Source organism: Manis javanica, chromosome 3 (assembly GCF_040802235.1).
Source record: "Manis javanica isolate MJ-LG chromosome 3, MJ_LKY, whole genome shotgun sequence".
NCBI classification, from domain to species: Eukaryota; Metazoa; Chordata; class Mammalia; order Pholidota; family Manidae; genus Manis; species Manis javanica.
This window is the reverse complement of record NC_133158.1, coordinates 40,427,914-40,667,452: the sequence shown is the minus strand read 5'-3', so window position 1 is coordinate 40,667,452 and position 239,539 is coordinate 40,427,914. Positions and strand designations below refer to the sequence as shown.

The 239,539-nt window shown below is 51.7% G+C and overlaps 10 protein-coding genes, 1 long non-coding RNA gene and 3 pseudogenes across 16 annotated transcripts; 6 read left to right on the top strand and 8 right to left on the bottom strand.

Moving 5' to 3' along the window:
- Positions 1–4,116: 4,116 nt before the first annotated feature.
- Positions 4,117–144,538, bottom strand: TSPEAR (thrombospondin type laminin G domain and EAR repeats). 2 transcript variants are annotated; one of them, XM_073231243.1, is made up of 14 exons: positions 138,685–139,635; positions 138,323–138,435; positions 137,945–138,239; positions 57,828–58,048; positions 27,765–28,003; positions 26,145–26,235; positions 25,040–25,196; positions 23,777–23,908; positions 22,956–23,182; positions 21,445–21,631; positions 20,049–20,278; positions 10,110–10,297; positions 7,964–8,065; positions 4,117–4,623 (listed from the first exon to the last, which is right to left on the bottom strand). In XM_073231243.1, exons 3-14 carry the CDS (start codon positions 138,045–138,047, stop codon positions 4,470–4,472), a joined length of 2,031 nt encoding a protein of 676 aa, XP_073087344.1. In that variant the 5' UTR covers positions 138,048–138,239; positions 138,323–138,435; positions 138,685–139,635; the 3' UTR covers positions 4,117–4,469. The 2 variants fall into 2 exon arrangements, with proteins under 2 accessions (XP_073087344.1, XP_036850813.1); XM_036994918.2 differs by lacking the exons at positions 137,945–138,239; positions 138,323–138,435; positions 138,685–139,635 and adding an exon at positions 143,693–144,538 and having other exon boundaries at positions 4,118–4,623.
- Positions 27,910–64,474, top strand: LOC108388246 (uncharacterized). The gene is made up of 2 exons (XR_012129091.1): positions 27,910–27,991; positions 63,013–64,474. It is a non-coding gene; the product is annotated as an uncharacterized lncRNA (long non-coding RNA).
- On the bottom strand, positions 29,821–32,848 carry LOC118967734 (uncharacterized). Its single transcript, XM_073231241.1, has one exon. The coding sequence runs from the start codon at positions 30,719–30,721 to the stop codon at positions 30,092–30,094; it is 630 nt and encodes a 209-aa protein (XP_073087342.1). The 5' UTR covers positions 30,722–32,848; the 3' UTR covers positions 29,821–30,091.
- Positions 39,157–39,789, bottom strand: LOC118967735 (uncharacterized). The gene has a single exon (XM_036994916.1). It carries the CDS (start codon positions 39,769–39,771, stop codon positions 39,157–39,159), a length of 615 nt encoding a protein of 204 aa, XP_036850811.1. The 5' UTR covers positions 39,772–39,789.
- Positions 43,559–48,494, bottom strand: LOC118967733 (uncharacterized). The gene has a single exon (XM_073231242.1). It carries the CDS (start codon positions 46,112–46,114, stop codon positions 45,488–45,490), a length of 627 nt encoding a protein of 208 aa, XP_073087343.1. The 5' UTR covers positions 46,115–48,494; the 3' UTR covers positions 43,559–45,487.
- On the bottom strand, positions 50,292–54,274 carry LOC108388245 (uncharacterized). The gene has a single exon (XM_036994909.2). It carries the CDS (start codon positions 52,749–52,751, stop codon positions 51,936–51,938), a length of 816 nt encoding a protein of 271 aa, XP_036850804.2. The 5' UTR covers positions 52,752–54,274; the 3' UTR covers positions 50,292–51,935.
- On the bottom strand, positions 73,953–75,130 carry LOC108388247 (uncharacterized). Its single transcript, XM_017646686.3, has one exon. The coding sequence runs from the start codon at positions 74,989–74,991 to the stop codon at positions 74,356–74,358; it is 636 nt and encodes a 211-aa protein (XP_017502175.2). The 5' UTR covers positions 74,992–75,130; the 3' UTR covers positions 73,953–74,355.
- On the top strand, positions 79,756–81,578 carry LOC140848354 (uncharacterized; annotated as a pseudogene).
- LOC140848124 (uncharacterized) lies at positions 86,963–87,575 on the top strand (annotated as a pseudogene).
- On the top strand, positions 90,462–99,647 carry LOC118967732 (uncharacterized; annotated as a pseudogene).
- On the top strand, positions 108,289–109,017 carry LOC108388723 (uncharacterized). Its single transcript, XM_073230387.1, has 2 exons — positions 108,289–108,524; positions 108,573–109,017. The coding sequence occupies exons 1-2, from the start codon at positions 108,289–108,291 to the stop codon at positions 109,015–109,017; spliced, it is 681 nt and encodes a 226-aa protein (XP_073086488.1).
- KRTAP10-12 (keratin associated protein 10-12) lies at positions 135,008–135,735 on the top strand. Its single transcript, XM_017647660.3, is given in 2 exon segments — positions 135,008–135,262; positions 135,265–135,735. Coding segments are annotated over 2 exon segments (636 nt in total). The 5' UTR covers positions 135,008–135,097.
- Positions 144,539–181,388: 36,850 nt separating the features above from the next.
- UBE2G2 (ubiquitin conjugating enzyme E2 G2) lies at positions 181,389–226,777 on the bottom strand. 4 transcript variants are annotated; one of them, XM_036994881.2, is made up of 9 exons: positions 226,637–226,777; positions 207,201–207,346; positions 205,503–205,701; positions 201,131–201,166; positions 200,995–201,040; positions 188,682–188,800; positions 185,425–185,565; positions 183,821–183,935; positions 181,389–183,045 (listed from the first exon to the last, which is right to left on the bottom strand). In XM_036994881.2, the coding sequence occupies exons 2-8, from the start codon at positions 207,219–207,221 to the stop codon at positions 183,862–183,864; spliced, it is 636 nt and encodes a 211-aa protein (XP_036850776.2). In that variant the 5' UTR covers positions 207,222–207,346; positions 226,637–226,777; the 3' UTR covers positions 181,389–183,045; positions 183,821–183,861. The 4 variants fall into 4 exon arrangements, with proteins under 4 accessions (XP_036850776.2, XP_073087341.1, XP_073087339.1 ...); XM_073231239.1 differs by having other exon boundaries at positions 183,025–183,045; positions 185,441–185,565; XM_073231240.1 differs by lacking the exon at positions 183,821–183,935 and having other exon boundaries at positions 185,425–185,520; positions 226,637–226,775.
- A 1,756-nt stretch (positions 226,778–228,533) lies between these two features.
- Positions 228,534–239,267, bottom strand: SUMO3 (small ubiquitin like modifier 3). Of its 2 annotated transcripts, XM_036994893.2 has the most exons (4): positions 239,113–239,267; positions 234,330–234,458; positions 231,139–231,210; positions 228,534–229,851 (listed from the first exon to the last, which is right to left on the bottom strand). In XM_036994893.2, exons 1-4 carry the CDS (start codon positions 239,131–239,133, stop codon positions 229,744–229,746), a joined length of 330 nt encoding a protein of 109 aa, XP_036850788.1. In that variant the 5' UTR covers positions 239,134–239,267; the 3' UTR covers positions 228,534–229,743. The 2 variants fall into 2 exon arrangements, with proteins under 2 accessions (XP_036850788.1, XP_036850789.1); XM_036994894.2 differs by lacking the exon at positions 231,139–231,210.
- Positions 239,268–239,539: the final 272 nt, after the last annotated feature.

The window sequence follows — 239,539 nt, the reverse complement described above, 5'->3', positions numbered from 1 at the left end:
TAAGCCAGCCCTCCAGAGTGAGGAAACGGCCCTTGGGCATTTGTGTTATTGCTGAACTTGATTGCTGGCGTGCGGTTTCAGTCATCGGGTCTGTGGGCAAAAGTAGGGCAAGCCCGCATTTTCTTTCCGATGTGACTTGAGGGATCCAGCTTGGGTCAGGAAAGCGTGGTTAGGCAGCTAAGTGACAGCCTGCGCGGCCTGCTGTGCACCCCACAGCCGCCGAGGAACTGCGCACGGCCAGGCATTCGCACCGCATGATCCCTGCCACGCCCAAGGGAGCGGTTTTCTCCGTTTTAGGCCTGAGGGGAACCCCGGACCCGGGTGGGGTGGGGGTGAGAGGCGGGTTCTGTGATATGCATAAGTTCAACAGTCATGAGAGAACCTGGGCTTGAACTGTCAGGGCTGGAAAGCCCTGTACTTCACAGTCCTACTGGACCCCATTCCTCAGCAGTGTGCACCCAGCACAGCCGCACCTGAGCCCCGCCCACGGGGACGGCCTGTGGCACCTGAGCCCCGCCCAGGGGGACCGCCGAGGGCACCTGAACCCCGCCCATGGGGATGGCCTGTGGCACCTGAGCCCCGCCCACGGGGAAGGCAGAGGGCACCTGAGCCCCTCCTACGGGGACGGCCTGCGGCACCTGAGTCCCGCCCACGGGGACGGCCGAGGGCACCTGAGTCCCGCCCACGGGGGCGGCCTGCGGCACCTGAGCCCCGCCCACCGGGAGGCGGGGAGTGAGGGGATTTTCCGCACTGCAGGCCGCTGGGGCCAGGGCAGTGGAGAGCAAGCACGAGAGAGCCTAGTGCGTATAAAGGAGGTGCAGTGAAGTGCAGGTGAAGCGGGATGGGAGTGAGCGTTTGCGTGTGATGGAGTGTGGCGGGGAGCCCCGCCCCGCTGTGGGCCAGAAACTGGGGGCCTGGAGCCTTGCCTGGGGAGGGGAGGGCAGCCTCGCGTCCCAGGGCCTCGGGGCTCAGCATGAGCCCCCTGGGTTTTAGCCCCTGGAGGGTTTAAGGGCGGCCAGGACTGTGTGGTTCTGCATGTGTTTGAAGGCCCAGTGGGCTACCGGCACATAGTGGGCACCCAGCACGAGCAGACAGCCATGGCCACCCTGACCATCAGCCTGCACCGAGCTGATTGCCAGGACACCACAGCCCCTGGCCGGAAGGGACTGGAAGATGTGTACACGCATGTGTGTGCATGTGTGAGTGTGTTGTGTGTTTGTGAGCATGTGCTTATGCTCATGGGAGAGTGTGTGCATGTAGTTCTGTTGTGTGTGCATGCACATGGGGCGTGAGGGAGCTGCGGAGGGCCGGGGACATGCTTGTGGCAGTGAGGTTAAGGGCTGCCTATAGAGAAGGTCCAGCAATCCCAACGCCAGGCGCGATGGCCATGGTGAAAATGAGATTTTGTCACGATCTTCCACTTACTAACCTGGCACAAGGTGGAGCAGGTGGGGGTCCCTGACAGGCCCACCAAGGGCCCAGGTGAGGTTTTAGGAGGGCACCCTGGAGGGAGCAGCTGTGAGAATGGCCAAGGACAGTGTTTCTGCAGGAAATCACCACCTCAAAGTGACCCCAGAGAAAAATGCAGTTTGTACAAAGAAGTTCTTAAGGTGTTATTTATCGCGGCAAAGACTGTTGCAAAGAAGGCCTGTGGATTATCAAAGGCTGGTGGCTCAGCAAACTCAGAACCTCGCCCGGAGGAGCCTGAACAGCTGTCAAGCAACAGTAATGTGGCCACATCCAACTGCACGCAGAGTCGCCTGGAGCCGTGTGCCCCTGTGGAAACTCCTATCAACAGGACGAAACCCAGAAGCGCTTCCTTGGAAAGATGTAAACATCTAATGCTCTCTACACATCCCCCCTCATATTTGCACTCATAGTTTGAACAAACATGATTTACGGTTGTAGCATCAGTAGATGAGAGTTCTGGGGCGGGGCTCAGGTGGCACCGCCTGTGACTGCCTGAGCCCTGGGCAAGGCCAAGGCCCTGAGTGTTACTCTGATGCTGCAGTGACACCTGAGGGGCTGTGAGAAAGCGGGCGCCAGCGCAGTCACCCCCAGAGAGAGGAGGTGTGCAGGGTGGGGGCTCGGGACAGCACCTAGCTCGCCCTCCCCCGCAGGTGAATGGGGCTCGGCGCTGGGGACTTGGCCGGTGGCGTCACGCAGAGACACCCAGCCTCCGGAGGCCTTCACGTCTGGGCATGTCCGCAGGGCCGTCTGTACAGAGAGACGGCGACCCAAGTGCCGACAGAGCAGACGGTTCCCAGGAGGAACTGGCTCAGGCCACTGTGGGGGCAGTGAGGCCTAATCTGCCCACGGCGGGCCGGTCTGAGGGCAGGCTGCCTAGAACCCTTCTTGCCTGGGGAGGCTGCCTTTGCTCCCTGCAGGGCCTCACTGACTGGGGAAGCCCCCATGCCGGGAAGCCACCACTTTCTCCGTGTTCCCCAAGTAACACTAATGTCGTCCAAAAGCACCCTCCCAGCTGACACACAAAATTAACCATCCTGTGGGGGATGGTGGTGCCCCCCAGCCTGGGTGGCCTCCCCTCTCTTGCATGGGTGCCCCTCCTCCAGGGCTCTCCTGGGGACCACCTGCAGAGGGACCCCAGAGGCAACAGGCTGCCCCAGCGACCCTGCCCCCAGGATGCCCCCAAGGGCTCTGGCCTGCCTGCATTGTCCCTACTGTCTCTGCTCAGGGCCTGCCTCCCATCCCTGGGGCGTCCAGAGGCCACAGGAGGCCTGGCTTGTCCTCCACACCCCCCTTGAAGTTGGCACCCGGGCAAAGTGCAGGATGCCCCCTGGAATTGAATCTTAGATACACAGCAAACACTCGTTTAGTATATGGTCTACAGGATATTTGGGACACATGTACGCTACAGACAGCATTCGTTGCCAATCCGCAAATCAGTCTGAACTGGGAATCCTGCATTTTTATGTAACACCCTCAGGCCACTCTCCCTGGGCCAGCAGACCCAGCGCTGACACAATACCCAGCTGGCCTAGGCCCCCTGGGGCTCCAGATGTCCCCTCCCCCTCTCCATCTCTGCCACTCTTCCTGGAAGGGTCATCCTTATTAGAGGTCAGCCCCAGCACCCCCGGTGGCATGTGGCCCGCTCGCTGGCCTGAAGGAGGCTCTAGAAAAATCTCAGCTGTTGGAAATCACATGGGCCCTGGGTACAGTCTTGAAATCCCCCGTCTGGCCTGGACTGAAAGGGGAAGGCTCAGGGAAGGAATCCTTCCTGGGGCAGGGGCCTTCCGGGTCTCAGGGGGACCTTACCTCGGGAGCCAGGCCTCTGGCGGCTGGAACTGCCTCTGTGCCCCTGGCTGGGTGACCTCGGAGGAGACAAATCACTGGGAATTTCAGGACAGAGATAGCAGAGCTGAACCAAGTGTGAGCCCTCGAGCACGGGCCCCTGAGCACCCGCTGGAGGTGGCCCAGCGCCCACTCCCTCCCTGCAGTGAGGCTCTTCCCCAGAGCCAGCAGGGCCTGGACAATGGGATAGGCCTGGTCTGGGACCATCCCTGGTCTCCTGGCCGGATGTGACCCCACAGGGCTCTTCCAGAAAAGCTGCCAGCACAGAGCATTTCCATTCAACCTGGGAGGCCTGCCCAGTGAGGAGGGCCCCTCTCCTCCTCCTCCTAGTTCCCAGGGGAGGTGTCCTGCCAGACCAGCAGCAGTCCCAGAAAGGCAGGCAGCCCGTCTGGTGTCAGTCCGACCTTCGATGCGAGGAGCTGAGAGCACTGGCCCCAAGGAGGCCCTCCAAGGCCAGCCTGCATGCCCTCCAGGCCAGCTGCAGGACTGGCGGCCAGCCCAGGCAGAGGCACCGACTGGCAGGGTGCCCGGGGGCGGGCCCTGGGGAGGAGTGGGACCCATGCGGAGCACCACTTGTGGTTCCTGACCTAGTGCACCTGTGGGTAAACAGGCCGGAGGAGGCGTTCCCTGCGGAAGAGGTGCCCTCCAGCTAGGTGACTGGAGTTCCGACAGCACGTCCCCTGCAGTGGCCGGGCGAGCTTTCCACCCTGTGACCTGCTTGCAGAGGGTCAAGTCCCCACCAAAAACACACAATACAGCCATTGCTTTTTGTAAAGAGCAGCATAAATATTTGTCAGTGTAGACAGAGTACAATAAATAGCTGGCATGACATCCATGGAACAGCATTAAGCCTGTTCCCGCGTCTGGGCAGGCAAGTGGCAGAGTGTCACCAGGGGAGGGGACGAGGCCCCACTGGGTTTGAGGTAAACTTTTGTATGACCTTTTCCTTTAAAGCAGGATGCCAGACTTGCAGGAGCAGTCCTACTCGTCAGCTGGAGTGCCCACTGAGCCACCAAACGGCCACCAGGGAGGAGAGGCGGACAGGTCTTCTGGCTGGAAGATGGAGGCTTCTCCTGGGCGCGACCCTGGAGATGCCAGGGCTTCTTGGGCAGGCTTCTGGGACGCAGCGAGGCCTGCACCATCCCCGGCCCGGGCTGTCAGACCGTCCGCAGCTTCAGGACACGGGAGAGGGGCTCCTTGGCACTGGAGTACATGAGGTAGGAGCCGGTGGTGGTGCGGAAGGCCTCCCAGTCTCTGCAGCCAAAAGTCGGGAGGCTGTGCACAGCCACGAAGCCCTCGTAACCCTGCCACCTGCCAAGAAATGTTGTCAGCCCTGGCAGTCTGCTTGCAGGGATCTGGTGGTAGCCTGGTCAGGGCTGCCGTCCACCTAGGGCTCCCACCACACCCGGTCTGCAGCCTGGTCCTTCCGGGATGCTCTCTAGGCCTCCACCAGCCTGCCCTGCCCCCACAGCCAGCATTGCTGATGGGGGGGCATCAGCCTCTGAGTCACAATCACAGAGACCTGGGCTTGGTGGTGCCTTCTTAGCCAGCAGAGGGAAACTGAGGCTGGGAAGGGGGAACCTGCCCTTCTAAGACCCCCACAGCTCCTCAGATCCACCCAGCATCCTTGCCTGGACCAGCATGTCCTGGAGGCGCCCCCAAGGGGCAGGGAACAGGGGTGGATCCTGGTGGTCCAAAGGGTTACTGCAGGGGCTGAGCCAGGCCTCGCTCACTCCTGGGGTTGGCATTGATAGTGAGACACGTGCCCTCAAATGCACAACGGTCACCACACAGGTGAGGCATCGTCTGACTTTCAACAAAGGACATGTGTCCCTGGCTCACCACTCTGCGACCACCTCCCACTGAGCTAGGCTGTGCACCCAGCGCCTTCCCACCGCAGCCCAAGGCCCCAGGCTGAGTCCTTCCCGAGGCTGCAGATAGGCAGGTGCATTGCTGTGGCCTGGAGTCCCCAGCTTGGGGTGCCTGGGTCAACAGGCACGATAGTCTTAATTTTAATTTGACAGTTTTAACTTTAATTCTAGATGTATGTTCCATAAAGGCTGGTGGGATGGGGTCCCCCCTCCCACACTCAGCACCAGAGCCTTTAAGCAGCTCCAGACGGTGGGGGAGTGCATCAGCATTGTGCTTGGAGAAAAACAACTTAAAATATGTTTATTCACATTTTTTACATTTTCTTCCAATAATTTCTGTTCATATCCTCTGCCCATTTTTCTGAATTAGGAAAAAATATTTTATTAATTTGCAGCTGTTCCTTTTCTGTCGTATGTATGGGAAATACTTTGTCTTTTTATTTTGATAGGACGTCTTTTTCCACATAAAACTCTTAAATTGAGAGAGTCAAAGTGGTGACCTCTTTCCAGCCTTGTGTCAGGCAGTCCCCACACCTCCTCAGTGTAGCTGTGAGGTCACACAGTCACAGCTTTTCTTCTAGGATTTGTGTCATTTAATTTTTTACATTTAGATAGTTAATCCTTAGAGTTTATTTTTGTATATAAAAGGAAGCAGGGGAATAGCTATGTTTTTGTGTAGACAGAACATTACATGAGACTGATACTAAGTACTGTGTCTTTCCCTCATTGGACTGACATATGGTCTGTATTCCATTAAATGATGGAGAATGGCCGGCCCTCTTCTGGGCTGATTTCTCTCCCACCTACACGTGCATTTATTTTAACACTATTTCTGTGCTGCCAGCCCCCCCTTCACTCTTCTCCTTCAAATTTTTCTTGGCCATCTTTGAAAATATATTCTTCTACACAAATCTGCAAACTACTTTGTCATGTTGAAAACTCTATGTTATAACAAGTCAGGAAGTCTAGAGAAACTTGATTTTTCGGGTAAGACAGAGATGACTGAAATCGTCTACAGAAGAGAAAAGGTAGAAGAGAAGACAAAGCTGATTAAACCAATAACCAAACTTGGAAAAATTGTTCAAGAGACACTATTAAAAAGGAATCAGGCTCAGAGGGCTTTATAACTGCATTTAACCTAATCATAAAGAAAGTAAAGAAGTCCTATTTCACCTATTCTGGTCCATAAGCGCAGGTGGTGGAGATAAGACAAAACTGCCTCCCCCAAAATCCAGCTATGTTGGAAAACAGGGTGGATTCATCAGGCCAACTGAGGCCCAGCACCACATGGGGTTGGAGGCGGCGTGTTGACAGGAGGCCCCACGGCGTTCGGTGTCCTCGGGAGAACCACAGATGAGGTGTGTTCTCCAAGGCAGAGCCAGGCCCTGGATGGTCCCGCTGCTGCTCAGCCACAGGCTGGGGAGGCGGCCAAGCAGCGAGGCCACATCAGCCCAAGGAGACTGAACAAGGCTGCACCCCTCATGGCGTGAACAGGTATGGGGACCCTGCACCCCTCATGTCACGGACAGGTGTGGGGACCCTGCACCCTTCATGGCACAGACAGGTGTGGGGACCCTGCACCCCTCATGGCACGGACAGGTGTGGGGACCCAGCAGAAACTTTCCTCTGAAAACAGCTCCTCTCGTGTCTGTGGAGCACACTTTGGGTTCACATCCCAGGGCTGCGTCTCCCCAGTTTGCTACTGTTTTTTTTTTTTTAGCAGTGAAGTTCTCCATAATCAAATGTCCTGTTTTACAGAGAGATTTGTTAACACTGGAAAACTGCAGTGTGTATTTATTAAGTTAGGCTTCATATCAAACTGTATAAAGGTAGGTCCCCAAAAGAAACCACAGCCAATTTTTCATTTGCTATGAAGATGCAAAAATCTGAGTCAGTCATAAACAACTGGAAGCCAATGGTGTGCTAAATATTTCCACAGCGTCATTAAGTGGTGTTCATCCCAGGATCGCAAGGAAGTCTCTCATAAATTATTATGTCAGCAGATTATGGGAGCAGAACCACGCCACGCGCTAAAGGACCCCAAGGGAAACCCCACAGGTGTCACGTGGCCGCTCCAGCCGACCGAAAGGTGTGACTTTCCTCACCAAGTTGGCAAGACGGGTCCACTGCCCCTCGCTGTTTCCCTCCAGACTGTTTGGGGATTTCTAGCTAATTAAGAAAACTAGCCTATGTGGTAAGAACACGAGAGGTCAAGAGGCGAAGTTGCTTGTATTCATAGATGCAGTTACATCCTTAGAAATCCCATGAGTTCTTAAGAAAAGCAGCTCGGACTGATAAGGTAATTTGGTGAGGTGGCTAGATGCAAAAGTCATCACGATGAGCAGCTGAACGTGGGAAGGAACACATCCCAGGTGCTGTGCTTAACGTACTGGGAAAACTCCAGGGAGACTCTCATGAGAATGCCACCATGCCTGTGAGAGGGGCACTACTGTGGAGGACCCTCAGTAGGTGGGCAGGCCCACCACAGGCCTGGGCAGGAGTGGGTAATGGTATAAAGTGTCCATAGCTCAAGCTGGTGTGTCCAAGTGCAGCCCCTCCGACCAGAATCAATAGTCATGCATGTGTCAGCATGACTGTCAGGCCACCTAGCTCACAGGAGTGGGTTGCCGCAACTCGGCCTGCACTTGGCATGCCCAGAACCAGGTGGCCCCCTGGGCCCTGTGGCCTGTGAGTGGCTCTGAGCCGGGGTTACCTACAGGGAAGGGGAGCCCACCCCAGGTGACGGGGGTGAGAAGAAGGGGCCTTTGGCAGCTCTTTACCTGTAAATAATACTGTTTACCAAGAAGGTATTTCCATCGAAGGAGTTTGCAACCACCAGGAAGTAATCTTCTCCCACCGAGAAGAACTCCCAGTCCAGGGCACTGTGGAAACCAGCAAGGAGACGTCAGGGTGCAAGACCATGAGAGACACTGCCAGGGGGCCCTCCTGACTCCAGAGCTCGGGGCCCAGGCCCCACCCCAAAATCCACAGAGGAGGGGCTAGGGCCTCAGGGGACGCTAGGTTCTCAGCCACACGGTGAGCTGGTCTACTACTCCAGGGAGGTGCAGAGCAGTCGTAAAAAAGGTCAAAACAACTTCAAAACTGTAAAGTACACATAACCTAAAATTCGCCACCTTAATCACTTCGAAGTGTATGGCTCAGGGATTTGGGGCACACTCGCTCTGCTGTGCAACCATTGCCACCTCCAGAACCTTCCATCTTCCCAACTGAAACCCTCCCCACAAGGTGCTTACCGCCACAGCCCAGCGCCTGGCCCCACCATCTGCTTTCTGGCTCTGAATCTAATGCTCCTGGGCAGTCATGTAGGGAAATCTTACAGTATTTGTCCCTTTGTGACTATTATTTCACTTGGCATCCTGTCGTCAAGGGTCACCTGTGTTGTGGCAGGGGTCAGGATCCCCTTGTTCCTAAGGATGGACACATTCCACTGTGTGGACAGACCACATCTGGGGTATCCATCATCCATCCATGGACACTCGGGCTGTGTGCCCAGTGTTAGGAAGGGAGTGCCAAGTGAGGGTCACTTGAAAGAGGCTGAAATAACCAAAGAAACAGCCCCAGGCCTGCGGTCACTCCCTGAGGGCTGGTTGCACCCTGGCGGGCCACGAGGTCACCTGCTTGCTCCTTCTGGACACTCATTTAGGGGCTGACAGAGAAACGTTCTCCTACACTTGGAAGCTGGTTCTCTGCTGCAAATAGGCATAGTTGTGTCAAGGATGAGGAAACAGGTCACAGCCGCCAGCAGCAGGAGTGGGTTACCTGCCAAAGTCCACTGGTGCATCCATGTCCTGTGGCCTCAGGGAGGCAGCCTGTTCAGGCAGCAGAGGGGCCCTCCTGGGGGAGACTCGCCTGTGGGCACCTTCCTTGAGGGACTGAGGGTGCTGGCCCAGAGCAGGATCCTCAACAGGCCTGGGGGCAGAGGCCCACGAGGTCCTGGACACACAGGGGCTGGGCTAGGCTGAGGCCAGTGGGGCCTGCTCCTCCCTCCTTCCCTCTTCCACTGGCCATGGAAGAGGACCAGTGTGCCATGCCTGCCACGAGCGTGGCCGGGGACAGCATCATTCCGACAGTCTGACGGGTTCTACAACTAAGGCCCGACGAAAAGAGGCCAACAGCAGAGTTCCGAGGTGCTCTGTCTGCACCACGGCTCCTGCAGGAAGCCACACTTGCTCTGACTGCAGGAAGCAAGGTGTGCGGCTGTGCCTCCGGGCTGCACGGTGGACCTGTACTCAACTGGATGCATACTTTTACCCTTCAGGGCCACACTGGGCAAAAGGTGGGGACAACCCGGATGCCCATCAACAGGCAGCTGGGTGGGTGAGTGTGGTCCGTGCGTGCAGCGCAACAGTATTCAGTAAAAGGAGCGGAGCCTTGACCTGCCACGGCACGATGAGCCTTGGAAACGTGCTGCGAGGAAGAGGCCACACACAAAGGCTGTGCCACGCATTCCACCCCCATGAAAAGCCCAGAAGGGGAGATCCACAGGGACAGAAAGCAGATTGGCAGTAGCTGGGGGCTGTGGGTGGGAGGAGCGAGAGACAGGTAGAGGGCCAGGTGATGAGAATGTTCTAGATTACCTGTGATGATGGCTGCACTGAGCTGTGAATTTAATAAAAACCGCTCTTTGCGACAACTGAGCACCCACACAGCAAGCAGTTAGAGCCAAGACCACAAATCAGAGCCGCAGAAACGCGGAGCTGCCCCTGGAGGAGGTGCAGGGCACACACATCCAGCAGGAATGGGCGCCCCGTATCAGGCTCTGGGAACTGCCCTTGAGGCTCGGCGTGCTGCCTCCTCCAGACAGGCCCCATGGGAAGTGAGATGCTGATGACGCCAAAGAGCTCATCTGCTGCTATGTCCCTCGCAGGCCACGCCTGCCCCCACCGGCCACCAGCCTCAGTGTACCTGCAGGTGAGGATCTCCTGGAACTTAACGAAGGCCTGAGCAGTGGCGTTCAGTTCGTAGATGACCGAGTTGATGATGTAGGAATCGTTCTGTGCTCGCATCTGCACATCGTAGCTGTGGCTGTTGGCCACAGCAAGGAAGAGCCTCTCTCCAATGTGGAACACTTCCCAGTCGGCGGCGCCAAATGTCTGGGGCAGGAGTGCAGAGGGCGTGCATGAGCGGGGACCGTGCAGCCGCAGCACCGCGGACTCAGCTCCGACTCACGCTGTGCTGCAGGCACGGGACAGGCGATGCTTCCCGCCTGGCTCTGCTCACTTTCCCAGCCTGACCGACCACCACCCCCTTTACGAATATGAGCGCCCACCTGCACCCATACCCAAAGAAATCTGGGTGAAGTGCTTCTTGGCCATCTGTGCCTCCCACTCTCCACAGCCCAGGGCTGCCCGTCTGGTGAGGTCCAGCTGCTGTAACACCTCTTCCAGGGAGCCTTCCCTGCTTCCTCCAGTCCCAGCTCTGAACTCCAAAGCAACCTCGTTGTACCTCTCTTCCTTACTACATGCTGTCCCTGGCCTGAGGTTTTCACTTGGCTCTGTCTCCGGGTTCCTGAGCATGTTATTTCTCCACGAATCGCATTCTACCTTCCCTGTGGCAGGGCCTGTGGCTGGTGGGAGAGCATGGAAATGCCCCTGGGAGCCCAAACCACAGCCTATGGAGGATGCTGGGGTCTCAGTTCCTACAGTGGTTGAAAGGGGGTTAGATTGACCCCATCTCCAGGCTGGTGAGGGCTGCGGGAGCCCAGTGGGTACACTTTGCATTGAAATCATCTTTAAAACTTTTGTCTCCTGACTTTCTCCTGGTTCTGAGGGAGATATTATGCATATTAGACTGCTTGTCCTGCCAACAGCTTGTGAATGCTGGATGAAATACTTAAAAAGTGCACACAGCTGTTTGAAGGTTCCAGAGCATGGCCAAGGGCATGCACAGGCTGGAGCGTACATGGCCCCTCAGCAAAGGGAAGCGTGTGTGTCATGTGGCTTTTCCTCTGAGGACGTGCCTCATCCCATGGCCCACTGGGTTGGCACTTGAGGGACGAGAAGGCTGGTTGGACAGGGGAGTCCAGGGTGAGTTTCGAGGCAGAAGGGGAATATCCTGGAGAGGAGGGACCATGGAAGGGGGGCCCCAATAGGTTTAGATGTTCAACCACATTAGCTTCTCCCAAGCCCTGGTCTTGCACACACATGGGGCAAGATTCCAGGGACCTGGAGGCAAAAAGCCGCTCAGAGGCTGAAAGAACTGGCTAAAGACCAAACCAGTGGGAAACAGGCAGTTAGATGGGACCTATGATCAGGAAAAAAAACAGTAAACAGAAATAAAACAACACAGTGCAAATGTTGGAGCTAGCAGACAGAAACTTTACAATAACTATGATAAGAATCTATTGTAATGAGCCACAGGATAGGAAAAATCAGAGAGATACAAAAACTCTAAAAGGAGCCAATTGGAAGTCCTATAGCTGAAAGTATATTTATATTCATTAATTTATTGGATGGGATCAAGATTCAGGGGACCAGAAGACTGCACGGGGCACCAGGCCCCTTTTGGGAACTGGGAAAACACCGTCTTTTGCTTGAGGTGTTGGGTAGAAGGGGTACACACTCGCTGCAACAGACTGCCCCCGCCTTGACTCCTGGATGTCACTTTCCCGCTTGTGAAGACATGCTTCCCGGCCTGCATTCTGTCCCCTGCCAGTCTCAGTGCCTGGCTGGCCCGCCCGGTGGGCCTTGGTAAGTGGCCGCTGGACAGGGACCTCGGGCCAGCCGGGCAGTGTTTCCACATGACCAGCAGAGGGCGCCATTGGCTGAGAACATTCTGGGCTCTGTCCCTGATGGGCTGAGCCACAGCTGGAGAACCAGGTCTGGACCCGTCCTGAGTTGTGGAAAGCAGGGAGCTTAGGCTCAAAGAGTAACACACACAAGGGCAGGGGCAGGGGCCAGGACACCTGTGTCACAGGGCTAGGAGCTGGGCTGAGGCCTTTCTGAGTTAGTGCATCCTCTCCTTGCTCTGGCCCTGTAACGTGGCACTATTTCTGCCCCCAGGGCCTCCCCACAACTCCAGAGCAGGCGGGGCCATCAGAATCGTCTGCTCTGTGCTGCTTCACAGAGGACGATGGCTAGACCCACTAGGTGCGGAGTGGGTCACTCGTGCCAGCTTGGTGATGTCACCGAGACCTCCCAGGAGTAGTCAGACTGCTGGATCATGGGCTCCTCCCAAGCCTGAGCTGCAGAAACCACATCAGTGGGAAACCACACACGTGCACACATGTAAATGCATACCCTGCTTGCACATACCTGCACACACATGTACCTGTGCACACACACGGGCAATACACCCTGCAATACATGTACCTGTGCACGCACACACACCTGTGCATGCACACATGGTTACACACCCACACATATCCACACCTGCGCCTGTGCATGCACACATGGGCACACACACACCCCTACATGAATGCATGTATATAACACACATGTACCTCCACATGTGTGCACATGCATGCTTGCCTGTGTGTATATATGTGTGTATATACTCCTGCATGCACACCCATAAAGCACAAGGGGTCAGCAGCTGGTCTGAGGAGAGGATTGTGTGCCCCCCAGTTGCTACGGCTTCCTTCCAGCTCTGAGCTACTCAGCTCTCGGGCAGGGCACTTGTCTTGAGCCCCGGCAGCAAGGGACGTACAAATGGGGGCCCAGGAGGGGCTGTCAGGGCTTTGGAAGCCCAGGAGAAGTCCTGGAGGCGAGGAGGAAGTGTGAGGGAGTGGCCAGCAGCACAAAGAGGAGGAGCCCAGGTAGGCATGGTTTAGGGGGCACTTGTCCTGCCCTGCTCTGTGTGCCCAGCCGAGTCGGGGCACCGGACAGAGCAGATATGGGTACCCCATTCGATTTGAATTTCAGATGAATAATGATTTTTCAGTTCATGCAAATTTCATGAAATACTTGGAACATGTTTTGCTAAAAAGTTATTTGTTGGTTATCCAGAACTCAAATTGAATTGAGCGTCCGGTGATTTACATGGACAGAGGCTGACGAGACCCGCATGGAGCCTCTGGGTCCCCGCCAGTGGCCCACCTCCCCACGCAGGGCTGCCAGACCTGGCACAGGGTGGGCCAGAGGCTGCGCTCCTCCCGCTCAGAAGAGAAGGGGTGGGGAGTCTCCACCCAGGGCCGTGCCAGCCAGGGCGGGAGGTGTGGGGGCCTGGGGAGCTGTCAGGCCACTGATTCTAAATGCCTGGGGACTCACCTGGGAGGGGATAAATCCCCACATCAAACAGCACTGCCAAACCCTGCCTGGCACCAGAGCACAGGTGGCCAGGCACCTGCTGGGCTGGGCGGGCCCTTCCCTCCCTCCTTCTGAGAGGAATTCCCCTGGAGTCCTGCCCTGGCAGCTCCTGGCACAGTGCCTGTGGGCTTGGAGCACCTCTCGGGGATGACAGTGTTCCCAGGACCCGAAGCCAGGAGCCCCTGGAGCCACCGGCGGCCACCCTCGGGGGTGGGCGGGCTCCCAGTTATCAGCAGGGCAGCTGCGGGGTTCTTGGGTTCTCAGGAGGCCCTTGGGTTCTGGCTTTGAAGGAGCAAAGAATCAAGGTTGGGAGTGCCTGGGGAGCACGGTGCACTGCCAGGGGAAGGCAGGTAGCCCCACAAAGGGCCCTGGGGCAGGAGGCTGTGGGGGTGACGTCCCCGTCCCAGGAGGCTGCAGGGGCAGCACCTCCCTGGCTGACTTCTGGGTGTCCTTCCCAGCTCTGCCAGCATTGTGCAGGCTGTGCTGACCCCCAAGAGGGACCCTCGCACCATACTCCTTACAGAAATGGACCTTAACCCACTTTCTTGACTCTCTCTCTTTTCATTTGTTTTTGGACATTTATGATCTTGGTGGAGACTAACTTTCCCACAAGCCCACAGCGTCACCCAGCACCTTGGCACATCTGCTGATAACTCTGTGCACCTCTGCCATCCCTTGCACCTCTGCCCATCCCTTCCACCTGCCCCGATTCACAGCTTCCTTAGGCTTCACTGACCCTCTCCACTGGGGTCCTGTGGGGCCCAACCGGCCCGTTCGCCCACAGCACGTCCATCAGCGCCCCCCCTTCCAGGCAACAAACCTGAATTTTGGTCAGCTGCTCCCCTCCCTGACACTGGTCCCTCCCCACGCTGGGTCTACATCTGATGACTGTGACCACAGGCTCCCGAGCCGGCCGGCCCAGGGAGCAGAAACCCAGCAGTTGGGGGCAGATGTCCTGCGGACACAGCCTGTCTTCACTGGACTCACCCAGCTCAGACCTCCCTGGGCCAACCAGCCTCCCCTCTCGATTGCTTGGAGCCTTGGTCTTTGCCAGTGGAAGGAAGGTTCTAGAAATCCTGGTGTGAAGGGGGGAGACCTAGGGAATGGACCAAGCAATGTGGCCAGGGTGGGCGGCCAGCACCCCTGGGTGCAAACCAGGCTTAGCTTGTGCAACTCCAGGGTCCTGCCCACTCCTGCCCCGCCTTGCAACACCTGCCTGCACCCAGTGCCTTGCCAACCCCTGCAGAAGGGGTCCGACGAGGGTGGCCCGTCTCCACCCACACCCCCACTTCTCTGCACCCAGCCTTTGCGGCGTCAAAGCTCAGTCATGAAAGATGATGAAAACCCCACACCAAACAGTAAACACGCTGAGGCTTTGCAGGACCCGAGGCCTCACACAGCACGAAATGCTGGCAAGACATGAAAGTGCCATTTGTGGGTTTTGAGGAACTGCTGAGGTGTGAAGAGCTGCAGCTCACAGGAAAAGGCAGCCTCCGGGGCCGGGTGGGAAGCTGCTGCTCCCTCCGATGCATGCAGGGCATGGGCCCCAGAGCTGCAGCTCCCGGGCAGCTCTGCCTGAAGGGTGGCAGGTGCACCCCCACAACCACTGCAGCCCAGCTGGGGCCATCCTGCTTCTGGACGCCATGCTCCCTGGCCTGCTCCCCTTCAGGTCAGCTAGCCTGGTTCTGCCCCTCTGCCGCTGGCCTCCCCTCAGGGTGCCCGCAGAATAGGGGCCGGGTGCAGACTGGAGCTGGCTCTCTGATGCTACCTTAAAATGCAGGGTGGCGTCCACCTTCCTGGATGGCTCGTCTCCCACCCCCGCCAAGTCTTGGGAATGCCTCCCAGCTGCCGCCAGGGTGCCTTGCCGGGCACCCTGGGTGAGGGCCCGGCAAGGTACAGCGTCCTGTCCTGGCCCTTTGGATGAAGGGCCCGTAGTCTGTCAAAGGGCCAGCCCCAAGCGGAAGGGAGTCACCGCCATGCAGTGACCTCTCACTCCCGAGACCCCAGCCGGGGATGCGGCCCTGCCTCCATCCCAACAGCACGGGCCTGGAGGGGGGACCGCACGTGGATGCAGGGCACCTGTGGATGGGCCCTTCCACTTGCCACCATGCATTCCGGCCAGGCCCTCACTGCCCAGCCTCTCCTCTGTGAAATGGGTCTGAGTTGGACTCACAGCTGAGCACACGCATCTCTAAACATCCCTGTATGTGGTAGATTGAGGCTTTTCCAAGAGAACCAAGAAAGGCTGCCAGCAGGGGATTCAGGGCTCCTGGGATGAGACCATGGGAGGCGAAGCAAGCTGAGCCCAGGCACAGGTGGGGCCCGGGGCCATCAGGCCCTGCTGTTTGGGGGTGCCAGCCTGCCTGTACCTGGCCTAGAACCTGACACAGAGCTGCCCCTGCCTGGGCCGAGGTGACTGCCCCCTTCATGGGTCCGAGGAGGCCCCTCTGATTTGCAGCAGGCAAGCTGGAGTCCAGTTCACGCCTCACTGTGGGAGCTAGTGTGAAGGAGGGGGGTCCTGGCCACCTTCCACCTCCCCTGCCCTTCCCCCAAGCTGCTGGGATGTCCCTCTGCTCACGAACCCCAATATAAGCCCTCAGCATTGGGCCCTGGCCAAGTCCCCCCGCATCATCCTCAGGATGATTCCAAAACTGAGTTACCTTGGCACTTACACCATCCTGGCCACATAATTCCATTCTCTCAGTGGAGGGCACCACTGTGGTCTTTCCCTTCTGGGTGGTTTTGATGGTGGGCCGAGCTCTGTACCACCCCTGGGGACAGTCCCCCACGTGGGTCAAATAGACTCCTTTTGTGCTATGACCTCACTTCACGCCTGGGCCCTGCATGCCCCATAAGGTGGCTGTCCAGCTAGTTCCTGGTTGCTTCTTCCTAAATCCGTCCCCTGCCTCACTGACTCTCTCCCTCCCCGAGCCCCGCCCCTCTCAGTGTGCCCCGCCCTCCCAGCGTGAGCCCCACCCTCTCGGTGAGCCCCGCCCTCCCTGTGAGCCCCGCCCCTTCTCCGTGAGCCCAGCTGCTCTGTGCTCTCCTGGGGGGTCCCACTTGCACCCTTGTTACATGCACTTAGTTCTTCCCCTGGGTGTCCACGCACGTGGCCTCGGGGCCCACACTTGCCAGCATCCATGCAGCTGGGGATGAGCCTGTGCCCATCCCTGGCTGTGGCCCCCGAGGCCACGTGCGTGGCAGAGGAGAGCCGGGTGACTCCCCTCTGCCACAGCTGTGGCGACCAGAGTTCCCCGCCCTCCTGGTGCACGTTCGCAGGTCTGGGGGGTTTCTGGTTTTTCTGGGACGACCCCCTCACTGTCTTTGCTCTTCCTGGAACTCTGCTGAACTGGCTTCCAGATCTTTGGGATTGAGTCTATCTTTTTTATTCTATATTCTAGATTTCCCTACCTTTCTTTTCAAATCACGTTGATGATATCTTCTTATAATGCCTGCAAGTGTGGTTTTGGTCCAAGAACACCTTCCTAATAATGGTTTTGTTTTTACGTTATAAATGCTGTATCTTCTTGGGTACTTCTGAAGACGAACACAATTTTTTAAAATCCTCTTCTATGTCTGGATGGAGCAGGGTTCCTTCTGGTGTGGGTGGGTCCGTGTATGTATTTCCACCTGACTCTTCCAGGGTCGGGGCCTCTGCCAAACATGTGGAGACCCTTAGTTGCCTGTGTTTAATGGTGAGGATGGCAGGTGGTGGCGTTTCCCACGGCTGGGCTCCACGGAGCTGGGGCAGCTGGTTGTGGCCCTGGATGAAGGGCTGTAATGAAGACCTTTCTAAACTGCTCAAATGTGGAAATTTAGGATCACAGTGCTAGCATTTATAGGATGATAACCTCCAAAGTGCACCCCACAACCCAACTGCAGGCCCATCCTCATGTCAAAGGCATGGTCTGACAGCCCGACAACCTGGCATGGCTGCCCAGAAAGCCTGCACTTCAGCTCCTAGGAAACACAGAGGCCACTGCCCCGACCCTGGCTCTCTGGTAACCAGAAATAACCACCCAAACCTTCTTTCAGAATAAAGTCCTCAGTTGCTGTGGCTGTCACAGGCTGTCCTTCCCATGGTGTGTTTACATTCCCTCCAGAAGTGCAGCCCCGAAACCCTTTCTCAGGCTGGGCGGGCTCAGGGCAGGGCATCCACCAGCCCATTGGCTGTCTGGGTGCCCCTGAGACGCTGGTGGCCCGAGATTTAGAGTCCACAGGGCCTGCCACCTGCCCACCTGTCCTGGCCCCCGCGGGACCTTCCACTGCTGCCCCAGCCATCGTCCTCACTCTGAACCACCGTCCCTGCTTGCCCAGACCTCGCTGGGAATCCTGGCTTTTCCTCCCCTCCTGCCTCCAGTCTCAGGCCAGGGGCCTAACTCCAAGTCAGAGATTCGGTCATCCGACAGGCAGACCCCAGGTCAGCCCGCTGCACAATGCCGGTCCCTCAGAGTGTGCCCAGGCACACTGTCGGCTAGCCCACAGCACCCACGCTGGATTCTGGAGCCCCAGTGCCTGTGAAGCGCTGCAGAGATGGCGAACCATGAAGGCACTTGTCCTGGAGACAGGCCACCCAGCACCGAGCAAGCAAGCCTCACGCCCTCTGGTGCCAGGCCTGGCTCTGCCAGCAGCAGGCCCACAGCCTCACGGTTTCCCAGGTGTGAGAGGGACCTGTGGCAGGACTTCCCCGTGGCTTCGGGGGCCTAGTGGGAGGACGCAGGTGAGGCTCATGACGTGGGGACTTCACGGGGTCACCGTGCAGCCAGCAGGAGCCTCTGTCCCTGCTCACGTCCCCGGGCCATTAGGGAAGCGCACCACTGCAGGGAATCTCACCCCACCCCACGTGCCCCTCAGTGTGCCCCATCTCAGATGGCACCCCTGGCCTTGCGCCAGGAGACTCAAGATCCTGCTGCCTCTTCCCCAGGCACACATGCTGCCCATCCCACCCACAGCCCTGGAGAATTCTGCTTCCTGAGGGTGTCCATGCTTTCCCTGGGCGCTGCCACCTCCCCACCTGGCATGGCGGTCCCCTGGCTCCCTCTCCCCTGCCCAGCACCTCTGGACGCTGGCAGCAGCTGGAGGGCCACCACAGTATGGGGCTCTTCCTGGCAGCCTGCCCTCTGCCTGCACACCGGCTGCAGTCCTGCCAGCTCCCCTGCCCTCTGGGGCTTGTCCTCATGTCACTCCCTAAGGGAGCTGTCCCCAGCCATGGGCAGTCTTGATAGAGCCCCAGGCTCTGCTGTGGCTGTGGTACTGGACCTAAGGCAGGGAGTAGGCAGCTTGTGCAGGTGCGGCCTCAACCTTGGGGGTGGGGGTGGGCAGAGCGTGGCTCCCTGAATGCCTGGGGGAGGGGCTGCTACTGGCACGAGGTGTCTGTGAGCCCACCACCCACAGTCCCAGCTTCAGCATCTCGGTGCCCACACTGCTCCCCATGCCATGCTCTTTCTTGAATCCTGAATTTCATCTCTCCCTTTGGTGCTGAAACTCCCCCCATGTGCTGCCTCCAGGCATATCCAGAAAGATGGTGCTTGCAGAATATTCTAGAGTGTTTCCAGTCGGTGCAGCCCTAAAGGCCCACCAGCCTCCACCCAGCTTCTGGTCTAAGTGCAGGGGCTACACAGCAAAACCCAACTCCCCTCCCATCCTCCTAGAGACCTGCTGGGCATCTTCCTGGAGGTCCAGAACCTGCACCGCCCCTCCTCTGCCCACAGCTGCTGGGCTGTGGGCATCACACACATGGGCCCTCACTGGGCACCAGGCGGTCACTGACTCATGGTGCAAAGGGACATTGGAGCACTTCTGCTGGGGCAGAGAGCCGAGCAAGGGGATGTTCTGGAAGGCTCCAAGGAGGAAGGAGACTCTCCTTGGCAGTAACCTCCTGTCCACTCTGATTCCAGCAAATAGAAAGGGAATTCCCATGAGTCTATCCGGAAAACAGATGAGCAGCAAGCTCCTGCTCCTCATGCCCAGCATGGGCAAACGCAGGCCCCACCCAGCATTGCCCACAGTTCTCATCACCCTGCCCAGAACCTGGGCCCCCACATGGGGCTGGGTTACTTAGCACTGCCCACACTAATAAGTTCTCGCTGCCAGGCTTGACTCAGCCATCTCGCCAGCCAGTGCATGGAGACTGGAACCAGCAGAGGGCCATGGTGGTCGGAAGCAGGAGTGGAGAGTGCCCCCACTGCCCCCAGGGCCAGGCCAGAGGCCAACTGCCTGGCTGCCCCAGGGCAGGCACCTGACACCCGATGCCAAGGTGGGCTGGGCTGGGGGCCTGCCCAGGAAATCCGCACCAGCAGGAGGGCAGGGCCAGGGCCCCCTCCGCACCTCCTAGGGCTCCCCAGGCTATGTTTATGGCGGCAGGCTGCTGTGGGCCACATGGACTGCACCTGAGCCTGATGGGGGAGACGCCAGGCAAGGAGGGCCTGGGCCTGGAGGGGAGGCACCCGTGTGAGGAGGGTCTGGGGCAGAGGGCTAGCCCAGCACTGGTCCTGGCTTGCTGGATCCCTGGCCCCCATGCCAACCATGTCCCATAGCCAGGCGACTGACACCAGGCAGGGGTGGCGCCAGGACACAAGGCTGGCGTGCAGCAGCTTACCAGGAAGGACTGGAAAGGCCGAAAGGAGCCAACCAGCCAGATGTACAGGTAGGAGAGCACCTTGGTGGAGGTGCCGTTGAAGGCGTTGGCCACCGCCAGGAAGGAGTAGGGCCCTGCGGTGAAGAACTCCCAGTCATAGGCGCCCGACGTGGGGATGGTCTGGTTGGCCTTGAACAGGCGTGTCCTCGGGTCCCACTTGTAGATGACACTGTCGATGTTGTGGTCGTCGCCTGGAAGCCAAGTGGCCTCGTCGGGGCAGGGGACAGGCTTCTGCAGCCTCATGCCGCCTCAGCGGATCCCTGGCCAGCCTGGGCCTGCACCGGGGCCCCTGCACCCGGCTGGTCCCTCTGCTAGGGCCCTGGTCCCACTCTGTTCTGTGCTGTGCTGCCCTGGCAACCACTCCCCTGCCCTGTGCCCACCAAAAACCCCTGTGGGCCCCCTGCCTGGATGGCTCCAGACCCCCACTGTGTCCTTCAGTGTCTCCGATGCGGCCCCCCAGCCTCACCTCTCACATTGCCTGCGTCCCCCCTTTGCTCTCACTGCCCCCACAGGCCAGGCCTCCCCACATTCTGTTCCCTATGCCTGGAAGCCCCCACATCATGCTCCCTGGACCCTCCCCACTTTGTCCCTGGCTGAACCAGCCCCTCCTGGCACACTCACTGTCAGGGGGGAGCACCTGCGAGCAAGCTCCTGGGGTGCTCTGCCTACGAGCAGAGTGGAGGAATCTCCTCCCCAGGCCCACCACAGACACCTGGCGGGCCACACACTGGGTAAACGCTGAGCCATGGAGCCTGCAAGAGCTTAGACCAGAGGCACCCTGCAGGGCCAGCTGCTGCCTCAGGCCCTGTGCACCCCTTGGCCACAGGACGGGGAACTGCAGAGGGCTGGCCCAGCACTGGTCCTGGCCCAGAAACCAGGTTCCCCTGCCCACCAGGCTGCCCCCCGTCTGCACCCATGCATCACACAGACTCTGTCCAGAATGGATGAGCCTGTTCTCTGGGAACCCAGGCCCCACATCCTTCCAGCGACGGTGTCAGCAGGCCTGCGTAGCCGGCGTCCTCGGCCTGGCACTGGGCCTGTGGACAGTCACTCACCTTCACACCCATTTCAGCCAGCACCTCCTGGGAGGCCAGTTAGCTAGCTGGTGCTTAGCTTCAGTGGGGCGGTCTCTGCAGCCAGGTGCCCCATGTTTCCTCCCTCCCTCCTTAGGGCCCACACAGACCACATGTCTGTTTTCCTACCTGGACAGGTATGTTCACCCTTTGGCACCACTGTCAGACGGCAGAGCCGGAGGAATCGGGCCAAGTGCGATTTATTATAGTTTTTAATGAAAATGAAGCCTGCAGGCACATGATGCCCCGCCCAGGTTGTCTTCCCCGGGGTCAGAGGCTCCTACCTTCCCGGTGGTTGGCCACGGCCAGGAAGTGCTCCCCTGCCACCTCAAAGGCCTCCCAGTCCCGGGCGCTGTGGGTGGGGACCCTCTGGTATGGTGTGAACCTCAGCTTTCTCTGGCTCCATTTGTAAATGATGGAGAACTCTTGACCCTTTTCATTTGGTTCAAAATTAGCCACAGCCAGAAATATCTGAAAGACAGGATTCAGGACCCTCGGTTTTTGGGATCTGCACTTGGAGTCTGCTGCCGAAAGCCTCTGATGGTGTCTCTGTCCAAACGGCAAAGGGGCAGAGTGTGAGCGCCCCCACCGTTGCCCCTCCGATGGCCCTGGGGCAGGCCAGGAGGGTGGCTCTCTCCTGCTTTTAATTACGTTTAAGACCCTTAAAGGGTCCATATTCACCAGCCCACTACTTCCATTTATACTAGGAAATCTTAATGCCCTGTGTCCCAGAGTGAGCATGTGTTTGTCATACAGCTGAGTATGACCCAGGAACGTCCTACAGGCGACATGACCGGGGGCGAGGTCATGCCCATGTGATCGCAGCAAGAGCCAGCAGCTCGGCGGGTCATGCACACAGTGCCTGGGAGCATGTATGTCCAGAATAAACCCTGCATCTGCTTCGGGACAGGACAAGAGATCATCCCCTCGTTTTTCTGAATTTCCCAATTTTTCTTTGATGTAAAAAGTAATTATTTTTTAATGAAAAAATTAAAACCTTTGAAGTGTCATCCCCCCAAAAGCCAGAGGGCTAGCCATTCATCTACCACGTCCGACACGAGCACGGCTGGACCACGGTGGTCTGCAGGCCGCAGGAGAGCGGAGGTTTGGGTATTTTGCTCGCTGTTTGGTGCCCTGCGGATGGGCCTAGAGAAGGCACATGTGTGTTGGTGGGTGAGCGGTCGGAGGAGGAGCCCTGGGGGTGTCCCTAGGACACTGCCATTTGGAGTTAAGGGCATAGAAGGAGCTGGGATGGAAAAATGGGTCCTGATGGGTGAGCCCTCTCAGATCCACTGCCTGCAGGCCCTCGGCTCCATCCAGCCCCAGCTGGAAAGGGGGCTGCCGGTGAGGGTCCCCCAGCCTCAGCCTTCTGGGCCGGGCCTCCCCCACCCCCAGCCCCCACATGTGTCCTCAGTGGCACTGAGTGAGGAAAGGAGGGGCGAGGGATGGGTCAGGGCTGCAGCCCCCCTCCCTCTGCACTGAAGGCTGGTCAGGTCACGTGAGCTCAGCAAGTCTTTAGCTTTGGAATCATGGGGCCCCTGAGAGCTGGGCAGCACCTTAGGAATGATCTTATCTTCTGTTTTGTAGGAAGCCAAACAGACTTTCTCAAAGTCACATTCTGGATTTAGAGTCACGACTAAGTATCTGACTTTGAAAGCTTTTTAGAATCTGAGTAAGACTTTGAAACCATGAGAAGTACTTTTCCCTGTACATCTAGTTAACAGGAGCCCCAGCCTTTGGACTCTGGGTTTTTCCAAAATGAAAGGGATGGAGAAAGTTGACGATGCAGACTCACCTTTTTTCCAATGGTGAAATGCCTCCAGGACTGGGCTTGGTGTGTGGGGATGTTCTGGTAGGGGGAGAACTTCCCATCTGTCCACTTGTAGATGGCGGATGTGGCTTTCCGATTGGCAGTGGCTACGAAGAGTCCAGCCTTGGGGATGACAAAGACCTCGATGCCCAGCGTCTCTGAGTTCGTGAACAGGCTCTGATGTTCTTCCACATAGTCCAGCTTCTCCTTGGCTTGTGATGGGAATGTTGGGACCAGTTAATGCCTCCCGGATGGAAGCCCCGTGGACCAGTGTGGGAGCGTGACCTCTGGGGCCCTGGGCAGGCCCACGCTGGTCAGGGGATTGCCCGGAGCCTTCCACCCTCCAGGAGGTCTGACAAAGGAGCCTGCTTGGGATTGAGGGTCTGTAGGGCTCCCCAGGGACACCGATCAAGGGGAACAAAGTCAGGTCCTTATCAGACATTTCCTATGTCATGGCTTCCACACGAGGCCAGGCTCTGCAGGGAGCTAGAGGCAGGGGTTAAGGGCTCACCAGCGTGGCTGAGCCAGCTCGCTTCCTGCACCCACAGCGCCTCCACATGCCTTTCCCACCAGCAGGAGCAGCCGTGGAAAGGCCTGTGGGAAACGGTGCTGCTTTTGGGTTCCAGGCATCAGGGCCAAGCATCTGATCAGAGTGTGACAGCCATGAGGGGCAGGGGCACCCCCAAGGGAGGCAGCCCCACAGGGAGTCCCCAGCTCTCCCCTCACTGGAGGAGGCGATCTGCATGGGGGTTGCTTCCTGGTCCTCAGGAACGCTGGCCCTGCCAGAGCCCGAGAGCCCCCCTCACCTGCCAGCACAGAGACCCACTGGCTGCCCACACACAGGTACAGCCCCTTCCGGCCAGCGTCGAACCAGAACTGGGCGTCCTCCACTTTGGTGCACGGAGGCTGGGATCCCAGTGTCACCTTAAGGTGGGTCTCTGGGGGAGACAAGGGTACTTTAGTGGGTACTCGATCCCTGGGGCAGGGCGGGGCTGGGGGACCCCTGAGCCTGCAGCCCTGCCCTTGTCTTTGCCTGCCAGGACCGTGAGGGTGCTGTCGGGGGTCAGTGAGGGAGACCGGCCTCCCTGCTGCCCGGGGGAACTGCTCTTGCTGGGCCCTCCACACCCCCGCTGCCCCTCCTCACCTGGCGGTCCCCCCTCACCACCACCACCTTATCCTCCTGATGCACCGGCACAAGTTTGCCTAAAGTTGTGTTTTGCTAGTTCCGCAGCATTTTGTCCCTGTAGGCCCCCATCCCAGGTTGGGCACACAGCCTCATGCTGCCCAGCCACTTTACAGTGACATACACCCTGCAGCAGCCAGCAGCCAGGACCTCCCGGCTCCAGGTGGGGGGCACAGGGGCAGGACTCCAGCCCCCAGGCCCCTCCACACACGGGGCCAGGGCCGCCACCGGGGGAAGGAATGCCCCAGAGCCTCGTGCGGCTGGGAATTGGAAACTCCACTCTCAGATTGGGTTGTAAGGATCCGTGTACTCCAGGTGGTTCCCCTGACTTGTGAAGGAAGGACTGTGGGGCTGGGGGGTCAAGCTATCCCTGTGCCTCGCTGAGTGGTGGAGGAGGGGTGGGCGGGGAGGGGTTGTGGATTCCCCATGGCAGGGGGTGTGGTTTAAAAAGACAGACAGTGTTGGAACTTCCCAGGGGATGATGCAGACACAGACTAAGAGGGTGACGTCGGGGGCCCTATGCATGTCACAGAAAACAGAACCGCACCTACGAAGGTCAGGGGCCCCACTGGGGTGGGCTCAGACTTTGGCGTCTGTGGAGAGGGTGGGGAGAAAGGGGCAAACCAGGGGGCAGGCGGGAGGCAGAGGCTTCAGAGAAGGAAGCCAATGTCCCGCAGTCCCTGAGGCCACCATCCAGGCACCCTTGGAGGAGAGGCCGGCCACGCGGGCATGTCTAAGCCCATGGGCAGCCTTTGCTGGGGGCCCACTTATTCAAGCCTGAGCCGTCCCCCGAGAGGGCCGCCCCCGCCTATGGCCGGGAGAGGTCAGTGTCTAGGCTCTTGGGTCTGCCGTCCCTGGTGGGGGCAGGTGGCTCGGGTCTACTGACCATAGGGATATTTTAGCACCTCATTATCTTCTGGCTGCCCTGTGAGGCCCCTCAGAATGGGGGGGATGGACAGCACAGCAAGCTCGGGGTTCCTGCAGGGACACAGCCTCAGGGTGGCATCCGAGCCGGGCAGCAGGACCAGCTGCCTTATCAGGCCCTGCAGAGAGAAGGACAGCACATCCAGCCCACGCCACTGAGCCTGGGGCAGGGTGGGCTGCCCATGCATCGCTAGAGCTGGGAGAGAAGAGCCTGCACATTGGCCACGGGGAAGAACCGGCAGCAATAGTGGGGAGCTGAGCGCTGTTTCAAGACGATTAAACCACAAAAGGGACTTTGCCGTGGACTGACTGGGCTGCATTGCTCGTCCATTCATCCACCAGGCTGGCCATCCATGTATCCATCCAGGCACCTGTCCATGGTCCATATATCTGTCCTCCTATCCATCCGTCGACCTGTCCATCCGTCGATCTGTCCATCCATTTACCCATCTGTCTGTTGATCCATTCCCCCTCCATCCATCATTCACCCGCCCACCTGGCCAAGCATGCCATTGATAAATACTCACAAGGCACCCACTGTGCGTCAGGCCTGATTCCAGACATGGACGCAGCAGGGTACAGAAGCCCCTACCTGCAAAGAACCAGGTCTGCACTCTAGAGGCAGACAGGCAAGGAGCCACCACAGCTTGCTGGGGGCGGTCAGGGTGACAGAGCAAGGCAACCCAGGCAGGGGCTGCGAGGGCTCGGTGGGAGGAGGGCCCCGCAGGCTGGTCAGGGAGGCCTCCGGAGCTGAGGGTAGGGCTCATGGCAGCTGTGGAGACGAGTGTGTGGGGGGACAGAGGAGTGAGTACAAAGGCCCTGTGGTGGAGCATGTTCGGCGTGTGTGTGTGTGTGTGTGTGTGTGTGTGTGTGTGTGTGTGTGTGTGTGTGTGTGTGTGTGTAGCATGTCTGGGGGTTGCAGTGTATCTGGGGGTGTGTGGAGGCTCCTGGTTGTGTGAAGCACCCCTCGTGCACGTGCCTCATGCACTGTGTCCCCCATTCCCCAAAGGCCTGTCGCAGCCCCTCTGGCTCGGGTGCTGGGAGGCCGGCAGAGTCACCCTGCCTACCGTGAACAGGCCTTTGGTCCTCCTCCGGCTGCCAATGAAGAACCGGGCTCCCTGCACAGACAGGCTGGCCGGGAAGGGCACGTCAGCTGCTCTGAAACACGGAGGACGAGGATGGTATTAGGGCCGTGGGGAGCAAGGCTGCACCTATTTCTGTGGAAAAGGACAGAACTGAGCACCACATGGGGCATGTGGGTCCCTGGGCGGTTGGAAGAACGGCACAGGCTGAGGCTTCAGCTTCCCAGGTGGACGCCTCTGTCGGAGAGCAGGGACACAGGGCTGCACCCCCGAAGGACCCCCAGAGGCTCCTCCTCGCCTGTCCACCTTCTGGGGGCATCTGGCCTTTCCTGGCATGTGGCCACACCTCACTCTCTGCCTCCATTTTCACGTGGCCCCCGTGAGTGCCTCCTCTGTGTCCCATTCCCTCTCCTTATAAGGACACCAGTCTCTGCATCAGGGACCCCTACTTGAGTGTGACCCCAACTTCACACTAACTACACTTGCAAAGACAGTTTCCAAACAAGGTGCCTTTCCTGGTTCTGGTTCAGAGCGAGGGTTCTGGTGGGCGCCCTCTGCCCTCTGCCCCAGGAAAGGGGTCCTACATGAGAGGGCTGCTCTGCAGCTCTCCTCTGTCCCAGGGGCCTCCCGCCCACCCATCTCCCACTGGGCCCATTGGGAGACAGATGGCGTCAAGGCTAGAGGGGTCCCTGTTGGTGACCTGGGAGGGGTTGGAAGATGTGGTCGGAGGGGTCCTGCTGTGCAAGTACAGGCTGAACTCTGGATGGGGAGAGGGAGGCCACCCTGCTGGTGGGATGGTGGGGACGGTGGGTCTGGAGACCCCAGGGGGGGAGCCAGCAGGTCCCCACGTGCCAGTGTGGAGGAAGAGGGCCTCCCCAGCCACAGTGCCATGTCTGCATGTAAAAGCACGTGCTCCTTCCCATCGGCTCAGTGAGCTGAGGTCCTGACCTTGGTCCCAGAGCGTCCCCACTCCAGGCATCACTCCTGGGCTCCTGGCCCCAGGCCTAAATTCCCCTTGGCCACCACAGGCTCGAACTGCAGCCCTCATCTCCCGTGGCGAGGCCCCTGCACCCCCGCTGCAGAGCGGTCCCCGCCTGCCAGGCATGGCCAAGAAATGCTCTCAGGCTTCCAAGTGCCCAGGCTGTGGGAAGGCCACTGAAGGGCTTCTCTGTGCCTTTATTTGGAGTTTCAGGAGACATTTACTCCCTCATCCCAGAGAAGGAAACTGCTTCTAGATAAGATGACCTCCTGGAAGTCACAAAGCAAAGCAGGGCCTGGGCCCCGTTGGCCCAGCTGCATTTGGCCCCTGGCCCAGGTTCTCCATTGGCTTCCTCTGTTGGGCACGTGCCCCAACCAAGTCCAATCCACCTGCCCGGACACTGGCCGGGTGGCAGCTCCACTCCTCCCCCTGTCCTCCGGCTCTGCTCTGGCAGCCTGCGTGTCCCCTGCTACTGTGGCCTTTGGGGAGGTGGGTTTGACCCTTGATCCCGCCAGTGACCCAGGGGCGGGAGCTCCGGTGGGCGGCTCCTCCACAGCCTGGCCCTGCGGAGCAGAGGCTCTGGACAGCAGCACCGAGCAACGCTCCCCGGGCACCCTGCTACCTACATGTCCGCGGGGAGGCCGCAGTCCATGGTGAGAGAGAAGGAGCCTTCCGACACAGCCAAGACCAGCGTGTGCCACCGGCTGTCCGTCAGCACCAGGCTGTGGAAGGACACTCGGGTCTGCCAGGCGCCGGCCGCATCCTCGCTGAGGAACAGGAAGTGCAGGCGGGTGGGCGAATATCGGAGGCCAAGCAGCAGGGTGTCCCGCTCCTCTGTTACCACCGTGAACAGGTACTCGTTCTTCTGCAAGAGAGGGCGGGGCAGGTGAGGGAGGGGGCAGGTGAGGGCGGGGCAGGCCGGGGAGGGGGGTGCAGGGCAAGGAAGGGCAGGGCAGGGAGGGGCAGGCAGGGGAGGGTAAGGGCAGGGGAGGGAGGGGCAGGCAGGGGAGGATAAGGGCAGGGGAGGGAGGGGGGTTAGGAGAGGGACGGGGCAGGTGAGGGCCAGGGCAGGTGTGGCCAGGCAGGAGAGGGAGAGGGCAGGGGAGGGTGTGGCAGGGGAGGGTGGGGCAGGCAGGAGAGGGTGGGGCAGGGGAGGGTGGGGCAGGTGAGGCCAGGCAGGTGAGGGAGGGTCAGGTGAGGGCGGGGCAGGGGAGGCCAGGGCTTGCTGCAGCAATGGTCTGTGATAAAACCAAATGCATGGCTCACACCTGTGAGGATGGCTATAATCAAAAGACCAAAAGCAGCAAGTGTTAGCAAGGATGTGGAGAAACTGGAGCCCTTGGGCACTGCCGGGATTGTTAAATGGTGCAGCTGTTAGAGGAAACAGTATGGCAGGCCCCCATAGGACCCAGCATTTCCACTGCAGGGCATGTGCCCTGGAGGGCTGACCGCAGGGTCTCAGAGAGATGTCTACACCCATGTCCACAACGGTATTATTCGAAATAGGTAAAATGTAGATGCAACCCACATGTCCTCCAACAGAGGAATGGAAAAGAAAAATGTGGTCCATCCATGCAATGGAATATGTTCAGCCTTAAAAAGGAAGTTCTGACATCAACATGGATGGACCTTGAGGGGGTGACACTGAGTGGAGCAAGCCGGACACCCCCACAAAGGCCTGGCACTGTGTGCGTCCCCCTGAATGAGGAGCAGTCAAACTCACGGAGACGGAAGGTCAGATGGGGGTGGGGGGCTGGGATGGGGGAGTCAGCGTTTCATGGGGACACAGTGTCCTTTGGGGAAGACCACAAAGTGCTGGAGGAGGTGGTGAGGTTGCACAGCAATGGGCATGTACCTAATGCCACTGAACTGCACACCTGACGTTGGCTAAGCTGGTGAATTTAATGTCAGGTGGGCTTCACTACAATGCAAGGGCCAACACAGGAATTCTAGCCCCACATCAGCTTCCAACCAGATCACATAGAAACAATGTATCTTTGATTATGCATACCTGCAATTTAGAGTCCATTAATTCCCAGCCTAATGTAATTAAAAGTGCAGAGTGGAAGGTGATCAAGCCTGAATGCTAAGGCAGAGTATAGTTTTTAGCAAGCCGTTGCCATGTTAAACTCTGAGCCAATCCCACATGACTATCAGGTCACAGAAGTTAGAAGCCTGCATGGTCCTCATGTTAACTGAACACCTAATTCAGCAAACCCACCTGGCAGCCTGTGGGTGATCTGGGTGCTGAGGGGACACACGTGGCCCAGCAGCTTCCATGGTGGGACCCAGCCCTGGACTTGACCTTCCAGAGGAGGAGGAACTCTCCCAGGAAATGGGTGTGATCTGTGGGCGCTAGAGACCACAGAGGAAGGACAAACCCTCACCATGAGGGCTGGAACAAGGCAGGGTGGCTGGGAGGTGCTGACCACACAGCCAGGCTGCCCAGGCAGGCAGGAATCTCTATTCGGCCATGGCCATGTCTTGGGCACTCAGGCCTGGCCTCCCCTGGTGATGGTCGGGGTCCACCCAGGGGCCCTGCCCCGAGCAGTTAGCCGTGCCCTCTGGGAGCTCCCAGCCTCAGTCCGAGAAGTACTTGTGGCTGGAGGAGACAATGTCTGGCCAAAACCCTGAGACCCCCATCCCCAAGAGTGTCCAAGGAAAGGAGGCGGTGAGGTGGGGCAGTGGGTTTACTGGGGAACAGAGGTTGGAAGTGGAGGTCCAGGGACCCGAGGAGCAGAGACACAGGGAGGGAAGGACAGGTGACCCAGAGGCGGTGGGGGTGCCTCCTGGGAGGCAGGGGTCAGAGGTCAGGTCAGGATGGTGGGCACAGGGGGCAACCCCGTCCTGAGGGAGGCAGCTGCCTAACACAGGTCAGGACTGGACTGAGGGGAGGCTCGGAGGGCCAGTCCCGGGGTGGGCCTGAGCCCGGCTGGCCTGGGGATAGAGTGGGTCAGCAGCAGGCAGGGCGGGCGCACACGGGGCGGCAGAACAGGGACACGCAGGAGGCTGGGTGGCAGCAGCTGGGCTGGCAGGGGAAGGTGGGGGCACAGCAGGGGGAGGCGGGCACACAGCAGGTGGGCCTGCACATGGGACGGCAGATGAGGGACACGCAGGAGGAGGGTCTGCAGCAGGACAGGGGGCAGGGGATGGGCTGGCAGCACAGGGGTGCTGGGCAGGGGGCCGCCCCAGAGCAGACGGGCACACAGCACACGGGCTTGCAGCACATGGGCTTACAGCAGACGGGCACGCAGCAGGCCTGCTGGCACAGGGAGGAGGTGCAGCAGGAGGGCTGGCAGCTAGACAGCTGGCAGCAGGAGGGTGTGCACAAGCTGGTGCAGGCTGATTGACAGGGGCTGCACCCGCAGCTCACAGGGGTGCAGACGAGGCTCAGGCAGGGGGCCGGGGCACAGCAGCTGGACTGGCAGCAGCTGGTGGCACAGCAGGGGGGCTCACAGCAGCTCTCGGGGCAGTTGTCCCCCTGCCAGGAGGGGCCAGTGCAGGAGCCCCAGGACCCGGGCAGGCCGACCCTGCTGCCGTAGCTCAGGTCACTGGAGCAGATGGACAGGGTGGAGGTGGCCATGGTGGGCGGTGGGCTGGAGGAGTGGGTGTGTGTGTGAGTGTGTGTGAGTGAGGTGCCAGCTTTTATACCCCCTGGTGTGTGTGTGTTGTTCAAGCAGGAGGCTCACTGAACCTTCCTTTTCCTTGGTAGTGTTTTGAGTGACTCCCAGGAGCTTATTGCTTCTGGCTTATTTACACAAAAGCATTTGCTGCTTGTAAAATGTCTGTTATGGTTGAGGACTGGGTGACCTCACCCTTGTTTGGTTCTCTAAGCAAACACCACAGAAAAATCTAGATTCCGGGCTCCCTGCCAGTGTCCAGCCCACCATGCCCGCTCTCCAGGCGTTGTGTCGTGTGGCAAGTGAGGGATGTGAATCCGAGTCTCAGCGACAGGGCCGCCTGGGGCTGAGGTGGGATCAGAGTTGTTCATCAGCTGTGGGACATGCTCTCAAACAGAAGGGCTCACTAGTGGACAGGGGGGACATTGTACTGGGAAAATAGACAAGGAAGCGTCTCCAGCACAGCCCCCCATAATCAAGAGATGGAATGTAGAAAAGAAAACTGATGAGATGATACTTCCAGAAGATCTGATGCTTATCAAATAGGATCACTTTATTTGCAGTGAAAGGGAACAGTCCTTAGAGCAGGCAGAAACATAAACTTCAGATTTGGAATTTTGACCACTTATGGGACAAGATGAATGGAAAATGGTGTGTGTCTAGTTGCACTGGTGAAATATCTGACACTAAACAAAGGTTCCAGAGAGATGGGTATCCTACTTCAACTCAGCAAATCAAGATGCCTGAAGACATGGTACCAAATCTTCAAAGCCTGAGGGGACTTTGATTATATAATTCCCCTAGGTCACCTGGTGAACAGAAATTAAAGCATTTCTGATAATATATAGCTGTTCTGAAAAATTGCCACTCATACACTATCTATGTAAACATCTTGAGAGCACATGGCCCAGCAAAACAAAATGCACACCCAAAAGGAAGTAGAAGGCAGAAATAATAAGGGCAAAAAAGTCAGCAAAAAGCAGGTTGAGGGCCTTAACTTCCTCAGGGACAGGAAATTCATCTCTTGCCCTCACAGAGCCGAGTAACTATTAATCCTTCTCGCCCCTCTTCATTAAGGTGGTGGTGTGCAGCTCTGTGGGTTTGAATGCATTGCGTGTGCACCACCATGGCAACATACTGAAGAACTGTCACCCTCAGAGATTCCCTTGTGTGGCCCCACTGTAATCAACTTCTACCTTCATCCAAACCCCCTGGCGATCCCTGATTCGTAATCACTGTAGCTGTGTCTTTGCTGGAATGTCTTATAAATACAGTTATGTAGCCTTTTGGGTCTGGCTTCTTTCACTTAGCAAAATGCACCTGGGATTCATCCATGTTGTTTGGAACATAGACATTCATTTCTTCTTATTTTCCGACGTTATGTGGATTTAGCACAATCTGTTTATTCAGTCAGTGGCTGAAGGACATTTTCACTGTCTCCTGTTTTTCGTAATTATGAACAAAGCTGCTATAAACATTGTTTGGGCGCAGGTTTTTGTGTGATAAGGAGTTTTCTCTAGGGTAAACCTTTAGGTATGGCACAGCTGGGTCATATGCTAAGTGTATGTCCAACTTGCCAGACTGTTTTCCAAAGGGGCATGGCCATCTTGCATTTCCACGGGCGATGTACCAGCCTTCTAGTTCTATCCATCTTTGCCAGCATTTGACGTTGTGAGTTTTTTCTTAATTTTTAGCCATTATAATAGGTATGCAGTGGTAGCTTATTGTATTTTTATTTGCATTGCCCCGATGGCTAATGATGTGTTGAGATGTGCTTTAATGTGCTTATTTGTCAAATAGTTTTCCAAAGTAGGGGTACAATTGTACATTTCTGCCAACACTGTATGAGTTCCAGGTCTCCACCTCCTTGTCAACACTTGGCAGGGTCAGTGTTTTTAATTTTAACCATTCTAAAAGGTGTGTAGAATCTTGTTGTGTTTTTATTTGCATTTCCCTAATGACTAATGATCTTGAGAATCTTTTTAGATGATTATTTGCTATCCATGCATCTTTTTGGTATTTCTTCAAAATCTTTAGGTTTTGTCCTTTGTTAGGTTTCCTTGATATTGAATTTTGAGAGTTCTTTATATATTCTGGATACAAGTATTTTGGTCAGATGTGTGACTTGCAGGTATTTTCTACTACTCTGTGACTTGTCTTTTCATTCTTTTGACAGTGTCTTTTGGTGAGCAAAAATGTTTCATATTGATAAAGTCCAATTTATCAATTTTTTCTTTTTTAGGTCATGCTTTTGTGTCAAATCTAAGAACTCTTTGCCTAATACAAGGCCACACAGATTTTCTCCTATGTCTTCTTGTCAAAATTTAAAACTTTCGCACTCTATATTTAGGTCTATGATATTTTGATTAAATTTTTACATTAAGTGTGAGGTCTGGGTCAAGGTTCACTTTTATTTTTTTACCAGATAGACGTCATTCCACATATGCCTCTATCTTGTTAACTTGCATTTACACTTCTATCAGAAGTTGCTGACTTAGGGTGGTTCTATTTTTCTTTTCTGTTTCATTGATTTGTGTACCTTCCACTTCGCCTGCTTCATGTTGGTTTGATTTCTGCAGCTGTAGGAAGTTCTGAAGACAGGTAGTGTGGGTCTCCAACTTTGTTCTTCATTTTCAAATTGTTGTAGCTACTTGAGCCCCTTTGCCTTTCCAAATAATTTTAGAATCAGCTTGTTGATATCAGTGACAAGAAAATCCTGTTGGCATCTTTAGACATTCGGAGATAACCGACATCATAACACTATCCCAATCCAGGAACAGAGTCTAGTTTTTCATTTATTTGTGTCTTCCTTCATTTCTTTCATTAGTGTTTTGATGATAGTTCTCGTTGTGTACATATTCCATTAGATTTATACCTATGTTTTCATTTTTTTATTCTGTTATAAACCATACTTTAATTTTTTTAAATTAAAATTGCTTATTGCTGTTACATAGAAATACAGGTGGCTTTTATTATTGTAAACTTAAATTCTTCAGCCTTTCTATACTCTCTTTTATTTCTAGGGGTCTTTTTGCCAATTCTTGAGGGTTCCTCTGTGGACAATCATGCCCCCTGTGAGTAGAGACAATTTTATTTCTTCATTTCCAGTATATACACCTTTTCTTTCTTTCTCTTGCCTTGTGGTGCTGCACAGGACCTCAGCACGATGTTGAGTGGGCACGCTGATAGGGAACATCTGTGTCTTGTCCCTCCCTGGTCTTTGGGGGAAAACATCCAGGCTTTTATGGCTGTGTGTGGTGTTGGCTATAAGTTTTCATAGATGCCTCGCATGAGGTTACATTTTTTCACTTATTCCTAGTTCACTGTTAACTTTTTTTTAAAATTAAGCATGAAACACTCCCTAATTCATTCTATGAAGCTGACAATTACCCAGATACGAAGGACATTCTAAGAAAACTACAGAACAGATCTCTCATGAACACTGACACAAAATCCTCAACAAAATACTAACAAATTAAATTCAGCAGCTTATTAAAAGGATTGTATACCATCACCATGAGGAATCTATTCCTGGTATGCAAGGATGGTTCTACATACAAAAATCAATCAGTGTAATACTTCACATCAATAGAATGGAGGGAAAAAATACACAATCATCACAATTGATATAGAAAAAGCATTTGGCAAAATTCAACAGCTTCATGATAAAAAGACTCATCAAAACTAGGAATAGAAGGAAACTACATCAACATAGTAAAAAATACACATGAAAACCCCACAGCAGTGATCATATCAGTGTTGAAAGGCTGAAAGCTTTTCCTCTGACATGAGGAATGAGGCACAGGCCTCCCTCTTGCCACTTGTATCCATAGTACTAGGCGTCCTAGGAGAGCAGGGGGACAATAGGAGACGTAAAAGGAATCTGGACTGGAAAGGAAGACGTAAGATCATCTCTGTTCACAGACACTATGATCTTATAAGTAGAAAACCCTAAAGACTCCACAAAAATGCTGTTAAAACTAATAAATGAATTCAGCAAAATAGCAGGATATAAAGCCAATATACAAAAATCAGTTTGCATTTCTAAACACAAATAATAAACAACCCCAAAAGGAAGTTAAGAAAACAATTTCATTTACAATTTACAAAAAGAGTAAAATACCCTAGGAATTAACTTAACCAAGGAGGTGAAAGGCCTATACAATGAAAGCTACACAAAATTGCTGAAAGAAATTAAAGAAGACTTAAATAAATGGAATGGCATCCTTTGTTCATGGATTGGAAGACTTACGATTGAATCCAAAGAAATCTACAGAGGCAATGCGATTGCTGTCGACATCGCAATGACCCTTTTTTTTGCAGAAATGTAAAAACTCATCATAAAATTCATAGGGAATCTCAAGGGACCCCTGAAGAGCCAAAACAATCCTGAAAAGGAACAAAGCTGGAAAGCTGACAATTCCTGGTTTCAAAACATACTACAAAGCTAACAATAATCAAAACCGCATGGTAGTGGCGTAAAGACAGACAGGAGGACCAATGGAATAGAATAAAGAAATGAACCATTACATATAAGGTCATTTTTGACAAGGACACAAAGTCCATTCAATGGAGCAAAGACACTCTTTTCAACAAATGGTGCTGGGAAAACAGTATATTCCTACGCAAAAGAATGAAGTCACACCGCATCGAACACCATATACACAGATTCCCTCAGAACGGATGCACAGCCTAAAGGTATAAAGCTCTCAGGAGATGACACGGGGCAAAACTGCATGACACTGAGTTTGGCAACGATTTCTTGGATATGACATCACAGGCACAGGCAATATAAGAAAAACATACAATTAGACTTCATGAAAACTAAATATTTTTGCATCAAAATTGACAAAGAATATCATCAGTTTCAACAGAGAAAAAAAGGTAATCCAAAGAAATGGAAGAGAAAGCACTTGAAAATCATGTATCTGATGAAGAACTAATATTCAGAATGTATAGAGAATTCCTAAAACTCAATAATAAGAAAAGCAAACAAGCCAGTTCAAAAATAAGCAAAGGACTTGAATTAACATTTTTCCAAAGAAGACATACAAATAACAAAAAAGCACAAGAAAAGATGCTTAGTCACTGATCATTACAGAAATGCAAATCAAAACTACAATGAGATACCACCTGACATCCATTAGGATAACTAGAATATATATGTTTAAAAAACAGAAAGCAACAAGTGTTGGTGAGAATGTAGAGAAATTGTAACACTTAGACACTGTTAGCAGGAACAATGAAAAGGTACAGTTACTGTGGAAATGAATATGGCAGTTCCTCAAAAAATTAGAAGTATAATTACCACATGATCCAGTAATTATACTGAGTATTTGCTCAAAAGAATTAAAAGCTGAATTGTGAAGAGATATCTGTAAACCTCATGTTCATAACAGCATTACTCACAATAGCTAAAATGTGGAAACAACCCTAGTGTCCATTGATGGATGAATGGACAAGCAGAATGAGATTTATCCATATAATGAAATGTTTCTTCAGCCTTAAAAAGTATATATGACATCAACATGGACAAACCATGAAGATATTACAGTAAGTGAAATAAGGCTGTGTGAAAAATGCAAATATTGTGTAATTCCACTTACATGAGGTACTTAGAGTAGTCAAAATCACAGACAAATAAAGTAGATGGTGGGTGCCAGGGGCTGGGAAAGGGGAATGGGGAGCTGTGCTAATGAGAACAGAATTTCATTTTTGCAAGATGAAAAGAGATGGTTGAATAACTTTATGAATGTAGGTAACATTGAAGCGCACACTTAAAAATTGTTAAGGTAGTAAATTTCATGTTATGTGTATTTTACCTGAATACAAAATCAGGAAGAAAAAATAGGAAATGAGCCATAAAACCATGAAAAGACATGGAGAAACCTTAAATGTACATTACTAAGTGAAAAAAAGAAACCTGAGAAGTCTCCATATGATGTGATTCCCAGTATACGACATCCTGGAAAAGACAAAACTATGCACACAGTAAAAACATCAGTGGTTGCCAGTGCTGAGCAGGGAAGGAGGGGTGAGTAGGCAGGGCACAGAGGATTTTTCAAGGCAGGGAAGCTATTTTCTATTAACTATATTGATCCATATATGTCATCTATTTATCAAAACCCATAGAACATACAACACCAACATTGAACCCAAATGTAAGCTAAGGACATCGGGTGATACTGATGTGTCCGTGTAGGTTAATTGGTCATAACAAGTGTATCAATATCACAAGATGCTGATGGTAGAGAGGCTGTGTTGGGGGGCGCTGTATGGGAACTCTGCACTTTTCACTCAGTTTTTTGGGAACCTAAACTGCCGTAAATAACAAAGTCTATTAAAATGATATTGGACAATCAAGGTTATCTTTTTTCTTGAATGAGTTTTGGTACTTTATGTCTTCAATCAATGAGTCCATTTCATCTTAATTGTCCATTTTTGGGGAATAGAGTTGTTTGCTCTCCTCCCTTTTAATGCTGTTGTTATCTGTGGGGTCTGTAGTAATTCCTCCTCTTCCATTCCTGATATTATGCTTTACCTTCTCAGTCTAGCCACAGTTTATCAAATTTATTTGTCATTTCAAAAAAAAGCTCTGGATTTCTTGATAATCATTATTGTTTTACTGTTTCCAATTTCATCCATTTCTGCCTTAATCTGTATCAAAACTTCCACACTATATGCCAGCTTGGGGTTTAATTTACTCTTCTTTTTCCACTTTTAATTTCTGACCTCTTTGTTGCTGTATATTTGAAGTGCATGGCCATGGGGCGCATGGCCGGGGTGTGTCTTTTCTCCAGTGAGACTCTTTTTCCCCTGTTCCCCTCTGTCTTCTTTGGGACTTCCAATCACACACGGGTCCCTGGGAGCCGATCCCCAGCTTGCCGACGCTCTGTCCGTCTCTCTCTCCTCTGTGTACTCCACGTGCATCGCTCCATTTCTCTGCCTTCAAGCGTACTGCTCTTTCCTCTGCAGTGACTTTTCTTCTGTTAACCCCGTCTAGTGTCACCTTCCCCTCCAATACTGCAGCTTCACTCTCTCAGCGTTCCAGCTTTATCTTTTTAAATCTTCTTCATCTTTCCTTAATATACTTGCTTAATCTATTCTCTAACCTCTTGAATACATTATCCCTGATGATTCTGAGCTTTGTTCCAGGCTGTAGCTAGGATGCTGGGAAATCACTCACTCCCTGAGACCAGTGCATACCTTTGCCAGCAGGATGAGACCTCTGGATTCTTGAGGGCTGATCTCACCCAGGACCAAGGGGACCCCTTCTGAGCAGACTGCCTCAGATGCCCAAGAATCCAGAGCTGGCAGTGGGCTGACAGGCCCATTTGAGGCTGTGTTTGGTCTCTGACGATCAGTCTGCCTGCCAGCACGGGGTTTCCAGTCTCCAGCATCTGGTCTGCTGACCAGCACGCAGGTGACATGTGAGGGACACCCTCTGTGGCCAGAGCACTTACTTGGTGCAGCCCTCTGCTCTTGGGAACTCTGGCCCCAGACACTAGCCGCCTGGCTCTCCCCAACTCCATGGCCATCTAAGAAATTCAGCAGTCCATGGGGCCCCAAATAGGTCCCATTTCCACATGAGGGCCTGCAAATATTCTTCAGGTGCTGAGCTGGACCAAGTGGGTTTGTGCTCCACGAATTCAATATTGGAACACCACTGTTTCATAGTTTTATCCATATTTTGCACAGGCCCAGGTGGGAAGGTATCCAGTTTGTTACCCATCTGCTGGGAGCAGCTCCCCCCACCCTCATCACATTTATGCTAAATGACGGAACCCAAAGGCAGACACTAAGGGGCCCCCAGGGCCCTCAGAGGCTGTGCTGTGTGGAACCTCCAGCCTTGCTTCTTGACAGGTGACTCTGGGGCCCAGGGCAGAGAGAGCCCCCAGACCATGGCAAGGCTCGGCGCCCAGGCTCAGGGAAGCCTGAGAACAGTGGCCTTCCTGGGCAACAGTTGGGGTCCCACCCGGGGGCCCTGCCCCAAGCAGTTAGCCATGCCCTCTGGGAGCTCCCAGCCTCGGTCCGAGAAGTACTTGTGGCTGGAGGAGACAACGTCTGGCTAAAACCCTGAGACCCCCATCCCCAAGAGTGTCCAAGGAAAGGAGGCAGTGAGGTGGGGCAGTGGGTTTACTGGGGAACCGAGGTTGGAAGTGGAGGTCCAGGGACCCAAGGAGCAGAGACATGGGGAAGGAAGGACAGGTGACCCAGAGGCAGTGGAGGTGCCTCCTGGGAGGCAGGGGTCAGAGGTCAGGTCAGGATGGTGGACACAGGGGGCGACCCTATCCTGAGGCGGGCAGCCGCCTAACACAGGTCAGGACTGGACTGAGGGGAGGCTTGGAGGACCAGTCCCAGCTGGGCCTGAGCCCAGCTGGCCTGGGGATCGAGTGGGTCAGCAGCAGGTGGGGCGGGCGCACGCGGGGTGGCAGAACAGGGACATGCGGGAGGCTGGGCAGCAGCAGCTGGGCTGGCAGGGGTAGGCGGGGGCACAGCAGGGGGAGGTGGGCACACAGCAGGCAGGCCTGCCCACAGGGCAGAAGATGAGGTACACACAGGAGGAGGGTCTGCAGCAGGATGGGGGGCACGGGATGGGATGGCAGCATGGGTGTGCCGGGTAGGGGGCAACCCCAGAGCAGATGGGCACATAGCACACAGGCTTACAGCAGACAGGCACACAGCAGGCCTGCTGGCACAGGGAGGAGGTGCAGGAGGAGGGCTGGCAGCTAGACAGCTGGCAGCAGGAGAGTGTGCACGAGCTGGTGCAGGCTGACTGACAGGGGCTGCACCCACAGCTCACGGGGGTGCAGACAAGGGTCAGGCAGGGGACCGGGGCACAGCAGCTGGACTGGCAGCAGCTGGGGGCACAGCAGGGGGGCTCACAGCAGCTCTCGGGGCAGTCGTCCCCCTGCCAGGAGGGGCCGGTGCAGGAGCCCCAGAACCTGGGCAGGCAGACCCGGCGGCTGTAGCTCAGGTCACTGGAGCAGATGGACAGGGTGGAGGCAGCCATGGTGGGCGGCGGGCTGGAGGGGTGTGTGTGTGAGTGAGTGTGTGGGGTGCCGGGGCTGCAGGCCTGTATGTCTGGCCCCCGGCTGGCACTGCTCTCCCAGGAGGCCCACGTGCGCCCACCCTTGTTGGTGGCGCACTAAGCCCGGGAGCCTCAGGTGAGTCAGGGTCCCCGGGGCTGCCCCAGTAACCGCCTGACCCCCTGTGGGGTCCTTGGGGAGTGGTGCTGGGGCCACGCCGAGGTCAAGCTCTTCCTCCTGTGGGTCCCCTCATGGGGGCTCTGGGGACTGTGACTCCAGTGGCAGATGACCGTGGTGGCCCCTGGTGGGCTGTGTGTGGCGTGAGGGGCCCCACGGACTGCGTGAGTGCAGACCTGCTCAGGCAGCCTGGGGAGGGCCTTGGAGGGCAGCTGGGTCCCTTGGCCAGGAGGCCGTGTGCTGGCAGGGGCAGAGGGGCTGTGCTGTGAGCCCCTCAGGGCTCCATCCCCTGACTCAGCCCTAGTAGCCACACCTGGGCTGTGGCAGGGCTGGGGGCTCACTGGGCTGGGGCATCCCCGGGGTGGCACATTGGCAGGGCGTCCGTGTGGGTGCGATGGAGGCCGTGTCAGCTGTGGAAGGAAGGCTCTAGAGACTTCGGTGACACGTAGGGTTTGGCAGCTCCCTGGTGGGAGCTCGGGGGAGGTGCAGGGCAGCCAGCGGGTCACAGTTCCCCACATGGCCTGCGCCCCCGTGGCTGGCAGGAGTGGGCGCAGCCCGGCCTACACTCTGGGTTTGGTGTTTCTCTGGGTAGATTTCACAAGTGGGGCCATCAGGGCTGGAGGTTTCTCTGTAGAAAGATTTTTAAATTATAGTTTTGAAGAAGTCATAAAACAATGATCCAGGGCCTCCCAGGGGCCCTTCGCTGGCGTCCCTCCAGGCCAAATCACAGCCAGAGCTCGGCCATGCAGGTCCCAACCACCACCAGGCTGCATGCCTCATTTTTGTGTGTGTGTGTGTGTGTGTGTGTGTGTGTGTGTGTGTGTTCACGCATGTGGTCATGTGTGGATCGTGCCACCCAGCACAGACAGAACTGTGGTGGCCACCACGCTCCCATCTGGCCCTGCGTGTCTGCGCCCAGGCACTCTCTCTGCAGCCCGGCAGCCCCATCTCTTCTCCATCTCTATTTTGTTGTTCCCAGAATGCTCAATGGCCACACAGGAGCCACTCTCTGACACTGACCCACTTAGGTCCACAGCAGCCTGTCCTGGTGCCGTGTGTGGTGTCCACTTGCTAGGCTCCATGGCAGGGTGCTCCAGGGGGCTGACCACCCGTGCCCAGGGACAGGCAATTGTGGGAGGGTGTGAACTACAGAGGGCTGCTTCTGCCCTGGATTCTGGCATTTGTGTTTTCCCAGGGGTTTGTCCATTTCAGGGACCCCGTAACGGCCCTCATGGTACCCGCAGTGAACGTGCCACCTGTGCAGGTGTCCCTCTTGTTGTTACTGGCTAATGTCTTCTCTCCATTTTGCCGGCTGGTCTGGCTAATGAGCTGTCAGTTCTGCTGGTCTTCGCAAGACACAGCTTTGGGTCTGTGATTTCCTGTATTTGTTTCCCGCCTCGCTGCTTTATCTTCCGCTCTGGTGTTGTTACTGTCTTTCTTCTTTGAGTTTAAGTTGCCTCTGGTTTTCTTACCGTGGGAGTCGAGGCCATTCATTCATCGGAGGACCGCATCTTCTCCCTCATGGACATTCAGGGCTATGAACTCCCCGCTGGTGAGGCCGGAGCAGCGCCCACAAGTTTCGACACATTGTGTTTCCACTTTCATGCAGTTCAAAATATCTTCTGATTCCCCCTTTTCTTTCTTCTTTGATCCATGGGTTACATGGAGGCCTATTTCCTTTCTAAAGAGTCAGGATTTTGTAAGATCTTTCTGTACCTGGATTTTGACTTCAGTTCCATTGTGATGAGAGAATATACATTGTGTGTCTTAAGTCCCTGCAAATTTAGAGAGACTTGTTTTACAAACCCAAATATGGTCCATCTCAGTAAATGTGGTCTATCTTGGTACATGTATTGCATGCGCTTAAAAAGAATGGCTATTCTGTTTTGGGTGGAGTGTCCTTTAAAGGTCAAATAGTTCAAGTTGGTTATGGTATTGTTCAAGTTGTCTCTACTATACCCCTCTTGTTTTCTTGTGAATTTTATTAAAATTTTTTATATTGAGGTACATACAAACAAATGCACAAATCTCAGTGTAGAGCTGGATGAATTTTGGCACATGTACACACATCACCCAGATCAAGGCACCAAACATTCTGGTTAATTTTCCCCCTTCATTGTTTCTCCTATTCTCCAGCCCGTCCCCTACTGCAACCAGCAGTCTGTTGTCATGTTTATGAGTTTGATTCAGCTTTGTTTGTTTGTTCACTTGTTTTACTTCTTAGAGTCAACATTTAGGTGAAATCACAGGGTATTTGTCTTTCTCTGCTTGACTTATTTCATGTAACCTAATACCCTCTAGGTCCATCCATGTCACAAATGGCAAGATTTCATTCGATTTTATGGCTGAGTAATATTCCTCTGTGTGTGTGTGTGTGTGTGTGTGTGTGTGTGTACACATGACATACTCATTGTCCATTCATCTGCACGGACATTTAGGTTGCCTCCATATCTTGGATAGTATAAATAATGCTGTAGTAAGCATAGGTGTGCATATATCTTTGTGGATTATTGATTTTGTTTTCTTCCTGTAAATTCCCAGAAGTGGAATTGCTGGTCAGGTGGTATTTCTAGTTTTAGTTTTCTGAGAAACCTCCATACCACCCCCCAGAGTGGCTGCACCGGTGTGCAGTCCCACCAGCATGCATGAGCTCCCTTTTGTCCACGTGTTCACCGACACTTGTTAATTCTTGCCTTGTTGATGTTAGCCATTCTGACTGGTGTGAGGTGACACCTCATCGTGGGTTTGATTTATATTTCCCTGATGATCAGTGATGTTGGGCATCTTTTCATGTGCCTATTGGCCTTCACATGTCTTCTTTAGAAAAATGTCTATTCAGGCCCTCTGCCTGAAATTGGATGTTTTTGGGTGTTGAGGTGTATGAGTTCTTCATATACTTTGGATATTAGTCCCTGATCTGATTTATCATTCGCGAATGTATTCTCCCACTTGGCAGGCTGCCTTTTTGTTCTGTGGATGGTGTCCTTTGCTGTGCAGAGGCTTCTTAGTTTGATGTGGTCCCACTTGTCTATTTTTTGCTTTTCTTTGCCCTGCCTGGGGAGACATATCCAGAAAGAAATTACTAAGACTGTTGTTTGAGAGTTTATTGCCTATGTTTTCTTCTGGGAGTTTTATGGTTTCTGGTCTTATTTTTAGGTCTTTCATCCCTTTTGAGTTTATTTCTGTGTATGGTGTTAGACATCGACATCCAGTTTCATTCTTCTGTGTGCAGCTGTCTGGTTTTCCACCACCATTTATTGAAGAAACCGTCTTTTTCCCATTTCATATCCTTGCCTCCTTTCTCATCTATTAATTGACCACATAGGTATGGGTTTATTTCTGGGCTCTCTATTCCATTCCACTGATCTGTATGCATCTGTTCTTGGGCCAGTACCATACTGTTTTGATTACTGTAGTTTTGTAGTATAGTTTGTAACCAAGGAGTGTGATCCCCCCAGCTTTGTTCTTCTTTCTCAAGATTGCTTGAGCTGTCTATATCCTTCTCAGTTTTCTGTCTATTTGTTCCATAAGGTATTGAGAGAGGATTACTGAAATCTCACAATATAAACTTAGCTATGTCCATATCTCATTGCCATTTATCAGTTTTCGATCCATGTACTTAGAAGGTCCTAGTAATAGGTGCATAACATTTGGGATTAATTGACTCCTCTGTCATTATGAAATGACCCTCTTGGTCCCTGGCAATATTCTTTGATGTGGGATGTATACCTATGATATTAGTGTAACTGCTGCAGCTTTCTATGATAAATGTTGGCCTGCTATATCCTTTTCCATCTTTCACTTTTAACCGGTTTTCATCTTCTATTTAAATGGAGTTTCCTATAAGCTGCATAAATTTAGGCCTTATTTTTGTTTTAACTGATGTACCAGTCTCTGTCTCTTAACTGGATAATTTAGACCATTTACATTTACTGTGATTGTTGACACAGTGAGGCTTAGTGTGTTGTCTTCCTATTGTTTCTGTTGGTCCCATGTGCTCTTCCTTCCCCTTTCCCTATTTTCTGCCTTCTGTTGGATGACTTGATTTTGTTTGTAATTGATGTAATTTCCTTTGTTGCTTCCTAGCCAAGATCTTTGTTTTACATTCTGTCACATTTTATTTGCATTATAGGGTTTCTAGTATGTATCTTTAACTTAATACCATCCATCTTGAAATTATAGCAGCCACTGTAGGTGTGGTGTAAGAGCTCACGAAGGTATATTCCACTTCTCCCTCAACAAAGCACATCCTCACTGCTGGAGGGATCACCACAAATCTATATATTTAAACAAGCAAGTTCTTTGCAGGATCCAAGAAAAGGTGATACCCCCCAGTAACAAGCAGATGAAGCCATCAAGTTTGGAATTGAGATGCATGGAGATGAAGTGAAGATGTTGCCCAATCCCCTGGAATGGACTGGAGTACTTGAAAGGCAACAAGGGGCTGGTGTGAATTATTTGGGTTCATGTAAGAGCACTGATAGAGTACTGGGTCTCCGTAAGGTGCCTTTTTTCTTTGTATGTACAAAAGTAATGGTGCATTTGGCAGACTGGGTCCCCTAAGAAGTAAATGCCAAGTCAGGGTGGGTTGCAAGGAGTTTATTGTGGAAATGCATGAGGCAGGTAAAAAGGAGCCCAGGGGCAGGAGGGAGAAACTTAAGGCATCGAAAGCTGACCCGACCCTCTGATTACAGAGTGGGAAGGGAGCAGGCTGGGCGGGCAGCGCCTCAGGCCACTGCCCAGCCCTGAGCCAGGCTCAGACAGGGGCTGCGTGCAGCACCAGAGCAGAGGAGCCTGCAGGAGAGCAGAGGGGTGTCCTCCAGGACAGGGGGCCTGTGATGCAGCAAGGATCCAGCAAGGATGCAAGAACACTGGCAAGGAGGGCCACGGGGGCCAGGAGGAGAAGGCAGGATGTGGGGATGGGCTTCCGCAGTGCCAGGCCTCCCGAGGTCTTCGTGATCGACTGTGGCTGCAGTGCCACCTCCTAGCTCATGTGGGGACGTTGGCAGGAGAGCACAGGGCCTTGGCTGGGGACCTCAGCCAGCAGCACAGGTGGCCGCTCAGTGTCCTGTCAGGCCCTGGACTCCAGGATCTTCCTGCTTCTCTATCCCCACGAAAAGTCATGGGATGTCACCTTCCAGAGTCCTGGCATCCTGGGGGTGCACCCTCCCCCCAGCCCCTGCTGCACCCCACTTGGAGCTGGAGAGAAGACACAAGCAGCATATAGGGTGCAGAGAGCCAGCTTATCAGGCAGGCGGCTAGGTGCTCCCTTGGGACAGATGAGGGGCGGGACAGCAGGAGGGATGGGGGTGGGGGGATCGGGTTGCCCATGAGGATGGTGGCCTGTGCTTGGGTTCTGGGATGGCCGTGGAAGCAGCTGTCAGATTCCTGGGACACAGAGAAGATACCCCACAAGTGTTCTTTCTGTGGGTTTAAACTCCTAGGGGAGGCTAAGTGCCAGTGTCTCTGTGCTCACCCCTCCTGCTGAGGGACCAAGCCCTTCTGGCCTGGGGATCGAGTGGGTCAGCAGCAGGTGGGGCGGGCGCACGTGGGGCGGCAGAGCAGGGACACACAGGAGGCCAGGCGGCAGCAGCTGGGCTGGCAGGGGGAAGCAGGGGCACAGCAGGGGGAGGTGGGCATGCAGCAGGTGGGCCTGCACATGGGACGGCAGATGAGGGACACACAGGAGGTGGGTCTGCAGCAGGATGGGGGGCAGGGGGTGGGCTGGCAGCATGGGGGCGCTGGGCAGGGGGCAGCCCCAGAGCAGATGGGCACACAGCACATGGGCTTGCAGCAGATGGGCTTGCAGCAGACGGGCATACAGCAGGCCTGCTGGCACGGGGAGGTGCAGCAGGAGGGCTGGCAGCTAGACAGCTGGCAGCAGGAGGGTGTGCATGAGCTGGTGCAGGCTGACTGGCAGGGGCTGCACCCACAGCTCATGGGGGTGCAGACGAGGGTCAGGCAGGGGGCCGGGGCACAGCAGCTGGACTGGCAGCAGCTGGGGGCACAGCAGGGGGGCTCACAGCAGCTCTCAGGGCAGTCGTCCCCCTGCCAGGAGGAGCCAGTGCAGGAGCCCCAGGACCCGGGCAGGCAGACCCGGCTGCCGTAGCTCAGGTCGCTGGAGCAGATGGACAGGGTGGAGGTGGCCATGGTGGGTGGTGGGCTGGAGGAGGGTGTGTGTGTGTGTGTGTGTGTGTGAGTGTGTGAGTGTGAGTGAGGTGCTCAGGGCTGCAGCTTTTATACCCTTCATCAGTGTTTGTGTTGCCCCAACAGCAGGCTGAGGGAGGCCCTCCCTTCCTGCTTGGTGCTAAGAGCTGGTGCAGGAGACCCCTTATTAGTGTTGATTTATTTTCTGTAATTAGTTTTGCTCATTGGTCTTGTGAGTTGTTGCAGGATGTGTTACGAACCTCCTTTTTTGACTTCAGAAAAGTTATGGAAAACATGTGAGGACAATATTTGTGAGGTTTAGAGGTGGACACTTTTCTGAAGTGACTATTTTTGGCTTCATCTTTCCTGTGTAAGGACAGCTCTACATATTTTTTTTATCACCTTTGACCATTTAAAATTTTTGATGTAAAGTGACACTTGTATAACTTGTAAAAGTACAACTGGCTCAGAGGATTAGATCAGAGAGACGGTCAAATGCCACCTTCCCACAGGGGCAGGAGGAGATCCTCACACAGATACCACCTTGCCGCCCCCCAGGCCCGGGGTCTGCCCTGGGGAAGCAGCTCCAGCAGGAGCAGCTGCTGTGAGTGTGGACGGCCAGAGGTGAAAGGGACCGAGGGGCAGCATCTTCACCAGGGATGCACATGGCCTCTGAGTCAGTGGGGCTGTGACGTGGGCATGGGGGCCCAGGACGGGCTGGGGTGCTCACCCGGGTTGTCCAGTGTCCCTCAGTATTTCTCCCAGACATGGGTGGCTGTCAGTACACACCCTGCCCTCCACGCTCCCTGGCTGAGCAAACACCCACCACATACACACTGGTCAGAATTCGCTTCACTCAAGACGATGCCCAGAAGGACTTAGTCCAGGGAGAGCCTCTGCTCCTGAAGACTGCGTGTGAGCCATGGAGGCTTGTGGGTCTAGGGCAACACCCAGAAGGAAACCCCAGGTTTCGGTCATGGACACAAGAAGCTATGGTCCCAGGGAGCCTGGGACAGAGCCACACAGCCAGACTTGGTGAAACCTCACTGCCTTAGAAAACGGTCCTGGTCACAGCACTGCTGGCAATGCTGCTAATATTGGGTAATGTTTTCTGAGCACAAGTTCTATGGCAGGTGGTGGTCTGAGCCCTTCACGCCATCACCTCATCAGCTGGGGAGGGAGTGAACAGACGAGGAGGCTGGGCACAGAGACCAAGCAGCCTGCTCAGGTTGCGCGGCCTGATGTGGCCGACGTGGCACTGGAAGCTGCCTGGTGCTTACAGGACCCACCCTCTGAACCAGGCCCTTCCCATTCCAAGCACAGTGGTGGAGATGGAAGGCAGCCAGGCCTCCAGGACACTGAAGGAGCAGCTGGGTCGCAGATTCACAGTGGAGGCTGGAAGGGGTGGAACAAGCTCCAGGGAGGCGCAGTTCCACAGCTTTACAGACAGAAGTGCTGGTAGTACCATCCATACCAGAAATAAAAGGTAACTGAGGGAAAATGTTATAAATAGACTGTGTGTTAAGCTGAGATGGAAACAGCAACTCAGTTGCTAGGGAGGGAAGAGCGTCAATCAGGATCAAAACAGCAACCAAAGAAACAACTGCAGACAAGGCGCTCTGGGCTGCGCGGACAAGGTGCGCATCTCCGGGGCGAGGACTTGGGGGTTTCCAGGTCATCAGGTCATCAGAGTCTGCCCTGTGCACAGATCGGCAAGTTCTTAAATGAAAAGGCTTGAGATCAGTCCCACTGCTGCGCGGGGGGAAAGGGCACGCTGCCCGGAGACGGACCAGCACCAGGGCCCCACTGCCCCTCCATCCAACAGTGAGAGGCTCAGAGCTTCTGGGGAACATAGGGCACTGAGGCTGATATTTTCTTTTTTCCAATCATTACATCTTTCTCAAGTAAAGACAGCAGCAACGTATTTGCACATAGGCAAGACCTTAGATGGAACTCCACTCAGGCATCCCTCTTGAAAAAATACCAGAAGTTCGGCAAATGAACACATAAGGAAGCGTCGGGCTGGCACGGACGCAAGAATCAAACCACAGGGTACGTCTAAACAACCAGTGAGGTTGGTTCCAAAGGCAAATGTAAATCGCACTTTGTTCTGCCTTGCACGGTATGATGCATCCTACTGAACAGTGACTCTCCATTCCGTGCTGCATCGTGTGAGGGCCACTAACCACACGTGGCCACTGAAAATGTAGCACTTGAAAAGTAGCCAGTACCACATGATGAAATGATCACAATTTGAATACCTGGGTTGTATAAAATGTTATTAAATTAATTTCACTGTTTCTGTTTCATTTTTAAATGTGGGTTTTATGATACTACGATTACATATGAGGCTTGCTCACTGTGTCTGTTGGAGAGCTCTACTTAGCTGGCACTAAAAAGACGGACAAGTGGGAGGGTGTGGGTGGGATGGTGACCAGGTTGGGAGAAACAAAGTCAATTCTGCCTCAAATAGAAACTTCTCACATTGTGTTGTTTCATTCATGACTTTATTAAAACACAAATGTGAAGGAAAACTCAACAGTATAGTATAAGTACAAACAGAACATTTTTCTTTCAAAATAGCAGAAAAAGTAGAAGGAAAAGATACCATGGTGGATATTTTAAAGACAAAAAGCAAAACAAACAAAAAGAAAGTTTACAAAGCACAGAACTTTATCAAACTGGCAGAATCCAGAGCTAAGTTATCAGTTATAAAGTAAATTTCATCTAATATTTCTTACTAGATGAAAAAGAATCTCTTGAAATGATTCGTAAAGTAAAAACCAAAAAGATGGCAGCTACTGTCACGTGGAACAAACCGGACAACAGAAAGTCCTGCAGAGCAGGAGACGCCCAGCCTGCCCGGGGCTCCCGCTCCGCGAATCGTGCCTGAGACTGGAGCGGACAGGAGGAGGCGGCGGTGGCTCCCTGCATGCGGGGAGCTTGTGGGTTCCCAGCACCCCAGCCGCCGGGGGGTGTGGCCGTCTGACAAGGCAGGGGAGAAGTGCCCATGGCAGGGGCTCAGGCTGGTAGGCTCGCGGGCCTCAGAGCCCCCTCCCTCCAGGGCAGCTGCAAAGGTCAAGGCGCCAGGACCTCCCCTGCAGGGGCTGCGCTCCTGGCGCAGGGTCTTCCCGACTTGGAACTGGGTTTGCACAGACTTCCCACGACAAGCTAGGGGATACCCACTACCTGGGTCTATTCAAGTACAAGAGCTGGAAGGGAAGGGACCCTCAGGAATGGACTCACTGCGGCCCACTGGGGAGCTCTCTGGAAAATGCCTAAATGGTCCCAGTGAGACTCAAATGTCACTACAGAGATTTAACCAAGAGCCCTGCTAAAAACAATGGGAAACGCTGGGGCATCTTCCCGGAACCACGGAAAGCTGTCAAGAGCACCAGGAATCAGGAGGCAGGTCAGGGAACCTTGGCCCTCTCTATGCTGTGGACCCCCAGCCAGCTTGAGAAACCTTTGGCTGTTATTAAATGAATAAAGTAAAATGCCTAGTAGGTTACAAAGGAGATTTAGTTGATTACTAAATGCAAAAAAACGAATGAAGACATCAGCAGCTGGCACTCCCCCAGGGTCACGCCCACCTGGCTGTGCAGACTGACCACCTTAAACAGCCCCAGGGAGGCCCACTGATCTAGTTTCTGCTGGTGACAAAGGCTCAAGTTCTGCCACTACCACTAGGGTTTGCTGACTACATCCCCAACCAAAAGGAACTTCAGTTAGAGGTTCCTGAAAATAAAGATGTGGTCTTTTTTCTGATCTAAGCTCAAAGAGCCCAGGTGTTTAGCAGAACCAGAAGTTGCTTTGTTTTCAAGGGCCCATGCTGATCTGGAAACTTGGGATTAAACAGTTTTATGGGATGAAGGGGACAGAAATCAGAGCCGAGGACAAGGACCATTACTCAGCCAGACATAACTAAGCATGCCAGGAAAGAAGGCATCATAGGCAAGACCAGGCAGGCATGGCAGAACCCTGAAATGGACATGCAAAGGTACGTAGTCCCCACCCTCGGACTGTAAAACAAACACACAGACAGGTAAAGAAATAAAAGGTCAGGTTAAAGTATCTTCAGGAGTAAAAAACTCTAAAGAGTGGTGGGGAGTGGCTGCCAGGGAGATAGTGCCCAGTCCCCCTGGGCTGGGCCATCACACTAGGGCTTGAGCCAATTCAGAGGTCTGTGGGGACAGCGAGAGGGCAACGCTGAGGACTGTGCGCAGACGGAGGACCGGCTGGAGAGAGGCAGGTGCCTGCAGGCCCCTGGCCTGGAAGGAGAGGGTTGGTCAGAAGACGAGGGTGGGTCATGCAGGGCAGAGGTCGGGAGCCCAGCTGCCCCACCTGCGCTCATGGGGGGCTGTCTTGTCATCTGCAGGCTCTCGGGTGGGGATCCCTGGAAGTGGGAATGGTGCTTGGGCCCAAGAAATGCCCTCCATGGGACACCTGCTTCCTTCTGACCTAGGGTCTGTACAGTGCCTCGGTTTCCCTCAAATGTGGCCAGAGGGCATCTGAGGCCCTTCCGGCCAAAGCCCTTCCCCATGGGAACCCAGCGTCCTGCGCCCTCCTGATGTGCCTGCCCAGCCCCAGCTCTGCAGCATCAGTGTGAATCACTCTGGGTATTTTTTGAGAGGCAACCAGCCTTACTCCTTGAATTCCCGGAGGCACCCAGTGAGTTCCCACCACTTCCAAATATCTGAATCCTGGCTATAGGTCCCCCGTGATGGTTAATGTTATGTGTCTTCGTGGCCAGGCATGTGCCCAGATGTTCAGTCAAACACATCTGGATGCTGGGCTGAAGGTATCTCTTAGAAGAGAATAACCTTTGAATCAGCAGACTGAGCAAAGCAGATTATCTGCCATACATGGGTGGGCCCTTCAGTCAGTTGAAGGCCTTAAGGAAAAGACTGAGGTCCACCAAGGAGGAAATCCTACCAGCAGACAGCCTTCACACTTGGGATGCAGCACCATGGTGCCCCTGGGAGCCGGCCCTGGAGCCTTCCGACCCTCCAGTCTGCACAGCCCCGTGAGCCACGTCCTCAACGTGAATCGCTGTGTGCACACACACAACCCCATTAGTTATTTCCCCAGACAGCCGTGATTGACACAGGCCCCCATGGTCACTGCACATGGCTCTCACCATCCTGGTACCTTCACACAGCGGGCAGCACCCGCTCTGAGCCTGGGGTCGCTGGACGTGATTGGCACCAGCCTGCCCAAAGCTGGCCCTGGGTGGGCTTCACGCCCTGAAGGCAGATGCTTTACTAAGTGGGGTCTCCTTTGCCCCTAGCAAAGCCCCAAGGCCTCAGTGTGACAGGCCCAGGGCCTGGACAAGCGGCCCCCATCCCTCACTGATTTCTGAGAAGCACAGGCGGCTCCAGTAGGCGGGTCTATCTGAGCTGGAGGCTGCAGGGCGACCTGGTAGGCCTGGCCTGCCCAGTGGTGCTGTTGCCCCAGATGCAGCCCACAGCCAGGTCTCAGGGAAGCCCAGGCCGCATCAGCCCTTATCCCCATGCTTCGCCCAGATATGCATTCAAGACCTTCAGAGAGAGACAGGCAGGGGCTTTATTGTGACAGACAGGTCACTTACAGAGAGCAGAACATTGTCAACAGAGTCCAGCCGGGATGGAGAGTAGGACCTAGTGAGACGCAGGGCATGGAGGAAATAGAGCCAGCCGCTGGGGCCGGTGGGCGGGGAGGGCTCAGCCCAGCCTGCAGAGGTAGCGGCTCTGGGGCAGAAGGAGAGCCCAGACGGGGCTCAAGGCTCCCAAGATTACAGGTGAAAGTCAAAGTTGGTCCTAGGAGGGTTGGGGGATGCACCCCATCAGCAGCAGGACTTCTGGGTCAGGGTGGGGCCACAGCAGGCAGGGCGGGTGCACGCGGGGCGGCAGAGCAGGGACACGCAGGAGGCCGGGCGGCAGCAGCTGGGCTGGCAGGGGGAGGCAGGGGCACAGCAGGGGGAGGTGGGCACACAGCAGGCGGGCCTGCACACAGGGCAGCAGATGAGGGACATGCAGGAGGAGGGTCTGCAGCAGGACAGGGGGCAGGGGGTGGGCTGGCAGCACAGGGGAGCTGGGCAGGGGGCTGCCCCAGAGCAGACGGGCACACAGCACACGGGCTTACAGTAGGCGGGCACACAGCAGGCCTGCTGGCAGGGGGAGGAAGTGTAGCAGGAGGGCTGGCAGCTAGACGGCTGGCAGCAGGAGGAAGTTGGGCAAGTGGAGGCCTCACAGCAGACAGGCGTGCAGCAGACCAGCTTACAGCACCCGGGCTTGCAGCAGATGGGCTTGCAGCAGACAGGCACGCAGCAGGCCTGCTTGCATGGGGTGGAGGTCTCGCAGCAGGAGGGCTGGCAGCTAGACAGCTGGCAGCAGGAGGGTGTGCATGAGCTGGTGCAGGCTGACTGGCAGGGGCTGCACCCACAGCTCACGGGGTTGCAGACGAGGGTCAGGCAGGGGGCCAGGGCACAGCAGCTGGACTGGAAGCAGCTGGGGGTGCAGCAGGGGGCCTCACAGCAGCTCTTGGGGCAGTCGTCCCCCTGCCAGGAGGGGCTGGTGCAGGAGCCCCAGGACCCGGGCAGGCAGACCCGGCTGCCGTAGCTCAGGTCACTGGAGTAGGCGGAAAGGGTGGAGGCGGCCATGCTGGGCGGTTGGCTGGAGGAGGGTGTGTGTGTGTGTGTGAGTGAGTGTGTGTGTGTGAGGTACCCAGGGTGCTGGCTTTTATACCCCTTCTGGGTGCATTTGTTGCCCCAGTGACAGGCTGAGTGAAGCCCTCCTTTCCTGGTTGTTGTTTGTGTTATGCTGTGTTTGGCAACACTGGGTCGCTGTAAATGCCACTGTATTATTTACATCCTATATAATGACATCCTGGGTGTCATCGGGGCCATCCTACCCATGTGTGTCCCCAGAGGAAAGGCAGGAGAAGTACGCTGGTGCTCTGACAGGGGCAGCAGCAATCAGGTGGCTTTCTGCACATGACAGCCCTCTGCTCCAGCCCCAAGGGGTTTGCTCTTACCAACAGAACATCTACTTTAAGGGAAGGTTCAGGAATGGGAATACTCCAGAATCTGGGCTTTGAGAAAGGGGGGCTCAGAGAAACCAGGAACATAGTTTACGTACTGTGGCTGATTTTTTACAAAGGATATTTGAAAGGATTCAGATAAATAGCTAGATGCCTGGGAGGGTCCCCAAAGCAGAGGAACTTCTGTACCTGTGGACTGGGTGTGCCCCCCTCATGACCCATGCATGTGTTCACCAACCCGGAAGCTCTCCAAACTCGGTACTTGGGAGATTTTTATGGAGCTTCATCATGTAGGCATGATCAGTCAGCAGCTCCCTCCGTCTCCAGAGGAGGGGGTGGGGCTGGAAGTCCCAGGCTTCCACTCCCAGCGCAGGCCTTCTGGGGACCAGCCCCATCCTGGAGCCTGCCCAGGGTGCCCTCACTAGAACCGAAGATGCTCCTGCCATCCAGGAAGTTCCAAGAGATTTAGGAAGTCTGCATCAAGAACTGGGGTCGAAGTCCAAATACGAGCAGGAACCAGAGGCAGAGACATAAATATCTCTTATTTCACAATGTGCATTAAATACTTATTGTTGGTTCTTTAACACTGAATTCACTTCCAAGAGCAACACCACCAAGCCCGAATGAATCTTATCTAATATATGGCTTTTCTCTATAAGGCACGTCACAGCCTTCTTGTACTTTAGGGGCCATTTAAAGCAGTGATATCACCAATAAGAAGTACATGATTAAGAAACATGGCACTAAATGGACAGCAACAAGGTACTAGTTACAGTCTGAGCTGAAGCAAGAGGTCAGAACATCGCCTTATTGGACCTCAGCCAGGAATGTGCATCAGGGCAGCAAGTGTTCCACTGCTCTGTGCATGTGTGTGAGTGACCGGGAGAATCCCATGAGCATCGATGTAGGGCTACAAGTCGATCCTAGCAAGTAGGTGCATTTGCAAATACAAAATCCGTGAGTAATGAGCATCAACTGTATATCAATAATAACCATAAATGTGAATGAATTGATCCATTCTAAGGCAGATTGTTAGAGTAGACAAAAATGAGACTCAACCTTATGCTCTCCACAAGGCACACACTTTAGGTTGAAACAATCAAAAGATTGAGGGTAAAGATAAAGAGGGACATTTTATAATGATAGAAAGGTCCATATATCAGGAATATATAAGAATTATAAACACATATGCAGCTAATAACAGAGCACCAAAATACATGAAGCAAAAACTGGCGGAAATGTAGAGGAAAATAGACAATTCAATAATATTAGGTGAAGACTTCAATATCCCGATTTCAGTAATGGACAGAACAACTGGAGATAAGACTGACAAAGAAAGAGAGGACACGAACAGCACTGTGATCCAACCAGACCTAACAGACATCTACGGAACACCCCTCCGCCCACCAGCAGAACACACATTCTTCAGGAATGCACGTGGGACACACTCCAGGGAAGAGCATATGCTGTGCCATGAAACAAGCCTCAATATGTTTAACAGGACAGAAATGATGCACAGCATGTTCTCCAACCACAATAGAATGAGCTCAGAGATCAATAACAACAACAGAAGGGAAATTAATAACAGAAAAACACTCGGGAAATGCATAAGTGTGTAGAAATTAAACAACACAGTCTTAAATAACCAAAGGGTCAAAGAAGAAATGACAAGGGAACTCATAAAATACTTTGAGATGAATGAAAATGAAGACCAAGAAGTAGATCTTAAGAGATGCAACTAAAGCCTTCCTAGAAACTTGGAGCTATCAGTGTATTAAGAAAGAAGAGAGGTCACAAATCAATAACCTAACCTTCCACTTTAAGACAGGGAGAAAGAAGGCAAACTAAAACCAAAGCAAGCAGTAGGAAGAAAATAATAAAGCATAGAGCAGAAATAAAGGAAGAAGAGAACAGAAAAACAATAGAGAAAGATCAATGAAGCCAAATGCTGGTTCTTTGAAAAGATAGAAAACAACAGCCCGTTAGCTACACTGATCATGAAAAAAGAGAAGCCTCAAATTATTAGAATCAGAAATTAAAGAGGCCATATTGCTAACAAGCATACAGAAATTGAAAAGGATTAGAGAGAAATGTATGAGCAACTGTATGCCAATAAATTGTATGAATTAGATGAAATGGACAAATACTTAGGAACAGAATAACTGTCATGCTAATACTCTGGAAGCGCAGAACACTGTTTTTGTTTTGTTAAAGATCTCAATCAGTAGGAGAACATCCCAGGCTCAAGGATCAGAAGGCATGATATTGTTAAGAAGGCAATACTCCCCCAATCTATATACATATTTATGCAATCTCTGTCAGAATCCGGGCTGACTTCTTAGCAAAAGTTGACAGGTTGATTTTAAAACTCATAAAGAATGACAAGAAACCCAGAATAAGCCAAAACAGTCTTGAGAAAGAACACATCTGGAAGGCCCACACTTCTCAGTTTCAAAATTTACTACAAAGCTACAATAATCAAGCAGTGTGGTACTGGCATAAGATAAACAATAATCAATATTTATTGATATATCAATGGACTAGAATTGAGTGTCCAGAAATAAACCCATACATCTATGGGCAATTGATTTCAATAAGATGCCAAGACATTCAATGGGAAAAGAAGTCTCTTCAACAAATAATGCTGGGACAACTGGAAATCCACATGCAAGAGAATAAGGCTGGACCCCTACCTTATACCATATATAAAAATAAATGGATTAAAGACCAAAACATAAGAGCTTAAAGCTATAAAACCCTTAGAAGAAAATGTTGGGGATTAAATCTTCACAGCCTCAGATTTAGCATTAGATTCTAAGATATGACGATGAACATATAAGCAAGAAAAGAAATATAAAGATAAACCTGACTTTGTCAAAATTAAAGGGTTTTGTGCTTCAAAGGACACTATCAAAAAATAGAAAAGACAACCCACAGAATGGGAAAAACCATTTGCAAATCATATATATTATAAGGGGCTTATATCTAGAATATATAAAGAACTCTTATAACTCAATGATAAAAAAGGAAAATAACCCAATTAAAAACTGGGCAAAGGACTTAAATAGACATTTTTCCAAAGAAGATACACAAATGGCAAGGACACGTGAGAAAATATACAGTGTCATTACTCATTAGGGACACGCCAATCAAAGCCTCAATGACATACCATAATATGCTCATGCCAATGGCTTGAATAAAACATCAGATAACGACAGTGTTGGCAAGGATGTGGGGTAATTGCAGCCCTCAAGCACTGCTGGTGGGAACATGAGATGGTGCAGCCACCTTGGAAAACAGCCTGGCAGTTCCTGAAAGCTTAATCGTAGAGTCACCATATGACCCAGCAATTCCACTCCTAGGTATATGCCCAAGAGAAATGAAGATGTATGTCAATCAACTGATGAATGGATAAACAAATTGTGCTATATCCATGCAGTTGAATATTATTCAGCCATAAAAGGGAATGAACTTTGATATGTGCTACAACACAGATGAACTTGAACCCATACTACATAGAAGAAACCAGTAGTAAAGACCATATATTATGTGATTCCATTCATATGAAATGTCCAGAATTGGCAAACCTATAGCTACAGGAAGTAAATTATTCGGTCCTTAGTGCTGGGAGGTGGGCAGGGGGAGAGCTCAGGGCACAGGACTTCTTTTGGAAGTGATAAACATGTCTACATGGACAGTGGTGAGGGCTGCACATATCCATTAAATTCACTAAACATCACTGAATTGTATCCTTTAAATGGGTGTGTGAATCATATAGCTCAATAGAGCTGTAAACATTATGGAGCATGACAGAAATGGAAGGACACAGCAGACAACAGAGCCAGTACTTTGGGGGGTGTGCATGGTGGGGTCATCCACAGCATGGAGTTCTTGTCCCCAGATATGGGCGTCATGCTCAAGAAAGTAGCTGGCAAGGCATGGCTTTAACCTGAGAGCTGGGATTTAGGCAAAAAAGAAGAAAATGGGAAATATAGAACTGGAAAATGCAATGATTGGCACTGAGAACTCGGCAGTTGGGTCTGACTGTGGATTTGATGGAATGGTGGAGAGACACTTTGTGGGCAGAGGGCCACACAAAACGTCCGGACAGAATCACATCGCAGAGAAAGCCTACAAGCAGGACCACAGTTAGGGAGAAGGGCTTCCCTTTCTTGACCAAGGATTCTGACCAGAAACATAGAGGATTTGCCCCAAACTCCCAAAATGGCCAAGGACACCACCAGTCCTTGCCTTGAGGGCAGCTTCCTGCCAAGCAGGGGTGGATGGAAATGCTAGATGGATCTGGGCTGGGGGGGACTGCAAATCACAAGTGATCAAACCCAAAAGCACATTTTTTTGTTATTTTATTGTCTACTGTCCTGGCTAAAGGATGTTGAACTGAAAACTCTAAACATTGTCCCTAGGCTTTGATGGGTTAGCACACCAGAAAAATGATGATTGCAGGACAGGCCAGCATGGCCCCCAGCTGCTGGTCACATGGGCTCTGGCTGCACCCTCACAGTGATGGGGCCTCTCCCCCGACCAAGGCCGGCTACTCTTGACCCAAAAGTAGCTAGGAGGCCTTGACTGGTGCCTGGCCACAACTGAGGTCCGTCACGCCCTTTGCATGCTCTGGTGTTAGAGTGTCCCAAAAAAGCACCAGGTCATTCCAATACAAAGAGTGGGCACCACCTACCTTGGGGGGAAGACTGGGGACTCTCAAGGTCACCACGATGGAAAACTCCTCAGGGAAGAGGTCACATCTGAAGAAAACCCTTGAGGCAGGGAAGCTCAAGACGTGGGGGTCTGCGGCCGAGAGCTGGAGTCCTCGCACGCCGTGAACCTGGGTCACCCTGACTCCGCTCGCAACGCCATTCGGAGGGAATGCCTCTGCCAGCATGTCCAGGGGGCGCAGGTCTGTGTCAAGGAAATTGCAGGGGGTTATGCCTGGGCATGTAGGGGTGCCCGGCGCAGCAGCTCTGGTCTCTCCATTCCGCCAGACCCTGGCCAGAGCCCCTGCGAGTTGGGTACTGTGATGTCCTGCCGCTAGCCATCAGGGAGTGAATGGCGCACGGGTCTGCACTGACTTCTACTGCCACCTCACTCCTGACTTTGCACAGAAGGAGCCCCAGATGCACACTCCATTTTGCTGTTTTTGAGTCAGTAGCCAGGTGCTAGGCTGGGTGTCCTGGGGGACCAGGGAGGATGAGTGCCAGCCCACCCCAGGCAGCACACAGCCCTGAGAGACAGGCTTGTGGGGGCAAGCAGGGCATTTCCTGCGCTCTCAGCAGAGGTGAGAAGGCAGGATGATCTCTGGAATACAGGGAAGCCCCTCTCATTAATCAATGTCACCCCAATAGGAAAGTGAGCAAAGCTGTGCTCGAGGACCTGCAGGACAGGGGCTCATGGCAGCAAACGCACGGAGGGCAACGCTTGAAAACGACACTCACACACACCCGGGGATACACACGGAGTCTGTCGCCATCTGGCCTTGAGCTCAGAGACACTGGGGCCTTTCTGGAAAGTGGTTCAGGGACATGCTCAGGGATGTGGGTGCTGGATGGAGGGTGAGCTGGACAGGTGAGTGGCCAGCCTGCATGTGGGGCTGGACGCCATCCCTGGGCACTGCATTGGGAGGAAGTGAGAGGCAACGGTGGGACACACAGCAGAGGGGAGCATGGGAGACATGATGATGTGCGGCGTGAGCAGTGTCAGGAGGACACACAGCCCGTGGCCCCTGGGGGCCCTGGGAGGGAGAATGTACTGTCAGAGGTCATCATCTGTGCCTGGAACAGCAGAGTGTGAGGACCCCACGGCGCCACTCGGGGAGCAGGCGAGCAACGGCAAAGGGTCTCCAGGGTCTGGGGTCTGCAGGGGTCATCCCGCAGGCAGTGTATGTGCGTGCCCGGGTACAGGTCCCAGACTGACTCTAGGGAGGAATCTGGCCTCTGGGGAGGGGCCTCGGCTGTGCTCTGGAACCCTGACCCTGACCCAAGCCTTGGACTGCCTGGGTGCAGGGGTCAGATTCCATGTTCTGTGGAAGAGTCAGGGCCCCTGGGCTCTAACTAAATGTTGTGCACCCCAAAAAGCTCTGTGGGATGCTGGGTATATGGACCCTGCCTGGTGGTAGGCTCACCCCTCTCTGTTTTAGCTGCAACCCCACCTGAGTCTGACCCTTTCATTTGGGAAATGTTGGTCCACCGCCAGGCAGGCTGCCTGGCCCTCAGAGCATGCCACGGCCTGGCTGAGCCCAGAGCATAGGCAGGTTGGGTGCATTATCAGCAAGGGGGTCCCCAAACTGGGCTAATCCCAGTGTGAACCTCTGCATCCACTGTTTGATTAGCAGCCTCTTCCTGCTCCACCCTGAACCCGGGCAGGCATGGCCAGTCTGTGCTCCAGCAGATACACAGTCCACACAGAGGACTTCTCTGTCAATACCTCGTCCTCGTAACATATGGGGGTGTTCGAGGTAACAGAAAGGGTGAATTCTGGAAAAGGCCCACTGGAGGCAGGAATGCAGTGACTGAGTCTAAAAACCCCGAGCTGTCTCAGGACTCCGGACGTGCACAAGAGATGAAGCCCTGCAAATTATTTCTAGTCTGTTACACATGTGCATTAGCACCTGCTACATTCACGGGGGACAAACCACATCGCGTGGCAAGAGGGCTGTGATGCATGGCCTCGGCCACAGCCCAGCTCAGGCCGCCCCTGGCCAGTGACAGGCAGCTTCCCTAACCTTTGTCCCCACTCACATGGGAGCCCTGCCTCGAGGGAGCCTGCCCACAGCATCCCTATGCCACGGCCTCCACGGGGCACACGAGCCTTCTCTCTCCACCATACCCCACCCCCTCCCCTGCCCGTCTGAGTCTCTGCCAGGCCTAAGTGGTGGTGGGTCCCTGGGAACAGACAGACCAGATAAAGACTGCTTGGTGGCTCACGTATCCCACAAGGCTCCTTGAAATGGCAGTTTCAGGAGCAGTCATCACCCTTGGGGTCTTTCCCAGCTGGCAGAGAGGCTGTGGCAGCCACAAATACACTCACTCAAAGCTGGCTACGCATGAGGCCCCTGACTGGCCCTCAGATCTCAAGGTGCGGCCCACGACCGGCTCCATGGGCCTCTCTGCACCTCAGTTTCCTACCTGTAAAATGGGATGGCAGTGACTGCCCCCCATCAGGGGCCCAGGTGTCAGCAGAGCCGTCACAGCCACCAGCCAAGCAGAAGGGCAGTGGCGGCTACCATGCTGATGGCAGCAGTAAGAGCAGGAGGCTGGAACCAGGGGAAGTGGGCGACCCCACATCCTCCCCAGGGGGGCAGCGGTGGGGTCCCAGAACCAAAACCCCCTATGGGTGGACGAGCCGTGGGGCTGGGGAAGGAGGAGGAGGAAGAGCCAGAAGCGGGAACGTCCTGAGACGGTGGGGGAAAGTGCCCCACGGTCCCCAGGAGCCTCTGAATGGAGGCACCAGGGCCAGCAATGCAGGTGTGAGTTCAAACATGGCTTGCGGAGGGTGGCCGATGGGGCCTGCATCCCTGGCACCCTCTCTCCAGGACAGCGGTGCCTGGCTGGTGCCCGGCTAGTGCATGGGGCAGCTTCATTGTGAGGCCCACCAGCAGAAGCCTTCTTGGCCACCCGTGACCGGGCCTGATGGACGACCCAGAGGATTCTTGGCCAGGGCCAGGCTCCTTGCACCCAAGTCTTTCCCTGGGGAGGTTCTCTGTGCTGGAGCCCATGACTACTGAGGTTTGTTTGGGAGGGGCTGCCCCATGGCACTGGGAGTGCAGGAGTGAGTCACAGGCCAGGCGGACCTGGTCTCTGAGAGGGGGTCCTCCACTGGGGCAGGAAAGGAGGAAAGCACCTAATGGCCAGCAAGACGCTCTGCTCTGTGGCTGCCATGAAGTGCGTGCGCAGGGACCAGGGCCGGTTCCTTCCCAGGAATGTAGGCCTGGGTACTTAAGTATGGCCCTGGGGCCAACGAGACTGACCAGAGCCATGGCAGCAAAGGAGCCCAGTGTGCGCCCAGGGAGAGGCGGGAGGGCCGGCGGCCAGGTGGGGCAGGAGAGCTGAGGGGCCCTCGGAAAGCAGTCCTGGGACCCGTGGGTCAACAGCGGGGTCGGTGGATGGCGAGGGAAAGCGGGGCTCCTGTGGGGTCAAAGCCACGCTGAACTCCTCCCTGAGCACAACATGCAGTCGTGGACCCCAGGAGCCCGAGAGACAGACTACCGAGGGAGAGGGAGGAGTCAGGGGCTGTCCTCATGGCCTCAGGTTCCAGAAGATCTCTAGAGAAATTCCCACTCAGTAAGGACCCCCGGGCGGTGCTGACAGTCCCAGGATGGGCAGGCAAGGCGCTTGCCATGCCTGAAACTGACCCAGTACCAAAAGGACCGGGAACCCCTGAAAACCAACAAGGAAACCCTAGGGACAATCCTCAAAACAAAGAAACAATGAACAGCAGGCAACTTAAAGAAGAAACCCGAAGGGCTCACAAACGTGACAGAACACTGAGTTGATACCAGTCGGAGAAATGCAAATTAAAATATAATTAACAAGCCATCATTCTCTCCTGTAACACTGGTTAGAAAAGGAAGTAAGAAAAAAATGTAGAGATGGAGCACAAATGGGGAAATGACTCATGTTCCTTTGGTGTGTTCAAACCTGCTTTTTGAAACTTGTTTAAAAGAAAGTCAAGGGGTGTGGACAAAGGTGGGCCCACTGGGCTCTGAACGGGACCGCTAGGCCCTCTGGGGCTGGAGCCCCAATATGTCTGCTGCCTGGAAAGCCAAAGGCAGTGTGGGGAGCAGACCCTCGAAGCTACAGGGCAGGGCCCCCAATAGCAAGGATCCCAACAGCAGCCCAGCGAGTGTACTGGAGAGCGCCTGGGCTGGAGGGCTGAGCCCTTGTGCACAGCAGCACCCGTAAGTCTGCACACACTTGACTTTCTTCACTCACCCTCCCAGGTCTGCTTAGCCCCTTGGAGTCAAGGGCTCCCAGAATGCACAGCATCCAAAGCGCCACGCAGACGGATCAGCGATGGCGGTGGCCTTTGTGTCCAGCTCTCCTGGGACCTGCTGTGTCCTGCAGCCCCTGTAATTGGCCTCTTGGAGGCTGGGTCCTCTCATCAGCAATAGCAGAGGGCACCCCCCTTTCTAGGGCTGAGGGAGGGATTGGAAATGTCATCTGATGAGCAGAAGCTGTTCTCCAGAAACGGACTGCCTCTCAGTGACTGCCCATCCCTGATAACACAGTCAGCCCTGTGCTGGGCCACTTTTGAGATCAATTTTTAACTTTGCACCTGAGTTTGTGGGGGAATCTGTGCTGGGTTGCAGGAAGGCAGGCTGCCAGGGCTGGCAAAGCAGGTGTCTTGAGGGAGCCCCATGAGGCTGCGAAACAGCTGATATTAAGCTCACTCTCCATAAATAAGCAGTGGGGCACCTGGGGGTGCCTTAATCAGCTGACCAGGAAAGTTTACACACACAGGGAATGAGCCTGTCTGCTGGCCCCATACTTGCCAGCTAAAAACCGGAACATTCCTTTCTCACATCTCTAATGTTGTCCACTAAGTACAGCCACCAACTGACCTCACCAGGCACATGACCCTTTAGGAAGAGAAAGACGGTGCACGCACACCATGCTGACTGCTGGGCTGGCACAGGGACAGGGGCCTTGATCCAAGCCCTTCCTGGGACAGGATGCTCAGCTTCCCTCAGGGCCCCACCCATGGAACACACCTCTGTTGGGCCAAAATGCCTCCTCCTGGTCTCCTCTGCCAGGAGCTGAAAGATGGGAAGGGCAGAGATGAAGGGACAGTCCCTGCCCCTGGGGGACCTTTGCAATAAAGACACTTCTCTCTCCTGCCAGGCATAATTATCTCTGTAATCTCGCCAGGTTTCCATGCTCTCGTTTCATGTCCTTCTGGCGAGTGAAAACATGAACAGGATGAATCTGGCTGCAACAGCCTCAGGCTTCAGGATGTGGAAGTCCCAGTGTTCAGCACCCAGAGGTTTGCCTGCCTGTCGATCCCACTGTGTGTCAGTCCTCATCAGCTCTACCTTTAAAACATATGCATTGAATCCAGGAATTGTGGAATCAGAGCCAGAAGGGGCTGTGGAGATCAGCTCACTCGAAGCCTCAGACTGTAGGCCAGGACCATCGGCACAGAGAGGACTCGGGGGACGCTCAGGAAGAGGGAAGTGTATAGAACTAAATGTTCCCTTAGAGGAGAAGAAAGGTGTCAAATCAATGATCGAAGCTTCAACTTAAGAAACTTGAAGAAAAGCCAATGCAACTTGTAGACAGAAGGATAAGGCAGACATCAATGCAGTTGTAAAAGAAAAATTAACAAAATCAGTGACACTAAAGCTCATTCTTTGGGAAGATAATTGATAAACTTCTAGCGAGACTGACCAGGGGAAAAAATGAGAAGAAGCAACTTACCAGTGTCAAGAACAAACGATGGGATATTATTAACCTTTTCTCAGAAATCGAAAAGATAATAAGGGACTTCTACAAAGACATTATGCCCACATATTCAAAACCTCAGATAATGCAGAGCAAGACCTCATAGGCACAAACCACTGAGACCCATTAAAGAACAAACAGGCAACTGGAAAGTCTGGTATCTTTAAAGAAAATTCAGTTCCTTATAAAATTCTACCATACATTTAAAGAGGACAGAATTCCAACTCTCTGCAATCTCATCTAGAAACTAGAAGAAGAGGAAATACTGGGCAGCTCCTTCTATGAGGACAGCATCATGAAAACCAAAGGCATTACAACAGAGGAAAACTACACACCGACATCCTCATGAATAAAGACGTGAAAATCCTGAATAACATACTAGCAAGTCAAATCCAGCAACATATAAAAAGGGCAATACATTACAACCAAGTGGGGTTTATCCAGGAATTCAAGACTGGTTCAACATTCAAAGTCAACTACCAGCACCTCTCTGTACAAGCTTTGCAATTTCCTGTGAATCTCTGACTTTTTCAAAATAAAAAGCTTAAAATATCAACTTATGTAACTCATATTAACAGACTAAAAAAGAAAACTATATGATCATCTTGACAAATGCATACAAAGGATTCCACAAAAAGCTCACATCCATTCATGATAAAATCTCTCAACAATGGAAGGAAATCTTTAGCCCGAAAAAAACTGATCTAGAAAAAACTACAGCCAACATGGTCCTTATGGTGAAAGACTGAATACCATCCCCCTAAGATCAGGCATGTGTCAGTACACACACATATACCTCCTCAGTCTACCCCTGGGGAGGTGACACTCCAGTAGCAATAAGTACACCTATCTCCTGGTCTTGGTTTCTAAATACCATCATCCACTAAAAGGGGCCAGAAGTCTCTGGCATAGTGGTTGATTTCAAGGATGGAACAGAGAAAACTCAAGGGGAGTTTGGGCCGGCAGTGAGGCATCAGGGAGTTGGAGGCATGCTGAAGGTCCAAGGGCTGAATTAAAGAGTTCCCAATGGTCAAAGATGGAACAATTTGAACAGCCAAATAAATAATGCTAATATTAGATTAGAACTCAAACAATAAACAAGTATTCTTTAGTCCACATTGAAGTAAATAACAGAACGAATAAATAAATGGAGGAAAGGGACAGCTCCTCCTTACAGTAGAATTTCATTACTAAATGGGGGTGGAATGGGAAAGTGGAAAATCACCATCAGAACGCCACAGTGCCCACTGCTGCAGGCGTGATCCCCAGAGGAACCCGAAAACCACTGGGCGAGTGTTTCAGCAGAAGAAGTATACCTGCAATGTCTCAGAGAATCTCCTCCCCAAATATTTATTAATCGCAGAAGGGAAAAAAGACCCCCAGTGATGAGACAGAGCAACATCATGTAGCTCTGCCTCACTGAACACACCGCTTCCATGGGATTCTTCCCCACAATATACCCTCATTCTAATTGGGGGAAACTTCAGACAAACCCAAATTTCTACAACACACCTGACCGCTGCTCTCCATAAGTGTCAAGGTCACAAAGAGCAAGGAAAGACCAAGAAGCTGTCTCTGCCCCAAAGACTGAGAAGGCCTGACAAATGCAAATGGAGCCTGGGCCAGGGGAGGGCATTCATGGAAGGGGTGCACCAAATGCGGTCTGCTCTTAAGTGACTAGTAACGAACCAATGCTGATGTTAAGGTTTGTCGTTGACACACACATATGTGAGGTGTGTCAATACTAGAGGAAGCTGGGCCAGGGGCCGAGGTGACCCCTGTACGCTTTTCACAACTGTTCTGGAAAATACACAAGAAATCACCTGCTGAGCACAGCCGTGCCTGGACAAGCAGAGGAGACACATGTGCTGTCAGGCCCATCATGCCTTGAGCTGTCTGCTCCCTGCCCATCACCTGTCACAGACCAGAGTCCCTGGGAGGGGAGCAGGCCAACCTGCCCTTCCATGCCTGACCCTGGTACGGTCTGCTTCAGAGGAAGTACCTGCTATAGGCTGAACTGTGTCCCCAAGAGGACGCTGGAGTCCTAAACCCCAGTACCTGAGGATGTGACCTTATTTGGAAATAGGGTCTTTGCAGATTATCCGGTTATAGTGAGCTCACCAGGTGGGCCTTAATCTGATAGGACTGTGTCCTTATAAAATAAGACATGGGCACACCCTGAGAGATGCCACGTGAACATGCAAGCTGAGATTAGGGAGATGCGTCTACAAGCCAAGGAATCCCAAGATGGCCTGCTCACCCCAGAAGCCAGGGAGGCCCAGGATAGTCTCTCTTGTGGCCTCGGTAGGACCCAGCCCTGCTCACACGCTGATCTCAGACTTGGGGCCTCAGACTGGGAAAGAATAGATCTCCTGTTTGAGCCACCTGGTCCTGTGGCGTTTTGTTACCACAGCCGCAGGGCATGGATAAGTACTGTGTACAAATCATGATTCACGTTATCTTTATTTAGGAGCCAAACAAACCTCCAACCCCAGAGAGCATGGCCTTGTTCATCCAGCGGGGGAGCTGGGGCCCCGCACACCCTGGCCCCAGCCTCCCAGTGACCCCCCTCAAACAAGGTAGCTACACTCCACCCCATGTTTTCTTTCTAGGACTAAAAACAAGTAAAGACATCCCATGAAAATTTCAGGAGTTTTATGATGTGAGCAATCACTCCTGGAACTAAAGCAGCTGCCGTCTGTTCTCCAGGATGCCGCTGGCTCTCAGCACCAACACGGAAGGGAAGCCAGCGGCCCCGTAGAGGGACAACAGAGAGGAGGGGTATAAAGGCACTCACACACTCACACTTACGCCCACACTCAAACCGCCCAGCATGGCCGCCTCCACCCTGTGTGCCTGCTCCAGTGACCTGAGCTACGGCCGCCGGGTCTGCCTACCCGGGTCCTGGGGCTCCTGCACAGGCCCCTCCTGGCAGAGGGACGACTGTCCCGAGAGCTGCTGCGAGGCCCCCTGCTGCACCCCCAGCTGCTACCAGTCCAGCTGCTGTGCCCCAGCCCCCTGCCTGAGCCTCGTCTGCACCCCCGTGAGCTGCAAGTGCAGCTCCTGCCAATCAGCCTGCACCAGCTCGTGCACACCCTCCTGCTGCCAGGTGTCTAGCTGCCAGCCCTCCCGCTGCACCCCCTCTCCATGCCAGCAGGCCTGCTGCTTGCCCATCTGCTGCAAGCCCGTGTGCTGTGTGCCCGTCTGCTCTGGGGCTGCCCCCTGCCCGGTGCCCCCATGCTGCCAGCCCACCCACTGCCCCCTGTCCTGCTGCAGACCCTCCTCCTGCACGTCCCTCACCTGCCACCCCATGTGCAGGCCCGCCTGCTGCGTGCCTGCCTCTCCCTGCCAGCCCAGCTGCTGCCGCACGGCCTCCTGCATGTCCCTGCTCTGCTGCCCCGCGTGCACCCGCCCTGCCTGCTGCTGACCCACTCAATCCCCAGGCCAGAAGGACTCAGGCCCATCCCGGGACTGGCCCTCTGAGCCTCCCCTCAGTCTGGTCCTGACCTGTGTTAGGCGGCTGCCCCCCTCAGGACAGGGTTGCTCCCTGTGTCCACCATCCTGACCTGACCTCTGACCCCTACCTTCCAGGAGGCACCTCCGCTGCCTCTGGGTCACCTGTCCTTCCCTCCCCATGTCTCTGCTCCTCGGGTCCCTGGGCCTCCACTTCCAACCTGTTCCTGGGTTCCCCAATAAATCCACTGCCCCACCTCACCACCTCCTTTCCTTGGACACTCTTGGGGGCGGGGGGTCTCATGGTTTTGGCCAGACGTTGTCTCCTCTGGCCACAAGTATTTCTCGGACGGAGGCTGGGAGCTCCCAGAGAGCATGGCTAACTGCTCGGGGCAGGGCCCCCAGGTGGACCCCCAACTGTCGCCCAGGGAGGCCACTGTTCCCGGGCTTCCCTCAGCCTGGGCCCCTGAGCCTTGCTGTGGTCTAGAGGCTCTCTCGGCCCTGGGCCCTTTCCTGCCACTGTCCCATTTAGGAAAACTGGCCCCAGAGTCACCTGCCAAGAAGCAGGGCTGGGGGCTCAACACAGCACAGCCTCTGGGGGCCCTGGGAGCCTCTTGTGGACCCCCCGTGAGTTCTGCCAATGAGCAGAAACGTGATGAGGGACGGAGGAGCTGCTCCCAGCTCATAGGGGGGACAACCAGGTGCGGAAACAAGATATTCAGGGGGGTGGCAGGGCCCACAGGGTCCCATGTGCTGCCCAAGGACCCCCCTGAAGGTCCAGATTCGTCTGGGAGCTTGAGGGACAAGGAGTCATGGCTGCAGGGCCCCTGTGACCTGAGGACCCCCAGCAAGTCTGGATGTGGCAACGGCCACGGGCAGCAGCCCACTGACCTTGGGGCGACGCTGGCACCGGGTGACGGCACCTACTGACAGGGGTGGAAGTACTCTGGGACAGTCACCTGGGGTGGGGTGAGAGTGTTGCAGGAAGTGGACCCCTACCCAGCCTGCAATGGATTAGACAGTGGGCAACCCTCCCCAGCCCACCAGTTGCACTAGGCACTGCCTCCCCAGCCTCTGACCCCTCAGCCCTCCCACGGCCTAACGCTAAGGGCAGACCCACAGAGGGAGCCCTGCTTCCCTGAGCCCCCACCTCCCAGCCACACTGTCTGCCCCGCCTATGGCTCATTCCAGGTCCAACCTCCTCCCCTCCTGACCAGGTTTTCATCCACTGGTTCTGATCAAAATGGGCTTTGTCAAGGTAACAAGTCACATTATATCCAAAGCATCCAATTTAATTGTAAGTTTGATCAGTTTTGAAAAAGGCCCACAGTCTGCGCCCAAGTCAAGGTATGTAACACTACATTTGTGCCCAAGGCTGCCTCACATGCCTTCCCATCAGCACTGAGCTCAGAGCCCCGCACCCTCCCTTCTGCTGAGTCATCAAAGATCAATTTTTTCTACAGTGTCAGAAATGAAATAATCTGTGCTCTCTGCATCTGGCTCCTTTACTTGTCTCCCTTGTTGTGTACATCAGTAGTTAATTCATTTTTAATTGCTGAGCAGCATTTAACTGCATGGATTTATCCGTTCCCCTGTTAAAGTGCCTGTGGGGTCTCCAGGTCAGGGATTATGGATGAAGCCACTGCGAACATCTGCCCTCTGCATGTTTTAATTCTCCTAGGTAAATCCCCAGAGGTAGGGCTGCTGGGCCTTGTGGTAAGCGCAGCCTGTATAGTGATATTTGCATTTCCCTGATGACTCATGAGGGGTCGGCTTCTCACGTGCTGGTTTGCCATTTGTCATCTTTGGTCAAGTGTCTATTCAAATCTTCTGCCCATTTTTAAAAATCCAATTGTTTTTGTTAATATTCATGGTAAGTGTTCTTTATATACTCTAGACACCAGTCATTTGCTATATATATATTGCCAATTCCTCCTTCTAGGGCTAGCCTTTTCACTTTCTTGGCTGTGATTTTTGAAGAGATGACATCTTTAACTCTGATGAAATCCAGTGTATCACATCTCTTCGATAATCCCATCTAAGAAAGTTTTGCTTAAACCTAAGGTCACACAAATTTTATCCTACACTTACTTCTAAATGTTTCATGACTTTAACTTTTATGTTTAGTCCTATAATTCACTTCAATTTAATCTTTGAATATACTGTGAGTTGTTCCAGCATCATTAGTTGAGAAGATTCTTCTCTCTCCTCTGAAGTACCCTTGCCAAACATCTATTGATTATATGTGTAGAGCTATTTCTGGACTCTATTCTGTTCCCTTCTCCTTTTAAGTTTATTTCTACACCAATAACACCCTTTCTCGATCAATGTAGCTTTAAGTTACATCTTGAAATCAAGCAATGTGAGCCCTCCAATTCTGTTTTACTTCTTCAAAATTGGTTGGTTATTCTCAATCCTTAACATTTCCATATAGATTTTAGAATGTATTTTAGAGTCTGCTCATTGGTTTCTATAGAAAAGACTGCAGGTAAATTTGGAAGGAATTGACATTTTAACAATATCATATCGTTATATGAAATTACTTAACAGTCCATAAGTATATCTCTTCAGTCACTTAGGATTGCTTTTCATTTTTAACAATATTTTGTCATTTTTTTAGTCCATAGATCTTGTACATATGTCAGTTTCTCTATTATTTCATTTTTTAATGTTTTAGTGAGTCATATGTTTACTTATTTCCAAGTATCTATTGTTACTTATAGAAATATAATTGGTATGTATATTGACACTGTATCCTGCAACCTTGCTAAACTCACTTGTGAATTGTAACAGCTTTTTTGTATATTGCTTAGGATTTCCAGCAATGTTTTGTTTCTGGGGAAGATATTAATTATGAATTCAATCTCTTCAATTGCTAGAGGGCTATTCAGATTTTCTTTTTCTTATATTAGTTTTCCTAATTTACATCTTTCCAGTTATTTGCTTATTTTGTCTAAGTTGTTGACTGTATCAGCACTAAAGTGTTTGCATTCTTCCTTTTTTGTTCTTTTAATGTCTATACAATCTGTGGTGGTAATCCTTTTTTTATTCCTGTTATTGTTAATTTCTTTTTCTTTTTTTCTTGACTATTAAAGCTAGAAACATAAATTTTATTGATCTTTTCCAAAAGCTCCATTTTTTTTCATTCATTTTCTCTTTTGTTTGTCCATTTTCTATTTGGTGAGTTTTTACATTTGTTGATTATTTCCTTCCCTTTACTTATTTTGGGTTCAACTTGTGCTTCTTTTTGTGGCTTCTTAAGGTAGAAGCTTAGATAATTGAGTATAGGCCATCCTTCTGTTCTACAGTATTAAAGCTATGCATTTCCCTCTATACTCTGTGTTAACTGCATCCCATAAAGTTAATTTTCATTTCATTCAAAATATTTTCTAATTTCCATAGCAATTTATTTGTATCATGGATTATTTTGAAATGTGTTATTTAATATACAAATATTCATTAATTTTCCAGATATCTTTCTGATCTGATTCTGTTTTGGTCAATGTTCTCTGTTTGGTTCTAATTCTATTAAATATATTGAAATTTTTTCTGGCCTAGTATATGATTTATTTTGTTGAATGTTCCATGTACACTTGAAAATATGTGAATTCTGTTGTTGGATGGAATGTTGTATAAATAACAATTTGGTCAGATTAGTGGATAGCAGTTTTCAAATTTTCTATATGCTTACCAGTTTATTCAAATTCAGAAAATACTTGACCATTATCTCTAAATATGTTCGTTTCCCCTCCCTCATGCTTCCACATTTTTTCAGGTACTTCAGTTGTATGTATGTTAGACCACTTAATATTGTTACCCAGGCCACTGAGGCTTGGTTAGTTTCTAATTTTTTAACTTTTTTTTCTGCCATCCTTTGGTTTGGGTAATTTTTATGGCAATGTCTTCAAGGTCACTAATCTTTTCTTTGCAGGATCTAATCTACTTTTAAGCTTATCCTTTTAATTTTTTATTGTTGATGCTATATTTTTTAGCTCTTGGCATTCCATTTAGTTTTCTTTTGTGGCTTCCATTTCTCTCCTCACTGTGATCATGTTTTCCCTTAAATCCTTGAACACATTTATAGCAGTTGTTTTAACTACCTTGTCTGCTGATTCTATTAACTGTCATTTCTGGGCTTAGTGTCTATAAACTTCTGATTCTTGATTATAGGTTACACTTTCCTCTTCTTCATGTGTCTAATAATTTTTTCTTGAATGCTGGACTTCAATAAAATACTACTGTAATGCTGCTGAATGTTGTACTTTGTTTCCTTCCTAACTGGACTTTGTTCTTGCTGGCACTACAACCTGTGGATCACCTTAAATCTTTGATGCTTCTGTGCTTGTTTTTAAGTTTTGTTAGGACGGATCTAGAGAAGCCTTTGCTCTCAGGAACGTTTTGCACTGTGATTAAGCTGTGATGCCTCTGGGATCTGTACTGGATGCCTCTGGCATTCAGCAAGGACACTTCCCTGTGGTCACCTGGAGCTCTAACATCTCTCAGCCTTGTGTACGCTCTGATAATCGCTCTCCTCAGAGCTCCAAGATTGCTCTTGTCTAGCGTCACGGTGTTCTGAGCTTTGAATGAATGGCTTAGTATACAGCAGTGATCTCGAGGATGAACCACCTTTGTTTCACTTCTCTCGGGATTCCAAATTCTATACCGTCAGTTGTCCAATGTCTGAAAAACAGTTGCTTTATATCTTTTGTTCAATTTTTCAGTTATTTAATGTGGGAGGACAAGTCAGGTTCATCATGGCACACAACAAAGCCTCACCCCTAGTTTTTGAGAATTTCTATTTCCTTTTCAGTCCAATCCTTGCTTCCCTCTTTGACTACTCAGTATCTTTCCCTGACTCTGAAACTGAGCCTCCTTCCTTCTGGGAATTCAAGCCCAGCCTGAGACTCCCCACTGCACCGGGGACTGGCCCGTGCAGCCAGTGTTCCCCAAATAGGAATTCTAACAGTGGGTCATGGAGATACATGAGAAACTGCCACTGAACTTCCTGGGGGCCTGGGCTTCGTGAGAAACAACAGCAACTCCACATTCCCCTAAGGCTCAATCAAATCCTATTCACAGAGACCCACAGTATGTCAGGTCCTAACTGAGGGGCCTATCTGAGGGGTGATTCAGGCAAAATCCAGAGGCAAAACTGAGGATTTTATGGGTAAGAGTCACCGAGGGAGCTGCTTGGCTTAGTGTCCAGGCATTGCCGGCGAGTTCTCATGGGTCAGGGAATAGGGGACTTTGAGGGAGAAACGGGGCATGTATAAAGAGTTAGTCTGAAGCCATTCTGAGAGGTAGGAACATGTGCTTAGCTATGGGCCTTGCAAATTTTCCAGGTTAAATATATTAAATTAGGACTGGTCTCTAGCAACAGAGTAGGACACTCAGGAGGCTAAAGCAAGTGAGGCAAGTGTTTGACCTGGTGATAATGAGCTTCATGGGTCAGCATCAGTTTGGGGACCCTGCATGCCGGGTCTTTGCCACAGGTCCCGAGGACACTGAGGTGTGGGACAGTCCAGAGGTGTCGGCGTCTGGGTCACTTTTTCCTGTGCCTGGGGGCTGTTGCCAGGTATTTGGGGTCGGTTTGACCTCTGGTCATAGTCTATGTCCCTTGAGTCACTACTCTTTGTGTTGTTGCTAATTAAGCTAGAAATCAACATAATGTCCCTTAACAAATAAAAGACCAATAAGAGAGTTTCATTTTTTATGAAACAAGTCTTCATGAGATGAGGCCCCACTCAAATGGTCCCTGCAGATGAGTGAGTGTTGGCTGTCTCGGCGGGTTGTGCTCCCTCTAGCAAGTCACTTTCTGATCTCAGAGTCGGCTTTGTTAAGCACGTCGATTGCCTTGACCATCTCCACTGGGCCATATGAGGTGGGCAGCACTTTATTCAGATGAAGACTCTTCTGCAGAATTCTCGTTCTCTGGGCTATTTCGAACCTTCTGGTTCCATGTGTTGCAGTCAGCACACCGAGCTGTGTGGCTGGAAACCGCATGGCGTACACCTGTGTGAGCATCCTCCCTCCTCCTTCCTGGGAATAGGACTTCAGCATGGCGGGCACTTTGGTTTCCTGCACAACCTCCACACCTTCTGTGGTCAACTCCTGGGTGACCCTCTGACATGTACACATCAAAAGCCTTTTTGATTTTGTGACTGTTGGAATAGAATCACTACGTCCTCCAGCAACTCCAACACATCTTTATTCCAGACATATTCTTTAAAGAGTTCTTAGAATACTCAGAAATCATCACTGTGCGTTTATGTTCTGGCCAATCCACTTGAGACCCACACATTCACTGTAATCAGAACATGCTCGCTTTCTGTTGTATTGCCAATCCTTGTAAATACCTTAAGTATAAGTCCTATTGCTCTGACCTTTGAGAGGACACAAAGGCCAGGAGAGGTTGAGGAAAATATCTCTGCTCACATAGGGTGCAAGCAGCAGAGATTTCAATCCCCAGGTATGCTCCTGATACCACCTCAGGGCTATCAGTGGGCATGCAGGAGGATTTCAAGCAATATACAAATGAAAATTCCTGATTTGGAAGTTACGAAGTTATTCAAACATGCTTTGGAAAAACAAATCCAGAAGACCTTCTTCCTGATTTGGTGGATGTTGTGAGAAGTTATAGTTGTGAGCCAAGAAAAGATGTGTTCAGTGAATTGTTAATTACTGGTGCCGGGGTAAAGTGGTACAGGGGGTGAAGGGTGAACCCAAGATAGCCCCAAATGGCCACAGGCTGCAAACCCACCCCCATGACCTGCTGCCCAGTTGGGGCCCCAGGAGTTGCGGGACGCCATGGAGGGCCCACAGGATGGCAGAGTGCCATGTGTGGGTGAGAAGGGTGAACATGTGGTCAAGTTGAGGAACAGATGGTGACACACTGGGCCAGTGCTGCACTCAGGGGCAAAGGCATTTATTGGTCTGTTTGCTCTTGTGCCTCCAGAGGAGGCTGGTGAGGGGACAGAGACACTGTGGAAAGAGGCTGAGCTGACCCTCATGAGGGGTGGGAGATATGGGGGGAGGCACAGCCACAGGGACTTCTAAGGAGAACCCTCAAGGGCTGAAGCAGGAGTGTGGGCATTTAGTTCTTCATGAGCCAGCTCAGCAGCAGGTGGGCCAGTAGGCACGAGGACGTGGTCTAAGTGCGGGGCAATCAGGACACGGAGACCAGCTTCCAGGTGAGAGCTGACCCCGTCCTCAGCGAGAGCAGCTGCCTGTGGGCACATGGATCCGACAGGGCTGGCTGTGAGGACCACAGTCACAAGGTGGGACCTGAGTCTGGCTGGTGCTGGCGTGACGAGTGGGTCAGCAGCAGGCAGGGCGGGTGCACGCGGGGCGGCAGAGCAGGGACACGCAGAAGGCCGGGCTGCAGCAGATGCGCTGGCAGGGGTAGGCGGGGGCACAGCAGGGGGAGGCAGGGGCACAGCAGGGGGAGGTCGGGGCACAGCAGGCGGGCCTGCACACAGGGCAGCAGATGAGGGACACGCAGGAGGAGGGTCTGCAGCAGGACGGGGGGCAGGGGGTGGGCTGGCAGCATGGGGGAGCTGGGCAGGGGGCAGCCCCAGAGCAGATGGGCACACAGCACACGGGCTTACAGCAGACGGGCACACAGCAGGCCTGCTGGCACGGGGAGGAGGTGTAGCAGGAGGGCTGGCAGCTAGACAGCTGGCAGCAGGAGGGTGTGCATGAGCTGGTGCAGGCTGACTGGCAGGGTCTGCACCCGCCGCTCACGGGGTTGCAGACAAGGGTCAGGCAGGGGGCCAGGGCACAGCAGCTGGACTGGCAGCAGCTGGGGGAGCAGCAGGGGGGCTCACAGCAGCTCTCCCGGCAGTCGTCCCCCTGCCAGGAGGGGCCAGTGCAGGAGCCCCAGGACCCGGGCAGGCAGACCCTGCGGCTGTAGCTCATGTTACTGGAGCAGACGGACAGGGTGGAGGCGGCCATGGTGGGCGGTGGGCTGGAGGGGTGTGTGTGTGTGAGTGTGTGAGAGTGTGTGAGTGTGAGTGAGTGTGTGTGAGTGAGGTGCAGGGTACTGGCTTTTATACCCCTCCAGGATCCCGTGTCCCAGGCCACAGGAGCCTCCAGTTCCAGGTCACAGGAGAGCATTAGGCATGTTTGTTTGCCTGGATGTTGTCCAGCTCATAAAACTCTTGGGAGCATCTGTCTGGGAAGCCTGGTCCCTGTGTCCCCGGGGCAACAGAAGCGGGGTGGGCAGGGTGCCAGCCTGGGTTCTCAGTGGGGGGTGGGAGGGGGTAGGGGGTCGTGCCTGGGACCTTCAGGTGGGGGGAGGCCACTCGGATCCAGCAGTCTGCTTGGAGGTGGATGGTGTCAGGAAGCACTTTCCTGTGGTTCACACACTGAGCCCAGTGGGGACACAGGACTGTTCCAGCTTGTGAAGGAGGAGCATATAGGGCAGGGGCGCTCCATGACCCCCCCAGGGCCACCGAGGCCGGACCCAGAACTCTTGGCTGAGCTCTGGAGGAAATCGCTTCACCAACACAACTCCAGGCCTTACACTCAGGGGCCACAGGCCTTTGTGCTCTAGGCCCGAGCTGCGTGCCTCCCTCCTGGCCCAGGATGAGGACGGTTCTGCGCGAGCCCCGTGGGGCTCCTGGGCTGGGCTGCGGGAGGGTCACAGCCCTCACCCCCTCTGCGCAGCTCCCTGGGACAGCCCCCTGCAGCCTGTACCCAGCCCTTCTGCTGCTGGTCACCAAGCTGCCAGCCCCACACACCAGCCCAATGTCCCTGAGTAGCACAGGGCCACAGAGCACAGCAGAGACACAAAGGTGGCCGTGCAGAGTGGGTTTCCCTCACCCCTGCCTGCCAGCCCCCACCCTCCTCTCCAGACACGGCTACTCTCTCCCCTTGACCTTCTCCCTCTGTCTCAGGGCCTTCCCCCCCACCCCTCTCTGTACACACACACACACACACACACACACACACACACACACACACACACACACACACACACACACACACACACACACACACACAGCGTTCTTGTCATCCTCAGTGGTCCTGCTCTGTAAGCTGCCACACACACTGAATTAGCAAATACTTCGAACACTGAACCATCTCTCCTGGGGAAATTCAGTGTTGGGCCCCTGTGAGCCTCTGATCCCAGCATTTTCATCAACCGACCAACACTTGACCGTGTTGGGTGTATGTTTCTGTTTAAAGACACCTAACCCAACACGCACCTGACACACATCTTCCTCCACATGGACTCCCAACCATCAGCCCTGGGACTCACACTGAGTCTCATGTATTTTCTCCACATGGCACATCTCAGCCTTCTTGTGCTTAGGACCCTATACAGCACCCCAGCTCTGTGCCTGCATGGGGGCCCATTTTACTAGGAAAATCACAAGCATACAGCCCAAAAACATGGCACTAAGGAGACCATGAAATGGAGACTATACAATCTGAGCTGAAACAAGAAGGTGATGACATGGTCCTGTTCCATCTCAGTGGGGGCCCTGCCTGTGGGATGGTCCAGATGACCACGCAAACGTTGACTTGGGGGTTGCAAATAAAGTGAATTCACATAAGGAATCTGTGAATAATGAAATTGGCTCATCTACCTTCCATCTATCATCTATTCTCTCTCTATATATATATGCACAAACATACATACATATATATATTTCTTTTGTGCATAAATTTTTAAAATATAATTGTATGTATTTTGCCCATTATGTTTTCTTTAAACTTAATATAATGTGGAGCTCCTTTTCCATGCTACTCTCTTGTTTACAGCTGCATAGTATTCCACCTTGTCCCATGTGTTCATTTCTTTTGCTGGGTAACAAATTATCACAAGCTTAGCAGCTTAAAACAATGCGCATGTATTGTGGGTCAGGAGCCCAGGTGCAGCTGAACCAGGTTCCCTGTGGGGCTGGATCACAGGGTCTCACCTGAAGGCTCCACTGGGGAAAGATGCACTTCCAGACTCACATCTTTCTTGTCAGGTGGTCCAACTGAGTGCCTCAATTTCTTGCTGGCTGTCAACTGCGGACCACCCTATTTCCTTGCCACATGGCCCTCTCCATGGGCACCTCACACAGGGCAGCTGGCCCCTTCAGAGCCAGTAGGGGAGAGTGTCTCCTCCCAAAATCAGAGGTAGGATCTTATGTAAGGTCATCACACACATCCCCTCATTATTGCTGTATTCTTTGTGCCTGTAAGCATGTCCTGGCTCCTGAACACACTCAAGGGGTGGGGCCACCCAGCATCTATCTCACACGGTCTGTGTCTCATATTATTGAACAAGCTTGTGCCATCATGCTATTCAGTGTGGGATAAATGCCTAATGATTCAGGCTTAAGAGTATGAAGTTTTAACTTTTAACAGCAAACTGGCCTTTAGAGCTGTGCAAGCATTTACAGCCTGCGGCAGCTGGCAACACTAACCTGCCCACTCGCTGCCCAACCTTTGTCTGTGGCTTTCTGTTCATCTGGAGATGTTTTTCTTCTCTTCACCTGTGAGTGGTAGTCTTGCTGGGCTAGAATTCCATGTTTGCAGTCATTTTCTTCCAGCAGTTTATAGATGCCATCTCTTTACCTCCTTGCTCTCATCATTTCTGTTGGAAAATCTACTCTATATCTCACTGCTACAACTTTGAAGTTAATGTTTCTTTTTCCTGATTGTGTTCAACAATTTGTCTTTATCTTCGATTTGCATTGGTTTCATTATGACAAACTGGGGTGTGGCTTCATTGGTATTTATTCCCTTAGGGTTTATAATACTTCTTGAATCTGTAGCTTGGTTCTCAGTTTAGAAAATTCTTTCTTATTATCTCTTCAAACATTCTCCCATTCTCTTTCTTTCCCCCCATATGGGACTCCAGTGACAAAAAAAAAAAAAAAGTGAAGTTTTTTCACCATGTTCTACCACATTTATTCAATTATTTTCCCTCTGATTTAATCTCCAGCTGTATCCCTGGTGCTTCAGAGCTTCCAGGTCATGAGTCCCTCTCTGCCATCCAGTCTGCTATTAAATCTATATATATATATATATATATATATATATATATATAGAATTTCCACTTGTCCACTTGTTTCTTTTTACATATTTCAGTTTTATGATAAAACTCTCCATCATTATATCTATTCCCTTGAATAGATATAATTGTCCATCACAATTATTTTAAAAATCTGTCTGATAACTCCAACTCTGGGTCATCTCTGGGTTTGTTTCTATTGTCTATTTTGTCTCTTGGCCCTATTTCTTGGCATGACTACAATTCTTGGCTGAATGTATGCATCATGTATGAAAAATTCTAGCAGTTCTGGATGCATTTCTCTTCTTCCAAAGACATTCACCTCTCCCTCTGTCCAACAGTCTGAGTAGAAGCAGAAGACTTTAACTGATATGGGGTTGGGAGGCAGCCTCTGTAGGCTCTGGACTATGTCTGGTTTTCCATTCCTAGGATGTGGCTTTCCCAGGTCCCCAGTTGAGAGCTGCTCCTTGGCTAGTCTTCACTCCACATAGGTCTTCTTGGTAATGAGATTGAAAAATCCCTATGTGACTTTCTGCTGGCCTGCATGTCATGAAAATGTGACAAACACCTTGAGGGTTCACTCTTCAGTCCCTGAGCTCTTCTTGGAGCCTCCTATCTGTCTGGGGTCTGGTCTCCTGGTGTCCTCGCTGCCACTGCAGTCACACAAATCCCCATGTAATGTTCTCCAACCCCATAAGATGTCCAGGAGCCCTGCCTGGCTCCTCTACATCTTAACTGCAGTGTTCTTGCTGCCCAGTGTTTCCCCCTCACACCCCACATCAAGTTCACCAGTTGTACTTAAGGGAAAAGCCATTTGGAGAAAGCCACCTCACTGAAGTTTCCTCCCTCCAGTGATATTTGTCCATCAATTCTTAGTGTCAGCAGCAGCCTCCAAAAGCTTTAAACAGATGTTTTTGCATTTTATGCAGCTTTTCAAGTTATTCTCAGCAGGAATGTATGTCTGGCACAAGCTGCCTTGTCATAAAAAGAGATCTCCTCTCTCTCTCTTTCTCTTTCTCTTTCTAATGTACTTCGAGCCTATACCACAAGTTCCTATACTTCTGGAAGGGCCAGGAGCTGAGCACAGGAGGCCAGGCTCAAATATATATCATATTTATAACTCAAAATAAAAAGGATGACAGCTAAGCCCACAGTGTAATTTAATTCCTAGAACCCTTTTCTTGCCTCCCATAAATTTCCCAAAAGTCAAGAGGCACAGGGTAAGAACCACTATCAGACACAGAACGGCCAGGAAAGGTGATGACTTGAGCCCACAGACTTGATAGGGACACTCCACGGGCCAGAAAGCCTCCCCGGAGCACCCCCACTCCCTGGGCCCCGTGTGCGCTGGGCTGCGCCCATTCATCACTAACATATCAGGATCCCAAGAGCCTGCGTCTCCTGGGCTGCAGTGAACCACAGCTCCAGGCTGCACCTTGTTCGTCTCTTCATTCTCAGGCCTGGTGCCGTTTCCAGCATGTGAGAGGATTTGCTGCATGGGAATAAATTCATGCTTGGGAAGTAAAAGGATGGAGAGGATTTGAAACATGCATAGCAGAGAGAACCAGAGGACTTGGTGGCCACTGGACATTATTTGCAGAAGGAAGGGAGAGGCTTGAATGACTTTCAAGTGTCTGGCTGGAGTGACCCAAGGTAATTTAACAAGAAAATTAACAAGAAATTCTAAAGCAATCATTATTTTTCCTGTGGAGGCTCTGTTACGATGGCTCTGGTTAAGCTCACAATTTGCGGTGTTGGGGCTAAATGCAAATGGGAGTAGAAGCGCTTGCACAGATGTGGGTCCTGCAGCCTCACCAAGGGATCAGGCAGAAGACAGAGTGTGAACGCTCCATACGGGGAAATGGGAGGTTGTGCTGCCACACTGACCCACCTCTGCCTGCATGCACCTGCCCTAGTGCCCCCAGGGTGCTCCCTGCACCAGAGGAGGACTGGGGAGTCACAGTCAGTAAAGCTCTGGCCTCACCTGCCCCTGAGCTGCGCTTCTCCACCCAGGCGCTCTGGAGCCATGGCACCCTGACAAGCTGAGCCCCAGGTGTGCACAGGACTGGGCCCAGAGCTGGCAGAAGTGCAGTTAGAAATAGGATCAATGGCTGCTTCCTGCAGCCAGCTCAGACCCAGGACATGCCACTGCAGACAACCTCTTTCTACTTCAACATTATGTTCTGGGCCAGAGAGCTTATGATGCATCAACAGACACCAAAATACAACAGGAGTTTTATAGCTGAACACCTCGGAACAAAACAACCATGAATGATAGTTCTCTGGGCTCCAAACACCAAGCAGGAAGGGAACCTGCAGCGTGGGAGCCTGCAGTTGGGACAACACAAGCCAAGAGGGGTATAAAAGCTGGCACTCCAGGCACCTCACTCACACACACTCACACACACAGTCACACCACCTCCTCCAGCCCACCGCCCAGCATGGCTGCCTCCACCCTGTCCATCTGCTCCAGCGACCTGAGCTACGGCAGCCGGGTCTGCCTGCCCAGGTCCTGGGTCTCCTGCACAGGCCCCTCCTGGCAGGGGGACGACTGCCCCAAGAGCTGCTGTGAGCCCCCCTGCTGCGCCCCCAGCTGCTGCCAGTCCAGCTGCTGCACCCCGGCCCCCTGCCTGACCCTTGTCTGCACCCCATGAGCTGCGGGTGCAGCCCCTGCCAGTCAGGCTGCACCAGCTCGTGCACACCCTCCTGCTGCCAGCTGTCTAGCTGGCAGCCTTCCTGCTGCACCTCCTCCCCATGCCAGCAGGCCTGCTGTGTGCCTGTCTGCTGCAAGCCCGTGTGCTGTGTGTCCGTCTGCTCTGGGGCTGCCCCCTGCCCAGCAGCTCCCCTGTGCTACCAGCCCACTCCCTGCCCCCCGTCCTGCTGCAGACCCTCCTCCAGCATGTCCCTCATCTGCTGCCCAGTGTGCAGGCCCACATGCTATGCCCCCGCCTCCCCCTGCTGTGCCCCAACCTCCCCCTGCCAGCCCAGCTGCTGCTGCCCAGCCTCCTGCGTGTCCCTGCTCTGCCGCCCCGTGTGCGCCCGCCCCGCGTGCTGTAGCCCCGCCCCAGCCCAGAAGTCCTGCTGCTGAGTAATCTTCTTACAGGCCCCACCAAAGCTTAGGAGCTCACTGCCATCTGCACCCCCTGGGCTCCTCACTAAGAGCCGAGACATCTCAAGCACCCAACTCCCGGGCCTCTGCAGTGGACATTTGGGGTTACCTGTTCACCCACTGCGCATTCTCCTCCTCAAATGGCTCATCCATTTCCTCAAGCAGTGACTCCTCAGATCAGTGCGCCCTGCTCCCCAACAAGTCATGCCAGCTGGACTTTGCAGGCCTTTGGGGCTTACGCGGAGGGGAGGAGATGATGTACTCGCGGCTGCTCCTGGCCATTGCCCCGGACCCTGGTGTGGCCCCTGGGGGCTGTCAGTCCCTTCCAATAAATTCCTTTCCTGAGGAAGGTACCTGAATGCAGTTCTATTGTTTACAACAAAGACTCAGGCCTGATATTCTCCAACATGAGGCTGGCCCAGGATCATTCCCCAGAGTCACCACATCTCTGCCCTTTCAAAGGAGACCCCGGAAACCCCAGGACCCTGGGCATATGTATGTGCAAGGGATGGACGACTTCCAAGGACACAAAGGATATGGCCTGACAGTGATGCCTGCCCTGGGGAGGGACCCCTGTTCAGGGGTGACTCCCCTGACCCCAGAGGGTCTCCAGCCCTCCCACTCCAGAAGCATGAACCCTGCGGGTCAAGTGCAGAAAGGGGTCAGTGGGCCTGGGACACCATCCTCAGGCCTGCTCGCAAGGCCAGGACCCGGTGATGTCGGGGCACGGGGACTGTGGGAGGGCCCCCATGGGAGGAGGGCTCCTGGGCCCAGCTGTGTACAAGCACCTGGCTCGTGCCCACGGCAGCTCTCCCTCTGGCGTCGAGAGTTTGGGGCCAGGCAGAGGGGCCCGGCTGCCCAGCACCCAGTCACTCAGACACCGATCTCTGCAAGTCCCTGGCGAACGCCAGCTGACACCCCCTTGTCTCAGCCCCCCAGGGAGCCGAGTGTGTCCTGCACAGGGAGAGGCTCTGGGTCGGGTGCCGTGGCCTCTCCACCATGCCTGCCCCTGGGCCAATTTTGCTCTACGTGCTGAGTCCTGGGGGTTCTAGTGGATCATTGAAATTAGGGTGCTCCTGGGGACCCTGCCATCATCAGATTGGTAAAAATGCCTGCCTGGTAACAAGCACAGCCTGGAGTGTAGAAAAAAGATTTGCTCTGTGCTGTTGATAACATCCGGAAAAGCAGAGCCTGGGTGAACCTTACACCCAGGGAGGGCTCTCCTGGGCAAGGTCTGACCTTAAAAACAGGGTAAATGCCCTTCTGCAGGAGATAGGATCTTTAAACCACAGTGGGTGCCCAGAAAGGAGGAGCACACAGTGGCTAAACAACTGAACCAGGGAAACATCAATACAGATGAATCTCAGAATCAACACTGAGATTTCAAGATCCTGGTACAGATTGATACATAGAGAATAATGCACATTTAAAGGTCAGAAACACAAAGCAATATTGTGTATTCATGGCTACAAACGTCTTTGTTTAACCTACAGAAGCACATATGGGACTGTACACACCAGCCTCAGAACAGTGGGCGCCCCGAGGGCAGAGTGGGAGAGAGGGCGGGGGCTTCGGGGGCCTGTGATTGCAAATAGTGCAGAATGCTCAGATTTGTTCATGTTGATTCATAGATATATGCGTGTTTATTACATTATATTTTGTACTTTCTATAGTATTTCATAATAAAAATACTATCCAGAAAGGTAAAAAGATGTCATGTGGACCACATTCCTGAGCCAGATTCACTAAGATAAGCTTATAACAATAAAAAGAAAGTTTCTTTGGGAAAATGCAAAGGCACTTGCTCAAGCTGAGGTGAAAACAGAAAGTCAATAAAAGGCTCTTAGGAAATAAATGAAGGAAGTACTACACCTCAGAATGTGTAGGGTTTGGGTAAAGGAGTATGCAGGGAATAAATTAAACCCTTAAAGTCATACAGTAGCAAATAAGCAAGATTGAAAATAAATAAGATTTCAATTTAGAAAGTTAAAAAAACTTCCCAAAAGGAAGTAAAATAAATTAATAAAATTAATGTGTTTAAAATAAAGAAATAATGGATAGAACCAATAAAACCAAACATCCTTTCTGAAGACCTATAAAAGAATGTAAATGTTGGCAAATCTAAAAGAGGTAAGAAACATTAAATATGAAAACAGGCACATGAATGAAGATGGAGAAAATTTTAAATTATGAGAAAAATGTGTATCGTGAAGTCAACACAATAAAAATTTACAGGTGAGGGGGATCAGTTTCTAGGAAAATACCACTGACATCAATGCAGGAAAGGTAAAAAAAACACATGAATAAGTTAGTGACCACAGAAGAAACTGCAAAGATGGGCAAACAGTGTGTGTTGCAGTGCTTACGAGGTCCGGGTGTCGGTACAAACACAGACGAGGAGCAGTCCCCCCCACCACTGCCAGGGACTCACAGTTGGGGATCACTGCCGCCTGGGCGGGTATGGTACTGGGCAGCTGCCTATCTGTATGGGAAAAACACTTTGACCTCTAGCTCACACCAAACACAAAATTAATTGCAGGTGGGTCACAGAGCTAAGCGTGAAAAGTAAAATAATGGGGATCTAGAAGAATATGCAGTGGAATGTCTCATGATGGCTGTGGTAGGCAGAGACTTTGAAACTAAGGCATTAAAAACATTAAACATAAAGAAAAGAATCAATAAATTGGATGTCATTCACACTAAAATCTTGTATTCACCCGAGGACACCATGCACACACACAACACGCCCATGAGGGTGCCTCAAGTTAAAGGTTCCACCGCGCATCAGCAAGGACGTGGGACTGAATGCTCACACGCCTGCCAGTGGGAATATAACATGGCACACACACTCTGAAAACAGTTTGGCTGTCTCTTAAACATTAAACATATACCTCTCATGTGGTCCAAGCATTCCACTCCTGGCTATTTACCCAAGAGGAGGGAACACACATGTCCACACAAACAACTGTCCACAAACGTTCAGAGCTTTTTTTTTCAAACTGGCCATATCAACAGCTGAATGGATAAACAAAGTGTGACATATCCCCACAATGGAATACTACTCAGCACAAAAAGAAGCTAACCACTGATAATGCAACCCCACGCTGAGACCCCACACACATTTATATATCTCAATATACTGGGAGGAAGAAGTCACACCAAAGAGTTCATAATATGTAATGCCGTTTATGGGAAACTCTAGAAAAGGCAGATCTAACCTAGACCAGAAGGAGACCTGTGGTTTCCTGGGCCCAGGGTGGGGAGTGGGTGTGATTCACTGTAAACAACACACTAGAAATTTGGGGAGTGATGGAAAGGTTCTATATGTTGCTTATGATATTGATCACACAGGTGTATCCATTACCAAAGCTCAATAAATACAAACTTGAAATGGGTGGATTTTACAGTACATAAATCATACCTCAGTTAGGTTGACTTTTTAAAAAGGACACCATCAAGAGGATGAGAAAAACAAGCCCAGACGTGGATGCACTCTGTGTCATGCTCACATCCAGAGGCATGCGGAAGCTCACTTGTGCCATCCCGCGAGAGCTAATCATGCACACCAGCAACTTCATATTGGTAGCTATGGTAGGAGAATTTACACCATGGAAATCAGTAAATGCAACAAGTCAGGGCTTTTTTGTTTTTGCTTTATAGAGAGCCAGTTATTAAACAGTTACCAGCACACCACTGCATATATACAACAAATAACTCATACTTAGAATATATACTAAATTTATGTAAGTCATAAGAAGTACAAATAACCCTATTTTTTTAAAAGCAAGGGAAGATATCCAAATGTTCAATCACCAGCTTTTCTCATTAGGAAATGCAAATTGATGTGGTATTCCTAGATACTTTCCAAAATGGATAAAATTTGAAAAGAGTGATAATCCTCATGTTATACAGGATATAGAGTGACTGAAATTCATAAAATTGACTAGTGGAAATATAAATTTCTTTAGAAAGTTGTCAGATAATATATGCTAAACTGATGTATGCCTATCTAAGACCAGCCATTCCACCCCCATGTGTACACTGAAGAGAAATTCGTAAATATATCCATCAAAAACAGAACATCCAAGGATTTTTATAGCAGCATTATTAATAACCTGGAAATCATCCAAATTTCCATCACTGGGAAAGAGGATGGATAAATAATGTGTAGCATGGTTTGGTGCAATGATTTACAGCACTGCAAACAAAGAATGAACTGCTGATGCAGGCAGCAACACAGGTGCTTATCACACACCATGCTTTGTTGAGCAAAAAGAGCCATATGCAAAAGAGTAGATGGAACAGGTGAAACTAAACGGGGAGAGAAGGTGGAGTGGTGAAGGCTCCTTGGAGAGGAGGGTTGACTGAGAAAGAGCATGTGGGAATACCTAGAATTCTGAAGACATTCTACATATTCAATGACACTTCCTAAGGGAAAATTTCTAATGCAGAAGGCTATACCCAGCTAAACTATCAGTCAAGCATAAGGGCAGAACAAAGTCATTTTTAGTTATGCTATGTTCAATGGGTCCCATGCACCCATTTTCAGAAAACTACTAGAGGGTGTGCTCCAACAAAACAAGGGCAAAAACCCAGATGAAAAAAAGACACAGCATTCAGGAAATAAGACATCCATGATAGGAGAAAGATAAAGGAAAACCCAAAGATAATGGCGAAGGGAGATCCCTAGAAGGGATCCAACTGGGGGAAGAGCCAACAGGTATCAGCCCACAAATAAAAAGGACTCTGGGAGAGATGTTTCCAAAAAATGAATAAAGCTGATGGATTGCATGCTATGTTTGAACCTTTTGAGTGAGTGGAGCTTGTGGATAAATAAGTCAGAGAGTTTGGGCACAGTTTAATAATAGATACACAGAAACAATAAGCAAACACAGGAAGCAATTGTTAACTCTAAGAAAGGAAAAACACTAGCAAAAACAAAATATGCATAAGTAAGAAAATTAAATCTGGTTCCATCACACAGACCTGGCTATCAGCAATACTCACTTGATTAAAATAATACAGATTCTGACACAAATTTAACCAAATATTGGGGTGTTACTGCCTTCCAAAGCTGGGATGAGAGGAACTTTTTATGGGGCTGATGGAAAACAAGTGAGTGCTTTCCTCCATATCAGAAAACCAGCTCACCTTTAAAACCCAAAACTCAAGAAATAACAGAATATGCACATTATTTGGAAATTGTGAGATAAATGGGGGAACTAATATGGCATCTGGGATGGACACTGGGAGCACTGTGCACACAGAAGGGCTGTAGAGGGAGGAGGGAGGAGCTGCTCCCAGCTCACAGGGTGAATGGCCAGGCACAGAAACAAGATAGTAAGGGGATGGCAGAGGCCACAGGGTCCCGTCTGAGTCTGTACATGGAACAGGAGAGGGGGGAACTCTCCAAGCCAAATGAAGGAGGTCTGGGACACATGTGGAACATCTGCTGAGGCCAGAATTTACAAAGACGCAGCAAAAATGGAAAGAGGATCCAAGGGTTTCACAAACATATCTAACTCATGAGCCATTCAACCAACAGACAATGCATCTCAGCATTTGCTTTCAGACACACCTGACCAGCCAATACCAGACACACTCAAAAGTCATGGGGACAGTGTTACAAACATCTCATAGCAAATAGACTAATGAGAGTTGTCAGGAAACACTCTGAGTAATAACAAGAAAAGGGAAGGCATTGCACCCCAGAGAGGGGTTTAAAAGCCCTGACACCCAGAGCACCCCACTCACCCCCAACACTGACACCTCCAGCTACTCAACTGGCAGCACAAACCTCTAACATGGCCAACACCGGCTGCCCCAGGACTTGCATTATTAGTGCATCTACCCTGTCTGTCTGCTCCAGCAACGGGAGCTGTGGCAGCCGGGCAGAGCTGCTGCGAGCCCCCCTGCTGCATGCCCAGCTGCTGCACCCCACCCCCCTGCCTGACCCTCGTCTGTACCCCCATGAGCTGCGGGTGCAGCCCCTACCAATCAGCCTGCACCAGCTCGTGCACACCCTCCTGCTGCCAGCTGTCTAGCTGCCAGCCCTCCTGCTGCACCTCCTCCCCGTGCCAGCAGGCCTGCTGCGTGCCCGTCTGCTGTAAGCCCATCTGCTATAAGCCCATGTGCTGTGTGCCCGTCTGCTCTGGGGCTGCCCCCTGCCCAGCTCCCCTGTGCTGCCAGCCCACCCCCTACCCCCCGTCCTGCTGCAGACCCTCCTCCTGCATGTCCCTGCTCTGCTGCCCCACGTACACCCGCCCTGCCTGCTGCTGACCCACTCAATCCCCAGGCCAGAAGGACTCAGGCCCACCCTGGGACTGGCCCTCCGAGCCTCCCCTCAGTCTGGTCCTGACCTGTGTTAGGCGGCTGCCCCCCTCAGGACAGGGTCGCCCCCTGTGTCCACCATCCTGACCTGACCTCTGACCCCTGCCTCCCAGGAGGCACCTCCACCACCTCTGGGTCACCTGTCCTTCCTTCCCCATGTCTCTGCTCCTCGGGTCCCTGGACCTCCACTTCCAACCTCGGTTCCCCAGTAAACCCACTGCCCCACCTCACTGCCTCCTTTCCTTGGACACTCTTGGGGATGGGGGGTCTCAGGGTTTTGGCCAGACATTGTCTCCTCCAGCCATGAGTATTTCTAGGACCAAGGCTGGGAGCTCCCAGAGGGCACGGCTAACTGCTCGGGGCAGGGCCCCCAGGTGGAACCCCAACCGTCGCCCAGGGAGGCCACTGTTCCCAGGCTTCCCTGAGCCTGGGCGCCTGAGCCTTGCTGTGGTCTGGGGGCTCTCTTGGCCCTGGGCCCTTTCCTGCCACTGTCCCATTTGGGAAAACTGGCCCCAGAGTCACCTGCCAAGAAGTAGGGCCGGGGGCTCCACACAGCACAGGCTCTGCGGGCCCCTTGTGGACACCCCGTGGGTTCTGCCAATGAGCAGAAACGTGATGAGGGAGGGAGGAGCTGCTCCCAGCTCACAGGGGGAATGACCAGGTGTGGAAACAAGATATTCAGGGGGTGGCAGGGCCCACAGGGTCCCATGTGCTGCCCAAGGACCCCCCTGTAGGTCCAGATTCATCTGGGAACTTGAGGGACAAGGAGTCATGGCTTCACGTTTCTGTCTTCACTGACCCCCTGTACCCACAGAGCCATGTAGACCCCTTGCTGGGGAGCTAATAAACTTATGCGCTCCACTGTGGTGATCTTGCCTGCTGAGGGGCACAAGCCCGGCCCTCCCGGCACTCCTGGTGCGGGAGTCCATGCTGGCTCTGCCCCCTTCCTGGTCCCCAGCAGAACACCTACCAACCAGGGCCGGCTGGAGGACAGGGAGCCATGCCAGGGCCAGGCCGGACTGCCTACACTGACCCCACAGCTTTCCAGAGCACTGGGCGACATGGGGCAACCACACAGGGGCGACCCCCTCCAGGGCTGGTGGTGGCCCCAGTGCTGGCTCCCGTCTGGGCTGGGCTTGGGGCTCTGGGAACAGTACTCCTGTCCCTCTGCCCTGGGACTGTGGGCACACAGTGGGTCCCATTCACCAAGGCATTTAGAGGGGGTCCATACAGGCTTCTTTGAGAAGACATGGAGAGCAGCCCTCAAACAGTATGGGTACCTAGGATTGCACAGATGCTAAAGTGACTTCTCACGAACACAGGACAACACACAGAAGGCACGAAAGGCAAACCAAAGTGTGGGGGAGATACTTGGGAGGAAATATATAAATCAGAGAAGAAGGTGAAAGCCCCAGTAGAAAATAGGCATGACTACCTACTGACATGCAATGACCTCAGCTGGGCGGCCTTGAAAGGCATCAGCTCTGCCAGAAATCAGCCCATGCTGGTGAAAACCGCAGAGGGCACCATCCCACCTATCGCCCTGGTCAGGACAGTCAGACGGCAGCACCGTGGGCAGGTGCAGAGAGTGGGGTCTGCAGCTCACAGGGCCAGCAGTGCGAGTGGGCTCAGTCCCTCTTGGAGGAATCGGGCAGTGCCTTAGCCAGCTGGACGTTCTCCTGTCTCCCGGCCTGGCAGTTCTGGAGAATCGCCTGCATTTGTGTATAAGCTGCATTGTTTGTTACCGTGAAAAATTAGACATGACCTGAATATCCACCAGCAAGAGTGAATAAGCCGACAGTACTTTACAGTGGGAGTGAGTGCGTCTGAGGGACGCAGGCACACGTGCAGACTGCACAGAGTGTCACACCCCTGGCAGCCAGCTGCTGGGGGAAACATGCTTCCTCTAGGGTCTGAGGCACAAAGAGAGTCTCTCGTCTGGGGATGTGCACCTCAATAGTTTATGTGAAGAAACAGACAGTTGGGGGATGTTTTAAAAAAAACTTTTGCTGTGGATTTAACCTGGGATCTGCCACCAGATTAATCAGATGTCACTAATTCCATAGTAAAAGTCTTTTACACCCAACTATTTCCCTTGAAAATTTTCAAACCTCAGGAAAGTTGCCCACACACACAGGTGAGCACCTGGCATGCGTCCCCTCTTCCCCTGTGTCCCCCAATGCTGCTGTAGGTGCCCTGTGAGTCCTGGTCTCCAAGGGATCACCTGTGGGTACCAAACGCCACTGGCCGCCGTGTGCTTGAGCAGCAGAGCCATGTGCCCCCAGCAGATGCCAACATGCTGATCACACCAGAAACATCCGTGTCCACAGGGAGGGCAGGCAGGGCTCAGCCAGGTGGGGCCAGGAGAGGGGCAGACAGTATAACAGTGGCACCTCTAGACTGGGTTCAGCAATGCAAGCCCACCCTGCCAGGGGCTGCCCTCCGCCCTCCCAGGGCCCAGCCATTCTGCCCTGTCCTGGCCCCTCCCTCCCTCTGCCCAAGGCACCTTCCAGACTTGGTGTCCCTCCACCTCAGGACATTGGGACCCCTCCAGCCCTGTTCCCAGGGCCAGTGCTGGAGCCCAGGCCTGCTCTGACCAGAGCCCTGGGCCCAGCTCCCTCCTGTGATGGAGGAGCTCATGCACAGGGACGGGAGGGGTTGGCAGGGAGGGCACACAGGGAGCGGCACCACACAGCATGGTGACCACGCCTGTCCAGCTCACCAGAGCAGCCCACAGACCCAGGTCAGACAGCCGGCCAGATCACTAAAGCCCCCAGGCAGCACCGGGTCCCGGGGAAGACCAGCATCCCAGAAGACACACCACCTCACGCTTCTCAGGACCTGCCCTGAGGTGACAGGGGAGCCTGCTGCTGGGACAGGCCATGGAGGGCACAAAAGTCGCAGCCCAGGCACCTCACACTCACACTCACACACTCACACACACACACACCCTCCTCCAGCCCACCACCCACCATGGCCGCCTCCACCCTGTCCGTCTACTCCAGTGACCTGAGCTACGGCAGCCGGGTCTGCCTGCCTGGGTCCTGGGGCTCCTGCACCGGCCCCTCCTGGCAGGGGGACAACTGCCCCGAGAGCTGCTGCGAGCCCCCCTGCTGCATCCCCAGCTGCTGCCAGTCCAGTTGCTGCACCCCAGGCCCCTGCCTGAGCCTCGTCTGCACCCCCGTGAGCTGCAGGTGCAGCCCCTGCCAGTCGGGCTGCACCAGCTCGTGCACACCCTCCTGCTGCCAGCTGTCTAGCTGCCAGCCCTCCTGCTGCACCTCCTCCCTGTGCCAGCAGGCCTGCTGCAAGCCTGTGTGCCCGTCTGCTCTGGAGCAGCACCCACGCCCAGTCCCCCATCCTGTGCTGCCAGCTCCCCTCCCCCTGTCCTGCTGCCACCCAGTCCCCTGCGTGTCCCTGCTGCGCCGCCCCATCGCTGCTGACAGAACACGTCACTGAACCAGCTCCTCCTCCCCACAGCCTCTGGAAGCCCTGGCCTCCCAGCCTCCTGGGCCCACCCCACCCAGTTACAGCTCAGCCACAGCGGAAAGACTAGCCTCTCTGCCCCCAACTCCGCCCAGGCCTGGGGGTCTGAGATGCTCACAGGGCTCCTCCAGACCTGACCTTGACCCATGGGTGCCCTGATGGCTGCCCACCGTGCATTCCTGCTTCAGATCACATCCCTCCTGAGGGGCTGGTCCTGCAACAAGCAGTGTCATTCTCAGCCTCTGAACACCAATAAAAGCCGTTCCCCTCATTGGCCCTCTGTGTAGCCTGCATACACTGGGTGGTGGGAGGCAATGCAGTGATGCCTGGGCCCTCGGGTCCTCTTTATATTGCTGTTTTGGGGGGGTTGGGACCCCTGCCCGTGGCACCTGGAAGCCCATGTCTACCTCATGCCATCTGTCTGTTGTCCGGCCACCATCCCAGGTCCTGTGAGACCTCAGAAGCTTTGCTCTTGGGCAAGGCCTGTGGGCACCACCTGGACTCAGAACAAAGCCCTCAGCCCCTGTGGGCAAAAGCACGGCCCAGGTGCAGGGTGACCCAGAGGAGAGCACCACCCCAGTTGTGCTGGGTGGGAGTGTGGTGTGGGGGAGACTTTGGCAACCAACAGTCATCTCAGGACAGTTGGCATCCTGAGCTCACACACACAGATGCTGGGATGCCCGTGCTCCTGTGCCAGCCCTGCTGCTGGGATGCAGAGGGCAGAGAACAAGACACAGCCTTGCAGCTCCTGCCTGCTGGCTGGGCTGAGGGAGAGCGGGGGGAAGAGATGATCTCAGAAGGCAGGGGTGGAGAAAGCCCAGGGCGGTGTGCGAACACACGTGTGCTGGTGCAGCCAGATGCTGCGTCACGCTGGGAGCAGACCGAGGGGTAAGACTGTGGGGCACAGGGCACCCATAGTGGGTGGAAACCACAGGCTGCCCACCAGAGGCTCTGCATTGTGCTGCTAATGAGAGCACGGAGACCCACATTTTATATCCTTGCCAATTCGATAGGGAAAGATAGCTCCTTGTGGCTTCTTTGCCTACACACACCCCAGGGTGTGGACACACCATTACTGCTTGTGCAGAACCAGAGAGATGGGCATTTAAAGTCTCTAGTTTTGATTAGTACCAACACCACTGTGAGGGTTCACGCCACTGACTGTGTGCATGAGTGTACATTCTCATAGGGCCTAAACTCCTAGATGTGGGATTGCCAGGTTGAAGTGTTTGCTGACTTCAAATTCTGAGAAATACTGATAAATGCCCTCAACTGGACTTTTCAACATTGTGTCTTCTAAGAAGGGTGTCAGAAAAGACAGGGACCAGGGAACTTAAAGGGTCCACCTCCCAGAGAAACACTGAAGAGAACGGCAAAGCCATCAGAATCAACCGCATCTAAACTGTGGAGAATGGCCAAAGGTTTGTAGCAGCCACGGGGAGGCTTCATCATGAAGGGGCAGCTGCCGCCTGGCACAGGAGCTCTCCACTTGAGCAGACCCTTGCCGCACCCTGCATGCCCAGCTCAGCAGCAGCCTGTACTCCCGGTGAGGGTTCCTGGCAACTGGAGGGGCAGAGCAGACCTTGCCCTAAAAAGAGTGTGGTTGTCTGCTCTGACCCGTGGGCAGCTCCTTGGACTCACACACAAGGCTTGCCTGCATTTCTCCTGGCTCAGGACTCTCCCAAGGCAGGGAAGCAATTCAGGAGAATGTTTGTCCAATGAACCAGTCTCTGCTTCTGGGGAAATGATATTAGTTATGTCAAATGAAGACACCACAAAAAGCTTATGACAAAAATTAGGGAATGAGGTTTGGAGAAACAGAGCTTTCAGAGTTTCCACAGACTCCTGGGAGTCTAGAAGTGCCCAGTGTAACCATGAGGGGACATGTGCTCAGAAAGGACATGAGCAGACCCAAGGCACTCATCTGTGGCTGCACGTAGGGCCGTGACAAGCAGGAAGCAAAGGTGGAGGCGCAGCAGTAAACCACTCACCCGAGGGCTGCAGGCGTGCCCCAACACACACACAGAGCCCAGCTACAAAGCCGGAAAAAAATATTTTCTCGGCTCTGGTGTTTAAGGAACTCCATCAAGTCACTACCTGACCACTGAGCTAATGGGACAGTGACATTATGAAAATAGCTCAGAAGAGTCACTGAACAGAAAAACAACAAGCTACAGTAAGCAACAACAGCAAACTATACAGAAGGAGGAGAACCTGATTTCCAGAACTATCACATTGTAATAAAAATGTCCAGTTTTCAACGAAAGTTTTGAGGCATGTAATGTAAAAAGGAGGTATGTCCCATGCATAGGAAAAAAGAAATTAGTAGAGAATGTCTCTGAGGAAGCCCAGGGATTGAATTTACTAGACAAAGCTTTTAAATCTACTCTCTCCATATACTCTATGGGCTAAAGGAAACCATTGGCAAAGAGCTAATAGAGACCAAAGGAATGATGTCCACCAAATAGAAAATATCAATAAAGACACAGAAATATAAAAAAGAACCAAATACAAATTCTGGAATTCTTAAACCAAACACAATAACTAAAAGGAAACATCACTGTAAGGGCTCACTAGCACATTTGAGCAGGCAGAAGAAAGAATCAGTGAATATGAAGACAGGTCAATTGGAATTCCTCAGTCTGAACAGTTGATAGAAGAAAAGAACAGAGATGAGTGAACAGAGCTTAAGAGACCTGTGGGCACCATCAAGCATATCAACATACATTTAATGGGAGGCTCGGAAAGAGAAGGTACAGGGAAAGAAGCAGAAAAATATTTGAAGAAATAATGGCCAAAATCTTCCCAAATTTGAGGAAACATGAGTCTGCACATCCAAGAAAGTCAATGAGCTTCAAGTAGAATAAACTCAAGGAGATCCACACTGAGACACATTGTAATCAAATTATACAAAGAGAAAATCTTAAAAGCATCAAGAGAAAATATAAATAGGAACTTTATCATCAGAGAGGAATTCCTCATCTCATAGAGACTAGATTTCTCATCAGAAACTGTGAGGACAGAAAGCAGTGGAATGACATATTTAAAGTGATGAAAGAAAAATCTGTCAACCAAGTAGTTTATATTCAGCAAAAGTATCCTTCAAAAAATGAAGGAGAAATTAGGACATTTCCAGATAAATAAAAGATCAAGAATTCATCACTAGTGGACCTGCCCTACCAAAAATGATAATTCAGGCTGAAATAAAATGCACTAGACAGTAACTTGAAGTTATAGGAAGAAATAAAGACACCAGGAAAGGTGTCATCTTTGGTAGTTTGTATGATTATCAGGATTTTTTCCATTATGTCTAGGTCACCTAATTTTTTGGTGTGCAGTAGTTCATAGTATTCTCATATAATCATTTTTACTTATGTAAGAACACTAATGATGTTTCCTTTTAATTTATGATTTTAGTAATTTGAATCTTCTCTTTTTTTTCTTAGTGTAGCTAAAGGTTTGTCAATTTTGTTGCTCTTTTCAAAGAACCAGCTTTTGGTTTCCTTGATTCTCCCTATTGTTTATTTAGTCTTTATTTCATTAATCTGTGCTCTAAGCTTTCTGTCCTTCCTTCTGCTAGCCTTGGGGTTAGTTTGCTCTTCTTCTATTTCCTTTAGGTGAAAAGTTAAGTTTTTTATTTGAAATCTTTCTTTTTTAATGTAATTGTTGACAGCAATAATGTTGAGCAGTTTTCGCTGTATCCCACAAATATTGGTTTGTTGCATTTTCATTTGCATTCATCTCAAAGTATTTTCTAACTTTCTTTGTGATTTCTTCATTGACCCATTTGTTGCTTAAGTATGTCATTTAATTTCCACATATTTGTGAATTTTCCAGTTTTCCTTTTGTTAATGGTTTCTAGTTTCTTTCCATTGTGGTCAGACTTCGTATGATTTCAATATTTCAAAACTTACTGAGATTTGTTTTGTGGCTTAACAAAAAAATCTAGCCTGGAGAATGTTCCATGTACACTTGAGAATAATGTGTATCCTGCTGATGAGCTGAGTGTTTTACATATGTCTTAGGTCTTGTTGGCTTATACTATTCTATTTTATTATTGTTCTTGGATCCAGTTGTTCTATTATTTCATTTTTATTATTGGAAATGACTCATCAAAGTACTGCAACTGTCTATTTCTTCAGTTCTGTCCATGTTTGCTTCACATATTTTGGGGTCTGTTGCTAAGAGTGTATATGCTTATAACTGCTCCATCTTCTTCCTACATTAACCCCTTTATCAATACATAATGTCCTTAATTGTCTCCTACCACAATTTTTGACTCAAAGTCCATTTTGCCTGTGTTTGCTATAGCCACCCAGTTCTCTTTTGGTTACTAAATGCATGAAATATCACTTTTATCCTTCCACTTTCAATCCATTTGTATCTTTTGATCTAAAGTGAGTGAACAAACTGAAGAAAAAACAAACAAGCTGGATAGACATAAAACAAGTAATGAGATTACATCAGTGATCACAAATCTCCCCAAAAAGAAAATCCAAGGACCACATGGCTTCAATGCTGAATTACACTAAACATTTAAAGAACAATTAACACCAACCCTTCTCAAGCTTTTCCAAAAAACAGAAGATGAGGGAACACTTCCTAACTCATTCTATGAGGTTAGCATTATCCTGATTTCAAACCCAGAGAAACACAACAAAAGAAAACTACAGACCAATATTCCTTATAAAGATTTAAAAATCCTCAACAAAATACAATCAGACCAAATCCTGCAGCACATCAAAAGGATTATACACCAAAACCAAGTGGGATTTATCTTAGGAATGTAAGACTGATTCAACATAGGAAAACCAATCAGTGTAATGAACCACATCAATAGAATGACAGAGGGGGTAAATGCACATGATCTCAATTGATGCAGAAAAAGCACTAGACAAATGCCAACACTCTTTCATGATACAACCACTCAACAAAATAGAAATAGAAGGGAACTTCCTCATCATAAAAGAGGGCATTATGAAAAGCCCACAGCTACTATCATATTCAATGTTGAAAGACTGAAAGCCTTTCCCCTAAGATCAGGAATGAGAAAAGGATGCTCACTATTTCTATTCAATATTTACTGGAAGTTCTAGTCAGAGCAATTAGGCAAGAAAAAGAAATAAAAGACACTCAAATAAGAAAAGGAGAAATAAAACTTACCACAAAGCTACAGTAACCAAAACAGTTGTACTAGCATAAGGACAGAAAAATAGACTGATGGAGTAAAATTGAGAGTCCACATACAATCTATGGTTAATTGGTTTTCAGCAAGAGTGTCAAAATCATTCAATTGGGAGAGAATAGTCTCTTCAACAAACGGTGCTGGAATGACTGTGTATTCACATGCAAAAAAAATGAAGTTGAACCCCACCTCACACCATATATAAAAATTAACTAAAAAATGGGTCAAAGACCTAAATATGAGAGCTAAAGCTATAAAACTCTCAGAAGAAAGGAATAAATCTGCATGATCTTGAATTTGGCAATGGTTTCTTAGATATGACACCAAAAACCCAAGCAACAAATGAAATCAATAAATTGGACTTCATCAAAATTAAGATGTTTTGTGTATCAAAGGACACTGTTAAGAGAGTGAAAAGATAACCCACAGAATGGGAGAAAACATTTGCAAATCACAATTCTTATAGAGGTATAGTGTCCAGAATACATAAAGAATTCCTGCAACTCAATCAAAAGACCAAAAATCCAGTGAAAAATGGGCAAAGCACTTTGATAGACATTTCTCCAAAGAAGAACACAAATGGCCTACAAGCACATGAAAGGAAGCCCAATATCACTAGTTGTTAAGGAAATGCAAATCAAAACCTCAATGAGATGCCACCTCACACACACAATAGTGGCTATAATTAAAAAAACAACAAATGTCTGGGAGTATGTGGAGAAATTGGAATCCTTGTACACTGCTGGTAGGAATGGAATATGGTACAGCCACTGTGTTAAATGGTCTGGCAGTTCCTCAAGAGTTCATCAGTGAGTTATCATATAATCCATCAAATCTACTCCTAGATATAAACTCAAAAGAATTGAAAAGATGTGTTCAAACACAGCTTGCACAAAAATGTTCACAGCAGTACTATTCGCATTAGCCAAAAGGTAGAAACAACCTAAATGCCCATTGACTGATGAATAGGTAAATAAAATGTGGTATATCCACATGATAGATTATTCATCCATGAACAGGACCAGAGCACTGATACATGCTACAGTGTGGATGAACCTGGAAAACACTAGGCTACGTAAAAGAATTCAGACAGAAAAACCCCATATTGTAGGATTCCTGTTATATGAAATGTGCAAAGCAGAGAAATCTGTAGCTAGACAGAAAGCAAACTAGTGACTGACAGGGCTGGTAGTACTGGATTTCCTTTTGGACTGACAAGAATGTTCTGGAACTAGATAGTGGCCATGATTGTACATCATTGTGACTGTACAAAATGTCACTGAATTGCACACTTTAAAATGGATCTGTCGTAAATTTTATACTATGTTATCACGATTTCAAAAAGTCACACCTGCTAAGGGTTTCTGGGAGTGAAGCCCCACGCTCAGCAGCACTGGGAATGATCAATACTGTAAATCTTGGTTGATCTCACAGGTGGGACATTCATGCTTAATTTGAGAAACATTAATTATCAATGAGATCAAGTAGCTTTCCATATGCTTATTGGAAATATGAATGTTTTGGATTTTGTATGGGCTTCTTTTATATCTTTTCCTATTCTAGTTGCAAGGATTTCTTAATTTTCATGTTAACCTTTCATCCATCACAAATATTGCAAGTATCTTCTGCCAGTTCAATATCCTCATTTTGTACCCAAAAAAGATTCCCTTTGGGTTTTGATGGAAATTATGCTGACGATGAGTTGTCCCAGAGTTTCTCCATATTACCTTCACTCCATAGCCCCTCCTCCAGATCAAATCCCATTGCACGCTTAGGCGGGCCCTGACCCGCAACCTGCCTCCCCCGGATGATGGACCACGGGCTCCAGGGGACGTGCTTTAGGACCCAAAAGTCAGTCCCTGAATCTGTTCCTCCTAACAAACCAAGGACCTCAGGCCTCACTGGAGCACCCCTTCTGCTTCATGCGGAGGGGCCCTCTCCATACTCAGGCCTCACCCTCCTTGCTGTCCTTGGTGGGCACAGATCAGCGAGGTTCCCGGAGCCCTCTGAGGAGGGTTCTGTCCCCACATTGCCTCTTTCCCAAACCGGGCACCTCCGACCTCTTCTCTTCCCCCTCACAGGCCAGGCCAGCTGTCCCAGGGGAGGGCCTGTGCACAGGAGCCCACACGGAGCACAGGGCCTACACCTCGAGCCATCACCTGGAGCCTCGGCACATAACCTGCCCACTGGAAGCCCCGTGGTCAGCCACAGGGAGGCTGCACCTTCCCTCTGGGTATCTCTGCAGGGCCCAGGCTCAGGCCAGGAGGGCCAGCCTTGCCCAGCCCCATCTGACTTTTACGAGCTGAGCGAGAACATGTCACGAAAACAAAACTGGCCCTAATGACAGCCCTCACAGTGCAAAACACCATCTAGGGAGGGACAGCGTGTCCTGCGGGGGCAACACATACACCTGGGAGGGGTATAAAAGCCCTGGGCACACTGCACGCACACACACACACACACACACACACACACACACACACACACACACCTCCAGCCCACCACCCACCATGGCCATCTCCACCCTGTCCCTCTGCTCCAGTGACCTGAGATACGGCAACCGGGTCTGTCTGCCCGGGTCCTGGGGCTCCTGCACTGGCCCCTCCTGGCAGGGGGACGACTGCCCCAAGAGCTGCTGCAAGCCCCCCTGCTGTGCCCCCAGCTGCTGCCAGTCCAGCTGCTGTGCCCTGGCCCCCTGCCTGACCCTCGTCTGCACCCCTGTGAGCTGCAGGTGCAGCCCCTGCCAATCAGCCTGCACCAGCTTGTGCAAACCCTCCTGCTGCCAGCTGTCTAGCTGCCAGCCCTCCTGCTGCACCTCTTCCCTGTGCCAGCAGGCCTGCTGCATGCCTGTGTGCTGTGAGCCCATGTACTGTGTGCCCGTCTGCTGTAAGCCCGTCTGCTGCAAGCCCGTCTGCTGCAAGCCCGTGTGCTGCAAGCCCATGTGCTGTGTGCCCGTCTGCTCTGGGGCTGCCCCCTGCCCAGCGCTCCCATGCTGCCAGCCCACCCCCTGCCCCCCATCCTGCTGCAGACCCTCCTCCTGAGTGTCCCTCATCTGCCGCCCTGTGTGCAGGCCCGCCTGCTGCATGCCCGCCTCCCCCTGCTGTGCCCCCGCCTCCCCCTGCCAGCCCAGCTGCTGCCGCCCGGCCTCCTTGGTGTCCCTGCTCTGCCGCCCCACGTGCGCCCGCCCCGCCTGCTGTGGCCCCGCCCCGGCCCAGAAGTCCTGCTGCTGACCCCTCCCAGACCTCCTCCAGGGTCCTCTCTCCAGCAGGAGGCCAACTCTCAGCTCCCTGCTCCCCTCTGACTTCCACCACCACGCGGGCAGGCAACCCTTCCTCCTGATGAGCTTGTGGCTCTGGGACCTGGAATGCTGCCAGGTCCATCCTGATGCCGGCGGAACAGGGACACCCCAGTAGCTCCCCCAGTGCCCCTTGAGTCCCAGCATGCTCCCCAAGCCTCAGCAGGCCTGGCCCCACCCCAGGCAGTGCTGTCACCCCGAGTCCTAATAAAGCTTGTCTCAAGCTGACCTTCTGTCCTGTCCATGGACATACTGGGGCAAGTGTGATGGGGAACACCTGGTGCTGGCATCTGTGAACCCCACAGACCAAGCCCCTTCTGAGCCCTGTGGGATCCCCAACCCCTGACGCCCTGCACACCTCAGGAAACTGCCTCTGGGACCAAGGCCAGGGGTTGGGGACACAGTGATCCCCTGCCCCATCCCCCAACCCTCAGCAGCCATGGGCCTCTTCCCAGCCCAGAGGCTGCCCCCAGGCTCAGGCGGCCTGTCCATGCCCAGTCCCATATCCAGCAGCCTTGCCCACCCAGTTGCCACTAGGGAGACCAGCCCAAGGACCACAGCATCTATTCCGGCAGCCAGCAAGGCGGCCTCTGCCCCAGCCGGTCCCTGACCCCTGCCAGCAAGACATGGGGCCCACAGCCTCGGCTTCTCCTGGGTGTTCTTGGGGTGGCTGCTGGGTCCCAGCCAGGGTGTGGATGGCAGTCTGCATCGGCTGAGGAGGCCAGCCCCACACAGCCACCCGGGGGCTGCCTCCTGGACTCCTGCTCCCAGACCCCCACCTCCTGTCTGACGCACCCACAGTCCTGGCTCCCTGAGCCCCATCCTCTTCTGCTCCCTGCACGGAGCCCTGAGGCCTGTGCCCCGCAAGTGGGCAGACACCTGAGCCCAGGCAGACCCAAGGCCCCTTCTGCAGCCCAAGTCTCCCAGGTCTCTTCCGAATGGCCCTCTGGCTTCTGCCTGCTGCTCTTGGGCCTGGGGCTCAGCCGTGCTCCAAGGTCCCACATGGGATGTGGGGTGCAAAGCCGCTGCACTCTGCTGCTGGGCAGCTGTGCCCATCTGAGGCCCCAGACCCCACCCTGCTGGAGCAGGTAGACCAGAGAAAGCAGACATAGAGGGACAGCCAGCCAGGTGGCCAGGCAAAGACAGCACATGAGCAGGACCAGGCCCCTCCCGCCCCCATCCCATCCCCACCGTGCTCGCCAAGGTCAGTACAGCGGACCCCTCCCTCGCTCCTCCCTGCAGCAGGCCCCCAAGAATAGGCAGCAGGGCCACCCCAAGAGCCAAAAGTCAAGCTGACACAGGCTTGTCCGCTTTCCTGGGAGCAAGGCCAGGTCCCTGAGAAGAGATAAAACGAGGAGCCCGGGCAGCGGAGATGTCGGCTCTCTGTGGTTCTGCAGCAGTTGTGGGCTCGAGCCTTCGTCGGGGATTCAGGTGGTGCCCTCACACTTTGGAGGCTGCTCCGGCCCAGTGGTTCTGGGCCTCTCTGGGCCTCATGGCCACCGCAGGTCCAGGAGAGCTGCACAGAGGGCCTGGGCTCCCTCCCGGACCTCGTCCGCGTGGTCCTGTCGCCACGCATGCTCTCACCCGTGTCTGTGGGCCAGGTTCCCAGGGAGCCCTGTACTCCTGGGAGGAGTCCATGGCCCCGCTCCTCGGCGAAGCCCCACTGATGTTTTCTTCTGCTCCGCCAGAGCCCCGTCCTAGGCGCAGGAAGGCTGTTCCTCAGAGTGTTGGACCTAGAGTCACAACATGAACCAGCAAGCGCCCTTCTAGGCATCCACCCAAAAGAACTGAAGACAGGTCTTCAAACAAAGTTCGCACACACACGTTCATAGCAGCCCTACCCTCAGTAACCACAAGGGAACAGCCAAAGCCCTGTCGTCACCTGAAGCGGACGAAGCAAAGGTGGCCTCGCCGCCCAGTGGAGCACACGCAGCCGTACTTGGGAGCACAGCGCGGACCCGCATGCACGTGGGTGAACCCTGAGGACATCATGCTGGGTGAGAGGAGCCAGTAGGGGAGGGCCACGCTCAGGGAGATGCCCAAAGCAGGTGAGCCCACAGAGGCAGATGGCAGGCTGGGGCGGCCAAGGGCGGGGGCTGCTGGAGAAGGGGGAGCGGCTGCTCATCATTGCAAGGGATTTGGCAGTAGGTTGAAAATGCTCTGAAATCAGATCCTAATGAGGGCTGCACAACTCTGTGAGTGTACTGAACACTAGGACACTTGCGTTAAAGGGAGTGAACTTTATGGCAGGTAAATTATATCTCAGAAAATCTGTTAAAACAAAAACCTCACTCCATTTCCAGTTTTCACTGATTTACCAACCAATGCTTTCATCTCCCCTGCACCCAGATAAAAATCGATGTACTTAGAGCAGTGAGAAAACCAAGTGCCATCAGCAGACCAGAGTCATTTTCTGGGAAGAACAGTGGAAAACTCAGGTTGACTTTCAAAGTCAACAGAAAGGTAGGTGTCCACAGGCTGTAAAAATGGCTTTTTGCAGAGGGCCTGGAGTGGCTCCCGGGTAGCAGTAGCAAGAACTGTGACTGGGGACAGGCTGTGTGTGACCCCTAGTCATGGACCACTGGACTCAAGCTCTGCAGAGTGACCCCCAGTGCATCCACCCAGCTTCGAGTAGAGACAGGAGAAGGGCCAGCATCTCCCAGCCTTGGCCACAGGGTGAGCAGTGCTCTGGGAAACTCAGAGACAAACGGGGGCCTGTGTCTGGCAGACAAGCTCCCCCACTGCTCAAAGCCCCAGGCGTCAGCTCTCCACTCAGAGGGACACGTCTTCTCATGCAGAAGGCCTGCCTTCAATGATCAGTCCAGATGCTAGCGTAAAACTGAATAACAATCAAGGGTTGCCACAAGAAGCAAAACCCGGGACAAGTGATACAATAGGCACCAAGGAAATGGAGAGGCTATCGCTTCCTAAAGAAGAACAGGATGTGATTGAGTGAGAGAGAGAGAGAGAGAGAGAGAGAGAGAGAGAGAGAGAGGGAGCGAGGGCGAGAGCGATGGAAGGAGGGAGAGAGGGAAGAGAAGCATGCAGAGTTCCTGGAAACTAAAAGCCTTACACTCCAAATAAAAATGAGAGTCAATAGATACATAGCGCAACTGACTGCAACATGGACAAAAGCTAAAAGGGCAACTGGGAGGATCAGGCAGGGATTCACCCTCAGCAGAGGCAGAAGGACAAAGAGATGGAGACAAGAGGCTAAGACACAGGGAGGGCGAATCCGGGACACCCACCGTCTGCCACCCTGGCCGGAGCCCTGGAAGAAGAGAGCCCGAGAATGGAAGACAATGACCGAACAAATCACAGAATAAATGCTCCTTGAGCTGGAAGCTGTGAGTGATGCTAAGCTGAGACCAAAATAAGCCAATGAAAGCATGCCAGGGACACCCAGGGGGCGGGTTTCTGGTGAAATTAATGAGCTACATGGAGAGATTTCTGCAAGGTTCTAGAAAAAGAAAAAGTTACAAACCCTCAGTCATACCAGCAGGAGACCCCTCAGAGGCCAGCCTCTGCCAAAGGCCGAGGGAGGCGCACTCCGATGCAGACTCCCTGCGCTGACCTGCACCCCCAGGAGCCTGGATGTCCACCACCCCAGAAACTTCCAAAAGCTGTACTCGGTGATCTCTGTCAAAACGATGACCCATCCCTCAAATGAGCACAGAATGTGTCCAGTGCCCACCTCAACGGCTGCACTAAGGAGGGTCCTCCCAGCCCTAAAGGCAGAAGCGGCTTCCCTCCGCAGCGACCCCACCCTAGTAATGTCTGGAAGTGCACCCCCACCCACCTGGAAATGTTTAAGCCCTTTCTACAGAACTTCTGTTTATAGTGAAAATTAAAGTGGATATTATAGACTCTCTGGCAACTAATGATCTTGAAAACACTGTGCCAAAAATAAGACAGTGTGGAAAAGTGTTACTAACAAAAATGTATGGGACAGAAAGTAGAATTTAGGCATCTGACTCAATACTCTACAGAAAAAAAATACTTTAAAAAATAAATTTTAAAAGAGAGGGAGGAATGAACTTCACAAGATTTAAAGGAAAAATTAATGAAATCTAGAACAAAAGACTGTCTTTTTAAAAGCACCAATAAAATGTCAAAAGCTCTGGCAAGTGTAGTAAAAATAAACATATTAAAAATGGAAAAGGAATAGGCTCACAGATTCAGGGATTTTTGCTTTTAAGTATAAGAAAGTAGTATGCATATATTTATCCTAAAATCTGAAAATATAAATGAAATATAGCATGTTCTAAAAGATATAAATTACCTACATTGACTATCAAAATGAAAGAAAATATTGAAAAGATATTTACAAATTCAGCACTCCAGTTTGAAAAAGACAGATGCACCCCTATGTTTATCGCTGCACTATTTACAATAGCCAAGATATGGAAGCAACCTAAATGTCCATCAGTAGACGAATGGATAAAGAAGATGTGGTATATATAAACAGTGGAGTATTATTCAGCCATAAGAAAAAAACAGATCCTACCATTTGCAACAACATGGATGGAGCTAGAGGGTATTATGCTCAGTGAAATAAGCCAGGTGGAGAAAGGCAAGTACCAAATGATTTCACTCATATGTGGAGTATAAGAACAAAGGAAAACTGAAGGAACAAAATAGCAGCAGAATCACAGAACCCAAGAATGGACTAATAGTTACCAAAGGAAAAGGGACTGGGGAGAATGGGTGGGAAAGGAGGGATAAGGGCAGAGAAAAAGAAAGGGGGCATTATGATTAGCATGTATAGTGTGTGGGGGGCATGGGGAGGGCTTTGCAACACAGAGAAGACAAGTAGTGAGTCTACAGCATCTTACTATGCAGATGGACAGTGACTGTGAAGGGGTATGTGGGGGGGACTTGGTGAAGGGGGGAGCCTAGTAAACATAATGTTCTTCATGTAATTGTAGATAAATGATACCAAAATAAAATAAAATAAAATAAAGATATTTACAGGTCTGATTCTTCAAAAGGCACAGATTCAGTTGTAAAGGTTTATACCATCAGCCTTCAATACAGAGGCCTTTCCTATGAATTTAAACATTCCAGAGCTTAGAATAAGCCAGAAGACCTCTGGATTTATCTAGTAAGGCTGGCAAAACTTGGATACCAAAACGAGCAACAATGGGAGGGGTGGACTGACTGTGGACCCATCTCATCTGAGAATATAAAGCAAGAAATTCTAAATCAAGTGCTAGCAAATTTAATATTAAATTAATAATAAACCAATTTAAAGTAGAGTATATCTCAGCATGCAAGTTGGAAATGATATAATTAACTATACTAGTAAGTGGAAACAGAAGCCATTAGAACTCTCAACAGATTTAACACACATACACATGAACACACACCCAGGATTCAACTCATTCTTTACTTAAAAGCCCAAAGCAAAATGCTTGGTAAACTAGGAACAGAGATAAACCACAAGAATTTGGTCAAAACTCTGCTGCCAACTGGGAGAATCAGCTTAGCCAGCAGCTGCAGAAGGTCCTTGGGTCACCTTCAGGAGCAAGACAGGAGGGCCCTCTGACCCCAGCTTTCACTCAGTGCTGTACTCGGCATCCTAGCCAATAACTGAGTGAAATAAAAGGAAAGCACATGTTCCGGAAAGGGAGAATGAATGGTGTGTCCCTCACAGCCAGCGTGGCTGCCATACAGCTTCCCCAACTCTCATCTCCCCCAGCATCTCCCTGTCTGCCCAGCCAGGACCTGCAAATCATGGCACTTCCACCCTTGCTCAAATGCCCAGATATGTTTTTCCTGTTTTTAAAAATCACTGCTTCATTGGACCTTTCACTGAAACTACCCTGCCAGCCCCAACCACCTGCCCCCTGATGCATAGGGGCCTGTCTCAGGGAGGGCAGACTGGACTTGGGCCAGGGACCCTTGAAGAGCTGTGGCTATGGCAATGGCAGCTGAAAGTCTCTGTGGATGTGCAGAGATGATGGAGAAGGGGGCCACACAAAAGGAGCCGGGCCACAAGGGAGAAACAGAAGACGATGAGGGTCCTGATACCCCTTCGGGTGAGCTGGACCCCAGAGACAGCTGTGAGAAGAGGAGAGAAAATCATAAACCTGCACCAGGCTTGCCCAGAAGCCAGCACCAGACTTCCTAAGTGCCATTAGCCTCAAGCCCACATCCCCCCAACATTCCCACACACAAAACCCACAGCTTCCCAGGACAGCTCTGGGGTGGGGGGAGCACTGCAAAGCAAAGCCCTTTACGACATGATGGGGTCTCAGGTTCCCTACCCGCCATAGGGTCTCCACCATTCCCGGCATTTCTGCATCTGTGAGAGTGGGTCCCAGAGCAGCACCACACGCCGCAGTGGACCTGGACTGCACTCAGGCAGTGCCTGACTGTCTGTGCCATGAAGGACCAATAGCACCTGCCATACTAGTGTGGTTATTACTATTTCTATCATTTCCCTAAAGCATCACCAAACTCTTCAACTCTGGAAAGTAGATTAAGCAATGGTTTCCTTACGACCCTAACAAGAGCCATTGAAAAGATATCTAGCCAAGCTTGGATTAACACATAGTCTACAGGCACACACCTGATCATCTACATTTGCTCTTTTACAACACTAAACTGTTTTCTACCTTTATCTTGCATCTACCTACCACTTCAGCATTTTATTAAAAATAATAATAATAAAGAGAGAAATGTGGTACCCACATACAAATCAAGTATAAAAATCAAACGAATATTCATATTTGAACTGATTGTTTATAGTTCATAATGTGTGATCAAAACCGAAAGTCTCTGTGATGACTGCCCTTGTACTGTTCACCATGTAACTTATTCACTATGTAAGAATTTGTTCTCCATGTAAGAACTTGTTCATTATGCTTCAGAAGATTGGAGACTGACGAAAATTAGGCTTGGGGTGGATTAATGATTGTTCATTGAGCATTGACTCCCCTATACAGAATTTTATTGTTAACAACCATTTGATCAATAAATATGAGAGATGCCCTCTCAAAAAAAAAAGTACAGACTTCCAATTGTAAAATAAATAAGTAACCGGGATGTAATGTAAAGCATAAGGAATATAGTCAAAATATTGTAACAACTTTGTATAGTGATAGCTGGTAGCTAGAATTATCATGTATGTAAATGTTGAGTCATTGTGTTGTACACCTGAAACTAATGTAATACTGTATGTCAACTACCCTTCAATAAAAAATAATTATCTACAAAAAAAAAAGATATCTAGCCAGTTATAAGGAAGACTAAGTCAAAGTGGTACAAAAACAAAAAAAAGGGCTCACCAGCCCCTCTATATGTTTGTAGAGTAGAGGAGTGGATGGAAACAAATTCATTTATAAATTGGAACAGGATCCAAATGCACAAATACAAAATAGCTAAGTCCTTTTTGTCTTTGGTTTAGAAAAGCAGGTAAACTGACACCAAGAGCAGGCCTTACCTGATGTCAAATGAACACATGGCTTAAGAAATGGCAGGAAGCTTATAGAAACAAACACTGACATGCTCAGTTATAGGAAACGTCTTATTCACGTCACAAGATGAAATCAAGCTGCAGAAAAAGAAAAAAATCAGGTAATGATGTCCAAAGATTTAAAAATTGTAAATAAGTCAATGTAAAGGCCAAATAATATGCTAGAAATGATTAAAGACTGAAATGTGGTCTGAAAATGAAGAAGATCTCCTAGAGAAGACAGCAAAGGATAAACAAAGGGGAAGTGAAAGAAAATTTTGAGACATGACAGCTATTTCCAGAAGTTCAGACATCTAATACCAAGGGATACCAGGAAAGACCAAATAATTTTTTTAATAGAACAAAAATATCTCCTGAAATGAGCTTTCACCCCAAAAGCCTCAATGAGCTCCAACCACAGAAAGAGAAGTAATGTACAAGTCTGGATGTTGTACCAAAACATGTACAACAAGAATCAAAAGAAAACCAAGTGCTCCTGCAGAGTACAAAAAAAAAGATGAAAAACAAAAAAGGAACAGCTTCAGACTCTCAGCAGCAATGCTGGAAAACACAAAAAAATGGAAGTCTGTCTTCAACTCTTCAACATTGTGAGGAAATAATTATTTCAGATCAGAATTCTATACCCAGACAAACTATCATAAAGTGTGACATTGACACATTTTCAGACATACAAGGATTCCCACTACCATTTGTGAAAAAGTATGATCTTTTACCATGACAAATGGAAATAGGACAATGCCTGAGGAGAGCTTGACCTGTCACAGAGCCACATCTGAGTGTGTCACACAGGAGAACAAGAGCAGAGAGGCTGAACCAGGCCTTTGGACATTGAAATTGGGAGCCTTCTCTTTAAACAGACACAGGGGACCTCGGGGGTGGAGGTGGAAGGGAAGGGAGCTTTCCATGATCTACTGCTCTGCACCATTTATAGTTTGTAATATGTGCAGGTTTCATGTCATATGCATTTAAATGTGTCAATGTATTCCATCCCCACTGTGTTAGCTGTCCTAACTCGGGAAAGATAGAAATAAAGTTCATCACTTTGGAGAAGTGTCCACATCTAAGTGTCCAACTCAACAACACTGGCTTCAAATATTTTCCTTAACTTTCCAAAGGATATTTGGAAAAACATCCTGCAACACAACTCAAGTTTAATGAGCAAACTAATTATAGAAAATACAGTAGCACTAATGAAGGGTCTCCTGCACCAGCTCTCAGCACCAACCAGGAAGGGAAGGCCCTGCTCAGCCTGCTTCTGGGGCAACACACACACTCAGGAGGGGTATAAAAGCTGCAACCCTCAGCACCTTACTTACACTCACACACTCACACTCCCTCCCGCATCCCACCACCCACCATGGCCGCCTCCACCCTGTCCACCTGCTCCAGTGACTTGAGCTATGGCAGCCGGGTCTGCCACCCTGAGTCCTGGGGCTCTTGCACCAGCCTCTCCTGGCAGGTGGACGACTGCCCCGAGAGCTGCTGTGAGGCCCCTTGCTACACCTCCAGCTGCTGCGAATCCAGCTGCTGTGACCTGGCCTCCTGCCTGACCCTTGTCTGCACCCCCATGAGCTGCGGGTGCAGCCCCTGCCAGTCAGCCTGCACCAGCTTGTGCATACCCTCCTGCTGCCAGCTGTCTAGCTGCCAGCCCTCTAGCTGTACCTCCTCCCCATGCCAGCAGGCCTGCTGTGTGCTCATGTGCTGTAAACCCATGTGCTGTAAGCCCCTCTTCTATGAGTCTTCCATTTGCCCAGCCTCCTCCTGCTGCCAGTCTACCTGCCAGCCCCCCTGCTTCACCTCCTCCCCTTGCCAGCAGGACTGCTGTGTGCCCATGTGCTGCGAGCCTGTGTGCTGTGTGCCCATCTGCTCTGGGGCTGCCCCCTGCCCAGCTCCCCCGTGCTGCCAGCCCACCCCCTGCCCCCTGTCCTGCTGCAGACCCTCCTCCTGCGTGTCCAGGCCCGCCTGCTGTGTGCCCACCTCCCCCTGCTATGCCCCTGCCTCCCCCTGCCAGCCCAGCTGCTGCCGCCCGGCCTCCTGCATGTCCCTGCTCTGCCGCCCCTCATGTACCCACCCCACCTGCTGCTGACCCACTCATTACCCCCAGGCCAGCCGGGCTCAGTCCCTCAGCAGGAGGGGTGATCGCAGAGACACTGGCACTTAGCCTCCCCTAGGAGTTTAAACCCACAGAAAGAACACCTGTGGGGTGTCTGCTCTGTGTCCCAGGAAGCTGACAGCTGCTTCCACGGCCATCCCAGAACCCAAGCACAGGCCACCATCCTCACGGGCAACCCGATCCCCCCACCCCCATCCCTCCTGCTGTCCCACCCCTCGTCTGTCCCGAGGGAGCACCTGGCCGCCTGCCTGATAAGCTGGCTCTCTGCACCCTACACGCTGCTTTGTGCCTCCTCCCCAGCTCCAAGCGGGGTGTGGCAGGGGCTGGGGGGAGGGTGCACCCCCAGGACGCCAGGACTCTGGAAGGTAACATCCCATGACTTTTCATGGGGATAGAGAAGCAGGAAGATCCTAGAGTCCAGGGCCTGACAGGACACTTAGCGGCCACCTGTGCTGCTGGCTGAGGTCCCCAGCCAAGGCCCTATGCTCTCCTGCCAACGTCCCCACACAAGCTGGGAGGTGGCACTGCAGCCACAGTCAATCACAAAGACCTCGGGAGGCCTGGCACTGCGGAAGCCCATCCCTACATCCCACCTTCTCCTCCTGGCCCCTGTGGCCCTCCTTGCCAGTGTGAGGGTCCCGCGTCCTCAGCAGGTCTTTGCCGCATCACAGGCCCCCTGTCCTGGAGGACACCCCTCTGCTCTCCTACAGGCTCCTCTGCTCTGGCGCTGCATGCAGCCCCTGTCTGAGCCTTGCCTAGGGCTGGGCAGTGGCCTGAGGTGCTGCCTGCCCAGTCTGCTCCCTTCCCACTCTGTAATCAGAGGGTCGGGTCAGCTTTCACTGCCTTAACTTTCTCCCTCCTGCCCCTGGGCTCTTCTTTACCTACCTCGGGCATTTCTACAATAAACCACTTGCAACCTACCCTGACTTGGCATTTACTTCTCGGGGGATCCAGTCTGACAAATGCACCATTACTTTTGTATAGAAAGAAAGAAAGGGAGAAGATTAAAGATGGCAGCGTGAGAGGTGAAACAGAGGCTTCCTCCTAAAACCACATATAATATAAAAATATAATTAATACAATAATCCTGAGAGAGCAACAGGAAAGAAGATGGCATCAGACTGCACACACCTGGAGAAAAGAGCTCCGCAGGACCCAAGCCCTTCCCCCACCCCAGCTCACCGGCGGGAGGAAGAGAAACGGAGCAGGGAGGGAGTGGAACGCTTGGACTGCTGAATACCTAGTTCTGGAGATCTGCTCTGGGAGCACAAATCTACATTTCATGGTACTCTGGTGATTAGGGGGGTGGGAAAGCAAAGACAGGCAGAATTCCTGGAGAGACTGAGATTCCAGGCACTTCTGGAAAGCAGGGACCCATATCCGGCTGCTCTGGGACAAAAGAAAGGAGGGCAGTCTGAGAGACTTCCTAACAAGGAAGCCCTTAGCAAGAGGGCTGCCAAAGGGGCAAGGATTGCACAGAGCTTACTGCTCAGGAGAAAGGACAGGTAGACAAAATTGCCCAGGAGCACTCTGCCCAGCAGGTTGGGAGCTTTCGCGATCTTCAGGTGCTCCATCCCCCTGGCTGGCTACACAGCTCCAAGGACCCCCTCGGTGATACACAGCCTACTGCACCTTTCTCCCAGCCATCCCCACCTGGCTCACAAACTGGCAAACCCTACCCTGGCATTAGGCCAGTCAGAGGGAAGATCTGTCCACAGCAACTACAAATGCAAAGCATAGAGGCTTATACCTGTGTGCCCCGCCCACTGCTTCAGGCAGTGGAGACAGGCACAGCATCCAGGAAGCAGGAAACAGTTCTTTCCTCCCCAAGCTCCAATACCGCTCTTCTGCAACCCCCAACGTTGCTTCAGGGACTGAGCAGCTCCAGAGAGTAGAGCTTCTGGACACTAGAGGGCGCCATACACAAATATGAAACACCAAAGGAACCTGGTTCACAATAAAATTAATACAACTCCTGAGAAAACATGACATTGACCTTATGAATGAATCTTCCTGAAAGGGAGTTCAAAATAAAAATTGTTAACATGCTCATGGAGGTACAGAAAGATATTCAAGAACTCAGGAATGAATTCTGGTTGGAGATCCAATCATTGAAGAGCCCAATGGAGGGTATTAAAAGCACATTAGATACGGTGGAGGAGATAATAAATGAAATAGAAACTAGAGAAGAGGAATACAAAGAAACTGAGGCACAGAGAGGAAAAAAGTATCTCTAAGAATAAAAGAATATTGAGAGAACTGTGTGACCAATCCAAACGGAACAATATTCACATTATAGGGATACCAGAAGAAGAAGAGAGAGAAAGGGATAGAAAGTGTCTTTGGGAGGTAGTTGCTGAAAACTTCCCCAAGCTGGGGAAGGAGATAGTCTCTCAGGCCATGGAGATCCACAGATCTCCCAACACAAGGGACCCAAGGAAGACAACACCAAGACATATAGGAATTAATATGGCAAAGATTAAGGATAAAGACAGACTACTAAAAGCAGCCAGACAGAGAAATTAGATCACATACAAAGGAAAGCCCATCAAGCTATCATCAGACTTCTCAGCAGAAACCTTACAGGCCAGAAGGGAGTGGCATGATGTATTTAATGCAATGAAGCAGAAGGGTCTCAAACGAAGATTACGTTATCTGAAAAGATTATCATTTAACTTTGAGGAGGGATTAAATAATTTCCAGGTAAGCAAAAGCTGAGAGAATTTACTTCCCACAAACCATCTCTACAGTGTATTTTGGAGGGACTGCTCTAGATGGAAGTGTTCCTAAGATTTAATACCTGTCACCAGAGGTAATAAAACCACAGTAAAGAAAGTAGAACAGCTAATTACCAAGCAAATGCAAAATTAAATTAACTATCCCCTAAGTCCATCAAGAGATAGACAAAAAGTACAGAATATGATATCTAATATATAAACAATGGAGAAGGAAGAAAAAGGAGGAGAAAAAGAAAAGAACCTTTAGATTGTGTTTGTAATAGCATATTAAGTGAGTTAAGTTAGACTCATAGATAGTAAGAAAGTTTAACCTTGAACCTTTGGTAACCACGAATCTAAAGCCTGCAATGGCAATAAGTACATACCTATCATTAATCACCCTAAATGTAAATGGACTGAATGCACCAATCAAAAGACATAGAGTGACTGAATGGATAAAAAAAAAACAAGACTCAGACATATAATGCCTTCAAGAGACTCACTTTAAACCCAAAGACATACACAGACTAAAAGTGAACGGATGGAAAAAGATATTTCATGCAACTAATAGGGAGAAAAAAGCAGGAGTTGAGGTACTTGTATCAGGCAAAATAGACTTCAAAACAAAGAACATCACAAGAGACAATGAAGGACATTACATAATGATATAGGGGTCAATCCAACAAGAAGATATAACCATTATAAATATCTATACACCCAACACAGGAGCACCAACATATGTGAAACAAATACTAACAGAATTAAAGGAGGAAATAGAATGTAATGCATTCATTTTAGGAGACTTCAACACACCACTCACTCCAAAGGACAGATCCACCAGACAGAAAATAAGTAAGGACACAGAGGCACTGAACAACACACTAAAACAGATGAACCTAATGGACATCTATAGAACTCTACACACAAAAGCAGGAGGATACACATTCTTCTCAAGTGCACATGGAATATTCTCCAGAATAGACCACATACTAGGCCACAAAAAGAGCCTCAGTAAATTTCAAAAGATTGAAATTCTATCAACCAACTTTTCAGACCACAAAGGTATAAAACTAGAAATAAATTATACAAAGAAAGCAAAAAGGCTCACAAACACATGGAGGCTTAACAACATGCTTCTAAATAATCAAAGGATCAATGACCAAATTAAAATAGAGATCAAGCAATATATGGAAAAAAATGACAACAAAAACACAAGGCCCCAACTTCTGTGGGATGCAGCAAAAGCAGCCTTAAGAGGGAAGTATATAGCAACCCAGGTATATTTAAAGGAAGAACAATCCCAAATGAATACTCTAAAGTCACAATTATCGAAATTGGAAAAAGAAGAACAAATGAGGCCTAAAGTCAGCAGAAGCAAGGACATAATACAGATCAGAGAAGAAATAAATAAAATTGAGAAGAATAAAACAATAGAAAAAAATCAATGAAACCAAGAGCTGGTTCTTTGAGAAAATAAACAAAATAGATAAGCCTCTAGCCATACTTATTAAGAGAAAAAGAGAATCAACACACATCAACACAATCAGAAAAGAGAAAGGAAAAATCACGACGGACCCCACAGAAATACAAAAAATTATTAGAGAATACTATGAAAACCTACATGCTAACAAGCTGGATAACCTAGAAGAAATGGACAATTTCCTAGAAAAATATAACCTTCCAAGACTGACCAAGGAAGAACAAAATCTAAACAGACCAATTACCAGCAATGAAATTGAAGTGGTAATTAAAAAACTACCCAAGAGCAAAATCCCGAGGCCAGATGGATTTACCATGGAATTTTATCAGACATACAGAGAAGACATAATACCCATCCTCCTTAAAGTTTTCCAAGAAATAGAAGAGGAGAAACTCATTCTATGAAGCCAGCATCACCCTAATACCAAAACCAGGCAAAGACCCCATCAAAAAAGAAAATTACAGACCGATATCCCAGATGAACATAGATGCAAAAATACTCAACAAAATATTAGCAAACCAAATTCAAAAATACATCAAGAGGATCATACACCATGACAAAGTGGGATTCATCTCAGGGATGCCAGGATGGTACAATATTCAAAAATCCATCAACATCATCCACCACATCAACAAAAAGAAGGACAAAAATCACATGATCATCTCCATAGATGCTGAAAAAGCATTCAATAAAATTCAGCATCCATTCATGATAGAAACTCTCAATGAAATGGGTATACAGGGCAAGTACCTCAACATAATAAAGGCCATATATGATAAACCCACAGCCAACATCATACTGAACAGCAAGAAGCTGAAAGCTTTTCCTCTAAGACTAGGAACAAGACAGGGATGCCCACTCTCCCCACTGTTATTCAACATAGTACTGGAGGTCCTAGCCATGGCAATTAGACAAAACAAAGAAATACAAGAAATTCAAATTGGTAAAGAAGAAGTCAAACTATCACTATTTGCAGATGACATGATATTGTACATAAAAAACCCTAAAGACTCCACTCCAAAACCACTACAACTAATATCAGAATTCAGCAAAGTTGCAGGATACAAAATTAATACACAGAAATCTGTGGCTTTCCTATACACTGATAACCTAGCAGAAAGAGAAATCAGGAAAACAATTCCATTCACAATTGCATCAAAAAAATAAAATACCTAGGAATAAACCTAACCAAGGAAGTAAAAAACCTATACCCTGAAAACTACAAGACACTCTTAAGAGAAATTAAAGAGGACACTAATGAATGGAAACTCATCCCATGCTCCTGGCTAGGAAGAATTAATATCATCAAAATGGCCATCCTGCCCAAAGCAATATACAGACTTGATGCAATCCCTATCAAATTACCAACAGCATTCTTCAACAAACTGGAACAAATGGTTCAAAAATTCATATGGAACCACCTAAGACCCCAAAGAGCCAAAGCAATCCTGAGAAGGAAGAATAAAGTGGGGGAGATCTCGCTCCCCAACTTCAAGCTCTACTACAAAGCCACAGTAATCCAGACAATTTGGTACTGGCACAAGAACAGACCCACAGACCAGTGGAACAGAATAGAGACTCCAGACATTAACCCAAATGTATACGGTCAATTAATATACAATAAAGGAGCCATGGACATACAATGGGGAAATGACAGTCTCTTCAACAGCTGGTGTTGGCAAAACTGGACAGCTACATGCAAGAGAATGAAACTGGATCATTGTCTAACCCCATACACAAAAGTAAATTAGAAATGGATCAAAGACCTGAATGTAAGTTATGAAACCATAAAACTCAGAAAAACACACATGCAAAAATCTCTTGAACATAAACATGAGCGACTTCTTCATGAACATGTCTCCCCGGGCAAGGGAAACAAAAGCAAAAATGAGCAAGTGGGACTATATCAAGCTGAAAAACTTCTGTACAGCAAAGGACACCATCAATAGAACAAAAAGGTGTGCTACAGTATGGGAGAATATATTCATAAATGACATATCTGATAAAGGATTGACATCCAAAATATATAAAGAGCTCATGCACTCCAACAAACAAAAAGCAAATAATCCAATTAAAAAATGGGCAGAGGACTGAACAGACAGTTCTCCAAAGAAGAAATTCAGATGGCCAACAGACACATGAAAAGATGCTCCACATCACTAGTCATCAGAGAAATGCAAATTAAAACCACAATGAGATATTACCTCACACCAATAAGGATCGCCACCATCCAAAAGACAAACAACAACAAATGTTGGCGAGGTTGTGGAGAAAGGGGAACCCTCCTACACTGCTGGTGGAAATGTAAATTAGTTCAAGCATTGTGGAAAGCAGTATGGAGGTTCCTCAAAATGCTCAAAATAGAAATACCATTTGACCCAGGAATTCCACTTCTAGGAATTTACCCTAAGAATGCAGTAGCCCAGTTTGAAAAAGACAGAAGCACCCCTATGTTTATCACAGCACTATTTACAATAGCCAAGAAATGGAAGCAACCTAAGTGTCCATCAGTAGATGAATGGATAAAGAAGATGTGGTACATATACACAATGGAATATTATTCAGCCATAAGAAGAAAACAAATCCTACCATTTGCAACAACATGGATGGAACTAGAGAGTATTATGCTCAGTGAAATAAGCCAGGCAGAGAAAGACAAGTACCAAATGATTTCACTCGTATGTGGATATAAGAACAAAGGAAAAACTGAAGGAACAGAATAGCAGCAGAATCACAGAACCCAAGAATGGTTAACAGTTACCAAAGGGAAAGGGACTGGGGAGGATGGGTGGGAAGGGAGGGATAAGACATGGGGGAAGGGGGCATTACGATTAGCATGTATAATGTGTGGGGTGGGGGCAATGGGGAGGGCTGTGCAACACAGAGGACAAGTAGTGATTCTACAGCATGTTACTATGCTGATGGACAGTGACTGTAATAGGGTTTGTGGGGGGGGACTTGGTGAAGGGGGGAGTCTAGTAACCATAATGCTCCTCATGTAATTGTAGATTAATGATACCAAAAAATAAAAGACACCTGTGAGCCTCCCCTCAGGCCAGGGGGGTGGGGGGAGGGGATGAGCCTGCAGTCTCAGTGGGCCACTAGCACTAGAAAGTCAAGTGGGCACCAGTCAGACCAACCAGGTCAGCATCAGGAGCCCTACTGATCCCTTGGGCCAGAAACAGGAGCAGACGGGCCCAGGAACAGGAGGCCCCTCCCCAGGGGGACCTGCTGGGGAGTCTGTAGGCACCCCCCACCCCAGCTTGGCTCTACCCTGGGGAAGAGGGGACAGAACAAAACCCTATGAGGGCCTTTAAAGATAAACCTTCCTTGACTCTTAAATCCTTCAGTTTGCCCTGATTTATTCAAAACCTTACTCATTACTTGTCCATTCAAATGTTAAGAAAGGTATGACCATAAACGGACAAGGTGTTGATGGACTCTGCAGAGAACACAGAGTTAAAGGTGCTGGGGAAGGCTGCACCTCACCCCAGGCCAAAGGAAAGTGAGGTGCAGGGGTGCAGACACACGTGAGGACAGCGCCCCCACCGAGTCCTCCGCAGCCGAGAGCCCTGGATCCCCGACGGCTCCTCACCCAGAGCCAGCTGCAGCCACAGACAGCGCCAGGCGGCTGAGCTGCTCGCTGCAGATCCCCCTGGGTCAGCCGGCCACACGGACCCGGAGGGAGAGTTGGTCAGAGGCCACGGGCGCTCTTCCCCTTTGGAAGTTTATGGGATACATGTTCACTGCACAAGGACAATGCCAAACGCTGTGCGACCCCGTGGGCTGCAAGTGAGCACCACCCCCACCCCCCATCTGCAGTGAGCGAGACGGGTGCTCCCAGACACGGGGCCCCATCATCCGCCCTGCCTGAGGCCGGGGCAGGTGCCACCCCAGAGACATCACAGAGGAGACCGCCAAGTCCCTCTTCACTGCCCGGTGGGCGACACTGGTGGCCACCAGGGTGTTCGGGAGGCTGTCTGTAGGGCAAGGACTTGACACAAAGGGGCCCAGCTTGGATTTGGGTGACAGTAACGCAGGCCTGGCCAGGCAGACCGGCTTGGAGGGGATGATGGTGAGAAAGGGCCGCATGGCGGGTGCGCAGGGTTCCCCCAGCCCCACGGCCTTGTCAGCCCGCGATGTTGGCAGTGAAGTGTGGGGGTTCCTAGATACGGGCCTCCCCACAGTGAGGACCCCCTTCCTGATGCTCCTCTTACACTATTTCTTGGTCCCAGCAACTGCCCCCTCGCACCCCGGTGTGCCCACAGCCTCCTCCGGCCTCTGGGCTTCTCCCGTCTGTCCCTGGGGCAGCCGGGTGGTTTCTGGGCCGGGTCTCCCTCCTGGAGTAACACCAGCATCCCCCACGCAGCCTCCGCCTTCCTGCAGCCACAAGCGGGGAGCAGGGCCCCCAGCAGGCTTCCATCCACAGGCCATGAGACTAACTGTCCGTTTACTTCCCCCAGTCTGGGTACTTTGTTGGGGCGGCCCTGGGACACCACTCCATCCCCTGCCCAGCTCCAGCCCCTGGAACGGTGGACAGGCCAGGAGGAGGGTGCCACAGGCCCGAGGGCAGGAGGGCATTTCCTGGGGAGAATGGGGCCACCCCCCCCGCTATCGGGGGTGGGAGGTCTGGGGCTGTCAGGCCCTCAGCAGGTGAGGGGGTCAGGCGTGGGACCCCCGGGAGGGAGCCCTGTCCCAGCAGGGAGGCTGCCGCCCAGAACCTCTGCTGGAGGCTCCGGTGGGGGAGCCCCAAGGCGATGCTGCCGGAGGGCCCCCACGGTCCAGGGGTACCCCGGGAAGAGCCTGGCGTGGGACAGACCCGAGAGGGGAAGGGCAGGCTGGGGCGCCATCCCCAGGGGGGTCTGCCTGGGAGGGGCCCGCAGAGTGAGCAGGGCCAAGGCCCGCGTGAGAGGTGCAGCTCAGCTCCCCTCCTCCCCTGCCTGCTCTGCCCCCCACCGCTCCCCATCCACAGCCGGTAGCACAGCCAGCAGGGGCAAGGGGGAAAGGTGGGGGAAAGGTGGGGGAAAGGCGGGCGTCTGAGCTGTGCGACAGGGACGTTGGCTCCGTCCCACGTCCACCGGGACGAAGGACCACGGGCATGGTGGCTGAAACCACACGTATTGGTTCTCTCACTGCTGCGGGGCCCAGACCCCAAAACGGGTCTCGCTGGGCTGAACCAGCATGGCCTGGCCGGACCCTCCCGGAGGCCCCAGCGGAAGCGCCCTGGTCCCTCTTGGTGTCTGCGCACCCCAGGCCTCCTTCCGCAGCCACGTCCCATCCCCCTCTGCCTCCTTCCCCTAAGGCCCTGCAGGGACCCCGGGCCGGCACCCCACAGCCCACAGGGACGTCCCAAAAGTCCAGGCATAACCCAGGACCGTTTCCTGGCGCAAGACCCTGAATTTATTCCCGAGCGCCAGATCACTTTGCCTGCCAGGGACCATGCCCACAGGTGGGGATCAGGGCGTGGGCGTCTCTGGGGGACCACGGATTTCACCCACAAGCCCTTTCCCACTGATGGGAGGAGGAGGTGCTATGCTCTTCAAGAGGGTGCATGGCCGTCAGCTCGCAGAGGGGAGTGGACTCCGCATATTCACTGCCGAGCAGGGCACCTTTTCACCTAAGAGGGGTCAGCTCAGAAAGTGATTTGCCCTCAGCCCCACCCAGGCAGGGTAAGAAATGACCTCCTGAGTTCAAGGAGCCAAGCAGGTCACAAGGAAACCTGGGGTGCCATCAGGCTGAGTGCTAGGAGCACGCCCACATGCCCGAGGGGCCACCTTTGAGCACTTGTCACTGGGCACGGGCTTCTGGGACCCTGCTCCTCCTAGGCAGGGGGAGTTTTCTGGAATCTGCGGAAACACCCGCCCGAGGAAGCCGTTCAGGGAAAAGCACTAAAGGAGAGTCGTCACACGCTCAGCTGGGCCTCACACTCTGGCATTTATTAGGCCTTCGATTCTGGAAGCTGCAGAGCCTGGACACTCCACACCAGGCAGGGTGGGTGCCGTGTGCATGACCAGGGCTGGGGCCAGGGGATGGGGGCTGGGCCCCTCAGGCTGGACGGCTGGGATGGAGCAGGCTTGCTGCAAGGTAGTCTATTCGGGTCCAGAAGGCCTGAAGTGGAAGATGTCTGGGCTGCCTTGTAGGAGTTCAGAGAGCCAGCTACTTCTGACCCCACAGAGGAGGGGTTCTGGGGGGCCATGGGCTCAGCAGCGGGAAGGGGTGCCACAGGGGACAGGTCTGCAGACCAGGGTGGGGCAGGAGGGCTGGCAGCACCTGGAGGTCTGGCAGCAGGGGCCATGCACACAATGGGCCTGCAGCTCACAAGCGTGCATAAAGCTGGCTTGCAGCTCATGGGTGTGCATAGACCCGGCTTGTAGCTCACAGGCATGCAGTAAACAGGCTTGCAGTTCACAGGCATACAGCAAGCTGTCTGGCAGGGTCTGAGCACAAAGCAGGATGCCTGGCAGGGGCTGGGTACACAGCAGGGCGCCTGGCAGGTACTGGGAACACAGCAGGGCGCCTGGCAGCCGGAGGAGCAGCTGGTGCAGCACATGGTGGTGTGGGGCTGGGGTGGGATCAGGGTGGAGGACAGGACTGGTCTGGAGGCTCCTTCCCCAGTGTGGCCTTTATATACAGGCCATGGCGCCATAGCAACAAGCCACATGGTGCCTCCCGCTGGCTGCCTGGTTGTTTCTCCTCCTCGGCCCTCCCTGTGGTCTCTTCCTGGAGTCTCTGGGTGAAGTGACTCAGTTGGGGAAGTTCCTCCTCCGCTGAGGCTCACTGTGACTCAGAGGCCCTGTGACTCCTAGAAGCAAGGTCCAGGCTGAATGGGGAAGCTTCCATCAGTTGGGGACAGGAGACCCCACATCATGATGTTCAAGGTCCTTCCCACCAGCATCCTTCATTACTCTATCTGCTGAACCTTTTTCCTTTCTGGGATTCAGCACCCCCCTGGAATTATTTTGTGCATTAATATTGTCATTTGCTCATTTATTCATTGCCCTAGAAGATTCATAAGGGTAGGTCATCTCTTTTGCCTTATAGCAATCTATCTGTTGCATGAACACATCAGTTCTTATATAGATTTCTATTCTATAAGGCAGAAGTTGGCAAACTTTCTGTAAAGGGCAGATGGTATTTTGGGCTTTGCAGTCACACAGTCTCATGCAAATGCAGCCCCAGACAATACACAGGTGAATGGGTATGGCCGTTTCCAATAAAACTTTATTTACAAGACAGGCAGCAGGACAGATTTGTCCCATAGACTTCAGCTTGCAGACTCCTACTTAATGTTTTCCTTTATAAATAAAAGCTCAAAATACATTATTGCCCCAAAGTCTTCATTGATGGCATGAGACAAAAAGAAATAAGAAGATACAGTACTCTGAGTTGAGCCAGTCGTGCTATGTGCACAATAATGGTCTGGAGAAACAACACAAAACCCATATAAAGTCAAACTGGAACATTCTGTTTACAGAAGGAGAAATCGGCCTCAAAGCCAAACTTATTTATGCTGGAGCATAACACAGGAAGGTGCGTCCCAGGATGAGAAGGTACTGGGGAAACGTGGTGGAAACAGCCAGGAGGAAGTCAACAGCTGTGCTTCTGTGTTGCTGGGACGCCCACAACCCAGATAAAAAGGCCACCCAGAGAAGGATCCTGCAGACATCACCACCCTCCACAGAACACCAGCCCAGCGCCACATGGACATGTGCCACACCAGCTGCTCCACAGGCTGCCAGGCTGCCTGCTGCACGCCCAGCCCCTGCCAGGCATCCTGCTGTGTGCCTGTGAGCTGCCAGCCCACTCTGTGCATGCCTGTGTGCTGCAGGCCCACTGTGTGCATGCCCATGAGCTGCAGACCCACTGTGTGTGTGCCTGTGAGCTACAAGCCTGCCATGTGCAAGGCCCCCTCCTGCCAGTCCTCCAGGTGCTGCCAGCCCTCCTGCCCCACCCTGCTCTTCAGACCCGTCTCCTGTAGCACCCCTTCTTGCTGCTGACCACACATCTCCTACCCAGCTGCTCCCAGTGCACAAGGGCCACACTTGCTCCCCTCTAAAATGAATCCTTGGTGGCCCTCTGGGTTCTGCACATGGCCAATGAAAACATGCTCAACAAACCCTCTGAGCTTTTTGGGGAGAACATGGCAGGATGATCTGGATTCCTCCGTGACCTGCACATCCCCTCAGGGAAGCCCTGGTCCTGAGGGTCCTGCTCTGTCCCCATGGAAACCATACCCCATGGGAGCCAAATAAATCATGCTTTCCCCATGCAGTTGTGCCTCTGTTTTACCTTCACATATGGTTGAAGTCCTTTCTTGAAGGCACATGCCAGTCATAAACACAGCAGCCCCTCCTCCACAGTGTTTTTCCCAAAGGCTCAGCTGAAGCACAGAGTCCTTGGTGGGTGGAGGGGTAAGGGTGTGCCATTTGAGACCCACACTGTGGGTGGGGAAGGACAGGGAAAAGTTCCTCTCCCCAAGTGAAGGATGGGAATCAGGCCTGGGCCCTGAGTCCCACATGGTACCTGCAAGGATCACTGCAACAGGGAGGGCAGGAAACTCGCACACAAACCCACCGCACGTACAAAGTGGGATCCGGCCCTCCAGGGAGGAGCAGCAGAACACCTGAGAAACTCTCCTCACCAGGTCCCAGGCCCAAGGGGCCTGCTCAGACTGACCCTGGGCCAGGGCGACAGACAGCCCTCCTGCCTCCCAACACAGCCTGGCCGGTGGCTGCACAAGCAGCATCAGTCATCTGGAAGAAGGCAAACGTGTGTAGAGGCCCCCTCTGTGTGCCAGGCATGAGGGGCAGCTGAAAACTTAGGGTGGAGCAACAATGCTGCCCCCCAGCCCCCACCCTAAGTGCGAGGCACTTGCAGCCTGCCACAGAGAGGTCTTAGGTGCCCTGAAGGGCCTCATGGTTGCCAGACCCAGACCAAGGTCAACATCTCAGCAAATTGCTTCAAACCTCCCCCAGCACTCTGATGACATGACAGCAGAAGAGACCCACCCACTGCCAGGGGGAAGCACTGTTCATGTCCACTCTGATTAATACATGATATCTGATATTCAATCAAAAATGATTAAACATACAAAAAAGCAAGGAAAATTCAATCCGTTGTCAAGACACAAAGCAACCAACAAAACTGGACTCAAAAATGGCCCAGATGTTGGAGCTATCAGACAGAAACTTTAGAACAACTATGACAAGTGAAATAGGGCAGACACAGAAAGATAAATACTGTATGATCTCACTTATATTTGGAATCCAAAAACAAACAGAAAACAAAAAAGCCAATTCAAAGATAGAACAGATTGGTGGTTTCCAGAAGTCTGGGGTGGGGGTTGGGGTAAAATAGGTGAAGGTGGTCAAAGGTACAGACTTCTAGTAATAAAATAAATAAGTCCTGGGGAATATAATGGACAGCATGGTGACTATAAAAGAGAACAAGTTAATATATTTAAAGAAATACAAAAAAGGACTGTAAATATTAGAACAGAGTGAGAGTTTATTAAAATAGAAGAAAGAAACATACCTAAAGAAACAAACAGAACTCCTGGAAACAAAAAATCAAGTAATGGAAATTTAATACCAAGGGAACAACTTAAACAGAATATTAGACACAGCTAAAGAGAGAATTAGAAAAATCAGAAGGCAGATCTAGAGAAAGTGTCCAGAATGCAGCAAAAAAGAGTCAAAGAAGTGGCAAATATGTAAGAAGTTTTAAGAGATGCAGTAGAATGATGAGGGGTAAATGTGTGGTAAATCTATAAATAAAAGCATGGGTATAATAAATATTAAATGTAGGATAATAGTTTCCTGTGGGATGGAGTGAAACATTGAGTTGTATAGGGCATATAGAGCTTAAATAAATAACTATGGTTAATATGTATATTGCACACAATTTGCACATGTGTGAGTCAGGGAGTCTTCCCCACACCCCCAATAAGCAATACTTAGGGACATCATCTGGGTGTCCTGGCAACAGTATCAGAGCCCACAGGTTAAGGGCTCAGTCAGTCAGCTGTAAGACTTCCCCCAGCCCCCACCTGAGACACCAGTCACCAATAGGCTGTCACCTGTGTTTCTAAACAACAAGCTATAGACCGGAGGTTCCCCAAACACTCTCCTTGGGTTTGATTAATTTGCTAGAGCAGCCCACAGAACTCAGAGACACATTTTACTTACTAGACCACTGATTTATTATAAAACAATGTAACTCAGGAACAGTCAGATGGAAGAGATGCACAGGATAAGGCATGAGGAAAGGGTATGGAACTTCCACGCCCCCTCCTGCTGTGCTAGTCTCTCTGCACCTTCACATGTACAACAACCCAGAAGCTCTCCCAGCCCAGTCCTTCTGAGTTTTTATGGAAGCTTCATTGCAGAGATATGATTCATTACATCACTAGCCACTGGCAATTGGTTCAACCTCAAGCCGTCTCCCCCTGAGAGGTCAGGGGATGGTATTGGAAGTTCCAAGCCTCTAATCACAGAGTTAGTTCTTTTGGCAACCAGCCTTATCCTTAGGTACTTTCCAAAACCCACCTCATTAACATAACAAAAGGCACCTTGGTTACTTTCAGCACTTAGGAAATTCCAAGAGTTTTGGGACCTGCAAGTCAGGAACCATGTACAAAGACCAAATATATATGAGAAATATATAATTCACAATGCTCCAGTATGTAAAAGGATCAAGTGTAAAATATGGACTATATATATAAACAGGTGAGGGATTTCAATGAGCAATGGGAACTGTAACCCAGAATTAAACAGACAGCACATAAGCCAAACTACAATATCAAAGATGAATTCCTTCAGTCAGCTCATCAGTTAACTTGACACAGCCAGGTGTGGAGTTGTTGAATTTGGAGATAGGTAAATAGAAATTGCCCATATGAAAACACAAAGAGAAAGATGGTGGGAAAAAAAACAACAAAACATCAAAGAGCTTTAGGACATATCAAATAATCATCATTGCATCTAATTAGAAAGAGAGGAGAGAGAAAATAAAGCAGAAGAAATATTTGACAAGGTAACAGCTGAGAAACTTTCTAAAAATAATGAAAATCATAAAACCATAGATTCAAAAAGCTCAGAGCACCTCAAGAGGATACATTTCTCCCCTCTACAAGTAAAAAATAACCTGGACGCATCTTATTAAAAATTGTGACTACCAAAACCCAGAAGTAGAGAGGAAATCTTGAAAATCCATATGTAAAAGACATGCTACATACTACAAAGAGAAAAATTCCACCAGAGTTCTAGTTAGAAACATACAGTCCAAAAGACAATAGAAAGACATTTTAAAAATATTAAAAGAAACCTTGTCAAAACTATGAACTTAAAGTATCTTCTAAAAATGAAAGTGAAGTAAACAGATAAACAAAAACTGAGAGAGATTAACAGCAGACATGCACTGCAAGAAAATTTAGAAAATTTCTTCAAACCAAAGATTATGAGTGTAGAGAAACCTGGGTCTATACAAGGAAAAGAATAGCTCTAGAAATTAATCCAAAGCAAAGATGAATGTAAAAGTCAGTACGAGATAGTTCACTGTCTAGAGCAAACATAGTAGCCATGTACTCTGGGATTTTTAACATGTGTAAGAATAAGACAGGACAACAATAACATGAAGTGTGTGTTTGGGGTGGGGGAGGGAAGTCCACTGCTATTAAGTCCTGATATTATAGATAGAGGGGCATAATATTATCTAGAGGTAGATTGTGTTAGAGTAAAGGTGCATACAGAACAATCAACTTCAAAAATATGAGCCAAAAGTAGAGAATAAATGCAAAAATTTAAAATACTAAACTTACTGTACAGCAAAGGACACCATTAGCAGAACAAAAAGACATCATACAGTATGGGAGAATATGTTTGTAAATGACACACCCAACATGGGGTTAACATCCAAAATATATAAAGAACTCACATGCCTCAACACCCAAAAAGCAAATAACCCTATTTAAAAGTGGGTGGAGGATCTGAACAGACACTTCTCCAAAGAAGAAATTCAGATGGCCAACGGGCACATGAAAAGATGCTCCACATCACTAATTATCAGAGAAATGCAAATTAAAACCACAATGAGATATCACCTCACACCTCGATGGCCACCATCGAGAAGACTAAGAACAACAAATGCTGGTGAGGATGCATAGAAAGGGGAACCCTCCTACACTGCTGGTGGGAATGTAAACTAGTTCATCCATTGTGGAAAGCAGGATGGAGGTTCCTCAAAAAACTAAAAATAGAAATACCAATTGACCCAGGAATTCCACTCCTAGGAATTTACCTTAAGAATGCAGGAGCCCAATTTGAAAAAGACAGATGCACCCCTATGTTTATCACAGCACTATTTACAATAGCCAAGAAATGGAAGCAACCTAAGTGTCCATCAGTAGATGAATGGATAAAGAAGATGTGGTACATATACACAATGGAATATTATTCAGCCATAAGAAGAAAACAAATCCTACCATTTGCAACAACATGGATGGAACTAGAGAGTATTATGCTCAGTGAAATAAGCCAGGCAGAGAAAGACAAGTACCAAATGATTTCACTCATATGTGGAGTACAAGAACAAAGAAAAACTGAAGGAACAAAACAGCAGCAGAATCACAGAATCCAAGAATGGACTAACAGTTACCAAAGGGAAAGGGACTGAGGAGGGTGGGTGGGAAGGGAGGGAGAAGGGGAATAAGGGGCATTACGATTAGCACACATAACATTGGGGGGGCACAGGGAAGGCAGTATAGCACAGAAAAGACAAGTAGTGATTCTATAGCATCTTACTATGCTGATGGACAATGACTGTAATGGGTTATGTGTGGGGACTTGCTTAATAGGGGGAATGTAGTAACCACAATGTTGCTCATGGGATTGTATATTGATACCAAAATAAAAATAAAACATACTAAACCTAAAAGGAAGAAAGACAATAAAGAGAACAGATGGGACAAATAGAACACAACTAGCAAGATGGTATTTTATACTTAAATATATCCAAAATTACATTCCATGCAAAATGTCTAAACATCAAAATTAAAAGACAGAGATTTTCTAATTAGATTAAAAATGCAAGACTCAACTATAAGCTATCTACCAGAAATCCTTGTTATGGGATTAGTATAAAATAATCCCTATTTATATTATGAAATATAAAAACATAGGTTAAAAGTAAACAGATAGGAAAATATAGCATACAAACACTAATCAAATAAAGTTGAAATGACTATGTTATTATAAAAAAATGTATATTTCAGAGAAAGACATAACACCAGAGGTAAAGGTGGATATTACGTGATGATAAACTGGTTGGTTCTCCAAGAAAACTTAACAATCCTAAATGTGTAAGCACCTAACAACAAAGTGTCAAAACACATAAAACAAAAAACAGACAGAACTGAAGGAAGACACAGACAAATCCACATTTGTCATTCAACTTTAGCTTCTCAGTAATCAATCAAATGAGAAGATAGATCAGGAAGGACAATACTATCAACCACCTTGACCTAGTTGATAGAGAACACTCCACCCAACAATAACAAAATACACGTTCTTTTCAAGTGCACACAGAATATACTGAAAATACTATTCCACTTTATAAAATATGCCTCAACAAATTTAAAGGAATTGAAATTAGACAATATATTCTCTGACCCCTATGAAATTAAATTAGACATTTCTAAGAAGAGAATAACTGCAAACTCCCCACATGTTAGAAAATTAACCAATACACTTCTAAACAATCTATGGTTCAAAGAAGAAGGCAAAGAGAAATTAGAAAATGTTTTGAATTGAATACAAGTGAGAAGACAGTATGTCAATAGATGGGGCACAGCTAAAGCAGTGTCGAGACAGTTATATCTCAAAATGCATATATTCAAAAAGAAGAAAATTTGGGGTTCAGTTATCTGTTTTCACCTTAGACTAGAAAAGACGAGCAAAATAAACTCAAAATGAGCAAAAGCAAGAAAGTAATTTAAAATACCAGCAAAAATCAAGAAATAGAAATAGAAAAACAATAGAGAAAACACAATGAAACCAAAAGCAGCTTCTTTGAGAGCAATAAAATTGATAAATCTCTAGCCCAATCAGGAATATTAAAAACTAAAAACAAAGATACAAAATACCAATATTAGGAATGAAAGAATTATTATAGCTCTTACAGTCATGAGAAAGATCACAAGGGAATGATATCAACTTTAAACCAACAAACTTGGTAACTTAGATGAAATAGTCAACGTCATTCAAGAATATACAACCTAAATAGTCCCGTATCTATCCAAGAAATTGAATGTGCACTTAAAAACCTTACAACAAAGAAAACTCCAAGACCAAATAGCTTCACTGGCAAATTCTATTAAACATTTAAGGAAAGAATACTGTCGATTCTACCTGAACTCTTCCAAAAGATAAAAGGAGTAGCCTTCCCAATTAATTTTATCAGGATCAGCTTCCTGTGCTCACACCCCAAGCCTCCGACATCAAGCACCCAGCCCACCAGCCTTGAGGCAGGAACCCGCAGCAAGAGGAAGCAGAGCAGCCCTGAAAGGGGGCAGGTCGCTGCCTGTGGCCAGGTGCACCCGGGCAGGGAGCGGGGGTGGGGGAGGGGGGTGAGGAAACCAGCCACTCCCTGCCCCCAGGACCTCCCACCTTCAGGTGAGCCACTGTGAGGAGGGATCGCTGGGGAGGGCGTCAGCCCCATAGCCTCGGTGACACAGACCAGATGGCCAGAAAACATACAAATAGAAAGACAGGCAGAGGGCACTGCATGGGGAAAGCATGATTTATTTGGCTCCCATGGGGTACGGTTTCCATGGGGACAGAGTGGGACCCTCAGGACCAGGGCTTCCCTGAGGGGATGTGCAGGTCACGGAGGCATCCAGATCATCCTGCTATGTTCTCCCCAAAAAGCTCAGAGGGTTTGTTGAGCATGTTTTCATTGGCCACTTGCAGAACCCGGGGGCCCACCAAGGATTCTAGAGGGCAGCAGGTGTGGCCCTTGTGCACTGGGAGCAACTGGGTAGATGCGTGGTCAGCAGCAGGAAGGGGTGCTACAGGAGACGGGTCTGAAGGGCAGGGTGGGGCAGGAGGGCTGGCAGCACCCGGAGGACTGGCAGGAGGGGGCCATGCACACGGCAGGCTTACAGCTTACAGGCACACACACAGTGGGCCTGCAGCACACAGGCATGCACACAGTGGGCCGGCAGCTCACAGGCACACAGCAAGACGCCTGGCAGGGCCTAGGCACGCAGCAGGCAGCCTGGCAGCCGAAGTAGCAGCTGGTGTTGCACATGCTGGAGGGAGGCTGGGCTGGCGTCAGGGTAGAGAACAGTGAGGCCTGCAGGCTCCTCCCCTGGGCAGCCTTTATATCTGGGCACAGCTGCTCTCTTCCTCATTTTTGCATCTTCCGGCTGTCTCCCAGAACTTAATTTTCTGTTGTAGATATTGTGTTTGTTTGTTTGGCCTGTGCCTTCACAATGCACTGCCCTTTCTTCAAGCTCATTACACTTGGAAACTTGCCCACGTGCCCTACTGACTCCATCTGGATTTTGCCTCGTTCCTTAAAATTTCACTCAAGTTACTTTTGTATGAATCCAAACACTTGATCCCCAGATTCCCCTCTGTGTGTGGTGATGGTCCTTGAGCAGCCACGAAAGGGCGCCCTCCTCCCCAATATCAGGCAGGCTGCACGGCAAATGTGAGGAGAGGGAGCAGCCTGGCCCACCCATGGGCGTCCCGGGAGCTGGGAGCCAGTGCTGAACAGTAGCAGATACCCAGGAAGGACACCGAGACGGCTCACCCACAGGGTGCGTGCAGACCAGGGGGTGCGAGTCCCACGGCACTGCTGGCGGGTGCTGACCTTGGATTATTGTCCAGAGAACACCTCACAGTTAGAGAATCAAGAGGCCTTCAGCCTCCTACCTGGAAGGGCATCTCTATAATAAACAGGGCAGGACCAGAGCTGACCCCAGGGAAGTGTGTGGGCCCTGTGGGAACCAGGCACGCCAGACCCATCCGGCAGAGCACAGTGTGCACCTGCGGGTGTGGCACAGGGTCAGCTGGGACCTGGACAAGGGGCTGCCCACAGCAGTGGGTCTCCTCTCTGCCCTGGGGCTCTTGCCTGACTTCTACAGGCCCCCCTAAACGCCGACATGCTGCAGTGCCCGCCCTGCCCTCTGCCCTCCCTCGGCTCTTGGCTGTAAAATCTGCATTGTACATCTAGATAACCTCTGTGCCATTTTATAAAAGAATTCAAGGTCTCTTTCGTTCCGTGTCCACCTCTACCCTCGGAGAAAGCTCTGAGAATTTAATGTAGAAGATACTGTTTCTGAGAAAATGCCTGCAATGGAGGCTGCTGAGGTGAAAGGCACAGGCGTGGATTTATAAGTTTTGTAAAGCAGGGTCCCTAAGGACTAACACACAGCTCAGTGTGGCCTAGGTGCCTGAACAGGTGTGCCCACCTCGGGGCCAAACACTCCTGTGCAGGACCTGCTTCTTAGGGACACACTCCGCATCCTGACCTCCCTCCAAGAGGAGAAACACTCACTGGCCCCACCTGCCCGAGAGCTGCCTGTCCTCCGGCTCCACACTGAGGCGAAGGGGAGCAGAACTCGCACACCTCCTCAAACCAGAGCCTCGGCTGCATGGGCCAGGAATCTTCCAGAACAGACAACAGGCAAGCATGGAGTACATAATCATGCTGGGAAAACTTCATGGAGTGGCTGGTACCACACAAGCCCTCCCATCAACTGTGCAACCGAAAGAAATCGATGGCACTCCGAGCAGGGCAAGGCCGAAGAGCAGCACAGCTGGGCCGCCGGGAGGAAGGAAGCGCGCACGTTGCGCTCCGCCTCTGCCCAGCACCCCCCAACCGGTCGGCTTCCGAAGCGCAGCACCGTGAGCTGGTTTGGGCAGGCACCACAGCCCCGCTCCACCGGGGAGGAAGAGACCAGAGGTGGGGAGGGGGAAGCACGGGGAATCTGCGGACTGGGGCGTCGGGAAGGAGGGACCCACGCCTGAGTCCGCGCTGGCACCCAGTAAATCCGCGGAGAAGGGCGGGCTGTGCATGTTCAGGGCGAGACCTCAGAGGCCTTGGCCTGAGCAGCTGCCATAGGATTGAGAGCTGACACCCCACACAGTCACACCTAGAGGGGAGATTATGCCCCAGAGTAAGACCTACTGCAGATCGCTAACAAGGCCTGGCCAACCCTCACAAAATTTCAAGGGAAGACAGTTTGGAGGTTGGGTCCCCCCAAAACATAGAGCTTAGGAAGCACTTTGGACTTTCCACAGACCCACCCTAACAAAGTGTGAAACCAAGCTTGCACAAGTTCAACGTGATCAGTTAGTGACTCCCTAGCAGAACAAAAAATCAATAGTCAGTGAAAGATAATGGAATGTAGGCTCCCTACAGGTATTATCATAATTTCTAACATATAATAAAAAAAATCACTAGACATAAAAGATATAGAAAATGTAAATTCACAGTTAAAGAAAAAAATCGATCAATAATAATAAAATCTAAGATGGCCCATATGTTGTTTTGGCAACCAATGCCTTTAGAGCAGCTGTTTAAATATGTTAAAAGGATCAAAAGAAGGTATGTTCTGGTAATTAAAGGAAAATATTATTTTCATGAATGAATAGATAGGGAATCTTAGCAGAGAAATGGAAGCTATTAAAAAATGGGAATTCTGGAACTGAAATGCACAATAAATGTGCATTTAAATGTCCACTGGGTGGGCCTCACAATGGATTGAAGGGAAAAGAGGAGACTGAGCAAAGGTAAATCATGCAAGCATAGAAACTATCCAGTCTGAAGAAGGAAAAAGAATTTTAAAAAATGAAATGAGTCTTTGAGACAATATCAAATAATCCGACATATATTAGTTCAACCTCAGAAGGAGAAGAGAATTATATTAAAGCATAAAAATGTTTTAAAGAAATAATGGACAATTTTCCCAAACCTGATTTAAAAAACAAAAAAATCACCAACTTACAGATCAAAGATTCTTAGAAAAATCCAAGTAAGATAAATACAAAGAAAACCGTATCTGGATGCATAATAGTTGAAGTGATAAAAACCAAAGAGAAAAATCTTCAAAGCAATGAGAGAAGGAAACCCTTCACATACAAGAAAAATAAATAGTAACAGCTGAGTTCTCATCAGGTTCAGTGGGGGCCAGAAGACAGGGTGGTCTGACTCCCTGCAGAGCATCAGGCCAGTCCCTCTGCCAACATCAGTACTCACAGGGGACTGACACAGGCACAGAGGGCCTCATGGCCCCGAGAGAGGGCCACCCTTGCAAAGTGACACCCACCATGGAATAATGTGCTGTGCTGATGCGTGAAGAGAACAGAGCACAGGGGGTGTCGGAAGGAACACTGAAGCCACACTCCTGACCATGGCTTCCCGCCCTGTCGACAGGCACCATGGACTCTCAGGCACGTCTGCAGGGCCACGCTGCCTGGACCCCTGGGCTGGGAGAGGAACCTGGAACGGGCAGCTTGCCCCTGTCTGCGCATGGTCCTCTTGGGCTCCACGTGGCCGCCTAGTGCTGCCTGATCCAGGAGAGAGGTTCCAGGCTGCGAGGGTGCAGCCCGCAGGGGTCACACACCTAAGCCATGTTCTCCAGGGCCCAACATGACAGATATTTTCATCTGTCTGCCCCTCTCTGGTCTGTTTCAACTGATCTGGGACTTCAGGATACTCCAGCATTGAACTAAATACTATCAAACTGGATTCAGCAGCATATTAAAAGGATTATATACCATGACCAAATGTATGGCTCAATCTTTTTTTTATCAACTAATGTAACATAACACATTAACGGAATCAAGGGGGGGAAAGAACACATGATCTTGATGTGAAGAAAAAGCTTTTGGCAAAATCCAACACCATTTCATCATTTTAAAAAAACACTCAAAAAAACTAGGAATAAAAGGGAAATACCTCAGTCTGATAAGAAGGCATTTAGGAAAAACCCATGCTAACATCACACTCAATGATGAGAGACTGACAGCTTTCTTTCCTCCAAAGATCAAGAATGAAACAGGATTAACTGGTTCACCATTGCTTTTCAACTTTGTACTAAAAGTTCTAGCCAGAGCTATTAGACAAGAGAAATATAAGGCATCAAAATTGGAAAGAAGAAAGTAAAATTATCTCTATTCACAGATGACATGATCTATATATAGGTAGTAAAAAAAACATATCCACAAGAAGGTACTAGAGAATTCAGCAGAGTGTACACGATCACACAAAGGTCAGATGTATTCCTCTACACCAGCAAAGAACAATCCAAAAAGGAAATTAGGAAAACAATTCCACTTACAATCACATCCAAAAGAATAAAATGCCTAGCAATAAATTTAACCAATGGGGTGAAAGACATGTATACTGATAACTGTAGAACATTGTTGAAAATTAAAACGACCAAAATAAATGAAAAGACATCCTATGCTCACAGGTAGGAAAACTTAATACTGTTAATATGACAATACTACCCAAAGCAATCTACAAATTCAATGTAATCTTTATCAAAATTACAAAGCCTTTTTTCCAGAAATGAGAAACTGGACTTCAAATTCATATGGAATTGACAGAGCCTAGAATAGCTAAAATAATCTTGAAAACAAAACAAAACAAAACTGGAGGATTCTCACTTCCTGATTTCAAAAAATACTATAAAACTACAGTAATTGAAACAGTGTGGTACTGGCAGAAGGACAGACTTACAGCCTAATGGAATAGAATTGAGGCTTATTCCAGAAATAAACTCAAATATTGATGGCCAATTGATTTTTGACTAGGGTTTCAAGATCACTCAAGAGGGTTGGGGGAATCATGTTTTCAACAAATAGTACTGGGAAAACTTGGTTTCCATGTGTAAAAGAATTAGTGGGACCCCCTCCTTACCTCACCCCCAGTACAAAAATTAACTCAAAATGGATCAATAGCCTAAACGTAAGAGCTAAAACAAAAAAGGTATTAGAAGAAAATATAAGAGGACCACTTCATGACTATGGATATGATAATGGACTCTTAAATATGACACCACAGCAACACAAGAAAAAAAAGATAAACTGGACCTCATCAAAAAACTTTAGGGAATCAAGGGGCATTATCAAGAAAGTGAAAAGACAATCTGCAAAATGGGCAAAAATATTTCCGAATCATATATCTACTAGAAGTTTGATATCAAGAATATATAAAGAACCCCCACAACTCAACAACAAAAAGACAAACAACCCAATTTAAAAATGGGAAAATAACTTGAATAGACATTTCTCCAGCAAAGTCATACAAATGCCCAATAAGCACACGAAACGGTGCTCAACATTATGAATCCTTAGGGAAATGAGCACCACTTCACACCTACTAGGATGGATAGGGCCTCCTTGTGGAAGGCCAGTTGCCCCCAGGGTCCAGGCTGAAGTCAGCCCATCACGTTATGCTGAATACAATCTGTCCTCAGCCTGCGGTTCTCCTCCGACTGCAGCCAGTGTACTGCATCCCACTCAGGAAGGCCCAGCTCCTCCTCCTCCGCAGGGGCCTAGGCTGCACCCTCAGTCCCCAGGGATGCCCTCACCACACCCCAGAGGGGCCCCCAAACTACAGGGCCCCACCAGGCTGCCCCTGGACCTGGGCGGCTCCCAGGCACCGCTGCTCCCTCTGGGTCCCAAGAACGGCCACAGGCTTCCTGCCCGCACAGACACAGCATGTATAGCCTCCCACCACAGGCGGGATGGCGGGCACAAGGCCACAGGCTGCTGGGCCGCACTCCAGGAGCTCAGACTCCCTGTCCCCTGAGACACTCCCTCTCTTGTCCAAGCTCCTGTCCCTTTGGGTACCAGCTCCTGCAGCCTGAGAGAGTCAGCTCTCCAGCACCCAGGACTGCCAGGTGCCCCTGGCCGAAGGGCCACTCTTCAGACAGTCACCCACAGGCCCCTCGAGCTCCAGGCCAGTGCCCAGTTCCCCTCCAGGGCTCTTGGGGTCCAGGTAGGACCTCTCCACAGGGCTGGACCAGTGCAAGGCTCCGCACCGAGCCTGCAGGCCTCTTGCCTTTCATTCAGCATGCCTGCCTCCAGGGAAGAGCCTCCCGCCTCTAAGCAGTCCACCCTCTGCTCCCTCCCCAGGTCCCTTCCATAGAGCCCCGGCTGGGCCTCACTTAGATCAACCCCGCTCCACCCCGCTAAGGTTGGGCTCCTCTGCCCACCTGCCAGGGGACTTCTGGGCAAGTCCCCAGCTGTGCCTGTTTCCCTTTCTGTAGGGCGGGAGTAACAGCAGCATCCAGTTCACAAGGCAATTGTCAGGGCTCATGAGTGAACCCTTACAAAGCTGCGGGCATAGAAGGCCTGCTCTGTGGGTGTCTGCTAGTACACTAGAGACAGACCACTCCCGGGCCACCCCTGGGCCGGCAGGTTGGGAGGAAAATTACGGCTCAAAATAAAGAGAATACAGAAAAGAACAAAATATGCCTGTGACTGGGCTGAGCATGGACATAGAGGGGAAACGGTACTAAGAAGCCCCAGAACAGAAAGATGCTCAGTTGAGGGCTCAGGGGCTCCAACCCTCCAGGTTCTCACATTGGTCTTGCCCAGCTCCTGGCACCTCCCCTGCACCCCCAGCTTTATGCAGGAGTTTAATAAGCTCAGCTACCTGTTCTGGGTCCAGGAAGCACATCCCCAGGGACCTGCCCCAACAAGGAAGACGGGTGCTTCCAGGCCCTCAAGAGGGACACAACGCAGCCCTGAGGGGTGTATAAACCCAACCACCCTGGGCACCTCACTCACACACACTCACACACACACATACACCCTCCTCCAGCCCACCGCCCAGCATGGCCGCCTCCACCCTGTCTGTCTGCTCCAGTGACCCAAGCTACGGCTGCAGGGTCTGCCTGCCTGGGTCCTGGGGCTCCTGCACCGGCCCCTCCTGGCAGGGGTACGATTGCCCGGAGAGCTGCTGCAAGCCCCCTGCTGTGCCCCCAGCTGCTGCACCCCCAGCTGCTGTGCCCCGGCCCCCTGCCTGACCCTCGTCTGCACCCCCGCGAGCTGCGGGTGCAGTCCCTGCCAATCAGCCTGCACCAGCTCGTGCACACCCTCCTGCTGCCAACTATCTAGCTGCCAGCCCTCCTGCTGCACCTCCTCCCTGTGCCAGCAGGCCTGCTGCATGCCTGTCTGCTATAAGCCCATGTGCTGTGTGCCCGTTTGCTGTAAGCCCGTCTGCTGCATGCCCGTGTGCTGTGTGCCCGTCTGCTCTAGGGCTGCCCCCTGCCCAGCGACCCCGTGCTGCCAGCCCACCCCCTGCCCCTCATCCCGCTGCAGACCCTCCTCCTGCGTGTCCCTGCTCTGCCCGCCCCCTGTGCAGCCGTCCCACCTGCTGCTGACCTACTCATCACCAACCCCACCAGGCTGGCACTCTGGGCACCCCCGTGTCTCCTCACAGCCCAGCACAAGCTTTGATTTTGGAATTTAACTCCAGCACAAGCTCTGAAACACCTCTCTGCATGTGCACTGACCTTGGACCCCAACAACCAGGGCTTAGCAGTCTGCAGCCTCCTCAGAGGGCCCTGAGTCTACCCTCCCCTAGGATTGTGGGGGCCCCCAGGTTGTCTCTGATAGCCATGGCCCAGGCCTCCCCATGGCCTCACAGGGGCCTCTGCCCTGTCTCTGCCCCCAGAAAGTGTTGGCCTCCTTCCCCATATGCCAGCCTTGAGCTGAGTGAATAAACTTGCCGGCCTCACCTCTAGGGTCCTCTCTCCTGGCTTGCTTTTATGGCTCACCTGGATGATAAGCCCACCTTGGGAGCATCTGCAGTAGTGTGGAGTTCTGAGGCCACCTGGGGGCCCCCGACCCAGCTCCTGCATCTGTCCCTCCAAGCATCCCTGGGCAGCTGTGCTGCATGTCCATTCAGAGGGCTAGCAGCCCCTTGGCGAGAGGGCTCTGTTTACTCCAGGCCTTGATCTCCCTGGTCAGTCTGGGGACACTGAGGGTAGGGTCCAAGTTGTCCTCCAAGCCAGGAGGCAGGCTGGGCCACAGCATTCCTGGGGCACAGCTAGAGCGGAGCATCTCTGCGTCATCCAGCTTCCTGAGTCTCCCTCTGTCCCAGCCTGTTGGTCTACCTGCCCAGGCCCCGGATCCTTCCCACAGCCCCAGGTCCAGCCTGGCGTGGCAGAGGTCAAGGGGAAGAGGCCAGAGGGTTAGGCGACCTCAAGGGCCCCACTCTGTGTCAGAGCCCAGGCTTGCCACCCTTGGGGTATTCCCTCAGGCCAGTGTGAAACCCACACCTTCCTGGAGCCACCAGGGCCACTGCCTGCCTCTTGATCCTCCCCTGCTATTGACCTGCCGCCTCCCTCCCAGGAGACTGTGAAATGCAGTAAGGGTTCCAAAGACAGGCAGGTCAAGAGGGAATGGCCCCCCTGAGAGAAGGTCTGAGATTACCTGACGCTCAGGAGGTCCCCCCGAGAACCTGACTCAGACCCCCTGGGTGGAGCTGGCTTTTCCAGGGCTGCCCACACCCAAAAAAGGGGGATCTTAGGGAACCTGTCCACGGAAAGTAGTTTTTCCCTTTGACTGGAATGGGGTGGTGTAAATGGGAGCAGACAGTCCTTGCTCCCGCATCCTGGGGCCGAGGAGGCAGGTGGGAGTCTGGAGACCCTGCCCCTCCCTCCGGGAACCCTACTGTGGAAAAGAGGGTGCGGAGAGTGAGAGACAAACTCCCCCCAGCTGCCAGAGCCAGGAGGGACTCTGCCCACCGCCCCTCCTCTGGACCCCACCTGCCCACCAGTAAACCAAGGGGCCCCAACCACCTGTGCGCCTTGACCCATCTGGCTGGCTGGCGAAACCCATAGGACCTTTCTCAGAAGCATGTATTCAACTGTGTAAAACAATACTCCAGATTTCAAGGGGAGACAATTGTGCAAAGACACAATTACCAAAATATTTTTCAAACAAATGCGTGGCGAGATGTGGGCTATTCATTGATGAAGAACCGCCGGTGGTCTCCTGCCAACAGAGAGGACTCTGAGGGGACACAGGGTGTGGCAGCTGCCTTGGTGACAGTCCGGAGTGTTGCCAGCAGCAGAAGTCACAGCCCCTGCCGGAATTTCATCGCCCAGCCCGCATGGGGCCCAGCTGCCTTGGGGAAGCGCACACCTGTGTTGGTGACAGGCCGCTTGCTGCTGACCTCCCTGTATCAGGGAACAGAACCAGGTTCAGGCCAGGCAGCTTTATGGGGAGACTTTTGCCAAGCGCACCCCTCCCCTGGGGCCCCAGACATGTTCAACACGCAGGGTGCAGCATCCCTCCCGTTAGGTCGTCCCCTGGCGATGAAATTCCTACGGGGCTGTGACCTTGGGTGGCAGTCATTGTCTTCAACCCGGCCACAGCTCCCCAGTGGGGGATGTAGACGTGCTGCGCCCCACTGCTGGGCACACTTGGGACTGTCGCCAAGGCAGCGACCGCATCCCCCCGCACCTGGGTAGCCACGTGGAGCCTGGCAACAGGAGGGGCTGAGCAGGTGCCCCCGCAGCTTCGCAGCCTTCCCGTCCCACCGCAGTGTGCCAACCGGGCCTCAGTGGAAACCGGGGGGGCCACACGTGGTGAAGGAAACGAAGTCCTCACCTGGGTGGCCAGCCTTCAGGCTCACGCGTACACGCGCATGCAAGCACAGACGACCCCCTTACCTTCCCTGCTGATGCGCGGCGAGGGGGCGTGGACAGGGTTCCCGCGGCTGCCCCCGTGCCCACCGGCCCCAGGCTTCACCTGCCTGCACACCGGGAGCCCCATGGGAGGCGAGGTGGGCCTTTCTCCTTCTCTCCAGCCTCCCCGCTGGCTGGGTGCCCCTGAAGCTGCCCGAGATGCTCCTCAAATCAGACTCCCCACGGCGAAGCTGCGCAGGCCGGCGGCCGGAGCCCCGACCTGAGGCTGGGATGAGACGCCAGCCGTTCGCAGCTGGGGCCACCACCCCCGCGCCAGGCCCTGCGGGGACCAGGACGGACGGGAAGGTGCCCACTCGCACGGCCCAAACCCCCGTCCGCCTTCTGAGCCGAGCTTGGACGCACCTGCAGGGTGAGGAGGGGGACCCTGGGGCCTCCAGTTCCCTCCTGTCAGGCGGACACCCCTTCCAGCAGAGACGCAGGGTTAGGACAGCCAAGATCCAGGTACCCTCTCGGCCCTGAGACTCAGGATGGAGAGAGAAGTGGGCGCCCTCCCAGCCAGTAGCCCCCCACCCCCCGAACGTATTCTTCTGGGAGGGTGGGGTTGATGAGGGAGAGGGAGGGAGGGGAGAAGTGGGAGGGAGGGGAGAGGAGGAAGGGGCTGGGTGGGGGAGGGGGGAGGGGCTGGGGCAGGGGGTATGGAGGGGAGAGGGGGTAGAAGGGACGGAGGGGAGGAGCGAAGGGGTGGGGGGCATGGCGGGGCGCACCCGAAGGCTGCTGGGGTCCGGCTGAGGAGGCACTCGGCCCAGGGCCGGGTCTGGTTGGCGGGGCCAGGAACCAAGTCCAGGCCGGAAGTGTGCCTTGGGGGCCTGCTGGTTCCACTGAGGCAAAAGGTACTTGAATGCCTGATTCACTCCTGAAGATCCAAACCGCAGGCCCCGCCTTCGGGGTATGAAGGGTATTAGAAAGATGAGTGTAAGGCTGGATGTACCCGAGGGAGGAAAGCGAGGACACTGCAAGTGGAACAAAGACGGCACCAAATAGCTCTGTGCCATATTAAGGAAGGAACGGACAGCTCTTCCTGCATTCCAGTTCCGTGAGGTGGCGACAAACCCCGGATGCAGAACCCCTCCACCCGGAAGGAGGTGACCTCTAGCTGTCCATCACCCGACCCTGAGCCAATAAAAATTCCCCACATACCCCTGGCACGGCCCACTTCCCCCACCCTTCCCTGTGCTTATAAAAACTCCCCGCCTGTCTGGTTGGGTGTGACTTCTGAGGCACCTGTTTGTGCAGACAAGTGAACCTCGCCTGGAATTGCACTCAAATAAACTGCCTGGCCTTTTGTTGCCTCTCCTCGCCCGCTCATTTCGGTTAGAATTTATCTTACAATGAGTATCTTTTGTTTCCTAATTTCTATGTGGACAAAAACTGTGCCCTGGCCTAGCGGCTAGGAATTTTTTAAAAGACAAACTGTCAGGGTGACGGTGCCCAGGCCCCCCGGCGGCACAGGCAGCCACTTGGCCTGGGGCGCAGCCCCTTCCGTGTGTGGGAATAAGGGGCGTGGCCCCTCTGATTCAGAGGCGGGGGCCTCCTCCGGAGGGTGGTCGCTGAGCCTGTCCTGAGGCAGGGCTTGGGGTGGTGCTTCATGTAATGGCAGACGAGCCCCTTAGCCGAGCCTCAGCACTGCATGTTTGGGGACAGGGGCTTCCCAGCTGCCGACCACTCCCCAGCCTCGCAATATGGCCAACCAGTTGAGGTGATTTTTCAGCCCTCCCGACCTCCCCGACTTAGGAGGGGTCACCTGGGGGTATGGCGCTCAGAGGAGGCCTGGGGCTTCTGCCCCACCACCGAGGGGCCTGTGCACTGCCCACTTGTGCTGGGCGGACAAAAAACGGCTGGAAAGGCTAAAAGGGACTAAAAGGACGGGCCAGGAAGGGCCCTGCCCAGGGCCAGGATAACCCAGAACCTACGGGGAAGCACCCATCTTCCTACAGAGCCCCTGTTAAACAAGTCCAAAGGGCAGAGGTGGTGGAAGAATGCCTGGGCTCAGCTAGCAGGGGTGGGGGGAGGACTTCCTGCCCCCCAACTGCAAAGGAGGCCTGATGCTGGAGGGAGTCGGGGGCTCTCTGTGGCCTCCACACCCCAGCAAGCTTTGAGCCATGATCTGTTCCAGTCAATTCCTGTTCAGGTCCTCTAGCTCCAGGGGCGCAGCACACCCAAGGCCTGACCACCCCACTCACTCCTGCCCCAGCCCAGGGTCCCACCACCTCCCAGAAGGTTTCCTCCTAAGGACCTTGCGCCCCGGGGAGGCCTCAGGCTGCGCAGCCAGCTCCAGGGCAGGGACCCTGCCACCTGAGCTCCCAGCCCAGCACAGCACCTTCCTTCCTGGATACTGAGCCTGCGAAGGAGGGAGTGAAGTGAGCAGGGAATGGAGGGTGCCGTGTAGATGACTGCTGACCCCCGCTGGGCCCCGAATCCCGGGTGAGGAGCCAGCCTCTGACTGTCCCAGGGACACCACATGGAGATGCAGCGGAAGGCGAGGCACTGTTACCGGAGTCTGGCAGCAGGTGAGCGCAGATCCCCCACCACATGCTTCCCTCCAGGCCCCCAGCCCACCCCTTCTCTCTGCCCAACCCCCTGGAGCCCACCAGATGTCCCCACTGTGGTTCCCACGGCCCCTCCCATTGGCCTCGTGCCACGGGGGCTGTCTGCCAGCACCCGCACACCCAACTCCAGCTGATTGCTCCTGTTTGAGGGCACACGTCTAGAACCGCCACACCAAGGCATCCCCCCCCGTGGGACACCCCAGCCACTGTCCTGACACCACATACATCTTGCAGCCCAGAATGGGGGCTGCTTCTAGGAGCTGGAGGGACCTCAGCTCCATATTTCAACCTTCTTGTCTCACGTCAGCTGGCCGGCTCAGGGGGGCAGCTGAGGGGTCCAAGGATCAGAAGACTCGGGCTGGCTCCTGGAGTCAGGGAGGCCAACAGCTCATAAAAGGCATCTTGCTCCAGAATCCACCTGCCACCCTCATACGGAGGCACGCACCTGCACACTGCAGGCACATTGGCCTGAGAGGCCAGCTGCTCTGCTGTGGAGCCCATCCACCCGACCTCCACCCTGAGGCTGGTCCAGCAGCCACGTGCCCCTGGGTGCCTTGTTTGTGCTGACCACCTGCTGGTGTGATCTCTGGCCTGGCTGAAGCCCTGAGATCACTGATCCTCAGACACACCTGTGCAGAAGGGCCAGCCCCACCCCTCAGCATAGGGTCCACACCACCCACCAGGTGGACGGTTCATCTCAGCTTTCCCATCAACAAAACTGGCCATACCCCGTAGATGTAAAGGTGTGCAGGCTTCGGGAGCCACCTGACCCAGAGCCATAGGAGCTTTGCTCATCAGCATGCTAATTAATTGGTGATCTGCTCATTGGAATGCTAGTTAATTGGTGATCTGCTCATCAGAACGCTAGTTAATTGGTGAGCCACTCATTGGTATGCTAATTAATTGGCAAGCCACTCAGCTTATTCTGATCAGTCAGTGAGCTGCTCACCAGGTGGTGGACTGACTACCAGTCTGCACGCCTGCAGGGTCCCAACCATTCCCCAGTGAGCCCCGCCAGCACCCCCACACACCGTGCCCACTGCCGCTGTCCAGGACACAGTCCCCGCTGTCCAGTCCTTCCGAAAGCCAGGCAGAAGTAGCTTGCTTCATGTCCAGACAAAGCCCTGCCCAATCCCACAGCTCTTCTGGACTGTCCTTCCCCATGGCCTCCTCAACACTGAACTTGAAGCCCTACAGACACAACGTCCTATAGATCCGTTGTCCCTACACACACACCGTTCTGCCATCTTCTGGCCCACTCTGGCCACCCCACCACTGCCCACACTGAGCTGAGCCTTCCTAGGGGCAGGTGTCAGGGTTCCATTTCCCCCCCTACTGCCTCAGTGGGTTGGAGTCCCTGAGAATCCCACTCCCTCAGTTCCCCATAGTCCAACAGAGACCTTATTGCAACCTATACTAGGCAGCAAGTGTGGATACTAGGCAGAGGGACGAATAGTCCAGGGACCCCACACAGCACCCTCCAGAGAAAGGGGTGTGGCACCAAGGGGTACAGAAGCCCCAAGCCCTCAGGGGCCCTGGAAAGGGCCTCGGCCACAAGTCACCACTCTGGGCTGGTGTCTGGTCAGATGCTGGGGCAGCCGGGTCCCTGTGCTTCACACACACACATTGCACAGACCCATGAGCAAGGCCCAAAGGAGAGTGAAATCCACCCCCCACCCCACAGCCCTACAGTGCAAAATGAACGGAATCAAAGTGATTTTTTTCAACTACTTGAAATCCTAACTAGCCATTATGCAAGTTTCTTGGGAGGGTTCCAAATTCGGTTCAATATTATTTACTTGACTTTTATCTTTCCTCCTACTTCACGGTATTTATAACTGGGTCATCTTTTAACTATTTGCAACATACCTTCAGGGAAGAGGGGGCAGGCTTTATAAATAACCTTTATTATTATTATGCAGGTCGATTCTGTTCCCAGCACTGAAGTGAACATGAATGTACATGTCAGTGACTCACTCCCCGCCACGGAGACTGCCGTGTGCACAGGGCTGTCCTGAGCTCCAGCTGGGTCCCTCTGCGGGCATGGCCCCTGCGTGTTGGTCTGCAGGGGAGGGTCCGCAGGGGAGGGAGCAGCCTTCATGGCTTGAAGCCAGGAGATTTCACCTGGTGACGAGTTACTTGGCTCAGATTTGTTTGCAAATCATTCAGTCCCAAGGCGGTCACTGCAGGCAGGTGTAGTCACTGAGGGAGCCTGGAGAGCAGGGCTCCAGCCCGCCTCCCCCACCACACACAGCACCCCAGGGCCTGCCCACCTCCCCCAGGATGAGGCCATGGGGCACCCAGCCATGCGGGCCACGCTCCAAACTCAGGTCATCACTGGTCACCTTCCGGTCACATCACAGGGACCAAATGCCATCAAAACAAAGAGCTATAATATGAAGGGGACTGCAGATGATTCCAGGGGACCAAGGATGAGTAATTTGCAAATAAAAGTGGAACCTCCCTGCAAATATGGGAGCACCTCCCACTGACACCCGCGCCTGACCCAACAGTGAGACCATGGGTCCTCCCGTGACCCACTTACCTGCCCATAGCTTGGTGTCCAGCTACCTCGTTTTATTTTCCTATTACTCTGCTTTTTACTGTTATGTCTGACAGACAGAATCTCTCTGGAGAAACTCCAGAAAGGTATGGTGATGATGTCATAGTCCTTTAGGGAGCGAATGCAGCCTTTCTGGAAAGGAGGGGGCAGAATCTCCTCGGCCGGCAGTCTGCCCGTGAGCCGGCCTGGGGCTGCGGCTTGGGGTGGGGCAGCTGCCCCTGAGAGGTGTGCTCTTGGCCCCCAGATCAGTGTGTTTGTGGGCTGTCCCCACGCTTTGCTAATTGCAGACCTAGGGTCCTCTGTCCACCAGGCAGGGGAGGGAATGGCTCATTCCTAAAGCAGGTGTAAGGCCTTTCCCAGAGGCCACGCAGGTAAATACTTGTGAAGGGCCTCAGAAGGCAGCTGGTTGACTTGTTGAAATCAGTCCCCACCCTGTTAGCATCTGGAAGAACCGCATCTCCACTGTGACCCTCTCCTGCGCCCTTTCATCTTCTCTACCTGGTCTCTCGGTGCTAACGACCCTGTGACCTTGAGTCAGCACCAGAAGGTGGCATTTAATTTGCAGCTATGCCCCTTGAGGCCCCCAGCTCTGTACCCCCTTACCTGTGCAGGGCTCCCATGGCCGGGTGCCAAGGCCTGGGGTCGCTAGGGGCAGAAGCAGGACCCACAGCGTCAGCAGGACAGACATGAGGGGTCCAGGTCACAAGCTCCATCCAGGGGCTCTGCTCTCAGCCTGCGGTGAGTCAGGCGCTCCTCAGACACACCTCAGCCCTTTCAGGGGTGGCCTTGGGGCCCCCGGGATGGCCGCATGACCCAGGCCTGCGTCAAGGACAGAGGCGCCTGCAGCTGCTCTCCAGGCAGGCGGTGCTGTCAGGTGGGGGCTGCAGCCGCCCGTCTGCCCCTCACTTCCGCGTGGGTTTGGGTCCTGCCTTGCAGGTGACAGGTGATAACATCTCAGCACTGCTCTGATTACTCATTGGCAAGGCGCGTTTTTCCCGAAGACGGAAAGAGATGGTCCAGTGCAGAGCCGAGAGCGAACAGGGCACTCGGAGAACCTGTTTTCCCCGGGCGGCGCCTTCGGGGACTGCGCGCCGGCCACCTGCAGGGAGCCGAGCAGACCGGGCTGGCGCGCCGTCTCGGGCCCGGGTCACAGGGCAGGTCCGCGCTCCGTGGGTGCCTGGGGAAGGCGGCCGGGCCCCCGCAGAGGGCTTTTATCCGGTGCCCGGCCCTCCGAGGGCGTGTGGGTTTGTCGACGGCTGGGTTTCAGGAATTCCCCTCCGGAGGGAAGTCGTCCCTTCAAGGGAAGAGCTAATGAGCAGCCGGGGAAGAGTCGGCAGGGGAGGGGGCGTGCGGGGCGCCCCGCTCTGTCAGGGCCGGGCTTCCCCAAGCCGCGTGCCCTGCGGTGCTGACCCGGCCGACAGCTGGGAGGTGTGGCTGCACTTTGTACAGCACCCTGCTGCCTGCCCTCCCGGCAGCATGCGAGGGCGCGGGAGGAGCCCCCTGCGCCCCGGCAGCTTCCCTGGGTCAGGAGGCCCCCCAGAGGCACGTGTTCCCTCGGTGTAGAGCAACAGTGTTGGGCTGCGGACCCCAAGCCCTCCCCCAGCTGTGCCAGTCACGAGGTCTGGGCGGAGGCTTTCGTGAGGAGCAAGACCTGGGGCTGGGGCTTCCTGCGGGGGGTGAGGACGAAGGGCGCAGAGGGAGGCGGAGAGGGCCGCGGGAGGCAGGGAGGGAGGGAGTCTCTTCACAGCACCGCCCCCACGACTGTAGAGATTCTGTCCGTCTGTCTCCAGACAGACAGACTTCTCCAACACATATGAGCAGATGGCCCTTGTCCTGTCACACGGTTTTGGCTAAGAGCAGGCTCACGAGGAAGCCCGGAGAGGCTCGTAGGGCACGCACCCTGCCAGGCAGGCCCAGATGGCCTCCTTCGGCCCCCCACACAGACTGAGTTTATGTCATGGAGGATAAAATGAAGGTTCCTGTGGCCAGGATTCTCACCTGGCCCTGCTTGACTAGCTCACTGCACACCTGTGGGCAATGCATGGCTGTTGACTCTATGTAAAGAGCTCCGCCCAGTGCTCTGGGCACGACACAGGGGCAGGGCTGCAAGGCTGCAGGAGAGCAGAGCAGAGGCTGGAGTGGTGGCAGCGCCGAGGACAGAGGCCCAGAGGACGGCTGTGCGGGACAACTGTGCAGAAAGGCCCAGAGGCAGAGACTGGCTTGCTGGTGCAGACTCGCTCTGAGTGAATGGGATTCTAGTGACTGACCTGCCACCTGGAAATAAAGTTGGGTATAACCCTTTCACCCAAGACCGTTTTACTGTTATTTTCTTTGGTCACATTGAATCCACAGTGAACTTGCCCGGGGCTGAACCCCACTGGCCAGACAGTCATACCCTAAATCCTTCGTTGTCTTCCCACAGTCCTCACAGCATCCTCACCAGGAGCAGATTCCATCTCAGGAAACCACGTTCTTTGCTTCTCCGCAGGAGCAGCTCCTCACCCATTATGGTTTTCTCACAAGATCGCAGCACTTCGAATGTAATGAAAAAGTTTGAAATACTGGGTGGGAGAATTACCAAAACATGACACAAAGACACAAAGTGAGCAAAGGCTGTTAGGAAAACTGCACCAATAGGCTTGTTCCTATTTTCAGTAGGCTGGCTGGATGCTGGGTTGCCACAAACCTTCAGTTTGTAAACACCTGGTCTGTAGGCGCAATAGAAGCAGGTGCGCCTGTCGATGGAGCTTCCCGCTCATCTCTCCCAGCTGATGAGCACTCTGGGTAACAGGGGCCCCTGGCCAGGCGGCAGTTCAGCAGGGCAGGTGGCTTCCCACAGGCTGGGTGGGTGGTACTGGGCAGGGCCACTCAGGCAGATGACTGTGACTCCTGCCAACCTTGCCCACAGGACCACTGACCTCTGACTCCAGGTCTCTTGCTGACCTTTGACTGGTTGATAAAAATGAAACTGTGTGTCATTTTTTAACAACCAGATCTGAAGAATCTGAACCCTTGCAGGAAATCCTTCTGTTATTTGATGCAGTAATACTAGCAGTCCTCTCAATGACAAGCAAGGGGTTATTAGTGGAAATCTTGTTCATCCTTAAAACTATAGAAATATGTGCCTGAACACAGAAGAAAGCCCAGGATTTCCTTCTCAAGAATGGTCCTGTGTGACCCAGGACAAGTCACTTAAATGCCCCGAATTTTATTTTCCAGCTCTGTAGAATGTGCCAGATAAGGCCTGCATGGTAGGGATATCCTATAAATTACATGATGGATATATAAAATTAAAAAACATTTTCCCAAACATGTCCTGAGCACACAGGTTTCCAAGATGCTTGAGGGGACGAGTGAGAAGTGGCAGCAAGAATGGCCGGAACGGAAGGCTGGGTGGCATTGACAGCAAATAAGCCGGGCACAGTTCTCTCCCAGTTCGGCCAACCTCATGTTGCTGTGGAAGTCACCTTTCCCCATGTGATATGCACTGAATCACGGAACTGTGTCCCAGAAGCCACTAAGACAAAAGTATGTGTAAGGAGGAGGCATGTCCTGCTGCAGTGTCCAACCAGAACCTGCCCCAACCATCCACAGGCAGGTTTCCACCTCCAGGAAGCAGACTGGGCAAACCCCCAACCAGCCCTCCTGGCACACAAGCGCCAGCTGTCCCAGGTCTGCCAATGCCTCCAAACAAAATGTGGAAAACCTCCCAAGAATTTCCCCAAACACATCCAGTTTAACCCTGGGGCCGACTGCCACGCCCCTTCGTCTGTGCAGCCACCGCAGGAGGGCTGTTTGCTCTGCAGAGAACTTGGCTGTTCACTGAAGCCCTGCGCAGACACATGGGGCTTTCTCACACTGCAGTGACACCCCAGGCCTCGCTCAGTGGCCGAGGCATGTCCACTTTTCAGGGGGATGCTCAACATACCCGGACTGGGCAGTGACACCTCCTCCAGGAAGACGAGGGGAAGGGATGGGTAAAGAAGAAATTCCAAGTGGCAACTCCTTGTTGTAAAATAAGATGCTGATGGCTTCCAATACCCCCATTTGGGTTCTAGTAACTGACCTGCCACATGTGCAGACTGAGCCTCTGTGGCTTTTAATCATTGGAAAACACAGTTCCTCCTGAGTATACCATGATTCAGTGTTTAATGTTCGCTGTTCTAAGGGTGTTTGAAAAGGTCTCTGTGGGAATAAAGAAAGCACCTGATTGGTGGCAGCGGGTCTACATAGACTTGGGGGTCCTTGGCTGCTTGGACTACGAGCCGTAGTCTGCTCTGGGGCACCGCTCCTGGGCCAGGACATGCCGGGCTGGGCTCCCACCTGGCACTGCCCCCCACCACGGATTCACCTGAGAGGCACGTGAGGCCGTTGTCTCCGGGGACACAGGCTGCAATCCCACTCTGGAACTGTCTAAGGAAGAGAGGTCTCATTGCCACTTTTTCTTATCACCCAAGGAGCTCTTTGGATGGCAGGCCCTTAACCCCTTAAAGGGTTACTGCAAATATCTTCTCCTTATCACTTCTTTTTTGTTCTTGGGTTTTTTAAAATACTTTTTGATACTTTTGTCTTTTGCCAAGTATTTTGAATTTTATTTAGTCAGCATTATTTTCGTTAAGATTTATGGGTCTTAAAATACAAGTTTCAAATCCCTCCGTTACGCTGAATGTTGCTGTGTAGCTCTGATTCGCCTGCCGTGTGATTCTGAGTGTTTGGAATGCAGTGAGTTGAACTCTGTTTCCAGAAAGCTGTTCTGCATGCACCATTTATTAAATACCTTTCTCTCCCCACCCCCTTAAATGTCACATTTGTGATGGATCTGACTCCTGCGCACGCTTGGATCCGCTCCATTAAATCTGTTCAACCAATCTATGTCCTTTGCCAGCATATTATTTTGATAATAGCATTTATAGTAAGTGTTCATACCTATGAAGAATATAGACACTTTTGAACAGTATTTTCAAAAACATATTTGCAATTCTAACATACATACTTTCTCTTCCATATGCACTTGAAAAATCACTGGTTTTCATCTCTAGCACCCAAACCAAAATCAAACAAGCAAAAACATTATAAGAATACATATTGGAATGGTAATAAGTTTACAGATCAATTGCAGGTAATGGACATTTTTATGATATAAAGTCTCCTCACTCAGGAACATGTACATCTCCCATTTATTCCAGTCTTGAATTAAGTTCTTTTTTAAAAAATACATAGTTTTGATGATAGAAGGCCTCTACTTTATCTATAAAGTTATTCCTGTAAATATCCTATAGATTTATTTATAATTTATCATCATTGTGAAGATAATACCCCCATATCCACTTATAATTGGTTATTGCTATAAAGAAAATTGCTTTGTTTTTGTACAATTATCTTATATCTAGCAACCTAGAATTCACTGATTTTAGAACCTCTTTTTTTCCTAGATAAACAAACATTGTCTGCAAACACAAATAATTTTGGCTCTTATGTTTTAATGTGTGTGCCAATTTGCTTACTTTATGGGTTGAACTCGAGCCTTCAGAACAATTCTGAAAACAGCGACAATGGTGGGCTCCTTATCTGGTTCCTGATTTTAGTGGGAATGGCTGTGGAATTTGGTAGCATTTTTCTTCTCTTTTACTTAGAGTATGAATGGCATTGCATTTCTCAAATGCTTTTGCACACTGACATGATTCACATGTTTTCTATTTTAATTTGTCAATTAACTACTTACAAATCTCTTTCCTAATGCTGACCTCCCCTACATTCCTGGAGTAAAGCACACAGGGTCGTGGTGCACTTTCCCTTTTACACCGCTGGATTCGACCCAGCATTCATTCCAAACACTTGCCTTCATATGCACACTCTTCTCTTTGCTCTCTTCTGAAGCAGCCCCCTAGGGCTCTGGCTGACCCTCGGATGCAGAGGCTGGGCGGTCTGGGTCACAGCTGCACCTCTGTGCTGAGCACGAGGCAGTATTTGTGGGTACAAGCTGCATCTACCCACCAGACTCCCTCCTGAGTGTCTCAAAGGCATTTCCCAATGCTCCCCACTCAGAAAATGGCTCATCAGGGGTGCAGGCCAGAAACCCAGAACTCATCCTGGGCACCTCCTCAACTGATTTCACCCCCAAACACCTCTGCCGCTGGCCCTCACTGCCTTCCTAGTCCAGCCACCCTCATTCCGTGCGGTCACTGCCCGACCGTCCCCTGAACCCCTCTGGGCCTCTCTGCAGAACCCAGACCTGACCAGACAGTCTCCCTTCGGTGGCTTCCAGCTTCCCAGAATAAAGATGACAATCAGGATGTGGCCTACCAGGCGCCGGGGTTTGGCCCTGTCCAGCAGCCCCTGTAGTCGCACAGTCGCGCCCTTCCCTCGGAGCTCCGGCTGCAGGGCTTCTTCCTCCCACGTCCAGCAGGTGCCTCTCCCAGCAGGGCTGCTCCCAGGCTGGGCCCTTTGCCCCACAGCCTTCTCCCTCCTCAGTCTAATTAACATCTCTGCTGAAGTCCCCTTGCTAGGGGTTCTCGGCACACTCCCTGCACCCCAGCTTCAGGGCAGTTTTGATCACTCGCCCAGGTGACCCTTTGAATGCTGTCTGTCCTTCTCCCCAGACTGGAGGCCCAGGCACCCAGACCATGCCTCTCCAGGCTGAGCTTCGTATCCTGGCACTCAGCATCAGGTAACCAATTAGTGAGCTTACTATCTTGGCCGTGGGGGTGATATTACGGTTATGCTAAGTTTGTAAAATAAATTGGTGTGATTTCCATGCTTTTCCATGGTGTAGACTACTTGGACTATTGTGAGAATTTTCAGCAGATAACCTGGGCCTCATTTGAAACTTTTGCTCCTTGCCACATTTTTAAAAACTTTTCAAGCCTACAGAAAATGACAAAACCTGCTTCACCTTAATGCAAAGTGCTCGTTGGAAATGCTTTGACATTTGCTTCTCTCTTGTGTCTGCAGGTGTTTATGTAAACTATTCCTGTTGAACCATTCGGACATGAATTGTTAACATGACCACTCTAGCTATTTCTGCATGTGTTTCCTACAATAAGGACACGCTCCAACATTTCTACAATAAAATGATCGTATCTAAGATAAATACCATTAATCCAGTAAGGTTAGCTTTTCCGTGACCATATTTAAATTCCAGCTGGGGACTCTTTCATTGGTAAATGTCTCAATCTTTTCCATTTCTTTATGTTTATTTGTTTATTCTGGTTTTCTATGCCTTCATGTGCAAACATTGTTGACATATATTACTGAGAAATCACCCACTGCCTCAAGTGTGTCCCCCAAATCCACCTGCTGAAGTCCTAACTCCAGTACATCAGAATGCGATGTTTCTGGAACCAGGGCTGTTGCAGATGGAATCAGAGACGAGGGCAAACTGCAGTAAGGGGCCCATAATCCAGTGTGACTGTGTCCCTGGAGAAGGAGAAATGGGGACCCAGACACCCAGGGAGAGGCCACATGATGGTGGGTCAGAGGTCAGGGTGATGCAGCTACCAGCCAAGGAGCCCCAGGGATGGCTGGCTCACCCCAGAGGGTGGGGAGGCCTGGGGTCATGCCCCTCACAGTCCTGCCAACACCTCGATCCAGGCCGAGACCCACTGACTTTGTGAAACACTCAGGCAGCCTCAGCTCAGGCGCCTCTCCTGATGCAACCTGCCACACCTGCGTGGAACACCTGGCCTCTTTATGTCGCCTGTGTCACCCGCAACGGGGACCCATCCCTGTCCCAGCCCCAGGGGCTGTGTCTTCTGCCAAAACTCACGGAACTGCAGCAGGTGGACCCGTTAGTGTGCACGCAGGGCCAGCCCAGAGCACCTCGCACCCCAGAGCACGCAGGTGCCCCCGCGCCAGGGCCCGGAGACCCTCCAGAAGGCCTCTCTTTGGGGAGCTGAGGAAAGGTCAGGAGGGTCACGTTTGAGCCCGTCCTCAAATACAAACATGTGCAGAACCCCATTCCCAGGACCCCAGCATCACGGATATATTTCAGGTCAGCCTGACGCCAGTTTATGTCCACCGTTCACTTTTCCTGTTAAACACCGTCGGGGGAGGCACAAGGCACACTAGCCGGGCCCCAAAGGAAGGGCGCGAGGCGCACGGCCCGGATTGGTGCCCGCCCTCAGGGCCCTGCACCGCCTGCTCAGAGCCCACGGGAAGCGTCCTGAGACAAAGTACCTTCACCGGGAAACAAATGACCCTGAAATCTGCGAGAGTGGCAGTAACTTTATCCTCACGGCGGGGCCACCGACCCAGACAGTGGTCCACCCCGTGTGTGACGCTGTGAAGGCGTTTCTCGATGAGATGGGCAGTCCCATCAGCAGACTGAGGAAAGCCGGTTATCCTCAGTAACGTGGCTGGGCCTCACCCCACCCATGGGGGTCTTACCAAGACTGAGGTGCGGCCGCCCCCTAGGGCCCGGCCAGCCAGCCGGCCTGCAGACTTCGGCCGTTTGGACTGGCGGGCCTCCGCAGCTGTGAGTCGGTTCCTTCAAATGCCCCCAGAGGTATGTGACCCTATAGACACGTACTGCCGCTTCTGTTTCTCTGGAGAGCCCTGACCGCCATACCTAAAGCTGTTTCAGATTATCTTCCAAGGCACACCTGGGGGTGGGGAGGGGGCGGGAGAGAGGGGGGAGGGGAGGGACCTTCCTGCAAGCGGAAGACTTGTGCTTTTACTGTTCTTATAAATTAGAGTTCCAGGTAATGTCACTTCGGAGGGAACAGATTCTCCAAACTCAAAGTCAAGTCCGGAAACCACTGCTGCGGCAGACTTCAGGTGCTCTGTCTGTGTGGCTCCAGATGCTAGGACGGATTTTCAAAGGGTCCTCCAGTCCCTCAGGAGATGACGACCTGCCTCGGGCATTTATTTACTGTTTTCCACACGCTGCCGCCCTTTGCTAAAAGCCCAGAAGCTTCTGCAAGACCCTCAGGACGGCCGCACCCACACGCACACCGCAGGGCCCGGAATCGGTCTCCTCCGCGACTCGCGGAGGGCCCTGGGGGCCCTTTGGGTCTGGGCTCGCCGGCGTTTGCTCTCCCGGGTCTCAAGGTGCAGGACGGGCTGAGGCCAAGGGGGGCCGGGCGTTGGCTCCAGGACCTTGGCCGGCGGCCACCGGCTGCATCCCCTCCCTGGCTCCCCGAGCCCGTCGTTTTCAGCTCGGCCGGGGCCCAGGCCCCACCACCAGCTGCCGCCCTGCCACACGCAGCCTCTAAATCCCTTACAGAAGAGCCCACATGCATCCACCAGGCAGAGCACAGCGCGGCGTCTGCGGACAGCAGCCCCGGAACGCCCCCGCCCGCCCGGAAGATGCAGAGAACCAGCGGGAAGTGGCAGGTACCACGGCACAGGCTGCAGCCGGAGCTGACTGCGCCCCGGCGCGGCCGCTGTCAGAGGCGCTGGGGAACCCCGCGCCGGGCCCCGCAGACTCGGGGGCACAACGAGGGGCCGCTCTGGGGCGACTCCCTGCCCGCGCTCGCCCCGGAGCAGGGCGGAGGGTGGAGAGGCGTGTGGGCAGCGGCACACACGCGTGGGACCAGGGGCCCTGCGGTGACAGGGTCCAGTCTGCGCCCCGCACCCCGGCCACACTCCGCCAGCAGAGCACCGGTAGAGCCTGGCGGGCCTGGCGCCCGCGGAGGAAGGGATGCGAAGAGCAGGGTCTCGCCGGAGCTGCCGTGGGGGCTTGGGGCTGCAGAGAAGCCTCCAGAAGGACCCACCGGGAAAGAAGGAGGGGTGGGACTTAACGGTGGCCACCCACTGGCCACGTGTCCCCAGACTGGCTCCAAATCAGTATTTTCACCTCTGTGTTGGTGTCCTGTCCTTGTTGTCTTGAGGCATTTTCTAAACCACATTTTCCAAGGACACGGGGTGTGTGGATGCTGTATTGGACACGCCTGTGTTCAATTTAAATGTGTTCTGTGGCAGTCAGCATGCCCGGCTCTGTAATTAGCTACTGCAGTTTTTTAGTTCAATGGAAATAGGGTTTGGGGTAGGATTCCCTTCGGCCAAGTCTTCCTGCCTGTGTGGCTGGGTGAGTTACTCTGGCCTGTTGGGAGCCTGCCTGCCCCAGGGCTGGCCCGCCCTGGGCGTCAGCATGCTGCTGTCCCCTTGTTACCACCAGCAGACCCCTGATCCCCAGTGATCGGAGCTCAGGTGCCCCCCCTGGGCATTCTGCACTACCCTCTCTTCTCCCGCAGCTAAGTAGCCTCACCTCCAGTGGGTGATGGGAACCCACAGCGTGCAAGGCCGGCAACTGCCCACACCAGGCCCATACACCTGCCGGCCCTGCACGGCCCCCAGGGTGCTGTGCAGGAGGCCAGCCCTTTTCCAGTCCACAGCTGCCACTGCCCCCTGGGCCGTCCTTGTTCCTGAGGGCCCCTGTCCCTCCTCAGCCCTGCCCCCTCTCTCCTCGAGGGGCCATTTATTCCATCTACTAAGGGACTGCTCCAGGACAGTGATTCTCGAAGTCTGGGCACAGAAACCCCAGGCCCCGCTTGGTGCCAGGAGTGCCCCAACCCCACTCCAAGAAGTGCCTCAGCTCCACCCTCTGCCAGGAGACTCTGGCTCCTGCTGGGCCCCTCACCCCACGCAGACATCTACCTGCCCCCCCTTACCGTCATGTGTCTGCACACGGCAGCAGGAGGTGCTTGGTTACATGTGATGCACATGGGTTGTGTGATGGGGCCCAACTGCAGTTCTAGGTCGCAGAGGCTGGAGCACTGAGGGCCTCCAGCCCCAAGACCCATGGGCTCCCCAAAGGGTGATCCAGCACAGTTGCTAGAAACTTCCGAAATCACATGTGGTCCACACACTCCACAACCCCGACTGAGTGCTTACTCAGTACCAGTCTCGACTCAGGTGCCCAGCTGTAGCAAGGCCAAGAGGCCCCTGGGCTGGCTGGTGATGGGGACAGGGGAGGGCCCAGGGGGAAGCAGGCGTCTCCGATGACCCTGGCTGGAGCGCTTCTCGCTTCTCAGGTAGTGGGAGCAGAGTGGGAAGCCTGGAGGCAGGGAAGAGCTTGAGGCTTCTGGAAAGAACTGAGCCCCATGCCAAGAGAAAAGAGAGAGAAGCAAGAGACAGCCAGATGGAGAGGGGGAGATCGGGGGATGGGCGGCCATCAGTGGAGACGCGTCCGCCCTCAGTGTGACACAGCGTGGAGGGCCCAGGTCCACGTGGAGAACAGCTCCCCTGGCAAACACCGCCTCTCCCTGTGTCCTGGCCTTCCTCTGCATGGGCCGTGCTTCTCCCGACCTCCTCACCGTGTAAGGACGCCTGACCTACAGGATGAGGGCCCCCAAAGCCTCATTGAACCTCAGTCACTCTGCGAGGGTCCCGGGTCCACCGCAGCAGCGCTCTGATGTACTGGGGGGCAGGACTCCAACAATATGTGGGTTCGCGGGACACAACACAGCCCATACACAGAAGAAACATGTTAAGTCATTATTTACTAAAAAGTGTTTATAGAAAAGCATGTCAAGGTCTTCATCCTTTCCTCAGCGTCAGGATCAAACCAGCAACACGAGAACTAGTCGCCTTCCCTGAATGGTGTTCTTGCCAGGGATGTGGAGGCAAGCACGGCAGACCCCGGGTTACACACGTCCCATACACATCACATGACATGAATGCATGTCAAATAGGAGAAAAGTGTGGGTCAAATCGTGATTTGTACAACTGCATATTTCCTGGGTCGAGTTCTGCAGTCAGGGCAAGGTGTGGGCACAGCGCTGCCCACGCTGGATGGCATGCTTCTGCACTGCTTGGGTCCTGCTTGTGCACTTGGTTAGCACAGCAACGGAAAGGCCGCTGAGCACTGACGGTTTCATTCTCCGCTGACAGATCAGAGGGGCCCGCCCTGGGAAGCCTAGTGGGACCTGAGACACTCATAGTCTATTATGTCCAGCAAATGTGTTAACATCACTTAGACACACATTTGCTTTTAGAAAACATTATTATTATTACACAAGTAAGAGTGGGGCCTTTGTTGAAGGCCCGTCACATACGATGACAAAAGTAAGGAGATGATGTTATCCATAATCCTACTGCCAGAGATGAGCTCTCGGCATCTTGGAATCACACCGACAGTCACACGCATGCACGATGCAGACGTGACCGAGAAGGCATCGGCGTGGACACACTCCTCTCTCCCGCCATCCCTTCTCAGCAAGCCTCCAGGACACTGAGGCCCTCCTTGGGAAGGGCTCCGGAGCAGGAGACACGGCTGAACCGCCTTCCTAACAAGACAGCCACCCACCGGGAGCCCGGGCCACTCCGCTCAGAGCCGCGTGCACCGCTGGCTCTCTGAGTCTTCCAGGCCAACCAAAGCCAGAAGATCCCATCTGCCTGGGCCTCCTGCTCTTGCTCCCGGGCCTGGCCATGCGGCGCTGGGAGAGGGCCCTGGGGTCTCATGGCTTGTTCCAGGAAGCAGAGGCTAGAGCTGCTCTGCAGCTGCCCAGGTCGCCTCCGGGTCAGAGAGGCACCTCCAGGCGGCCCTGGAGCAGCAATGAGCAGCAAAGCAAGGGAGGCAGTGAGCAGACTTGGCGGCTGGGCCAGCACAGGCTCTGGGCCGCGCAACGGCCAGTGTGGCTCCCTGACCCTGGAGCGCCGGAGCTGCAGCCCTTCTCAGTGAGGAAGGGTTAAAGTCCCAGGGTGGAGGACGGGTGCTCATGAAAGTGGGGCCAGAAACCCTGGGTGGCATGCCAGGAGTCCTGGGGCCTGACCGACAGCACAAGGGAAGCCACCTGGCTGACGGTGGCATAAGGGTAAGATCTGAAGGGCACTCGGAGCTGAAGAAGAGCGGGTGGTGGTCTCCAAGCCTCCAGGCCCTGGCCTCTTCGGGAGGCTCTCAGGGCCCAGCACCTCCCTGTCCAGCCACCCTTAGCCCTCCCGACCAGCCTGTGCTGATCAGGTGCCCATCTGGGCACCTGAGGACACTCTGGGTGTGTTTACTCAGTGGAGGCCCTGCCTTCTGACACAATTTAATGCTGAAAGGCAAGAACAACGTGCTGCATTTCTTGGCTTTGAACCAAGACAGATGGTATGGCCAGCCCTGCAGAGGGTCCTCCCATTTGAGACCCCCACCCCACCATGCTGTTAGCTAACTGGGCTCCAGAGTTGAAGTTAGGATCATTCCCCATGAGGCCAGGAGAGTGATTGACGTGTCTCAGTCACACATGTCATGTACATCCCACCCCCACCACAGGTTCACTGAGTAGCTATTCCACAGGGTTGAAGCCATGGGGGATGGGGTGCTGGACTCCCACTTTGATGGCCAGGTGGGTGGGCAGGGTGTGGCTTCAGATGACAGGTATTCTAGCTTCCTGGGGCAGCCATAACAAGCCAGCGCACTAGGCAGCTTAGAACAACCATGCTTTGTTCTCTCCCAGTTCTGGAGGCCCCCTGAGATCCATGTGGCACAGGGCCGTGCCCCCACCAGAGGCCATGGGAGTCCCCTGCCTCCCCGGTTCCTGGTGCTCCCTGGCTGGTGCCATGGGGCTCTGCTCTCTGCCTCCATTGTCACTGCCTCACCCTGCGTCTGCCTTCACTTGGCTGCCATGTGAGGACATGGTCACTGGGTGAGGGCCACCCGGCTCCCATCTGAAATCATCTTAACGGATTCCATTTGCAATGACCCCATCTCCAAATAAGGTCACGTTTGCAGGTACGGGGGGCAGGACTTCAACACAGCTTTTGGGGGTACACAATTCAACCCACAATAGGTGACCACCCAGAACCACGGGTGCTTCTACAGATGACCTCGGGGGTCATGAAGCCCATCAGTGGGGAGCTGGGCAGCCGAGGCAGCTGGGGGTCTCTCACAGGGCACAGAGGCTCACCTCTGGAAGCCTCCCCTTGGGGGCTTCTGTGTCATCCCATCGCCACAGCCCTGATTCCTGTACGCCGTGAAAGCCCAGCTCTGGCCTGGAGCATAGCCACTCCTGCCTTGTGCCCCCCTCTGATGCCAGCCCAGAGACCCCAGCCCTCTGGGAGAACAAGCCCTGTCTCATCACATGCCAGGTGCCTACACAAGGAGGAAGCTAGAGGGAGTGGGAGTCTCTGCAGGGTCACCTCAGAAGGACAGTTTGTAGGAGGCCACATTTCTGAAGGCCCAGGGCAGCAGCCCAGGCAGATGAGCTGGTGGGCGTGCAGCAGCATGCGAAGGGCGACTGGGCCCGTGCGTCCACGGGAAGGTCCAGCACCACTGTGGGGACCACACCCTGGTGTACACCCAGCCTCTGGCCCATAAGCCTTCCCTGGGCTGCACATGCCTGAGCTGGTGTGGAGCCTTGGCCCAGTGCAAGACTGCGCAAGTCCCTGTCCCCATGAATGATGGAGAGGACAGATGTCCCAGAGCGGAAGGGAGGGCTCCATGCAGCATATGGGGGCAGAGAGGGAGGGCTGCATGGTAGCCAGCCCCTGGGGAGGCAGCTGCTGCAGGGCTAGGCCAGTATTTCCGGAAGGCAGCTAGGAGGGGGTGAGGTGGGGAGGAGGCCGGGTGAGAGAGGAGGGGCAGGAGGCAGGGGAGGGACAAGGGGTGGGGGAGGGACAGGCAACAGGGAAAAGCGGAGGGGGGAGCAGAAGGTGGTGGGGGTTGGGAAGGGGCTTCCTCTGGGGGCCGGGGGTGTGTCCAGGCGTCATTGTGGTGCAACAGGGAGCCAGGGAGGGTCTGAGCAGGTCTGGTCGTGATCTGAGCACCAGGGAATGTTCTCTTCAGGGCGGAGGTGAAGCCTGTGAGGTGACCTGGGGCATCCAGGTGAGAGGGGAGCCTGGCAAAAAGACCCTGGAGGCTGATGGGAGGGGCGGCCAAGAGGGAGGAGAGAGGGGCCGCCACTCAGCCCGGCTGCAGACAGGGTGCGTGCTGCTGTATGGCCTCCGTGTTTTTCTCACATTAGGAAAAAATATAGTGTCAAGAGTGATTTAGGGGGAAATGAGTTCAAAAGGTGTCGTATTCCAGATAAAGTATTTTGAACAAAAAAGGAAGATGTTTCTAAATAGATGTGGAAAATAAATGACCCTCCCAGCCAACACAGTGTCCCCCAACCTGTGAAGCAGCCCCTTCCGCTGAAAGGCCCACTGGAACCAAAGAGTCTGCCCACATGAAGGTGGGGGGGAGACCTGGTGGCATATCAGAGAGGCCTTCCTGGAAGAGAGGGTATGTGAAGCAGGCCTTGAAGGATGAGAAGGGGTTTCCAGGTTTAGAAAGGAGGGGACATGAGTTCTGGCTAAGGAGAATGTGCGAGAGGCCTCATGCTGACATGCTTGCCAAGGAGCTGCCATCCACCAACAGGTGCAGGAGCAGCCTTAAGAGCTCACCACCCACAGTCCAGCTGGCAGGGCCAGAGCTGGGGGCACCGCCTTTGCTACTAGGGAGACGTGTTCTCTTGCATCTGGTGGGAGCACAACTCAGTTTTTCCTGCCTGGGGGCAGTCTCTCGGTTCAAAACAGCAATCCTTCTCACCCAGTAATTCTCATTTTAGGACATTTTTACAGATTTACTTCCACTATGTACAAAGACCCGTGACCTGACTCTGATGGCAGTGCTGTGGGTAAGAGCACACATGGAAGAGAGCAGGTGCTGATGAAAGAGGGCAGGAGGAAAGGTCAGAGGAGGGTGTGAAGGAGACAGCAGGGCCACGGCAGGAGGTGGCACACACAGCAGGCCGCCAGGAGGGGCTAGAGGGTGGGCATCCCAGGCCACCACCTGGGAAATGTGCACATAGCTGGCAACTGGCAGACGCTGATGAGAGGAAGTTACTGTCAACATTTGTAACTTCAAACCATGCACATGCATTGCCTACTCAAACTACCTATTTTAAGTCTGAAAGTCCAGCCTTGGGTCTGGCAGGCAGCATCTAAGGGGACTGGCTGGCCGTCCTGTAGAAACTGCTGAGAGCAGCTGCCCGGTGTCCCTCCACAAGGGCTGGCCAGTCTCACCTTTCCACCCAGCCCATGTGAAATAAAGAGGACTTACCATGCACCCAAGTTTTATCCTGTTCTGGAGCCAGGAAGATGGTGTGGACCCCAAGGCCAATGCACAGCTGCCAGCAGGGCAAAGGAGAAGGGCGCTGGACAGGAGGACATGATACGCAGCCCCGTGGGGGAGGCAGCAAGCATCCCAGTGAGAGGAGCACGGGGAGGGGGCCGGCTTCATCCAGACAAGAGATGTGGCTTTGCAGCCATGGTCCACACCCCAGGCACACAGGGGCCCTTGGGGGCTGCAGACATCACCCTGGGCTGTAAAGGGTGTGAGACAGGGGTGCTGGGCCACAGCGTGGCTCTACAGGCAGTTCCTGCAGCTGTGCCTTCCCTCCTCTGCCTGCCCAAGGCCCCACGCTCCTGGGACAGTCCTGTGCAGTGATGACATCAGCAAGGACTTGCAGGTAGCCATAGTGTCCCTGGGTCCCACCTGGGTCCACAGGAAATGCTGGGGCAAGTCTTTGTGCTCCTCCCCATCCCCCTACTGTCCATCTGTCCATCTGGGTATCTCATAAGTGGGACAGTCACATGGCCACACCACACTCTGCAAAGCCTTCGCATCATCCCCATTCTGGCAGCGAGCAGCACCCACCCTCGTCCACTCACACGTCTCACAATTTACCACTGGCGATCAGTGAAACACCTCTGGGGACCCGCCCCTCTTCCTCCCTCCCTCCCTCCCTCCCTCCCTCCCTCCCTCCCTCCTTCCCCTCCCCACGACCCCCCCCCACAGTACAGGCTGTGTGCTGGAGAGGCCACGAGGTCTAGCACTAAAGCACCCAGCCCAAGGCCAGCACCAAGGACCACCAGCCCAGCAATGGAGCCCCTTGGGCAGGGACTCTCCAGCTCAGCCAAGCCTTGGGATGCTGCAGTCCATCCACACTTTGACTGCAGCCTGGTGATCCACCCTGAGCCAGAACCCGTGGGCCCAGGATTCCTGGCCTTTGGAAACAGAGTGAATACACGGTGTCTGTTCTAAGCTACCGAGTTTGGGGTGATGTGTCACACAGCAGTAGGCAGCCGATGCAGACACTATAAACCTGCAGCCACATTCTGTCTGGGATGAGCCTTTCTTACTGGTCCTGTCTGCTACGCCTATGTATCCGCCACCATGCACTGATGATTTAGATCAAATCACTAGCAATACCGCGTTAGTTCCAGCTCAGAGGCTGAGGAACCAGGAGTCCAAGTTCTCACACAGGCCCCTCAGTGGCCCAAGGCATTATTATCAACTTGGTTTCGATGCCCACCGAGCTCTCATTCTCAGTGACACATGAACTACAGAAAAACCCCAATACCTGTCTCAGCAAGAGATGCATTTCCCAAAAACTGCCATTATGTTTTTTTATGTTTTATCAACAATTATGATAATGGTTGTGCAGTTTTATGCATGTTCATATTAACTTGAAGGAAAATCCAGAAACCCCCAAAGAAATCATTGAGTATTTACAGTCTGATGCTCAGAATTTTTTAAACTTTAATTTTGATTGACTTAGGTGTTTTGCTGCAGAGGAGGGTGGAATGAACAATAAAAGCCTTTCCAGAATAAAAACACTCAACTAGGTAAGACCGTGAGCAAGGGCCAGAGGGGCACGTCTCTGGGAAACCAGTCCCCTCGGCTCCGTGCCCTTCTCTGGGTCCCAGTACCTTCTCCCCAGGTGCAGACAAGCCTCTGCTGTGCAATTCAGAGCTGCCTGAAGGGCTTCAGCGACAGCAGGGGCCTAGGCAGCCCTGAGGCAGCCCCGAGGCCTCCGAGCAGCACCCTCTTCCAGGTATCCCCAGGTGCCAAGACAGGAAGCACACCCCTGGGCTAACCCCAGGGCTATCACCCGGGACCCATTAGAGACTCACATTCTCAGCCACTCCCAGACTCTGGGGAGCCTGCCCCATTTTTAACAAGCCCTCTGGGAGGTTCTGACTGGGGACAAGGAGGGAGGGGCTGACTCCGTGCCTCAGCCTGGGAACTGAAGGAGGAAGCACAGGAAGGGTGGGGAGCCTGAGGCAGAAGTGGGAGGAAGGCTGAGAGCCCTCCTCTGCTGGTGTGGAGGGGCGGGACAGAAGGCCTCAGGGGGTGACCGAGGGGGATGCTTCCAGGCCACCATGCACCGAGACTGGCCCTGAGGTTCGGTAAACATGCTCAGTGTGACCACATGGCACCACGTGGAAGAGGCCAGATCCAAACCATGAGGAAGAGGCCAGATCCAAAGATACAGTGTGTGACCCCGTTTGCAGGAAGTACCCCGAGTAGGCAAACCCCTGGGGGCAGAAGGTGGGTTAGCGGTGCCTAGGTAGGGCAGGGTGGGGGTGACTGTGATAGGGGTTCCTGTTCGGGTGATTTGGATGCCTTTTGAGGTTATGGGAATGTTCTGGAACTAGATAGGGTGACAGTTGCACAGCACTGTGTATGCCAAATGCCACTGAACTGGTCACTTTAAAATGGTTAATTTTAGGTTACAAAACTTTATCTCAAAAAACGAGAACCAGTCGGTCCCATAGTGGGATTCTGCTCTGTCAGCCACCCGCTCTTGTTAGCAAGTCACGTACTACTTAGGATCCTTCACCATCAACATAGCTGCTCAGATACCACTGACAAAAGAGCGGTGCTCAGTGATCACAGGGGGTCCCCACGGAGGGACGTGCTCAGAGCCCGTACCCACACTGTGGCGGTGCTGGGGGTGCAGCCAGACACTGCGGCCCCCAGGGGCTCTGTGCAGGAGCGGGCACTCCAGGGGGCCCTGCCTCACCCACGTGCCTTCTCCAGCAGTGACAGTGACGCCAGTGGGGACACATCTCAGCTCTGGGCTGGGGACCCCGGTTTCAGGCTTCTTTCCAGAACAGCACAGTATTGTGGAGCCCCTCACTCACTGACAGCTGTCACCCTGGGCCTTCGCACCGTCATCCGAGAACACTGCCTGCGGACTGAGCAGGGAGCCCCAGGAGGGCAGGGTGCCAGCGCTCAGGTCCAGGTTTGGGGGCTAAGGGGGCCCAGATCCCCTTCAGCACGGGTGCCTCTGGTCTCCCCACACAGCCAAACCTGCCCAGGCATCTCCAGACACAGGACACTCCCTGCTGACCCAGCTGGCCCTCCTCCTCCTGGGCTGATCCCAGGAACCCCCACCCAGCCAGGAACCCCCAGGTGAAACCCGACCTCCCAGCCCACAGCACACACCTGACCCTGCCCCACGTGGGTGCAGCCGCTTGCCAGGTCTGTGCATAGGGGCCTGTGGCTTCTCACCCGCCAAAGTCCACCGTACCCACGAGTGAAACAGTCTTCAGGCCTGGAGTCTGGACGGCATGGACTGCCCAGCCCCTGCCCAGCAGTTTGGAACACTTGCCAAGAGTTTCCAAAATCCTGTGCAATGACCTTGCGGCCTATTCTCCCTAAACTGCCCCCGAGGCTGAGCAGGACATGCCCATGAGTGAATGCTCTGTCCCTCAGATGCTTACTGGTGAGCTGTCAGATGCCTGCTCTGGGTTTGGGCCTCGCTGCAGCCTCGCCGTGACCCGGCATCCCCAGGACTGGGCATGAGCCCCAACACTTGCTGGTTCTGAGCAGAGGGGCTGGGAGACAGGCTGCCCAACTGCACCATCTGGAGACTTGAGAGCCCCCGTGGCTGGACTCAGAAGCACCCGACACCTCCAGCTGGTCGTGTTTCCATGTGTGTCTCAGCACGAACACACCCTGCGCTCCCTCCGTGCAGTGGCGCACACAGGCCCAGGCACTGCTGCCCACAGGCGGCACAGGGGAGGTGCACAGCAGCGTCGGTCCCACGCTCTGCTGTGGGTACGTGGGGTTGTGTCAGAGGCAGGAGCCCAGAACCCCCAGTGCCGGGGAGGGGGCACCTGGTGTGACAATCACTAGGAATGAACAGTAACCACCAAACCACCCCTCAGGCCTCAGGGCCTGTGCCAGGCCGGGATGCAGGAGTGGGTGTTATGCATGGAGCCGAGAAGGTACCCAGGGGGGCAGAGGCCGGCAGACAGAGGTCCTCGGAGTTCACCAGAACACGCGGGGGCCAGCTGGGGACCGTCAGAAACTGGCCTGTCCCTATTTAAGCACAGGCCCTCTCTTGTGGTGGCTGGACTCACTCTGCGTGGAGCTGCTTGCGGGGACCTGTGCCTCTCCCTGGGGTCGCGCTTTGAGTTGGGTCCCACGCGTCATGCACCTCTTGGATATGTTTCAGAGGCACCAGCACTGGGCTTCTTGGGTGGCAAAGAAAATCCTGCCCTGGAAGGCTGAGGTGGGAGAAGGCTCCCAGTCACAGCCACCAGAACGTCCATCCTGAGAGGGAAACAAGCTCTGGGGTCTGTGCTGGGACCCTGGACTTGGGCTCATGTCCCAGGAGGGACAGCCCTGGTGGCTGAGGTGGAACTGTGACCTGAGGAGAGAGGCAGTTCCCCACAGGGAACTGGGGGAGGACTTGCCAAGGTTGGGGGAAGAGTGGGCCAGCTGCAGCTGTGATCACAGTGCCCCCCACCTGTCCATCCCCACAGCCCCCGCGGCCCCACTGTGTGCCCAGCGAGCCACAAAGTGGGCCCACCGGAGTGTACCTCCTTCTCCGACTCATGCCTCCTGGCCCCCTGCCTGGCACAGCCTCTCTTCCCCACCCCACTCCTGACATGTGGCTCCTTGCACCTCCCAGGGCCCTACTGCCTGTGGAGAAACAGCCACGCTCAACATGCTGCCCATGGGGCCCTGCCAGTAGAGCCTGGGGAAGCCCGTTCACAGCCCCGTGTGCCATGAATACACACGTGTGTACGTGTGTGTGGTATGTGTGAGAGTGAGTGCTATGTGTATATGGTATATGTGGTCCATGGTGGGTATGAGTGCACATGCGTGTATGTGGGGCCACCTTATGTGTACGTGTGTGTGGCACATGTGTGCAGCCGTCTAAAGGACAAGGGCCCCTCTAGATTGCAAGGCTGTGTGCATCACCCGCCGCTGCAGGTGACAAAGGCCATGGCCTCCAACCGGAAGGTGGACTCTAGCCAGACAAAGCACCTGCCTCTCCAGGTGCTGAAGGGAGGGAGCTGGACACATTCCGAGAGTGACTCCATTCGGAGGGGCAGCACAGGGGCCAGGCGGACGCTGATGAGGCTGCTGGGACTCGCCCAGACACACGTCTCCCCCAAAATGAAAGAGGCGCTGTGGGAACTCACACGTGTCACCGTGGGTGCTGCCTGAGCCCAGCCGCCCACTCTCTGGCTGGCTGCTCACAGCACTGACCGCTGAGGGACCCAGGGAGCAGGCAGGGTGGGACACCTACTGTCAAAGCCCTGGGCATTGTGGGTCTCCCGGGAGAGGCTGTGCTCTGAGCCACAGCGGGAGCAGCCACAGCCACAGTGCACTTGGCTGGTCACGCCCTCAACCCAGGCTCTGGCTTGGGTGTAGTGGGTCCAGGGTCGACCCAGGCCTGGATAGTTCCCAGGCCTCGTGCTTAACAGGTGCCTGGGCCACTCCACAAGGCCCACAATGGGGATGCCGAGGTGTGGCCTCCGAAGGGGGCCGAGGGCCAGTCTCAGGGCTAGATGTGTATCCCCGTTGCTTCTCAGAGAAGCTGCGTGCAACCAGCAGCTGGCTTCTGGGGAGCCCTCAGTGCAGGAGGAAAACACACAAAACAGCACCCACGTGGCGCCCATAGAGGAAAGGAGCTCTGGCCTTGGAGCAGCAGCAGGGGTGGGGGCAGTGGCGTAGGAGACACAGACAAGAAACAAGGAAGGTGGTGATGCTGAGGGGGCGGGTCTGGTTTGGAAGTGGTGCGGTTGGGAAGCCCCCAGCAACCCTTGAGGAAAGGCCTGCAGGCAGTGAGGGAATGGGTCTGAGCTGCAGAGGAGCTGGCTACACAGAGGAGGAGCTGAGCAAAGGCCCTGAGGCACAGTGGGTCCCGAAGAATGGGCTGGCTCCTGAGGAGGTATTGAGGAATCCGGGGAGGTATTTTTGATGATTTTGAAATGAATTAAAATATTGTTTTGACTTTCTTTGTAATTTTCTTAAGATTCCCCAATCAAAATTCAAATTAGTCTTTTAATTTTTAAAATTCATTTAAGAATGACCAGGAGTGGAGTGTGATGGAGGCGGGGAGGACATTCCTACCAAGGTCCAGGAGAAAATGGCTGGAACAACAAAGCTCCTAAGTTGAAGGAATTGGGTGGTCTTGGATGCCAGGCAAGGCCCAAGTGCCCCAGATTCGCCCTTGCAGGGCCTCACAGCCCAACAGCAAACTCCACGGCCCAACGTTCTCCTGAGACAGTCTAGCCTGGGCCTCCCTGCGCCCCTCCACCAGCGGCCCTGCCTTCTTCACAGAATGATCAAGAATATGTACGAATATCACTGGCCACAGCTTAGGAGGCAGCAAAGACCTGAATCCACGTGGGGCAGACACAGTGCATGGTGGTGGCTTTGCAGTGAGCAGTCACCCAGAGGCCTGCATGCCAGCTGGAAGAGACGTGCCCAGGTGAGGAGATGCACTCAGGCCGTGCTCTGGGGAAAGGACGGCCACGGCGCCTGAGCACCACGGTGACCCCCCCCCCCCCCCGCCCCCGAGCGAGGCGTCCTCTGTGTGCAGTAACCATGACCCACAAGGCCCTGCCTCCACACCCGGGGCACCAGCAGGCAGCCTGTGTGGTTGGGAAAGGCCCACTTGTCTCGGATAACCCCTACCAGGGGAGGGAAGCCAAGCCCACGCTCACTGCCAACAGGCATCCTGGCCACGCTGTGCCATTTAATGAACTATGACCCACTAGCACAGACTGCACGGAAGACCCCGGGAAGCGTTTTTGATGAGTGGGGATCCAGGATTGTGGGTGTATTTTAGCTTCTGCTTTTTGCTAATCTTTACCTTCTCTAATTTTTCAAGTTCATTTTCCTAAATGATCACAAATTAATTTTGCATTGACTTTAAAAGTTTCTTTTATTTTTCAAACATACGTGGTCAGAGTCACAATCCAGGTGAAAGCAGAGCTGGGCGGCTGTGGTGGTCTGCTGGTGGCCTGAGGGTACAGAGAGCATGCAAGCACTGGCAGGACGCAGGCCAGGCCAGGAGGTTGATGAGGAAGACACGGCCCTCAGCTGTGACAGGCAGATGGGGCTGTGATGCCCCAGGACTGCGGGGCCGCAGGTGTGAGTCCAACTACAGGGCAGGGCCCCTGCAGGGAGGTGTGTGCATCCTTGTTCACAGAAACCCACAGGCAGGCCAGGCGGGGGCCAAGTGAAAGAGGGACACTTCGGCGGAATCCCACTGAAGCCCCCTTGAGGCTGCAGCTGGCGCAGGGCTCCGCAGAGGGACCGTGAGGTGACCACCACAGACTGAAGGACACAAGGGCCCTGTCACAGGAGCCAGGATGGAGCAAAGACGGCCTGGACAGTGGCAGTGAAACGCCCCCTCCCCACACCCAAGACCAAGGCCGCTGACCCGCAGGGCTGGGGACGAGGAGAGGGAGGGGCCAGAGCCAGAGGGCAGAGCTCTGCCTATCACAGGGGCCACACTGGCCACACCAGCCCATGAGCATGGGCTCTGGCCGCCCAGCCTGGCTGCGCCAGTGGGATAGACGGCAGGCCCCAGGGCTCCCAAGGTGGGCTCTCACGGGCCTCACCCCTGCCGCTGGCCGCACTCTCAGAGTGACCACAGCCCCACCTGCAGGGCATCCAGGAATGTGGCTCCAGCCCTGAGCAGAGCTGGGAGCCCATCCTGGAGAAGCAGAAAGCACAGCCGGTGTGTAGCTACACCTGTCACTTGGGGGTCAGAACCTCACCCACCCAACCCAACCCACACAAGTCCAAACCAACCCAACCCAAACCCACCAACTAACCAACCCAACCCAACTAAACCCCAACCAACCCAACCCAACCCAACCCAACCCAAACCCACCAAACTAACTAACTCAAACCAACCCAACCCAAACGAGGTCAAACTAATCTGACCCACACCAGCCCAAGCCAAACGTTGAGCAGTGCAGAGATTTGAGGGGGAACCTGAAGGTGGCGTCCCCGCGCTTGGCGTAAGTCAGGTGTCCCTCCAGGGAGTGACGGGCTCATGGGCAGGAGGAGCTGAGCCACGGAGCCCTGAGAATGGCCGGCAGAAGCCACAGGCAGCAGAGGCCATGGCAGGGCAGAGGCAGGCTGCGTAGACCTTGGGGCGGCAGCCCTCAGCACCCAAAGAGCTGCCCTTGCTGCCCTTGAAGGCAGGTGGGGAGCCCTCTCACTTCCAGGCCGTGCCTAGCATGCCCTGATCTGCTTCCAGGAGCACAGGAGAAGCCACAGGGTCCCCGGCCCTGCCACTGCTGGGGAGCAGGGGCCCTCTCCCCGCCTGTTGTCCCCAACTAGCCTCCAGACAGAAGAGGGCGCAGGTGGTCTGAATGATCATATTCACTCTATGCATTTGCAAAATTTAAAAGGAAACAAAAATGTTGAAAAAAAATAGAACTGAGCTAAACTTCGGTGGTGGGTTTCAACCCAAAAGGCAAAATGGTCTCAAGAGTAGGGTGCTGTGCCTGGTGAGGGAGCTCGGAGAGGCGAACCCTGATCCAGGACTCGTGGGGGGAGAGCTGCGTGGGTACCACTGCTCCCCAGGCCCCGTCCGGGGAGGCCACTTTCGTCACCCCGTGCCCTGCGTGGGACCACTTCCCGCCAGTGAGTGGGGGGTGGGGGCTGGCATGAGCCCTTGTGTAGGCAGCCTGTGGGTCACCCGCACAAGACTACGGCTGAGGGTGGAGGGGCGGGGAGCCAGGAAGGGATATCTGCCGCTGGGACCCACCCAGCACCCTCCCAGGGGGCAGATACAGTCTCTTTCAGCAGCAGGCCCCACGGGCTCGGGGGCACCCTAGGGCAGGTCGGACCTGTGGCTCATGCAGCTACATACGGGCAGGGATTTGGCTGGAGAAGACGCCCGGCTTTACAGGCGGCTCCCAGAGCACAGCACGCAGGCCTGGCTCCAACTGACGCTCCCGGGGCCTCAAGCCCGTGGACAGCCGGCACCTGCACTCACCAGGAGGGACCCTTTCCCACTGTGAATATCTCGCGGGAGCAGGCCGGGCAGGCACATGGCGCCTGGTGAGCCCTTCAGATTAAAGCATCTTCAGTAAGATTTCACTACATCTTCAAAAGAATGAAATTTTCAAAAATTTGCTCTTAATAATCTTGATTTACATTTTATGTTAACTAAATTGGAAACGGAAAACCACTTTTGGTTTATTTTTATATTTAGCTTTAATTTACCTATTTTATGGTAATACATTCAAATTGTGTACTTTGAATACAATTATATTAAAAAAATATTTTAGGTCAACACTGTTACAGATATTAATTTAATGAAAATCTTGACTATAAGAACATAATTAGTGATTTTGTTGAAATGAGAATAAAGAATATAAATTCACAGGCCAACTATGTAACAGTGTGTGAAAAACGTATGTCTACATTTTATTTCATGTCCAATGTTCCCAGCCCATCCACATGTCCTGTGCAATGAAACTCAGTGTGTTTCATATTTTGCTATCAGTCACGGAAACATCAGAGCACTCTACACCTTTGTCAAGATGGGGGACAAGGCCTATTTTATTTCATAGTTTGTTAGCTTGACTTCTGTCTTTTCTGCACCCTTACCCTGAGCCTCTGCTATCTTCCCGGAGGGCCCACGTGGAGAGGGGTGGGCTGGCCCAAGCAGCTTATGTGCAGGGCCCCCGGCAGGTCCCCTGGACGGGTAAAAAGAGTGGAGCACAGGTCTACCTCAGCCCTGAGGTCTAGGGTGACAGCAACACAGCCGGGCCCCTCCTGGCCACCAGCTGCACGTGCCATTGTGGGTGCCCATCAGCCACATGCAGATGGCAGCATGCGTGGCCACTAAGGCCAGACCTTGAGGACCCTTTGTGCCAGAGGATGCCCCACTGGAGTGTGGGTTCCCCTTGGCCATGGGCTGGGGAGAGGAGGCTGGCCTGTGCCCAAGGCAAACCCACTGGGCTCTGCTCTCTGCCAGCCAGCAAGAGCTCCAGGCAGGATCCACAGGGTGACCACGGCTGTGACAGCATGGCTGGTGACCTCCTTTGCCACCTATGGTTTGACAAGACGCAGCAGGAATGTGCAAGGGTCTGTATCCTCCTGATCAGACTGCAGGGCCCGCTGCCCTAGCGTGGGGCAGCTGTCTGCCCAAGGACAGCAATCACCAGGAAACCAAGCGTGTACAGGCTGGCAAAACACAGATGATTCATGTGGCTAATTTATTTATGACAATCAGGCTAAATTTAGCTAAATCACTTTTTAATCATTCTCTCAAGGGTACATAAAAATACCTGAAGCCAGTCCACAAGCCCTGAGGGCTACTGGGTAAGAGGGCACTATCCCATGGAGCAGGTTCCAGCCCGGGGCCAGGGTGGCAGGAGCAGGGGCGGTGGGGCAGCCCATGGAGTCAGCCACACGGGTCCTCATCTGGCTTGCCGAGCAGAGGCCCTGGGGCTCTCAGATGCCGGACGGGAGCTCTCAGATGCACAGGGGCTGGGTCTGCTTGCCCAGCCCACAGACCCTCACCTGATAGGCCTGGGCACTGAGACCTGCGTGGACCCCCCTTGTCACAGTGGCCTGGGACCCCCCCTGGCCCCCCCTTTCCACTCAGCAGCACAACTGGACTTTCCCCACGGTCAGCTGGAAACCCGGGGCTGGCCCCCCTCACACCCTGCTGCCCACAGCCTTGCGGCCCCGGCACCCTCCCCTGAGCCCTCAGCCCTCCTTGGGGCCTCGGACAGCTCAGCCATCGCTCCAGCCACCCCAGGCCGGGTGGAGGCGCGGGGTGCACCTCCCCTGGCCAGCGGGAGGCACACCACCATCAAAGAGCCCTGGGGAGAGGAGGCTGGCCTATACCAAAGTTGGCCCTCCCTCCACACGCTCGCCACACGTCGACGTGGGGGCTCCAGAGCCTGCCTGCCCCTGCTGCCCTGCTGTCCATGGCTCGCCCCATCAACTCCATTCCCCACTTGCACACCACACAGGCAACGGGGGCATAACCCTGCCCTGATGCAAGGGACAGCGCCTCCTGGGTGGCATGCTCCACCGACAGGGGGACACCCTCCTGGCAGAGCCCACTGCCCACATGCCCGTGGTCCAGTGGGCCAGGCACACTTACGTGTCATCTTGCCGTGCCGGCTGCGCCCAGCCCCCTTGTACCACTGGAGGGGCCTGGCATCAGGGTCTGCATGAGGCCACTATTGAGTGTGGGTTCACACAGAGAAGGTCAAAGGCTAAAAAGCATGTGAGATACACTTTAAAAGTGATCAGTACAGGGTGAATAACTGGCATCAATAAGTGCATTGATTTCCACATGCTCTCCCTGGATCCCGTCCATCACCGCACAGCTCGGGGCAGCGGGGACACCTTGCTCTATCTCCTTCCCTCCCAGAGAGCCCGCTGAGCAGCCTGAAACATGGCAGAGGTGCCTGGCCAGGGAGGCTGCAGCTTTGCCTGCATCTCCATCTTTATCTCATATTTTCCAAATTACAGACGAAACATATGTTGGCTATAACAAGGGCACCTGTATAACGCAAAGACGGTGATCAGGGCAACGGATGCATTCAGCACCGGATGAAGCAGTTGCCGGCTGTCTCCCTGGGCAGTGGATGAGGGCTAGTGGAGGCCACGAGTGCCAGAGAAGGGCCATGAGGCTGTCGAGCCCCTCCCGGGAAGGCTCCCACATGGCACAGAGCTGGACTCCAGGCGGGGACCACTGCAGAACACTAAGGGGGACCCGGCGACGGGGCTGTACGGAGATGGCCCAGGTGATGGGAGCCGCCAGACAGAAACACTTCTGAGGGGAACAGGAGGCCTAGCGGGCAGCGCCCAGCAGTGTGGAGGGACCTCCTCAGCCCCTCACTCAGGCTCTGCTAGCCCCTGCCCAGCAAACCACAGCAAGGCCCAGCAGGAGCCCGCACAGTTGGGATGCAGTCCGGCCGAGTTCCAGGAGCATGGGAAGTTGCCACGACCGGCCTCAGCTCCAACCCAGGGCAGCACAGAACCACACTCGAGGGCCAAGCAGATCCAAACGAACATGCCTCCAAGGAAGCAGGAGCCCAGAGCACCAGACATCTCAGCAGTAAAGTTCAGCAACAGTTAAACAGCACCAGATGTGAGGAGAGGACAACATGGCCCTGGGAACAAGAGGGCTGGTAGTGACAACCCTGATTCCATGCCGCCTGCGTTGGCACAGGCTCCAGTGCAGCTGCCGTGAGGAGGCTCAAAGCATCAAAGGGAGAGAAAGAGAGAAGATGGGGCATCTCAGCACATGAACAGAAACTATAAAAATGTCAATTACACTTCTTAGTTCTGAATATCCAAGATGAATAATTCTCCAGACAGGCTTACCAAGAAACCAGTTTAATAGAAATTAACCCATCTGAGGAAGAAAGAAAAGAGGAATGAAGGGAAGAAAAGAGACTCAGGGACTCATAGGGCAATCTAGAATGTTTTAACCTGTGTGAAACTAATGTCCTGGGAGAAGAAAACAATGAGGATGGAACAGAAAAATACTGAAGTGATAACAGAATTTCCTGACTTTGATGGGAACCTTAAATATTCCACCTCAAATGCTCAGCAAACCCCAAGCAGGGTTTCCAAGACAGCCATACATCATGAACCACTGAGAGCCAGAGCAGAGAGGAAGGCGACGCTTCATAGCAGTGACCAGTGGCTCCCAGGGCCTCTGGCTTTTCCTCCAAGTACAGTGCAAGGGAGCCCCTTAAAGAGCCGAAGGGGAGAGGGCCCCCTGGAATCCTGCACCCAGGAAAGGGTGCTCCCAGAGGGTAGGGATCAGAGCTGCATCCAGACTGCGGGGCTGAGTAGCAGCTGCCCTGCAGGAGCCACCGAGGACAGAAGAGGGACAGTGCAGCCACAATCCCGAAGGCGACCATCTTGTAAAGGGAAGGTGTGTGGGTGGGTAGGAGGCCCCGTGCCGGGCACCAGGTGACAGGCCTGTGGTTAGCCTGCAGCGGCCCCAAGCACAGAACCTAGGGCAGCGCTCCAGCCAGGAGTGGGTAGAGAAATAGCCCTGAGCAGCCTCCCTCCCACTGACCACCCTCAGATCTGCATGCAGAACGCACAGGACAAGGCCCAGCAGCGGTCCAGCATGGCAGCCCATCCTCCCGGCTCTGCCCGGAATGCGGGGACGGGACAGCACGTGTGCACAGCCAAATCCAGGCGAAACCCCGTTTTCATGCCGAAGGCCAGGCAAAACCAGGCTACGCACTGTGGAATATGGGGGGGCCTCCCTCTCCTTCCTTGTCCCTCTGGCCTGGCCCCACAGCCCCGACACTGGGCTGCCCTCTGCAGTCACAGCCAACCAGGTGCCCCAAACCCCCAGTGAGGACCTGAGAGGAAAGGCCACTTCTGCCCAAAGCTGGTGGGGAATCTGCCATTTTCTCTGCATGCTTGGCGTCACCCTGAGGGCAGCTGCAGGATGCGGAGCCACACAGCAGCTGGGAGAGGACTCCAGATTCTGGCCCGGAAAGTGGGGCAGGGGCCCGGGGGCTGGCAGGCGGGGGCAGAAAGTGAAGTGATATAGGAGGGGCTCCCCTGAGCCCGAGTGGTATCCGACACAAGCCCCAGGCTCCTGAGTCCTGCACACAGAGTGGCCCCAACGAGGCACAGAACTAGGCTGGGACACAGGCTCAGAACCCAAGAGGCCCCGAAGGAACAGCGGGCTTCAGTTCCACTGCAGGCTGAGCCCATGCCCTGGAGAGGAATCTCCAGGGACTCAACAGAGACAGGTCTGCAAACATCACGTCTAAAATGTTCATGTAAAATGAGAAGTTACCCCACATACAGGACATTGAGAAATCTGCATTCTGCAAGGGAAGGATAATCCACAGACACCGGCCGGGGATGACGTGGATGCCGGCGCCACACCTGGTGAAGGGGTCAGGACCCCCCATGAGGTCAGGATGACACGCTCGGCCTGAGCGTAACACACGTGTTCAGCAGAGAAAAAGCACACTGTGTCCAGCTTTAGAACTCAAAAAATGCAACACAGGAAGCAAAAACCTTAAGGGCTCCACAGCTGAAGGAGACGACAGAGAAGAGGGTCCACGTGCCGGGCACGGGGCGGTGGGAGCAGGAGTACCTTCTCTGGCATGGAGACCAGGGCTTTCAGGAGGGCCAGGGGGCCCAGCGGCCACAGCACAGGAGTCCCAGGGACAGGAAGAGATGGGTGCAGAAAAGATATTGAAGAAATACAGCTGAAACTGCCTCAAATCTGGCAAACACGTAAATTTATATACTCACAAAGCTTAGAGAAATTACACAGGACAAGCTCAAAGGAGGCCATGACCAGGAGCATCTCGATTAAACATCTGGAAACCAAAGGCAGGAAACTAGGGGAAGTGGCCAGAGAGCAAGCATGGGCTGCATGAAGGGCCAGCAGTTCGGGTTGCTGTGGATTTCACTGCAGGAACAGGGGAGGCTGGCGGACAGGAAATAGCATTGCTAAAGCCTGAAAAACAAATGCTGACCTGGAATTCCACACGGAGTGGAAATGTCTGCAGGAGTGAAGGCAGAATAACAACAGTCTCAGACGGGAAAACAGAGAATCTGGAACCCAAAGAGAAACACTAAGGAAACTGCAGGCAGAGGGGAACCACGGCAGGGACTGGCCACAGAAGGGAGCCAGAGCAGGTGGGCGTGTGGTGACTGACCCCTTCTCCCTCCAGGTCTTTAAGCACAGAAAGCAAAAGCCAGACCACCCTCGGGGCCCCCATGTGCACAGGGACAAAGGCGCCTGATGCTGTAGGTGTTCAGGTTTTGTGGAGAGCAGTAAAGGGTTAACTGAGTCCACCATGAAAAATTAGGTATTTATTTGTAATCCCTAGAGCAATTACTAAAAAATACAATACAAAATTAATACAATTTGTTAATACAAGTAAGTTATATTTTAAAAGAGAATAAACTAAAGGGCATACTAATGGTTGGACTAGCCAAAGGCTGGACCCAAGTAACAAAAACCAGAGGGACAGATAGAGAGCAAATAATAAAACCATAGGCTGTAATGCAAGCATCTCAATAATCATATCAAATATAATTACAAAAAATAAACAAACATAATCACACAAATTAAAATAAAGGGATTGTCAGCTTGGATTAAAGATAACAAAGATGTGAAAACAAGCCCCAGATCATGTGCTACCTGTATGAAACCCAGCTGACAACGAGCTCTACCACTTCTAAGGTTATCCTGTATTATAAAGTTATCCTATAAGATAAAAGAATGAAGAATCTCCAAGTTATCCCTTGGGGCCCATTCAACTCTGATGCCAGAACCAGAGAAAGACATCTCTGGAAAAGAAAAGCCAGAAGCGAGCCCCATGCACTCATGAATGTTAGTACAAATCTCAGCAAGATGCTAGCAAGCTAGCAAGCCCCACTGAATGGAGTGGTGTCAAGTATACCGCAAGTTCAAGAAGAATGCAAGAACACCATGAGCCAGCAGGGCTACCCCAGGGAGACAAGAATGGCCTGAATACAGAAAACCCAGAAATGTAACTCACTTCCACTCTTGTGGGTGCAGGCATGTGGAGCTGGCAGAGTGGGTGTCCTCAGGCACCATCTCTGCAGCAGGGCAGGAGCAGGGCTGGGGAGACCCGAGGCTCCCAGCAGCTCAGGGAGGGCAGGGTGAGGCTGGCAGCTTGTGCTCTGAGAAGCCAGCTCCTATTTTCCCAGCTAGCAACCCTGGCTGCTTCCCAAGGGGCAGCAGAGTCACGGGACACCTGGTGGGGGCCTCACTGTGGCCCCTCGGCATCAACTGCAGGAAGGGGACATGGGACGAGGGCAGGGGCTCACTCCAGGGACTGGCGGGCGGACACTAGTGCTCCTGCAGCAACGGGATGGCGCTGTGAAAATCCACTCTGAGCCCTAACACCAGCACGTGGTGCGTGCAGGGTGCGAGGGTGTGGTGTGCAGCGGGCAGCGGGCAGCGTGAGGGTGCACACACGTGCACATGAGGCCCAAGCCTCAGGCCCGCCTGCCGTGAGCGGCTCCACCTGCCCGCAGCCAGCCCGCAACCCCTCCCCTGCTCCCAGGTCCTGCTCTGGGTGGGGCCACCCCACACCCCAGGGCACTGCAGAGGCCCCAGACTTGCCCACTGGCCACGGTGACAGGCATGTCCACAGGCACTGCCCAGTGTTCCCTGGGAGCCAGGCTTGGCCAAACGTAGGACTGGACCCACCAAACTGGGCGACCTGTTTTTGCAGTTTCCTGCCAGAGGCCCCCAGAAGGGACAGGCTCTGAAGACCTGCTGCCCGTGGGCATGGCTTCTGCTCTACTCCCAGTGGGCTGGGCTTTTGACCCTGACCATGCCAGCTCCAGTCAGGAAGGCTGCCACGTTCCAAGCCCACTACTCAGAGCGTCACTCGAGTTCACCAGGTACACACAGACGGCTAAGACACATGTCACAGGTGGGGTCACATAGCCAGAGGGCCAGGCAGCATGGCACCCAACAGAGGCAGAGCTGCTACCCCACCCTCCCTGCCCCCGCTCCACGCCCACCTGGCCCTGCAGGCTGTACACAGGCCCGCCAGGACCTGCAAAGGCCACACGTGAGGTGCCCCGCTCCTTAGTTCCACGGCTCGCATCCTTGCCACACAGGGGAGGCTGCAGGACAGAGGAACATGTTCCAACAGCGGTGCCAGGCTGTGCTGCTCTGGGGCCCCAGGTGAGTGGGCACCTGCTGGGCACCTGCTCCAGCCCCACTCTGGCCTGTCTCTGCCACCCATACACAGCAGGAAACTGGGGCCCAGGGAGCCGGTGGGCTCGCCCCCCTCACTCTGCCTCCACAGCCATCAGGGCTGACCCGACAGCACGTCCCACGAAGAGCCCAGACAAATGAGAGGTGGGGGAAGGAGAGACAGGGAGGGAGAGGGTGGGCGCAGACAGACCCGGGAGGCCAGGGAAACCTGCAAGGGCGGCCTCCGTGCTGTCCTGAGGCCGCCCTACAGACCCCCCGGGACTCTAGGTAAAGGGCCCCAGCCCAGGAGAAGGCTGCCCTGGGACCTCACCCACAGCAGGCCCTGCGCACAGGGGCTCTGCCGGGCTGGCCACCCCAGCCCCATTCCCCACCCCGCACTGCCTTGGGCTGGGTTTGGAGAGTGCCAGGGGCAGTGTGTCCATCCCTCCACTGCCCACACCCCAGCCCTCCCCTGCTGGTGGGCCCTCCAGCTCAGAGCTCAGCATGTCTGAGACCCCTTCCATCCCTCATCTCCGCAGCCCAGGCCTGTCCTAGGCTAGTCCCTGAGGCTGCCAGGCCTGTGCCCACAAGCCCTCCGGTACCCTCTGCAGCACCCTGAGGCTGCTGGTCGGTGCCCAGGGGTTGCAGCCATGGGAGATGAAGGCTGAGTTCCATCCTGCCCTGCACAGCCAGACCTCAGGGGCTCTCAGCCTCCCGGGTGGAAGGGAGGTGGGGCTGGAGCCAAGGGCCCACCAGCCAACCAGCCCCAAAGCCACAGGGGCTTCTCGCCCCGGGGGAGCAGAGTGATGGCCCACATGTGTGTGCATGTGTGCACATGTGCGCATGAATGCACAGGTCTTGACGAAGGCAGGGACATGCTTGGGGAGGTGGTGCCTGGGGCTCTGGCAGGTGGGACCTCACCGCCTCATCCTGCTTAGTGGCTCCACCAGGCGGGCGGGAGCTGGTCCAAGAGGGAGACACCCGAGAGGCCCGAGTGCGCTCTGCCCTTAAGCTGCAGCTGTTTGATGTGGTTCCAACTCATTTGGTGCATCACCCGGGATTCCAAAGGGCCATTAGCAGAAGACAATCCCATCTCCCATTTCCATCTGAATCAGTTCCAACATCAGGGCCTCTGCCAGAGGGTGAGCCCACACGCACATGCACTTGCACATGCAAGTGGAAGGAACTCATCACCACCACTTCCCTGGAGCCAACGGTGCGTGGATGGAGGCAGGCCCACGAGGCGGCCTCCAGGGACACGCTCACACGCATGTCTCACACTCTGACCAGCCCCCCACCTAACCGCTGTCCACCTGAACAAGCCTGTGGGGCCACCTGGCAGTGCCGCAGTGGCTTCCAGGCCTGTGGCCCACTGGATGGGGCAGCCCACACACACACTCACAGAACGTGGCTGGGCTGCTGTGGCCCCATCTGGCTGGGAGAAGGCAGGCTAGTGGCCCCTGCTGCTTGCCCCCTACCAGGTGCACCCCCTGCCCCCCACAGCGGACCAAGAGGGGCCCAGCCAGAGTCCCACGTCAAGGAGGGGCTCAACCCCTCCAACACAGGGGACGCCAGCCTGCCTTGCGGGCCAGTGGCAGTGCCTGCAGCAGCCCCAGGGTCCCACCTGGCCCGACCTCCCTCACGGGCCGCGGCCCCACCGGCCTGCCCGCTCCCTTCTCTCCGTGACGGTCCAGCCCCGCTTCCAGGCATGGGGCACCTGTTGGCCTCCACCGGCCCTGAGTGTGCAGCCCAGGGTGGAGCAAGGCTGACGGGCAGCCTGGTAGGGCCCGGGGTAGGTTCACCTGGTCTCCACTATTGCCAGAAGACTGCCTGAGGCTCCCCAGGGAGGAGCTCGTTCAAACAGCCGCTGACAGTGCAAGTGTGGAAAGCCCGATCCCAGGCACTGCTGCTGGAGCAGCGTGCTTCTCACGGGATGGTGTACTTGGTGGCTGGGTGGTCAGGCAGAGGGCCCTCAGGGCCAGCCTCCTCCTCCCGCGGCCACGAGACTCAAGAGGCCGTCCCTGCGAAGCCTGAAGACTGCGAGCCGCACTGCGCTCTGGCCCGGGTACACAGCCTGCACTCTGCATTTCAACCTTGGGTTCCTTTTGCTTACAAGGTCTTGGCTTCACATGAGATGATAAATTTACTCAAAATAGAAGCAAGGGCAAAAGGGCACCACTGGGCATATCCCATGTCCTAAGGCCCGTGACGGAGCTTCCATCGCAGCCACCATCAGCCAGGACACTCACTCGGCTGCAGAAGTCCTGGGCATGGACTTGCCCTCGGCTCAGCCCAAGGCAGGCTTAGCCATCCTCGTGCAGACGAGGAAACCGGGTACGAGCCATGCTAGCATGACCAGGGCCCCTGACTGCTGAGGACAGCTGGGGCGGAGCCTCCTTCCTGAGGCTGCTGGACAGGCCGGACCACTGTGCTCTGGGAGAAGCTTCCAGGTGCTGGAGAGGCAGGGCAGAGAAGGGAGGGCACTGCAGGCCCACCTTGCCAGTAACAGAAAGGGCCAGGCAAGCCTCACTGTGGCTGGAGAGGGTGGAGAAGGGTTAGCATTGCCAAGGGCCAGCAGCCTAAAGCTGCTGGCGGGAAGCTGGGTCCCAGAGATGAGCCTGGGCCTGGGCTGCACAGGGGAGCTGTGGGCAGCTGTGGCAGGGCCTGCACCCTGTGGAAGACCAAGGGGCTACAGTTCTGTGGGGGGTGCTGACCGCGTGCCCCCCTTTCCAGCTGAGGGGTCGGGCCCCACCTCCTCACGCAGGTAGGGGGCAGCATGTCCTCAGACAGGAAAAGCCCTTGGAGATAGAAGCCCACGACCCCATGCAGAGACAGGCCTTGCCCTTGACATCAGGGAACTGCGGCTCTGGGGCACACACTCTCAGCTCTGCATCTGGGGGCTGCAGCGCTCCTCGACACGCAGTCTACATGCCTGGCACAGCTGTGACTGTCGTCAGCCGCACCCAGGTCCTTGGCAGGAACCTTCCTTTCCCAACACCTGTGAGGCGCCTGCAGGGGTTGGTGCACCCTGAGCAGCCTGGGGACCCTGCCTACGGGTCCCCAACCCTCCCCTAAAACCAGGTTGCTGGGGCTCAGGGGTGGCAGGTGTGTGTGACCAAGGCAGACAGATGACCTTGAGGGTGGGGCGGTAGGCCTCATGATGCGTGCAGGGCAGCCTCCAAGGGACGGGCTGGAGTGGCATCCGTCAGAGCTGGGCTTTGCTGAAGTGAGGGTGGCCACGGGGGAGTTCACACATGGACACAGGGCCCTGAAAGCACTGCTGGGTGGGGGTCTGTGAACAACTGCTGTGTCCCCTCTGCAAAGTGCAGGCCTGTGGGAAGGCACACGACCTGAACAGATTTGCGGGGCCATTAACGCCAGGCTCCCCAGTGCAGCCCAGGAACGCCATCCCCAAGCAGAGGGGTACATGTCCTGTGGGGCAGGGCCCACGAAGAGCATCTGTCTCCCCTGCAGTCAGACCTCCTCCTGGGGCTTGGCCAAGACCCGGGCCTACAGCCCTGCACCACCCTGGCCCCAGAGGGGAGCCACAGCATCCTGCAGCATTTCCCACAAAGCCACCGGGTCCTGACGGGCTCTAAACACTGGGAGGACCCATGGAGCAGGACTCACTTGCAGGATCTAAATGGCCTGCTGGGGATGGACAGTGACTGTGAAGGGGTATTTGGGGGTACTTGGTGAAGGGGAGAACCTAGTAAACATAATGTTCTTTCTGTAATTGTAGATTAATGATACCACAAAAAAAAAATAAACAAATAAGTAGAAATAAATAAATGGCCTGCTGGGGAAGGGCTGCACCCTGGCCCCCACCTCTCTCCCACAGCAAACTGGGTACTCTGCCAGGGTGACCCCACAGCACAGCAGCCCCAAAGTGCTCTGGCGTTCTCCTGGGCCCTGCCTCTAACACAGGAACACGTGCGCCAGACCAGAAGGGGTGAGAGCCCACAGCGCGAGCCTTGGCAGGTGGCCAAGGTCCTGCCACCAGGGCAGCAGTGTCCAGGGCCGGGGGTGGGGGTGGGGGGCAGGCCCTCTCTTCTGCGTCACTGCAGGGCTCTGAATCCTGTGAACTCCAGCGGAGGGATGGGAGGGCCTGAGACCAGTATGTGCCTCTGAACACCTGGCAATTTGGCCTGCGAGACCACATGGGACAAAGACGTGAGAGGCAGCCTGCGAACGCCATTTCATCAGCCTCTACAAGGGCCAGGCCGGGATGCTACGCTACCCACTGTGCCCCTCCTCCCAGCTGAGGGCCAGAGCCCACCCAGGCTGGCCCATTGACGGGACTTGGGCCCCAGAAGGGTGAAGGCTCCCACAGCCAGGGAACAAAACCCCAGAACTCCCCCTTCCATCCTTGGAACCACCCAGGCCAACAGGAAAGAGGGGGCAGACACTGCAGGGAAGGGTCCCAAACCCTCCAAAGGTGTGACGGAGAGAACTACCTGACTAATTAAAATCCCCAAGTGGGAAGATGCAGGATGCAGGATGCTGTGCCGCTGGCCCCGTGGGACGCCCTCTTCTGGCCTGCTTGCAAGGCCAGGACCCAGCTGGGGTCGGGGTACAGGGGCTGTGGGAGGGCCCCCATGGCAGGCAGGCTCCCTGGGCCTGGCTGTGTACAAGCACCTGGCTCATGCCCATGCCTGCTCCCCCTTCAGAGTTGGGCATCTAGAGCCAGGCAGAGGGGCCCACCTCCCTGGCCCCCAGTCACTCAGGTGCTGACCTCTGCAAGTCCCTGGGAGACACCAGCCGCCACCCCATCCTCTCAGCCCCCCGGGGAGCCAAGTGTGTCCTGCACAGGGAGGGGCTCTGGGCGCACACCCCAGCCCCCCAGGTGCCTGCCCCTGGGCCGATTTCACTGTGTGCATCACTGTCCCTTATCACCGCTGTGAGGCCCAGCAAATAACCACACTAAGGGTGGTCCTGGGAACCCCAACCCAATGTCTAGTTAGAGATCTTAGATCTTCAGCACGAGGGCTGGAAACCCCTCACCAGGAGAGCTTACAGTGCTGGACGAGTGGCCAAGGCCTTTGCCAGAACACTGGGGAGGCCTGGGCCCCTCCTGGCCTGGACCCGGGCCCTGGGTGGGGAGACCCGGGACCGTCTCAGAAGGAAATCCCAGAGGATGACAAAGGAAAGCTGGGTGCCACTGTTGCCAAGCCAGTAAGCAGACCAGCAGAAGGGTCTCTGCACCGCTTCACATGCATGTTAAACAGCCCGATGCAGAGGCGGGCCGACCAGGGAAACCTGCACCACCTGTCCTGACGCCAACCAGCTGAGCATCTGATGGCTGCTCCTCCCGGGCGGCTGCGCACTCAGCCGCAGGACACGCTGTGAGGGGTGAGCGCCCCCACCCAGTGCCGGCCCCCCGCCGAGTGCTCTCGCTGGGCAAACCTGGGAGACTCAGCAATTCCAGGGGAAAGCAGGGAACAGAGGGGGAGGAACGGAGGAGGCGTGCAGGTCATCGCAACAGCCACACTGAGTGGCTCCTACGCTGGCACTGTGGCGCCCTGCACTGCCACCAGGGGCGGGAGGGTACCTGCTGTGGGGCTGCCAGCCTGCGCACAGCAGGAACCTGGCCTTGCAGTTTGTACCATTATACAGAAATTTGACAGAGAAAACTGAAGTACCGAATGGGGGAAAATATATCACTTTATTTTTAATGTAGTCACTAAACACCATAGGAAGAGGACACCATAGGATTCTTTTTTCCATTTAATAAATACAAATGAATAAAAATACTTTGTTTGCCAAGAGACTGCCTCTCTTCCTTCAGATTTCATGGAAGCCCCCGCGGGCCCCTGCTGACATGGCTCTGGCGGCCACACTCCATGTCCACGGACCACAGCCACCCCACAAACCACTCTTCCCCTTTGTGAGAGCACTCTCATTTGATATGCCTGCAATACTTCCAGGAACAATACCTCTTTCCTGATCCCCCCAATACACATTCTTGTACTGTATCAGGATGTTTAAGTGATTCCCTCGGGGAAGGTTTCCGGATGCCAGAGACGGAGCCCCTTCAGCCAGGCCTTGTCAACACCAACAAATCACATGGGAGGCCTCCTTCCCACGAGCTGTCTCATGAGGGGAGGACAGGCCAACGCTCAGTGAAATCCACTGCATGTCTTGCACACTGTCCCTTATTTCAAAAATAGAAATTTCCTATTTAGCCTGTCTGAAACAGGCCCAACAAATGATCTGAGACAGGTCTGTTATTGCTTATGGTGGTGCCCCTGGCACATTGCTGCTGAGTGGCCCATGCTGGGCAACATCCAGGACACATCGAAGTCGCATGCCGCAGTCAGTGCTCTGCCCCCTGCGGCGTGGGACCCGCGTGCCACACGCCCAGGAGCGCCGGTCACGTCAGGGGTAAGGCACGCTGCGTGCTCCCAGCTAATGGGATTTCCTTCCACCTGGTGTCGCAAGGAACAACCGTCCTAGCAGCTGAAGCTCTGCTGCCACCACAGTGGACGCCACAGAGCCCCCAGTTCAGATGGGAGAAGACAAACCCCCAGACCCAGAAGAGATCCAACTACTTGGTCTCCCATGTCCCTGTCCAGTAATGCGCTGGTGACTGAGACGCAAACGTCTGCCTGGGATAAACACGGTCAGGAAAACGGTCTTTACAACCAACAGCAACCTGTTTTGTACCCCGTTTTTCATTCACCCACATTTTAAAAAGTATTTATTTTCTAAAAGTGATTCTAAGTATGACAGTTTGTAAAACAACAAATGAGAAAGGAAATGTAAGGAAAACGCTTGCCTATAAAGCAGAGGCAAAACCCACACTTGCTGTGGAGACAAGGCCCCCTTCCATCGTGCCCTGGGAACCTGGCAGGTACCCCTCACGCTCTGGGAGGGAGGGGAAGCCACTCAGCGCTGGTGCATGGGCGCTTTGGCTGGGAGAGGTAGTGGTGACGGCTCCAACCGCCTGCATGATGGCCTCGCCAGGAATACTCTCAAAGGGCACCCAGCTGTTGTCATCCTGCAGAAGCCGTCGCTCCAGCAGAGAAGCCTGTCTGGACAGGGAAAGGTGGGGAACAGATGCTGTGGCTCTGCAAGCTTTGCCTTTTTCGTACCAGCGCAGACTGTCTCTGTCACCAAGTGTCCCAGAGAAGCAGCACTGGGAGCTACTTGGTGGTCCATCTGCATACACACGGGCGCAGCCTCAGAGCCCCAGGGACTTCTGCACAATCTGCTTGGCAATCCTACAGAACTGCTCCCGGTCATCCCGCCACATTTTGGAAGCGTCCACGTTAGCTCCGCTTTCATCGTTGGGCTCTGAAAGAGAAGGAGACACTCTCCACGTGAGGGGGCTCCAGAAATGAGGGCTTGGCACGATCTTCCATTTCACTTAAAACACTGGAGGATCTTTCCAAAGATGTGTCCCAGAAACAGAACGCTGGAGTCTGAAATATTAGAGAAAGAAGCCGGCTCTTCAAGAGCACCCAGGAGCCTCTGACCTAGGGGAGGGAGGCTGAGCAGCAGGCACAGGCCAGGAGCAGGTGGAGCTCGGGGTGAGGAGACCCACTCCCGTGAGCCCTGGATTGGAAGTGCTGCCCTGGGACACCAGGACGACCTAAGGACCAGTGCCCACCTGAGCGAGCCCGTGACCCGGCTGCTTGCCACCTCCTGGCCTTGGAGGGGCTCTGTGCAGGTCTCCCAACCCTCCCAGAGCCCTGGCCCGCCCGGCTCCCATGGGAGGCAGACGTGGCCCCACCATGAGCATCCGGCCTGGGGCCCCAGCCAGCTAGGATTTGAGTTGGCCCACTGAGATCAGGAGGTCCTCCAGAATTGGATTCAGGAAACAAGAGAGGCCACCGGGGCCTGCCAAAGTGCAGAAAACTGAAGTTACAGCGGCCGGGGACAGGCGGTCAGCACACCACCCTGAAGGGTTGGGCCAGAGCAAAGACAGCGGCCGAGAGGCCAAGGTGGCAGTGAGTAGGGCAGCACCCACTGTGGGCCAGAGCCGCTCCCCCACACCACAGCCTGCCTCCCTGCGCTGCCGTGGTGGCGTCCCTGTCCCCCTCCTTCCACTGGTTCTGTTCCTCCTCACCAGGTCTCAGTGTGAGGCCTCATGCTGGGCACAGGGCAGCATCATGGTGACGCAGGCCCTTTGAGGGCATATGTCCAGCGGGCTGCGGGCCGTGAGCTCCCCCACCAGAGGCCACCTGTGCAGGGAGAATGAAGCCAAGTGGGATGGTCGACCGTGGGTCCTCCAGGTCTCTCCACAGTGGGGCACTGAGGGGACCCCACCTGCAGGGCCCACAGGCACGGCCAGAGTCGGCCAGCTCCCAGGACACAGACAGAGCAGTCCAGACCACAGGGCACCAAGCAGGGCCGTGGGCCATGGCTGAGGGGTGGGGTCAGGTAGGAGAGGCTTGGCTGGCCAGCTGGGGGCTGAGGGAGCTGGAAGGGCAGCTGGGAGCAGAAGACGTGTATTCCCAGCAGAGTGTATAGAAAGGACGGCAAAACCTCACGGAGCTCACAGCACAAAGGCCCGTGACGGCAGGCTTCTGCCCTACCCACAGGCACGCGCTGAGACCCTCCACCACAGGCCTGGGACTCCACGAGCGGCCTGCTGAGGGCCTTCCCCTTGGCCCCGGCTGCACTGCCGCCTCCCTGACACCCTCATTTCTGCAGCCAGGTCCTTCCTACCTTCCCAGACGTTGGCTCCCCATGCTCCTTAGAGGTCCCCTCTCCTTCCACGTGCCCCTTCTACGTTACCCCCTTGGTCACCTACTGCCCCATCCAGGGATGACCCCACCCATGCCCTCACATCCACAACCGGGCCTCAGGGGAGCAGTCCCGACAGCCTCTGAGGATGGATACTCAACACCTCAAACTTTTCTCTCCGAGATCGTGCTCCCTCTAGACTCCTGACCCTCCACCCAGGCACTCAGGTCAGAACAGGAGAGTCACCCTGCACACCAGTGAGCCTGATCCTGTGGCATCCCTCACCCCTCCCGGCCCCAGATCGGCCCAGGCCTCTGACAGGTCCCTCTCTTTTCTCTCAGGCCAGGGCCACTTCCGACAACACAGCCTGCTTCTCCTCCACTCTGGGCGTTCTGTAAGGCCTCCAGGCACAGCCCCTGTGATGCGTCCCCCTAGAGGGGCAGCAGGGCTCCTGCCCCAGCTGGCTGTGCGCCACCCCAAGGCCTCTCTTGCCCTCCCTGCAACTTCTCACGTGCAAAACTCCTCCCAGACAGTCCACCTCAGGTGGTGGCCTAGAGCCTGTGTGCACCTGATCTTAGGTCCACCCAGCAGCCTGCAGCTGCTCGTAGATTTGGGAAGTTCCCTTAGGATGAGGCCTTAACAGTCAGGGTCTGTGTTACACTGAGCTGCATGCCCCTGTACAAGTGTCCAGTGTCTGCGATACAGCAGGTCCCCGAGCAGGGCCTGACGAAGGGCTCAGAGCACGGTTAACTCTGGTCACCAGCACAGCATGCAACACAAGGTCATATCCAAATTCCTGATTATGAAAAGTAACCCTACTCTTGGAGAAGTGTCCACAAATCACATTAAATGGAAAAGCAGGAAACAGCACATCTAACCCAAACAAAAATGAACAAAAGCAATGATGCAACAGGACCACAGCAGGCAGAGCTGCAGCCGTGGCACCCCGTGCTCTGGGAGGCCCGCTGCGCCACGGGGCATTACCTGCCAGCATGCTCACCACCGACAGGAGGATCTTCTCCACGCTCTGCACTGGGCTCCACCGCTCGGCACTGCTCTCATAGCCCATGGGGTCGTCGCCTGGGGCATGAAGGATGGAAATGCAGACTCTCCCATCAGGGTAGACTGCAGGGGTCAGAACACACCAGGTGAGCCAGGGCAGGGCACCTGCTCAGGCCCGAGAACAGGGAGCGGGTGGTGCAAGGCAGAAGGTGAGCTGGGTGTGATGGCACATGGCCTGTGTGCCGGGCAGCCCTACACATCACATCCACGTGGCCCTGGCGAGTCTGTCCAGGCCTCTCGGGGCAATGCTCACCCAGAAGGGCTCTAGGTGGGTCAGTCCAATTCTGAGCACCATGGAACAACTCCACCTTCATGTGGGTTTTTTAAAGTATTAAAACCAAAAAGAATAAAGGAAAAATTATCTGGCAGTAAGTATTTCACCAAAATATCTCATGTAGTTAGAGTGATTCACAGTACTTTTCAGAGCTGGTTTCTTAGATATTCTTAATCCTACCAGTAAATTCTAACCAGAACTGAACTGTGTACAATGTGTTTTCACATAGCTTGCCCAATGGCAACTGGAATTATCTGAATATCCAGAGAAAGGCGGCACCGAAATGTCTCTTGGTAACTGATTCTCTAAGAAAACGATCGCCTGCACTCTCTGGAAGTCGTCTACGCCCAACCCACTTCCCACCAAATAACATCCTTAACAAGACACCCAGGGTCCAGGAAAGAACAGCGCCTTCCAGCTGCCCCTCCTATCAGGAAAGTTACAAGCATCTGCTACTTGTCTTCTCCACGCCCCTGTGGAGATTGTCAGACGGTTCAGCACACACTCAGACTACAGGAATCCACTTGGATAGGCTCAGCTGTGAAATCATGAGGCTATAGCATTGTAATAATAAAAAGAGCACTGTCACATGCAGAGGGTCTGAGCCGCCTGTCACACCTGGCCCAGGAGCAGCTCTCTGCTCTCTGGCGAGCCACAGCCTGGGCCACCACTTCTCACTGAAAATAAGTTTAGGAGCTGTGAGACGCCTGCTGTGGCCATCATGTGTCTATCCACGTCCCCGTGCATGGACCCTGAGCCCAGGGCTGTCCATGGTCCTCCTGGACAGGGGAGGCGTCGCCTCCTCAAGGTGGCAGCACTAGGCGATGCCGGCACCCCAGTGCCTCCTCTCTCCCCAAGCCCCTCCACGCCCACCTCTCACAGTCAACACCACTGGCTGAGGAACTCCTACCGCCCTTCCTGCAGAGCAGCGCTCGCTGCCACCTGCCTGTGGGACCACGCATTCACCCTCGGTGCCTGCCCTTGCCGTCCAACTGGGAACCCCTGATGGCTAAGACCCCACCTGTTGTTATTTGTTCACCACTATATCCCAGCAATTCTCAGTAAATATGTTTACTTAAGTATTTATGGACTGAGCAATTTTTATGATATTGGTAGTTACAAAATAGTTCTCAAAAACAATTTTCACAAAATAAAAATAACATATCCACTTACAATACGGCCAAATTTAAGAACGATTTGTATGAATTATCTGAACACTAACAATAATGTTACCTGACTACTCTTGGTGCAGTCCTGTAGTCTAATACGTTTACTGGCCAGTGACCTCCAACCCTGTGCAACAGGCCCTGTTCTAAAGAATGTGTTCTCTTCAATGTAGTCATATTATTTTTAATTATCCACAAATCTCTTTACAGTTGCATTTTATGTAGTTGACACCACAATTTCAGTTTTGGAGGACAGTTCAGCGTGGGTAAAAGAAATGTGGACCTGAGTTGGGGTGCCATTACATCTGGCCCTCCTACTATGAGGGTGGGGGAGGAGACCGTACAGGGGTCTTGGGTCTTAGAATTTGTTGACTTCTTCAATCAGCCCTACTGACCATAATGTACTTTTAAACTTTGTGTTACAGAAAATTCCAAACACACCAAAGCGGACGGAGAGGCACACCACCACCCTCATAACTACCAGCTCAAGGCCGGTCTAAAAAGCATGAAGGTCTCTGAGCATTTGCTATGAACACACCATCGACTTCCTGCTGAGATAAGGAAAAGCTCTCTTTAAGGAAAGAGCTAATTACCTAAAGGGGACAAGGCAGATGAAAAGTTCCCAAGGCGGGTTTGGGCAGCAAGCCGGACAGAGAGAGCACCTCCCGGGGGGAACAGCCCGAAAGCCGTTCTTGGGGACAGGGTCCTAGGTGGGCACATGTGTGGGGTGTCCAGATGGGTGGAGATGGGGGTGCACCAGTGGGTTCATTCATAAACCAGAAAGGATATATATTATATATGTATCTATAAATTCCCTTACAGATTAAATTAGCCTTTAGCTACTTGATAAGCAGAAAAGTACAGGAAAAGAACTTCATTTCAAAACATTTTATTCCTACAAAATAGTGTATCTTGCTTTTCTCCTCCACAACTACTAAAATCATGAATACTCGTGGCAATCATCATTGATAAAAAGGAACATTATTCTAAATGTGATAAAAAATGCAACACACTTCCTTATTGATTCTCATCCATGAAGTTCCCTCCTCTACAGGGAGGGTGACTGCCCAGTATTCTGACACCAGACAGTTTGTCATCATGCATGCAGTAAAGTTATGTAAATGATCTTAATTTTACCTCTTTTTAAAAGGAATACATATCTTAGAAAAAAGATTTATGAAAAGAAAAAATGACCCCATTATTGGAAGAGAATCACTTTCAATGCTATTATGCCACATTTCCAGTCATATACATTTACATGTGAATTTTTCTTCAAAAATAAAACTATAATAAGCCTTATCAGTAATCTTTTTTCATTCAGTGATATAATCATCCCACTATCACTAAATATTATTCTAAATCATTTAAAATACCCACATACTATTCTAGTATATGGATTACTACACCTGACTTGACTAATCCTCTACTGCTGAAAACCTTAGTTGCTTTCAGTGCTTTCCACTATTAGCAGCAGCTCAGCCAGGGACCACGGTGCTCCCCAAACCCCCATGTGGTCTCCTCCCCCACCCTCAAAGTAGGAAAGCCAGGTACAGTGGCACCCCAACTCAGGTCCATATTTCTTCTACCCACACTGAACTGTAATCCTGGTGTCAGCACCACCATGACTGACTTGCTTAAGTCCAGAATAGACTTTTTAATGGCCTGAATCACACTTTCATGTGACAGACCATCTCTGTGCCACCTCTGCTGCCACCAAAACTACTTCCAAAAGCACTTACTGTTGGGATGGAACATCTCACAGGTAAATCTCATCTTTGGTGGACTTAACGGGTAATCAAGTGGGAAGCTCAGGATGGCAGGAAATACACCAAACTCAAAACATGTGTCTTCTGGGCCCCTAGGAGACATAAACACATAGATACAACTTCAAGACATATTTTCAACTCCCACCACACTTTGGACCTGACTTAAGGGAATTCCTACTGCTTTACACAAACAGGTGAAGAGGCTATCTAACGAATCACGACAAATGGGCACTTTCTTCTGAATGGAGACAATGCCTCACCAGCCCACCCCCATCTGGCTGTCGGTGTTCAGCACCAGCACAGAGACCTAGCAAGGAGCGGGGCAGCAGGGTCTCTAGAGTAACTGGATCAGAGAAAGAACTAGTGGTGACCCTGCATGGCCCCAGGGCTCTTGTTTCTCTTTGCCTGTGGTACAATTACATTTTGGGATAAAGATATAAATGATGGCATGTGTTATGGCAAGATTCGACGTATTAAATAAATGAGGGGTTAGGGTTGTTATTTCAAAGGTTAGTTTTAGTTTTTAAATGTACTTAAGAAATTATTTTCTGACCTAAGAAACAGGTAAAGAGCACGCATGTGATCCTGACTGAGGCACCTACGGCAGGCCCAGTGGGCACACGGCATCGGCACTGCGAGCCCTGACCCACAGGCCTGAGCTCGGGGCCACAGCCTATGCCGACCCTGTCACTAGGCACACGCACGCCGTCTGCTTGGGTCACATTCTCCTCGTGGAGAAGGGCAGCAAAGAGCTAACCCAGTGCAAAAGGCTTGTCACGTTTTAAAACTATGTGTATAAATTAACACCATCTTGACCAACATGTAAGACAGGAAAGCCAGCAGAGAGGAGAGTGAGAGCCACCTGGCTCACAGCGTTTATAAGACATGAATTCAAGTCATTTTTTAAAATGGGAGACCACCTTCTGGTGTAGTTTCTCTAAGACAGAGCTGCGGAGCGGCACTGGACACCGGCCCCACGCAGGTGCTGGGCGTGACCTGCCACCTCACTAGTAAGAAAGGAGACCCCCTTCTCTCTAGTGACCTGGCAGCAGAAGTCACTTTGTCAACACCTCTCTGAGCGCCAGCCACACCCGCTAACCCTACAGCAGAAGGAGACCACGGCTGGGGCCCAGGCCGCGACAGACACAGCTCCACCTGGCGGGCCTGCACCTCCTAAAAGGGAGGATGGCTATGGCGTGGGAAAAGGTAACCAGATTTATTTATTCTGTAACAACTTTTATCTAAAAAACCTGTTTTCTTAAAGCACAAATTGTTTTAAATCTTGATGGAATTATTCTGATTGAGTGACATTAATAAATATATAGAGTTGCAAATATCCAAAACAATATTTATCTCTACATTAAAGGACAAGATACATTCAAAAAGAAACTGAGCAGCTTTGTTTTCATTTGGTGACACCCAGGGTTTTGATGGCACTTGACGATGGGTCCCAGGACCCCAGTAAAAGGGTCAAAACGAAAACAAAGCAAGAAGTGTTTGTTTTTTCCATCTGAAGAGACTGACCTTGACTCCTACCTTTTGAAGACATACCAGCAGATGGCCGCTCTGTACTGGAGGGTGAGCGCTGCTGCATGGCAGCGCCTGGAGCCCTGGCATGAAGCCAGGACAGGGAAAGCCTGCAAGGAACAGGCAAGTGGGACTCCCAGAGGGGGGCCGCACCGGCACAGGGTGCCTGCACCACCCGGCAGCTCCCCAGGGCAGCCCCAGCCCTGCCCTGTTCTCCCTGAAGGACACCCTCCAAGCCCTTTCCTCTGCACAGGCCCAGAAGACTGTGGACAAGAGACTGACAGCCATCGTACGCCTCCTTCCTAGGAGCTCAAAGTAGATGAGAAACGCCACCATCGGCACTGCACACATCCCCCGGATGAGGAGTCAGGAAGCAGCGTCTCCCTTCACTGGTGGGCAAAGCTGGGAGGCCCATGGACCCGGTCAAGGTCCTGAGCTGGGTTAGGAGAACACAATTCCAACACACTCAGAGCGCTGGGCAAATACAGGCACTGCCGTGGAAAGGAGCACTGTCTCGTGTCAGGAGCACTCGCCACCACCTTGGTATTCTGGCACCTTTGGTATTTCTCCAAAGAGAAAAACCGTCTGGGTCATGTTCTTGGAATTGAACCAATGGTATTTGCCCAATACTTGGATAACAGTTCTTTGTTTCTTGTGAAAGGGCTTTCTTTAAAATAGAAGAATCCACTGGGTCATCTGCATCCGCAGAAGTGTGATCAAACACTTCCTGAAGTGCCCCCACATCTTACATATCAAAGCTGTTTTCAAACATTCTGGTTCACTCCTGGTTTGAAGTTGGGGTTCATTCCCTTCCAGGACGCCCTGGTGCTTGGGACAGGCACGCTGGTGGGCCCACATGTGCAGGGGTGCGCTTGCTGACTTTATGGAAAACGCTATCAGTAAATTCCTGAACCAAGACAGGACACATAATCAGTGTTGTTTTTGTACAAGTTTTACTGTCACACTCCAGCAGTCTCACTTGTCCCCTTCACTTACAGGCCTCATCTCACATCCTCAGGAAGACAGAACTACAAGAAGAAAGGAAACTGAACACATCGGTGGGAGGCAAACACAAACGATCTCCATCTCACTGACAGAAACAACGGCCTAAACTACAATGGAGCTCCGAGATATGCACTTTACTTTCTGAGACTAGTACTAGACTAAGTGCAGCCATGCTCTCCTCTGCAAAGGACATCACGGTTCCCACAGTTCACTTTGAGTTCCAGGCTCTTGGGAAATTCGATGCTGAGGAGCGAACAGGAGCGAACACCAAGCAGCAGTAGCCCTGGTCTAATCTGGGGCACTGGGTGCCACTCACTCCACACCCAGGGGGCTGCCTAGCACAGATGGCCTGGCAGGGGCTGCTTGGGCCATGACACCAGGAATTACCCGTCACTCGCAGAGCCAGTGGGAACTGGAGAAACGCTCCTTAGTCTCCCAATGTTAAACTCAAGGGAAGAACAATTCTGAGCTTTTTAAACTGGATGTAGACAACAAAAGCAGCCCACAAGCCTGCGTACGGAAGGCAGAGACCAAAGAGCTTCACCCTGAGCTGGGCGTGCCTGGGGCCGAGCAAGCCACTGCCTGCCAGGCATGTTCCAGAACTGCAGCCTGCCAGTCACTCCAGCTGCCGCAGCTGTTGAAGCCACCGCCCACTTCTGCTGTTGTTCCCTTTTCAAGTTTTGTCACAGCACAGGGACAGAAGGCCTCAAATATACATATGACAAGGTTTTAAATAATGGAGACTGTAAACCCATCCATTAGTACTTGCACAGCATTACAAAGGGGTGTTTGTTCTCCAAAGTCCTAACCACCTGAAGCATTAAAAAGAAAGGCCAGCGCTTCAGGAACACTCTCCACCCGCAGGGAAGGGGTGTGGTGCCCTGTGCTGTGGACCCCACACACGCAGAGCACCTCACAGGGTGGGCAGGAAGGGGGCCTGGTGTCAGAGCCTGGGACCAAGAAGAGGCAAAACCATCTTGAAAAAGGAGAACAAAATTGGAGGACTCACACCTCCCAATTCAAAACTTAGTATAAAGCTACAGTAATCAAGGCTTGGCACTGGTGCGAAGATAGGCATAGGTGAAGGGGACATAAGTCAGAGGCACAAATTAACCCTTACATTTACAGTCAGTTGATTTTTGACAAAGATGTCAAGACAATTCAAATCAGAAGGATTTTCTTTTCAACCAATGGTGCTGGAACAACTGGACAGCCACATGCAAAAAATGAACTTAAGAGTCCTACCTAACAACATACCCAAAATTAACTCAAAATTGATCAAAAAGCCAAATAAAAGAGCTATAACAACTTTTTTTAAAAAAAAGAGAGAACTCTGATCCATAAAAGGAACTGTACTTCATCAAAATTAAAAACCTTGAGCTTCAGAAGATTCCATTAAAAAAATAAAATGAAAAGCTGCAGACTGGGAGAAATATCTGGAAATCATTCATCAGATAAAGGACTTGCATGTGGAATAAGACACCCCAATTAAAAAGTGCCCCGAAGATGATATATGCATTGCTAATGAGCCCACGAAAAGACGCCCTCAGTCGCCAGGGAAGTGCAGGTAGACCCCCAGTGAGAGCCACCTCACACCTACCAGGACAGCTGTCCTGCGCCACTGAGCTGCTCTGGGGGCAGGGTGGCAGTTCCTGCACCGTTTACATCAGACACGCACCTGCTCTGCATCCCAGCACCCCGGCTCCTACACGCCTAGCAGGCGGTAGCGATGACGTAAAGGCACTTGTCCACCAGGCTGACATGTGTGTGAGCAGCAGTACTGCTCATGAGCGCCGAGTGCTGTCAACTGGCGAGCGGCCAGTCCACGCGGGCAACACCTCTCAGCAACAAGGGAAACTTCTGCACTGCAGCAACAACAGGCAGGCGTATGAAGCTGAGGAAAAGCCGACACAGGAAGACTGGCTATTTTATGATTCTGTGTGTAGGGAAAGAAAGGCCAGAAAAGGCCAACCTACAGGGCCAGGCAGTAGATAGGAGGCTGCTATGGGGAGGGAATGGGGCCCTCTGGGGACACGTTCTAAAACTGGACCACGTAGCTGACGGCTGTAGGGCTCTGTAATTGACTAAAATCATAGACTTATATACTTACTACATGTAAAACCTATGGTACACAATTCTCTCAGTAAAGCTGTCAGAAATTTTACACTGGGGAAAGTGCCAGGGTTTCCCCACCTGGCAGTGCTGACATCCTGGGCCAGACGATTCTGCGTTGCTTGTGAGGGGCTGCCTCGTACTCTGCAGGGTGTGCACAGCCGCCCACTAGATGCCAGCAGGAGCACCCCCCCACCCCCCAGCCCCAGTGGGACAACCACAATGTGTCCAGCAGCACCACACGCACACCAGGGACAGTCATCCCAGCTGACAACGCTCTGTGACATGCTTTTCCACTCAGTGACACGACACGGACACCTCTGCATGCCAGCTTTTTGTGCTACATGGAGTCCACTGTTCGGATGCTCTTCAGATCATGCTGGTTAATGGCGTTTCCATTTACTACTGCAGTGAATGTCGCGATAAGAAACACCTCTCCAGTGGGGGTCCACAGCCTGGGCCTGCCAGCCAGAGCATGCACAACAGACTAGTTACCTCCTCTGGTGCCTCCGGCGCATCTGAGTGGGCACGACACTAACAAGGGCAGCTGTGCAATAGCCTCTGCAGCCAGGAAGCGTGACAGTGGGTGGCTGCTGTGATGGTGACCTTCCCACCTAGCACAGGCCAAGCAGTACCGGAGGAAGTGATGGTCTAGAGTCCTCACACCCGAGGCTGGGACCCAGTGGGGACCCAAGTGCACCCACAGTAGCCGGGATGAGGCCCAGCAAGAGAAGGGCCCCCAGTCTTGCAGGAAGGGGAAGGCCCTTCTTTGACCACAGCCGCCAGAGTCCCCAGGCCTGGAGAGTGGCTGGCAGCTAGGCCATGGCCAGGCTGGGAGGTCACCAGGGCCAGCTATCTCAAGAACACGGGCAGGACAGAAATGGGCAGCAAGACCCCAAGGGGCTTCATGCCTTTTCTCGCCCTGAGGATAAGCAGCCACCCTGCAGATCAGGCCCTGACCTGGGGGCACATCCACCCCCACGGTACAGAACCACAGACAATTCCTCGCCCCACAGCCAAGGCCAGTGAGTTCTCGCTGGCCACAGACTCTGGGCCTGGAAGAGATGGAATGGGAAACCACTTGTCTAAAGGGAAACTGAACATCTGTTTTGATCTGAGTAAGTGAAGGCCCAGATCATAAGACCCTGGCAGCAACAGACGGCTCTGGAGGCCCACAGCCCTCAGTTGGACCAGAAGCTCCAGGCCGTTTCTATTTGGCTGCAGGATAAGCCATCCCATAAGCTGAGGCAAGAGTCCTTTTCTACTTTAATCAGAGAACAGGCTAAGGCAATGTTATTATTTAGCTCTTCTCCTGCTCTTTAATTTGCTGTGTCCCCATCCTAGTCCCTCAACCTCATTCTTTCAGGGTGGAGACCTGGGGTCCCCTGTGATGTGCCTGTATCCTCAGACACTCAGTCTTTGCTGCCTAAACATCTGAAAAGGAGTTTTTCACTGAACAGCTGGGAAGAGACAGAAGCCCCACAGGTGAGCAGGGCTGCCATCCTGACAGCAGTAGACTCCAGAACACAAGGTAAGTATGGTTTTGGAAACACTGGAACATGCAAGAAACTCTGGAAACAAGCAGAGAATAAAAAGAAAGAACAACTGAACTACCACTAAGAAGGGACACCCCACCAGCTGTTTGCCAAACAGGAGGGTGAGAGCATCAATGGGAGCACAGTTAATTCCTTACTAGATGATTCAAGTACATCTGTAAACGGCCTCTTGTTTGTGAAAGGCTCTGGAATAGGACCAAAACCCACAATCTCACCAGATCTTGAAGCAGGGGAATTCCGTATTCATGCAAAAACCTTATTCAAATACAAAAGTGCTTTACCTAAGAAAAGTTCTAATTACATTTTTTGAGGTACAACTGACATATAATATTAGTTTCAAGTATACAATATAATGATTCAGTATTTCTAATGCAAAACAACATGACAATAAATAGTTACTATCTGTCACCATAAAAAGTTTCAAATTTCTTTTTCTTGTGGTAAGAATTTTTAAGATTTCCTCTCTCAGCAACTTTCAAGTATGCTCTGCAGTATTAGTGACCATGATCACAGGGCTGTCCTGACATCCCCACACCTGACTTATATACCTCCAAGTGCATAGCTCCCGACCTCCTTCCCCCAATTGCTCATCCCCCATCCCCGTCATTTTGGCAAACCACCAATCTGTTCTCTGTATCTGAGTTTTTATTTGCTCATTTGTTTTGTTTTTAGATTTCCCATGTGTCTCTCCTTTGTATTTCTCCTTCTGCCTTCTTCCACTTAGCATAATGCTCCAGAGGTCCATCTACACTGTCACAAAAAGCAAGATTTCCTTCCTTTCTCTGGCTCGGTAGTATTCCACTGTGTATTTATATATCACATCCTTATTTATCCATTCAATTCTCTATGGACACTTAGGTTGCTGCCGTATTTGGCTACTGTATCTAATGCTGCAATGAACATAGGGGGACATATATCTTTTCAAATCAGTGTTTTCATTTTCTTTGGATAAATACCCAGGAATAGAATTGCTGGATCACATGGTTGTTCTACTTTTGGTGTTTTGAGGAACCCTCATGCTGTTTTCTATGGAGGCTCCACTGATTTACATTCCCACCAACAGTGCAGGAGGTTCCATTTCTCCACATCCAAGCCAACACTTTTTGCTTCTTGTCTTCCTGGATAGTCATTCTGACAGGGGTGAGGTGATATCTCATTGTGGTTCCAGTTAGCATTTCCCTAATTTGATTCCAGTTAGTGATTTCACATGTGATTTCTTGAGTCTACTGGCCATCTGCTTCTCTTCTTTGGAGAAATGTCCATTCAGATCCTCTGCCCATTTTATAAATCAGATTATGGCTTTTTGATTTTTGTTGTTGTTTTTCGCTGAGTTGTTTGAGTTCCTTATATATTTGGGATATTAACCCCATGTCAGATATATCATTTGCAAATATGCTCTTCCAATTACCCTTGAACCTTTGGTAACCATGAATCTAAAGCCTGCAATGGCAGTTAAGTACATATCTATCAATAATCACCCTAAATGTAAATGGTCTGAATGCACCAGTCAAAAGACATAGAGTCACTGAATGAAAAAAAACCAATACCCGTCTATATGCTGCCTACAAGAGACTCACTTTGAACCCAAAGACATACACAGACTAAAAGTGAAGGGATGGGAAAGATATTTCATGCAACTAACAGGGAGAAAAAAGCAGGAGTTGCAGTACTTGTATCAGACAAACAGACAAAACAGACTTCAAAACAAAGAAAGTAACAAGTGACAAAGAAGGACATTACACAATGATAAAGGGGTCAGTTCAACAAGAAGCTGTAACTATTATAAATATCTATGCACCCAACACAGGATCACCTCCGTATGTGAAACAAATACTAACAGAATTAAAGGGAGAAACAGAATGCAATGCATTCATTTTAGGAGACTTCAACACACCACTCACTCCAAAGGACAGATCAACCAGACAGCAAATAAGTAAGGAGACAGAGGCACTGAACAATGTATTAGAACAGATGGACCTAACAGACAGCTACAGAACACTCCACCCAAAAGGAGCAGGATACACATTCTTCTCAAGTACACATGAAACATTCTCAAGAATAGATCATACACTAGGCTACAAAAAGAGCCTCAGTAAATTCAGAAAAGTTGAAATTGTACCAACCAACTTCTCAGACCACAAGGGTATGAAACTGGAAATAAATTGCACAAAGAAAACAAAAAAAGCCCACAAACACATGGAGGCTTAATAACATGCTCCTAAATAATCAATGAATCAATGACCAAATAAAAACAGAGATCAACCAATATATGGAGACAAAAAACAACAATAATTCAACACCGCAAAATCTGTGGGATACAGCAAAGGCCATGCTAAGAGGGAAATATACTGCAATACAGGCCTACCTCAGGAAAGGACAACAATCCCATATGAGCAGTCTAAACTTACAGTTAACAAAACTAGAAAAAGAACAACAAATGAGGCCCAAAGTCAATAGAAGGAGGCAGACAATAAAGAGTAGAGCAGAAATAAATAAAATTGGAAAGAGTAAAACAATGGAAAGACTCAATGAAAGCAGGAGCTGGTTCTTCAAGAAAATAAAATAAACCCCTAGCCAGACTTATCAAGAAAAAAAGAGAGTATACACACATAAACAGAATGAGAAATGAGAAAGGAAAAATCACTACAGACACCACAAACAAAGAATTATTAGAGAATACTATGAAAAATTATATGCTAACAAACAGGATAGCCTAGAAGAAATGGACAACTTTCTAGAAAAATATAACCTTCCAAGGCTGACCCAGGAAAAAACAGAAAATCTGAGTAGACCAGTTAGTTACCAGTAATCAAAAAACTACTTAAGAACAAAACTCCTGGACCAGATGGTTTCACTGCTGAACTTTATCAAACATTTAGTGAGGACCTAATACCCATCCTCCTTAAAGTTTTCCAAAAAGTAGAAGAGGAGGGAATACTCCAAACTCATTCTACAAGGCCAGCATCACTCTAATACCAAACCAGGCAAAGACACCACAAAAAAGAAAATTACAGGCCAATATCCCGAACATGTGGAAATGACAGCCTCTTTAACAACTGGTGTTGGCAAAACTGAACAGCTACATGTAAGAGAATGAAACTGGATTATTGTCTAAACCCATACACAAAACTAAATTCAAAATGGATCAAACTCCTGAATGTTAAGTCATGAAAACATAAAACTCTTCAAAGAAAACATAGGCAAAAATCTCTTGAATATAAACATGAGCAACTTTTTCAAGAACACATCTCCTCGGGCAAAGGAAACAAAATTAAAAAATGAACAAATGGGACTACATCAAGCTAAAAAGCTTCTGTACAGCACAGGACACCATCAGCAGAACAAAAAGGCATGCTATAGTATGGCAGAATATATTTGTAAATGACATTACTGACAAGGGGTTAACATCCAAAATATATGAAGAACTCACATGCCTCAACACCCAAGAAGCAAATAACCCTATTAAAAAATGGGCAGAGGATATGAACAGACACTTCTCCAAAGAAGAAATTCAATTGGCCAATAGGCACGTGAAAAGATGCTCCACATCACTAATTATCAGGCAATGCAAATTAAAACCACAATGAGATAGCACCTTACACCAGTTAGGGAGGCCAACATAGAAAACACTAGGCCAACACATAAGAACAACAAACACTGGTGAGGATGCAGAGAAACGGGAACCCTTCTACACTGCTGGTGGAAATGTAAGCTAGTTCCACCATTGTGGAAAGCAGTATGGAGGTTCCTCAAAAAACTAAAAATAGAAATACTGTTTGACCTGGGAATTCCACTCCTAGGAGTTACCCAAAGAAAACAAGTTCTCAGATTCAAAAAGACATATGCACCCCTATGTTTATCACAGTAGTATTTACAATCACCAAGACATGGAAGCAACCTAAGTGTCCATCAGTAGATGAATGGATAAAGAAGACATGGTGCATACACACAATGGAATACTACTCAGCCATAAGAAACAAATCCTACCATTTGCAACAACATGGATGGAGCTAGATGGTATTATGCTCAGTGAAATAAGCCAGGTGGAGAAAGACAAATACCAAATGATTTCCTTCACTTGTGGAGTATAACAACAAAGCAAACCTGAAGGAACAAAATAGCAGCAGACTCACAGACTCCAAGAAGGGACCAGCGGTTTCCAAAGTGGAGAGTGTAGGAAGGCGGGTGGGGAGGGAGGGAGAAGGGGATTGTGGGGTATCATGATTGGTGCACATGGTGTGTGTGGGGTCACAGGGAAGACAGCATAGCTCAGAGAAGACAAATAGGGACTCTGTGGCAACTTACTACACTGATGGGCAGTGACTGCAATGGGGTATTGGGGAGGGGGAGACTCAATAATAAGGGTGAATGTAATAACCATATTGTTTTTCTTGTGAAACCTTCATAAGAATGTATATCAATGACACCTTAATAAAAAAAAAAAAAGGAAAAAAATATGCTCTCCCATTTAGAAGGCTGCCTTTCTGTTTTATGGATGGCAAAAGCAGAAGCTTTTTAGTGTGATGTGGTCCCAGTTATTTTTGCTTTCGTTGCCTTTGCATCTAAATACTTTTTAAGACAGGTTTTCAAAATATTGGTTGAATTTTATACTGTTTATCTAAAATTAGTAACAGTTACCCTAACAGACTTTTGACAATAAATACTTTTAAACACCATACTACAGAGTCAAGAATGCCTCCAAGTAAGTCTACTGTTTATGTGCACAGGGGAGTATCTTCCTGTCAGGTCTGTTACTCAGAAAGGTCTTCCAATAATCTAGGTACCCAGTCAGGTCTGCCATCCTGATGTCATGCACATATGTCTGTGTTAACACAAAAAGAATGTACATAATGTATTAAAATGAAAAGGGCAGGTTACAAATCACATTTGTATGATCTGATTTCCTTTCACCTTCAAAATAAAAGGATCTATACCTGACGCAAGTGCACAATGCCATGTTCCATTAGACGTGGGACACTGGCTGCTAAGGGACTCAACATCCAATCACAGCAGATCTAAGGTTACAGACGCAACACATTAGATTCAGAATCAGATTTTGTAAAGACTCCCTCATGCCAAAAATATCTGAAAGAAAAAAAATGGCTGTCACAGGCCCAAGCAATTTGGTTATTACCAATTATCAGGTGTTAGGCATGCTGTACTTCCTCTGCAAAGTGTTTACTGATGATTTAAAAAAAAATACTTTGCTTACCAAAAACATTTTCATATCAATTTTCCAATATAACCTCCACAGACACCATTTTTAGCAGCAATTTATTTCTCAGACTAACATGAAATTCATTAAGAATTAATGTGCTATAAGCACTGGGCAAATTCACACTCAGTTTGATGGTGGTCAGAATTTCACCCTTAGAGTTCTGACTTGCTCCAGCAAACTCCACAATTCTTCTAGAACGCCCTAGAAATGGGCATCCACCCCCAATGGGTGGCTTTTTCCAAATAACATCACTGTAAGTGAAACATCATGAAATTCACTTACAATCTTTCTCAAATGGGGTGAGGAACCACACTGCTCACCCTCAGAACTGAGCCGCGTCTCCAGGTCAGGACCACGGTAGGCAGGGCTCAGCACACAGAAAAAGGAGAAGCCATAGCCACAGAAGCGCATGGAAATGGAGGAGCCGAGGGGAGGAAAAGGAGCCCCCGCCACAGTGGGCAGGGCTGGGGCTGCCATAGTGGGCAGGGCTGGGGCTCCCGCATCCCAGTGCCCACCGCCAGGAGCCTGTCCCACCCTCAAAGCCTCAGGCCCTTAGGAACCTCCTGAAGCCAAGCCACCCATACAGCTTGCGGCTAACCCAGCACAGCCACGAAATATTCAGTTTGTTATTTTAAAATTCTACAAATACCTAATACAACCAGACCTACTAGCTAAGGAAACACTTTCATTTCCTTTGGATAAACATTCGTGCTGGTTTCTTTCAGATGAGCAGACTGGAGAAGAGCTAGAGAAACACTTAGCCTTTTTTCCTAACATACACTTCTGAGCACAGCCCCCCTGCTAAAGGTGATTCACAGGCCAATCTCTCCAGGGAAGTCTTAAAAACCAACACATATGATTAACTTACATGATCAATGCCTCCCATTCAAAAAAATTCTCTTCATTCATGGGGCCTGTAGGGAAAGAGAAATTTCCACATTTTAACCTGAAGGCAATTTCAGCATTAGAAGTAAGTTATAAAGAGGTTAACTTTGGTACCTTACCTGCCACAATTCCTTCTGGAGGATTCAGTGTTAATTCTATGAAATTAAAAAGTAAAACCATTAGGAAACAGAATGAATACTATGTTGACATTTTAACAAAACAACTTTAAAAAGTATATAAAACTATACATTATATAGCATACATGTTAGCAGATTAAATCTCTTTGTCCAAAGTGAATGCCTGTCTCAGTTACACTTCTGATACAAGCCATGATGAGTTCTTTGTAACAGCAAACTAAGGAATTTTAGAGGTATAAACCTCTCATATCACAAAAGAAGAAACACACACAAGAGGTCACTGTCTTTCCAAAATACTCCTGCTGGTTATTTGGATTAAAGCTCATAAATCAAACACAGTATATTAGTTTCCAACTGAATGGCATTTCCTGCCATCTTGGGAGTTGGAACAAACCCTTCTGAACGTAACAAACTAGAGATATGAACAGCGCTGTTTCCAAAGCTTGGCATTATGAAATACAACAGCACTGTACGCCTAGCTGTCTGTCCATCTTCAGCACCACAGATGTGATGTTCTACAGAACTCAGATTCAGCACTGAAAATAAAAACAGGAAGAAACCTGTCAGCAGCAGCATTTCTCAGCAATTTAAGAAGATGAGCAATAGCTGAAAGATAAGGTCTAGCTCTCTCTCTCAGAAGCTGCCGCTAAGAAATGCCACTTCTGCCCCTGGCCCTCCTCGTTTTACAGGGGAGGCTGCAATGAAAGCAAACCAGCGGACACACTTGGGAAGGCGAGACGGGCCACAGACAAGAAGGGTGGCAGGCGGGAGGATGGAGTCGGGCCACCGATGCGCACCCTGCAGGGCCAGTGCTGCAGGACAGCCTGGAGGAAGCACGCGGAGAGAAGGTCACAGGAACCTACAGCTGGGTCTCTGAGGAGACGGAAATCACCCAGTCCCTGAACATAATAAATGCAAGGCATTCGATCGGAAGAGAAGAAATAAAGCTGTCATTATTCACAGATGCTATTGATGTTCACAGAAAATCCCAAAGAATCTGAAAATAAATTATTAGAAAAAGGAGTCTGCCAATGTTGCTGAATACAAGAGTGTGTGTGTGTGTGTGTGTGTGTGTGTGTGTGTGTGTGGGTGGTAGAACTGTGTTTTTATATATTAGCAAGTTAGAAAATCTAAAAATACCAATTATTAATGGGACACATAGAAACAAGATTTTAAAAGATGTGCAAGATCTGTAGCAGCTTTAAGTCACTAAACAGAGATTATACCATGTTCCTAAATTTAAAAAACTTGACATTATGAAGTTATCAGCTCCCCTCAAACTGAGCTCAATGCCTCAGCCAAGTCCCAACAGGTTTGCTGCTTGCTGAATGTGACAAGATGACTCTCAAGGTGTATGAAAATGCCAACAGCCTGGAGGGGGCCGGGAGTGCCACACCAGGGCTGCAGGGGTTGTGGTCAGACAGGCGGCCTGGCACTGGCCCGAAGCTGCCTATCCCAATGGGGCAGGATGGAGATGCCCACGCAGGCCCTGACCCCACTCCCCACAAGGAGGGCAGTCAGTCTTCCCACAAACAATACTGACCTTTAACACCAATAAATAAGACTTCCTCCCATCTTATGCTACATACAAAAATCAAAGTATGACAGAAGGGGGAGAAGAGGCATGTGAAGTGATACAAATACAGCTGCTCCCAGTTCCCAGCACGGAGCTCCTGAATCCCGAGGAACTTCCTGGGTGACAGGAGCGTCTTTGGTTCTAAGGAGGCGGCCCTGGATGGGCTCCAGGATGGGGGCTGGTCCCGGACCCTTTCAGCTCCACCCCACCCCACCCCGGGACAGGGGCTCGATCCTGCCTAGTGAGGAAGGCTCCCTAAGGCCCCGGCTGAAAGGGGCTCCCGGAGCTCCCAGTGGGTGAAACCTCATGCTTTCAGTGTAAGACTTCTTAAACAGGGCTGACTAAGAGTTAGTGACTAAAGAGCATGAACCATAAAGGAAGAGACTGGTGACATTAAGAGCATTAGACTTAGGACCCTCGGATGCCAACATTCTTCCAGGGAGAAGGCCAGCCGGAGAGGAAGGAGGAACCTGCACAGGTGCCACCACTACACGGAGCCCTAAGGAAAATCAACCACAAGCCTGAACAGGCACTGCACCAAAAACAAAGTGCCTAAGTGGCCAATAAACATACAGCAAGGTGGCTGCCTTATTATCCATGGGACAGGCGAGCTACATCACCACCCCAATGAGAATGACCCAGTAACCTGAGCTTAGAGCTGCCAGGAAGGCATATCTGCACAAATGAGAGGCCTGGTTGGTAAGACCACCCTGGACACAGGGCTGCTGTGAAGTACCAGGCCCAGCAACTCCCCTTGGGGGAATGCGATCCCAGGAACACATGCACACGTGCACCAAAGGGCATTGGTAAGAATTCTTTTTTTACTTGCTGACATTAGAAGAGCTGCAGGTTCTAGGTTAACAGCCAGCAATGCTTCTACGCAGAGCAGTTCATCACTATCACACCCATTCCCCTATGAGTCAGCCTCTGGAGAACATGGGGAAACAGGAGGGGAGATGTCACTAAATGTAAGACGGCTTCTGTACTGGAACTGGCACTCCCCCTAAGGAGACGGAGGGACCAAGGCCGAGGACTGGCCTGGCCCACGCCAGAGGAAGCACGGCCACTCACTGCATTCCCGATGAAGGGCCATGACGACTCTCCACCTTAGAACACAGGACAATTCAAGTATTTCATCGTCCTCATGAAAATACGGTTCTAACCTAGCTTAGGTCTGTCCTGGGTCACTATTTTGCTACATGATTTATGAATCGAAAAGTACATGGTTACAATTCTAATCACAAAATCATCACATTCTAGGTGATACTTTTTCTCTCTGCATTTGCTTCACCATCATATCTGAAGCTCTGAGGTGCTGTACCCGAGGTACTGAAGCCCTGGGGCAATGGTCTGAGTACCCCACTCGGCCAGCATGACTGGAAGTGGCCCATGAGCTAACCAAATACCAATGAGCAAATGCCAATTTTACTTCTCTGCCAAGCACGTGGTGGTGAAGTGACTTCCAACTGCTACCAAATTATACAAGCTTTCCAGTTACACTCCCAGGTAACAAGTAACTGGCAAATACAGCTGACCCTCCTGAGGGCACTCAGCCCCCAATAGGGCTGTCCCAAGTCACTCCTTTCAGCTTTGGAACCAAATGAACACCTGAAACTTCCTCTCCTCTTGCCCAGTACCTGCCCCTCCCACCACTCCAGCATTTCCCTTATGCTTTGTTACTGGGCTCCTGTGCAAAACCTGTGGATTATTAAATGTTTTCCACAAGCGAAAAAAGAGATGCAGTGGTGAATGCAACAGACAAGGCCCATGCCTTCGATGAGCCTACTTCCAGAAAGACACAAATAAGAAGACAGTGTCAGATACCAATGGGCATAGTGAAAAGGGGGACAGAGTAAAGTGACACAAAGACATGGCCTAGGCAGCCACAAAGGCCCTGCTGTGGAGGTCATACTGGAGGTGGGTTCTTTTTTTACCTGAGATATAACTGACACATGACATTATATTAGTTTCAAGTGTACAACACAGTGAGTCAATTTTTCTATGTATTTCAAAAGGACAACCACAGTAAGTCTTAGTTACCACCCATCAACAGTTACAATTATTTTTCTTGTGATGAGAACTTTTTAGATCTACTAAGATCTAGCAACTTCCAAATATACAGGACAGCACTAGTAACTGTACTGACCATGCTGTACATTACATTCCCGTGACTTAGTTATTTTACAACTGATATTTGTGCCTTTGAACCACCTTCACCCATTTTGTCAGCTCCCCACCTCCTGCCTCTGCCAACCACCAATCTGTATCTGTGAGTTTTTGTTTTTGAAGATTTCCCATATAAATGAAATCATATGGTATGTGTTTTTCTCTGTCTGACTCATGGCACTTAGACTCATGGCACTTAGCATAATGGTCTCAAGGTCCAACCACGTTTTTGCAAACAGCAAGATTCCCACCTTCATATGGCTGAATAAACAGCTATTCTATATATATTATCATCAGCATTATCATAATAGCCAAGAAAAATAGAAAAAGTCCAAATACCTATCAATAGTAGAAGAGATCAGTGTGGTATATTCATACGACAGAACAAAAATGAAAATAAATGATGCACAGTTACACACAACATAATCTTGTGTGAAGGAAGCCAGGCCTACTTTGTATATATACAATGTATAGAGTGCACACACACACAATATAGAATACACAATATATAATCACACTTACAGATTACACTCTTCAAAACACAGGTAAAGTTAGACACAGTGTTTAAGAAAGCAGGCTTCGGTGGACAAGCCAAGCCAAGCAGGGAGTGACCTGTGGTGACAGAGCTGCGCTGTGGCCCGCACCGCAGGCTCCCGCTCCTCAGGCAGTGATGCTCAGAGCACTCCCAGCTGAACAGGCCTTTTCTGGCATTCTTCTTTCTGTTAGCATAATCCAAGCTGATGAATAGGTTCAGAAGTGGTGACTGCAATTGTCCAGGCAGGAAAGATGATGGCTTGGACAAGAGTGGCAACTGTAAAGTTGGAAAGAGGCGTGAACTGGGGGACCTGTTCTGCAGTTACGAAAGGCAGGGCTTCCTGGCAAACTGGATGTGGTACGTGAGGATAAACAGCAGTGGTCCAGGCTTCTGGCCCAGACAACTCAGTGCATGCTGCTGCCATTTCTGGGGCGGAAGGGGAGGAACAGGTTTGAAGGAAAAGCAGGAGTTCCAGTTTAAACATACCAAGGTCCAGACGTCCAGCAAGCAGACAAGTAGAGATGATGGGCAAGTGGCTGGAGAAATGGATCTAAAGCTCAAGGGAGAGAGTGACCCTGGAGATTTAAAACATGGGAAATGATCTGCACAGGAGTGTATGGGGCCCTTGGGACAGATGGGGCTCCCCAGAGCAGGTCTCCCAAGGAACATTCGTAAATACAGGGTGCTGTTTCCCGGTCTTCACAAAGGCTGGGGCATGCTACGGCCATCTGGTAGGAAGGAGCCAGGAGTGCTTAACATCAGCCATAAATAAGTCCTGCACAAGCGAAAACTACTTTATTCCAAATGCCAACAACACCTGTTTGAGAAACCCTGACCCAGGAAACTGGTAACACCACAGATGACGGCTCTGTTCCCAGGGGTGTGCTAACGCTGAGAAGCAGGAAAAGAAAGGAAGCAGGAGACATTCAGGAAGGCCAGAGAAGCAGGGCAACGAGTATTGAACACTTTAAGGAGGAAAGAATCAAATGCAAATGGAGTCAAGTACCAGGAAGGCAGAGACCCTTGGACTCAGCAAGACCATCTCAGTCCCTCTTTGAGTCTCATCAGGGTAGTGGACCGGGAACAGTGAACCCAGAACCCAAATCACCTGGCTGTAGACATCGACTCATCTGAAATCCAGTCTTTGTGTCTAAAATCAAATCACCTTATTATAAGAAAAATAAATAAATAATCAAAAGATGAAGGCAGATGATTTATAAGCTGCTAAGGGGCTGGGGAGCGGGGCAAGGAAAGGGTGCAGGGTGCCTAAGGGCAAAGCAGATAAATCACACCAACCATTTTCAGGGAATGCGAAGAGGGGCTTACAACCAAGAGGGGCTGGCTGTCTTCTTCCTTTGTGGACAGAGTTCCCCCTCAGAACTTCCCTCTGTCATACCTGCCCTTCCGGGAGAGGCAAGGGGGGGTTAGACTGCAGCTGGAGACCATCCGGCACCTTCCACCAGCCTCCTTATTCAACAGCGGCATCTGCTGGCCAGTAATGGGCTCAGTAACCAACAGAGGTCAGAGGGCGGGCCCTAATCCACTCCGGCTGTCCTCGCAGAGATGTGCAAGGACTGGAAGGAGACTACAAGCCCAGAGACAGGCCTCAGGAGGAACCAGCCCTGCCAACACCTGGATCTCGAGTGTGAGAAAATTATTTCTGTTGTTCAAGTATTGTTCTGTGGTATTTTGTTATGGCAGCCCCAGCAAGCCACTATAGTGCTCAACAACTGTATGGCTGTGGGTAAAATTGTAACATTTCCAGAATATCTCACCTGGCTTTGGTATATCTGCATATCAACAGGCGCTCAAGGGTGGAGAGAAGTATGGCTTTAGTGCATTTGCATCATTCCTCAGGGGTGGAGAGAAATTCATTCCATATCAATGCGTAATTCCCTGGGCAAGGAGGGCGTATCTGTACCTGAGAGGGGAGGGGAGGGCCGGTTTCACTGCTGCTGAAGCAGGAAAAAGAGATGGGCCGGACTGCAGTTTGTAAGCAATAAACAGGTTTTAAACTTTATTTCTCCCTTTGACTGATTTCAGTTTTTAGAGGTATTTTGCCCCGGGAATCCCTCTCCCCGGACTTACAGTGCCATTTGCAAATAACCTGCAAAGGAATTTTGCCCTTTATCTCATACTATTCACACAGCTCTACTTGATATGGATCACTGATGTAAATGACAGAGTAAAAACTGTAAAAATTCATAGGAGAAAAGTTCAGTGAGCTCACGTTAGATGATGGATTAAACATAACAAAAAGAGAAAGCAATAAAGATTTTAAAAGTAAGTTGAGCTTTACTGAAATTAAAAAAAGAACCTTCTGCTCTTTAAAAGGAAAGCTACAGAGAACATTTCATGGTCAGAACCTCAGCCCTGCATGGTCGTGGAGACCATGGTACAACATGCACAGAGCTAGCAACACTGTAATGTACATTTAGAAACTGGTGAGAAGCCAAGATTGCTTTTTACCACAATTTTTTAAAAGGCAAGCCATGGTTTAAGGGAAAATTCTCACTAAATATCCAACAAAAGACAGGTAAGTAAATTATATAAAGAACTTGTACAACTTAATGATAAACACGATTAAACAGTGAGCCAAAGACTCAAGACACATCATCAGAAAAGATTATGTGGATGGCAGGTAAACACATGAAATGATATGCCACTCGTAATCAGTGAAAGGAAGGAGCGACACAGCAGCAATTCACCGGAGAGTTCCACTTTATTGGGAAAAAGTACTAGGTTATATAGGGAGGGACATAAGCTGATTGAGGTGTCACTTCAACGGGACTGGTGGCTATTGGCCAGGTGCCAGGATTGGGGGGGGGAGGCGAGAGGTGATTGGGCCTCGGGTGGCGGCACTGGCGGGAACCGAAGACCCGGAAGAAAAGCAGGAGGTTCGCCATCTTACGGGTGGGGGCCCTTCATTCCCCCCTTTCTCCTCTATGGGGTTGTGGACGTTGCTTTCTCTCTGACTGCTTCCTGCTGAACAGGGGCGGAGAAGGGAGTGAGGGCTTGAGGATTGGGAGGAAAGGGTTGATAGGACTCCCCACAGTAAGGACTAGTAGGTGTGGACTTCTTCAGATTGGAAATTAATGAAGGTCCCCTGTAACCATAGGTCAAGGACCTGTTGATTCCAATGGTGCCAAGAGGATATGGGTGTCAGGAGCCAGCCGTCTGTGGCCATTGTTTCCAGAACAATTTTCAGCAGAGAGAGGGGTCCATCTCAGCGTGTGGTGAGGAGGTTACGTGAGGGTGAGGGATCTTCTGTGGCCAGAAGCTGATAGCTCCTGAGTAAAAGCTGGTTGAAAGTTTGATTAGAGATTTTTCCAACTTGGGATTTAATGAACTTTATTATACAGGGTAAGAAGACACAGGGGAGAATGATTATTATGGGGCCTGCAATGGGCCAGGGCCAGGTGAGGAAGGGGTTTGTTAGTATTGAAGAGAATGGGTTGGAATTGGAATCAGAGTGGAGGCTGGAGGCAAGGTCGGTGAGTTTGGTAATGTCAGTTTCTACAATGCCGGATTCGTTGATGTAATAGCAGCACTCTTCCTGGAGGAAGACGCAGGTGCCGCCCTTTTTGGCTGTAAGCAGATCTAAGGCCCGCCGGTTTTGAAGGGTGACTTTAGCTAGCAAAGTGACCTGTCTTTGGAGAGAGGCTAGGGAATCAATCGGCAGTGGATGTCAGGGCTCCCTCAAGTTTGGCATTGAGATCTTTAATTGCCCACAGAGAGTGACCTAAGGCCCCTCCCGAAAACCCTGCCCCAATGGCTGAGGTGGTCAAAGAGATACCGACCATGATGGGAAGGAAAGCAGCCCTTTTTGTGTGTGAGGGCAAGGGAGGTTGGAGCTCAAGAAATTCTGCCATGCTGTAAAGTGTAAACTGTGGGATTAGGGTGACGAGAATGCAGGGTATATTGGAGTTGGGAGGCAGTGAGTTGAAAAGACCGCCATTACACCAAAAGAAGTGTCCTGGTTGTGTAAAAGTTTTAGAGTCGGAGGAGGGGGTGTAGATAGAGAGGCAGTGAAGTGCGCTGGAGTCGGGTGGAGTTGGGCCTACACAGTGGTGGATGGTGAGATTATCTGCGTATTCTGGTTCCCATAGGGGTATGTCTGCCAGGGGGCGGAGGGGTTGTCCTTCTGCATGGAAGTAGTAGTTGGAAATATTAAGGGGCACGGCGGCCAGCAGTGGGTGCTGTAGTAATGCACACAAGAAACAATTGGTGGTGTTGAGGGTGTGGTTGAGAAAGATGATGGTGTCTTGAATGAGCTGTAACCAAGAGTAGGAGAAATTAGAAGAGGGGCGGGGATAGGAAAATGAAGAGGCGCCGTCAAATGTTTGAATAATGACTTTTTCGGAATGTCCGAAATCTGATGCAACTTGAGAGATCTGGGAATGAGAAGGAACATACTCTCGAGAGATATGAAGGGTACCGTGGGGGTCGAGGACCCCCCATAATAAACTGAGGCTGTGACTCCGGCAGCCCATCGAGGGTCCCAGGGATCAGGGATTGATAAGGAGAATGAGCTGTTGGGATATTTTATGAAACAGTTGGAGGAGTAATACTGTGGGTACCAAGAGTCACCCATGCAGTGAATGGCACAAGACCAGTAGGGACATCCCCCATATGTGTCTGGCCACTGCCTGCATGAGGCTTGTTTTTGGTCATAGAGGAAGCAGAGGTAGGGAGTGCAAAGGGGGCTGCTAGTGAACACTTCGGTGGAGGGAGGAAAGTGAAGATACAAAGGCTCGGAGCAGCCTTTTAGAGGGCAGTCTGATGTAATGAGGGTAGTGGTTTTTGTTTGATGCTGTGTGTAAGTCTGTCTGACCTTGAATCACCATACAAAGGAGACTGAGGTGACAGGGAAGACGACAGAAATGAGGAATGAGAGCGAGAGAGCAGTAAAGGAAGAAAAGGTCATGATTCGGGTATGAATGGCAAAGGGGGTAAACGGGAGATGCGGAGTTTCAAAGGATCAGAGGGATGGAGCGTGGAAGAGTAGACAGCGTCTTGGGCTGTATCCAAAGGATTCTGGGTTGGGTCGTGGGTGTCCAGAGGAGGTGGGTCCTGGGTGTTTGGTTTCAACCTGGAGATATGAGTCCAAGGGGTGACAGAGTTATTAGGCAGTGAGAGCTTAGCGGCCGAGGGGGTGCAGAGAATGACTGGGTGTGGACCTTCCTATTTTGGGGTGTCAGGGGGCTTATTTTCTGGAGGCTTATAAAACACTAGTTGACCGGGTCGTAAGACAGGAAGGGTTTTGGGAAGTGGATGGATCCAGGAGGAGCCAATCCTGATATTTCCATAATTCGGTGTGGAGGAGAAAGAGTAGCGGAAGGGCCATGTTGGGAGGAATTGGTCCTTTGTGGGGAGGGAGCCCCAGAGGTAAAATTGGGCGGCCGTACATGATCTCAAAGGGTGACAAGGAAGGAAGGTTTTTTTTGGGAGGGCCCGAATGTGGAGTAGAGCTAAGGGAAGTAAGCGAACCCAGTCAAGGTGTAATTCCAGAGATAGTTTGGTCAGGATGTCTTTTAGAGTCCTATTGGCTCTTTCTACTTTTCCCAAAGCCTGTGGTCGATAAGGACAGTGTAGATGTCAGGGGAGTGAGAGCGACTTGGAGAGGTTCTGAATGATTTGGGCAGTGAACTCAGGGCCGTTATCTGATTGGAGGGAAGTGGGCATCTCAAACCTAGGAAAGATCTGGGTGAGGAGGATAGAGGCAACTGTGGACGCTTGTTTGTTAGTGGTGGGGAAAGCTTCGACCCATCCTGAAAATGTATCTACTAACATGAGTAGGTATCTGGTACGCCACACAGGGGGCATGTTAGTCAAGTCTATTTGCCAATCTGCGGCAGGGACATTACCCCTTGCTTGATGAGCTGGGAAGGGTTGGGCCTTGAGGGGGCTATTAGGGTTAGTGCATTGGCAGATGGTGCACCTGCGGGTGATTTGGTTAAGTAGGGTTTTGTCTTCAGGAGAGAGAGAAAAAAAGGATTGTAAAAAATGGATCAAGGATTGGGGGCTAGGATGGAACAGATCGTGTAAGAAGTGGAAGAGGGATTCTTTGTCCTGGGAACAGAGGGTGTCTTGTGATAAGGCTAAAACCGCAAGGGCAGACGGATCATTGTCTGGTGCGTCTTCTGACAGGGCAACCGACCGGGCTACTCTGTCGGCTTTGTTGTTACCCCTTGTAATGGGGGAATCATCTTTTTGATGTGATTTGCAGTGGACTATGCCCAGTCGGTGTGGGAGTTGTGAAGCCTCTGTAAGTTTGGTAATTAAGGCTGAATTAGTGATGGAATTTCCTTTTGTCGTGAGGAGGCCTCGTTCTTTCCATACTGCCGCATGGGACAAGAGAATGTGGAATACGTATTTGGAATCAGTGTACAATGTGAGAGACGTGTCCCGGGCTAGAGTGCAAGCTCTGGTGGCCGCAATGAGTTTGGCCTGTTGATTGGTTGTACCGGGGGGTAGGGCTTCTGCTTCGATGACGTCTTTGAGGGAGACTACTGCGTATCCTGCGTAGTAGGTGCCCTCATGTTTAAAGGAGGACCCATCAGTAAACCAGATGAGGTCGAAGTGTGAGAGGGCTCCTTCGGAGATCGTGGAGTGGCACGGAAGGAAGTTGTGAAGGGCTTCCAGGCAATCATGCGAGGGAGTATGAGGAGAGTAGGGCAGAGGAAGAAGAGTGGCCGGATTCAGGGGGTGGGCGGCAGGGGAGGAAAGAAATGTCTGGATTTTGGAGGAAAGAGGACAGTAAGGTCAGGAGTCTGGAGGGAGGGAGAGTCTGTAAACTTTTGTAGGTTAAGAGGTCTTTTAGGTGATGTGGGGACAGAATGGTAAGGGGCACCCCAAATGTCAGTTTATGAGCTTCCTTATGCAAGAGCTGTCCAGCGGCTAATGCCCGTAGGCAGGGGACCCATCCCCGAACTGTGGGGTCTAATTGCTTGGAGAGATAAGCTACTGGGGCAAAGGATGGGCCATAATATTGGCCTAGGACTCCTAGAGCTTGACTGGACCTCTCATGAATGTATAATGAGAAGGGCTTCGACAAATCAGGAAGATGGAGAGCTGGGACTTCCACAAGGGCTTGACGGAGCTTAATGAAGGAGTGTCGGGGTGAGGAGGATAATGGTTCTTCAGGGGGGCCCTTGCTGAGGTCGTATAGGGGTCTTGCCAACAGGGAGAAGTTAGGAATCCACGCTCTAAAATACCCAGCCAGGCCTAGAAAGGAAAGGATTTCTGTCTTGGTTTTGGGAACAGGCAGGTCAGAGAGGAGTCGCTTTCTGTCCAAGGTAATGGACTTTCTTTGTTGAGATAGAAGGAATCCGAGGTAAGTGACAGAAGGGGAAGAGATTTGAGCTTTGACGGGGGATACCCGGTAACCTCTGTAAGCTAGAAGGTTAAGTAGGGAGGCAGTGTCAAGTTCCCACAAGGGACTGCAGAATAGAAGATCGTCCACATATTGTAATAAGGTGGACTCGGAGTGATCATGATGAAACTGAGGTCCTGAGCTAGGACCTGTCCAAAAATATGGGGACTATCTCGGAAACCTTGTGGCAAAACTGTCCAAGTGAGTTGTTCAGAATGTCTTGTGTATGGGTCCGTCCAGGTGAAGGCGAAAAAATCTTGGGAGGAGGGGTCCAGAGGGATAGAAAAAAATGCGTCCTTGAGATCTAGGACTGAGAAGTGGGAGGCTGAGGCAGGGATCCACGATAAAAGGGTGTATGGATTTGGAACTAAGGGATGGATAGGGATGATGGCCATGTTAATGAGGTGGAGATCTTGGACTAGGCGGAAAGATCCGTTGGTTTTTTAACAGCTAATATGGGGGTATTAAACGGAGAGTGAGTGGGTCTGAGGTAATTTTTGTTTAAAAGGTCTTGAATGATGGGTTGGAGGCCTATTAGGGCCGAAGTGGTTGGGGGGGGTATTGGGCCTGACAGATATACTGTGAGGGGTCCCGTAATTTAATAGAGGCAGGAGGACATAGAGCCATGGAGGGACTTGTAATGTCCCAGACCTTGGGATCTACAGGGTGTATGAGGGCGAAACTGGAGCTTTCATCGGATAGAGGGGGGTCATCGGCTATGAGGGCCATCAGAAAGGGGGTACTGGGGGCTATGGGAGTGGATATAGTTATGGAAACATGGAGGAGAGAAAGGATGTCCCATCCTAGTAAAGGGATGGGACACTGGGGCATAACCAGGAAGGAGTGGGAAAAAGATATGGGATTGTCCTGGATTGTGCATAAAAGGGGAGAGGTTTTCAATGGGAAGATCTGTTTTCCTTCTACCCCGACTATAGGAGTAATGGCTGGCATGGTAGAGCCCGGTATTCTTGCAAGACTGAGAAGGTGGCTCCTGTATCTAGGAGGAAGGAGATGGGGCGACCGTCTACTGTTTAAAGTAACCCTGGGCTCCTGTTTGGTGATGGAAATGGTAGGGCGAGAAGACCCTGGGCCCCGTCAATCCTCCTCCGCCAGTCCTACTACGGCGGGCTTAGGATGGGGGTTGTTCGTCCAGTCTCCCCTTCGGGTGGTTGGGCAATCAAACCCCCAGTGGCCCTTTTTGTGGCATCTGGGGCATGGGGTGGTAGGAGGTCTGGAGAAGGGGCACACCCTTGACCAATGTCCTTCTTTTCCGCACTTGAAACAAGCTCCTGGGGGGCGCTTGTTTGTGGAGGGGCGCCCAGGTTGTGGTTTCATCAGCTGGGCCAACATCTGAAAGTTGGCCTGATCAGCCTTTTGTTTATGGCGTTCTTTCTCCTCCTCACGGTTATGGAAGACTTTAAAGGCCACTGCTAGGATCTCAGTCTGAGGTGTAGCGGGGCCCTGATCTAACTTTTTGAGTTTAGCTTTAATGTTGGGGTAGCTTTGAGCCAGAAAGTATGTCATAAAGACATGTCTTCTGTCCGGTGTTTCTGGGTCTAGGCTGGTATACTGTAACAGGGCTTGGGTGAGTCTATCTAGGAATTCGGAGGGAGTTTCTTCCTTTTTTTGAATTATGTCCTGGAGCTTTTGAAAATTGACTATTTTACGAGCTGCCTTTTTCAGACCTGCTATTAAGCAGGAGGCGAAAATATCCCGAGAGCAGAGACCTACAGCGGTGTTATAATCCCAGTGCAGCCAGAAGGGAGCAGCACATGTATTCAAAGTGCCAACCAACACTGCCCAGCGAGGTTATCATTCAGAACTGAGGAGGGGAGAGAGTTTTCCAGAAGAACAGAAGTTCATCCCCACTAAACCAGCCTCACAATAAATGTTGAAGGGACTTGCTTAACCCGAAAAGAAAGGGACCTAATTAGTAACAAGAACACCCAAAATAGTATAAATCTTACCAGGAGGGTAAATATATAGCATAGGCGGCTGATTAGCTGCTCATAAAGCTAGTGTGAAGGTTAAGAGATAAGAGTAGTAGAAATAGCTATGGTTACAGTAACTAAGGTACATGCAAAGTGAAAAGAGTAACATGGCATGAAAACCACACAACGCAGGCTGGGAGAGTGATGCTGAGCTTTAGATGGGATCAGACCTGACTTGTCCTCGACTTTAAGAGACTGACAGGGACACGAGTTATACGTAAACCTCAAAGCAAAAACCTATAGTAAATACCCAAGAGATAAAGAGAAGGAATAAAGCATACCACTGAAGGAAGTCATCAGACCACAAGGGAACAGAGCAAGAGAAGAGGAAAGGATCAGAGAAGAACTACAAAAACAGCCAGAAAACGATTAACAGAATGTCGATTAGCACGTACCTATCAGTAATTTCTCTGAATGTAAATGGGTTAAATTCTCCAATCAAGAGAAACAGAGTGACTGAATGGATTAAAAAAACAAGACCTTTCTATATGCTGCCTGCAAGAGCCTCACTTTAGATGTAAGGACACACGCAGTCTGAAAGTGAAGGGATGGAAAAACACACTCCATGTAAACGGAAACCGAAGGGAAGCTGGGTAGTTTTATCAGACAAAATAGACTTGAAAGCAAAGACTGTAACAAAACACAAAGAAGGGTATTACATAATGATAAAGGGGTCAATCTAACAATAAGATACAACAATTGGGGGATGGCAAAGGGCAATGGCCACCCCGGCTAGGGTAAGAGGGGCTCCCCTGGCGCCAACGCCCAGATGCGGTCCTTAGGGAGGGTCTTTAGGGTCCGGCTTGGCAAGCCTGCGGCCTGGGGTCCTTGGGGCCGGCGTCTGCGGACGGGTGGGGTGGAATCTGGGGGTCTCCTTGGGCTCGGGTATAGGGTCTGGGCCTGGACGGAGTCGGTGGCCACAGCTCCGGGGGCTCATCTGTGGCCGAAACCCCCGCGCAAAGCCGAGCGTGCACTACGCTGAACGAGATGCTGGCCCAGCCTGGGCCGGGGGCGCCTGGGCGTGGCAGAGGAGGACCAGGGAAAGGACAAATTGGCCTGGGGCTGGTGATGGGCGTACAGTTCAACTAGTTTTAAATCATAGTTGCAAATTCAGAACAATGTTTTCAAAGATTTCTGATTCTTAGTGGTTGAAATGACGTTTGGCAGGGGCTTAAATTTTAGAATTCAGCTTCTAATGTGCTCAAGTTTGTGTTGAGTATAAGAAAGGAAGACATGTTGGAAGGCATAGAAGAGGATATATAAACCCAAGTACACGTTATTTGATTAGTGTTTTGTTGAAGTCCAGGGTTGGAGGGAATGACCATTATTTTTATGTTTTATGTTTTATAAACTTTAATGTTGGGCGTTTTTGCTGATTACTGAACAAACGAGATCATCCATTTAAAAATACTGTTAACCTCAAACCATAATTCCCAGGATTATATATGCAAAAGATATGCTACACTTTTGTAGAGAAATTTTAAGTAAACAGGAGATATACCGTGCCCAGAGATGGGAAGGCTAAATATAGTAAATATGATACTTTTCTCCCAGGCTAATATATAAATTGACTGAAGTGTCATTAAAATGGCAGTAAGATTTTTGTGAATTTAGATGAACAGGTTCTAAAGTTCATTTGGAAAAATAAAGGTAAAAAATGTGATTCTGTAAAAAGAACAAAGAGCGGGTAATTGCCCTGGCAGATAATAAAACTTACTACAGATCTACAGAATTAATACAGCTACAGTGCTCTTTTGTGTAAGGACAGACATACAGTGTAGTGGAAACAAAGGACCCAGAAACAAACTGCCCAAAATCCATGTCCTTTCTGAAACTGCAGATTTTGACCTTATTTAAATATAGAGTTGTTGTAGTAATTCGTTAAGATGAGATCATACTGGAGTATGGTAGGTTCTTAATTCAATATGACTGTTATCCTTATAAGAAGAGAAGAGACACAGACACCCAGACGCACAAAGGGAGAATGCCATGTGATGGCAGAGGCAGAGATTGGAGTTATGCTGCTTGCAGCTGAGAAACATCAAGGATCAGCAACCACCATCAGAAGCTAAGGAAAGGCATGGAACACATTCTTGCTTAGAGGCTTCAGAGAGAGCATGGCCCCACTGACACCTTGATTTCAAACTTTCAGCCACCCTATGCGAGAATAAGTTTTTATTGTTTCACCACCCAATTTGTAGTACCTTGTTACAGCAGCCCTAGGAAATTAGTACAGAGATCTTCAGAAGCAGTGTTGAGACAACTGTCTTTTCAGTTTGGAAAAACATGTTATGGTAGATCATTACTGTATACCATAAAAATGTTGCACTCTAGAAATTAAGTCTAAACATGAAAAGCAAAACTTCACCTTTTGAAAGAAAACAATATCTTTGTGACCTGAATGTAGGAAAAAACTGCTTAAAAAAGCAAATGACTAAGATTGATGCATTTGCATTAAAATTTAAAATTTAAAATACAAGCATAAATAAAAGATAAGACACATAGTAGGAAAAAGTATTTGTAACCTAAAGTGTCAACAGTTAATTGACATACAAATTATATAAAGAAGTTATAGAACTGAAAGGACAGAGACCCAATAAAAATACAGGTAAAAGGATGTGAACAGCCAGTTCACAGAACTGAAAACAAATCATCACTGGATAAAAGAATAGATTAAGTATTGTGACATATTCAAACAATAGAACACTGTACAAAATCAGATAAGTTATATCAACATGGACAGATCTCAGAATACAAATGCAAGTTACAGTATAATAAAGCACTTATGCATAAAAGAGAAAGCAACACTTTACAAATGTATGTGTATTAGAAAATTAAAAACATGAAAAGTTAACATTCATCATAATGTTTGCGTCTTGGAAAGGAGGAGAATAGGACTAAGTATAAGAACTACTGAAGAAGGTACCGAGGAGACTTGGGTTTCATCTGTCATATTCTATTGCATGAAAAGAAAATAAAGAAAAAAATGTTAATATTTGTTAAATAAGTGGTGAATAAGAGTGTTCTCTGTAATTGGGTCTTTTAACCTTTTGAAAATTAAGTAAATGATGGTTTTTTGATCATTTTTGGAAAACACTTAAAGTGAATTTAATCTTAATTTAAAAGAGAATAAGTATATTTAACAAATAAAATCATGCATTTAAAAAAAAGATGCAATTGTAAATATTTAAGCACCCAACATAGGAGCACCTAAATACATAAAGTAAATATTAAGAGTCATAAAGGGAGAAATAGTAATACAATAATAGGAGGCTTCAGTACCCCACTTATATCCATGAATACATAATTCAGGCAGAAAATCAGTAAGGAAACATTGGCCTTAAACTTAAGGCCAGATGGATTTAGAGGGATTCAGAGAACATTCCACCCAAAAGCAACAGTATTCTTAGGTGCACGTGAAGCAATCTCAAGGACAGATCACATGTGCAGTCACAAAACAATTCCTCATAAATTTAAGAGGACTGAAATCGTATCAAGCATTGTTTCTGAACACAATGGTCTTAAACAAGAAATTAATTACATGAAGAAAACTAAAAAATTTACAAATCTGAGATTAAACAACATGCTACTGAAAACCACTGGGTCAAGGAAGAAATCAAAAGGTATAAAAAAAATCTTGAGACAAACACAACTGGAAATGAAACAGCAAAAATTTAGACGATGCAGCAAAAGCAGTTCTAGGAGGCAAGGTCATAGCAATAAATGCTACCTCAAGAAATAAGAAAAGTCTCAAACAACCTTACTGTCCTCAAGGAACTAGAAAAAGAACAAGGAAAGCCCAAAGTTAGTAGGAGGAAGGAAATAACAAAGATCAGAAATGAATGAAATAGAGACTAAAAAGCCAACATAAAAGATGAAACTAAGAGCTAGTTCTTTGAAAAGTAAAATCGACAAACCTTTGGCCAAACTAAGAAAAAAGGATTTATATAAATAAAACCATAGATGTTACAACTAATACCACAAAAATAAAAAGGATCATAAGAGATTACTGTGAACAAAAATATGCTAACACACTGGACAACTTAGAAGAAATCAATAAATTCCTAGAACCATACAACCTACCAAGACTGAATCATGATGAATAGAACAGACTGATTACTAGTAAGGAGACTGAATCAGTAATCAAAAACCTCCCGACAAACAAAAGTCAAGGACCAGATGGCTTCCCTCATGAATTCTACCAAATATTCAAAGAAGAATTACTACCAATCGTTCTCAAACTCTTCCAAGGAACAGAATGGGAGAGAACTCTTCCAAACACACTTTAAGAATCCAGTATTACCATACTACCAAAACTAGACAGGGATGCCACAAAAAAATGACAGGCCAATTTCCCCGGTGAACATAAATTAGGCAAGTAAAAGAAATAAAAGGCATCTAAATTGGAAAGGAAGAGGGAAAACTGTCACTATTTGCAAATGACATACTACATACAGAAAACCCTAAAGACTCCATCAGAAAACTGTTAGAATAAACAAATTCAGAAAGTTATAGGATACAAAATTAGCACACAAAATCTTACATTTCTGTGTACTAATAATGAACTATCAGAGAAAGAAATAAGGAAAACAATTCCATTTACAACTGTATCAAGAATAAAACACCTAGGAATAATTTAGCCGAGGAGGAGAAAGACCCGTATACTGAATACTGTAAGACATTTATGAAAGCAATGAAAAATACAATTCAAGGATGTTCTGTGCTCATTGTTGGAATAATTAGTATTGTTATGCCAATCATACTACCCAAAGCAATATACAGATTCAAAGCAATCCCTGTCAAAATCCCAATGGCATTTTTCACAGAAACAGAACAGTTCTCAAATTTGTATGGAACGACAAAATATCCCACATAGCCAAAACAATCTTGAGAAAGAGGAACAAAGCTGGCAGCATCACATTCTATACCGTACTAAGCTGCAGTAGTTAAAACAGTATGGTATTGGCATAAAAGCTGCAGTAGTTAAAACAGTATGGTATTGGCATAAAAACAGGCACAGATCAATGCAACACAATAGAGTCCAGAAATACAACTACACATACGGTCAATTAACTTACAACAAAAGGAGTTAAGAATATACAATGGGAATAGGACAGTCTTTTCAATAAATGGTGCTGGGAAAATCACAGTCACATTTCCTATGAAAAAGAATGAAACTGGACCACTATCTTAAAACTACACACAAAATTAACTTAAAATGGATTAAGGACTTGAACATAAGACCTGAAACCATAAAACTCTTAGAAGAAAACATAGGCAGGAAGCTCATTGACGTAGGCCCTGGCAATAAGTTTATGAATCTGACACCAAGAGTAAAATCAACAAAAGCAAAAATAGACAAGTGGGATGATATCAAACTAAAAATCTTCTGCACAGCAAAGGAAATTAACAAAATGAAAAGGCAACCTAGTGAATGGGAGAAAATATTTGCAAATCATGTATCTGAGAAGAGGCTAATATTCAAAATACATCAAGAACTCATACAACTTAACAGCAAAAAAAAAAAAACAATCAATCTGATTTAAAAAATGGGCAGATTAGAATAGATATTTTCCCAAAGACAGAGATGGCCATCAGGTACATGAAAAGATGCTCTACCTCATTAATCATAGGGACATGCCAATCAAACCTCCAATGAGATTCACCCATCAGAATGGGTATTATCAAAAGGACAAGAAATAATGAGTGCTGGTGAGGATGCGGAGAAAGGGAACCTTGTGCACTGCTGGTGGGGATGTAAATCGGTGCAGCCATGATGGAAAACAGCATGGAGGTTCCTCAAAAAAACTAGAAATAGAAATACCTTGTGATCCAGCAATTCCACTTGTGAATATTCATCCGAAGAAAATGAAACACTAATTTGAACAGATATATGCCCCCCATGTTCACTGAAGTATTATTTATAATAGCCAAGATATGGAGGCAAGCTAAGTGTCCATAGAGAGATGAATGGATAAAGAAGATGTGGTGTACATACAAGCATACCTCATTTCACTGCACTTTGCAGTTATTACGTTTTTTACAAATTGAAGGTTTGTGGCAACCCTGTGTCAGTAATCAATCAATAATACAATGGCTAACTGTACAGCAAAGGACACCATCAATAGAACAAAAAGGTATCCTACAGTATGGGAGAATATATTCGTAAATGACAGATCCAATAAAGGGCTGACATCCAAAATATATAAAGAGCTCACACACCTCAACAAACAAAAAGCAAATAATCCAATTAAAAAATGGGCAGAGGAGCTGAATAGACAGTTCTCTAAAGAAGAGATTCAGATGGCCAACAGACACATGACAAGATGCTCCACATCGCTTGTTATCAGAGAAATGCAAATTAAAACCACAATGAGATATCATCTCACACCAGTAAGGATGGCCACCCTCCAAAAAACAAACAACAACAAATGTTGGCGAGGTTGTGGAGAAAGGGGAACCCTCCTACACTGCTGGTGGGAATGTAAATTAGTTCAACCATTGTGGAAAGCAGTATGGAGGTTCCTCAAAATGCTCAAAATAGAAATACCATTTGACCCAGGAATTCCACTTCTAGGAATTTACCCCAAGAATGCAGCAGTCCAATTTGAAAAAGACAGATGCACCCCTATGTTTATCGCTGCACTATTTACAATAGCCAAGATACGGAAGCAACCTAAATGTCCATCAGTAGATGAATGGATAAAGAAGATGTGGTACATACACACAATGGAATATTACAAAGCCCTAAGAAAAAAAACAAATCCTACCATTTGCAACAACATGGATGGAGCTAGAGGGTATTATGCTCAGTGAAATAAGCCAGGTGGAGAAAGACAAGTACCAAATGATTTCACTCATATGTGGAGTATAAGAACAAAAGAAAACTGAAGGAACAAAACAGCAGCAGAAGCCCAGAACCCAAGAATGGACTAATAGTTACTAAAGGGAAAGGGACTGGGGAGGACGGGTGGGAAGGGAGGGATAAGGGCGGGAAAAAAGAAAGGGGTCATTATGATTAGCATGTATAGTGTGGGGGGGCACAGGGAGGGCTGTGCAACACAGAGAAGTGATTTTACAGCATCTTACTATGTTGATGGACAGTGACTGTGAACGGGGATGTGGGGGGAACTTGGTGAAGGGGGGAGCCTAGTAAACATAATGTCCTTCATGTAACTGTAGATTAATGATACCAAAATAAAATTTAAAAAAAAATACAATGGCTAATTTTTTTCTTCATAAAATGAAATATTACTCAGCAGGGAAAACAAATTTCAGTTATATGACTACATAAATGAACCTCAGAAATACTGTGCAATTCTATTTCTATCAAGTACAGAGACAGGAAAAAGTAAACAATATGTTATTTAGAGGTATATTAAGTGATAAAACTATGAAGGAAAGAGGCCAAATTCAGGGGCAGTAGTTTCTGGTAGGGGTGAGCAGGAGCACAAGGGAGATTTTCGTGCTATTGCTGACACTCTTTCTTAAGCTGGGTGTGGGGGTACAGGCACTCACATTACTATTTCATCTGAACATACATGTTTTATATACTCTCACATGCACACTATACTTCACAACAAAAAATGTTTTAAAAAGCTAAAAAGGATTAATGGCAGGGAAAGACAACATTAACAGGAAGGAAAAGCTCAGGAAAGGCTTCCTCCACGGCAGCCAGGCGCAGGTGACAGGGACCCCGGGAAAGGAGGGGCCTGCCAGCACTGGCCAGGGGAGCCAGAGAGCAGGGTGGGAGGGCCGGGGGTGCAGCCCGAGAGGCAGACGGGCAGAGCACACACAGCCAACAGGTCATCGCGAGGACTCTGGTTTTCACTGCAACAAAGGGTCCTAGGCAGAGTGATATACTGCCGAAGACTCTAAGCGTATCTCTCTCTCTCCTGTGCTGAGAACAGAACAACGCGGAGCAGAAGCTGGGCAGGACCTACTGTAGGAAGCCAGGTTGGGGGAGGGGCATGGACCAGACTGGGACTCCAGATGAAGTCTGAAGGCAGGACAACAGGCTGCATGTGGATAGAAAAGAAAGTGAGGCATCAAGAGTGAATCTAAGGTTTTGAGCCCAAACAACTGGAAGAACGAGACTGCCACGGAGACAGGGAAGGTGGTGGGAGCAGAAACATGGGAGAAGCAGCAGGCTGTATACATGTGAGCTTGGGGCTCTTATCAGGTACTGTACTGGGGTGAATAATGTCCCCCAAAGTCTGTGAATGTTACTTTTCTCAGAAATGGAGGCTTTGCAGATGTAACTGAGTAAAAATGAGGTCATACTGGATTAGGGTAGGCCCTAAACCAATGACTGGCATCTTTATAAGAGGGAAGACAGAGGCAGACAACCCAAGGATTGCCAGCAACCACCAGAAGCTGGACAAGGAAGGGACGGGTTCTTCCCTAGAACCTTCACGGCAGGCATGGCCCTGTGGACACCCAGAGCAGGACTTCTGGCCCCCAGAACTACAGAATACATTTCTGTTGTCTTATGCCCCAGAAAACTAATACCTAAGTCTCTCTCTGATACTCCTGGGAAAAGCCAGATGATATGTGAAGATGAAACATCAAGAAAAAAAGACACCAGTTTCAAGTGTCACAGTTCTTTCCCTGGCTCTCCTTTATTCCAGTTCTAAGAACCCTGGCAAATCACTTGCCTTCTGTTATTCAATTTCCTGTAAAATTTCTAAAATCAGAGGCCTGAAGAGAATCATGTCCAAAGTCCTACCACCTCTAAATTTCTGCAGCTTATAATTGTCCACAAATACAATAAACTGCTTCTCTCTCACTTACCAACTTTACATTTCCCTGTATGGCCCCAGAAGACGGCTGGCTAGCCAGAGACGGGTAAGATTCCTCAAGGGAGGAACAACCTAAGACAGGCACAGTCGGTAGGTGGGCCATCAGGTGAGAAACTGGGGATCAACAGTGGTGAGGCTTAGAACCTCACCACCCCTGTTTTGAGAGAAATCTGCATCTGTGGATGTTTTGTTGTCCTTGTCTAGCTTGGATTAATACTTAGTCTATAGGCACAGAACTGATCTTCTACATTTGCCCTCTTACAACACTAAATTATGTTTTCTACCCTTATCTTGCATCTACCTACCACTTCAACATTTCATTAAAATAAATAAAATAAATAAAATAAGGGAGAAATGTGGGATTCACATACAAATCAAGTATAAAAATCAAATGAATAATCATATCTGACTTGATTGTTTATAGTTCATGATGTGTGATCAAAACCGAAAGTTTCTGTGATATGACTGCCCTGGCACTATTCACCATGTAAGAACTTATTCACTATGTAAGAACTTGTTCACCATGTAAGAACTTGTTTGTTATGCTTCAGAAGATTGGAGACTGTTGAGAATTAGGCTTGGGGTTGATTAATGATTGTGCATTGAGTCCCCTATACAGAATTTTATTGTTGTTAACAACCATTTGATCAATAAATATGAGAGATGCCCACTCAAAAAAAAAAATACAATAAATTGTGCCTGAACCTACCCAGGTCTATCTAAAACCCCATCTCACATAGAGCTTGTTTCTGAAAAGTCCACCTTTACACTGGATGTACTACCTTAAATTGTGGTGGGAGAAAAGAACTAGATGCTAAGACACAAAAGATAAGCACCACTAAATAGAATTACCACAAACTCAGCAGTGGTATACACACCACCACTGGCCATCTCACTGCTTCCACGTATCAGAAGGCTGAGGACCCCATGGTCTGTTGGTTCTCTTCTTGGTCTCACAAAGCAGAGGTCACAGGTAGGGCTACCTGGCAGGGCTCACTCAGGTAGCTGGCATGATGCAGTTCCCTGCAGCCACAGGACTGAGGTTCCAGCATCCCTACTGCTGCGGTCAGCCCAGGGTCATTCTCAGGTCATTCACTGTGTTCTCAACTCTGGGCCCCTCTCCCCTCTTCAAAGCCAGCATGGCAGGGGGAGTCCTTCCCATACTGACTCTCACTGACCCCTCCTACCTCACCTCTCCCACCTTCCTCTCCTGTGTTCGGGCCTTGTGTGATTGTTGGGTTCTACCCCAATAATCCAGAATAATCGCCCTGTCAGCTCCTTGGTAACCTGCAAATTGCATCTCCAGAGCCCCTCGGCAGCAGTGCCCAGATTCATGCCCACCTGTGTAATCAGGAGACAGGAATCTTAGGGCGACATCTTTAGAGTTCTGCCTTCCACACATAACCAAAATGTCACATGAAACACATAAAAACATACACAACACATTTCTGTGATACAGCTTTGGAAGTCAACCGTTATCTGCATTTTATTACTGACAACTGACAATATGCTGAAAAATGGATAAGGCCTGTGAAGTCCAGTAAGGGAAAATCATCTTTGCTAATGCAAATATCCTTAGGAAACAAGTTCCCCAATGCCGAGTCCATACTGAAGCTGCAGCCTGAACTGTGCAGGGCTTCAGATTCCTTCTCTGTGGAAATGAGAAATATAACAACTGCTCGCAGCCTAGACACAGACCGACACAGGAACAGAGACACAGCCCAGGCAGATGGGAGATGGTAGGTGTTCCCACCCACTGACCTGCCCCCGCAGCCAGGTTTCCCATGAGGAGCAGCCCTCCCATACCTAACCCTCTCTCTGTCCACACTCTCCCCACAATGACTCTCTTAAATACATCACAAATTTAAAGGACTCTAGGTGGTCCTTTAATTCAATATTTATTTAATGAGCCCGCATTTGGTTTGCTCATGCCAAACACCAACTCTCCCTGTGCAGTGCCACCCCGCATGGTTTAGTAAATTGAGCTGCACACATATTTACAAATTATTCTTATTACATTCATTATTTTAGTTTATTTTCAACTTTCTCCTGAAAGTGTCCTCAATGTGATTATAACAATAATGGCTAACATTACCAAGAACTACCTACTGGGCATCTCGCTAAGCATTAATCTTCAGATGAGGAAAAGTGTAAAGGTCAAGGGCCATGTTCAGAGAGCTAGTAAGCAGAAGCATGGTCTGAACCCAGGTCTGTGGCTCCAGAGGCCTGGCTCTTAACCACCCTCGAGTTGCCACCTAGTCTCCACAGTTGATCGGAACACCTACAACACAGGGCATCCGGACTTATCAGGGCAGCTCTGAAGGGAGCATGCCACTGCACAAAGGCAGAACATGGAATATTCCTACGTTCCCACTTCTCCCTTTGCTTCGCCCAAAATATCAGAAAACGTTACTGGTTATGAGCAGAGGTTTTCTGAACACTACTTAGGAAGACTGACAGGTGGCACTGTTCGAAAACTCTGTTCCCTTCTTGAAAACCAAAACCTGACCTTTCACCGCCAACTCTTCACAATGCGCTTTTTCTCTTAACACTCTTTGGGTTGCTTGACTTCCCAGTAGGCCGTTTCGGTTTCCCTCCCTCTCTCTCACTACGTGTCTGCGAGGCTGGAATCAGGGAGCCCTCTAAATTACTAAACGAGGCAAAGATAAAGGGCTAGGACTGAACGCGGGCGTTTACGCATTCCTGAACTAACAGCGGTAACGTTTAGCTTCTACTTTTTAAAGAGTTCTCTTTACGAGTCTATTTACACATTCGAGAGACGACGGCACAGCAGAGGCGGGCGACCGGAGACTTCAGTGGCTCACAATTTACCAGAACGAAAACCCCGAGCTCCTAACCGTGAACAAACGGGTGTGACTCGGTGGTGTGGAGAGCCCTCAACTCCCGCAGCTCAACTCGGGCCGCCACACGCCGGCCTGCGCCCGGGGCCTCCCCAGCAGCGCGGCAGGGCCGCATTGACAGGCCCGGTGACCACGGAGGGGGTACGAGGGCGGGGGCCGGGGCTCCGGGCGGACCTCACTCACGTTTGTACTCGGCCATCAGCCTCTTGAGCGCCGTCCCCGCCATGGTACGGGCAACAGACTTGCCTTCCGGCCTCGTCTCCTAAGTGCTCGTCCCTCTCGCCCGACGCCCGGCCGCTTCCGGGTCGCCGCGGGACAATGAGCCTTTCCGGGGCACAGGAGCATTTCCGGGCGCGGAGCGCGTGCGCAATAGGCGGGGTGGGGGCCCCCCTCTGCGGAGCTGTGCGCATGCGCACCCTCCTGCCCGCCCGGGATCCCGGAGTCCCGGCACTCAGCCCGGTTCTTCCGCCGCCTGCTGGGTTGGCGTCGCCTCCCTCGGCGGCCCACGTGCCTTTGGGGGCCGGGCCCTCCGGAAGATCCCGGAGCCGCTGGCGCCGCGGGGGGAGTGTGTTACCGCCTGTCTCGTCGTTCGGCTGAGGGCCCTGCAAGGAGGGGGCTGGCGCCGGGGAGAGGGACGGCTGCGACGCGGCCGGCATGGGGCAGACGGAGGGGGACGGCGGGCAGAGCGCGTGGCGGCCGGCTGCGCAGACTACATTCGGGTGGTGCCCTCAGGATGCAGTGAGGGGAGTACCTGAGCACCAGCAGCCGGCTAATGGCCCTGGGGCACGTGGGCCTGCCAGGGCGACTTCATGCCCAACTGCGGTTTCAGCGCGCAGCCCACGAAGATGACACCTGCCCCTCTGCCTGCCTTCACATGGGCTTTGGAAGGTTTGGGAAAGCAGATTGGTGATCGTGGTAGTTTGGTTCTGCGTTATGACACAGCTGGAATTTGGGCTTCCCCGGGCCTTAGCTTCCACGGAGAGGGAGCATCCAGGAGACCGTCGCAGGTGGTACAGCAGCAGGGCCCCTTAGCAGCAGCCACCGACTTCGCAGGCCCCCAAGCTTGATTGGAGCCCCTGGGCACTGCTTCAGGAGGCGGAGGGACAGCCACTTTCCAGCTACCCCCGCAGGCTCCTGCTTCTCCACAACTGTGTAACGTGTACTGGGATAACCAGAGGGTGCTTTTTCATAATGCTGTGGTTCTACTCCCAGTTGACCCCCTGGGGTTCAGTGATCTATTTAATTATTAAAACCCCATTCTTATGACTCCAAGGAAGGTAAATACTTGTAGTACTTTATGGCTCTGCCACACAGGGTATATGCAACCTTTAAGAAAGAAGAGTTTCCTCTACAGCATTTACCTATATGCATCCTGCGTGCCATTGTGTAGAATTTACTATGAAATGTCCTATATAATCTACCAGCATAATATGTAATTTACTTAATATTTTTATTATCTACTCTAACCAGAAAACATGTTCCGTGAGGACAGGGAGTTTTTGTCTGAGTTGTTCCTGAATGCAGCCGCAGTACCTGGACATGACAGTAAGTATGTGTTGAACTGAATGAGATTTAACAATACAAACACACCTCACAAGTATGCATTTTTTAGGATCGAGATCACAAACACGCAGTCCAATACTGTCCTTTCAGATACATGAGTAGGTTGTTGGTTGCATGAAGTCTCACATTTAAATACCAAAAAACTTGAGAAGCCCAGCCTAATGTCCAGATCTGTCTGCCTCCAAAAACCTATCTTCTCTTTACATAACACCCAGGAGAAGAAAAGTGCAGTAATTATGACAGTTCAGCTCAGTCAGCTGGGAGAGCTGAGGAGAGACAGGATGCACCCCTCAGCAGGAACATGCCAACACCTGAGCACCCAGGCCTCCTACTCCATCTCCCAATATGGAAGATGATGTCTGACAATGCAGGTGATCTGCCAGGGCTGCAGACAGGAAGCATCAGGTGGATAATCACTTTTCAGCAGCACACCTTTAAATCAGTCTTAACTAGTCAACACAAATACTGTGACAGTACGCCCAACCTCCAAATGCAGTATTTAATACAAGCCAAGAGACAGAATATCAAACTATATTTACTGTTTACAGTAGTAAAGGACAACAAATAATGTACAAATTGGTGAATAAACACAAGAGAGCCAGCAGACATCCCACCCACACCCAAACAGCACAACAGAGGAAATGCAAACATCTTGAGCAAGATTTGAGGCAAGCAAGAGATGATGGTCATGGTCACTGTGCAGGTGACTAGAACAACCGAGGAGGACCATCAGTGGATCCACACAGGTGGACAGCAGAACTATCAGGTTAATTGGTACAGATCCCAAAATGCTTCACAGAACTGAAATCACATACTAATGCATAAATTCCATACCTGTTTGGAAAGCAGCATAGCACAAGCCCATGAGAAGACGAAGTCATTTTTCCATGAGCTTCATTTGTAACCACACTTTCAAATAGCTCTTAACACAAAACTGCAAATTCAGCAATACTTAAATCTTACCTTTTTATGTATAGACCATAATTATTCATCAGAAGCAAATACTAGAAGAAATCTGAGGCCACAGTACTAATATCAAGCGGGAAATGTGGGAGTTGCTTTCTTCCATATCAAGGGATAAGCCAGTTTCAGCCACACCAGGCTTGCCACACAACATGGCAGGGCAATGGGTGGTCATGGGTCCTGAGCCTTTGACCCTGCCCCTGGGGGTACAAGGAGCACAGTGCCCAGGGCCATGTTCCTGAAGGACTTATTTTTCTTTTTATTCTTTAAAAAGTGTTCCAGTATTTCCCTTCAACTTTACCATATTCTGACAAAACATAATTTGCAACATTAGCATTTTAAAAACCTGTGCCTACAAGAAATAGTGTAAGTGAAAGTTTCTTCCTTCCCCACCATGCCCCCAACACTCAGTCCAACAGAAGCCCCCCACTGTGGTGATGTGAGTTCTCTACATGACTGCAATAAGCAGTGGGGGCAGGGGATCAATGCCTGGGAGAAGATCCCCACCCAGACTAAAAGTGGACATTCAGGCCACAAGTTGGGGGAAATGTTACAGAAAGAGGGAAAAACAAAAACCAACCCAAGAAACCTCGCAACTCGTTCTATCTGAACCAAGATATGACTGTGATTGGCCAGCCCTAAGCTGTGGATTCACTGCTGCAGATGGAGTTCTGAGCTGCAGTACAAAGAGGGAGGAAAGTAATTTCGGTGAATGTTCTCGGCTTCGGGCTCCTTTGCGACTCGGATGGTCACGCGTTCACTATTCAATAGCAGATGTGAGGATGGAGGCACCCCAAGCAAGGGCTGGTCTCCCAAGAGCCTCCTGTCTGCTGCTGGAACACGTCAATGGTGTCTTCATCCTCCATTTCCAGCTGGCAGGGGTGTTGCAACAGGCACAGCGGGAGAGAGGGAAGCTGTTAGTTTTCTTACCATCACAGGAACAGGAAATCTGCAAAGTCCACCTGTGCATGGAGCTGTTTCCCTCCCCGAGAGGATGCCCCTGCCCCCATCGCACCTCTGCTCTGTGGCCAGCCCTCAGGTAACATGCAGGGAAGGGATGCCTAGTTTTGGATTTCCAATAAACCTTATGTATTCATGCAGCTTTCCCTAACAAAATTCGAAAAGAACGGTCAAAGCTAAGGACTTTTTAACTGAGAGAAAACCCAAAACTCATTTAAAAATAGTGTCTAAAATTTTTACTGAAAATTACACAAAATCAGATTATAATTAGGAACATCCAGTGAGTGGCACTGAGTCCCAGGGCTCGGCAGGGGCCACCTGCTTTATCCTGAGTGCAGTGGTTCATGTATGACATCCAAAGCAAACAATCACAGAAGGACCCAAGAGAGCAAGGGACCCACCACACTGGCTTCTCCTCTCTGCTCCTTCCCTCTCCTTCAAGACCAGGGCAGAGCTGGTGCAGAGCTTACCACCTGCTTCTCCTGACATGGCAGGGACACAAACACCCCGACCTTTGCCTATTTGAGCAAAAGGAAGCTCCTGCCAGCTCATACAGAGACTACCCAGGGCTGGAAGCAGCAGGGTTCCCAGGAATTTCTCAAATGGAGAGCGGTACTGTCAGGCTGGCAGGGCTCCGTCCCACTGCAGACACTATGGGGTACTCAGTGGCCAGAGCGACAAGCTGGAGGGCCAGCCTGGCTCCAGAAGCCCCACTGAAGAGCTGACCGCTCTGCCGTAGCAGTACAAGGCTGCCTCTCCTCTCCACCTTCACCCCTTGTGCATAAATATTTGAACAGCACAAGAACCGAGCCAGGAACTTAGCTACAAAGTGACTAGCATTGCGGACTCAAGTGTCCAGATCACTAGTGGGTGTAACTGCACCTGCCCAGATGGCCTAGACAGACACTGGGTGGGCAATGGTCCTCATCTATGACCCTGGACCACCTCTGCTGAGCACCCAGGCCTCCTACTCCATCTCCCAATATGGAAGATGATGTCTGACAACGCATTTTTCTCATTTGAAAAATCAAACCTCAAAATTAAAACATCGATCTGATAATTGAAACCATTAAGAAAACGTAAGGCATTCTTAGTGAGCACCAATCAGTGACTCTCAAATAGGAGCCTCCCAAAGGGCAGTCGGTCAAATGCAGGTCAGAAGCAGCCCTCGAGTATGCACAGGAAGCTGGCGCTCATACCTGTGCTGGGGTATCTGTCTCATTAACTGGTTGCCCATCAAACCTGAATCTAATCTGTCTCATTGACAAGCCCTGAAAAGAAAAAGAAATTATCATTAAATATTGCTAGCTAACACATTAATTCCAAAAATATCAAGTATTTATATAAGAATTCTGAATATACAGATTCACAACCTGGTTGATCCAAAGACCTGCCGGTGGGCCTATAACCCATTTCAGTGGTGCCCCAACACCAATACTCCCATGAACCCCTATTCTACCATCTGCCAGTCCCTGGTGCTGGGCCTCAGTCACCCCTCATTCCCCTCCAAAGCTGAGCAGGAATTTTGTGCTGTCGGCACCACCATTTCTCCACCTCAAAAGGGATTCTTGGAAACAGCTCAGAGGACAATGAGGCCATGATGAGAAGACTGCATAAACCAGAAAGCAGCCCCAGTGACTCTGGCCTTGAAGAAAGGCAACAGGAGGGCATTTTCTATCCAGAAAGGAGCACAGGCAGCCCTTCTGTGTCCTAAGGGAATGGTTAACATGCTCAGTATGCAGAAACATTTCCTTTTAAAAAGCAGTTCTGATTTCATGTAAGCAGGACAGACAGGATTAAACATGCACTCTCTGCTCCCTCCTAAAACCTTCTAAATAAAGGCAGCAACAAAGACAAAGAACAGGAATGGGGACAGGCTGACACACAAAGGATGTCACTGGGCTGGAAGCTACAGCGCCATGGACACTAGACCCCAAAGTCAGGGTGGGGGTGGGGGCAGCAAAACGCAGAACCTGAGAGGCGAAGAGGCGACGCAGGTCTGAGGGAGGCAGGCAGTGGGCAGCCAAGGCTGGATGACTGCTTCAAAGTTCCTGTCAGACAGCACATCAGGTCCCCCACCCCACGAGGCCTGGTACTGTCCCTCCACAGGTAGAAGGTATACCTTCTGGAGAGAGAGCCTCAGAAGCCTGGGCCTCAAGACACCAGGCGCAAGTGAGGCAGCAACAAGCTGCCAGCCTCAAGCAGTAGGAAAAGCCAGCATGCCCACCGCCACTTCCAAGCACCCTTGTCCCATCCAGCTGTGCTCCGGGTACACAGGCAGGAGCAGGGGGGCCACTTCTGGGAAGCTGGTAACTCACAGGTCGTAACCTCCGGGAGCCCACACAGAGCCACCAGTCCCGGCAGGCACCTCACAGCGGCTTGCGGCCCTGAGGACCCCTCTGCACACAGCTGCTCCCGGGCCTCTTAGGGTTTCCTTCCTAACTGTGGGCAGTTAACTGAGGATTACAGGACATGCAAAGAAGGTCTCAGATGTGAGATCAGCCCAACATGAAGGAAAGGCTATCAGGGGCACAGGCAGAGGAGGAGAGCAGAGAACAGTCCCACACCCACACCTCTGAAATTCTTAGGGAGCTGGAAAGTGACAGCAAGTGGCTACTGGGGAGAAAAGAAGCCCTCACAAGAAAAAATGAAGAGCATTTGGAAATTAGAAACCATGGCAGAAGGAAGACCCTCATGTAAGGTAGGAACAGAAAACATCCCAGAAAGGGGACAACAGCACAACAAAGCCCAGTGCAAATGGGAGATGACCCTGACCACACACCCAGAGGCAGCAGCTCAAGGTGCACGGGGTCTCTCAAGGGGCAGGGGCACAGGGGCCTGAACCGTCAGCCCACCAGTGCACAGCCATTCTGAGCAGAACTAAGTTTCTGGGTCGAAAGGGCCCAGAGAAGTGGATGGGAAAAAATTATGCACCTCAGACCACATGACAGTGAAATTCCAGAACACAGGAATGTGTCCCAGATGCTCTCAGAGAAAAACCAAGTCACATACAAAGACAGAGAATCAAAATGTCCCTGAACTTTTCACATCAACACTGAAAGAGAGAAGAAAATGTTGCACTAGCTCCAAAAACAGAAAATGAATTTCCACCTAGACATTTACATGCAGCCAAATAGTCAAGCGTAAAGGCTTATAAAAAGCAGTCATTTTCAAACACGCTGGGTCTCAAAGCTGCTGCACTTACAACTTTTCAGAACAGGATACTGGAAGACATGTTTCATCAAGACTGGGGAAGAAGATTAATCTAAAAAATACTGGGAGGGAAGTGAGAGAAGTTTCCAGAATAATTCTGAGGAAGCTCTGGGGAGATGGCAGGCCCAGGGGGCAGGAGGAGAGCTGCCAGAGGGATGTGGAAATAGCAAAGCCACAAGATGTGGGAGAGGGCCACCAGGGCGATGGACCTAGGGGATCGTGCAGGACAGCAGAGAATGGGGTGATCCAATAACAGGCACCCAGAACGTTCCATGCCCACCACCAGACCAAGGCCAGCCCTCCCCCAGGGCGCTGGGGATGGGGGTGCCTGAGCACCACAGGAAGGGCATGTGGCGGCCATGTAAGGGAGCTAAGGTTCTCCTTTCACGGGGGAAACAACCCGAGTCAAGACAGGCAGAAATACAAGTAGTGGCCCAGTTACTGAGAGTCAAGTGCAGGCGGAGCAGCTGCAGCAGTGGCCTGGGGTGAGCAGAAAGCATGTTCCTTTCTTAAGGGTTTTTTTGTAATAAAAATGCCAAGGCCAGCAGGGTCAAAGCCAAGTGTGGAAACTAACCGACTAGTATTTTCAAAGCATTCAGAGAAAGGCCCAGGCCCTGGAGCAGAGGCTGCGGCCACAGGGGGCCCGAGAGCCCGGGAGAGCAGATCAGACCGTGGGACAAGCCCCAGGGCACCCGCAGGGACACCAGCATGGCACACCACTGTCTGGGGCAGAGGGCTAGTCGGTCAGCTGAGTATTTTGGAAACCAGAAAATAACAGGAAAGGATCAAGGATTTTCTGGGAACCATGGTACTGTGGGCAGCGTCTCCACCTGTGTGTGCCCGCGGCACCTGAAGGAGCCACAGGGCTGCATGGGACAAACTCACAAGGCGACCTCCACGGAGCAAGTCGGCCGCATGGCCTGCCTGCCGAGGGAGAACAGCAGGATCCCCGGGGAAGAGAGCTGACAGGGCGACCAGGAGATGACAGGGGCTGACAAGAAACAGCCCCAAAGGCATCACTCATGTGCACACACGCACGTACCCACAGACACAGGTGCACACACACGCCTCCAGGACAATGGAACCCTGAACAGCCTGGACTCCAGTGACTCAAGGGGCCGCGGCTCGCTCTGAAGGGCAAAGCGCCAGGCCCCAGGCCCCAGGCGGGAGGACACACCTGCCTCTCGCAGTAGGCCTTCATCAGCTTGCTCAGTGGAGTGTGTCTCTTGATCTTGAACTGGACCACAGACCCGTCCTGCCCGGCCACCTTCAGGTTGATGTGGTCGTTCTCTGTCTTTACTCCCTCCTGCAAAAAATGAGAGACTGGGCCTCAACACCATGTCTCAAAACAACCTCCATTTAAAACTGAGAGTCTTTAGGTAACTGCTGCAGTTTAAGTCTCTCAAACCAACCTAATTCTTGAAAATCTCCAGCAACCCAGTCACTCATGTGATTATTTTTACACAGAATTTATTTTTAACTTCTATTTGCTAAGCATCCACTTGTAAGGAAATGTAGTGCATATCCATATTTCAGATAGTTAATTCTGAGAAAAATCCATCTTTGTGCTAAGATTACACTTATGAAACTAGTAAATGCATGTTCTCAGGGTAAATACACTTGTACAGGACTGTAAAATAGAACAAACGACAAGTGTCTACGACTAAAGAAAAGTGGCGTGCCACCATCTGGCCGGGGGTCCCGACTTCACACGCAGCCTCCACCTCCTGCTGCCGACCGCAGGTGCGGGGCCAGCGCTCCTGTGGTCTCCAGTCCCAGTCCATCCTACCTGAAGGGAGCAAGTCCAGCGTTTCTCTTATGTAATTCATGACACACACACACAAGGCTCCTGAACCATCACATGACTGGGGTGTCTTGTCACCTGGATATACATGTGGAATTAACGCAAGAAGCCGCCGTTCAGGAGCAGCGGCCACCAGGGTGGCTTGGTCTGGAGCCCGCGTGGCACTCCCTGTGGGATGTGCCACAGACGGCCCTTTGGGCGGGGCTGCCTCGTTTACCTGGCACTGTTCAGGGAGGAAGGAGTTGCTCAGTTTTTAACAAAATGCTGGGGCTGACCCGAGCTGATCTGAAATAGCTCCAATGGTGATCAAGGAGCACCGAGTGCATTTCTCCCCACCTGGTACTCATCCTTCCGGCGTGTCCTGCACCGCTGTGGACCCAAGGAGCTGACTGCCATGTCAGAGCTGAGGGCTGGCCGGAACAGGCTCCCTGGGAGGATTGGGCTGCCCTTCCCTCCTGGGCTGGGGACCCCACTCTCCTCCCTGTGTCCCTAGCCGGGCCAACAGAAGGGCCCTGGGGTCAGGAGGCCACATCCGTGCACATGCTCCTGGGGGCCTCAAGGGGCTTCGCAGCTCCGTCCAGGCAGCTCGGGGCGGCCCAGGCAGTGGCCCCAGGAGGCGAGATCCCAGCAGCCAGGCTAAGGCAGATGTCCGGCTCTACGCACCCCGGGGCCACAGGCACCTCCTCCTGTGGCGAGGCCACCCCAGCACCAGCATGGCCAGGCCCTCTCCAGGACCACGACTGCAGTGTGGGGCGGCCAGGCGAGGCCAATGGGGGTGCCCAGTGCCCCAAGGCCATGGTGGAGCTGGGTCTCCTCATGAGCATCCCCGTCATTATGGGAGACTAAGGATGCATTCATTTTTGTTTTTTTCCAAGTAAAGGCTTTATTTTGGAATAATTTAACATTTACAGAAAAGTTGCAAAACAGAGAGTCCTCCTGTGCAGCCCTTGCCCAGTGCCCCCCGTGTCAGCATTTCCCCAACCACGGCACCTCAGTTACACCCAGGAAGCCAACGTGGGCACAGCACTAGCGATGGGATGCCAAGCTTCTCTGCTATTTCACCAGTACTTCCACCAACGCCCTTATGCTTTCCAGGATCCAATCCAGGTATTACACTGCATTTAGAGAATTTTTTTTTCTTTTTTTTAATTGTGTTAAAATACACAAAACATAAAAATTACCATTTTAACCATTTTTGTGGTATTAAATACATGCACAATGCTGGGCAACCATCACCACCATCTGCCTCCACTCTCCGTCTTGTAAAACTGAAACTCTATCCCCATTAAACACCAACTCCCCATTCTCCCTTCCCCAGCCCCTGAAGAATGGCTGCCACCAACCTACTTTCTGTCTCCAGGAATCTGACGGCTCTAGGGTCCTCGCATAAATGGGGTCCAGTATTTGTCCTTTTGCGTCTCCCCTGCTCCACAGAGTGTAATGCCCTCGAGCTTCGCCCACGTGGTGTGGGCGTCGGAACTTCCTTTCTAAAGCTAAGTAATCCACTGTGTGATGGACGTTTTGTGTATCCTTCATCCACAGATGGACAGACACTCGGGTTACTTGCACGTTTTGGCCACCGTGAGGCACGGTGCTGTGAACTTGGGTGTGCAGATGGCTCAGGACCCTGTTTCACTTCCCTTGGCTATACCCCCAGCAGTGGAGTTGCTGGGTCCCGTGGCACTTCTGTGTTCAGTGTTCAGGAACTGCTGAGCCATTGTCCACAGCAGTTGCACCATGTCACCTTCCCACCTGCAGTGCTCAGGCCCGTTTCTCCCCATGCACACCAGCACTGTTATTTTCTGGTTTTTTCATGGCAGCCCCATCCCCGTGGGTGTGAGGTGCTGTCTCTTTGTCGTTTGCATTGACGGCGGTGGTGCTGAGCATCCCCTCATGGACTTGTTGGCCATTTGTATGTCTTGCTTGGAAAAGGTCTGTTCATGCCCTTTGTCTTTCAACCAGGTTTTTTGTTGTTGAGTTTTAGGAGTTCTCTACATTTGGGGTATTAACCTCTGGTCAGATACACAATTTGCAGTATCTTCTCCCCTTCTGGAGTTGCCTCTTTAGTCTGTTGATAGTGTCTCTGATGCAGTTTAATTTTCATGAAGCCTAATCTGTTTTTCTCTTGTTGCCTGTGTCTTTGGTGTCATATCCAAGAAACCTTTGCCAAATCCAAGTGAAATTTTATCCTATGTTTTCTCTTAAGAGTTTATTGTTTTAGGTCTTACATTTAGGTCCTTGATCCATTCTGAGTTAATTTTTGTACATGGTGTTAAAAAGGATAGAGGATGCATTTGCTTTTTTAATGAAAAGATATGGCTATGTAAAAAAACAATCAGATACAGAAACCAGAACACAAAACAAACAGAAGTACAGGACAGTGGCTGCAGATGAGCACAGGGAGGCAGCGGGGGAAGCTCAGGGGGATGTGGGGTTGGTACAGGAAGGGACAGCCTGGACACCTCTCCCCTCCAACTTTGGGGTACCAAAAACAGAGCACCTGTCCAAGACCCCTGGTGAATTCCCAACAAACAAGGAGTAAAAGAAAAAGAGAACCCTGAAAATATCAACCACATTCACTACAGTCAATCCCTTGCCTCAGCTATCCAGGGAGACAGACAGTTTTCCCAGCTGACCCATACGGTGTTTTTCCATCGCCACAAGTGTGTGCGTCGTCCCCCTCCTTTCCAGGCCCGGAGGAGAGAACAGCTCCTGAGCAGGCCAAGGGCACAGGAGGTGCACCTCTAAGTCAGTTTGGCAATAGTTAAAATAAGTTTATTCATCTAAATTGGACCGTGGATGGTGACCACCCCAGAGTGAAGTTTAAACACACTGAAGAGTATCATATGCATGTCATTGTATTTAAACTTCAGGAAGAGGAAGCCACCTAGAAAAACAGAACGAACGGGCCTTTACATTTAGCCCAGAATAAACAAACCACCCAGGACAGGAGAAGCAGCGTAAAAGGCTGAGTTGCAATCAAAATGTAAAAGCGAAGGCAGCTCTGACTGCATCTGGAGAGGTTTTTCTGGAATGGGATCTTTTCTCAAGGGGGCAGGAAGAGTGCAAATGCCAGACCATGGGCTCCAGGACCCAGGTCCACGCGACTCTGCCTCCCGTGCACGCCTGGGCACAAGGGGCTCCCACCTCAGCTGAAGGAGCGCACTCTCTAGCGCCAGGCTGGCATCCGAGGGAGCCTCTGTGCAAAGCATAGAACTCAACAGCAGATCTTCCACTTGGTCAAACAGACGGACGCCAAGAGTGCATATGAAAAGCTTCACAATCCTGTTTTTAATAAAGAGTATTTAACACAACCGCGGGCCTTCCCAAAGACTGACAGCCAATGCACCCGAGTGAAGCGCGTATACACAGGAGGGCGCGGCCGCGCAGGGTGGGCAAGATCTAGAGGGCAGTTAGGAACCGGGAGGTGGGCGCTAGAGGACGGCGACGGGAAGGAAGGGCGCACGGCCAGGGGCGGCGACGGGGAGGTGGGCGCACGGCCGGGGACGGCGACGGGGAGGTGGGCGCGCGGCCGGGGACGGCGACGGAGAGGTGGGCGCGCGGCCGAGGACGGCGACGGGGAGGTGGGCGCACAGCCGGAGCGCGGGGTTGGCCGGCTATCCGCGCGGCCTCGCCGCCGGTCCCCAGCTCGCGCCCTCTCCGCTCTCCGCACCGGGAACCGCAGAGGATCAAGAAGCCTCAGCAACGCCTCGGCAGACGCCGCCAGGCCCGAGGCTCGGACCGCGGGTCCCGGGGTGAGCGGCTGTCCTGCGGAGGGTCTCGGCAGGGCGGAGGTCAGGGGCGGCGCAGTTCTGAGCGAGGGAGGGGTCGCGGCGCGGGGCTTCCGAGCCGAAGGCAGCCTTCCCCGCGCCTTCCTGGGCCGCGTCGGCCCCGCCCCCCGAGTCCTAAGGCCGCCCCGGGCGGAGCTCCCCGGAGGAAGGGGCGGGGCCTTGTCGGGGCGGGGCCTTGTCGGGGCGGGGCCTGGCTGGGGCGCGGGCGGGGGGTAGGGGAGCGAGCGGCGCCCGGGGGAGGGGCGCGAGGCCTGGTGGCCGGGCCCGGCCGACGGCACTGTTCCCACCCCCGGAGGCCACGGGGGCCGGCGACCAGGCGGCGTGGGCGGGGGGGGGAACCGGACGGCCCGTGCCCCGGCCCTTACCTTGGGCTTCTCCTCGGACATGGCTGCGCAGAGCGCGGGCGGCGAGAAGCAAGCAGCGCCGGAGCGGGCGAGTCACGCTCTCGGCCCGCCGCAACTGCCCGCGGGGCCGCGCTTTGCCCCCCAAATCCCGGCGCGCCAATTGGCCGCGCGTGGGTCACGTGATGGCGCGCGTGCACGATGCGCGCGCCCCGGTGTTTCGGGTGCGCGCCCCGCGGGGCCGACGTTCCCAGCTATTGGAAATGCGTCACGGGGTGGGCCACGCGCTGTCCGGAGGTCCTGACACCTGGGAGCGCGCAGGGACGAGGGGACGCTCAGGACGCCGATGGCCTGGGGGCGAACAGAGAACTAGGGGACGCGCGGGGACTGCTAGAGGACTGAGGGCCCTCGGGCCACACAGGCCTGGTTAGGCACTCAGGCTGGGTCAGGA

Excerpts from the sequence above, each read along its gene's own strand:
- LOC108388245 (XM_036994909.2), bottom strand. The coding sequence starts at position 52,751 with ATGGCCGCCTCCACCCTTTCCGCCTACTCCAGTGACCTGAGCTACGGC.
- LOC118967735 (XM_036994916.1), bottom strand. The coding sequence starts at position 39,771 with ATGGCTGCCTCCACCCTGTCCATCTGCTCCAGTGACCTGAGCTACAGC.
- LOC118967734 (XM_073231241.1), bottom strand. The coding sequence starts at position 30,721 with ATGGCCACCTCCACCCTGTCCATCTGCTCCAGTGACCTGAGCTACGGC.
- LOC118967733 (XM_073231242.1), bottom strand. The coding sequence starts at position 46,114 with ATGGCCACCTCCACCCTGTCCATCTGCTCCAGCGACCTGAGCTACGGC.
- TSPEAR (XM_073231243.1), bottom strand. The coding sequence starts at position 138,047 with ATGGGGCTCCCGGTGTGCAGGCAGGTGAAGCCTGGGGCCGGTGGGCAC. Across the intron at positions 21,632-22,955 it reads ATTTCACCATTGGAAAAAAG|ATATTTCTGGCTGTGGCTAA; the intron begins GTGAGTCTGCAT and ends CCTGTCTTTCAG. Across the intron at positions 8,066-10,109 it reads CAGGAGATCCTCACCTGCAG|TGCCCTGGACTGGGAGTTCT; the intron begins GTACACTGAGGC and ends TGGTTTCCACAG.
- UBE2G2 (XM_073231238.1), bottom strand. The coding sequence starts at position 207,221 with ATGCAGATATACCAAAGCCAG. Across the intron at positions 201,167-205,502 it reads GCGCAGCTCTGTCACCACAG|AATTAACACTGAATCCTCCA; the intron begins GTCACTCCCTGC and ends TTAATTTCATAG. Across the intron at positions 185,566-188,681 it reads TGAGATGTTCCATCCCAACA|TCTACCCTGATGGGAGAGTC; the intron begins GTAAGTGCTTTT and ends TGACCCCTGCAG.
- LOC108388723 (XM_073230387.1), top strand. The coding sequence starts at position 108,289 with ATGGCCGCCTCCACCCTGTCCACCTGCTCCAGTGACTTGAGCTATGGC. Across the intron at positions 108,525-108,572 it reads TGCGGGTGCAGCCCCTGCCA|CTGCCAGCCCTCTAGCTGTA; the intron begins GTCAGCCTGCAC and ends CCAGCTGTCTAG.
- LOC108388247 (XM_017646686.3), bottom strand. The coding sequence starts at position 74,991 with ATGGCCGCCTCCACCCTGTCCGTCTGCTCCAGTAACATGAGCTACAGC.
- SUMO3 (XM_036994893.2), bottom strand. The coding sequence starts at position 239,133 with ATGTCCGAGGAGAAGCCCAAG. Across the intron at positions 234,459-239,112 it reads TGTCCGAGGAGAAGCCCAAG|GAGGGAGTAAAGACAGAGAA; the intron begins GTAAGGGCCGGG and ends CATTTTTTGCAG. Across the intron at positions 231,211-234,329 it reads AGGCCTACTGCGAGAGGCAG|GGCTTGTCAATGAGACAGAT; the intron begins GTGTGTCCTCCC and ends TTTTCTTTTCAG.